At 46.1% G+C, this 228,637-nt stretch overlaps 6 protein-coding genes and 1 pseudogene across 16 annotated transcripts in view; 6 read left to right on the forward strand and 1 right to left on the reverse strand.

Annotated features, from left to right (window-relative positions):
• LOC128300957 (PR domain zinc finger protein 1) overlaps window positions 1-1,989 on the forward strand; it is a 12,068-nt gene extending 10,079 nt beyond the window's left edge. The window contains exons 5-6 of the mRNA XM_053037220.1: window positions 1-202; window positions 270-1,989. The exon at window positions 1-202 is cut by the window's left edge and continues 2,376 nt beyond it. Of these exons, the coding sequence (XP_052893180.1) occupies window positions 1-202; window positions 270-676 (609 nt within the window). The 3' untranslated portion in view covers window positions 677-1,989. The remainder of the gene's footprint in view (window positions 203-269) is intronic.
• A 59,618-nt stretch (window positions 1,990-61,607) lies between these two features.
• On the forward strand, window positions 61,608-65,587 carry LOC128304694 (protein lin-28 homolog). Its single transcript, XM_053041901.1, has 4 exons — window positions 61,608-61,704; window positions 65,020-65,123; window positions 65,202-65,377; window positions 65,452-65,587. Exons 1-4 carry the CDS (start codon window positions 61,608-61,610, stop codon window positions 65,585-65,587), a joined length of 513 nt encoding a protein of 170 aa, XP_052897861.1.
• Window positions 65,588-85,049: 19,462 nt separating this feature from the next.
• LOC128303928 (uncharacterized) lies at window positions 85,050-89,750 on the forward strand. 11 transcript variants are annotated; one of them, XM_053041021.1, is made up of 4 exons: window positions 85,050-85,179; window positions 86,631-87,052; window positions 89,382-89,496; window positions 89,730-89,750. In XM_053041021.1, exons 2-3 carry the CDS (start codon window positions 86,990-86,992, stop codon window positions 89,478-89,480), a joined length of 162 nt encoding a protein of 53 aa, XP_052896981.1. In that variant the 5' UTR covers window positions 85,050-85,179; window positions 86,631-86,989; the 3' UTR covers window positions 89,481-89,496; window positions 89,730-89,750. The 11 variants fall into 11 exon arrangements, with proteins under 11 accessions (XP_052896981.1, XP_052896983.1, XP_052896984.1 ...); XM_053041023.1 differs by having other exon boundaries at window positions 85,082-85,179; window positions 86,599-87,052; XM_053041024.1 differs by having other exon boundaries at window positions 85,127-85,201; window positions 86,599-87,052.
• Window positions 89,738-187,758, forward strand: LOC128303927 (protein still life, isoform SIF type 1). The gene is made up of 30 exons (XM_053041019.1): window positions 89,738-89,865; window positions 90,045-90,229; window positions 90,289-90,407; window positions 91,226-91,424; window positions 91,493-91,639; window positions 91,882-92,147; window positions 92,220-92,310; window positions 92,406-92,619; window positions 92,695-92,914; window positions 92,986-93,202; window positions 96,282-96,465; window positions 96,547-96,804; window positions 96,991-97,120; window positions 170,617-170,762; window positions 170,855-171,266; window positions 172,636-173,247; window positions 173,315-173,501; window positions 173,567-173,681; window positions 173,766-173,917; window positions 174,072-174,385; window positions 174,461-174,655; window positions 174,727-174,835; window positions 174,919-175,236; window positions 175,412-175,569; window positions 175,661-175,848; window positions 176,844-177,015; window positions 177,108-177,294; window positions 177,377-177,527; window positions 177,629-177,732; window positions 185,661-187,758. The coding sequence occupies exons 1-30, from the start codon at window positions 89,759-89,761 to the stop codon at window positions 185,738-185,740; spliced, it is 5,937 nt and encodes a 1,978-aa protein (XP_052896979.1). The 5' UTR covers window positions 89,738-89,758; the 3' UTR covers window positions 185,741-187,758.
• Window positions 187,759-193,659: 5,901 nt separating this feature from the next.
• On the forward strand, window positions 193,660-204,714 carry LOC128302843 (uncharacterized; annotated as a pseudogene).
• Window positions 204,715-206,427: 1,713 nt separating this feature from the next.
• On the reverse strand, window positions 206,428-208,161 carry LOC128304017 (E3 ubiquitin-protein ligase parkin). Its single transcript, XM_053041138.1, has 5 exons — window positions 207,904-208,161; window positions 207,431-207,823; window positions 207,217-207,365; window positions 206,810-207,146; window positions 206,428-206,742 (listed from the first exon to the last, which is right to left on the reverse strand). The coding sequence occupies exons 1-5, from the start codon at window positions 208,159-208,161 to the stop codon at window positions 206,428-206,430; spliced, it is 1,452 nt and encodes a 483-aa protein (XP_052897098.1).
• A 7,371-nt stretch (window positions 208,162-215,532) lies between these two features.
• LOC128304831 (filaggrin-2-like) lies at window positions 215,533-225,803 on the forward strand. The gene is made up of 5 exons (XM_053042070.1): window positions 215,533-216,454; window positions 219,764-219,969; window positions 223,403-223,501; window positions 224,788-224,967; window positions 225,160-225,803. Exons 1-5 carry the CDS (start codon window positions 215,533-215,535, stop codon window positions 225,622-225,624), a joined length of 1,872 nt encoding a protein of 623 aa, XP_052898030.1. The 3' UTR covers window positions 225,625-225,803.
• Window positions 225,804-228,637: the final 2,834 nt, after the last annotated feature.

Raw genomic sequence — 228,637 nt, forward strand, 5'->3', positions numbered from 1 at the left:
CCGCAGAAGTTTACCCAGTTCGTGCACCTGAAGCTGCACAAGCGGCTGCACACGAACGACCGGCCGTACGTGTGCCAGGGCTGTGATAAGAAGTACATCAGCGCGTCCGGGTTGCGGACGCACTGGAAGACGACCAGCTGCAAGCCGAACAATCTGGAGGAGGAGCTGGCGATGGCCGCAGCGGCCACGTCCGAGTGTTTAGGTAAGTTGCCCTTTGTGGTCGGCGGAACTTCCATCATGACTTAATGTGGCTTCTCCCACCCGCACAGATAAGGATGGCCAGCCGGATGGTGAAGGTGGTCGCGAGTTCTACGAGATGTCTCACCTTCCAGCAACGACCTCCTCCTCCTCCGCCCAATCTCAGTCCGCCGCTCACCCGCACCACCCACACCCGGGAATGGCGCATCACCATGCCGAGCAGGTCATACACAAGGTGTCGGCGGGCAAGATCCAGCAGCATGCGAACGGAACGGGTACCAGCAACAACAACAGCCCGAACAGTACCAACCACAATCTACCGTCGTCGCCCCATCTGCACTACGGTGGACATCTGGTGCAAACGGCTCCGAACGGTGCGGGACCGGGTGGGTCGTCGGCATCTTCCCAGCACGAGCCCCCCGCGAGCCGCCCGAGTGTGATCGAGTCCAGCCAGCCGATGGTGATCGAGTGTACGTAGCGCGGTGTGATACGACTCTTGGGGCAATCCCGCCTATGAGTGAGTGCTGAACCTAACCGAGATTGAGCGATAGCGCTGTCGAAACAAAGCATATATTTATTGTTCCGTGTGTGCGGGGAAGATTGACGCTCTTCTTCTTGTTTTGAGTTTTTTTTTAACTAATGAGCATCACTGAGCATAAGAAGTCGCAATCGAGGATGGAAGCCGTGGGGGCCGCGTAATACTATTAAGCTGTTAGCGGTATACTATTAAGTGGTCTTAAGCAAAAAAAACGTAACTTATCCAGTTAGGTGTAACGAGTTGTTTTGAAGCAGGCTGGCGCATGTAAATAATGGCTGTAATTGCATCCGTGGGGTGTTGTCGCCGGGATGTCCCCGACCTAGGTTCGAATTTGTGATCAAAATTTGTTTTTTGTGTCCCCAAGGGCAAGAAGGGGAAGGGGAAGGTAATTTGTTGCCGTCGCCGTACCCCCCCTAGCCCAATAAGACTCCCAGCGTTTTATGCGTGCAAACTACGAGAGGGCTACCCCGAGATATACATATAAGCGTAAGATCTACATAATTAGCAAAACGAAACGCATCAAAGATCAAAATTGAAGTCTGATAGCAATTAGGGATATTTAGGTTGTTCGTTCGTTTCGCAATCGCTCGTCGGTTTTCCCGCGCCGCCCGGTCGTTGCCCGGTGGGCGCGGGGTCACGGGCCAAACGCTCGAACCACTCGACTGACTGATAGTTTTCCTTGCAGGTGCAGCACGCGGGAAGCGTGGGTCACCACCGCTGTAACGTACGATTTACCTGTGACAGTGTTTTTGTCTCGCATTGTTCCGTTTCCGTTGGGTTTTCTCTTTCGGTGTAATATTCGTTCCCGGAAAGGAAAACTAGGATCTAGGTGTAAGTGAGAATGGCCTGGGGTGACCTTTAGCAACACACACATATACGAGTGAATTTGAATGCACGCGGGGCGTTGGTGGGTGAAGATGTTTACTATTAAGCATACCTTAAACTAAACTACACGATACACACATATACACACAATCCAACACACACAAACATAAATACAAACAGAGAGAGAGAGAAGGGTGGATGGATGTAATTGAAAATTACGATTCACAATTTAGCTGAAGATCGGTGCTTTTTCAATACCAGCGCATTCAGGGCAGAGGTTTCGTCCTTTGCCTTGGATCGCGGTACTAATACTATTACTCAGAGTTAAGATTTAGATTAATGAATAAAATTATATCAAAAAATTGAGATGAGTAAGGCAAAAACACAGCAACAAATTTATAAAAGTAACTGGAGTAGGAGGGCAGTAAGTAAGGGAAAGCGCGTGGAAAACAGTTAAGAGAAAAGAAGAAAAAGAAAACATATATAAAAAGAAGAAAAAAAAAACAAGAAATATACGTTGGTGCTAAAAACGAGGAAAGGAGGAAGATGAACAGTAAGTAAAACAGAGCAAGGATATTACAGCTACGATTAAAAGCATTACCCTTAACGCCCTTGTTCTGTAAGAGCAACATTAAACATAAAGCAGAAAAGGAAAACCAGAAATATCAAGTCAAGCGGAAGGGATATGAACAGATTATACAAATTAAACAAACAAAATAAAACAAATTAACAAAACGCATAAAGCAAAGCAGAATGCTAAACCGTGTAGGAATTTGCTAGAATTGGATGCTCTTTTTTCCTAACCCAGAAAACAAGTTTAGAGGCAGAGTCGCATTCTACACGTAGCCTAAACCCTCTATCCAGAACCTCTAGAGGTCGTCCGGGCGGCAGAGATCACCGGGAGATTAGTTGCAAGATGAAAACATGGCAATCAATGCTTGAAACAGTGGCCAAACCGATTCTAAAATCGTCTGTTAGCTGGCACGATTCTTTACAGACTGACCCTCTTCCTTTTAGCTGCTTCTCTGTTTTGCTGTTTGATGTTGGGGGTACCGTGCGGATCCATTGCGAACTCTAAAACCCAGCACACGCAAAGTAGCCTGCGACATAAACGACGACGCCAATCGATGGAGGCTTTTGGAGCTGCAACTGTCACGCACCGATCATTGGGGCGTGCTTTCAGCTTCATAGATAAAAAAAGAACATCGTAAGATCTTCTTTTTTGTTTGTTTGTTTTGTTTATCATTTTGAAATTCGCTCGTTGTTTTTTTGTTCGTGTTGTTTTTTTTTTTCCTTTTCTTTTGTGTTTAGTGCTAGGAGTGGGAGAAAGCCAGCAATTGTGTTAGCCATTAAGTCTGCAATAGTTGCGATCTTGGCGAAGATCAAAACCATAACAGGATATTGAACGATAGGTCGCGGCGGGAAGACAGGAGGTGGAGTGAAATAGAATGATAACATAGAAACAGTTACACATAATGATACGCGCACTATCAATTACAACCAACAAACACTCGCGATCAAACGAGCACACATGTACTGTTGGGACGAGTTGAAAACAGAGAAATGTTGATCATTTTCCAACACGTTTTCCATCCGTTTTGTTTTTTTTTTTTTACAATTATAAGATTAATTCGGGATCGGTAGGCGTTCCTTGTGTTGGGACAGGGCCGGCTGTAGCATTCTCATTGCCCGGAGAAGAACAAACTGACTGATTAATTGAATTAGTGCGTTATTTTTTTTATCCTCTTTTTTATGTTGCATCTCACATCGAGCTAGGTTGGTAAAGTGGGGGTGTTATATAGTGAGCCAAACCGAGCAAATGAAACTCACGATGCAATTGCATTTTAATTCGTTTAGAGCCACCGGCAACGGGCGGTAGGAAATGCTCCTGATGAAGTGTGTATTTTGTTTGTTTGTTTGTTTTTTTTAATTAATATTTCTACCCTTAAAAAAGGACAAATGAATGCAACGCAAACGAGTGGAATATTAGCGCATTAGCATTAGCGTAAAACTGCTATAACCCCGTAGCTTAACATAGATTGCAGGACCACTTTTTCTGGGAATTAAGTCAAACAGAGCGATCGATAATAGTTGATAACAGACAATGTATACCAGAACACCCTGGCACTGAGCTTGTATAATATGGAAGGAAATGGAACAGTAGCGAACCCAGCATCCCGCAGCTGGGCTTGGGAGCGTGGTAAGGGTCATGTTATGTATTACAGAAAAGAAAGAAGAAAGAACGTTAAAAAAAAAAGAAACACTGAATGAAACAAAATAATCCTTAACCGATACGCCGATGAAGCAAATACGAACGCTACCTTACTGATAATAATTTAAACAAACAAGAACATATGAAGTAAGACTAAACGATAATTAACTGCTGTAGCCGTAAGTGAAATGCTAGAGTGCGAACCGGGCGAACGGATAAGCCCGCGTCAGCTAATATGCGTTGCGTGAATGAGAAACGAGTGGAATTCTTTATAAAAATACAGAAAATCTTTACTGAAAAAACAAGTCGAAGCTGTGTCATTTTTTGTAATAAATCATCCGAACACAGAGGGTGCGTAAATATGATGCCGGAATGAGTAGGTGTGTAATTATGAAAACGAAATGAAACTGTCACCTAATGTGTGTAAATATGAAACCGGAATGTGTAGGTGTGTAAATACGAAAACGAAACGTAATTGAGCACTTCGCGAGGAATAGCAATTCCATTTTCATTCCAGCAAGAGGACTAGACCTGCCAATTTTGGCTTACTCTGACTTTATTTACTCGTAGACGGGTAGTCAGAATTCTGCAATCATCTGTAAATAAATTGGTTATGCCATCTAATGAACGAATGTTCGGTGAAATTCATTGAACAATATGGCTACATTACTTGAACGGTCTTCTCTGTAGATCTGTAGCCTGCGAAACAATAACTACGGAGAACTCAATGGTGGTAGTCATGCAGTGGAGGATCAATACCCTTGGAGGCCCAGGGTGAAAATATAGTTGAGGCCTCTAATTTTTAAAACAACGCATAACAGGTAGCAGTTTTTCGGTGGTTTTCGAGCAAAATTGCTGTACTAGGTGCTACCTCTTCTGTGGTATGCTGTCCTGGTACTAAACATTCGAAAACTGGTAGTTTTTGAAGCAGATTTTCGGTGGTTTTCGAGCAAAATTGCTGTACTAGGTGCTACCTCTTCCGTGGTATGCTCTCCTGGTATTAAACATTCGAAAACTGGTAGTTTTAGAAGCAGTTTTTCGGTGGTTTTCGAGCAAAATTGCTGTACTAGGAGCTACTTCTTCCGTGGTATGCTCTCCTGGTACTAAACATTAGAAAACTGGTAGTTTTAGAAGCATTTTTGCGGTGGTTTTCGAGCAAAATTGCTGTACTTGGTGCTACCTCTTCCGTGGCATGCTCTCCTGGTAGTAAACATTCGAAAACTGGTAGTTTTTGAAGCAGTTTTTCGGTGGTTTTCGAGCAAAATTGCTGTACCAGGTGCTACCTCTTCCATGGTATGCTCTCCTGGTACTAAACATTCGAAAACTGGTAGTTTTTTAAGCAGTTTTTCGGTAGTTTTCGAGCAAAATTGCTGTACTTGCTACAACCTTTTCCGTGGTATGCTCTCCTGGTACTAAACATTCGAAAACTGGTAGTTTTGGAAGCAGTTTTTTGGTGGTTTTTGAGCAAATTTGCTGTACCTGGTGCTACCTCTTCCGTGGTATGCTCTCCTGGTACTAAACATTCGAAAACTGGTAGTTTTTGAAGCAGTTTTTTGGTAATTTTCGAGCAAAATTGCTGTACCAGGTGCTACCTCTTCCATGGTATGCTCTCCTGATACCAAACATTCGAAAACTGGTAGATTTGGAAGCAGTTGTTTGGTGGCTTTCGAGCAAAATTGCTGTACTAGATGCTACCTCTTCCGTGGTATGCTCTCCTGGTACTAAACATTCGAAAACTGGTAGCTTATGAAGCAGTTTTCCGGTGGTTTTCGAGCAAAATTGCTGTACTTGCTGCTACCTCTTCCGTGGTATGCTCTCCTGGTACTAAACATTCGAAAACTGGTAGTTTTTGAAGCAGTTTTTCGGTGGTTTTCGAGCAAAATTGCTGTACCAGGTGTTACCTCTTCCACGGTATGCTCTCCTGGTACTAAACATTCGAAAACTGGTAGTTTTAGAAGCAGTTTTTCGGTGGTTTTCGAGCAAAATTGCTGTACCTGGTGCTACCTCTTCCGTGGTATGCTCTCCTGGTACTAAACATTCGAAAACTGGTAGTTTTTGAAGTAGTTTTTCGGTGGTTTTCGAGCAAAATTGCTGTACTTGCTGCTACCTCTTCCGTGGTATGCTCTCCTGGTACTAAACATTCGAAAACTGGTAGTTTTTGAAGCAGTTTTTCGGTGGTTTTCGAGCAAAATTGCTGTACCTGGTGCTACCTCTTCCGTGGTATGCTCTCCTGGTACTAAACATTCGAAAACTGGTAGTTTTTGAAGCAGTTTTTCGGTGGTTTTCGAGCAAAATTGCTGTACTTGCTGCTACCTCTTCCGTGGTATGCTCTCCTGGTACTAAACATTCGAAAACTGGTAGTTTTTGAAGCAGTTTTTTGGTAATTTTCGAGCAAAATTGCTGTACCAGGTGCTACCTCTTCCATGGTATGCTCTCCTGATACCAAACATTCGAAAACTGCTAGTTTTTGAAGCAGTTTTTCGGTGGTTTTCGAGCAAAATTGCTGTAGTAGGTGCTACCTCTTCCGTGGTATGCTCTCCTGGTACTACACATTCGAAAACTGGTAGTTTTTGAAGCAGTTTTTCGGTGGTTTTCGAGCAAAATTGCTGTACTAGGTGCTACCTCTTCCGTGGTATGCTCTCCTGGTACTAAACATTCGAAAACTGGTGGTTTTTGAAGCAGATTTTCGGAGGTTTTCGAGCAAAATTGCTGTACTAGCAGTGGAGGATCAATCCCTTTGGAGGCCCAGGGTGGAATTATAGTTGGGGCCTCTAATTTTAAAAACCATGCAGGAGGGAAGGGGAACGTTGAGGGGACTTGAAATGAGATAAGGCGAAAAGCGCAGTAAGAAAGGGCCTACCGCCTACCGTTTTATCCGCCGCTGGGCCACCCCTAATCATCTTCTTCAAATGGTTCGCCAGGGCCATCACCATCTTCGAACACAATAACGGAACGGGCTATATCACCACCAACACCAGTTACCACTGTATCTGTACTTTTCTAAATGGAGCTACAATCATACGTGCGCCAATTTCGAGAAACAGCACGTGGTGGAATTTACAACTACAGCATCCAAGGAGCACTTTGCCATGGAATTTTTTCGCCCGCAGTGCTTCCGTGATATTCGCCATGCAACACTCAGTTGCAGCGGATACATGAGGGCACAGTATCAAAATTAAATGATCATTGTTTGTGCTTTTGGGTAAACCAGATCTGTTCATCACCGTGACTTGTAATCCGAGTCTTGATAACAGGAATATAGTCCAGTACGATTTGCAATACAGAATGAGCGAGTTACTAAGTTGTGAATTTCGATTCTTTTATTTATTTGTTATTTAGTGGATTGTTTAACATTGTGTCCCATTGAGCAACCAACGCAAATTTTATTTAATAATCTCCCTCCGTCCTCGCCCTCTTTTAAATACCCCCACATTGCGAACTCCTGTTGGCCGCAAAAACCCTCTGTTGCGAGCAATGCATTTGTTTAATTTCTCCTGTCACCTGTTTGAGTTTCACCAATCTCTTTCTTCCTATCGTGCACGTCTCCTTTCCTCTCTTTGATACCTTCATCCCTCCTTTCCCTTGCCTTAGTAGCCTTAATTTAAATTTATTTCTAGTCTAGACCTTTACTCTTAGTAAGTACTTATGTTATCTTTGCCTCTATGTTAGTTTTTAATAAAGGCGCTTAGTTATAAGTTATGTTTGTGAAGCTTGTGCGGACAAACTAAATAATAATAATAATAATAACAATAATAATAATAATAATAATAATAATAATAATAATAATAATAATAATAATAATAATAATAATAATAATAATAATAATAATAATAATAATAATAATAATAATAATAATAATAATAATAATAATAATAATAATAATAATAATAATAATAATAATAATAATAATAATAATAATAAAAATAATAATAATAATAATAATAATAATAATAGTAATATTAATAATAATATTAATTTGTGTTATGCACAGCCGGTTAGATTTGCATAGCTTTTAGCATTTGAAAACTAAAATCAAGTCAAGTTTTTGTGTTGAAAGACTACCTCCATGATCAAACAAACATCAGCAAAGTATCGAAAACAAAGTTCCCTTGCGTACAACTCAGAGTTCTATTGCGTAGCCTTGAAACCGGGCCGTTAAGCTAGTCTCTATATAAACGTTTGTATGAGCTAAGGAGAACCATAACGCCACTACTTGGATCACATTTTCTACGATTTACGTACATTTATGATTCCTGATTAGACCAACGCCTTCTACGATTTTTTCGCCCAAGGTACAGTTTCCAATCGGTTTACTTTTTCGGTAACAATCAGCGAAATTTTTTAGCAACCTGTTCCGCTCATGTAGATGTTTTAGGCGATGATAAAAAATTAACGGTTGATTTCTGTGGTGAGCTCCTACTTACTGAACTTTTTCAACAATTGATTATGTTTTATAGCATTCTTTGATCCATTAAGTGCAGGGCCACGAGGGTTGCCAAAATGCTGACAAATTTGTCCAATGACCAAATCAGTTGGTCAACTGTGAAAACCATTATACCGTTGCCGCGCACACAATTGTTTTCAGATTTCCGATACCAGGAGAGCATGTTTTTCAAGAGGTGGAATAAATTTGCGCTGCAGGTGAAATAACCTGCAGCGTGGAATAAATTTGCCCATCACTATTGCATTGCATACTATCAAACCCGTGAGAGCGTTCACTAGTTTAAGGAAGATGGATGAAACGGAGAGCATCCTTCATTTCGCTCAAACTTTCCGTCGTCTGGTACGAAATTCCATACAAAACCAGCTGTTTTCAGATTTCCGATACCAGGAAAGCATGCGCGGAAGAGCACCTAGTACAGCAATTTTGCTCGAAACCGCCGAACGCTATGCAATGTTTAAACACTAACTTTCTCGTTGGTCGTGAACAATTTCTTCGAAAACTCCAGTTTTCGAGTTTATAGTACCAGGAGAGCATCCACGGAAGCAGTAGCACCTAGTACAGCAATTTTGGTCGAAAACCGCCAAAAGGTATGCAATTTTTAAACACTAACTTTTCCATTGGTCGCGTAAAATTTTGCAGCAATTTTACTCAAAAACCGCCGTAAGTTATGCAATGTTTAAACACTAACTTTCCCGTTGATCGTGAAAAATTTCGTCGAAAACTACCAGTTTCCGAATTTATAGTACCAGGAGAGCATCCACGGAAGAGGTAGCTCCTGGTATTGCGCCAGAAAGTATGCAATCAACTTGCAATGCAATGCGCCGTAAGGTATGCAATGTATATACATTAACTTTTCATACAAACCAGCTGTTTTCAAATTTCCGATACCAGGAGAGCATGTTTTTCAAGAGGTGACATCTTCCTTCCCCCTCCCCGCCCCCTTGGCGACCAAGATGGTGGACAAGATGGCGGCCAAGATGGTGGACAAGATGGCGGACAAGATGGCGGCCAAGATGGCGGCCAAGATGGCGGACAAGATGGCGGACAAGATGGCGGACAAGATGGCGGACAAGATGGCGGACAAGATGGCGGACAAGATGGCGGCAAAGATGGCGGACAAGATGGCGGACAAGAATGCGGCCAAGATGGCGGACAAGATGGCGGCCAAGATGGCGGACAAGATGGCGGCCAAGATGGTGGCCAAGATGGCGGCCAAGATGGCGGCCAAGATGGCGGACCAAGATGGCGGACAAGATGGCGGACAAGATGGCGGACAAGATGGCGGCCAAGATGGCGAACAAGATGGCGGACAAGATGGCGGACAAGATGGCGGACCAAGATGGCGGACAAGATGGCGGACAAGATGGCGGACAAGATGGCGGCCAAGATGGCGGACAAGATGGCGGACAAGATGGCGGACAAGATGGCGGACACAAGATGGAGGACAAGATGGCGGCAAAGATGGCGGCCAAGATGGCGGACAAGAATGCGGCCAAGATGGCGGACAAGATGGCGGACCAAGATGGCGGACAAGAATGCGGACAAGATGGCGGACAAGATGGCGGCCAAGATGGCGGACAAGATGGCGGCCAAGATGGCGGCCAAGATGGCGGCCAAGATGGCGGCCAAGATGGCGGACAAGATGGCGGCCAAGATGGCGGACAAGATGGCGGACCAAGATGGAGGCCAAGATGGCGGACAAGATGGCGGACCAAGATGGCGGACAAGATGGCGGACAAGATGGCGGACAAGATGGCGGCCAAGATGGCGGACAAGATGGTGGACAAGATGGCGGACAAGATGGCGGACACAAGATGGAGGACAAGATGGCGGCAAAGATGGCGGCAAAGATGGCGGACAAGAATGCGGCCAAGATGGCGGACAAGATGGCGGACCAAGATGGCGGACAAGAATGCGGCCAAGATGGCGGACAAGATGGCGGCCAAGATGGCGGACAAGATGGCGGCCAAGATGGCGGACCAAGATGGCGGACAAGATGGCGGACAAGATGGCGGACAAGATGGCGGACAAGATGGCGGCCAAGATGGCGGCCAAGATGGCGGCCAAGATGGCGGACCAAGATGGCGGACCAAGATGGCGGACAAGATGGCGGACAAGATGGCGGACAAGATGGCGGACCAAGATGGCGGACAAGAATGCGGCCAAGATGGCGGACAAGATGGCGGCCAAGATGACGGACAAGATGGCGGCCAAGATGGCGGCCAAGATGGCGGACCAAGATGGCGGACAAGATGGCGGACAAGATGGCGGACAAGATGGCGGACAAGATGGTGGACAAGATGGCGGCCAAGATGGCGGCCAAGATGGCGGACCAAGATGGCGGACAAGATGGCGGCCAAGATGGCGGACAAGATGGCGGACAAGATGGCGGACAAGATGGCGGACACAAGATGGAGGACAAGATGGCGGCAAAGATGACGGACAAGATGGCGGCCAAGATGGCGGACAAGATGGCGGACAAGATGGCGGACACAACATGGCGGACAAGATGGCGGCCAAGATGTCGGCCAAGATGGCGGACAAGATGGCGGACCAAGATGGCGGACAAGATGGCGGACAAGATGGCGGACAAGAATGCGGCCAAGATGGCGGACAAGATGGCGGCCAAGATGGCGGCCAAGATGGCGGACCCAGGTGGCGGCCAAGATGGCGGCCAAGATGGCGGCCAAGATGGCGGCCAAGATGGCGGCCAAGATGGCGGACAAGATTGCGGACAAGATGACGGAAAAAGATGGCGGGCAAGATGGCGGAAAAAGATGGCGAACAAGATGGCGGACAAGATGGCGGACAAGATGGCGGACAAGATGGCGGACAAGATGGCGGACAAGATGGCGGCCAAGATGGCGGACAAGATGGCGGACACAAGATGGCGGACACAAGATGGCGGACAAGATGGCGGACACAAGATGGCGGAAAAAGATGGCGACCACGATGGCGGACAAGATGGCGGACAAGATGGCGGCCAAGATGGCGGACAAGATGGCGGACACAAGATGGTGGCCAAGATGGCGGACAAGATGGCGGCCAAGATGGCGGACAAGATGGCGGACACAAGATGGCGGACAAGATGGCGGACAAGATGGCGACCAAGATGGCGGACAAGATGGCGACCAAGATGGCGGACAAGATGGCGGACAAGATGGCGGACAAGATGGCGGACAAGATGGCGGACAAGATGGCGGACACAAGATGGCGGCCAAGATGGCGGACACAAGATGGCGGACAAGATGGCGGCCAAGATGGCGGACAAGATGGCGGACACAAGATGGCGGGCAAGATGGCGGACAAGATGGCGGCCAAGATGGCGGACAAGATGGCGGACACAAGATGGCGGACACAAGATGGCGGACAAGATGGCGGACACAAGATGGCGGAAAAAGATGGCGACCACGATGGCGGACAAGATGGCGGACAAGATGGCGGCCAAGATGGCGGACACAAGATGGCGGCCAAGATGGCGGACAAGATGGCGGACACAAGATGGCGGGCAAGATGGCGGACAAGATGGCGGCCAAGATGGCGGACAAGATGGCGGACACAAGATGGCGGACACAAGATGGCGGACAAGATGGCGGACACAAGATGGCGGAAAAAGATGGCGACCACGATGGCGGACAAGATGGCGGACAAGATGGCGGACAAGATGGCGGACACAAGATGGCGGCCAAGATGGCGGACACAAGATGGCGGACAAGATGGCGGCCAAGATGGCGGACAAGATGGCGGACACAAGATGGCGGACAAGATGGCGGACAAGATGGCGGCCAAGATGGCGGACAAGATGGCGGACACAAGATGGCGGACACAAGATGGCGGACAAGATGGCGGACACAAGATGGCGGAAAAAGATGGCGACCACGATGGCGGACAAGATGGCGGACAAGATGGCGGCCAAGATGGCGGACAAGATGGCGGACACAAGATGGTGGCCAAGATGGCGGACAAGATGGCGGCCAAGATGGCGGACAAGATGGCGGACACAAGATGGCGGACAAGATGGCGGACAAGATGGCGACCAAGATGGCGGACAAGATGGCGACCAAGATGGCGGACAAGATGGCGGACAAGATGGCGGACAAGATGGCGGACAAGATGGCGGACAAGATGGCGGACACAAGATGGCGGCCAAGATGGCGGACACAAGATGGCGGACAAGATGGCGGCCAAGATGGCGGACAAGATGGCGGACACAAGATGGCGGGCAAGATGGCGGAAAAAGATGGCGACCACGATGGCGGACAAGATGGCGGACAAGATGGCGGCCAAGATGGCGGACAAGATGGCGGACACAAGATGGTGGCCAAGATGGCGGACAAGATGGCGGACAAGATGGCGACCAAGATGGCGGACAAGATGGCGGCCAAGATGGCGGCCAAGATGGCGGACAAGATGGCGGCCAAGATGGCGGACAAGATGGCGGACACAAGATGGCGGACAAGATGGCGGACAAGAAGGCGACCAAGATGGCGGACAAGATGGCGGACACAAGATGGTGGCCAAGATGGCGGCCAAGATGGCGGACAAGATGGCGGCCAAGATGGCGGACAAGATGGCGGACACAAGATGGCGGACAAGATGGCGGACAAGATGGCGACCAAGATGGCGGCCAAGATGGCGGCCAAGATGGCGGACAAGATTGCGGACAAGATGGCGGACACAAGATGGCGGGCAAGATGGCGGAAAAAGATGGCGACCAAGATGGCGGACAAGATGGCGGACAAGATGGCGGACAAGATGGCGGCCAAGATGGCGGACAAGATGGCGGCCAAGATGGCGGACAAGATGGCGGACACAAGATGGCGGACAAGATGGCGGACAAGATGGCGACCAAGATGGCGGACAAGATGGCGACCAAGATGGCGGACAAGATGGCGGACAAGATGGCGGCCAAGATGGCGGACAAGATGGCGGACACAAGATGGCGGCCAAGATGGCGGACACAAGATGGCGGACAAGATGGCGGCCAAGATGGCGGACAAGATGGCGGACACAAGATGGCGGGCAAGATGGCGGAAAAAGATGGCGACCACGATGGCGGACAAGATGGCGGACAAGATGGCGGCCAAGATGGCGGACAAGATGGCGGACACAAGATGGTGGCCAAGATGGCGGACAAGATGGCGGACAAGATGGCGACCAAGATGGCGGACAAGATGGCGGCCAAGATGGCGGACAAGATGGCGGCCAACATGGCGGACAAGATGGCGGACACAAGATGGCGGACAAGATGGCGGACAAGAAGGCGACCAAGATGGCGGACAAGATGGCGGACAAGATGGCGGCCAAGATGGCGGACAGGATGGCGGACAAGATGGCGGACAAGATGGCGAACAAGATGGCGGCCAAGATGGCGGACAAGATGGCGGACAAGATGGCGGACAAGATGGCGGACAAGGTGGCGGACAAGATGGCGGACAAGATGGCGGACAAGATGGCGGACACAAGATGGCGGACAAGATGGCCGCCATCTTGTCCTCCATCTTGTGTCCACCATCTTGTCCGCCATCTTGTCCTCCATCTTGTCCGCCATTTTGGCCGCCATCTTGTTCGCCATCTTGACCGCCATCTTGTCCTCCATCTTTTGTCCGCCATCTTGTCCGCCATCTTGTCCGCCATCTTGTCCGCCATTTTGTCCGCCATCTTGGTGCGCCATCTTGGCCGCCATCTTGTCCGCCATCTTGTCCGCCATCTTGGCCGCCATCTTGGTCCGCCATCTTGTCCGCCATCTTGGCCGCCATCTTGTCCGCCATCTTGGCCGCCATCTTGTCCGCCATCTTGGCCGCCATCTTGTCCGCCATCTTGGCCGCCATCTTGGCCTCCATCTTTGTCCGCCATCTTGTCCGCCATCTTGTCCGCCATCTTGTCCGCCATCTTGTCCGCCATCTTGTCCGCCATCTTGGCCGCCATGATGTTCGCCATTTTGTGTCCACCATCTTGTCCGCCATCTTGTCCACCATCTTGACCGCCATCTTGTCCACCATCTTGGCCGCCATCTTGTCCGCCATCTTGTCTGCCATCTTGTCCGCCATCTTGGCCTCCATCTTTGTCCACCATCTTGTCCACCATCTTGGCCGCCATCTTGTCCGCCATCCTGGCCGCATTCTTGTCCGCCATCTTGGCCGCCATCTTGTCCGCCAACTTGTCCGCCATCTTGGCCGCCATCTTGTCCGCCATCTTGGCCGCCATCTTGTCCGCCATCTTGTCCGCCATCTTGGCCGCCATCTTGTCCGCCATCTTGGCCGCCATCTTGTCCGCCATCTTGGCCGCCATCTTGGCCGCCATCTTGGTCCGCCATCTTGTCCGCCATTTTGTGTCCACCATCTTGTCCGCCATCTTGTCCTCCATCTTGTCCGCCATCGCGGCCGCCATTTTGGCCGCCATCTTGTTCGCCATCTTGACCGCCATCTTGTCCTCCATCTTGTGTCCGCCATCTTGTCCGCCATCTGGTCCGCCATCTTGTCCGCCATCTTGTCCGCCATCTTGGTGCGCCATCTTGGCCGCCATCTTGTCCGCAATCTTGGCCGCCATCTTGGCCGCCATCTTGTCCGCCATCTTGGCCTCCATCTTGGTCCGCCATCTTGGCCGCCATCTTGGCCGCCATCTTGTCCGCCATCTTGGCCGCATTCTTGTCTGCCATCTTGGCCACCATCTTGTCCGCCATCTTGTCCGCCATCTTGTCCGCCATCTTGTCCGCCATCTTGGCCGCCATCTTTGACGCCATCTTGTCCGCCATCTTGTGTCCGCCATCTTGTCCGCCATCTTGTCCGCCATCTTGGCCGCCATCTTGGTCCGCCATCTTGGCCGCCATCTTGGCCGCCATCTTGGCCGCCATCTTGGCCGCCATCTTGGCCGCCATCTTGGCCGCCATCTTGGCCGCCATCTTGGCCGCCATCTTGGTCCGCCATCTTGTCCACCATCTTGTCCGCCATCTTGTCCGCCATCTTGGCCGCCATCTTGTCCGCCATCTTGGCCTCCATCTTTGTCCGCCATCTTGTCCGCCATCTTGGCCCGCCATCTTGTCCGCCATCTTGGCCGCCATCTTGTCCGCCATCTTGGCCGCCATCATGTTCGCCAACTTGTTCGCCATCTTGGCCGCCATCGTGTCCGCCATCTTGGCCGCCATCTTGTCCGCCATCTTGTCCGCCATCTTTGCCGCCATCTTGGCCGCCAATTTGTGTCCGCCATCTTGGCCGCCATTTTGTCCGCCATCTTGGCCGCCATCTTGTCCGCCATCTTGTCCACCATCTTGGCCGCCATCATGTCCGCCATCTTGGCCGCCATCTTGTGTCCGCCATCTTGGTCCGCCATCTTGGCCGCCATCTTGTCCGCCATCTTGACCGCCATCTTGTCCACCATCTTGTCGTCCATCTTGTGTCCGCCATCTTGACCGCCATCTTGTCCGCCATCTTTTCCGCCATCTTGTCCGCCATCTTGTCCACCATCTTGGCCGCCATCATGTCCGCCATCTTGTCCGCCATTTTGTGTCCGCCACCTTGTCCGCCATTTTGTCCGTCATCTTGTCCGCCATCTTGTCCACCATCTTGGCCGCCATCATGTCCGCCATCATGTCCGCCATCTTGGCCGCCATCTTGTGTCCGCCATCTTGTCCGCCATCTTGACCGCCATCTTGGCCGCCATCTTGTCCGCCATCTTGACCGCCATCTTCCTCCATCTTGTCCGCCATCTTGTGTCCGCCATCTTGTGTCCGCCATCTTGTCCGCCATCTTGTCCGCCATCTTGTCCGCCATCTTGGCCGCCATCTTGTCCGCCATCTTGGTCCGCCATCTTGTCCGCCATCTTGGCCGCCATCTTGTCCGCCATCTTGTCCGCCATCTTTGCCGCCATCTTGTCCTCCATCTTGTGTCCGCCATCTTGTCCGCCATCTTGTCCGCCATCTTGTCCGCCATCTTCCTCCATCTTGTCCGCCATCTTGTGTCCGCCATCTTGTCCGCCATCTTGACCGCCATCTTGGCCGCCATCTTGTCCGCCATCTTGACCGCCATCTTCCTCCATCTTGTCCGCCATCTTGTGTCCGCCATCTTGTGTCCGCCATCTTGTCCGCCATCTTGGTCCGCCATCTTGTCCGCCATCTTGTCCGTCATCTTGTCCGCCATCTTGGTCCGCCATCTTGTCCGCCATCTTGGCCGCCATCTTGTCCGCCATCTTGTCCGCCATCTTTGCCGCCATCTTGTCCTCCATCTTGTGTCCGCCATCTTGTCCGCCATCTTGTCCGCCATCTTGTCCGCCATCTTGGCCGCCATCTTGTCCGCCATCTTGGTCCGCCATCTTGTCCGCCATCTTGTCCGCCATCTTGGTCCGCCATCTTGTCCGCCATCTTGTCCGCCATCTTGTCCGCCATCTTGGCCGCCATCTTGTCCGCCATCTTGGCCGCCATCTTGTCCGCCATCTTGTCCGCCATCTTGGCCGCCATCTTGTCCGCCATCTTGGCCGCCATCTTGTCCGCCATCTTGGCCGCCATCTTTGACGCCATCTTGTCCGCCATCTTGTGTCCGCCATCTTGTCCGCCATCTTGTCCGCCATCTTGGCCGCCATCTTGTCCGCCATCTTGGTCCGCCATCTTGTCCGCCATCTTGGCCGCCATCTTGTCCGCCATCTTGTCCGCCATCTTTGCCGCCATCTTGTCCTCCATCTTGTGTCCGCCATCTTGTCCGCCATCTTGTCCGCCATCTTGTCCGCCATCTTCCTCCATCTTGTCCGCCATCTTGTGTCCGCCATCTTGTCCGCCATCTTGACCGCCATCTTGGCCGCCATCTTGTCCGCCATCTTGACCGCCATCTTCCTCCATCTTGTCCGCCATCTTGTGTCCGCCATCTTGTGTCCGCCATCTTGTCCGCCATCTTGGTCCGCCATCTTGTCCGCCATCTTGTCCGTCATCTTGTCCGCCATCTTGGTCCGCCATCTTGGTCCGCCATCTTGTCCGCCATCTTGTCCGCCATCTTGTCCGCCATCTTGGCCGCCATCTTCCTCCATCTTGTCCGCCATCTTGTGTCCGCCATCTTGTCCGCCATCTTGGTCCGCCATCTTGTCCGCCATCTTGTCCGTCATCTTGTCCGCCATCTTGGTCCGCCATCTTGTCCGCCATCTTGGCCGCCATCTTGTCCGCCATCTTGTCCGCCATCTTTGCCGCCATCTTGTCCTCCATCTTGTGTCCGCCATCTTGTCCGCCATCTTGTCCGCCATCTTGTCCGCCATCTTGGCCGCCATCTTGTCCGCCATCTTGGTCCGCCATCTTGTCCGCCATCTTGGCCGCCATCTTGTCCTCCATCTTGTGTCCGCCATCTTTGCCGCCATCTTGTCCTCCATCTTGTGTCCGCCATCTTGGTCCGCCATCTTGTCCGCCATCTTGTCCGTCATCTTGTCCGCCATCTTGACCGCCATCTTCCTCCATCTTGTCCGCCATCTTGTGTCCGCCATCTTGTGTCCGCCATCTTGTCCGCCATCTTGTCCGCCATCTTGTCCGCCATCTTGGCCGCCATCTTGGTCCGCCATCTTGGCCGCCATCTTGTGTCCGCCATCTTGTCCGCCATCTTGACCGCCATCTTGGCCGCCATCTTGTCCGCCATCTTGACCGCCATCTTCCTCCATCTTGTCCGCCATCTTGTGTCCGCCATCTTGTGTCCGCCATCTTGTCCGCCATCTTGTCCGCCATCTTGTCCGCCATCTTGGCCGCCATCTTGTCCGCCATCTTGTCCGCCATCTTGTCCGTCATCTTGTCCGCCATCTTGGTCCGCCATCTTGTCCGCCATCTTTGCCGCCATCTTGTCCTCCATCTTGTGTCCGCCATCTTGTCCGCCATCTTGTCCGCCATCTTGTCCGCCATCTTCCTCCATCTTGTCCGCCATCTTGTGTCCGCCATCTTGTCCGCCATCTTGACCGCCATCTTGGCCGCCATCTTGTCCGCCATCTTGACCGCCATCTTCCTCCATCTTGTCCGCCATCTTGTGTCCGCCATCTTGTGTCCGCCATCTTGTCCGCCATCTTGGTCCGCCATCTTGTCCGCCATCTTGTCCGTCATCTTGTCCGCCATCTTGGTCCGCCATCTTGTCCGCCATCTTGGCCGCCATCTTGTCCGCCATCTTGTCCGCCATCTTTGCCGCCATCTTGTCCTCCATCTTGTGTCCGCCATCTTGTCCGCCATCTTGTCCGCCATCTTGTCCGCCATCTTGGCCGCCATCTTGTCCGCCATCTTGGTCCGCCATCTTGTCCGCCATCTTGTCCGCCATCTTGGTCCGCCATCTTGTCCGCCATCTTGTCCGCCATCTTGTCAGCCATCTTGTCCGCCATCTTGGCCGCCATCTTGTCCGCCATCTTGTCCGCCATCTTGGCCGCCATCTTGTCCGCCATCTTGTCCGCCATCTTGGCCGCCATCTTGTCCGCCATCTTGTCCGCCATCTTTGCCGCCATCTTGTCCTCCATCTTGTGTCCGCCATCTTGTCCGCCATCGTGTCCGCCATCTTGGCCGCCATCTTGTCCGCCATCTTGGCCGCCATCTTGTCCGCCATCTTGTCCGCCATCTTGGCCGCCATCTTGTCCGCCATCTTGTCCGCCATCTTTGCCGCCATCTTGTCCGCCATCTTGGCCTCCATCTTGGTCCGCCATCTTGTCCGCCATCTTGTCCGCCATCTTGTCCGCCATCTTGTCCGCCATCTTGGCCGCCATCTTGGCCGCCATCTTGTCCGCCATCGTGTCCGCCATCTTTGCCGCCATCTTGTCCTCCATCTTGTGTCCGCCATCTTGTCCGCCATCTTGTCCGCCATCTTGGCCGCCATCTTGTCCGCCATCTTGTCCGCCATCTTGTCCGCCATCTTGTCCGCCATCTTGTCCGCCATCTTGTCAGCCAACTTGTCCGCCATCTTGGCCTCCATCTTGTCCGCCATCTTGTCCGCCATCTTGTCCGCCATCTTGTCCGCCATCTTGGTCCGCCATCTTGTCCGCCATCTTGTCCGCCATCTTGTCAGCCATCTTGTCCGCCATCTTGGCCTCCATCTTGTCCGCCATCTTGTCCGCCATCTTGTCCGCCATCTTGTCCGCCATCTTGGTCCGCCATCTTGTCCGCCATCTTGTCCGCCATCTTGTCAGCCATCTTGTCTGCCATCTTGTCCGCCATCTTGTCCGCCATCTTGTCCGCCATCTTGTCCGCCATCTTGGCCGCCATCTTGGCCGCCATCTTGGCCGCCATCTTGTCCGCCATCTTGTCCGTCATCTTGTCCGCCATCTTGGTCCGCCATCTTGGCCGCCATCTTGGCCGCCATCTTGTCCGCCATCTTGTCCGCCATCTTGGCCGCCATCTTGGCCGCCATCTTGGTCCGCCATCTTGTCCGCCATCTTGTCCCCCATCTTGGCCGCCATCTTGTCCTCCATCTTGTCCGCCATCTTGGTGCGCCATCTTGGCCGCCATCTTGGTCCGCCATCTTGGTCCGCCATCTTGTCCGCCATCTTGTCCGCCATCTTGTCCGCCACATTGGTGCGCCATCTTGGCCGCCATCTTGTCCGCCATCTTGGCCGCCATCTTTGACGCCATCTTGTCCGCCATCTTGTGTCCGCCATCTTGTCCGCCATCTTGTCCGCCATCTTGGCCGCCATCTTGGTCCGCCATCTTGTCCGCCATCTTGGCCGCCATCTTGTCCGCCATCTTGGCCGCCATCTTGTCCGCCATCTTGGCCGCCATCTTGGCCGCCATCTTGGTCCGCCATCTTGTCCGCCATCTTGTCCGCCATCTTGGCCGCCATCTTGGCCTCCATCTTTGTCCGCCATCTTGTCCGCCATCTTGGCCCGCCATCTTGTCCGCCATCTTGGCCGCATTCTTGTCCGCCATCTTGGCCGCCATCATGTTCGCCAACTTGTTCGCCATCTTGGCCGCCATCGTGTCCGCCATCTTGGCCGCCATCTTGTCCGCCATCTTTGCCGCCATCTTGTCCGCCATTTTGTGTCCGCCATCTTGGCCGCCATTTTGTCCGCCATCTTGGCCGCCATCTTGTCCGCCATCTTGTCCACCATCGTGGCCGCCATCATGTCCGCCATCTTGGCCGCCATCTTGTGTCCGCCATCTTGTCCGCCATCTTGGCCGCCATCTTGTCCGCCATCTTGACCGCCATCTTGTCCACCATCTTGTCGTCCATCTTGTGTCCGCCATTTTGACCGCCATCTTGTCCGCCATCTTGTCCGCCATCTTGTCCGCCATCTTGGCCGCCATCTTGTCCGCCATCTTGTCCACCATCTTGTCCGCCATCTTGTCCGCCATCTTGTCCGCCATCTTGGCCTTCATCTTTGTCCGCCATCTTGTCCACCATCTTGGCCGCCATCTTGTCCGCCATCTTGTCCGCCAACTTGTCCGCCATCTTGGCCGCCATCTTGTCCGCCAACTTGTCCGCCATCTTGGCCGCCATCTTGTCCGCCATCTTGGCCGCCATCTTGGCCGCCATCTTGTCCGCCATCTTTGCCGCCATCTTGTCCGCCATCTTTGTCCACCATCTTGTCCGCCATCTTGTCCGCCATCTTGGCCGCCATCTTGGCCGCCATCTTGTCCGCCATCTTGTCCGCCATCTTGGTCCACCATATTGTCCGCCATCTTGGCCGCTATCTTGTCCGCCATCTTGTCCACCATCTTGGCCGCCATCATGTCCGCCATCTTGTCCGCCATTTTGTGTCCGCCACCTTGTCCGCCATTTTGTCCGTCATCTTGTCCGCCATCTTGTCCACCATCTTGGCCGCCATCATGTCCGCCATCATGTCCGCCATCTTGGCCGCCATCTTGTGTCCGCCATCTTGTCCGCCATCTTGACCGCCATCTTGGCCGCCATCTTGTCCGCCATCTTGACCGCCATCTTCCTCCATCTTGTCCGCCATCTTGTGTCCGCCATCTTGTGTCCGCCATCTTGTCCGCCATCTTGTCCGCCATCTTGTCCGCCATCTTGGCCGCCATCTTGTCCGCCATCTTGGTCCGCCATCTTGTCCGCCATCTTGGCCGCCATCTTGTCCGCCATCTTGTCCGCCATCTTTGCCGCCATCTTGTCCTCCATCTTGTGTCCGCCATCTTGTCCGCCATCTTGTCCGCCATCTTGTCCGCCATCTTCCTCCATCTTGTCCGCCATCTTGTGTCCGCCATCTTGTCCGCCATCTTGACCGCCATCTTGGCCGCCATCTTGTCCGCCATCTTGACCGCCATCTTCCTCCATCTTGTCCGCCATCTTGTGTCCGCCATCTTGTGTCCGCCATCTTGTCCGCCATCTTGGTCCGCCATCTTGTCCGCCATCTTGTCCGTCATCTTGTCCGCCATCTTGGTCCGCCATCTTGTCCGCCATCTTGGCCGCCATCTTGTCCGCCATCTTGTCCGCCATCTTTGCCGCCATCTTGTCCTCCATCTTGTGTCCGCCATCTTGTCCGCCATCTTGTCCGCCATCTTGTCCGCCATCTTGGCCGCCATCTTGTCCGCCATCTTGGTCCGCCATCTTGTCCGCCATCTTGTCCGCCATCTTGGTCCGCCATCTTGTCCGCCATCTTGTCCGCCATCTTGTCCGCCATCTTGGCCGCCATCTTGTCCGCCATCTTGGCCGCCATCTTGTCCGCCATCTTGTCCGCCATCTTGGCCGCCATCTTGTCCGCCATCTTGGCCGCCATCTTGTCCGCCATCTTGGCCGCCATCTTTGACGCCATCTTGTCCGCCATCTTGTGTCCGCCATCTTGTCCGCCATCTTGTCCGCCATCTTGGCCGCCATCTTGTCCGCCATCTTGGTCCGCCATCTTGTCCGCCATCTTGGCCGCCATCTTGTCCGCCATCTTGTCCGCCATCTTTGCCGCCATCTTGTCCTCCATCTTGTGTCCGCCATCTTGTCCGCCATCTTGTCCGCCATCTTGTCCGCCATCTTCCTCCATCTTGTCCGCCATCTTGTGTCCGCCATCTTGTCCGCCATCTTGACCGCCATCTTGGCCGCCATCTTGTCCGCCATCTTGACCGCCATCTTCCTCCATCTTGTCCGCCATCTTGTGTCCGCCATCTTGTGTCCGCCATCTTGTCCGCCATCTTGGTCCGCCATCTTGTCCGCCATCTTGTCCGTCATCTTGTCCGCCATCTTGGTCCGCCATCTTGGTCCGCCATCTTGTCCGCCATCTTGTCCGCCATCTTGTCCGCCATCTTGGCCGCCATCTTCCTCCATCTTGTCCGCCATCTTGTGTCCGCCATCTTGTCCGCCATCTTGGTCCGCCATCTTGTCCGCCATCTTGTCCGTCATCTTGTCCGCCATCTTGGTCCGCCATCTTGTCCGCCATCTTGGCCGCCATCTTGTCCGCCATCTTGTCCGCCATCTTTGCCGCCATCTTGTCCTCCATCTTGTGTCCGCCATCTTGTCCGCCATCTTGTCCGCCATCTTGTCCGCCATCTTGGCCGCCATCTTGTCCGCCATCTTGGTCCGCCATCTTGTCCGCCATCTTGGCCGCCATCTTGTCCTCCATCTTGTGTCCGCCATCTTTGCCGCCATCTTGTCCTCCATCTTGTGTCCGCCATCTTGGTCCGCCATCTTGTCCGCCATCTTGTCCGTCATCTTGTCCGCCATCTTGACCGCCATCTTCCTCCATCTTGTCCGCCATCTTGTGTCCGCCATCTTGTGTCCGCCATCTTGTCCGCCATCTTGTCCGCCATCTTGTCCGCCATCTTGGCCGCCATCTTGTCCGCCATCTTGGCCGCCATCTTGTCCGCCATCTTGGCCGCCATCTTGTCCGCCATCTTGGCCGCCATCTTGGCCGCCATCTTGTGTCCGCCATCTTGTCCGCCATCTTGACCGCCATCTTGGCCGCCATCTTGTCCGCCATCTTGACCGCCATCTTCCTCCATCTTGTCCGCCATCTTGTGTCCGCCATCTTGTGTCCGCCATCTTGTCCGCCATCTTGGTCCGCCATCTTGTCCGCCATCTTGTCCGTCATCTTGTCCGCCATCTTGGTCCGCCATCTTGTCCGCCATCTTGGCCGCCATCTTGTCCGCCATCTTGGCCGCCATCTTGGCCGCCATCTTGTGTCCGCCATCTTGTCCGCCATCTTGGTGCGCCATCTTGGCCGCCATCTTGTCCGCAATCTTGGCCGCCATCTTGGCCGCCATCTTGTCCGCCATCTTGGCCTCCATCTTGGTCCGCCATCTTGTCCGCCATCTTGGCCGCCATCTTGTCCGCCATCTTGGCCGCATTCTTGTCTGCCATCTTGGCCGCCATCTTGTCCGCCATCTTGTCCGCCATCTTGGCCGCCATCTTGTCCGCCATCTTGGCCGCCATCTTGTCCGCCATCTTGGCCGCCATCTTTGACGCCATCTTGTCCGCCATCTTGTGTCCGCCATCTTGTCCGCCATCTTGTCCGCCATCTTGGCCGCCATCTTGGTCCGCCATCTTGTCCGCCATCTTGGCCGCCATCTTGTCCGCCATCTTGTCCGCCATCTTGTCCGTCATCTTGTCCGCCATCTTGGTCCGCCATCTTGTCCGCCATCTTGGCCGCCATCTTGTCCGCCATCTTGTCCGCCATCTTTGCCGCCATCTTGTCCTCCATCTTGTGTCCGCCATCTTGTCCGCCATCTTGTCCGCCATCTTGTCCGCCATCTTGGCCGCCATCTTGTCCGCCATCTTGGTCCGCCATCTTGTCCGCCATCTTGTCCGCCATCTTGGTCCGCCATCTTGTCCGCCATCTTGTCCGCCATCTTGTCCGCCATCTTGACCGCCATCTTCCTCCATCTTGTCCGCCATCTTGTGTCCGCCATCTTGTGTCCGCCATCTTGTCCGCCATCTTGTCCGCCATCTTGTCCGCCATCTTGGCCGCCATCTTGTCCGCCATCTTGGTCCGCCATCTTGTCCGCCATCTTGGCCGCCATCTTGTCCGCCATCTTGTCCGCCATCTTTGCCGCCATCTTGTCCTCCATCTTGTGTCCGCCATCTTGTCCGCCATCTTGTCCGCCATCTTGTCCGCCATCTTCCTCCATCTTGTCCGCCATCTTGTGTCCGCCATCTTGTCCGCCATCTTGACCGCCATCTTGGCCGCCATCTTGTCCGCCATCTTGACCGCCATCTTCCTCCATCTTGTCCGCCATCTTGTGTCCGCCATCTTGTGTCCGCCATCTTGTCCGCCATCTTGGTCCGCCATCTTGTCCGCCATCTTGTCCGTCATCTTGTCCGCCATCTTGGTCCGCCATCTTGTCCGCCATCTTGGCCGCCATCTTGTCCGCCATCTTGTCCGCCATCTTTGCCGCCATCTTGTCCTCCATCTTGTGTCCGCCATCTTGTCCGCCATCTTGTCCGCCATCTTGTCCGCCATCTTGGCCGCCATCTTGTCCGCCATCTTGGTCCGCCATCTTGGTCCGCCATCTTGTCCGCCATCTTGGCCGCCATCTTGTCCGCCATCTTGGCCGCCATCTTGTCCGCCATCTTGGCCGCCATCTTGTCCGCCATCTTGGCCGCCATCTTTGACGCCATCTTGTCCGCCATCTTGTGTCCGCCATCTTGTCCGCCATCTTGTCCGCCATCTTGTCCGCCATCTTGTCCGCCATCTTGGCCGCCATCTTGTCCGCCATCTTGGTCCGCCATCTTGTCCGCCATCTTGGCCGCCATCTTGTCCGCCATCTTGTCCGCCATCTTTGCCGCCATCTTGTCCTCCATCTTGTGTCCGCCATCTTGTCCGCCATCTTGTCCGCCATCTTGTCCGCCATCTTCCTCCATCTTGTCCGCCATCTTGTGTCCGCCATCTTGTCCGCCATCTTGACCGCCATCTTGGCCGCCATCTTGTCCGCCATCTTGACCGCCATCTTCCTCCATCTTGTCCGCCATCTTGTGTCCGCCATCTTGTGTCCGCCATCTTGTCCGCCATCTTGGTCCGCCATCTTGTCCGCCATCTTGTCCGTCATCTTGTCCGCCATCTTGGTCCGCCATCTTGTCCGCCATCTTGGCCGCCATCTTGTCCGCCATCTTGTCCGCCATCTTTGCCGCCATCTTGTCCTCCATCTTGTGTCCGCCATCTTGTCCGCCATCTTGTCCGCCATCTTGTCCGCCATCTTGGCCGCCATCTTGTCCGCCATCTTGGTCCGCCATCTTGTCCGCCATCTTGTCCGCCATCTTGGTCCGCCATCTTGTCCGCCATCTTGGCCGCCATCTTGTCCGCCATCTTGGCCGCATTCTTGTCTGCCATCTTGGCCGCCATCTTGTCCGCCATCTTGTCCGCCATCTTGGCCGCCATCTTGTCCGCCATCTTGGCCGCCATCTTGTCCGCCATCTTGGCCGCCATCTTTGACGCCATCTTGTCCGCCATCTTGTGTCCGCCATCTTGTCCGCCATCTTGTCCGCCATCTTGGCCGCCATCTTGGTCCGCCATCTTGTCCGCCATCTTGGCCGCCATCTTGTCCGCCATCTTGGCCGCCATCTTGTCCGCCATCTTGGCCGCCATCTTGGCCGCCATCTTGGTCCGCCATCTTGTCCGCCATCTTGTCCGCCATCTTGGCCGCCATCTTGGCCTCCATCTTTGTCCGCCATCTTGTCCGCCATCTTGGCCCGCCATCTTGTCCGCCATCTTGGCCGCATTCTTGTCCGCCATCTTGGCCGCCATCATGTTCGCCAACTTGTTCGCCATCTTGGCCGCCATCGTGTCCGCCATCTTGGCCGCCATCTTGTCCGCCATCTTTGCCGCCATCTTGTCCGCCATTTTGTGTCCGCCATCTTGGCCGCCATTTTGTCCGCCATCTTGGCCGCCATCTTGTCCGCCATCTTGTCCACCATCGTGGCCGCCATCATGTCCGCCATCTTGGCCGCCATCTTGTGTCCGCCATCTTGTCCGCCATCTTGGCCGCCATCTTGTCCGCCATCTTGACCGCCATCTTGTCCACCATCTTGTCGTCCATCTTGTGTCCGCCATTTTGACCGCCATCTTGTCCGCCATCTTGTCCGCCATCTTGTCCGCCATCTTGGCCGCCATCTTGTCCGCCATCTTGTCCACCATCTTGTCCGCCATCTTGTCCGCCATCTTGTCCGCCATCTTGGCCTTCATCTTTGTCCGCCATCTTGTCCACCATCTTGGCCGCCATCTTGTCCGCCATCTTGTCCGCCAACTTGTCCGCCATCTTGGCCGCCATCTTGTCCGCCAACTTGTCCGCCATCTTGGCCGCCATCTTGTCCGCCATCTTGGCCGCCATCTTGGCCGCCATCTTGTCCGCCATCTTTGCCGCCATCTTGTCCGCCATCTTTGTCCACCATCTTGTCCGCCATCTTGTCCGCCATCTTGGCCGCCATCTTGGCCGCCATCTTGTCCGCCATCTTGTCCGCCATCTTGGTCCACCATATTGTCCGCCATCTTGGCCGCTATCTTGTCCGCCATCTTGTCCACCATCTTGGCCGCCATCATGTCCGCCATCTTGTCCGCCATTTTGTGTCCGCCACCTTGTCCGCCATTTTGTCCGTCATCTTGTCCGCCATCTTGTCCACCATCTTGGCCGCCATCATGTCCGCCATCATGTCCGCCATCTTGGCCGCCATCTTGTGTCCGCCATCTTGTCCGCCATCTTGACCGCCATCTTGGCCGCCATCTTGTCCGCCATCTTGACCGCCATCTTCCTCCATCTTGTCCGCCATCTTGTGTCCGCCATCTTGTGTCCGCCATCTTGTCCGCCATCTTGTCCGCCATCTTGTCCGCCATCTTGGCCGCCATCTTGTCCGCCATCTTGGTCCGCCATCTTGTCCGCCATCTTGGCCGCCATCTTGTCCGCCATCTTGTCCGCCATCTTTGCCGCCATCTTGTCCTCCATCTTGTGTCCGCCATCTTGTCCGCCATCTTGTCCGCCATCTTGTCCGCCATCTTCCTCCATCTTGTCCGCCATCTTGTGTCCGCCATCTTGTCCGCCATCTTGACCGCCATCTTGGCCGCCATCTTGTCCGCCATCTTGACCGCCATCTTCCTCCATCTTGTCCGCCATCTTGTGTCCGCCATCTTGTGTCCGCCATCTTGTCCGCCATCTTGGTCCGCCATCTTGTCCGCCATCTTGTCCGTCATCTTGTCCGCCATCTTGGTCCGCCATCTTGTCCGCCATCTTGGCCGCCATCTTGTCCGCCATCTTGTCCGCCATCTTTGCCGCCATCTTGTCCTCCATCTTGTGTCCGCCATCTTGTCCGCCATCTTGTCCGCCATCTTGTCCGCCATCTTGGCCGCCATCTTGTCCGCCATCTTGGTCCGCCATCTTGTCCGCCATCTTGTCCGCCATCTTGGTCCGCCATCTTGTCCGCCATCTTGTCCGCCATCTTGTCAGCCATCTTGTCCGCCATCTTGGCCGCCATCTTGTCCGCCATCTTGTCCGCCATCTTGGCCGCCATCTTGTCCGCCATCTTGTCCGCCATCTTGGCCGCCATCTTGTCCGCCATCTTGTCCGCCATCTTTGCCGCCATCTTGTCCTCCATCTTGTGTCCGCCATCTTGTCCGCCATCGTGTCCGCCATCTTGGCCGCCATCTTGTCCGCCATCTTGGCCGCCATCTTGTCCGCCATCTTGTCCGCCATCTTGGCCGCCATCTTGTCCGCCATCTTGTCCGCCATCTTTGCCGCCATCTTGTCCGCCATCTTGGCCTCCATCTTGGTCCGCCATCTTGTCCGCCATCTTGTCCGCCATCTTGTCCGCCATCTTGTCCGCCATCTTGGCCGCCATCTTGGCCGCCATCTTGTCCGCCATCGTGTCCGCCATCTTTGCCGCCATCTTGTCCTCCATCTTGTGTCCGCCATCTTGTCCGCCATCTTGTCCGCCATCTTGGCCGCCATCTTGTCCGCCATCTTGTCCGCCATCTTGTCCGCCATCTTGTCCGCCATCTTGTCCGCCATCTTGTCAGCCAACTTGTCCGCCATCTTGGCCTCCATCTTGTCCGCCATCTTGTCCGCCATCTTGTCCGCCATCTTGTCCGCCATCTTGGTCCGCCATCTTGTCCGCCATCTTGTCCGCCATCTTGTCAGCCATCTTGTCCGCCATCTTGGCCTCCATCTTGTCCGCCATCTTGTCCGCCATCTTGTCCGCCATCTTGTCCGCCATCTTGGTCCGCCATCTTGTCCGCCATCTTGTCCGCCATCTTGTCAGCCATCTTGTCTGCCATCTTGTCCGCCATCTTGTCCGCCATCTTGTCCGCCATCTTGTCCGCCATCTTGGCCGCCATCTTGGCCGCCATCTTGGCCGCCATCTTGTCCGCCATCTTGTCCGTCATCTTGTCCGCCATCTTGGTCCGCCATCTTGGCCGCCATCTTGGCCGCCATCTTGTCCGCCATCTTGTCCGCCATCTTGGCCGCCATCTTGGCCGCCATCTTGGTCCGCCATCTTGTCCGCCATCTTGTCCCCCATCTTGGCCGCCATCTTGTCCTCCATCTTGTCCGCCATCTTGGTGCGCCATCTTGGCCGCCATCTTGGTCCGCCATCTTGGTCCGCCATCTTGTCCGCCATCTTGTCCGCCATCTTGTCCGCCACATTGGTGCGCCATCTTGGCCGCCATCTTGGTCCGCCATCTTGGTCCGCCATCTTGTCCGCCATCTTGGTCCGCCATCTTGTCCGCCATCTTGTCCGTCATCTTGTCCGCCATCTTGGTCCGCCATCTTGTCCGCCATCTTGGTCCGCCATCTTGTCCGCTATCTTGGTCCGCCATTTTGTCCCTCATCTTGGCCGCCATCTTGTCCTCCATCTTGTCCGCCATCTTGGCCGCCATCTTGTCCGCCATCTTGGCCGCCATCTTGTCCGCCATCTTGGCCGCCATCTTGGCCGCCATCTTGTCCGCCATCTTGTCCGCCATCTTGGTCCGCCATCTTGTCCGCCATCTTGTCCGCCATCTTGTCCGCCATCTTGTCCGTCATCTTGGCCGCCATCTTGGAGGCCATCTTGTCCGCCATCTTGGCCGCCATCTTGTCCGCCATCTTGGCCGCCATCTTGGCCGCCATCTTTGCCGCCATCTTGTCCGCCATCTTGGTCCGCCATCTTGGTCCGCCATCTTGTCCGCCATCTTGTCCGCCATCTTGTCCCCCATCTTGTCCGTCATCTTGTCCGCCATCTTGGTCCGCCATCTTGGCCGCCATCTTGGCCGCCATCTTGTCCGTCATCTTGGCCGCCATCTTGGCCGCCATCTTGTCCGCCATCTTGTCCGCCATCTTGGTCCGCCATCTTGTCCGCCATCTTGTCCGCCATCTTGTCCGCCATCTTGTCCGTCATCTTGTCCGCCATCTTGGTGCGCCATCTTGGCCGCCATCTTGGTCCGCCAACTTGGTCCGCCATCTTGTCCGCCATCTTGGTTCGCCATCTTGTCCGCCATCTTGTCCGTCATCTTGTCCGCCATCTTGGTCCGCTATCTTGGTCCGCCATCTTGTCCGCCATCTTGTCCGCCATCTTGTCCGCCATCTTGGTCCGCCATCTTGTCCGCTATCTTGGTCCGCCATCTTGGTCCGCCATCTTGTCCGCCATCTTGGCCGCCATCTTGTCCGCCATCTTGGCCGCCATCTTGGCCGCCATCTTGGCCGCCATCTTGTCCGCCATCTTGGTCCGCCATCTTGTCCGCCATCTTGTCCGCCATCTTGTCCGCCATCTTGTCCGTCATCTTGTCCGCCATCTTGGTGCGCCATCTTGGCCGCCATCTTGGTCCGCCATCTTGGTCCGCCATCTTGTCCGCCATCTTGGTCCGCCATCTTGTCCGCCATCTTGTCCGTCATCTTGTCCGCCATCTTGGTCCGCTATCTTGGTCCGCCATCTTGTCCCCCATCTTGGCCGCCATCTTGTCCGCCATCTTGTCCGCCATCTTGTCCGCCATCTTGTCCGTCATCTTGTCCGCCATCTTGGCCGCCATCTTGGAGGCCATCTTGTCCACCATCTTGTCCTCCATCTTGTCCGCCATCTTGGCCGCCATCTTGGCCGCCATCTTTGCCGCCATCTTGTCCGCCATCTTGGTCCGCCATCTTGTCCGCCATCTTGGTCCGCCATCTTGGTCCGCCATCTTGTCCGCCATCTTGTCCGTCATCTTGTCCGCCATCTTGGTCCGCCATCTTGGCCGCCATCTTGGCCGCCATCTTGTCCGCCATCGTGGCCGCCATCTTGGCCGCCATCTTGGCCGCCATCTTGGTCCGCCATCTTGTCCGCCATCTTGTCCCCCATCTTGGCCGCCATCTTGTCCTCCATCTTGTCCGCCATCTTGGTGCGCCATCTTGGTCCGCCATCTTGGTCCGCCATCTTGTCCGCCATCTTGGTCCGCCATCTTGTCCGCCATCTTGTCCGTCATCTTGTCCGCCATCTTGGTCCGCCATCTTGTCCGCCATCTTGTCCGCCATCTTGGCCGCCATCTTGGAGGCCATCTTGGCCGCCATCTTGTCCGCCATCTTGTCCGCCATCCTGGCCGTCATCTTGTCCGCCATCTTGGCCGCCATCTTGTCCGCCATCTTGTCCTCCATCTTGTCCGCCATCTTGGCCGCCATCTTGTGTCCGCCATCTTGTCTGCCATCTTGTCCGCCATCTTGTCCGCCATCTTGGCCGCCATCTTGTCCGCCATCTTGGCCGCTATCTTGGTCCGCCATCTTGGCCGCTATCTTGGTCCGCCATCTTGGCCACCATCTTGTCCGCCATCTTGGCCGCCATCTTGTCCGCCATCTTGTCCGCCATCTTTGCCGCCATCTTGTCCTCCATCGTGTGTCCGCCATCTTGTCCGCCATCGTGTCCGCCATCTTGGCCGCCATCTTGTCCGCCATCTTGTCCGCCATCTTGTCCGCCATCTTTGCCGCCATCTTGTCCGCCATCTTGGCCTCCATCTTGGTCCGCCATCTTGTCCGCCATCTTGTCCGCCATCTTGTCAGCCATCTTGTCCGCCATCTTGGCCGCCATCTTGGCCGCCATCTTGTCCGCCATCTTGTCCGCCATCGTGTCCGCCATCTTTGCCGCCATCTTGTCCTCCATCTTGTGTCCGCTATCTTGTCCGCCATCTTGTCCGCCATCTTGGCCGCCATCTTGTCCGCCATCTTGTCCGCCATCTTGTCCGCCATCTTGTCAGCCATCTTGGCCTACATCTTGTCCGCCATCTTGTCCGCCATCTTGTCCGCCATCTTGTCCGCCATCTTGGTCCGCCATCTTGTCCGCCATCTTGTCCGCCATCTTGGTCAGCCATCTTGTCCGCCATCTTGGCCTCCATCTTGTCCGCCATCTTGTCCGCCATCTTGTCCGCCATCTTGTCCGCCATCTTGGTCCGCCATCTTGTCCGCCATCTTGTCAGCCATCTTGTCTGCCATCTTGTCCGCCATCTTGTCCGCCATCTTGTCCGCCATCTTGTCCGCCATCTTGTCCGCCATCATGTTCGCCATCTTGTCCGCCATCTTGTCCGCCATCTTGTCCGCCATCTTGTCCGTCATCTTGGCCGCCATCTTGGATGCCATCTTGGCCGCCATCTTGGCCGCCATCTTGGTCCGCCATCTTGTCCTCCATCTTGTCCGCCATCTTGGCCGCCATCTTGGCCGCCATCTTGTCCGCCATCTTGTCCGCCATCTTGGCCGCCATCTTGGCCGCCATCTTGGCCGCCATCTTGGTCCGCCATCTTGTCCGCCATCTTGGTCCGCCATCTTGTCCGCTATCTTGGTCCGCCATCTTGTCCCCCATCTTGGCCGCCATCTTGTCCTCCATCTTGTCCGCCATCTTGGCCGCCATCTTGGCCGCCATCTTGGCCGCCATCTTGTCCGCCATCTTGGCCGCCATCTTGGCCGCCATCTTGTCCGCCATCTTGTCCGCCATCTTGGTCCGCCATCTTGTCCGCCATCTTGTCCGCCATCTTGTCCGTCATCTTGTCCGCCATCTTGGCCGCCATCTTGGAGGCCATCTTGTCCGCCATCTTGGCTGCCATCTTGTCCGCCATCTTGGCCGCCATCTTTGCCGCCATCTTGTCCGCCATCTTGGTCCGCCATCTTGGTCCGCCATCTTGTCCGCCATCTTGGTCCGCCATCTTGTCCGCCATCTTGTCCGTCATCTTGTCCGCCATCTTGGTCCGCCATCTTGGCCGCCATCTTGGCCGCCATCTTGTCCGCCATCTTGGCCGCCATCTTGGCCGCCATCTTGTCCGCCATCTTGTCCGCCATCTTGGTCCGCCATCTTGTCCGCCATCTTGTCCGCCATCTTGGCCGCCATCTTGTCCGTCATCTTGTCCGCCATCTTGGTGCGCCATCTTGGCCGCCATCTTGGTCCGCCATCTTGGTCCGCCATCTTGTCCGCCATCTTTGCCGCCATCTTGTCCGCCATCTTGGCCTCCATCTTGGTCCGCCATCTTGTCCGCCATCTTGTCCGCCATCTTGTCAGCCATCTTGTCCGCCATCTTGGCCGCCATCTTGGCCGCCATCTTGTCCGCCATCGTGTCCGCCATCTTGGTGCGCCATCTTGGCCGCCATCTTGTCCGCCATCTTGTCCGCCATCTTGTCAGCCATCTTGTCCGCCATCTTAGCCGCCATCTTGGCCGCCATCTTGTCCGCCATCGTGTCCGCCATCGTGTCCGCCATCTTGGTGCGCCATCTTGGCCGCCATCTTGGCCGCCATCTTGGTCCGCCATCTTGTCCGCCATCTTGTCCCCCATCTTGGCCGCCATCTTGTCCTCCATCTTGTCCGCCATCTTGGTGCGCCATCTTGGCCGCCATCTTGGTCCGCCATCTTGGTCCGCCATCTTGTCCGCCATCTTGGTCCGCCATCTTGTCCGCCATCTTGTCCGTCATCTTGTCCGCCATCTTGGTCCGCCATCTTGTCCGCCATCTTGTCCGCCATCTTGGCCGCCATCTTGGAGGCCATCTTGGCCGCCATCTTGGCCGCCATCTTGTCCGCCATCTTGTCCGCCATCTTGGCCGCCATCTTGTCCGCCATCTTGGCCGCCATCTTGTCCGCCATCTTGTCCTCCATCTTGTCCGCCATCTTGGCCGCCATCTTGTGTCCGCCATCTTGTCTGCCATCTTGTCCGCCATCTTGTCCGCCATCTTGGCCGCCATCTTGTCCTCCATCTTGGCCGCTATCTTGGTCCGCCATCTTGGCCGCTATCTTGGTCCGCCATCTTGGCCACCATCTTGTCCGCCATCTTGTCCGCCATCTTGGCCGCCATCTTGGAGGCCATCTTGGCCGCCATCTTGTCCGCCATCTTGGCCGCCATCTTGGAGGCCATCTTGTCCGCCATCTTGGCTGCCATCTTGTCCGCCATCTTGGCCGCCATCTTTGCCGCCATCTTGTCCGCCATCTTGGTCCCCCATCTTGGCCGCCATCTTGTCCTCCATCTTGTCCGCCATCTTGGCCGCCATCTTGGTCCGCCATCTTGGTCCGCCATCTTGTCCGCTATCTTGGTCCGCCATCTTTGCCGCCATCTTGTCCTCCATCTTGTGTCCGCTATCTTGTCCGCCATCTTGTCCGCCATCTTGGCCGCCATCTTGTCCGCCATCTTGTCCGCCATCTTGTCCGCCATCTTGTCCGCCATCTTGTCCGCCATCTTGTCAGCCATCTTGTCCGCCATCTTGGCCTCCATCTTGTCCGCCATCTTGTCCGCCATCTTGTCCGCCATCTTGTCCGCCATCTTGGTCCGCCATCTTGTCCGCCATCTTGTCCGCCATCTTGTCAGCCATCTTGTCCGCCATCTTGGCCTCCATCTTGTCCGCCATCTTGTCCGCCATCTTGTCCGCCATCTTGTCCGCCATCTTGGTCCGCCATCTTGTCCGCCATCTTGTCCGCCATCTTGTCAGCCATCTTGTCTGCCATCTTGTCCGCCATCGTGGCCGCCATCTTGGCCGCCATCTTGGCCGCCATCTTGGTCCGCCATCATGTTCGCCATCTTGTCCGCCATCTTGTCCGCCATCTTGTCCGCCATCTTGTCCGTCATCTTGGCCGCCATCTTGGATGCCATCTTGGCCGCCATCTTGGCCGCCATCTTGGTCCGCCATCTTGTCCTCCATCTTGTCCGCCATCTTGGCCGCCATCTTGGCCGCCATCTTGTCCGCCATCTTGTCCGCCATCTTGGCCGCCATCTTGGCCGCCATCTTGGCCGCCATCTTGGTCCGCCATCTTGTCCGCCATCTTGGTCCGCCATCTTGTCCGCTATCTTGGTCCGCCATCTTGTCCCCCATCTTGGCCGCCATCTTGTCCTCCATCTTGTCCGCCATCTTGGCCGCCATCTTGGCCGCCATCTTGGCCGCTATCTTGTCCGCCATCTTGGCCGCCATCTTGGCCGCCATCTTGTCCGCCATCTTGTCCGCCATCTTGGTCCGCCATCTTGTCCGCCATCTTGTCCGCCATCTTGTCCGTCATCTTGTCCGCCATCTTGGCCGCCATCTTGTCCGCCATCTTGGCTGCCATCTTGTCCGCCATCTTGTCCGCCATCTTGTCCGTCATCTTGTCCGCCATCTTGGCCGCCATCTTGTCCGCCATCTTGGCTGCCATCTTGTCCGCCATCTTGTCCGCCATCTTGGCCGCCATCTTGGCCGCCATCTTTGCCGCCATCTTGTCCGCCATCTTGGTCCGCCATCTTGGTCCGCCATCTTGTCCGCCATCTTGGTCCGCCATCTTGTCCGCCATCTTGTCCGTCATCTTGTCCGCCATCTTGGTCCGCCATCTTGGCCGCCATCTTGGCCGCCATCTTGTCCGCCATCTTGGCCGCCATCTTGGCCGCCATCTTGTCCGCCATCTTGTCCGCCATCTTGGTCCGCCATCTTGTCCGCCATCTTGTCCGCCATCTTGGCCGCCATCTTGTCCGTCATCTTGTCCGCCATCTTGGTGCGCCATCTTGGCCGCCATCTTGGTCCGCCATCTTGGTCCGCCATCTTGTCCGCCATCTTGGTCCGCCATCTTGTCCGCCATCTTGTCCGTCATCTTGTCCGCCATCTTGGTCCGCTATCTTGGTCCGCCATCTTGTCCCCCATCTTGGCCGCCATCTTGTCCTCTATCTTGTCCGCCATCTTGGCCGCCATCTTGGTCCGCCATCTTGGTCCGCCATCTTGTCCGCTATCTTGGTCCGCCATCTTGTCCCCCATCTTGGCCGCCATCTTGTCCTCCATCTTGTCCGCCATCTTGGCCGCCATCTTGGCCGCCATCTTGTCCGTCATCTTGTCCGCCATCTTGGTCCGCCATCTTGGCCGCCATCTTGGCCGCCATCTTGTCCGCCATCTTGTCCCCCATCTTGGCAGCCATCTTGTCCTCCATCTTGTCCGCCATCTTGGCCGCCATCTTGGCCGCCATCTTGTCCGTCATCTTGTCCGCCATCTTGGTCCGCCATCTTGGTCCGCCATCTTGTCCGCCATCTTGGTCCGCCATCTTGTCCGCCATCTTGTCCGTCATCTTGTCCGCCATCTTGGTCCGCCATCTTGGCCGCCATCTTGGCCGCCATCTTGTCCGCCATCTTGGCCGCCATCTTGGCCGCCATCTTGTCCGCCATCTTGTCCGCCATCTTGGTCCGCCATCTTGTCCGCCATCTTGTCCGCCATCTTGTCCGCCATCTTGTCCGTCATCTTGTCCGCCATCTTGGTGCGCCATCTTGGCCGCCATCTTGGTCCGCCATCTTGGTCCGCCATCTTGTCCGCCATCTTGGTCCGCCATCTTGTCCGCCATCTTGTCCGTCATCTTGTCCGCCATCTTGGTCCGCTATCTTGGTCCGCCATCTTGTCCCCCATCTTGGCCGCCATCTTGTCCTCCATCTTGTCCGCCATCTTGGCCGCCATCTTGGCCGCCATCTTGGCCGCCATCTTGGCCGCCATCTTGTCCGCCATCTTGTCCGCCATCTTGTCCGCCATCTTGGTCCGCCATCTTGTCCGCCATCTTGTCCGCCATCTTGTCCGCCATCTTGTCCGTCATCTTGTCCGCCATCTTGGCCGCCATCTTGGAGGCCATCTTGTCCGCCATCTTGTCCTCCATCTTGTCCGCCATCTTGGCCGCCATCTTGGCCGCCATCTTTGCCGCCATCTTGTCCGCCATCTTGGTCCGCCATCTTGGTCCGCCATCTTGTCCGCCATCTTGGTCCGCCATCTTGTCCGCCATCTTGTCCGTCATCTTGTCCGCCATCTTGGTCCGCCATCTTGGCCGCCATCTTGGCCGCCATCTTGTCCGCCATCTTGGCCGCCATCTTGGCCGCCATCTTGGCCGCCATCTTGGTCCGCCATCTTGTCCGCCATCTTGTCCCCCATCTTGGCCGCCATCTTGTCCTCCATCTTGTCCGCCATCTTGGTGCGCCATCTTGGCCGCCATCTTGGTCCGCCATCTTGGTCCGCCATCTTGTCCGCCATCTTGGTCCGCCATCTTGTCCGCCATCTTGTCCGTCATCTTGTCCGCCATCTTGGTCCGCCATCTTGTCCGCCATCTTGTCCGCCATCTTGGCCGCCATCTTGGCCGCCATCTTGTCCGCCATCTTGGTCCGCCATCTTGTCCGCCATCTTGTCCGCCATCTTGTCCGCCATCTTGTCCGTCATCTTGTCCGCCATCTTGGTGCGCCATCTTGGCCGCCATCTTGGTCCGCCATCTTGGTCCGCCATCTTGGTCCGCCATCTTGTCCGCCATCTTGGTCCGCCATCTTGTCCGCCATCTTGTCCGCCATCTTGTCCGCCATCTTGTCCGTCATCTTGTCCGCCATCTTGGTGCGCCATCTTGGCCGCCATCTTGGTCCGCCATCTTGGTCCGCCATCTTGTCCGCCATCTTGGTCCGCCATCTTGTCCGCCATCTTGTCCGTCATCTTGTCCGCCATCTTGGTCCGCTATCTTGGTCCGCCATCTTGTCCCCCATCTTGGCCGCCATCTTGTCCTCCATCTTGTCCGCCATCTTGGCCGCCATCTTGGCCGCCATCTTGGCCGCCATCTTGGCCGCCATCTTGGCCGCCATCTTGTCCGCCATCTTGTCCGCCATCTTGTCCGCCATCTTGGTCCGCCATCTTGTCCGCCATCTTGTCCGCCATCTTGTCCGCCATCTTGTCCGTCATCTTGTCCGCCATCTTGGCCGCCATCTTGGAGGCCATCTTGTCCGCCATCTTGTCCTCCATCTTGTCCGCCATCTTGGCCGCCATCTTGGCCGCCATCTTTGCCGCCATCTTGTCCGCCATCTTGGTCCGCCATCTTGGTCCGCCATCTTGTCCGCCATCTTGGTCCGCCATCTTGTCCGCCATCTTGTCCGTCATCTTGTCCGCCATCTTGGTCCGCCATCTTGGCCGCCATCTTGGCCGCCATCTTGTCCGCCATCTTGGCCGCTATCTTGTCCGCCATCTTGGTGCGCCATCTTGGCCGCCATCTTGGTCCGCCATCTTGGTCCGCCATCTTGTCCGCCATCTTGGTCCGCCATCTTGTCCGCCATCTTGTCCGTCATCTTGTCCGCCATCTTGGTCCGCTATCTTGGTCCGCCATCTTGTCCCCCATCTTGGCCGCCATCTTGTCCTCTATCTTGTCCGCCATCTTGGCCGCCATCTTGGTCCGCCATCTTGGTCCGCCATCTTGTCCGCTATCTTGGTCCGCCATCTTGTCCCCCATCTTGGCCGCCATCTTGTCCTCCATCTTGTCCGCCATCTTGTCCGCCATCGTGTCCGCCATCTTGGCCGCCATCTTGTCCGCCATCTTGGCCGCCATCTTGTCCGCCATCTTGTCCGCCATCTTGGCCGCCATCTTGTCCGCCATCTTGTCCGCCATCTTTGCCGCCATCTTGGTGCGCCATCTTGGTCCGCCATCTTGTCCGCCATCTTGTCCGCCATCATGTCAGCCATCTTGTCCGCCATCTTGGCCGCCATCTTGGCCGCCATCTTGTCCGCCATCGTGTCCGCCATCTTTGCCGCCATCTTGTCCTCCATCTTGTGTCCGCCATCTTGTCCGCCATCTTGTCCGCCATCTTGGCCGCCATCTTGTCCGCCATCTTGTCCGCCATCTTGTCCGCCATCTTGTCCGCCATCTTGGCCGCCATCTTGGCCGCCATCTTGTCCGCCATCTTGGCCTCCATCTTGTCCGCCATCTTGTCCGCCATCTTGTCCGCCATCTTGTCCGCCATCTTGGTCCGCCATCTTGTCCGCCATCTTGTCCGCCATCTTGTCAGCCATCTTGTCCGCCATCTTGGCCTCCATCTTGTCCGCCATCTTGTCCGCCATCTTGTCCGCCATCTTGTCCGCCATCTTGGTCCGCCATCTTGTCCGCCATCTTGTCCGCCATCTTGTCAGCCATCTTGTCTGCCATCTTGTCCGCCATCTTGTCCGCCATCTTGTCCGCCATCTTGTCCGCCATCTTGGCCGCCATCTTGGCCGCCATCTTGTCCGCCATCTTGTCCGCCATCTTGTCCGCCATCTTGTCCGCCATCTTGTCCGCCATCTTGGCCGCCATCTTGGAGGCCATCTTGGCCGCCATCTTGGCCGCCATCTTGGTCCGCCATCTTGTCCTCCATCTTGTCCGCCATCTTGGCCGCCATCTTGGCCGCCATCTTGTCCGCCATCTTGGCCGCCATCTTGGCCGCCATCTTGGCCGCCATCTTGGCCGCCATCTTGGTCCGCCATCTTTGCCGCCATCTTGGTCCGCCATCTTGTCCGCCATCTTGGCCGCCATCTTGTCCGCCATCTTGTCCGCCATCTTGGTCCGCCATCTTGTCCGCCATCTTGTCCGCCATCTTGTCCGCCATCTTGTCCGTCATCTTGTCTGCCATCTTGGTGCGCCATCTTGGCCGCCATCTTGGTCCGCCATCTTGGTCCGCCATCTTGGTCCGCCATCTTGGTCCGCTATCTTGGTCCGCCATCTTGTCCCCCATCTTGGCCGCCATCTTGTCCTCCATCTTGTCCGCCATCTTGGCCGCCATCTTGGTCCGCCATCTTGGTCCGCCATCTTGTCCGCTATCTTGGTCCGCCATCTTGTCCCCCATCTTGGCCGCCATCTTGTCCTCCATCTTGTCCGCCATCTTGGCCGCCATCTTGGCCGCCATCTTGTCCGTCATCTTGTCCGCCATCTTGGTCCGCCATCTTGGCCGCCATCTTGGCCGCCATCTTGTCCGCCATCTTGTCCCCCATCTTGGCCGCCATCTTGTCCTCCATCTTGTCCGCCATCTTGGCCGCCATCTTGGCCGCCATCTTGTCCGTCATCTTGTCCGCCATCTTGGTCCGCCATCTTGGTCCGCCATCTTGTCCGCCATCTTGTCCGCCATCTTGTCCGCCATCTTGTCCGTCATCTTGTCCGCCATCTTGGTCCGCCATCTTGGCCGCCATCTTGGCCGCCATCTTGTCCGCCATCTTGTCCGCCATCTTTGCCACCATCTTGTCCGCCATCTTGTGTCCGCCATCTTGTCCGCCATCGTGTCCGCCATCTTGGCCGCCATCTTGTCCGCCATATTGGCCGCCATCTTGTCCGCCATCTTGTCCGCCATCTTGGCCGCCATCTTGTCCGCCATCTTTGCCGCCATCTTGTCCGCCATCTTGGCCTCCATCTTGGTCCGCCATCTTGTCCGCCATCTTGTCCGCCATCTTGTCCGCCATCATGTTCGCCATCTTGTCCGCCATCTTGTCCGCCATCTTGTCCGCCATCTTGTCCGTCATCTTGGCCGCCATCTTGGATGCCATCTTGGCCGCCATCTTGTCCGCCATTTTGTCCGCCATCTTGGCCGCCTTCTTGTCCGCCATCTTGGCCGCCATCTTGTCCTCCATCTTGTCCGCCATCTTGTCCGCCATCTTGTCCGCCATCTTGGTCCGCCATCTTGTCCGCCATCTTGTCCGCCATCTTGACCGCCATCTTGTCCTCCATCTTGTGTCCGCCATCTTGTCCGCCATCTTGGCCGCCATCTTGTCCGCCATCTTGTCCACCATCTTGGCCGCCATCTTGTCCGCCATCTTGTCCGCCATCTTGTCCGCCATCTTGTCCGCCATCTTGGCCGCCATCTTGGAGGCCATCTTGGCCGCCATCTTGGCCTCCATCTTGGTCCGCCATCTTGGCCGCCATCTTGTCCGCCATCTTGGCCGCCATCTTGTCCGCCATCTTGTCCGCCATCTTTGCCGCCATCTTGTCCTCCATCTTGTGTCCGCCATCTTGTCCGCCATCTTGGCCGCCATCTTGTCCGCCATCTTGGCCGCTATCTTGGTCCGCCATCTTGGCCGCTATCTTGGTCCGCCATCTTGGCCGCCATCTTGTCCGCCATCTTGGCCGCCATCTTGTCCGCCATCTTGTCCGCCATCTTTGCCGCCATCTTGTCCGCCATCTTGGCCGCCATCTTGTCCGCCATCTTGGCCGCCATCTTGGCCGCCATCTTGTCCGCCATCTTGGCCGCCATCTTGTCCGCCATCTTGGTCCGCCATCTTGTCCGCCATCTTGTCCGCCATCTTGTCCGCCATCTTGTCCGTCATCTTGTCCGCCATCTTTACCGCCATCTTGGAGGCCATCTTGTCCGCCATCTTGGCCGCCATCTTGTCCGCCATCTTGTCCTCCATCTTGTCCGCCATCTTGGCCGCCATCTTGGCCGCCATCTTGTCCGCCATCTTGGCCGCCATCTTGGTTCGCCATCTTGGTCCGCCATCTTGTCCGCCATCTTGGTCCGCCATCTTGTCCGCCATCTTGTCCGTCATCTTGTCCGCCATCTTGGTCCGCCATCTTGGCCGCCATCTTGGCCGCCATCTTGTCCGCCATCTTGGCCGCCATCTTGGCCGCCATCTTGTCCTCCATCTTGTCCGCCATCTTGGCCGCCATCTTGGCCGCCATCTTGTCCGCCATCTTGTCCGCCATCTTGGAGGCCATCTTGGCCACCATCTTGTCCGCCATCTTGGCCGCCATCTTGTCCGCCATCTTGGCCGCCATCTTGTCCGCCATCTTGTCCGCCATCTTTGCCGCCATCTTGTCCTCCATCTTGTGTCCGCCATCTTGTCCGCCATCTTGTCCGCCATCTTGTCCGCCATCTTGGCCGCTATCTTGGTCCGCCATCTTGGCCGCTATCTTGGTCCGCCATCTTGGCCACCATCTTGTCCGCCATCTTGTCCGCCATCTTGGCCGCCATCTTGGTCCGCCATCTTGTCCGCCATCTTGTCCGCTATCTTGGCCGCCATCTTGGCCGCCATCTTGTCCGCCATCTTGGCCGCCATCTTGTCCGCCATCTTGGCCGCCATCTTGTCCGCCATCTTGTCCGCCATCTTGTCCGCCATCTTGGCCGCCATCTTGTCCGCCATCTTGTCCGCCATCTTGTCCGCCATTTTGGCCGCCATCTTGTCCGCCATCTTGTCCGCCATCTTGTCCGCCATCTTGGAGGCCATCTTGTCCGCCATCTTGTCCGCCATCTTGTCCGCCATCTTGTCCGCTATCTTGTCCGCCATATTTGCCGCCATCTTTTCCGCCATCTTGTGTCCGCCATCTTGACCACCATCTTGTCCGCCATCTTGTCCGCCATCTTGGCCGCCATCTTGTCCGCCATCTTGTCCGCCATCTTGGGCGCCATCTTGTCCGCCATTTTGTGTCCACCATCTTGTCCGCCATTTTGTCCGCCATCTTGTCCGCCATCTTCTCCGCCATCTTGTCCGCCATCTTGTCCGCCATCTTGGCCGCCATCTTGTCCGCCATCTTGTCCACCATCTTGGGTCCGCCATCTTGTCCGCCATCTTGTCCGCCATCTTGTCCGCCATCTTGGCCGCCATCTTGTCCGCCATCTTGGCCGCCGTCTTGTCCGCCATCTTGGGCTCCATCTTGGTCCGCCATCTTGTCCGCCATCTTGTCCGCCATCTTGTCCGTCATCTTGGCCGCCATCTTGGCCGCCATCTTGTCCGCCATCTTGACCGCCATCTTGTCCTCCATCTTGTGTCCGCCATCTTGGCCGCCATCTTGGCCGCCATCTTGGCCGCCATCTTGTCCGCCATCTTGTCCGCCATCTTGTCCGCCATCTTGTCCGTCATCTTGGCCGCCATCTTGGAGGCCATCTTGGCCGCCATCTTGGTCCGCCATCTTGGTCCGCCATCTTGTCCGCCATCTTGGTCCGCCATCTTGTCCGCCATCTTGGTCCGTCATCTTGTCCGCCATCTTGGTCCGCTATCTTGGTCCGCCATCTTGTCCCCCATCTTGGCCGCCATCTTGTCCTCCATCTTGTCCGCCATCTTGGTCCGCCATCTTGGCCGCCATCTTGGTCCGCCATCTTGTCCGCCATCTTGGTCCGCCATCTTGTCCGCCATCTTGGTCCGCCATCTTGTCCCCCATCTTGTCCGCCATCTTGGCCGCCATCTTGGCCGCCATCTTGGCCGCCATCTTGTCCGCCATCTTGGCCGCCATCTTGGCCGCCATCTTGTCCGCCATCTTGGCCGCCATCTTGTCCGCCATCTTGGGCTCCATCTTGGCCGCCATCTTGGTCCGCCATCTTGGTCCGCCATCTTGTCCGCCATCTTGGTCCGCCATCTTGTCCGCCATCTTGTCCGTCATCTTGTCCGCCATCTTGGTCCGCTATCTTGGTCCGCCATCTTGTCCGCCATCTTGTCCGCCATCTTGTCCGCCATCTTGGTCCGCCATCTTGTCCGCCATCTTGGTCCGCCATCTTGTCCGCTATCTTGGTCCGCCATCTTGGTCCGCCATCTTGGCCGCCATCTTGGCCGCCATCTTGTCCGCCATCTTGGCCGCCATCTTGGCCGCCATCTTGTCCGCCATCTTGTCCGCCATCTTGGTCCGCCATCTTGTCCGCCATCTTGTCCGCCATCTTGTCCGCCATCTTGTCCGTCATCTTGTCCGCCATCTTGGTGCGCCATCTTGGCCGCCATCTTGGTCCGCCATCTTGGTCCGCCATCTTGTCCGCCATCTTGGTCCGCCATCTTGTCCGCCATCTTGTCCGTCATCTTGTCCGCCATCTTGGTCCGCTATCTTGGTCCGCCATCTTGTCCCCCATCTTGGCCGCCATCTTGTCCGCCATCTTGTCCGCCATCTTGTCCGCCATCTTGTCCGTCATCTTGTCCGCCATCTTGGCCGCCATCTTGGAGGCCATCTTGTCCACCATCTTGTCCTCCATCTTGTCCGCCATCTTGGCCGCCATCTTGGCCGCCATCTTTGCCGCCATCTTGTCCGCCATCTTGGTCCGCCATCTTGGTCCGCCATCTTGTCCGCCATCTTGGTCCGCCATCTTGTCCGCCATCTTGTCCGTCATCTTGTCCGCCATCTTGGTCCGCCATCTTGGCCGCCATCTTGGCCGCCATCTTGTCCGCCATCGTGGCCGCCATCTTGGCCGCCATCTTGGCAGCCATCTTAGTCCGCCATCTTGTCCGCCATCTTGTCCCCCATCTTGGCCGCCATCTTGTCCTCCATCTTGTCCGCCATCTTGGTGCGCCATCTTGGCCGCCATCTTGGTCCGCCATCTTGGTCCGCCATCTTGTCCGCCATCTTGGTCCGCCATCTTGTCCGCCATCTTGTCCGTCATCTTGTCCGCCATCTTGGTCCGCCATCTTGTCCGCCATCTTGTCCGCCATCTTGGCCGCCATCTTGGAGGCCATCTTGGCCGCCATCTTGTCCGCCATCTTGTCCGCCATCTTGGCCGCCATCTTGTCCGCCATCTTGGCCGCCATCTTGTCCGCCATCTTGTCCTCCATCTTGTCCGCCATCTTGGCCGCCATCTTGTGTCCGCCATCTTGTCTGCCATCTTGTCCGCCATCTTGTCCGCCATCTTGGCCGCCATCTTGTCCGCCATCTTGGCCGCTATCTTGGTCCGCCATCTTGGCCGCTATCTTGGTCCGCCATCTTGGCCACCATCTTGTCCGCCATCTTGGCCGCCATCTTGTCCGCCATCTTGTCCGCCATCTTTGCCGCCATCTTGTCCTCCATCTTGTGTCCGCCATCTTGTCCGCCATCGTGTCCGCCATCTTGGCCGCCATCTTGTCCGCCATCTTGGCCGCCATCTTGTCCGCCATCTTGTCCGCCATCTTGGCCGCCATCTTGTCCGCCATCTTGTCCGCGATCTTTGCCGCCATCTTGTCCGCCATCTTGGCCTCCATCTTGGTCCGCCATCTTGTCCGCCATCTTGTCCGCCATCTTGTCAGCCATCTTGTCCGCCATCTTGGCCGCCATCTTGGCCGCCATCTTGTCCGCCATCGTGTCCGCCATCTTTGCCGCCATCTTGTCCTCCATCTTGTGTCCGCTATCTTGTCCGCCATCTTGTCCGCCATCTTGGCCGCCATCTTGTCCGCCATCTTGTCCGCCATCTTGTCCGCCATCTTGTCCGCCATCTTGTCCGCCATCTTGTCAGCCATCTTGTCCGCCATCTTGGTCCGCCATCTTGTCCGCCATCTTGTCCGCCATCTTGTCCGCCATCTTGTCCGCCATCTTGGTCCGCCATCTTGTCCGCCATCTTGTCCGCCATCTTGTCAGCCATCTTGTCCGCCATCTTGGCCTCCATCTTGTCCGCCATCTTGTCCGCCATCTTGTCCGCCATCTTGTCCGCCATCTTGGTCCGCCATCTTGTCCGCCATCTTGTCCGCCATCTTGTCAGCCATCTTGTCTGCCATCTTGTCCGCCATCTTGTCCGCCATCTTGTCCGCCATCTTGTCCGCCATCTTGTCCGCCATCATGTCCGCCATCTTGTCCGCCATCTTGTCCGCCATCTTGTCCGCCATCTTGTCCGTCATCTTGGCCGCCATCTTGGATGCCATCTTGGCCGCCATCTTGGCCGCCATCTTGGTCCGCCATCTTGTCCTCCATCTTGTCCGCCATCTTGGCCGCCATCTTGGCCGCCATCTTGTCCGCCATCTTGTCCGCCATCTTGGCCGCCATCTTGGCCGCCATCTTGGTCCGCCATCTTGTCCGCCATCTTGGTCCGCCATCTTGTCCGCTATCTTGGTCCGCCATCTTGTCCCCCATCTTGGCCGCCATCTTGTCCTCCATCTTGTCCGCCATCTTGGCCGCCATCTTGGCCGCCATCTTGGCCGCCATCTTGTCCGCCATCTTGGCCGCCATCTTGGCCGCCATCTTGTCCGCCATCTTGTCCGCCATCTTGGTCCGCCATCTTGTCCGCCATCTTGTCCGCCATCTTGTCCGTCATCTTGTCCGCCATCTTGGCCGCCATCTTGGAGGCCATCTTGTCCGCCATCTTGGCTGCCATCTTGTCCGCCATCTTGGCCGCCATCTTGGCCGCCATCTTTGCCGCCATCTTGTCCGCCATCTTGTCCGCCATCTTGGTCCGCCATCTTGGTCCGCCATCTTGTCCGCCATCTTGGTCCGCCATCTTGTCCGCCATCTTGTCCGTCATCTTGTCCGCCATCTTGGTCCGCCATCTTGGCCGCCATCTTGGCCGCCATCTTGTCCGCCATCTTGGCCGCCATCTTGGCCGCCATCTTGTCCGCCATCTTGTCCGCCATCTTGGTCCGCCATCTTGTCCGCCATCTTGTCCGCCATCTTGTCCGCCATCTTGGCCGCCATCTTGTCCGTCATCTTGTCCGCCATCTTGGTGCGCCATCTTGGCCGCCATCTTGGTCCGCCATCTTGGTCCGCCATCTTGTCCGCCATCTTGGTCCGCCATCTTGTCCGCCATCTTGTCCGTCATCTTGTCCGCCATCTTGGTCCGCTATCTTGGTCCGCCATCTTGTCCCCCATCTTGGCCGCCATCTTGTCCTCCATCTTGTCCGCCATCTTGGCCGCCATCTTGGTCCGCCATCTTGGTCCGCCATCTTGTCCGCTATCTTGGTCCGCCATCTTGTCCCCCATCTTGGCCGCCATCTTGTCCTCCATCTTGTCCGCCATCTTGGCCGCCATCTTGGCCGCCATCTTGTCCGTCATCTTGTCCGCCATCTTGGTCCGCCATCTTGGCCGCCATCTTGGCCGCCATCTTGTCCGCCATCTTGTCCTCCATCTTGGCAGCCATCTTGTCCTCCTTCTTGTCCGCCATCTTGGCCGCCATCTTGGCCGCCATCTTGTCCGTCATCTTGTCCGCCATCTTGGTCCGCCATCTTGGTCCGCCATCTTGTCCGCCATCTTGGTCCGCCATCTTGTCCGCCATCTTGTCCGTCATCTTGTCCGCCATCTTGGTCCGCCATCTTGGCCGCCATCTTGGCCGCCATCTTGTCCGCCATCCTGGCCGCCATCTTGGCCGCCATCTTGTCCGCCATCTTGTCCGCCATCTTGGTCCGCCATCTTGTCCGCCATCTTGTCCGCCATCTTGGCCGCCATCTTGGTCCGCCATCTTGGTCCGCCATCTTGGTCCGCCATCTTGTCCGCCATCTTGGTCCGCCATCTTGGCCGCCATCTTGGAGGCCATCTTGGCCGCCATCTTGGCCGCCATCTTGGTCCGCCATCTTGTCCTCCATCTTGTCCGCCATCTTGGCCGCCATCTTGGCCGCCATCTTGTCCGCCATCTTGGCCGCCATCTTGGCCGCCATCTTGGCCGCCATCTTTGCCGCCATCTTGGTCCGCCATCTTGGCCGCCATCTTGGCCGCCATCTTGTCCGCCATCTTGTCCGCCATCTTGGTCCGCCATCTTGTCCGCCATCTTGTCCGCCATCTTGTCCGCCATCTTGTCCGTCATCTTGTCCGCTATCTTGGTGCGCCATCTTGGCCGCCATCTTGGTCCGCCATCTTGGTCCGCCATCTTGGTCCGCTATCTTGGTCCGCTATCTTGGTCCGCCATCTTGTCCCCCATCTTGGCCGCCATCTTGTCCTCCATCTTGTCCGCCATCTTGGCCGCCATCTTGGTCCGCCATCTTGGTCCGCCATCTTGTCCGCTATCTTGGTCCGCCATCTTGTCCCCCATCTTGGCCGCCATCTTGTCCTCCATCTTGTCCGCCATCTTGGCCGCCATCTTGGCCGCCATCTTGTCCGTCATCTTGTCCGCCATATTGGTCCGCCATCTTGTCCGCCATCTTGGCCGCCATCTTGTCCGCCATCTTGTCCCCCATCTTGGCCGCCATCTTGTCCTCCATCTTGTCCGCCATCTTGGCCGCCATCTTGGCCGCCATCTTGTCCGTCATCTTGTCCGCCATCTTGGTCCGCCATCTTGGTCCGCCATCTTGTCCGCCATCTTGGTCCGCCATCTTGTCCGCCATCTTGTCCGTCATCTTGTCCGCCATCTTGGTCCGCCATCTTGGCCGCCATCTTGGCCGCCATCTTGTCCGCCATCTTGTCCGCCATCTTTGCCGCCATCTTGTCCGCCATCTTGTGTCCGTCATCTTGTCCGCCATCGTGTCCGCCATCTTGGCCGCCATCTTGTCCGCCATCTTGGCCGCCATCTTGTCCGCCATCTTGTCCGCCATCTTGGCCGCCATCTTGTCCGCCATCTTTGCCGCCATCTTGTCCGCCATCTTGGCCTCCATCTTGGTCCGCCATCTTGTCCGCCATCTTGTCTGCCATCTTGGTCCGCCATCTTGTCCGCCATCTTGTCCGCCATCTTGTCAGCCATCTTGTCTGCCATCTTGTCCGCCATCTTGGCCGCCATCTTGTCCGCCATTTTGTGTCCGCCATCTTGTCCGCCATTTTGTCCGCCATCTTGGCCGCCTTCTTGTCCGCCATCTTGGCCGCCATCTTGTCCTCCATCTTGTCCGCCATCTTGTCCGCCATCTTGTCCGCCATCTTGGTCCGCCATCTTGTCCGCCATCTTGTCCGCCATCTTGTCCTCCATCTTGTGTCCGCCATCTTGTCCGCCATCTTGGCCGCCATCTTGTCCGCCATCTTGTCCACCATCTTGGCCGCCATCTTGTCCGCCATCTTGTCCGCCATCTTGTCCGCCATCTTGTCCGCCATCTTGGCCGCCATCTTGGAGGCCATCTTGGCCGCCATCTTGGCCTCCATCTTGTCCGCCATCTTGGCCGCCATCTTGTCCGCCATCTTGGCCGCCATCTTGTCCGCCATCTTGTCCGCCATCTTTGCCGCCATCTTGTCCTCCATCTTGTGTCCGCCATCTCGTCCGCCATCTTGTCCGCCATCTTGGCCGCCATCTTGTCCGCCATCTTGGCCGCTATCTTGGTCCGCCATCTTGGCCGCTATCTTGGTCCGCCATCTTGGCCGCCATCTTGTCCGCCATCTTGGCCGCCATCTTGTCCGCCATCTTGTCCGCCATCTTTGCCGCCATCTTGTCCGCCATCTTGGCCGCCATCTTGTCCGCCATCTTGGCCGCCATCTTGGCCGCCATCTTGGCCGCCATCTTGTCCGCCATCTTGGCCGCCATCTTGTCCGCCATCTTGGTCCGCCATCTTGTCCGCCATCTTGTCCGCCATCTTGTCCGCCATCTTGTCCGTCATCTTGTCCGCCATCTTTACCGCCATCTTGGAGGCCATCTTGGCCGCCATCTTGGCCGCCATCTTGTCCGCCATCTTGTCCTCCATCTTGTCCGCCATCTTGTCCGCTATCTTGTCCGCCATATTTGCCGCCATCTTTTCCGCCATCTTGTGTCCGCCATCTTGGCCGCCATCTTGGCCGCCATCTTGTCCGCCATCTTGTCCGCCATCTTGGCCGCCATCTTGGAGGCCATCTTGGACACCATCTTGTCCGCCATCTTGGCCGCCATCTTGTCCGCCATCTTGGCCGCCATCTTGTCCGCCATCTTGTCCGCCATCTTTGCTGCCATCTTGTCCTCCATCTTGTGTCCGCCATCTTGTCCGCCATCTTGTCCGCCATCTTGTCCGCCATCTTGGCCGCTATCTTGGTCCGCCATCTTGGCCGCTATCTTGGTCCGCCATCTTGGCCACCATCTTGTCCGCCATCTTGTCCGCCATCTTGGCCGCCATCTTGGCCGCCATCTTGGCCGCCATCTTGGTCCGCCATCTTGTCCGCCATCTTGTCCGCTATCTTGGCCGCCATCTTGGCCGCCATCTTGGCCGCCATCTTGGCCGCCATCTTGTCCGCCATCTTGTCCGCCATCTTGTCCGCCATCTTGGCCGCCATCTTGTCCGCCATCTTGTCCGCCATCTTGTCCGCCATTTTGGCCGCCATCTTGGCCGCCATCTTGTCCGCCATCTTGTCCGCCATCTTGTCCGCCATCTTGGAGGCCATCTTGTCCGCCATCTTGTCCGCCATCTTGTCCGCCATCTTGTCCGCTATCTTGTCCGCCATATTTGCCGCCATCTTTTCCGCCATCTTGTGTCCGCCATCTTGTCCACCATCTTGTCCGCCATCTTGTCCGCCATCTTGGCCGCCATCTTGTCCGCCATCTTGTCCGCTATCTTGTCCGCCATATTTGCCGCCATCTTTTCCGCCATCTTGTGTCCGCCATCTTGTCCACCATCTTGTCCGCCATCTTGTCCGCCATCTTGTCCGTCATCTTGTCCGCCATCTTTACCGCCATCTTGGAGGCCATCTTGGCCGCCATCTTGGCCGCCATCTTGTCCGCCATCTTGTCCTCCATCTTGTCCGCCATCTTGTCCGCTATCTTGTCCGCCATATTTGCCGCCATCTTTTCCGCCATCTTGTGTCCGCCATCTTGGCCGCCATCTTGTCCGCCATCTTGTCCGCCATCTTGGCCGCCATCTTGGAGGCCATCTTGGACACCATCTTGTCCGCCATCTTGGCCGCCATCTTGTCCGCCATCTTGTCCGCCATCTTGTCCGCCATCTTGTCCGCCATCTTGGCCGCCATCTTGGCCGCCATCTTGTCCGCCATCTTGTCCGCCATCTTGTCCGCCATCTTGGCCGCCATCTTGTCCGCCATCTTGTCCGCCATCTTGTCCGCCATCTTGGAGGCCATCTTGTCCGCCATCTTGTCCGCCATCTTGTCCGCCATCTTGTCCGCTATCTTGTCCGCCATATTTGCCGCCATCTTTTCCGCCATCTTGTGTCCGCCATCTTGTCCACCATCTTGTCCGCCATCTTGTCCGCCATCTTGGCCGCCATCTTGTCCGCCATCTTGTCCGCCATCTTGGGCGCCATCTTGTCCGCCATTTTGTGTCCACCATCTTGTCCGCCATTTTGTCCGCCATCTTGTCCGCCATCTTGTCCGCCATCTTGTCCGCCATCTTGTCCGCCATCTTGGCCGCCATCTTGTCCGCCATCTTGTCCACCATCTTGGGTCCGCCATCTTGTCCGCCATCTTGTCCGCCATCTTGTCCGCCATCTTGGCCGCCATCTTGTCCGCCATCTTGGCCGCCATCTTGTCCGCCATCTTGGGCTCCATCTTGGTCCGCCATCTTGTCCGCCATCTTGTCCGCCATCTTGTCCGTCATCTTGGCCGCCATCTTGGCCGCCATCTTGTCCGCCATCTTGACCGCCATCTTGTCCTCCATCTTGTGTCCGCCATCTTGGCCGCCATCTTGGTCCGCCATCTTGGCCGCCATCTTGTCCGCCATCTTGTCCGCCATCTTGTCCGCCATCTTGTCCGTCATCTTGGCCGCCATCTTGGAGGCCATCTTGGCCGCCATCTTGGCCGCCATCTTGGTCCGCCATCTTGTCCTCCATCTTGTCCGCCATCTTGGCCGCCATCTTGGCCGCCATCTTGTCCACCATCTTGGCCGCCATCTTGGCCGCCATCTTGGCCGCCATCTTGGTCCGCCATCTTGTCCGCCATCTTGGTCCGCCATCTTGTCCCCCATCTTGGCCGCCATCTTGTCCTCCATCTTGTCCGCCATCTTGGCCGCCATCTTGGCCGCCATCTTGGCCGCCATCATGTCCACCATCTTGTCCGTCATCTTGGCCGCCATCTTGGTCCGCCATCTTGGCCGCCATCTTGGCCGCCATCTTGTCCGCCATCTTGGCCGCCATCTTGTCCGCCATCTTGTCCGCCATCTTGGCCGCCATCTTGTCCGCCATCTTGTCCGCCATCTTGTCCGTCATCTTGGCCGCCATCTTGGAGGCCATCTTGGCCGCCATCTTGGCCGCCATCTTTGCCGCCATCTTGGCCGCCATCTTGGTCCGCCATCTTGGTCGCCATCTTGTCCGCCATCTTGTCCGCCATCTTGTCCGCCATCTTGTCCGTCATCTTGGCCGCCATCTTGGTCCGCCATCTTGGCCGCCATCTTGGCCGCCATCTTGTCCGCCATCTTGGCCGCCATCTTGGCCGCCATCTTGGTCCGCCATCTTGGTCCGCCATCTTGTCCGCCATCTTGTGTCCGCCATCTTGTCCGCCATCTTGTCCTCCATCTTGTCCGCCATCTTGGTGCGCCATCTTGGCCGCCATCTTGGTCCGCCATCTTGGTCCGCCATCTTGTCCGCCATCTTGGTCCGCCATCTTGTCCGCCATCTTGTCCGTCATCTTGTCCGCCATCTTGGTCCGCCATCTTGTCCTCCATCTTGTCCGCCATCTTGTCCGCCATCTTGTCCGCCATCTTGTCCGCCATCTTGTCCGCCATCTTGGCCGCCATCTTGTCCGTCATCTTGGCCGCCATCTTGACCGCCATCTTGTCCTCCAAGTTGTGTCCGCCATCTTGTCCGCCATCTTGGCCGCCATCTTGGCCGCCATCTTGGCCGCCATCTTGTCCACCATCTTGTGTCCGCCATCTTGTCCGCCATCTTGGCCGCCATCTAGTCCGCCATATTGGCCGCCATGTTGTCCGTTATCTTGGTCGCCATCTTGTCCGCCATCTTGGGGGAAGGGGGGAGGGGGATGGAAGATGTTACCTCTTGAACAACATGCTCTCCTGGTATCGGAAATTTGAAAACAGCTGTTTTGTATGAAAAGTTAGTGTATAAACATTGCATACCTTACGGCGCATTGCATTGCAAGTTGATTGCATACCTTACGGCGCAGTACCAGGAGCTACCTCTTCCGTGGATGCTCTCCTGGTACTATACATTCGGAAACTGGTAGTTTTCGAACAAATTTTTCACGATCAACGGGAAAGTTAGTGTTTAAACATTGCATAACTTACGGCGGTTTTTGAGTACAATTGCTGCAAAATTTTACTCGACCAATGGAAAAGTTAGTGTTTAAAAATTGCATACCTTTCGGCGGTTTTCGACCAAAACTGCTGTATAAGGATGCTTGCCTGGTATCGGAAATCGGAAAACAGCTGGTTTTGTATGGAATTTCGTACCAGCCGACGGAAAATTTGAGCGAGATGAAGGATGCTTTCCGTTTTATTGATATTACTTATTAGCGATCGTTCTCACGTGTTTGATAGTATGCAATAGCAATTGTGATGGGCAAATTTGTCCCAAGCTGCAGATGTCACCTCTGGAAAAACATGCATGCGGCTATGGTATAGTGGTTTTCACAGTTGACCAGTTGATTTGTCAACTCCAAAATCAAATTTGGCCTGGCCAAATTTGTCAATTCTCGTGGCCCTGCACATATTAATGTGAATTTCGATCGTTCGATTAAATTTCGCGTATTAAATTTCATGCTCCAATTTTAGGTCGGTTGTCCGTGCGTCAAGAAATCCAAGAATTTCTGGGCCGATCTCTTCGCTCATTGTGAAGACACTTGCGATCATTTCGTCACATTTACACTTGCACATTTACATCAGTATGAAACACACTATGTGCTCCTCAGACACAATTTGATAGTCAGTAGCAAATTATAGGGATACAACACCACAAAGCACTCACTAATTATTTCTCAAATAAACTGAGTTTTCAATGCAAAAAAGAGACCACTTTCAGCGCTATGATAGGTTCTTCACTGAATACATCGTTTTTATATCATTGCATAGTTGATTTCTTCAAGTATCTTTTTTCATGTCCTTGTTTTAGTTTCGATCAACGATTTCGCGGTGATGATCTCCAATCTTTTAGAACAATTAGATTTTGTGGTATAAATTAACTCTGGTGTTAAATTTCCAAAAATCGCACAATCGACACAAATTTTTTGCGCCCCCTGACACAGCGAGGCCCTAGGCGACCGCTTACTTCGCCTATCGTTTGATCCGCCACTGTAGTCATGGATCTATTCTTCCAACATGTTTAACTTAAATTTGAAATGTGTTATTTTCCTGCTTACTTCTTGATATAAATCTAAATCATATATTTTATGAGTTTACAACTTTTTATAGAATGATTGTTGATCACAATTCCATGTTAAGAAAGTTGGTTCTGGACACAAGGGTTATTTCTATAAGAATTGTTCTCTTCGCAGCATCACTGATGTTTCGTTAGTTTAAACGATAATATATTTCAAATGTGTTTATTATGAAACTATTTATAAATTTATGTTTGAATAAATGTTGTTATTTGCATATAAAATATACCATGGGGACAAATATGCTCTCATAAAAGTATTAACAGAAGTAGATTGATTTGCTTGACTGCCTTTAACGTTGTTCCTTATATTGGATTTTCATAGTTGTACTTGATTAATTTATTATAACTGTGATATTATTAAGAAATTAACACAAGAAATTCAACTATTTATCATTAACATTAAATTAATTAATTATTGTTATTATTTGAAAACGGCGAAAGCCGTCATCATGGAAATATAAATATAAAATAAACCAATGTTATTATTTGAAAAAATGATCACGGACCATGTAAAATCAAATTAGTTGGAATACATAAAAACACAAACTTCATGCGATTCCACGATGAAGTCGATACTGGGCATTGGATCGAAAATTTGATAACATTCCTCGCACCCACATACGGTGCAAAACGGCATTAACCTACCGTCCTGGACCAACTTCTTCTTCTCCTTTCACCACCACCAGCAGTAGCATGTTGTTCCTAGAAATGTTTTCCATTTCCCCTTTTTCATGCACCCTCTTCGCAGGGACCGCAGCGAAACGTTAGCACCGACCGAAGCCGCAGATCGGTGCATTGGTGTATTTGCATTGCCCTCTCGTTTAATCCCCCTGTATTTCCTTCCATTATTATCGACCGGCTGTTGACACGCGGTGCATTTCCTATTTACCCCTGATGCACAGTTGCAGATGCAGGCAACGGCGATTCGTGTTCGTTGGCTGCTCAAATTCGAGTCAAAAATCGGAGGGTGAACCAAGCGCACCCTTCGACAGCAGAAGGACGATTTTTACACGCACAACCAACGGCCGAAATTTGTTTGGTCCGGGAAACATACAGAGCAGGCAGGAGCTGCCGTTTCGGAGGTGCTAAAAAACAACCAATCAACAGCAACCGATGCTTTTTTATCGACACAATTCAACGCCCCGTTTTTTATCGTACCTAGTTCGAAAGGATGTATCAGGGAAAAAACCTAAAACAAAATGGCTTCTGATTGTAAAACGTTGTGTAAGTGGAAAGAATCGGCCCACTACGTTGAATATGAATGAAGATTATGATCGATGAAGATGTAACCAAAGTAACGGCAGCAAGGACACATTGAAGAAGGTTTGTAAAGTGCTTTCATTGTCTAATCCGGACGCATTTCGTCCTGTCAGCAGCATTTGGGCTGGCTGTTTGCATTGCGGCCAGTGAAAGGTAAGTTCACTTGACGAAAAAAAAACAACCGACGACAGATTATGCAAGGGGCACGTGACAGTTGGGTGATGAGAACGAGTCCTTTTCCCGTGTGCCGTAGAAAAGAAAACAATTTGGACCGAAATGAATGTTGACCTGCATGTTAAAATTGAAGTTTACGAGTCAATAACATGTGGACTTTGAGGAATCTTTGCACCTACATCGTTTTGAGTTCTTCAAAATTCAAGGAATAGCGCAGTGTCGATACTTTGCTGTCTATAAACAGCAATATTGTTTATGATTATGATTTATTATTTAATTTTGTTAGTCAAGACAAGACATATTCAAAAGAAATCACAGTGTTTTCTTTAATAGTACATTGTAAGTGCTGTTTTTGCGATTGGTTGTTTATGTACGGTTGATCATGATTATGTATGATTATCGGTTGATCATGTTTTTTCTTTGCATTTTTTGTCTATTTTGTACTTTTAATGAAAGTCCTTCAAACGATGATCTCCCTGTATTAGTAGAACAAAATGATGTAATCATATAATATAATGAAATACACTCAACAAGTTTATTGTTTAAAATAAATTGTACATTTGAGGGTTAAGTTGTAAAGGACTGCTATCTAAATATGGCATCTATAATACACGGTAATTCTTAATGAACTGCTTTTTGCAAGCGCTTGCTTGGATGTCGTGGGTAAAACATAAATAATTCAGGGTAGATTCGGATTAAAATTTGAAATGAATAGTTCTTCTGGGTTTGATTACGGAAATAGAAAACAGCCTTTTGTCTAGCATGTCTCACAACTACCATTAAATAAGTTGAAGTTCAATTGTTTTTTTTTTTCATTTCTGCTCATGCGCAGTGCCTTTTCCCATCGAGCAAACAATTCAACCAAAATGGCAGGACTCTTCAAAGAGAACTCTTTAGGTTGTGGGTTTTTCCTGGACTTGTGGGTTGTTTTTATGTGATTTAGATAGCACTTATAATATTGTAGATTAAAAACAAATTCAATAATTACAAGAACGGGTACGGTTTACGCGAAAGCACATAGACATATGGCATATCGTATGTGCTTTGTGTGTGACTCAAGAGTGTAGTTTAATTAAAATGAAGAGCAATTAGTTACAACAGATTAAATGCGGAATATAGGTTAATTTCAGTTAAGTTCTATACAGTTTATTAAATTAAAGCCATTAAAACACCATTATGAAGTTAGAAAGTAAAAGTTTGTTTCTTTGTCTGCAGTTTCGCAAACTGCACCACCACATACTGTTTGAGGTACAACTGAACCTTCTGGATGGAAGCAGAAATCGAAACGGTCAAAGAAATTCAAACCAATAATCGAACCCTACAGACTGGTACACCAGCTGCTACATTGGTCTCGTGCCCATTGCCCATGTATCAAATGCATTCGTGCATCAAATGCATCCCATCGACCGTTGCCTGCATTCATACCTACCATTTTTCACCCCACAACGGTCAGCCGCTTAAGGTCCTGTGTTGTGCGAAAGGAAAAGCGGATTAAATCTCCGTACCGTACCGGTCAGAAGCAAATTGGCCGTTGACTGGGTTTTCGATCCATTCGACATCCTTCAGGATTCCCATCCTCGGACCGGTTTGCATTGATAGCGGGCGTTTGTCGCACCCTAAAGGATCACTTCCCGTGAAGGATCGGTTTTTTTGCATTATTTGTATTGCTTTTTTAGACACTATTTTCATATCATCGCATTAACGCAGCTTCCAGGGCACGACATCGTAAAATATGCATTAAAACACACACAAAATATCCCGCAGCAAGGTAAATGTGCATTATGGGGTGTTTTATTTTTCTCTCCCCCCGGGGGAAAGGAACAAAAACCTGGAAGAATTGTGATCGAAATCGGTTGATATTATCGGATTTTGGGACCCCCTGGACTTCCGTTTCGGACATTGATTGACAGCTGAAGATTGCTGCTCAAGTGTCAATTAGAACGAAAGCAGCGAAAGAACCGCTTGTTTTCCATTCCCAGTGCAGTGGTCCCTTACAGTGCGCCAAATAGTCCTGTCAATGCTTATTTGCATGCACGCATGAATGCAAAGATGCAAACGGGCCACATTTTGGCAACGTTTCACGGCACTGTGTTCATTATTGTTACATTCGTCTGTCGCGTGTTCCGATGCTGTCGGAGGTCCTGTAAGCTACACGTGTCGCCCTCAGGTTCGAACAAATTAGGTCACGGAGAAAAACAAAACCTCGGCGCGGGCTCCTGCGATGAAAGAAACGCGTCGAACGAGTGCGCGTATCATTTTTCGGGTGTTTGTATGCTTATTATATTCCGCTGCCGGCTTCCGTTTGGATCGGAAGGTGTTTGATGTGATCGATTTTGTTTATTCAAAGCAGACGATGGACCTACACTGCACCAGTTGCATGTAGACGTGATCGCGGCTGTTTTTTTTTTTTTTCAAATGGTATCAATTACTCTACATCCGTTACTTGAAAAGAAATTCGATCATGAGTGTCACTGTATTAAACGCACAAAAGGAAGGTTGTTCGATGAAATGGTTGAAAAATATGTAACAAATTTCATTAACAAAGATTCAAAAGATGCTTTAAACAACAAACCAAGAGCTGAAAGTGCAATCTACGAGTAGCTCAACATATTCCGGATGACTTTCAATGCCTTTCGATTCTGATAATTCTAGTCCTAACATTATTTCTAATGTTTCTCACCTCATTGCTTTCTAGAAAATTAATAAAGCTACCTTCAAATGACTGCAAATTTATAAAAACTGACTAGAGTCACACGTTTGATAAGTCTTCAGGAAGATTTCATCAATCTTCCATTGCATAGTTAAGGTAACAAAAAAAATAATTTTTAACATTTTGTTTAGCATTTTCCAGGGCTTGGCGATCAACTTGCTCTCCGTGTTGGGTTCGAAAATGTTCTGAGAAAGATGACTGTCTTTGGTAAAGTACTATTCTTAACCATTTGAATTGAATTTTATCTATTAAAACCCTCAAAAGTTCCTTCTGGGAGATAGACATTTGGTGTAATGCGACTGGTTTTGACTGGCATTTTCGTATAAAAAAAAGTCTCTCTTGTTCAAATACTTCTTCACTACCGATTGCTTCAACCTTCAAAAAACTCGAAGAGACACTTTATCCACAGATCTTCATCTGCAGAATCTGCAAATCTTAATTGATGGCGTTAGCAGTTTGGTGGTCTCCACAAGACTTCGGTTTCAAACGTTGGAAAATAGTTCAACAGATGGAAAACAGAAACAGAAAACGAAAATTGACAGTTACGTTCGTTCTGTTTATTATCCAACGTTCATAAACAGAGACAGGGATTTAATCTCATGGTTACGTTTAGTTAAACTTTGAGTTCGTTATTAAAAATGCTCCAAAAATTCACTAATTGAATTATTTACTTACATGCTTATCCGGCGCTACAACCGCTTCGCGGTCTTGGCAGGAGTCCTCTAAACCGCTTTCGTCTGCCAATCCATTATCCCGGCTTATCTGACGCATCAACGCCATCACTCTATATCAGTTTGGGCCTACCACACCTTCTCTGTCCATGCAGATGGCCTAAAAGGATTTTACAGGTTGGGTCGTCCGATGTCATGCTCATGGCGTCACCAACCCATTAGAGTCTATTATTATTATTATTGTTTATTAATCGTCCGCGGAAGACGGCTTAACGTGGCAATACAAACAAGACTTATTTTTAACAATTATATTACCCAGCAAATAAGGATCGTCAACGGTTTCCAAGGATGCTCCAGTGTTTCTAGGCCTAATAGTTCACAACGAACATTAAAGAAGGGCAACGAACATCTTTCTGCTGCAATTCTGGCAATTCTGATATTGAATTGAGTCCCATATCAGGATAAACTATGGACAGATAGGATACATTAACTTTATTAACTGGCGTTGAATATTATTTATCGGTCGATTCGAATGCGACAGCTTACTTTGACCGTTTGAAGGTAGAAGGCGCTACATCGTTCGATAAAACCAATCGAGAAGAGGATACCCGAGCTAAGAGGATCTCCAACTGGGAGAAATCGCACTCAATAAAGCTAACTCGGCGTACGATGACTAATAACCAAATCAAAGGCAATCGATCGTGTTTACATTATGTTTGTGCAGTTATTGTTTTATGTGGTGGAAAGCAACAAACAGTTAGCAACAAATGATTTGTATGAAAAGAAGCGAGTGGCATGTTGAGGTACCATTTGTCCACCGAATATACAAGGTACGTTTAATATCTCTCTCCTATCCAAGTTCAGATCGTCAAACAGAGTCTTAGTTTATGTTTTTATGCTATCCACCAATCATTCATAACTTGCACATTATGTTTTCGTTGAAGATTCTATGACATTTTTGGTTATAATCTTGTGTAAGTTGTCTCCTTCATCAAGAAGTAACACACGACGGCGGATGTGATCTTTTAGTTTAGCCTGGCCTGCTCATAATGTCAATCATACTTAGACATCAAGAAGATATGGATCGTCAACCCTCCCAAAGGCTATCAAATATGGGCGGCACAATACAATTCGATAAATATCAAATGAAAAGATTGACCCGAACGCTTACATTTAAATATCTATACATTTAGCTAAGATTCGGGTAAGAAAGTGAAAGTCCTCCGAGCCCTGCTAACCTTGCATATTTATGACTTTACGAAGAAAAATGTTGAGTATATTTTGCATTATATGTATTTTCTCACACACTAGGCTGGTTGTAAACCCTATTTCAACATTCAGCTAACTGCATTAAGTTCTATTTAATCAATGTTTTATTTGTAACGTTTATTGTATGATATATTAACACAACTCGGTTGAGAATTTTTATCGTTACACTGTGTATTTGATATTTTTTTAACTTTTCCCTATTTGTGAACCAATTAACCAATCTTTGCAATTCGAAGAAAGTATTATAACGATCACTCATATTTCAGCCAAACGACGATTTTCTGCTTGATTTATCGGCAACACTTCAAATGAACGATTACGTCACCACCAATCCGCGATTGCAACATCACCACCACGATCCAAAACAAACTCTGTCGCATGGCGAGCAATTTCCCAAACACAAACCGGAGCAACCCCTTCGTCACGGTGTCGTGTAGTAATCTAATTTACGTACGCCCAAATCACGAAAACATCCGCCTCCCACCGGTGCATCCGTGAAAGCGATCCGAAGGTATCGCAGTCGGCGAAGGCGACAGACGACAGACGACGCGCCACGGAACCGATGGAGCGCGCTTCGAGCAGTGATTCTTCCGGGGTGTTTCCGCACTGTTTCCGGAGCAGCAGAGCGGCCAGCGTACCAGTGTTGGTGTGAAACGGCGCTCGAAACGCTCGCCAAGAGCAGCACGGCAATCAAACGGCGTGTGTGCAGCACGGCGGAGGCCTTGAGCTAGTGTCCGGACGGTGCGGTGTTGTGACGCCAAAGCGTTGACGCGTCGAAAGCGAAAGACTCGCGACGCAATAATGTTTAACAACAAACAGTTGCCCAGTGGACCGGGGGTCGGTTGCGGCTTAGTGGGGTTGTGGGAGAAGGCTCCCGGATTAGCGAAGGGGGATCGTTTAGATGCGGGTCAGTTGTGAGACAAACGATTTTGGTGGTGGAGCTAAAATTGAAGTGTTGTAAGATGAAATGGAGATTAACGTTCATTAATCCATCATCTTGAGATGAGCATCTTAATCATTTATTCAATGTTATCAATTAGTTGTTTAATAGGAACAGAGTCAACCGAAGCGATATTGAAAAATAATCAAACAACTCGTTAGCCTAATTTTTTAACTAAATTTACTAAAATAGGTCAATCATGTATAGTGCCAAATTCGAAACTCTACTCATCTATAGCATTCTTTATGAGTGAATAGCACTGTTAGGCGGCACTGAAGAACCATCAACTTGAAAGTACCCTCCCAGAAACCATCCTTTTGTGGCACACCATTTCAACCCTGCACAGGCGCACTCGTCTTCGGTGACCACGGCCGCTTCTGCCCTTATTTTGCTCGCCCCTTTCTACCAACACTTTGGAATGCGTTCGCGTGTGTGGCGCTACGGTGAGAACCATTGCAACATAATCTCTTCCCCATGTACGCACAAAGAAAACATGGAGGACCCAACGTAATCGTGCGCGTGAATACGTCCCCCCCCAGGTTTCTCCTGCTGATGTGGCCCCATCCCCCCCTCCCTCCCACACGGCATGGAGGAAGGAAAAGGGCTCGATGGGCTAGCAACGAATTTTTGTTTCGTAAAGAAAAAATGCGAACAGTACCCGATAACACAAACCTCGACCGATCTCGATTCAGATTCGTTTTTAGGGGTCGCAGTTCATCCCTTCGCTGCTGTGCACATGTGTGTCTCGCTCACGCGCACGCACACACCACAAGGCCGCTCGACCACGTGCTGCCACAGCCCGGTCGCGTTCGCGTGGTTTGATAGTGTGCATGGATGGGTTCGGTGCACGCACAAAATAGTGCGTAGCACGCAGGCTGTCCCGTTCGCACCACGCCACACGCACGAGGCGGCGGCCACCATTCGGCCGACCGACCGTATTTCCGCGAGCGACCCCGCGCGCATTCGAATTTCACGCGCCATCGCGACAACATCGGGTTACGCTTTTGCGTTACGCACCGCACGAAAGCATTCGGTCTGAAGCATCTTTAACGCCATCGTCCAGGGTGTTGAGGGTTGTGGGTGGAAGGAAAGGGATGGGAGGCTCTTTTCAGCCCTTGATTATAGCGCCCTAATCGACAAAACTCCACCGACGGAGCGGAGTGAAATGTGTTTGTGAATGAACTGTGCCTGGCGTATGTGCGACCAAGCTGTCCGTGTGTTGGAGAGAGTGCGTGCGTGTTTGGTTGGGTGTTGTGAAAGGTGAACCCCCCTCCCCCCACTAGAAAGCGGGGGTTTTGTTTACACTTTGCTGCTGCTGGTGCATGGGAGCAGTGTAGCAGCGATGGTGCATTCTTGAAATTCCAATCACCTCCATTGACCCAGTGAAGCGACGGCCACAGAAATGTGCGTGGCAATGAAGAAACTGTGAGCTCTCCATCCAGAAGGTGCACATCTACAGTAAACAAGTGCTAATGACCTGGTCCAGTGGGCAATGTGAGACGGAAGAGACGACTTGAATTGTTCTGTAGCGCACACAAACGGAAGTACCTGGCGAAGTTGATGGCGACCCCGACTGGACCTTTCCAGCTGGACGATGTGCCGAACTGCGAACATCCCTCCGAACTCACAATGACAGAGGCACAGCAAGATCGGGAAGGTAAGCACCGAAGGTGTCACCTTCGGGGATCAAGGGTCAGGCAGGAGGGTTCCGTTAATAGCGAAGGATGCTATCACGAATGGAACAAACGCAACCCTATGCAGCTAAGCGAACCGTCTTGGCGGTAGGAAAATCTTCCCCCTTCGGTACAACTGAACCCATTTCCGGCACGTGGTGCTTTTTTGTGTGTTGCTCTTGATATTTTTGGACTGCAACGGTCCGATGCAACGGAGGTTGATTTTACACTCTGCACTGCGTTTGCGGTTTGTCGTTCTTGTTTAGAAAAGATCCGCCACAAACCATACGGCGGAGGATGGATTAAAAATGAAACGTTTTGAGGAACATGAAGAGGGGAGGATAACCCTTAAAGTTAGTTTTTTGTATTGGATAAACTACCTACTAGATCTTGCGTATTGTTTAGTGGGTTTATAGACTTATTTCATCATCTTTAAGAGCTTTACGAGAATGCTCGGTATAGGACTTCTAACACAGTGACTCGGTGACACCGAAATAATTTTCGATTTTTTTTTTGCACTATTTGTGGTAAAACAATTTGATAGAATGGATGACGCAAAGCGAATATTTTCTATACTCGAGAAAAATGCATTTTCCTAATAAAATGAAGGAAAACTTTACAAAAAAGAAATGTATGCCAACTGCCTGGACATAAAGGCATTTTAATGAAAATCATTTGTAAAATAATGACTATTATTCTAGAAGAAACTTATCCTACACCTAAATTTAACACAAAAATTGACATATAAAAAGCGACTTTTGACTCAAAATTGCTTCAGTATTAATTTAAACTACTAAAAGTCAATCAAAGACGCTATAGTACATTGTGTAGCTGTTGAAAAATTTAATCGATTGTTCATCGATTCACAGAATTCCTGGAACATTTTAGAACTGACTTATAAAACGTCTGTTTAAGGAAAACATCTTCGATCATAGCACATTATAATCGTTTCTGTATGGCGTAAGGCCCAGGCAGTTAAGGGATGAAACTTCATTCCTTGACGATGCTTCGAATATTTTGTCGCATATTAAAGAAATTGTAAATCTTGTTCTTCCTTTTCTTCATCTTCTTCTTCTTCTTCTTCTTCTTCTTCTTCTTTTCTTGGTGGGACGATCTTCAAGGGTACGTCAGTTATTTCAGATCTACTAGACTAATTTTACTACTTAGTCGAATATTCCATCTTTGCTCGATCCTTGGAACGATCCGGATGAGGATTTGGTTTCGGTCCTGTCATGTGGGACTGGCGCCATTGATTAATTGATTGTAAATCTCTTCTTAACGCTTCAATAACCAAATATTTCAACACGCGTTTGATTGGATGTTACTTGTTTAGAACTTTAGTTTATTTTATATTTTGTGGGGTTGCTACTATGTAATAGATGTGTGAAAATCCTTTATCAACTATTTTGGGATTGTTTGCGATTGAAAATTAATAATAATAAATTAAAACCTCATCAAAATGATTGGAATGGTAATAAGAGTGTTGTGAAGTGGCAAAATTCCAACGAATAAAACTTTATACACGGAAGTGAAAGACATCAATAAAAATAATTTATTTTCGTTTATTTAGGAGTTCTTTAGTTTATTAAAAAAAATCCTTGCAGTCCAAATTTCATCACAAATCTATGGCATTTTGTTAAGTGGTTTGCATACCTTTTTGATACAATTGTCACTTAGAAGACCCATTATGCACTACCAAACCCATTACGCTAGCAAGTTATAGCAATCTGTATTATTCGTACCCATTTTAACAAACAATAAATCACAATTAAATGCAAGTTATGCTGTTATTTTCATCCAGGAAATAAATTAACCTCGCGGACGTTACGATACGCCTCGATCATTACCGACAAATATGCAAAACTAGACCCATTCTATTCACATTATTCCTTGCGTTATTGTTGAGCTCATTCGTGCCATTTCGATAAAAAAAACCCCTTCGCTACACAAAAGTGTATCCTTTTCCGAAACATAAACAGCTCGTCTGCCCGTTTCGTCTTAGAAATCCTGTTTATGACATGACGCGAGAGGAAAGCAAGGAGAAAGCCAAGGGTACGCTGTCCATCGTAATTGTAACGATTTCGCTGTTACATAAAAAGACCCCAGCCCTGAAGCGGTACAATGGTGACCTCATTTAAATAATCCTTTATTAGGAAAATTAGAAACCTGTCCCCGGGCAGGAAGACGCGAAGAGCCTTTCTTTCGAACCGCGAAAAATGGACGCGTACAATAAAAAAAAATGCAGGTTACATCGGCTACGAGGTGCAAATCCTTCCCCGTCGGGGAGCTGTAGTGTTTGAGTTTCAAGGAAAGGGGTTTGCGTTTAAAATTTATGGACCCATCCCATCAGTACGGACAAGTTGCTGTACGCCATTCTTATGGGTCTAGCGAGTATAAATCGAAAAGTGAAGTCTTCTTCCTTGCACTGGAAGGAACTTCCTTCCTTTCGTTCGGTGCAACAGGGCCCGGCAGGCACGTTCGGTCGCGTACACGATCGGACTAATGTGTTTCTAATCATAATTTATTCACATGCTTGTAAACAGGCTCAGTTGGATGTTTTTCTTCGGCATCGTGGCAAAATTAGACTAATAAGCGATGGTGAAAGAAAGGGATAAACCGGCGACGTCCCGACGAACAAAAGCACGAAATCAGTTTCACGGTGGAAGATGAACCGGTTTCTTTTCGCCCATTTTTTTATGCTTTTGCAAGTCTCATTTCCCGGTCTCGTTGATGAACTGAGGCACGGTGACATAGGGAAAAAAACGAGACTAGAAGATTTGTTTTCTATGCGCATCTTTCTTGTCATGGCAAGGGCTCAAAAGCAAAAAAATAATGAAAAGAAAACGAGATTTCGACAAGAGATTGCTGCCTGTCATAAATGACGTGGTTTGCATGGAATTCAGCCCGACAGTACCGTTAGCGCGAAGAATTTCGGGACAGCAAACGAAAGCGAAGGATCTATTTCACATCTTGATCCTTACATGTGCTTCTCTGTATGTGTTCTCTTTGCCCGAAAGCGGTAGCATTGGTGTACGGCGCTGGGAAATGCAAATTTTTGAGCACGTGAGATATGTCCAGCTGGCGGAATCATAATGAGATTTTTTTATTTAACTTGAAATCCCCCCCCCTGATGAAGGTCCATGGTTCGTCCTGCAAGAAGGGTTGACATTAATCTGCGATTTTGTGACCTCTGGGCGATCGACTTTAAAGCAGACGCCGTCGATGTCGTACTCAATGCTGTAAATTTGAGTTTTCTATAACTGTTGTATTAATCTTTCCGCTTGCTTCTACCTTTACAGAGCTGGTAGGACCACGCAGAGGACGGTGCAAATGGTTTAACGTCGTGAAAGGATGGGGCTTCATAACGCCGGATGACGGTGGACAGGAAGTGTTTGTGCATCAGGTGGGATTGCTGATTTATGTGCCGTGTTTGGCAGCATTTAGCCAATGGTCTAACAAATGTCTGTGCAATACATTCCAGAGTGTCATACAGATGGGTGGGTTCCGTTCGCTCGGTGAAAACGAAGAAGTTGAGTTCGAGTCCAAGCTCACGTCGAAAGGATACGAAGCGACCCGCGTCTACGGACCCTCACATGCGGAGTGCAAGGGAAGCGACTTTCGACCGTACAGCAAAAAGCGAAGGTTCCGAAAAGTGAGGTAAATATCGCATTTGCGCTTAATTCGTCTGCCTTGTTTCGTTTTATACTGTTTCTTTTATTTCCCTCTATTAGGTGCTACAATTGTGGAGAGTTTGCAAACCACATTGCCTCCAAGTGTGCGTTAGGACCACTGCCAAAGCGTTGCCATAATTGTCGAAGCGAAGACCATCTCATAGCGGACTGTCCAACGAAACCGCCCACAAAATGATTCTTCCCCGGTAGCGATGAATTTCGTTGCCTTTAGTACAGAGAAACAATTAGTTTTGTATGACCAATATCCTTTTATTCGTAAAATAATTATAAAGAGAAATAGATTACAGTGCAAAGTATGGAAAATAAATATTTAAAACGATTAATGGTAGTAAAAAGGACTGTTTGGTTTTACCGTACTATAATGTTTGTAATTAAAAACCTTTCCTTTCAGAACTCGATTTTAATCGCATTGATCGTTTCCAACTTTTTGGTGTATATCTTAAGTTATATCTTTGGCCTATAAAAAAAGCTATATTCGATTTGTTTCCTCTTACATCAAACCTTATTATTACCTCTCATATCGGCCAGAAATGTTGATAAAGTAAACTAATTTTCTGTACCCATTACAGCATTCCTTTCGGAGGTTGTTATTGCCAAGGTGGCGCGCTACAGTGGTGAGAATCCGAACTACTACACATGATAAGCTTCCTACGCTTGCCACATGTAGCGCTGCAAGCATTTTGATGAGATTCCATTAACGAAACATAGATGTCGCTCTTGTGACAATCTTTGAAATGTGCGTTTTAGATCGGTTTAGTTCAGGGGTCGGCAAACTTTTTAGAACAGAGATCTAAATATCTCGGAATTGCACATGAAACTGTAAAATGCCGAAATATGTAATTGAATGCGTATTTTAAATTTATGTTTTGAAAGATCCTATACGGGAAAGCGCCGCCTTTTGAGTAATTGATGCAATTTCTAGTAATGACTTTTAAATATTATACAATAAGGTTTCTAATAAACCTTGATATATATTTATACATGAATGTTATGTTAAATTCACAAGAGAAAAGAAAATTATCCTTCTTCATCTATTCTGGTAAGCGAGTTATGACCTCTTGATTTGTCGTTAGCTGAACGCGGCCAAGTATAGAAATGTGTAAAAAAAAGTATACAGGAATATTTATAGTTTAATTAGCCTAAAATTGACTGACACAATGGATATAGAAGCACCCCAAGTTCTTACTGTTTTTGGTTATTTTCTTTTACCACCTTAAAACAATTACACAGTTACAGTATAATTGAGTGAAGGATACGTTCTTTAACATCATATTATAATTTATTTTATTGTTTAATCGCACATATAAAACTGACCGCCCTAACGTACACATATCCCCTGATCCCTTCAAATCCTTTAGCGTTACTCGCTTTTGCTGAACTGACGAAGCTATCTTGCTTTAAATTTCAATGGAAATAACGACCCAGCGGAAGTTACGGGGTTTTCATTACGGTAATGTGTCACTTTCGGGGAAATTTTTCGACTACCCATACCGTTCATCGATAAGGCTCGACATGTTCCAATCACCATGATGAAGTGGGTTTGATGCGAGCTAGAAGTGGCATCCGTCTCCTCTACTTGTTATGATGGTTGCACGGTGGAAAAAGCGAATTGCTTAAGGACCTCTTAGCGTCGTTTAGACTGTGTAAATTGTGGCAGGGAAACTTGACGATACTCACGATTGACTTGTTTGCGAGTAGATTGGTGAGGTTATTTAAGGATTAGTTTACGGTGTGCCTTGCAGCACTTAGTTCTGAAGGTTGCAACATTTTAGTTGGTAGTAACGATATGAGTTCATTGTTGTGCACTTGGTGACTTCAAAGCTCAATGTTTGAATAAAAATATTTTTTTTTATCTTCCATTTTGTATAAACATTTATGAAGCTGTAGCAAACGAAACGATGTGTGTGTGTACTGATCTCATTTCAACAATCAACAGAGCAATAACTTTATACATGCTGTATAGACCCGCTTTAAATACTGCTAATAATCGAACATCATAAAACCTTTTAATTCTCGATACCAGGAAGAAGGAAAAAACAACCATTTCCCGAAGCACAGGTGACACCTTTCAGAGCTTAATAATAAATTTAGTTTGAATTTTTTACCCAGGATGCAGCAACCATAAAATCCATCTCACAAGGGACACCGATGAATGAACACCGTACGCGATGGTTGCTGTTCCCTCCCACCTTTGGGGTGGGACCACTTTCCCCCCGAGCAGTCATAATTTCATCTCCAATTTATTATCCACGCTTTTTCCTTAAGATACAGCACCGTGTGGATGGGGGTTGGTGTGTGCCCCAACACTTCAAACAAAGCAGCAAAAAGAGAGAAAAAGGAAAACAACACCGTACGATAAGCACGTTAGCGCGGGAAGCATAAGAGAACCGAGAGCATAAGGGAAAAAAAGGCCGAAGGAAGGAAGAGAAAGTGATTCCGTTGTTCCTGCTTGTTACATTCTTCCACACGGCTTGGTTTGTGGTTTACTGATCGATTCATGATTCCTTTTTGGAAGAGAAACCAAGGGAAGGGCAAGGGAAGGGAGGTTTCCATTCGATCCTTCACCCTTATCATTATCCTTCCGTTACGACCCTTTTGTGTATATGTGCTCACGCTCCAAGTTGTGTTTTTTTTTCTTTTGCTTTTTGTGTCATTTCTAGTGGGTGCTTGGTATATCTTTCGTTCTTTCTCTCTCTCTCTCTCTCTCTCTCTCTCTCTCTCTCTCTCTCTTTCTCTTTCTCTCCATCACACACACACATACACTCTATGCTATCCAAATTTTGTAATATCCCATTGTGGTGATATTGAAGCATCCCGTTAACTCACGATGACACCCAATTGGATGGTTTTGCGTGAGGCGCAAAGATGAAGTGATGCATCTTAGCAGGCGTTTGGGAAGAATAATTTGCTTTTGAACGACCTTCAAGCACACAGAACTGTGACTAGTGATAGGGAACGTTGCTGATGGAGGGGGGTACGGAGCGATAGGGAGAAACGAGAGGCTTTTTCTGTGGCCAAGAATGTGTCAATGTTGATGGGATGAAAATCTTCTGACGGTTTGTAATGAGGAAGAAAGCAGTAAAATTAGAACCATTATAAAATACATCTTAGACATGGTCTGTTCTAACAGTACGTTCATTTGAGGCAACTTTGAATTGTTTCAAAAAGTACTTTAAAGATATAATTTTTCAGTCTAAGTTTTCGATTAACAACTAGAACTACCAAAACGTTCTAATCGTTTGAAGTTTTTTGAAAGTATCAATTAAACCCCTTTTGATTTTTTTTACTAGAGGGAGGGAGGTATTTAGGGCAAACTATACTTAATATTTGGAAGGCACTTCATCCTCTCACCATTAGGCTGCATCGAATTTCGGGTGCACTTGTTAAACATGTTATACCTTCCGAGATCTTTTAAACTTTCCTCTGGTGCTTGTTTATCTTACTATCGATTACACAAGAACGCCGAACTACCTGTGGTAATATTTAATAATTCCAAATAACCTGTCCGAAATAATTGCACCTCTAATGTGAGTGTTAATTGCTTAACCAGGTAAAGGATTTCATTGAATTGTCATACAAATGATTTTCCTGATGTATTTCCCATGGACTCCTGTATGAACGATGGATTATTTACCTAAAGGTAAAACGATTTTTCAAGAAAGCCGAAAACATTTGGGCACTGGGACGACATATGATTTTGTCTTCGTCGAAGCCCAATACCAACGGCAATGAAAATTTTAATTTTTCAGAAAATACGAGGAACTGAAATCTTCTTTGGTTATATAAAACATTTTTTCCTATTTAATAAATGAAATTAAGTAAATAAATTAATACGTAAATTGAAGTATAAACGAAATTACACCAGAATTTCCGAATTTATAGTACCAGGAGAGCATCCACGGAATACAGTACATGAATTATAGTGCACCGAGTACAGCAATTTTGCTCGAAAACCACCGAAAAATTTCTTCAAAAACTCCTTGTTTCCGAATGTATAGTACCAGGAGAGCATCCACGGAAGAGGTAGCACCTGGTACTTCGCCGTAAGGTATGCAATGTTTATACACTAACTTTGCAACTAACTTGCAATGCTAGTTAGGTGCATGCAAGAAACTTGCATGTACCAGCCGAGCAAGATGGCGCGCAAGATGGCGCCCAACTTCGTATGCAATGTTGAGCAACACTGCATACAACAAACTTGCATGCAAACTTGCATGTAAGTTTGCATGCAAGAAATTACAAGCAAGAACTTGCATGCAAGTTTGCATGCAAGAAATTGCATGCAAGTTTGTTGTATGCAGTGTTGCTCAACATTGCATACGAAGTTGCGCGCCATCTTGTGCACCATCTTGCGCGCCATCTTGCTCGGCTGGTACTAGGTGTCACCTCTTAAAACATGCTTTCCTGGTATCGGAAATCTGAAAACAGTTGGTTAGTATGGAATTGCATACCAGCCGACGGAAAGTTTGAGCAAAATGAAGCATGCTTTCCATTTTATCGATCTTCCTTACACTAGCGATCGCTCTCACGGGTTTGATAGTATGCAATGCAATAGTGATGGGCTAATTTATTCCACACTGCAGGTGTCATCTCTTGAAAAACATGCTCTCCTTGTATCGGAAATCGGAAAACAATTGTATGCGCGGCAAATGGAATAGTGGTTTTTCGCTATTGATATTTTTGTCACTTGACAAATTGGTCAGCATTTTGTCAACTCTCGTGGCCCTGCACCTAATGGATCGAAGAATGCTTTAAAACATGGTCAATTGTAGAAAAAGTTCAGTAAGTAATAGCTCACCACAGAAATCAACCGATTTTTTTATCATCGCTAAAAACATCAACATGAGCAAAACAGATTTCTAAGAAATTTCGCTGATTGTTACCGAAGAAGTAAATCGATTGGAAACTGTACCTGGGGCGAAAAAATTGTAGAAGGCGTTGGACTAATCAGGAATCGTAAATGTACGTAAATCGTAGAAAATGTCATCCAAGTAGTGGCGATATGGTTCTCTTTAGCGCATACAAACGTGTAGATATATGTAAAACGGTTAGAGATTATCAAGACATTATCAAAATATGTTCCAAAAACCAAAACAAAATGTTACAACAAAATACCTGGAACGGTGAATGAGAATTTCGTTGGATTAAAGCAAAAGGGCTATAAACGATTCGTACTTCCATGCTAGTTAACAAAAAATGAGTAGCTGGAAAAAAAATCAGAAGCCCAGAAGAATGCATGCGGGCCTCGAACGGAATAACACCAGGCGGTGTAATACCGGGCGTGCAAACCAGTGAAAGCTTCGTCAAAGCACCCGGTGATCGGGATCAAAGGCCTCCCCGTTTTGTCGTGTGCGGCTCCACCATCATGCCAGGCCAGCCAGGACGGGAACGGTTCGGGCCCGTTCCACTGCAGTCGCCCCATACCAGCTTCTGCCGTGGAATTCTTCCGTTTGAAAGTTTTCATTCTGCGAAATATGTCTACTATGCCGAGATCGCTCGATGTTCTACGCGTTTCTGCACGCTGCCGGCCGTGACGCACCCACCGTCCCGATGGTTTTTGCTATCCGGCCGGAAATGCGGGAACACCCGAGGCCCGAGATTGGGTTTAAAAGTATGCGGATTCGTCGGTGGTGGTGACGGTGGCTGACAGGTGTTATGTAATTGAGAGTAAGTGGATGGTAAAGAATTTGAAAACGAGAAAAATTGAAGGTCGTTAATTCGTTGCATAACGCGAATGGGCCAACTGCTGGTAACTGATGCATTTACATCAAACGGTTGCCGTACAATAAGGTACTAATCGGTTAGAGAAACTGGGATTTTGTTTTCCTAGAAGATTCCGTTATCCTACCAAGATAAAATAAGCCCAAAAAAACAACACCAAATGTATATTTTATTCCAATAATATTTAAACTTCTACAAAGTACCAGGCGTCCGCTTTGCTTAACCCACGCAAAACGGTTGACCTTTACTTGCGCTAGCGAAAACAACATCGTAAAAGCACATCGTACAGCTATCCTGATGCTGAATTATGATCGAAAGCAAACGCCATGAAACGTGCTGATACATCCTAGCGTCTTCATTCCCGTGATACGAATGCACCAATAAACGCAGTTGACGTTCATCTGTACGCGCGGAAATACACATAAAAAAATCGTTTGCGTGTGTGTGTGTTTTGTGTTTTTTTTATTTGTGCAATAGAAAGAAAACTCTCCAACCGAACCGAAAGTCAGCCGCACCCGTCGAATAACCTACATACCGGGCACCATAGTAGCAAAACAGCGAAGGAATGGGGCGAGGAACACGATACGGTGGTCGATTTTCCCTGGTATCCGATTTCGGCATTACATCGTATCCCGAAAGACAATCTCGCAGAGAGTGGATCGCTTCACCTGCTGCCGGAGCAGGCACAACAATTTCAGGACAAAAAAAAAAGAATCGGATGCGTTTTCGGGTACGCGGGTATGATAAAAGAGTCCGTGTGATAATAGACAACCGAGGCATCCGTGCTCGCGCTCTCACCAGAACCGGCCGAAGTTCGGTTCGGACGCGCACGACGAACGGTGCCGTCTGTGCGAGCACGAAACTAAATAAATAAAACTATTTTTACTCTCACCGTGGATGGACGCACCCAACGGCCGCAGCAGCAGTCAGCAGCAGTCAGCAGCAGCACTACTGGCAGCACCATCAGCAGTTAGAAGCGGACACGCTGTGACTTCGGTGTGTACCATCCGGTGCTGCTCAGTGTTGTGCAGTGTGTCTGTGTGTTTGCGTGTGTGTGCGCGCGCGCGTACCATTGTGCGAACGGGCATTTAAAGGCAAGTGTGTTGTTTTTGTACGCGGAAACCAATCTTGGTTCTAGTAGGCGGTGTACTTTCCCATTCTGTCAATTCACTTTCGCTGCGTATCGCAAACGACCGTCAAAAGGGAAGGGACAACCGCGTAGTAAAGCAAGCAAAAGAAAAAATATCTTCGCATGTGTTTTGTTGGTGTTGTGGCAAAGAATCGTAATCCTCGCATGATTACGCTGTAAAACATCACAACAGCAGCAACAACAGCAAATGGTGGCATATATTTGAAAATGAAATCGAGAGAGCATCAGCGTGTGTGTGTGTGTGTGCGTGCCGTAGGTTATGCTAAAGTGAGTGTCGATACCGTGCCGTGGAACTTCCGGTGCCTGTGACCCGCCCAAAACGTGAAGAGAAGCATAAACCTTGTGTGTGAGACCAAATCAAATAAAAAAGAAAAACAACAACCCTTCCTCCAAAAGAAGCGAACACAGCGGCCACATCCTGCAACGGGGAATTTTGGGGGGTTATTGAAACCTGCTGTATGTACTGCAGCTTGGTAAATCCAGCTGTTGATATAACACGTCATTAGATGTGTAGTTGCATCCTAGTGGGCGGTGGCTTTTGGTGATCACTTCTTTGGAAGACGTCTTTGGAATTCGGGATATGGCTGTAAGGATTTTGAACTGGCTGGAAGTTTGAACAAGAAATAGGGTTTTAAGATGGAGTCACGTCAATATCCTGTCAGAGGTTAATTCTAATAGATGATGTAGCATGTAACTGGATAAAATTAGATAACTTAATCAAATATTTAAAAAAAAAACCTTGAAGAATTCTTGAAGAAAATACTTGAGAAATCGGCAGTTCATTTCACTATTTCGCTCATTCCTCGGAATGGAAAATTTATTCGATATTGCTGCAACTAAAATGTTCCAACAAAATCGTCTTTTCCCGTGTGCGTGGTTGATGTTTTTTTGGCCAGCTTCCAAACGCGTTTCGCTCTGTACCGTGCCGTGATCTGAACCGGAAGCCAGCGGAACGACCACCTGGTTGCCCTGAAAGGGATGGGCCACGCGCGCATTGCTACTAAGCGAAACTACGCTCGCTTGCTTTACGTCTCAAGAAAACGTCGTCCATCGTCTAACGCTTGCGGTGCGTGAGAGTGTGGCGTGCGTGCGAGAGATCGCGAGATCAGAGATGAGAAAACAAACCGTTGACATCTTCCGATGCTTCCGATGGGAAGCATAAGTTGGATGTGGGGGAGGGAAGGGAGGAAGGGGGTTGGTGGGGCGGGTTTAGTGACAGTAAGCGACGACAGCCAGCATCATGTCCGATGACGACACAACGGAGGTCGGGAAAACCTTCTCCTCACCAGAGAACGAGAGAGATAGAGAGGGAGCGAGAGAGAGCACAACCAAGCTAGAAGGCGAGTGAGAGAGCGCGAAATGTACGTGTATGTGTGTGTGTGTGTGTATGCGTGTGGAGTTGAGAAGATGGTTTTTGGGGGAGATGAGAAAATTACATAATATTTTCGTCCTAATTGACAATTGTTATAAATTATACAGTGCTACACTTCGCTTTATCGTCGGAACGGAAATCGAGCGGCAGGGAACAGGGTGCGTTGCGTGAGAAAGGAAACACTGGAAACGCTAGAAAAGAAAACCGCTGCTGCTGGTGGCCACCGTGCAAGGTGTATGCAAACAGGTGGGGCAGCAATTTGCACCCCACAAGAACATCGCACACGGGAGTTTGGGGCCTCGTTCGTTGCAGCAGGCGCGTCAATGCAAAGATGGTTTTTGTTACGATTCCTCAAGCACACCACGATTTTGGGTGTGTGTAACGTTGGTAACGCACGTTCTCAAAGCTGTGTGTGTGTGTGTGTGTTGTTACCATTTGGGGATTCGCAGTCTAGCAGTGAATGTGTTTTCCGTTTCCTTCTGGTGGGTTTTGTAAGGAAATTTAGCGACGTATTGTAATGTGATTTGAAACCTTTTCCCCCACAAAAACGGCAGATAATCGGTGAGTGAAAAGTTCTGTGAGTTAAGGGTGAGTGTGTGTATCGGTGTATGTGTTTATGAGTTTGTACGGATAACAAAAAAAAAATAGATACCCCTGTGAAGGCCAGGAGCGAAGGGTTGTAAAACGCGGAAGTGTCCTAGCACGCGTTAAGGTGTGTCCAGGAGGGAAGGAAAAATCCCCAGCACAAACAACTTGCCTCAACAAAATAAATCCTAAATCCAGTGAGCTGGATAAGGCAACTCACACACACACACACACGCACACATACAAAAAGGGATAGAAAAGCACTGACAGCGACAGGAGGAAGGCCCCCGGGAAGCTTCCATCGCGTGTGTCCGGGGTGTGATAGTGTCATCGGAGATATTGACCAGCGGAAGGCATTTGACATCGGGCAATAAGGCAATCGGGCCAATAATCCAATTAACATACCGGGCCGCTAATATCGAATATTGCCTCGTTCGAAGAAATACAATCACACGAAAGCAGACGCAAAACAACAACAGCAGCCACCACATCGGAGGCCTTCATCCTGTCACCGCCATCCCGGTACGATCAACTCGATTCGATTTTCACTCGCGTAACGGACGGGAACCGTAGAGGTGAGTGGTGCCATTCGGTCTGCGTCTGTGTGCTACACCGCTCCACACCGCTTTGGCCTACCGTTTTCTTTTTTGTTTTTCGCTGCGCTTTTGTTCTTATTTCACTCTCTCGCTCTGCGATTGTTATTTGTTACTTTGCAGCTTATGGGCATGGTGAGGTTTTATGGGTACGGCTAGGACGATTAGGACTGCATTAGGATTCGATTTCCACCCATTACCCCGACAAAACACCCGGGGCTATCGGGTCAACATCCTACCATGGTGACGTCACGTGGGGTGGTGGAGGAACCCGCAGTACGGCGCTCCATCCGTCTCCTGCTCATGTGTAGGTGGGGTCGGAGTAGGCGAGAACACGAACGAGAACCGCATTAGCATTCAGGATGTCGTTCGCGTTCTAGCAATGAGAGATACTTTCCTATTGACCGGTGGTGTGGTGTGTACATTAAACTTTATTGCCCATTTTGCTTTTTCCTTCGATGGGGCAAGATGGGAAAAGGAGGGGAAGTGGGAAGGGAGAAGGCCGCGAGTGTGTTGAGACTACGTAATCAAGCAGGCATCGGCAGATACGATCGGTGGAAAGTCAGGAAAAGCAAACATACGTCCCGCTGGGTGGCGCAACGCAAGGGGTTACCGCACAAGGTGAGGAAATGGAGAATGACAAACAAAATGGAACATCAGAAATCAAAGAATCTCATTGGTAAATCATTGAGCAAGTTTAAGCAAACCGTACGGGAATGCATGAGCGCTGCCCATTGGCTCACGAGAACGATGGGAAGGAAGTTTGCGCTTGCATTTAAATTTCAGATCCACTATGACTTTATCGCATTCTGGCAATGTAATTATTGTAAGTGAGTCAATAAGTGAGTCGATATTTAATTTGAGTTCAGTTTACAAAATCTCCTACAGTTTAGCAAACAGGTCTCACACTCAGAAAGTAGCTTACAACGGACACATGCAGATCGAATCACGCAAATGTTTAGGTGTCAACCATTGGACTGTTCTTAATCCTGGTTGCAAGGCTAGAACCTAACAATCCTCGGTACAGGTGTTATAATTCCGAAGGGATTTGTTAAGGACACAATATTTTGACATAAAATAGGACATGAAGTATCCTTTTCTGGAACCACGATTAGAAGAAAATCAATTAAACCTTACAATCATAACGTTGAAGTCAACATTTATTTAGAAAAATTCAACTATTTAACTGTCTTAATGATCTTAAACTATAACTTTGTAAATAAAACCTCTGCAAGGATTAAATTGAAAGATTATCGAAAGCTTTTGTTTAACATAACTTATCCGCTTAACAGCGTTTAAGCCCTCAATCTTAAAAAGGCATTTAGAAATCTAATGGAAAGTATGATCTGTTATGATGAATAGAAGTCTTCAAGGTAGTAATGAAGTCAGCATGTGGCGCGGCTCATTGCAATATCACAGTCGACTAAGCTTTTATTTACTTGGTGTGGTAAACCAAACATAGCTATTGATCACAAATAAACAATCTGTATCATATCTTTAGCGGTAATGGAGAGTAAAACTGCTCCCTTCTACTAATTTGTTGGCAAAATACCTCTTTGATGGAGAAAAGTGGCAGCAATAGGAATATCAGTCGCCCAAAACGACAAGTGACTTTACAATCCTTTTCATATAGCGTGTACTTGAACCCGTGAATATCTGCTAATGAAAAATATTTACAAATTTTCTTACTTATATCCTTATTATTATGTATTCCATTAACTATTACCAGCTTATTGCAATATGTAAGCAGCTGATCAGACTGATTAGACTCGTAATACGATGTACGAAACTGTTGATTTTCGATGTTGATGCACATCGTTTAGAAAACTCTTGCTGATATTGGACAGTTTATTGTACTCTTTGTACCAGTTTCAACAAGAATTTCAATAATCAACAAAAAAGGTAAAACATGGAATTTTAAATAGTAGATTCTTTGAATGGCATCGCTAAATGCTTTTCTATCAATTTTACTGATTCGAACAATGTTGAAAAATGTTTTAAAATACTGTTTATTGAATTAGATAATTTACAGTGCCATAATTAATAATAATATATTAATATAATGCGCGTCAGAGACATTCGCGCTACTACGGTCTTTGAAATAATTGAATTTCCTTTATCACATCGTTGATATCTCGTGTTGATGGATCGCAAGTTTATATTAATGTTCCAAAAACCTTTAAAAATGATATACTTAGATAATTACAATGATGATGATAAAAATGATAATAATAGATAATTAGAAAAATCATACGAAAATAATTTTTTAACTTTGAGATCAATTTTTGATTTTTAAAATTCGCCTATTTCGTATTTGTGTAACGCGAGTGTCGCCAAAATCTGAAGAAGACTGTACTTTAAAATATGTCTAAAACAAGCAATGAAATTCTTAATTATGAAATTCTTGGTAATTGCTACATTTACAACGTCTGCATTGGTTAAAAAAGTTATGAAATAAGCAAAATAAAATACACGATAAGGATTAATGCCAAAAGAAAAAAAAGCGTACTATAAAATCCATGATTCAAATGAATATAAACATGACATTAACATGAATATGAATAAAAAAGAGAAACAAACTCATACAAATATTGTTCCGCGTATCGTATTCACGATGCATTGGTTGCTGATGCCACCGTGAAGCCATTACAAACGTGTAAACAATCGCTAGACAGGTGCTGATAGCGCATCCAAGCTCCTTTATTTAAAGAAATTCTAGTCAATCGAGATTCTCTTGCGCTGCGGATAAACCGAACCACTCTCTGCGTAGTTCATCATTGTTGGGCAAAGAGTACCCTCCCGATGGTATGCAACCATCAGCTGCAACTTCACTGCTGCCGATCATTCATCCCCGGTACGAGCCACCTTCATCACAAACAATACTCATCAACCACAATGGCCACGGTTGGCATGAGCTACAAACGGAATGCATTCATCATTCAATCAGGAGAGGTCAGAGTCCATCAAACGGACAAATGCGCACCCATCCACGGACCAGACCAGACCAGACCGGTGCAGGAGCCAGGAGTTTGTCAAGCCCCCAAGTGTGATGGCTGGCGATGGGCTTTCGGTGATCATGCGAGTCGTTTCAGCTAATTAGAATGCTCGTTCGCAGCCGCACGAGTGTATTCCATCGCATCGCAAAGCAGCCACTATGCACTACGAGCTGCATTCGAACCTCTCGGGGTTGGAAAACCGTCGTCTCCCGTGGCACGGTGGAAATGGTCCGGTGCAACGAAACCAACCATCCAGGATGCATTCATTTGTCAGCACCAAACCGTGCACATGTCACCCGTTCTGTTCTAAGGGTGGTCTAGGGCAGGATGGGCATGTGCATGTGGAGCTGGCATAAAGGGTGGAGATGACTAGCCCGGGTTCGTCCGGTTTCGAAACATTAAAGCGCTCTTCCTCCGTCCCACCCGCAACAGCGCCAGTTCCGTGTGACTTCTTCCGTGACTATGGGGCGCGGTTCATGGCACTTGGAACACGCGACCCACTCTTCTCTTTCGGTACGCTCGGCCGCAGGAGAGAGCAAGAGCGTGAGCGTTTTTATTGTATGATGGAAAGAGAGAAAATATTTAGAAAAAAACAGCAATAAAAGGACATCGTTGCGTTGGCACCACACACCCCACACACCGATGCGACACCCCCGCCCTAGTGGGGCGAATGATTCGCGACCGGTTTCTTATCGTTTCGCGTTTCCGTACGATGGAGACGACGACGACGACGACGACGACCGTCGAGTACAATGACGGCGACGACAAGTCAATTGTGTCGAGAGGTTAACGGGAAGCTCATGTCCTAGCACCGTTTGCCGATGTTGCATGTTGGAACTGCACTGTTTGCGCTTTATGTGATCGTCCTTCCGTGGTACGTCCTCCCCACAATACCTGTTCTCCATTTTCTTTGGAGTCATGTTCAATGGCCTCAAAAAAAAAAAAACGTTGGCCCGATGGAAAAAGAACCCAAGCAGTTCACTTCATTGTTGACTCAACCAGCAGCAGCGTAGCTTTCCAACGGTCTGCCTCGGTGACTTGGTCACGTCAACGGTTTGCTTGCGTTCGGTACCTTCAACTCTACGGTGCCTGTCCCTGCCAAAGGGGGGTTGTACATGTCATCAGCCTATTTCAATTATGCTCAAGGTCGGGCAGGACACCGGAGGTCGGGAAGCGCCACTCACACAAAAACTAGGTCGAGATGGTCGGGCGGAATGCGTGGGCGAAGCGCACGGGAATGAAACGCATCGCTTATGCAATAATGTGCATGTGCATGCACAAGCAGGGGCCCGTTGAAAAGTGGATTTTGTGGCAGCACGATTATGGCACACGCTGATCGCACACCAGCATCGGTCGTGTTTCGGTGTGATTCGGTTTGTTCGGTGCTCGTTAAAAGCATCAGAACCGTATCGTTTTTGGTGTCGTCGGGCAACACAAAAAAACGGTGGGGGAAAAACCCGAAAAAAATTACATCCACGGTGCTACCAGCATGCATTATCTCGACTTCGCACTAGAACGGACAGATAAGGCAGTGTTTGATCACGTTTATGCTACATTAGGCGCGCTTACGCCGGATGCGATTGCGTCCTATCCGCAGGACTTTCCGCTCTCGTTATTTGTTCGATTAGGCTTGGCAGATTGTAAAGGACATCTTAAATCTCAGAACTCACCCTCAAAAGTCCGATCGCGCCCTAATGTTTGCCTTCGCTTTTTTTTATCCCATTTCAGTACCACCCGCCAATTCATGAGATGCTGTTGCAGTAATAGATCGTCATGCTCTATTTTGTTCAACTCCTGTATACACCTTGAACCCGTAAGTGATCGTCCATCAAATCGAGTGCTCTCTATAGTGTTACAGATGCCCATGCTGCCGCAGCATATTGATCGATTTTGTTCCGCGCGTGGACAATCCGTGCTGCTTCGGTTCCAGCGCTTCCGGTTGCTTATTTATTTCCTCTTTATTTGGTACTACTATATGTATGAGTGTGTGTATGTTTTTTCTGTATTTTTGTTCTTGTTTTCTATTCTCTTTTTTCGTTTCGAAGCTGTTTCGTATTATTGGAACGATACGATTTGTTTTTTCGTCCTTTCTTTAAATGTTCGCATAATTGTTGATATACTGTGTTGATTGCGATTCGTTCTTTTCTTCCTTTTCTTTTCTCCTTTTTGGCTCCGTTTCTCGATTGGTTCTTTTACTGCTACGGCGGCAATCATCATCATCATCACTACAACTACTTCTACAACTACTACTACTACTACTACTGCTACTAATTTGCGTGGCCGCGTGCCTGTTTTTGGCCACTTCACCATTGATTGCTATCATTGTGCCATTCGATGTGTGCGTGTGTGTTTTTGTGTACGTGTGCTATTATGTGTGTTTTATCATAACATCGCCCGTCATGCATCATCAACCGAACATTCATCTCGGTGTCATCGTGCGATGCATTCGCTAATGCGCCAGCAGCGCTAAAAGCCAACTTCATCAACTTCATCTACAAAGTAGCGGTCATCGCCTGTTTGTGAATGTACATTTTTTAACCGTTTTGCCCTATCTTACGTTTCTCTCGCTCTTTCTCTCGATATCTGAAAAAAAAGGTGTGTTTCATTGCCAGATGTTATGTGTGTATATAAGTGCGTTAGTATTTATGTGTGTTGTTCATCATCTTAGACTAGTCTGTGCAGTGGGTCATCGATAGGACGATCATTGAAGTCACTCTTTGAACAAGCGTTTTGAATAATGGTGGAGTTGCATCTGACACATATTAATGCTGGAAATGTCAACGAATTTCCCCAAATATTTAACTTAAAATAGTAAGAAGTACCAATGTTGACGCTATTCATCCAGTTTAGAATGTACAGATTTGTTTGGAGGATCTCTTTTTGGGAAAATGCTTTAAAATGGTCAAAAAAGAGTCAAGTTGCATAAGGTTTATATAGTGCGGTCGACCACACATGGATCAAATAAGAAAAACATTCAGAAAAAGCTCATATTTTCACGTCCAACAAGACGCCATCATGAACTATCTCATCTGTATCTAGTTCCATCTCACCCTCATGTTGCGAGAATGTTTCATACCGAGTAACAGTAGAGTAATCAGTGCATAGTATTTGTGTGTTTAAGTATTCATTGTTCAGTTCCGTTTGATTGGATGTGAGAATGAGTAAGTGTTTATTTGTTTGTTATTCTTAAACGATGCCACAATGTTTGAAGTCCGGCATCCACAGTAGATAGAGCAAGTCATGAAATTGTGCGAAGGAAACTACGGACATGGAAACTACACATCTGCACAACAATGCTCAAAACTACGCCCAAGTATCGCTATACAAATAAGTCTAACAATCGCCCAAAAGAAGCTTGATGTAGGAAGAAGAAGAGATGAGGAAAAAACATTGAAATCAATATCCGATTTCTATCGGCATACCGTACGGTATTAATCATACAATACATTTTCTTTGTAAAACCTTCCTCCATGCCTTCCTCAACGGCGTCATCCGCACAGAACACGCTGCTCCAACGGGCAGATATTTATAAGCCATTTTCTATTCCCCAACGCAGCGTTCCATTCAAACTCCGTTCCTAAGTTAGTTACAGCAAAAGGCTCTTGAGCAGGGCATGGAACTTGAATGCCGCATCCCAGAGTGTCCTCTGGAGTGCACGGTTTGAAGCAGGCTCATGCCAGCGGTACGGTTCTCCCGAAAGAGCACGTCGACGGCACACGACCGCACTGAAGAAGCACAGCGTCATCGCGTTTTGAAGAGAGCCCCCTGAAGAGATTTGGTCAAGATCGCCGAACGAACAATGCGTTCCATAAAATTGCTCCATCCCATCATACATATTAATAATCAAACTGATGAGCCTTGAGGACATCGGCTAAGCTCTTGCCACACGGTACCGGCACCGTAAAACCGGCACGGGGCATGATTAAATGTGTCCTTTGGCGTGTTCGCTTTGCCACCCAACCGCCCAGCCGAGGCACCGGGCACCGGAAAGTTCTGAGTCAGGCAAATGTAATGGCGCTAAAGTAGCGGCGCTTCCCCGTGGTAGTCAACTTTTCCAGGGGGTTGATGGGATCCCTTGTAACTTTGCAACTAATCAAGGGGTGGAGCGAGTGCGGCGTTGGTGGTTGTGACTCTTTTTCGGTTGTTGTTTAATGTAGTTACATTTACACCGCCGACCCCCATCACCACTATGATGCTACTTACGATGTAATAAAAGCGACGTAAAACGCCCGAGTTCGAGAGTCGGTGTAATAGAGTTGTTTTTGATTTGCTGTCTTTGCCATTTGCAACCATCTCTCACGAGGTAGCGATTCTACCTCAAGTGGGAGCCTGTGCGCTGTGTGCTTTTTCTTTCTCGGGGTTTTGCTTTTACCTTTTTTGTTTGCTGCTGCTGCTTGCGTTGTTGTACACAATGCTCCAGAGACAAATGATTTTATCACTTTATGGTGGTTAGGTTTCGCGGGTGGTTTGCTGCGCGCTCACAATTTTGATGTACGATTTATTGTGATGTAATGAAAATGGATTTGCTGGTTAGTCTGGGTGGTGCAATAAACCTGAGCACAACAATAAATGATCATAGAAATAGATCCAATTGAAGTGATGGTAGCGGCAATGCTAATACCACACGGCCAAAACCCCAAACTACCGCCACGGTTCGTTCCTCGGGGTTTTACGTCGGCGAAAGTCATACCGCACAATTAGTGTTGCCTTTTCATTGGAAATGCAATGTTCATCTTTCGAACGAACGTATTGTTTCGGTGCGGCAGGGTTGCCAAATGGGGATTGTTCTGTTTGCTAACTCGCTTGTCTAAGTTGGATGAGATGGGTGTTGGTTAGTGCAGTGATTGTTTAGTATCACAGCACAATAACGCTTGTGTGGTACGGCATGATAAAAGTTGTACAACTGATGTGGTTGTGTATTCTTGCTTAGGGAAGATGACGAATCCGAATAGTGACAAGGGAAAAGTAAAGTGCATCTCAGTGAAAAGGGTTTGTTAATTTACAATGTAAGAGAAATTCTGATGTTCTCGCCTTGGTTTTCTGAAAGAAAACTTTCAATTCACTGGGAGGTCTAAAAGATCACTATGAGACGCTAAAAAAGCTCTAAAGCTCAGTTTTTCGAAGCAGTCCAAATAAAAACATAGCAAATATCCTTTCCATCTTGAAACATTCCTAGTTGGATTACACAATATCATGACATTTGGAGTAAGATTAGTAGTTCTGGTCTGTGAATGGCTAATAATAGTCTGATTTCTGTGTTCCAGATCTCTCATACTGCTCAATCTGCTTGCTCAGTGCTTCAACAAGAAGCAACAAATTGATTGCTGACAAAAGACACTTAAAGTGCTTCAGAAAAAAAGCTTTAACAAACTCACAAGACATGTTTTAATTATTGAAAATGTTCGCCACATAAACATAAGGCCACAATTTTAGAAAGCAAACCAAATGTCACGAGATCCTTATAAAAAGTGTCTTCACAAAGTTTAACTGATCTATCAACTACATATTTTGTGTATTTGTATTTGTTATTGAATTAATAAATCCTACGAACTGTAAGTTCCCCCAAAAACATGCATTTACAACTGTTGCATATTTTTCCATCAAATCAACTCGAACCAAACTTTAAGACCACTAATAAAAAAAATAAAACATGAAAATAATAATTTTAAAATTTGGTCTTAAATATACGTCATTAGGCACTGAGTATCCAGTGTTTCGGTAGCGAATTTGATAGCGGCACCGATCGCACTCGACCGGATCAAGATAAAATCCCATCTGGATCGTTCCTTGGGTCGCAAGGACTCTAGTATGCTAGATCGCACTCATGATCCCGTCGGTCGTTTCGCCAAGAAGAAAAGAAGAACCATTTAAACCACCAACCATTTAATACATGAGATTATCAAAACAAAAAAACACATCTGGTGAAAAAATATGCAACAGTAACAGCGTAAAAATGTGTAAACAACATTAAGATACGTGGTTTTTACTTAGTGAAACCTAGTAGAACATCACTTTTTGTTCTTGCGACATCTTCTTGGATTACATTTCTCCCCTAAGCATTTATTTTCAATTTTTAACATTTTGTAAAAAGAGTAAGCTGATTGGTACGAGTGGAGCAACTTGTTCCACGTGTTTTATATGCTTCACTTTGAAGTAATGATGTTTCCGTATTACTTTACGATTTAACGATCTGAGAAGAATTACAACTATTCAAAGTTATCTTCTATGCTTAACATGATGATTCTTCATGTGGTTTGAAACAGTAGTAAAGTATTTTACAACAGGTTTTAACGTGCCATATCGAGAAATAACGCAAACGCAAACAAAAGTAACAGCTAAATAGTGGAACTGACGGTGGTTGTATTTTTTGCTCACATACCGTACGTTCGCACGTGCGTGTGTGTGTGCGCGTTTGTATGTATGATGCGTTTGTAGCATAAAGCACATCCATCCATCGCAATCGTCATCGTTGGGCGAATTCGTGAATGAAATTTTTGTTTACTGCAGGACACAAAATAGATGACGAGAGCAGCGGTAAGAGCATAATAGATGGATAGTGCCCGATACTATCACAGAGAGAAAGAGAGCGAGGCAGAAAAAGAGAGAAAGAGAGAAAGGGAGAGATTAAGAGAAAGGAAAAACGCACGCAATAGATGCACACGGGAGAAATACTATGGCACTTTTGTTCTGGCGGCCCACTTCTCGAATGCTCGCGAAACATGGCAGATTGGTAAAAAAAAAATTGGTTACAGGACGACGGTTGCTGTGTTGAAGCAATGGGGAAACCCCCGATGTTGCTTCTCACTTCCTCCAAACGGTAGCGTAGCGCATCCAGCATCGCTGTACAACACGGCACCATAGCAACCCTCGCCTGCGCGCATAGTGTAACGGAAAGGGTGGGTCGGTTGGGGCGAACCAAAAATCTCGCCAGGACATTCTCCGCCTCGGGTGGCTCTCATCTCGATGTTCTCTCGCCGCTCTCGCGCGCGCCGAGCGATGGCGATGGCTGTGTGCGTGCGTTCACCTAGCGCAGCATCCGGACGGGATTTTCCACCCGTACACGGTGCTGCGTGTTTGTGTGGTAAACCACTTGCGAAAAGGCAAATTTTGCTTCTGCTCCCGGAATGCCAGTGCCCAGAGTGCTGGTGTGTACGTGTGCGAGCGAGCGGTGAGCGCCAGTGAGGATAGTGACACAAAAAAGTAGGGCTTTTCAGAAGACAGCAGCTCGTTGAACACTGGTGCGGAGTTTTTTGGGGCTGGAAGTTGTACACTTCACCGAAGTAAACGAAGCGAACTTGCGACAGCATTTCGCTCGGAGCTGATAGTTTAGTGCATAGTATTAAGCCAGCAGTAAGCTTTCCCGTGTATTCCCGTGTGTGTTAAGGGCTCGGTTGCGGATTGAGATTGCGTGGGGGAGATCGGTTTTGTTTGCTCGGCGGAAATTAGGTTATGACAGTTTGCGCTGCTCCCCCGTGGGCACCAGTGAGGATTCGAACTCAGTCGCTCGTGAGTCGTTTATTGGGACACGCACAGCTCATCGTGGAAGCTGCTGCGGTGCCCGTATTTCTTCGCATCATCAAGCAATTGTAGGCAATCGTTTGGTGGACACGTGGAGATTTTTCTGCGGGAATCGATTAGTCAGCAGCAAGTAGACATCGCTCCCCCAAGGCGCAGACATCAGTCGTGTGGTCACAACAATTTTGTCATCATGCACACAGCATCCCTTTCATGAGGTGAATTTGCGCGGTGAGCAGTGAGAAAAGGTATCCTATCCTTGCTCACGGTGAGCCGACCGAGCCTGAGCGACAGACGGTGTGTGTGTTTTTTTTTGTACGGTGTTGGTGAGATGCACGGCGAGCTGAGCGTGAATCGGGAGGCTGTGCTTCTTCTCACGCACTCATCGATCGATCGAAAGTGGTTGCGCCGAGAGCCGTCGGTGTGTGGTTGTGTTTCTCCCGTACAGGCGTGTGTTACTTTTTGTGTGCGGACAATCTCCAGCACAAATATGTGAAAAATACCCGATTTCGTTGACAGTTTGGCACGCGATTTTGAAGTAGATTTTTCCGCACGGTGTGTACAACACCCGGGTGCGTGAGAAGTTTCCATTTCGCGTTAGTGTGTGCGTGTGTGGGGGGAGTTTTGTGAATGCAGATCCGTTTTCCGTGACGTATTCGGGGTGTTGGTTTGCTCCTAATGGAGGAAGAGTTTTCACGAGTTCTGTGTGACGGAACATGGTTCCCCCCCAAGGAGAGGGAAGGACGAACTCTGTAGAAGAAGAACACTGTCACCATCGGCATTCCGGACGAAGGAAGAAAGGGGTTCTCTTCTGCGAGGCTTTGGCAATATAGAACAATTTGTAATCGTGATAAGTTGTATTCTTTTTTTTCTGTTTTATTTTAAAAGAAGGCATTTTCCCATTTCATTTGTGACTTTTCTTCGCGATCTGTGCTTCCTTTAAACTGGGTGTGTTTGACGCATAGCTTTCTTCCTCTTAATATTCGTTTGTTTTCCTGTTCCTAATTGACAACAGTTCCCTGACACCCATTGCGATAGAGAGAGAAAGAGAGTCGGAAAAGCAGAAGCAGCCCGAACGAGACAGAAAAGCCAGAGAGCGAACGAAAACAAGCACGCGCGAGAGACAGAGAGAGAGTGAGAGATAGAGACAAACAGAGAGAGTGAGAGAGAGAGGGTGAGCGTGTGCAAATATATGTTCGTGCGTGTGTGTACGTGTATGATTGAAAAGTGCTAAAATTTTTGCTTTATCTTTAGAGGGAAAACCCTCGTATTTCATATTCTTCTAGCTGTATATAACAAATACGAAAAGTTAGTGAACTTTTTATACCCCCGCCCCTTCCCCTCGAAGTCGACCCCCAACATTTGGTGTGATTAGCCAAAGAATCCAATCGCTGCTGCTATGAAACTAACGTAATATAACAGTGCAAATAAGAGAGAAAAAAACATAATAACACAAAGAAAATCAAGCGAAACACACGAAAGCAATCTTTCAACTTGGCAGTAAAAAAAAAAACACAAAAGAAACAAACAAACAAACAAACAAACAAACAAATAAAACGGTGGCCCTAAACGGTGCGAAGAAGCAATCCCGGTTTTGAGCGTTCTCGGTGAACACAGTGCAAGAAACACACACGCGTAAGACAAAATGGGAGCTAAGGGTAGCGTAGAGGCTGCCAAGATGAACGCCGATGGCTGGGGCCACTTCGAGGTATGTTTTTTACGATACGATTTACGTTTTTTGTTTCACCCCCTCACCCCCTTTACTCTTATGGATTTTCGCTATTATTTCTGTCCAGGACGCACACGTAGCATCCTTTTCGAACTTCTGTTTTTCTGTTTTCTTCTATCTGTTTCATTTCTGACTCGTTCTAATCCAACGACGTTTTACGTTACCGTCCGGTGTTTTGCTTTATGGTTTAATCAAATAAAACAAATGTATAAACAGTAAACAGCTAAATTTGGTGGTTTCGTTGCGTTGCACGGGCTGCAACACGGTGAACGTTTGTTCGAAAAGAGGTCCATAGTTATAAAACAAAGATGCCAATAATTAAAACCAAAACCGTATTCCTTTGGGCTAACAAACTACTAACGATGCGTAAGCTCCCCTAGGAAGCGTAAAACAATGTCCCACCCCCTTTAAGAAGTAAATCAGTACAAGAAGCTAAATATTTAACACCACTTACACAAATCCTTTTTTGTTTTGTCTGGAAACATGCTAAATAAAAACCACCCCCCGCAAATGATTACAATAATAAACCCCTTCGCCGACAGTTGAAAGGTGCATAAGTAAACACTACACTATGAGAATGATGTGAAACAATTCGTGCTTTTTTTTGTTGCGAATGAGCTCTCTGGTACATACCATAAAGAACGGAAACTCAGCGCTACTACGATCGCGACAGGTTTTTGCAGCTTTTTTCCCCCGAATGTTTTCTACTCGCCTCGCTCTCTAGTGTACAAAGTTTGAAAGTCGCTCGTGTTTGTTTGTGTGTGTGATTTTTGTATGTTTTATGTTATGTTTTGTTTTGTTAAAATAAAATTTGACATTCTGGTTCTTAGCGTAGGAGAGTGCGTAATGTCCCCCCTCCCATCGGCCCTCTTTGTGCTGTATTGGTAGTCTTTTTTTTCTGTTCTAAATACAAAACGGAGTTCGATTTGTTCTGTTGTTGCTTTCTGTTTTTGTAATTCTTAAAAATTGTTGCTAGATAGTGCAAAAAAAAACATCTACAAAACCTCCATTTTCTGACCCCATCTTTTGCACATATTTGCGCAATTCGCCCATGCGTTTGCATCCGTCGCTGCTTCATTATACGCGGAACAATCATCACCCCCCCCATTCCCACCCCACCAAAGGGGTTGTGCAATATTCTGCGCTTGTGTGTTTGCGTGTCTCTGTGTGTTTGTTCCAGGTGGTAGCATCGTGCGATCGAGTTCTGCGTTCTTTATCGAGCGTTTCGCTTTTCGGAAGCTTTTGAAGCGGTTTTGCTTTTACTTTCTACTGGTAGTTTTGGTAGCGCTTTCATACGTAATCTTGTGTAAATAGCTCAAAAACCAGAACGACCCATAACCCGGTTGTTGGTGGTTGTTCATGAACCATCACATCATGTTTGCTGAATTTTACCATCATTCTCACACCGTTTGTACCGCATTGTACAGCTCATCGTAGTTCTGCGTAGCCCGAATTATAATCTCATTCTCAAAGCTCATGATAAAATAAATTAAAAAATCAAACTCATTTAAAGTAATTATTGGATAATCATTCCTTTTTCCGTTTCCCAATGAAGCTGCTTCCACGTCTTGTTTTTAGCCCATGCATGAACTTCATCTGAAATTTGCAAAGGAAACCCACAAGCATGAAACATTCCCTCACTAATCCTACTAACCCCTGAGTGCCCAAGAACATTCCGAGCCCCCGAAACGGGTTGTTACGTTCAATCCATGCCCGAAAAGTACCAATACCTAACGTGAATTACGAAACATGCAGCATCCATGTTGAGATTTCCCACCGTGTGCATCAGAATGGTTGGCCTCCGGTGCCATTCTTCCTAATCTCACGCGCAATTCGGCCTTCCTGTCGATGGCTGCTCAATGCCAGAACGAAGGAAGGTTGTATTAAATATAAATTTAGGTCAACTCGGCTGTCGCTCCGAGCGGCCAAGTGAGCCATGCCCTTCTCGCAAGAAAGCAGCAATTGCAGCCCATTGTAATCAGTGTATGCAGTGTGCAGTGTAGGGAGAGTTTAAAGTTTATAAATTCACACATACTGCTGCCGTACTGCTAGGTGGTTATATTGTATGCTTTTGAGACATGGATTGAACGTGGGACAACGCCAGCTCCCGCCTCCGGGTCCGATTCCGCGTAGGTTCCCCACCCCATCCCAGTCACGCCCTTAAGGTCGCCCTCGAAACCGCCACTACCCGACTGCTCCCGAACTGTGTGTGCACAATTCCCCCGTGGTGGTTACCCGTAAGCCCTTTCGCAAAGCTACGTTTCGTACTAATACACTACGTTGGCGTTGCGTTTTTCTTCCATTATAGCGTGGCAGCCGTCACTACAGCCACAGACATAATCAACGGTCCCAGTCGTTGAACCGAGGCCAAGCTCTTTCACGGGCCGATGTCAGTGGGATGTGGTGACAGCAAGGAACCTCAGGTAACGAGAAGACCCCGATACACCAGCGCGCTGCAGATGCGAAGATGCGAAATGGCAAAACGTCCGTATTCCCACCGGGCCACTGCGTCTTCGTAATCCTTCACAGCTAGCAATCGCTACTACTAATTCCAAGCCCATCGCGTGCCTACCGGAGGGAGAGAACAAAAAAAAACCCCTTCGCCTGTGCACTCACTCGAATCTGTACTCATTGCCGTTCTTTCGTTTCTTCACAGGAGGACAGGCTGGGTGCCCAAGTTGCGCTATGGGTAATAAACTAAGCTGCTCGTGTGCACCGCTTATGCGGAAGGCATATCGTTATGAAGATTCTCCTTGGCAAGCATCCCGTAGGCGGGACGGCCATCTCCTGAGGTACGTCGGTTCGATGGTTCTGGTGCCGTGTGGGCAAGATTAGGAATAAGTGGAAAAGCGGCAAACTTTTCACATCCATATTTTTCCCACACAACCAAACGGACCAGTAGAAGACTAATGCTGCTCATGTTACTAAGAAAACGGTGACTAATCTCACTGCTGTCCGTTCATTATTACAGGTTGTGGGCGGAAGTGTTTCACGTGTCAGCCAGCGGTGCCGGCACAGTCAAATGGCAGCAGGTGTCGGAGGATTTGGTACCGGTGAACATCACCTGCATTCAGGACTCGCCCGAGTGCGTGTTCCACATCACCGCATACAACAGCCAGGTGGATAAGATCCTTGACGTACGACTAGTGCAACCGGGTAAGAGACGCGATCGTCGATGGTAGCCACAGGCTGACCGAGTCCGCTTCTTGTTCTAGGGACACGCATCGGGCAGGCCTCGGAATGTTTCATCTACTGGAAGGACCCAATGACGAACGATACCTGGGGCCTGAACTTTACATCTCCGATCGATGCCAAACAGTTCCGTGAATGTTGTGTAAGTATAGCTAACGATCTTTCATCTAGTGCGCTACTACTTCTACTGCTGTTACTACTACTTCTGCTACTACTGCTACTACTATTCCAACTATACTACTACAACTACTGCTACTCTTACTACCGCTTCCAATGGTCTGTGTGTTCTATGTGTACGATGAGTGTACGTGTGGTCGGCCACACGCTGCCCTCGGCCCGTTCTATCCTGCTTGATTGTTTACGTGTGTCTGTACGTGTGTTTGTGCGTGTGTACGTATGAAACGTAGCTGTTCACACCGTGAGGGTCACGACCACAAGATCCAAGGCTTTCCTACCACACACACACATACATACAAACTCACTGTCGCGCAACTCACTTCGTTAATGGACGAGAACCGCATCAACCTACTGCTGCCTGTGTCTATCTTCACACCTTTCCCGTCTACTCTATTTCTACCAACTACTGTCCTATCTCTAAACTATGCTGCTAATAAAATGTTGCACTATTATTTGTGAGTTAATGAGCATCCGTTCCCCCATCGAATACGCTAAACCGGAACACGTTCCAATTAAACTCCATCTCAAAACCCTACGTGTCACTCGTTCGAATCCAATCCAAGAGACGTGAACCACTAGCGAGGGTTTAGCCTTCGTGCACTCGCGATACTGTTCATCATTGCCTGGTTCAGCTACTGCCGGCACCTCACATTCACATTCCGCTATTCCTTGTCACACGTTCCCGCACCCGAACACCCACATCTCGCTACCAGTGTCCAGTCCGTTGTGCCGTCTTCCCGCCATAGCCATTCATCACCCTAATAATAGTGCGACGTTTTACAGTCGCCTTCTTTCAAATTTTCACGAAAGGCCTCCTCAAGCTATTCACTAAAACTTGATCCACCTGGGAAGGGCAAGGTTAAGACGAAGAGGAAACCGCTCAGCACACCGGCGAGCCCGTCGCGAGCCCGGGAACCACAGTGCACCTGCATGACCGCCGAACAGTATGCCAGAATTCGGGCCCAGGATCCACGGTATCGCGGTAAGTGACAAGAATGGTACAGATCCATGGTAACAAGCTAATGTGCCTTCTAACGCTTCTGTTTGTAGGATCATCCACCCTACCGAGGGCTACGAACCGGGCCACCGAGACGGAGACACTTCGTAGTGAAAAGATTGCGACGGCCACCTCCAGCACCTCACTGTACGACAATGTCGGAGCTAACAATACTCAGGGAAATACCATCAATAGTCAAGGTATGAGGTTCGGTTAAATCCAAATTTAGCGTAGGTAATTCTGGAGCTAAGTAGGTAAGCGTACAATATGCTTGTACGAATATAAGAGATATTGTGTCTAAGGGCCCCGATAAGATGAAGCTAAAAAGGTATTCTCCAAAGTTTTAGATTGTTTAATGCAATGAGGTTCTGAATCAGATTCAAATTCAGAAAACGATTACTGACGGCCTAACCATCACCCGTTGATTTGTATTTTACAATAGAAACTGGCCACAGACAGACAAAGTCCCAAGAAACAAGTACAATGACCAATGTTGGCACAGTCACCGGAACGGCCGTTACGCAGAACCATGTCGGGTCGCAGATCGGGCAGGATGAATCAGGCTCCACCATGGGCAATCAGCGCCCGGAAGAAACATCCAAATCGGAGGGGACACAGGCCGGTGGTACGTTGCAGCAACCGGAACGATCAACCAAAACCACCTCCACCGGTACCGGCACTAGAACGAAGGACTTCAATGAAGAAATGGTAAGCAACATTCTCCATCCTGGAGCTGTCGACCTCTTTCACTAATATCTATTTCATCGCGTGTTTCTACAGCCTCGTGACCAGCACGACATGCATCACAACATCATCAACAACAACACGGCTAGACGAAACAAATCCAAAAGCACTGAGGATATGAATGTTGGTTAGTGTGAAGGTTTTGGGAAAACTGTTTGCTGTGCTATCGAACTGACGGTGGTTGTCCGTGATTGTAACTGTTCCGCTTTGTTTCACCTTCAGATTCATCTACCATGAAGCGCATGCTGAAACCGATGCCAAGTGCCGAAAGTCCCGTGACATCGCCGGAGATGGGCAGACGTCGTTACAATTACTATAACTCCGCAACCAACACTCCTCATACGCATCAGCACACTATTCACAATGCACATATGTTAAACAATAATGGCACCATTTCACGTAACGCTAGTCAGAGCTCCCGCTTCTCTGGCTCAAGGTACGTATCCCTTTCTCGATCAGTGCAATCGTACCAATTGGTAATGCCGTACATGTTGGAAAATCTCCGTTGCAGATCGTCGCACGAAATAGGCAGAGGACATCAGCACGGCGGACGTGGGCTTTATCTAGAGCTGGAGCGCGAGCGAAGCTGTGTGGAGGGTTCTCCCCCATCGGATAACGTGATGTTCGACAATCAGTGCTACGCCACCACGCCCAGTTCGAGCAATGGCAATTCGGATCAAGATCAACCACCGTACGGACGGCAGAGTGGACGACACTCGCATCACCATCAGGTAGTGTAGGCTGGCAGAGCAGTCGATGAACGGCCGTCACTAACATGTACTACTGCGTATCTATCTTTTAGAACCCCCCGAACGTTACTCCTACTCCGGGCTCGCCAACTTCACGGTTGCTGCTAGAGTACGAGATGCATCTGAGGAATACGCTGGCAAAGGGTATGGATGCAGAGTCGTATAGTTTGCATACGTTCGAAGCATTGTTGTCGCAGAGCATGGAGAATTTGGAGCTAGCCGAAAGCTTGCCCGGCTCCAATCAACGAAGCCCATACCCCATTCGTAGAAGTAAGTATTTGATGGGAAACTTTGGTGTACAATAGACGTGAATGGTACGAAGTCCGATGAAGTTTCAGCATTCATCTGCCATCTTGATGTTGTTGTTGATAAAAGAATGGAATGTCCTTACGAGAATTTTCTCCCTTTATTGGAGATGGGATTTTCTTTAAATCTCGTTGGCGTATTGGCAGGTTATTCGAGATTTTAATCACCCGTAGAAGCAATCTGTTCATAAAATTGTTATGAGAAGTAACGTCCAGTCGAAATTTTACCAATACTGGATGTTTTGTTGAGCCGAACATGATCTATCGGAGTATTACTAAGTACTTCTTATGCATGGAGTATTATCAGTTACTTTGCGCAATATTAATGACAACAATGTAATTATCCAAGATTCTTTACCAAAATCAATCTAATATACACAAGTGTGCTTATTAGTTCACACTCGTCTTATAATCAAAATGCAGTCACTGTATTATTTCTTTTTATTGTTGATCATTTCTTTCAATTAATGCAACACATCATAATTATCGTACGTTTTATAAAAAGGGACAAGTTTAATTTATTTTTACACTTCGTGCTAGAAGTATTTCTGAACCAATATGTTGTACACTTCACTGAATATAAATCAGTTCGAAGAACATTTTACTACATTTTTAAATTTGGCTACAATTTTCCGTCTTTTCAAAGACAAATCACATTTATGTTGTTATTAAACATTTAAATAAATAAATAAATATTGTTGATATGGTAATATTTCAACGAATAAATAAAATGCTATTACAAGTATGGTAATTGCTAGAAGGGTTCTACACATTAGCTAGATCAAGATGATCAAGATGTATTGATTTAATGGCTTATCGTTTAATTTAATTCAAATTAAATTTTACAAGGCTGCGAAATGTTTACCAATCTACGGATCAACTGAAAAAATATGCGTGAAGACAGAAAATCAATCGCTCAGTTGAAATAGATAATATGGATTTCATGAATATTATTTTGTTGGATCACTCCAGACGATTATTTAAAAGAAGCCTGAGAGTACTACATTATTTCAAGAATTGTTTGTTATTCATTGAATTAAACGTTTAAAATCATTTAAAACATCACAATTTAAAACATAAGTATATTACTTTTTTAATAAGGACATTTGTAGGGACATAAATGACATGTATTTCTCAAGATTGCAGATATTCAATACTATCGATAGGTCACATGCGTGCAATGTGGAACTACCTTACTAACATATCGATGTGGTGCCATTTTGTTTTTCTACTTGTTTGATTGTACAAATATTGTGATGTTGATGTGGTCGAATTTTGAACCTATAAAGACAATTTTGATGAATTCTTTATTGTTGTCGATACTGTTTGATCGATTACGGTTACAACAATATATTAATGAATTTTGTATGATAGTATCGTTGTAATAACTTGCTTATATTGATAAATTTGTATTACTTTATTTGTAACTGCACAAGCTCGGGGGTTTTGATCTTCTATTTATGGTTTTCTGCAGATCTACATGCTACGTGAGATATGAAAAAGTTAGGTAAAAGTTCTACCATGTGAAAGACCCGCACCTCTACTACTACCACAATGGCCTATAACAGTTTTTATGCATCCATTCTTAAACCATCATAGAATATGCCAAATATCCACTTATGCTAAAAATGTAACAAACCGACATTCACACAAATTTTTATTAACTTCTGTGAGAGATATTCTCACGTAATCACTGGCTGTGATTCGGAATTTTGTAAATTTTGTTACTTCACTAAATGGACTGTGTGTCTCGGGCTCCGTTCTGTTTGATACTGTTTATTCACTTGTCAAGAGAGTTCATTTTACAAAGAGTTCATTTTACAATGCTCGGTATCGATTGTCCAAAGTGTCTAATTCAGTTCTTAGTATGAAATATTTCATGAAACTATTTCCTTTCAATTATTGCAAATTATTCCCAAATGCAAATGCAAATTCCCTTTAATTTTCCACAACTTCCTTGGGGAAGTAATTTATTTTTCAGATTAAACATATGCTTTTTTCAAACCAGTATTTATCAGCTTTTAGATCAGCTGTATGAAAGAATATCAAATTTAAAGGTTTTTTTACGAAATATTCTTCGATTCGAAATAAAATTTTTCTCAAAAATTTTGTTATTTAAAGCTTGAGACAATATTAAGCAATTCAAATATTGACGTTCAAATTGATCTACATGTGGATACAAAATCTTCAAACATCATGTTATTATAGAATTAAGAAAAAATTGTGTTTGTACTGCAAACGCAACTATGGGTTGTGTTAAACAAATAAGCGTCCCTTTGAATAATCTATGCCTCGCTTTTCAGCTTCAAAATGATTCCTTATCGATAAATTGATTCAAAACTAAGCGAACCATCACCTTTCCCGTTTAATTTAGGCATAAAAATAGCCTGAACGAATCAAACCCCATCGTGTTTGCCACTCTGGGTTGTTTACACTGTGAACATAGAATGTGTTGTGTAAGGAACGAGCGTTTAATTACGGACCATCAAAAGGATTAGGGATCCTGTAGCGACGGCATTGACTAGAACGACACAATTTAATAACCTCTACCTGCAACACACATCCACCTTCGTCCACTTATGGCATCCACCTTCACTACAACGTTCAAAGCGGGCACCTGTTACCGTCGGATGCCGCTGTTACACACCGACCAGTTTGAACCAAATGGAGTTGAAAATTTTTGAATAATTGATTAAATTTGATTTGAACAGTATTCGGGGCACAGACACAGGGCCGCTTCGGTTGACATTTTGGTGCCGATGAGTGATGGGTTTAGGTGTGGCGAGGAGGTTGAACGGAAAAGCACTCTGCTAGCGAAAGGTAATTTGCTCAGCGTCTTTTCCCATCCGCATCCCACACAGGGAAGGTCGGATTAGTTTGTGGAAATCTTCCCATTTTGCAGCGCCAAAGCTCTCGGGAGCTCTTTCTCGGAAGGAAATTAATTTTCGTAAAAACAGCAACCAGTTAGCAACTTGCGTGATGTGATTTCAGAACCATTGTTTCTTAATCCCTGCTTTACGACACCCTATTCTGTCGCTTTACAGGCAGTGCCAAATCATCGACACTTCCGCTGCCACACCGACTGGGCGGAAACGGCGAGCGTCCGGTGACAGTTCGGGAGCGTGATCGCGACCGCGACGGATACTACAGCGATCGCAACGAGCTGATACGTGAGCGTGAGCGAGATCGTGACCGAGACCGCGGTTACCTTAGTGACCACAACTCGAAGTAAGTGTGCTGAGATAGAGGGCTCTGTTCTGTTGGTTACTGATATTATCCACCTCGTACTTGCATCTTGTATTACTGCAGCAGTTACTCAACGACGACCCGTTGCGCATCGTGCATTGGCGAGTCGGCTCGTGCTCAGTGGTTCCGGCACTCGGACGGTTGGCGCTCGGGAAGCTCCACGTTTGGATCCGGGTCCGGGCCAGGATTGGTTTCGTCGCAGAGCAACGCCGGCGGTGGTCACAAACGGTCCCCATGGGACTCTCTGCCATCGCTACGGCAAGACTCGAGCCTAAACGACTCGGGCTACAAAAGCAATCGAGCAGATTCATTCGAGCAAAGGTAAGAATCTCATGAACCAACAGCATTAAAAATGCAACCAATTTGTTGGCCGAATAAAGTTGATTAAATTGCAACCATAACAATAAAGAATAGCAACTTCTCTGAACTCCGAAAACTTGGGAGAAGCTGTTCTTCAGGACGTTCAATTCGTTCACTAAATATCCAACTCTTCTTGCTTGCTTGCAGAGGTGTCTTCGACAGACAAGACAGCTTGCGCTCGGACTACATGAGCGATAGAGAGCCACGCTACGGAATTGTGCAACAAGCATCGATCGACAGCACCGATTCGCGCTTATGCTACTTGACGTCATCAGAGGTAGGTGCTCTCTCTCTCATTCCAATGCGCTTTTTTTCAATTATACTGCTACCTTTAATTATCCGAAATACCATTCACTTTACGGATTTATCATGATGTTTCCTGGAACCAAATCGTTATGAATTTCGCTTATTGAAGAATTGACCGAACAGACCCAATGTTTATGCTCATACAAATACAAAGCACACTCTGTCAAAACAAATGGGCACCTGGCCCCTGCCAGGTTGAATTTAAATTAACCAATGCGGCACAACAAACATCGACCGAATGTCCCTGCGCCAGGCCCGGCTGGAACGGAGCAATGCAATTTTGTGCTCTATTCAAAGCCATTTCAGCAGTGAATCAAGTTTGCATTCATTTTCGATCGTACCGTTCCGCTTTATCTCCACAATCTCGCCCCAGCATCGGATATGCTTTTTCCAACTCCCAGAAGAAACTCCATTGCCCCGGATTGCACCTTCCACAATCTGCCGCCGGCTGGGGGTTCCGGGCATTGCTTTTACATTCAGCAAACTTACATTCACCGCGAAACTGGCAAGGAATTTGTTGCAGCTTTTGCCGGGCAACCGGCGCATGTTGTATGATTAACTTCGAGCATCGATCGGAACAACCGGCACCAGAATCCGTACACATTCCGATGTCGATAAAATTGCTGCTCGTTTCGAACGACACGCTCTTACCGGAAAAACCCCCCTTTGCTAGTTCCCATTTGGCACAACAGCGCTCAGCGCGCACGTGCAAAACTCTTTCGTAATCGCAGTCTCAAGGGAAAAGCGGGAGCGTGGTCCGGGCATAGCGGCGCGGGCTTAGCGGCTGAATAGCTGTTCGTTAAACTATTTTGCAACAACCATGTCAACGGGCATTCGCGTGTGGCTTCGATCGGGTAACGCTTCGATGCTGATTGCTCCTCGTTGATTTATCGCCCGAATGGGACAGGGCTACTGGACAGGGATTCGGGACACCGGTTGGGAGGTTTGGCGATGGTAAAAGGATATAGGATTTTCTGGAATTTCACTACCATTGGGAGTGCATGGAGGGTGCTTACATGAAACTTGACTGCTGTTTTGTACGTGGTGTGAGAAATGTGGACGTCACAACAGAAAAGCGCTATGTATGGGGGGTTTGTGCTATTGATCAGAGGATTTGCGATTAATAATCCTATCAGGAGATTAGGAGAGAATATCCAACCGAGAGCCCACAACACTCACAAAGCCGAAAGGCCAGACGAATAAAACCGTTCGTTCTGGGAAGTAGTTTGTAGTAGAAACGTTACAGAATTTACCACAAACTTTCCCCTTCCCGAACCCGCCCTCACCCGCCCTCACCCAGCCGCGGCACATCAAGGAGTTTAAGAGCCTTTTGATGGGTGTAAATAACTTATCCGATACTGTGCAGCGTTAATCAAATTCCCATCCCAGCTACCGGGATGCCTGAGCGTTTGTGACAGTACACCGCTGTACACCGCAGAAACCGTCACCGTCACCGTATTTAATAAAACTATAAAGGTTTCATTACGTGACGCATATTGATGTAATTTAGCACCGGTACAACGATTGAGTGATTATGTTTCACCGTCTGCACCGCCTTGCTGCCGTGTGTCCGAAATAGTTTCGCATCAAACTTTGTGCGGTAAAGCGACACAGAACACACAATCTCGGTACCAGGCTCCGGTACTATGCCGCGCGCTAGCAGTTGAAACAAAACTTTGTCCAAATTCCGTTCGTTCCAAGTCGCCGGTGGGATTTCTGCGCTACCCCTCTAAGGGCAAGGCGTGCCCAACACCGATAATACCGAGAGGAATGGGTTTTGGTAAAGAGTAATCTAATTACAATAATTTCCATGAAATGTAACATAATTAATGAGCGAAAAAACTTTCACCTGCTACCATCGGCCGGGCTCGGTCCCGGTTGCACATCCGGGCAGAGTTAGCAGGCAATCAGGCTGGGTCGCCGGGTGGAGAGTATAGAGTGAAGAGGGCACGCAACGGCAAGGTGAGTGTAACGGTGCAAAAAATGGATCGGAAGTTTGTCTGCACTGGAAAAGTTACTGCGGCAATGTGTCGAACGTTTCATGCCATGGTGACTCGCATACACGGTCGAGCAGCAGAAATGAAAAAAAAAGGCAGCAACCAAGAGCTAGAAAAACATTATAACTTCAATACGAATAAACGGAAGTGAGTTGTTCTGACCATTTGTGTCACTTTGCCTTTTTCCCCCTTTACACCATGTACGCAAGTGCTGCACCACGCTCGGATGGGCAGCATAAAGTTGTGCTGCTAATTTTTCTGCTGGAATATTCACATGAAATGCGTTAAAGAGTTTTGCCCCGTTAATGACAGCCATTCCAATGCGATCAAAATGCTCTCTTTAACACCAAATTAGGTGTATAATGGGAAGTTATACATGCAGAAGCGAGTATTGGGGATTTAAAAAAAAGAAAATGTCTCTTCTACATTGGACGAGAAGAGGTGAAAAATCATCGGAATGTAACAATATAAAAAATATGGCGAACGCTCTTTGTTGAAAAAGAGGCTTTCATTTTTATATTCGTCAATATTGTAAAAATGGAAAAACAAAAAGTTTATGTAAAAATAGTGGTGTAATAATAGAAGAACCAGCAAATTATTTATTTAATTATTTATTTATTTATTATTTATTTAACTCTAATATAGTTTACCTTAAGAGCTGAACAATAGGGCAAAAACTAAAACAAGATGGTCGAGGAAACGGATGACGAGGATTCGTGTTAGTCAAGAAGAAGGAGGACCATCAAACCTGTTTATAGAGGTGGAAGTGTACGGCGTTCATGCAATGCACGCATAATCTATTGAAGATCGGACCTAACAAAAAAACAAGAATTTCAGACATAGAGGGTCTCGGATCTCCAAAGCTAATCTCGTAATAAGACCAAGGATCTTGTTAAAAATGTTAATAAGGAAATCAACGTGGTCATTAAAAGTAAGGGCAGCAATTATGTAAGAGATATCTTCTTCTTCTTCTTCTTCTTCTTCTTCTTTAGTAACACTATAACCTCAAGAGGTCTAACCTACCAAACCTGGCTTTCTTTGATTTTATATATCCGCTGGATAGCTGGATAGCTAGTTCTTCGTGCTGGAGCGGTGCACAGTGGGTAGTTTCGAACAAATGTAGCAGCGAGCATTATTAAGCGCGAATTACTGTGTGCGCTGTAAACTTTGCACTGCATATGGAGTGTTGTGTATTGCAATTTATTGCAAATCATTTGAGTCAAATAAAATTATACGTCTCTGTGTCTTTTTCGAACCATTTTTACCAGGTGTATAAGTTGAAGAGATTTTTTTGACAGAAAAATACGGTTTCCGGGAAAACTGTGAAATATTGTTACTTATTCAAAGAAGTACACGTTTGTTTCTGTACATTTCTCCCATCTCTCAGACATATTGTGAATCCCATTCCAATAAAACTGTTTGAGATTCGATGAAAACCATTCGCCGACCCATTGTTGACCTCTTCATATTCGGAGAAGCTCGGAGCTGCTCTGCAAGTGCATGGTCCATATGCATGGTGCAACTTTAGTTGAGTTTGGCTAGGGTCTGCATCCAACAGCTCTTGCAATTTTGCGTCATCAGCCTTTTCGGTCCTTACCCTTGAGATTAAAATCATCGCTGTTGAATTGTCGAAACCACTTCTCAAAATGTTTTCACAGATGGTCCAAGTATACCATGAGCTTCCAACAGCAAACAATGTGCTTCGACAGCTTTTTTCTTCAAATGAAACCACAAAAGCAGCGAATAACACAAATGCTCATAATTTGGAACGAAACTCGACATATTTTAACAGAAGACAAATTAATATTAAAATTCCCAGATAGCATCATGTCTGTCTCTCACGTCTGACAATTTCTGGATATCGTTTGGCAATACGTTGACTTACTTATATGATATTGCAACGCTTTGCAATTTGCACCACTTCGTAGTGAATGTAATTCCGCTATTATTCGATGAATGTATTTAACATGTAAACCTAATACTGAAGATGAGCTGGGGTGGTGAAGACGCCAATTGCTTCCACGACAAGAGTTATTCAAAATCCCATCCCTTTATTTAATGTAATCAGTTGGTTGCTAGTAAATTGTCCCAATGGTTGGTATATTTGTAACAAACACTTTCTTTTTTAATCCTATGAATGGGTATACAATGATTATCGTGGGACATTATCATCAACCAAATGTTTTAATTGGATTGTTGTTGTTTTATTATTCAATAATTCACATGTAGCTTGACATTTCATAACTTAGATTGATACTGGTATTCTTTTTTGAAACCTTAACACAATATTGTTTAAACTAGTTTGCTCGGTGGCATTTGGAATAATAATTTGATGTTAATTGAATGAACATTACACCGTTGGGAAAAATTCTAAAAAATCCTGGTATCCTTTTTTGTATTATTATTCAACGTAACCTAAATATCTATCGCAACCTAGCTATTTTATGTAACACAGTTCATGGAAAAGCTAACTTATCTTATAACCTAGTTTGTCCTTATATCTATATTGCTATCCCTATTTAGGTGGGTATTACGTTTTGCAACATATTTGTCGAATGTTATATTGAGGTACTCAGATAAACATTGTAAGTTTGTTTTCCTATGAATATCTTTTGTACTATGCCATGGTGGTAGGTTTAAAATGCGTTTCAAACTTTTGTTTTGGAATATTTGCAATCTTGCAATGTGGGATTTTGCACATTTGGACCAGACCGGACTGGCATCAAGAATAATTGGTCTTATTATGGCTTTATATTGCAACAATTGGGTTTTAATTGGATTAAATATCTTGGGTTTTGGAGTTTATACAATAGAATGAAAGTATAAAAATCACGAATCAACAATGATAGAAATGTAAAAATGTAAAAAAGAAAACAAAAACGGTCCGGTAGAACTAGTGCGAAAAAATCTCGCATAACATTACGGTACCCAGCTGGTGAGCTGGAAATTCTTTCGAATGCCGATCGGTGTGGGTTTTGTAGACAATGTACGAAATATTGCTGCACAACAAAGGAAACAAACCTCACGGCCATATGTGTGTACACGGGTTCCCGGGAAAGCATCCCGGTTCGATGAAGGGTTTGTGACAGGAAGCACCCGGAATGCGTCCGGGCATATGTTGGCGGCGCAGTTGAGTGAAACCTTGTCACATCAATGCCTTAGCGATCAATCCTGCCGTCAGGCCAATGGAGTATAAATCACACAAAGCGCACAACAGGCACATGGCAGCACATGCGGATGTAAGCGGGGCAAAGCCGCATAACCGTCGGCTGGGATGAAGCTGCAAATGTATGACAACTTTTCAGATTTTGCATTTTTCTTCTTTCTTTTATCTCGGGTACGGGTTGTTTTGCGTCTGTTTTTCTCAAAGATGCTTGTTTCGTGTGTTGTGGTACGTTCGGCGTCCCATGCGGTTAAACGGGTGAAAAGTTTTGAATGATTTTTTCCTCCCTTGAAGGATTTGGTTTCGGATTGGATGTGAGGTAAAGAGACCAATGGCTGTCATTCCCTGTCCAAGAGTTATGGCGCATATAGCGAACGGGACCCTTTGTTCGAAAGTACGGCACTGTGTTTCGGAGTGTGTGTGTGTGTGACTGTAAACCAGCAAAGGAACCACAGCAGAAACCACAACCAAAACGGATGACTGAAACAAGCACAGGAAACCTGTAAAAGCTGACTTTCTACTTGGGAACCCATCTTGGGATCTCCCACACTTGAATGATGCTTCCAGTAGGCGGACACGGCTTCAGTCCGATGGCGGACCGGAAAAGAATAAGATCTCGTGTGTAGAGGTGTGTCGAATGGGAATGGGGTTCGACTTGTCGTAATTTCTCGATCCGTCGCAACTGAAACCCGAGTGGCTGGGCGCTGAAACAGTATAATAGTATCTTGACTTTCCGTGAAGTGATTTCGCTCGCCCGACGGGGATTGATGTTTGTACAACGGTGCATGAGCATGAGCGCAATGTAAAGGTGCGTCAAAATGTAAGTGGCAAAACCCGCTCGATAGGATTCGACGCTCCGAGTGATGGCGCTTCAGCAAATTTGTCATGCGACCGATTGACAAAAGCAATTCCACCGGAACGCACGGGAAAGGGTGTCGAACCGGAGGCACTCGAACGATGGGCAGGATAAGAGAGCTTGAAACGCGGGATGGTTGTTAGCGTGTGTAAAGGCAACACCCTTTTCAGCGTGTTTTTGCCTGTTTCGAGTTGGGGTAAAATGGGTTTGGGAAAACGTTCCCTTCGCGGAATTCTTTAAACATCCACCTTCCAGCAAGAGTGGTATTCGATGAGTGATATTGGATGAAAATAACCATCGAAGATGCGATATTTTTCGAATTTAATGGAAACATTAAATAATCTCAAATTAGACATCAAATGATCAAAATAAAATTGCTGTGCCATGAGTGCCTTACGGATAAGAACAAGAGGATCTCACTGTGTAATAACACAGGTGAAGTACCTTGCACATTTACGATAGCACAACTTTGAGGCCCTTCTTGAAGCGGATTGCCGTGCTGTACAACATCAATTCAATCGATAGCAAAACCCTTTTTACCGATTGTGTATCCCCCAATTTCGTCCCACAATGATCCATCTTGAAACACGCTCACTTGACGGGTACCCTCGAATATTCGACATCCCACACCACGCCACGGCTCCACCATTTCTCCGAACCAGAGCTTCTCGAACATGTCAAACCCATCCGGGGAGGGGGGTTTGCCGCATTCGATAGACGACAACTTTTCTACCGGGAGTGGAGTTGAATGCCAAAAAGAAAAGTAACTCCCAACGGCTCCCAGCAGCTCCCGGCTCTGGACCCGGATGCCAATCGTCCGTGGAAAACTTTTTCCCCTTTCTTGCATTCGCAAGAACGTTGTTTCCCCCGTTACATCCTAGACAAGAACGAGTTTCAAGTTTTGTGCTGCTAAGCTGCCGAACGAATCCCTATTCTTCTATGTGGGCGAATCATTTCTAATTTCTTCCCGCTGATTGATGGTTCCGTTTAGTGCAGGAAATACACTTCCGAAGGGTGCTCCAGAGAGGAACAATCGAGACTGGTTCCATCTCGCAATCACTTCCCGGTGCCGCGTTGTTTGTGTCCCGAAGACGCGTGCTGCTGATTGTCGTTCCGTGAGGGCAGTATCACCATCAACACCCCCCCGGTGGGTAAGAGTTTCCGGATAGCGACAAGAAAAAAGGACACCACAACGAAACAAAGCAAGCAGACGGCAGATACGGCAAAGACCAAAGTGCAGCCCGGTAATTGAGTTTGGACTTTGTGATGTGTTTACAACTGCCTGTGTTAAAGTTATAATTGCTTCCCATCCAATCCATCATCGATGGGTTTTGCCGAATGTGAGCGTGCGAACGCCACGCGGAGTGTTCTTCCGCTGACCGGGACAGCTTACTATTGCTGGGGCAAGAAAATCAAGAGCCCCTTAGGCAGCACCATATCCGATTGTCTTTCACTAATGCACGGACGGTATAAATTAGCTTCGGGTTCGATTTTCTCTCCCACTACTTTGCGACTGGCGAGGCGGGAGTTGGTTTGTTTTTTTCGACAAAACGAGCGGCCGACAGTAAACGTTTGAAGAAAACGATGTAACACCAGGACCACCAGAGAATGGACAGCCGATGAAGATCTTGAAGCTTTTTTGTTTGTGCTGCTTCCTAATGCACAGAAAAGCAGCAATAAGAACCATGATAAAATGGCCATACTGAGTGCCTTTCGTACATTTCGTAATACAGCCGTACAATAAAACAACACGATTCTGGCAAATGCGTAAAGCTTGAAAAATGGCCATAAGATGACGACAAAATCGGACGACACCGAGGAACGGGGAGGGCGTACCTTCAATGAAAACCGCTTTCACGTTTCGTGGTTGGTCTTCCTACATTTTCGGTAGCTGCTTTCACGCGACTGTTCTTGAATCGTGACGTATTTTGGTGGTCGCCAGGGTCGGGCGATGAGAGAAAAAAAGCTCGATAGAGTTGCGTAACATTTATCAAGCAGCAGAGCCACGATTCACCGTTTGTCCTGCGACACGTGGTATCTCCATTTTGTGCTACCACTCTTCGTCATGGAGCTGCAAAAAAATTGAACTGGACACACAAATAAAATGTGCAAAAAAAACCCAGTAAATAAAACATATTAAAGGAAAACAAGCATTGCTTCGATTCCGTTCACGCGTAACAAATGTGCCCGGGTGGAATTGAAGTAATAATGGAAACAAAAAGAAAGCGAAAACATCCCCACCCACACACTTCGATGCAAATTAGTGTGGCGAAAGTTTGTGGCTGTTTTAATGATTTTATAGCCCAAAGTCTGCTTGATTAATGAGGGCCCAGGTTGTACGCGTGTGCTTCGATTCGATACAGACAGAACACGTGGACAGGAAGCGAATGTGTCCCCCGTGTTTGGCGGCCCGGCCCGGTGGTGAACGGATACGGAAATTGTGTTAAAATAATTTATGGTTATAGCACGATGCCCGGGAATGGGCCGGGAAACCCGATCCGGTATTGCGTCGTGCAAATATTGCATTAAAATAACATGTATCGTAAATTGCATAATGGTCCGTGGGTAGCCCGGGCGCGCACACGGTAAACTGTTTGCAATAAATAAAATTGACCAGATAAAACATAATTAATGCCATTGTGCGTGAAATAATGTGCCTTTGATGAAGTGCGGGTCAAGCGGGTCATCGTGGTCAGAGGGAGGAAATAAAAATGAAACAACTTGTTAGCCCTGTCATCAACGACACACAACAACGACAAAACTTGCAAACCACTAATAAAAGTGTTAAGGAACTCCTTTTAGTAGGTTCAATTTCGTGGCTTATTTCGTGTGGAGTATCAGAAGAATGAAAAAGTGAAGAAACATCCTCTAAAAGGATTTTATAAATCAACTTATGAGATCTCATTGAACTCTGTGTTTTTTAGCAACCGTTTTCCACGGATTCTTTTGGAAGTGTACAATGAGGTTTCTAGCAGCTTTCTGGACAATTTTTAACCGTTTTACTTGGATTTTTCTACAGTTTACTATGGGGGTTACCCGTAAATATTCACGATTTTACCAAGTAAAGCTTCACGCAGAGTTTTCTCATCAAAACTCAGCAGCAGGTTCTGATTCAAACTGTGCAAATGAAACCTTTCCCGGGCAACCATACAAATACTTGAAGCTACTCGATGTTGCGGAAGATGATATTTTGGAAAAATTCAAACAATTCTGTAACACAATTTCATAGAAACAGAATATAGAACTATTTTGTAGCGTGGTGTGTAATTCATCTTAAATTGGGTTGCATGAAGAAGTATACAACCACAGTGAATTTTGTTTAGGGATCATTTATGACCACACTCGCTACTAAGGGGGTTGTTCGTTGTAAAAAGGAAAAGCTCAACCGCCTCAATAGGCTCGAGATTACGAAGGGACCAACCATCAAATGAGTCACATGTGACAACATACCAGCGGTTAAACTATCAATCAAAAAGTTGTATAAAAGCCACAGTTCACTACGTATGTTATCGTATTAACGGTCTATCCTGGACATGAGAAATAAAGGTTTTCCTCATCAACTTGAATCAGGAAGAGAACGCTTTAGAATGTTATTCAGCTTACTTTCAAACTTTTAGAAAAAAGGATTTTAACACTTTCACAAGCTTTTGTCACATTCATTACACTCAACTTCAATACCATAACCCATAAGTCTTCCTTTGGTTGTTTTCAAAGTGCCTATTTTACAGTAACCCAATATTTTTCGATGGGCCTTAGTTCCGATGCGTTCTCGATCGATTCGATTCGTGTTCTGAGGTACGAAACTTATATTCTCCTCGTGCCACTCCAGCAAAAACGGTGAATAGTGACACCGAGCAATATCAGGTCGTAAGATCGTTGGTTCCTCGAAATGTTTTTACGTAGGGAGCAGTTGATTTTGTTGAACACTCCATGAGGCAGATCTCTCCGTATACGATAGTATGCAATAGTGATGACCGGCACACACCGCCACAAGAGCAAAACGCTTGCCAAATCATGTTTCTATGGACAAACTTTAAATGTTTCTACTTCCTTATTTGCTACGATACATCGTGCTTGGTGGTGGTAAACAGCTGCTCCAAAAGCCTCCGGAAATCCACTTCACCGGGGTCGCATTATTCATGATGAGATATCATTAACATCTTGATGTGCTCGGTGGTAGCTACTTTCCCGCAGTATTTTTCCGTCCGTTTAGATTTGAAGCGTTGTGCACTTGATATGTATGAAGTTACTTCCGCTCGTTGGTCCTCTGAATGAAACACTTGTTCAGATTCAACTGTTTTGTCTCGTCCCTCGTTGCCTCGTGATCCTGGTCCTACTAGAGCATGCGATCTGAACGAAGCTTCGTAGTAATGTTTAATTACTCACCGCAACGTAAATGGCACGATTATGTATTGTTTTCTGATGCCCTTATGAGAATGATGTTTTTCTTTTAATGCATCACATTGGTTTTCGTGTGACGTCTGATTTTCTTAAATTTTAAAATAAAGATAAATTTTGAATTTAAAATGTAGCATAAATAATGTATTTCAAACTGCATCTTTCCTAATTTTCATGTTTAAAATATCTTTCATTCGTGTATGAGTTCTTTCTTTGTGTGGGTTTTTAAGACTTTTATTTTCTTTATTTGATGCGTTCAAGTGACAAAGTTGAGCTACTAAAGTAGAGTAAAATCACTGTGTAATGGATTCTTAAGTATTTTGGAAGTCAGAATGTCCTCTAGGATGTAGACACCACCGAGTGACCACATAGATCACTGTTGGCAAATTGATACTTCAAGGATAAAAAGAGTGTCTAACCAGCGGCCACGAGAGTGCTTGAGAAATACTAAAAAGACAACGTAACATGCCATAATTCTATTCCCATGATCGATTCTCTACTATCCTGCAAAACTGAGGCGAACTATTAGCACGGTAAATATATTTGCCTCCTCCTTGTCTTATCATCAAAATATGTTTCCAAGCCACTGGAAGACACGATTTCATTTAAATTGGTATAATATTAATCAACGTGATCAAACCTGAACCAAACGAAGATGGATATTCCGTTGATTGAATATCAATGCAAATGCGCACAGTCTGGGTTGCGTGTAAACCATAAATTTCACCTCGTGGTCTCGGGAGACCACTCAAGTCTTTGCTTCGGTTGCTTCCTTTGCAAACAAAAAGCGAGAGCGAGCAACCGAGCACGACCCGATCCTGTATCCTGCAGACCTATCGATGTCCGGCAGTACCGGTGCGGAATTTTTACGGACATTGGTTTTAATTTATTGCTAATTTTGAAATTTAATTTAAAAAAGGGCCGCCAGAAGGTCGCCCTGCACGGAAATCAATCGATGCGAAAAGATGGCGCGATCCGTTCGCCACCGGACCGTGTCGCCGATCGTTCGCTGATTTTTAATCTAGTTTTCATTATGGAAGTACACGGAAATACAAATCAGTTTTCGTCTTGCTGGTTTTGTTTGCTGTTTCCGCGAAGAGCGAGCACGCTTATCAGTGTATCGGAATCGTGTAACGGCAAATAAGCCGTAGCCGTCGTGCCGGACCGATCCAAATTGCACACAACACTGTAACTTAATCATCATGGCTCAGACAGGCAAAACAAAACAAACAAATGGAAAAAGACGTAACGTGGGGCAAGCTGAAATTTAAAATAACTTCTCAACTCTCAGCACAGCAGCGCCCACTCCCGCCTCCACTCGGTAGCTATCTTCCCCTTTCTACGCCAGACACCGAAATGGCACTTATGTAGCCATCCGGGCGCTTGTAAAGCTTCCATTCCCGACCCTGATGGTAGATAATTACATCGAGCTCGAGCTTAATAAAAATATGACGTAATGCTTATCCCGCGCAGCCGCCCCGGATTTTGGTTGGGGGGTGGACGAGCGGATGGCGCGAACCGCGAACCTTTATGCTTCAATGCACGCCCATTGTTGACGGGCGTCTCAGGGAATGGGGCCGCCGCTAACAGGGCCGCGGCTGTTGAACGCATTTCAAAACGCTGCCCGGCAGTTTCGCCTGTCGACAGGCAGCTGTACCAGCTTTGCCGCTCGCACCAAAGTGGAAGTGACTTTTTGCGCTGGATAATTAAAATTGACTTGTTGTGTTAGCGCGTCGACCGTGGTACCACCGGCTCCACGGCACGGCTCACTCCTGTTGCATTTTTTTTTATTGCTGGTTGGCACCGGCCGACAGAAGGGAAAGGTGAGACTGCAGATGACATACAGGAGACAGGGAAAATATCTATTACGGATAACAACACCCCGAACCTGGTGTGTGTGTGTGTGAAAGGTAGAGCTCGCAATCCAGATTTATAAAGCACACATACCGTGCACATGCACACCAACACGGTGGGTGGACGGCGGATTATTCCATTCGTTTCATACTTTTATTTTGCAATTTGGTCACTTCTGACTTCCCAATTACGAAAGTGGTCGATCTCGCTTGCGCTATGAATGGGCCCGGCCCATGCCGCGGCCCCAGTTCAGCGCAGCGCCACAATGATACGGGATATTCCAATTTTCCGCCCAGGCACAGCTTAACACAAAAGCGGGAAAAGATTAAAGTTAGTGACAATTTCGTCACTAATGAAGATTTTTTTATTTCTTCATCCACCTCTGCAAAGGGTGCGCCCCATTGTCGTACGAGTGAATGGATGCCAAACGGAGGATGGTGGAGGGCTAAAGCGATGGCTAAAGAGAATTTCTAGCTGCTTTTACTAGCTCATACGACCCATTTTGTGTGTGCTTTATGTGCTGTTTACGACGATGGGCACGCATTCTAGGAAGCAAGTGTAATTAGAACGATAAAAGAACAATGCGCAGCACGTAATATGCTGGAAGTCAAAAGTTTTCCTGATGAAACAGGTGCTTTTGTTTGTGAATTATTTACATTGTTTGATAATGGTCTTAATTGTCTCAAACTTCTCAATGTTGGGGCGGCTCGTCTTGACACGAAGGGATCGGATCAAAATCCCATCAGGACGCCCTCGTACGCAGGACTGATTATCCAGCTGCGCGAAAATAAAGTCACAGAAAGGCAGAAGTGGCCGGGCTAGACGTCTTTAGGTTGTTGTGCTGACAAAGAAGAAGACTAAGTCTCAAACTTGAACGAATGTTCTTATTCCAGTAGCAAAAATAAGGAAGTAAAATGGAAGAACAAAGCTAACGAATAGCTCTGGATCTATTCTGTACTAACTGGCTTACTTAGTTATCAGGAATTACCACCGCTTGGAGGTCTTGGTCGGCTGCAGGAGTTGTCTAAACTGCTTTCGGTCGAGCACCATCAATTGCCAATCCATTTTCCTGGCCTCTCTGGCGGATACACCAACGCCTGCCTACCACACCTGTCCATGTGGATGACCTAAAAGGACTTTACGGAGTTTGTAGTTCGGTGTCATTCTAAAGACGTCACCAACTCAGTGGAACCAGATAAATCTAATACGCAATGAATAGAGCGGCTCTCAAACCCAGCTAACAGGCTTTCGTCAGTATTGGGGAAAATCCATGTCTCAGAGGCGTATGTGGGTACTGGAACTATATAAGTTCTACATCTTCGATCACCGCGACTGGGGTTTTGAGTGGAGAAGTTTCATCAACCTATAGAAAGACCGGTTGGCAGCCATCACTCCAGCACGTATCTCAACATCACTGTTATTGTCAGAGCTGACTTTTACCCAAGATAGGTGAAGTTTTAGACGACTTGAAAATTATGCTCACTTATCTGTAAGTCACCCAGTACGGATTTGTTAGGAGTGGACGTTGGTGATACTAACCTCAATTTGGGTTTTGCCACGTCAATCTCCAATTGCAGATTTTCCGCCGCCTGTTCTATCTTTTGATATGCATTAGATGCTCACGAAAGAGAGCCGTAAACCAATGATGTCTATGTTATAAGCCTATGCCAGGATCTGGGTTGACTTGTAGAAATTTTCATCTCCGAGTTGCGGATAGCCCTGTCTAGCGCTATTATGAAGTATGACAAGATAGCACATGTCCTCGGCACAAACTCTTGGTCCTAAAAACTCATTGTGTCGTAATGTTTACCCAGGCTATGCTGTCGCATGCGACCTTGAAGTCGATGAAGAGCTGGAAAAAGTGGAGCAGCTCTCCGCCATCTTCCAAAAGATCTGTCACATGGCGAAGATTTGATGGGTGGTTGGAATTCCCTCTGATAATTTCCAACGCAGGGGACAAGATGATCTTGTAGTGCAAAGGAAAATAAGGGTGGTATTCAACACCGTAATTCCCCTCTAATTGCTGCGCTCTAGCTTAACTCCCTTCTTGTATATGGGGTAGACGGTAAAAAGATTCCTATCACAGGGTATCGATTCAATGTTCATACCGCTTAACAAAGGTGACAAGATATAGAATGCAATCTAAGCATCTTGAGGAACTGCTTCTTCTATTTGATGTTGGGTTTGCTTTCCACACACTTTTCATAAATGCTGAGTGGGATTGAAATTTATTAAAAACCAAAACATAAAACCAAAAAACCCAACACCCACCAAAACAATGCACAACCGATCGCACAACATTCGGAAGACCCACGGTAATGATAACAAATGGCTCTTGGAAAGATAAATTGAATTGCTGATGAGCGCTTTCGCCAAACGCCGGTACACGGTGGGCGATTGAGCTGAGCCATCTTTCGCTTCACCTGGCGACTGGTGGTGGGCCATGTTGATGCCGTTCTTTATTTTTTCGTGTATTCACTTGCCTCTCTGTTTCGCGCACTCGACCCACTCGAAAGTCCCGAATTCCGAACCATTTGCCGACGATGCTAACCGCACGACACGCGCCATCCTCATTGGCACCGTGAGCAGCGAGACGCGCATCGCGTTTGGCGAGACGAAATTGGATTGAAACCGGCACGGGAGCCAGCAAACTGTTTGCCACTGCTGGCGCTAAGTAATGGAGCTGTAATGAGGGCCCAGGCAAGCAAGTTGGTGGGAGGTGCCAGGTGCCAAAAATGGGTGCGCTATTTACCGTTTGTTGGGGAACAGCATTGCTGGGAAGCTCCGAATTGATCCAGCGTCCAAAATAACGAACGCATCCAGTAACGAGGACATCCGTCCGTTTCAATTCGTTAAACCTGAATTGTCTTTGCATCATGGAGAGTTTTTCGGGGTGGTTTATATCCGTGTGTGTGAGTGCCGATCCGTTACTCAGAACAATAAAAAATTAAAACGTTTCGCTCTCTGCTATTTGGGAGGAAACAAACAAAAAAAAAAGCCCGACCCACAGTACACAAAGCCACTGGGTGGGAAGGATTGCCAAACGAAGGAACGCAAGCAGGAATGGATAACCATTTACCGATTTCAATTGGTCTTACCGACCCTGGCGTGGGAACGGTTGTAGATTTGGATGGCATCAGGATGGCCAAAAAAAAGGGATGGCCAAAGGAAAACATCCTTTTGTCTGCGACCCGGTCCCAAGTTCGGGTTATCGAGTGAAAATATTTACTTTGCCACCTGACCTGCGGAGATGTGTCCCACACGCCGCGTACCGTCCAATGGTGGCCCGGTTGCCCGGTTGCTTTATCGCTAGCTCGATGTGGGGCCGCTCAGCAGAGGGCGGATCAAATTAAGTTTTATAACTAAACTTACAGTCAGTCCATTGCGGTGGCAGAAAGCATACGGTTGGGTGTGCGAGCATGTCTATTTGCTTAAGCATGTTTTGTTCCAAACCTTATTTTTCCAACCGGATGAGCTTTGCTCCCCCCCCCCCCCCCCCCACGAAAGGGGGGGGGGGTCCGATTTCGGGTTTTCCGATCATTCCCCACATCCCCGGTTCGGATCGCTTATCGTAAATGGTTTGGTGTGTTGTTCCCTTTTCGTTTAATTTTTTTTTCTTCGCTTTTCCTGGGCAAGAAAAGCCCCGAAATGTGTGGGGAAATATTTATTCTTTTTATTTGCTTCCCCACTTTTCACCATGCGCCACCTCTCCCGCAAACGTTTCGGCAACCCACCACCACCCCAAAAAAAAATAATAGAATAACGCTTTTCTATTTCGGCCTTTTGTGTCCTGCTGGGAAGTAAAAACGAGATTTTCGGGGGAAAAAGTTTGTGCCGGTTTTATCGCTCTTTGCGGATTGTGTGTTCGATCTTCCGGACCGGAGTAGAATCCTAATTGATTTAATGAACTACCGCCACAGTACCCCCTGGTTGGGCAGCCCCATCCCACAACTGCCGGCCCGAACCCAGCTGGGCAGATCTCATCATTTTCACCCCATTCGTGAACATGCGCTACCGGTTCGGTGCCGATCCCACGCCAAAGATCACCGAACAACGACACCAGAGGTTCACAGTTAAACCCTTCCCACCGAAAAAGGATGGCGTTTGGTGGGACGATTTATCGGTCGAGTTTCATTCTGGTGCTTTGTCCCGTTCATGTCCTATATTTTCTACCGCAGGGAAAGATTTGGGCGTGAAGGATTTGGAAGCTCGGTTCGGTTGTATCGTACGTTGGGAAAGAATGTAGTTAAGCTCAAACCAAAATGGCGCTCACGTCACTTCTGCTGGATGGTTGGATTTGCTATTATCTTGAAAATTGTTTAACTTTGCCGAGAAATTGCAGAACATGCTTTTGGGAATGCTTTTCAGTGAGAAACAAGTTAAGAATTAAGATTAAATAACTGAGTAAATAATAAATAAATTAAGAATTCAGATAGGGATTGTTGAATTTTGCAGGAATTTGTAGATTTTTATAATAATAATCTAAAACAAAAATCGACTGTAATTTAAGATGCTCTTAAGACTTTTTTCTAGTCGTTCGTTTCAATGAAGCATATGTTCCATTTAACCTACTCCAATATTAACACTAGAACCACCAACCGTTTTTTATTGATTATTACTTTACATTTTATGTTTTAATACGTTATTTAAGAGAAGTCATGCATCAGCTGTGGTAAAATTATCCCAAAAATTAAACTGATGAAAATGAAGCATTCCAGCCAAAATGACTGGTCCGGTAGCTGTAGTGTTAAATCGAATACTAACATGACCCGGCAGAAATTGCCCGAAGAGCACTGAATTGTCTATTGGCTTGACAATTCACGATGTGCTCAAAATTTCTCATATGATTTTTCCTAATTTCTATTAATATAATAACAAAACCGATAATGTTTTTTCACACTCCTAACAAAACTTTCGAGGTGGTCCGGTGATGTTATGGTAATCGGTAATCGGTCTTCACACGATAGGACCAGTACAAAATCTTATCTCTGATGTTACTTTAAGGTTATTATTAATTTACTCTTAAATTGTACAACACGAAAATAAGCTTATACTTTCGCAATAATGCGTGCATGCTCTGGTTAAAACAACTTATCTTATAAACAAGCAGCATTAAAATAAATCAAATTGACCACGCAAAATCACCAATAAATACAAGTTTTTGAATGATTCTTTTGAACTCCAATTTCGTTCAAAATGGACGCCAACAAAAAAAAGCAATATCAATGACATCTTGTTCAACATAGTATCAAAACTTGCATCAATTGCAATTTATCACGAAACTGGTCCCGCGTGACCGACCGACATGGATAATCTGCTCCGTATCAAACAGTAGTTTCTGCCGACTTAATAACAAGCTCCTTGGGTAAACTTTTGCCGTTTAAGCATATGACGCGGAGAGAAAACAAATCTATTTGCACGATGAGAAAACGTGCCAGTATCTTCCATTCCTTCCCGTGCCTGCGTGTCAGTGTAGGGAAGGAATCGATTGGATGCTTCCAACGCTTCCAGATATCCAAGTGTTCGCCCACATTCGCCTGGTCTCCATCAGCGTTTATTAACATCCACCCGCGTAATGGTATCTAATGGCACGCAAAATCGAGCGCTGGTGCCTACAAATGGCCTCCGTTTCGCCGCCCTCATCCACTACCCGTGGCATATGGAGAGGATTGGCGAGTGTTTTTCTTTCTGTTCTTGTTGCTGTTGTTGGTCCTAACGATGGCCATACCACACCACAGCTTCACCCAGGGCAGGTTACTCGCACCTGCCTGCCCGTGAAAGCGTGAAAGAAAGAATAAACGCAAAAGAGAAAAAGGAACGCAAAAAAAAAAGCGTCACGGTCGGGCCCATTCCGGTCCTAGAGCCGTGAGTCGTGAGAAGGAAACGCAACAAAAAAACACGATGCAACTAACGAACTGGAAAGCAGAAAACAATCATTTCCTTTTGTGTCAAAATTTTCTTCAACCATTTATGAGCGTTTTGGGGTGGGTGCGAACGGGAATGGTTAAATTGGAAGTGGAAAGTGCGGAATTTACTTTTCCTTCATTTTTTGTTGTTGTTCGAGGGCGTGTGCTTCATTGGATGATTTGCGTGTTTTTTCGAGTTATGTTTTTTTCGTTCAGTAATTTTTTTTTCTATGTTGATGCGAGCATGTGTGTGTGTGTGTGTTTGCATTTTTCTCTGATTGCTGGATAGTCATGGCAAGTCACGTGCCCGTCGTAAGCTTGGTCTTTTTCTGACGTGGATTTCTATTTTTCTTCTGTCTTTTGTTTTTTTTTCTTTGCGCTTAGTTTTGCTTCGCTTTGCTGGTGAACGTTTATGGCAGCATTGGCAATATGAGGTTGATTATGAAGTGTGGTAGGTTTGTTTCCGTGTTTGACATATTGAGTCAAGTAATTTACTTGAAGCAGATATTCAATTTGTTGATGCTGTTTCGGCTAAATATTTGACATCCACAATATGTTGGAATATGCTTGAAGATTCACCTTTCATGAAAGTTTAAAAAGTTCTTACATAAAAATAATATATTTTATCACTTCTTTTAACATAATTGAATATATTTCTGTAAATTACAAGCAACAAATTAACTATCAGTCCATAATACAGCTATATCATTAGTTAAAACATGAGCTGAAGACAAAATAATTACAGCAAAGCCACAAAACCCTGTGTCGTAAACCAGTGCTACTTACTGAAGTTGCCTAATAATTTGTCTCCCGCCGAGATTTGGAAGAAACGATTTTTCTTCACAAAAACACCAACCAAAAACCTCACACGGTTCTACTGCTAATGGAGCCGCACAAAGCGTAGACACAAATGTCAAAAGAATGCTGCGAGAAGTTAGCGCGCAAGTAGCTGTTTGTTTGAGTACAGCGTGCGGTGGTGGCCGGAATGCTGTGGCAAATGTTGCTGCGACGTACACTATGGACGGGGGAAAGATTGATGCGAAACGAATCCGGACGGTTCCCGCTGCGGGGAGCTAAGCTTCAAACCGACTCGACAAAGTACCGGGCATGTGCAGTACATCCGCTTGTGCAGTGAACTTAACTTATGAGTTGGCCGGGTGCTTGGAAGCAAGTAAGCAAACGTAACGACATTATAATGGTGAACGTGCCGTCAGATGGAAGCTTTACCAAGGGGGTTTTTTTTGTATGCTTTTGGGTTGGTAGTTTGAAAGTTGCGGGGGGGGGGGCAATTACTGACGTAACTTTTCAGCGAATCAAACGTCGAAAAACAAGTGCTGGAAAGATGAACATTTCAAGTATAATGCATTGCTATTACGCGCATAACTCTACATACGTGCTGGTAACGGATGGAAAGGAACCCTGACTTTTTTGGGCAGGACGCACTCTGAAGGCATTCCGGAAGGAACAGAACCATGAAGCAATAAACGCATTTTCATCAACGATAATATTGACTTTGTAGAATGCAAATTTGTTGCAACCAAGTGCTCCATTAAAGTAAGCATCAGCTTGTGGGCTTGTGGGAGATTCATGCACGGATATCCTTCGCCTCACTGTTGAGCGCAGACACCAGCACTCCAGCACAAGGAACGCACGAACGTGGTACCCTGTGTTGGTAGCACAGAAATGGTTGGATAATTCCGAACCATCAATCTGCATGTCGAACAACGGATTCGGGGCGTAGTAATGTTTATTTATCCGGCCTGCCTATCGTTCCGCAGGCATCGAATTCGGATGCTGCAGTCGAATTCCCAAGTACATTAATATTCTTCCTGCTTCCTTCCGTTCGGTGCTTCCTTCCCCCAAACGTTTACCAGCCATCTATTCGCAGAGAGTTAGGGGAAAAAAGCTCGACTTCCCTTCAAACTGAACACACATACAAACACACATACAAAAGCGATCCAGTCAACGCCAAGCCGAGCGTATCATCGAACTTGTACACACCGAACTTCCGACCGCGCGGAGATGAAATCCACTTTGACAAATGTCAACACTCTGCCCCGCCAGAATGCTTCCGATTCCGCTCCCGCCCACCTTCCGCTCCCCTTTCTCTGCGCTAAAGATCGGTGTTATCCTCCGCAGTGTCACACAGCGCTGCAACTCCCGTGCGCCGCTCGCACTTCGGTCTATATAAATCTACATCTATTTATTGTTCCGGGGTTTTTGCTGCCATCGCTGGGGCGACCCCCTCCCTTTGGGAAGGGCATTTGGGGTGGCAAAATTCGTGACGGACAAATAATAGTTCGCGGTTTGTAGGCCGCGATCGTGGTGCGGCTGCTGCGACTTTCTCGAGCACAAAATAAATATGTACATAAATCAGCCTTCGACAACAATCGTGCCGGCTATGGGTGGGTGAGTGATGCTGAAAACGACATGCTATGATGACGCTATTTCTTTAGCAACACCCTTTCTTCGTTCTTGCACGCTGCGGCATAATGAGGAACTTTCAAACAGAGCACGATCATCAATATCATGCCGTGGTGTGTTGCTTGGTATAAATAAGGAAAAACATTGGTTGAATTAACTGTAAAATTATTATTACTTAAAAACACAGAAATGTTGTTCAAAATACAAATTACTACAAAAGTATACAAATTTTAGCACTTATAAAGCAACTTTAATGTTGTACCTGAAGAAATGGATTTATTACAAAATGGCATATGTGTAGATCGAAAAAGCGAATTTTGAGTAAAAATGGTTATCACTTTGGGGTTTAAACATAAATAATTCTTTAGCATATAAAACATACAGCTATAGCTTACCGGCTTGTAGAAAGTTGTGTAATCAAATAGTCAGCCCTTAATGCGGAAGAATGGTTAAGATAAGATTTGTACTTGGTAAATTGTAAAACTAACGACATTGTCAACTATACCAACAGTTGGTATTCAAGATTCATTTACTAACAATTGCCACTAACATTTAAACAATGAAAATCGGCATCTTCCACGGTAATGAATTTACATTGAGTATAGTTTTGTTTTATTTTTATATAAAAAACCCTATTCTCACTGGCTGATATTACATATGGATGGCACGCATGTAACACATTGGGTGGAATTTATTTATTTGATGAGAACGGCCAGACCCCAGATACTAACAGTCCGCTAACTACAGCATGCGGCTTTTTGGCACTTTTATGGTGGCGTTTTGTCGAATATTATCCATTCGAATGTAATAATGCTGTATTTTATCATCAGCTGTAGCTGCATTTTTACCTTAATAATCGTTCATCAGAAAATTCGTATGAACTCCTGACATTTTTGTAGGTTTTGCTGACATCAATGAGAACCCGGCATTTTTCTGTATCCGCTACGTTTTAGGTTACTAATTTGCTGAATTTCGCCGCACAATATTGAAATCTAAGTTCCACATTTCATATTCTGGCGCATTAAAACATATTTCGTTTCGTGTATGTTCGAGATAAATGGCTCTTTGGCTACGAGAAGTTTGCTGATTGATTGATTTTTTTGAGATTGAATCATACAGTTTGAAGTATGTTAAGATCATTTAGAAGTATGTGAAATAATTAAGATCATTGCACAAAGTTTGAATGGTAGACCATACGATCGACATACCTAAAGCGCTATACAAGTCTTTCAATCTTTATACTACATATCATGAAATTAAACAAATCTACAGTCTACTAATTTACTCCTAACAACAAGAATGAGCAGCAGCTCTTTGAAAGTCCATCTTACTTAAGGTCTGATACTTGTTTAAATTTACCTTCAAATAACTTAATAAATTACCAAAGAATTCCTCATTTGTTTTTTTCCTTTCCATTTTTTAAAAAGCTCATCTCCTACATATTTAATATTTAATTAATCGCTCTCTTTTATTCGTCTCTATTCATTTAATTACTATTAAAATTACCTTTAATTTACTCCTTCGTATTGTTTAGCTCCTTAATTCATCTCATACATTTAAATCCTCCTTTGCATAGCAATAATATTTGGTGACGTATCTCGGACAATATACTCTCCACGAGACAGATGACTGCACTGCAAAAGAAACCGCGAATAACCCCACTTTTATAGCCCGTGGTTATAGATAGCGTTATCGATTCGACCTCTCGGGGTTGGTTGCGTAATCGCGGCTAAAAAAGCCGTTGACTGTTTGAGCCAGCCGCGAGAACCTAAAATTGTTTCGCCACCCCGCGCCAAAAACGCGCTCGGAAATGCGGTTACTGGAGCAAAAAGACGTGGGCACGTGGCATGTTTTGGGGAGGACACAGCTTCATCGATTCCGAACAGATGACGGAAGCACGCACCATCATGCGGATGACGGGTACGGGTTGCCGGTGAACCGTAGGTGCCACGGTTGGTTGGATGTTGATTTTAAGATAATTAATTTATAATCCTTTCCGGGCCTCTTTCCACGCCTTTGCTGAGTGTGTGTGGCTTTGTGTGTGTGGGTGCGTGTGCAAAGCTCGGCTTGCCAGTTAAGTTTTCCACCCAAAAACCCAAAACGGATGCTGTGGAATCGTGGCAACCAAACAACAACACATAATTGACCACAGATTCAAATTGCTTTCGTGAGCCATTAGTCGGTCCCGTTGTTGTTTGGTCGAATACAACAGGGTGATATTCCACTCAGCAAAGGACGTACGGCAGTGAATGAGGGAGAAAGGACAGGGGAAGCCGCCAATACGTGCGTTAATTGTGTGTGTGTGTGTGTGTGTGTTTGAGAGTATGGGAGCTGCTTTGGTGAAAAAGCTTTCCTCCAAAAGCACTTGCACTTGAAATGAGCTCAAGTGTCAGCCAAACAGCCCGAATGGAACAATATATCCGCTCAAATTTATTTTATAACCACTCCAAAACGGGCTGTGCCACTCCACCTGGGTGCGTTAGTGCTATTTTTTTGTTGTTGCTTTCAGTCATATTTGCACCCGAATCGCTATCTTCAATATTTGCACATTCGCCAACATGCAGCCAACGCTGTTTCAGGTTTCTCTCCCCCAAAACAGCCTTTTCCCTGAGCCTCACTCATCGAGTTTGAGATTAAACTCTGCAGTGTTGTTGTTGGTGTTGTTGCGTTTTTTTTATCCATTTATCGATAGAGCGTATGGAGTGGTGAATTTTTAAGCACTTCAAATCCAAAACCCCGGTGCGAAAAGCTTGCATAAAACTGTCGGATCCGGTGGCCCACCGACGCGGACTGTGCAGCGGGGAATTTAGAAACGCAGAAACAAACGCACCGTACCAATCGGACCACCACGATATGGCACGATGAGTAATATCTGTAAGGGAAGCGGCGAACAAAAAAGCGACTAAACACACACAGCTGCATTCGACACCAGTGCACTTTTATTGATGGCAATATTTCATTGTAGGCCCGGGCAACTTTTGCTCCCTTTCCATTGTATTCGATGAAAAGGGTCCCCTGTCTCCCTAGGATTTTTTTTTTGTTGTTGTCCCTTAGATAGGTGCGGGTCCCTTCCCGAATGCGACGCCATATTGTTCCATTGTTATTGCACAACCATGTTTGATTTTAAATTGCTTTCACTGGTTTGTGTTGTTTTTGCTCTTCTCTCCGTACACGTTTGTTGCATGATCCCGTGCACCCACCCTGTGCAGTAAAAGTTGATTTAAAAACACCAGCACGAGGGCATCAGCATCAGCTCGCACTAAAAACCGGATGTGGTTACGCTTCATCGCGTTACAGAATGAATTGCACCAATGACAGTTTTTCCCGGTTTTCAGGGCTGTGAACAAAACAAAAAAAAAAACAACACAAAAACCCCACAGCCAACGAACACAAATCTGACACCGCTTTGATGAACTGGTGCGGGTTGAATTGTGACAGCTGTGTTTGGGCAGATTTGCGTTGTTGTTCATTTTTTTTCGATTCCGTCCCCTAGTCTTTACATTTGTTGGACGAGTGCGGGAGTACGAAAAAGGGAATCCTTTTCCCGCATGGCAGTCAATTGGGATCGGGTTTTGGATTTAGTGAAAATTGTGAAATGTTGATAATCAATCATTGGCATTGTTTGCCGGGAGCATTCCAATGAAATTGATTGCTCGGTCCGATTCTTGCTTGCCGGTTCCGATGCGGGGCCGGGAGGATGGTAACAAGATATTGCTTTCCCAGTGGTGGAAATTCATGTTGCAATCTATGTTGCCAAGGTTTAACATAATTAATATCAATTATGATTTATGTACGATGGATTCTCGACAGAAGGGTTTTGTACGCAAGCTGAGTTATGTGATGATTAGTAGCATCGACTCAAGCACAGTCTGTACGTAGTTGTAAAATATACTGATTTATTAAAGAAGCATAAATAAACATTTCTAGGGCAAGAACGCAGTACCATCATACTTGTTCATTACGTATCAATTAATTATTGTTGGATCAGGTAGTTGTATAAGAATAGCTTAATTTAAATTATATGCTTTAAAGCAGATAAGATGCACAAACTAAACTCAATGACTCAATACAACAAATCGAAAGTTCGATTCTCGCTATAAACTATAACGATAATAATTATTAATATATAATATAATAATAATTTAACTTATAGAAAGAAGGATGGTGGACATTACTTTCTCGAAAACCTTATTCAGTTCACTTTCAACTTCGACAATCTATTTGACATTAGTGCTATCACAAGTTCGAAATTAGTTCGATTCAACTTTCCATCTCTTGGAGCAATGGTGTGGCTATAATTATTTAGAGCGGTTTCGATTTATAGAGGCAATCAGTCATATGCACTATATGCCGAATGGACTCGGTTATAAATGGCGTCGGATGATAAGCATACAATAATGATAAGCTCATGGTCACCTACGCAGTAGACTTTCTAATCAAACCGGTTGGATCTCTTCGATTCAATGCATCAAATAAATCTTCGAAAATAAGCAACCTGGCTTGAACGACGACGCTTCAATGATCTTTAATTTTATTGCTCTCTAGCAAAGGAACAAGTGGTACAATAAACTAGCATAAATCAGTCATTAAATAGATATACATTTTTTATCATAAATATTTGTTTACCATTCTTTTAAAGGAATGTATGTACAAAACTGTATATTAATTACGAAATGGGAGTGTTCACAGGAAGAATCGGATTTTTTTAGTTGACATCTGACCCAGAACTTCTTCCTCATACCGGAACTGTTGCTCTTAGAACGGGTCTTGAAGCATAAATTTCCACATGTTATCAGTGGATGCCATTAATGTTATCACATATCATGCTACTGTACCTAGCCACTCTAAAAGAGACAATTCTTCAACAATCCTTCAGTGATAAAAAATGGTGAAATAATGACGGGTAATCAATCAACCCGCCAGAGCTCAGGACCTCTTTATATTTCACATTAACTTATCAATTGATATATCATTATGATTGTATGAGAAAATATACCAAACCAAACTTCATAAAAATTAAACAGCCCATTTAAACGCCATTCGGAACTCGTTGCTTTCGTTTGGCAAACAAATGTTTCGCAGTTAATCATTTTTCATCAACCTTCATACAGTAACGAGTGCTGATTATTACCTTCGCTCCACACTGAAAACCCATTCGCAAGCAATCAATCATGTGATTGATGCACCCACGGAGGTCCCTGGAAAATCTGTGAAACACGTGAACGAGAGCTCGACCCGATCCATCATTTGCTCCATATAATCTACCGCACCCACCGTGCCCTACAAATCGTTATTCGATTCCACCAGGCGGTGTCGTAATCGATGAAGAGTTGCAAGTAATGAGAGAAAAATGTGCATCATCGCCTTGGCGTAACACCCGCGCCCCATTCGTCTCCAGTGCGATGATCGGTGTCGATTTGTGAAATGCGAGCTAAATATAGTGCAGCTACATTGTGCAGGCTGATGATGCAACAGCCGGGTGGTCCTCGATGCAGCGTGCCTCACGGGCGTCTCTTTGTGCATTGCGAGCGAGAGCAATCATGCTCCCACTCTCACGTGGAGCTGGACGGCGGCATCACGCTTGCCTTACATGTCTTTTGTCCTTGTGTGGTCCTTCCAACCACAGACCCGCTATGCAGCGATCGCTTTCACATGACAGCTCGGTACAGTTCGAGCAAGGCTGCTCGAACGAGTATCCTAGCAACGAGGCAGCAGATCGATCCCGAAAGTAGCAGCGGGATTGTTGTGATTGCACACAGTACGATGTGCACCATCGCAGGAGAGAATGTGAGCGTAAAGCCCAAATGAAGGATCAGCGAGAAAAACAGCTCTCCCCATTTACGACCAGCTTCCTATGCACCTGTATGCGATGCTTCTGAGCGAATTGGCTCCCGGTTTGCATTGTTGCATGCACACAATAGCAGCCTCTTGGATTGGTGCATTCGGAGTCTGGAAAAAAGGGAACTCGACGAAGAGCGATGAATAACGTGCCGTCCGAAAAGTAGGACACCATGTCACAATACGTGCGAGATAGTATTAGTTAATATGCCAACTAAATATGTGTCTGTGTGTGTGTGTTTTTCCATGGCGGGAAAAACTCACAAAAGAAATACTGACAGTTCTTTGTGTTCGGCTAATTGTGCAGGGAAAATGTAGAGCGTTGGGCAAAATTGTAATGCTGTCTGACGTTTGCTGACTGACTGGCTTTTTTATCTCAGTAAAAGGCAAATGAGCATAATACTTGCAGTGTATAAAATGCTAATTTAAATATCATCAATTTGAATCCATTTCAATAATGTTACATCCATAAACATTAAAGATGGATGCTAATACACTTTTCTGCTTGCTTTTATCCCACTTTCATTACATGAGTTAATAAAAACAAAAACAAATTACTCATTTTTGTACAAAAAGATGAAACAAAGTTTAATAAAAAAAACTAACTATATTCTTTAATGAATCATGTATAACTAAATGTATAATAATTTTAAAACCATTGCAATCGTAAGCAGCATTTTCAATTTTTAACTTAAATTGTTTCAAGAATTCAATAGACTATTCTTAGCTAAATATAATTAGTTAGATAGATTCAGACTCAGTCAGACTAGTCAGAACTCTTTAAATTGTTCTTAAATTACTTTTTAGGTCCGCAAGAATGTTTCGGCCGTTTCGAAATCGATGGGCAAATGGGACGCGATTTTGACGTATTCAACACGTCATAATATGTCATAACAAAACAGTATTAACACATTTGTGATTTGCGTGTTGCAAATCGTGCTTTTATTTACTGCAATCTGGCTGATTTCAGTGCCCAAAACGTCAATAATATTAGCAAAACAAAGTTTCGGGCGGTAATTTAACCCCATCAAGGCGATACATTGACGATTCTGCTGAAAAAATCGTATCCAAACGCAATATGAACTACCCAACATATCAAGCAATATCCTCAGGAAAATAATATGAAAAATTAAAAAAAGTATCTAAAGGTAAATCTGAAACACATTTCCGAGAGATTCATAAATCTCGTATATCTTGTGCCATTCTTCCTCAGTGCATGATAAAAGAACTAAAACAAACAATCCATATGCTGCTCTCAACATCTCGTTTACTTTTGGTTTTCCCATTGATTTATGCGCACTGATAACACAAACACACACGTACTTCAAACTGGAAGCCACCCTTCAGAACAGGATATGTCACTTGAGGCGAAGGTGTTCAAATATAGCACACCGATGACATGTCCTTTCCCATTGTCGCATGGACGTCAGGATGATCCAATGGTGTTGGTCGCCTTTTTCCCATCCAATAGAGCAAGGCCTATAAATACACACAACCACAGCGAAGTTCTGCCTTCATTTGAAAAAAAAAAAACACCATCGACCAAGATCGATCGGAAGCCTACGGGACATGGTTGTGGCCGACAGAGAGAAGACCTTAATGTTGCAGTCCGCATGGTCATGGCCTACGGCTAAGGGTGCTTCAGTCCAATCATAAATCAACGCTCGCAGCGGAAACAATTCAATTAGAGTACCGGTTTAGTACCATCATTACCTTGGCCGTGGAACAATTTTGATCGTGCGTTTATATGTGGGTCAAACAGTGAATGTACATTGAGCGTGGTGTGGTTCGGTGATCGAAGCAAGCGTCGGAACGTGGAAACGAAAAAAACAAAGCATTTGCAGCAGTGTGCGTGAGATCGTTGCTGCGAGGATTCGTTCACGCTGTGGCAACAATTGTTCATTTGCGAGCAATGGTGTAGATCGATTAAGCAGCAAATGGTTCCAAACTGTTATATCCATCAAACTTATCAGTTGGACAAACGCAGCGCACTTTTCCCGCCTTTGCATAATGTAGGCGCTTTTTTCTATCGTTGTGTGCGTGACGGATCGTTTTTGGAAGCCAAATTAGTGTGTGAGCAACAGTAGTGAGAAACGGCGAAGCTATCGGGTCAGATAGCGACGAGCGAATTCGTCTCTTGCGGGAGTGTGTGTGTTTGTGTGGGAGTATGTTTGCACGGTTGTATGAGAGACAACGTGTGCGAGAGAGTACGGCAGCTTTCGAAGCGCGTCCGTTCCGTTCGGTGTTGGTGAAAGCCGTTGTTTCTTTGCATTTTTTGGTGCTTTTAGAGCCGTCAAGAGGCCATACCAGTGACACAAAACGCAAAACGCATTTCCTTTCGAGCCGCTTCCGTTCGGCGGTGCGTGAATGTGCGTGAGTTGTCGTGATAGTGGTGCGTTATGAAGCATTATTTGCAACTTTTCCGGCAGGCAAACTGGAACCGCGCGCGTCAGTTCCGTGTGTTGGATGGATGTTGCGGGTGGTAACAAAAGGGAAAGCCTACACGTACAGCCACAACCTGCAGCACAACTCGGTAGTAACCTAACGCGGTTTACGGGTAGCTCGTGCCATTTTGTCAATTTATTGCTGCCAAACTCCCGTGCCAACAGTTCCGTGTGTGTTGTGAGTGCGTGACCTAGAAGCTAAGCAGCGTGCCATCGGAAGGCAGATCAACTCGTGCCGTGCGTTACGTTCCGGTGATTGGAAAGGACAATGAAAAAGTGTTTCGGAAAGTTCGCCAGCTTTTCCCGCTCGAGACAACGGTCGTAGCGTTGAGGGAACGCTCAGTTCAGCGCCCATCGACGAGCCCCGGAGCGGCCGGAGTCACCGTAGCCGTTCGCTGCCAGCAGGAAGCCGCAAAAAAGTAAATCAATTTTATCTGCCACCATTATGACCCACATTGCTTCGGTGTACAGTACGATGAGTTTTGGTTGTTGTTGTTGCTGTCGTTTTTTGTGCCATTTTATGCTTCCACAAGCCACAAAAATTAATCAGTTGATAAAAATGCGCACTGTGTCGTGCAGCAGTCGTGACATCATTTCGTTACCGAACCGTATACGGTACGCAATAGTTTCCTGGACAAATGAGGTCTTTAAACTCTTCACACACGTTCCGGAGGCTTTCCCTGCCTCATTACTCAAATATTGTACGCGGAAAGGATACATTTACTCCGGTACTGTAAGACCACACACACAAACACCGGGCAGGCCCCATACATAGACGGGGGATTTCAGTTGCCTACCAACACACAATGCTTACCATACAGCACCAAATGCTGTGCTTCGCTTCGTACACCACCGTATCAACCACGTGATTTTTCCAACACGTAAACCCCTCTGGGAGCGTGTTGCATCTGTCTGTGTGGTGGTGTTTGTGTGGCGCTTTGTTTGTGTCCGAATTTCGCTAGAGCGCTTCAGCGCTGGAGTGCCATTGGCACTGCATCAGCAACCGTCAAGCGAGTCGTAACGCACACCTGCAAAAGCACGTGAGCGAATTCGAGATGAATCTCGGTGCTTCACGAGCCACGACTCGGGTGCGCCCGGTCGTGCTCTCGTTTGACCCGAGTACCACATGCTCTATCAAAACAGAGCAATCACTTGCTAACTGTGATGGATTACGTCCATAAAAATTGATTTGTTTAAGTTAATTCGAGCTGATATGAAATATTTAACGATTCTTATAATTATCTCATGTTCATCGCAAACGCACATTTTTATTACTACGTAATCAGTACTACACCACACCAATGTTGCTAATTTATTTACCAAAGATTAAAAAGCTACATGTGATGGAGACGCCCGATACTTCATGTCTGGTTGCAACTAAAAACCAACGTACTAACAGAGAAACGGTTGATTAAATTGCAGTCAAGCCAAATAAATAATACTTCAAGTCAAAATAAATAAAATCATGAAAAATGCTATATTTCCAATCAATCAAATAGTGATAATAATACAAAAAATCATCCGCTTGCTGCGTTTCTCATGGGGACGCCTAGTCGTTCATTGAAGTTCACATGTGAACGTCATCGGTTTGATCATGGTCTAGCCTTTGATTGAAGGCATTGAAAAACTAATTTATTATACGAAACAACAAACAAGATTCAAATTGTAACAAAAAACTAAGAAAGCATAAGGATTAAAATTCGATGAGAAATTAAAATGATAAAAAATATCAATTTAAAAAGGCTAATGGAGACGCATGGTGTTTCATGATATTCAGGCATGTTTATTATTTGAAGTCCATGATACGTTCGAACAGTCTTGTTATGCATTTCGACACTTCGAGACGAACGAAACTTTGCCATTGAGGATTAGATTTTTCTTTTCTTTCGAAATTTTTGAACTGTTTGTTACAATCACCTGCACAGAAATTTGTCAAAACGAAAAATTTTCCAAAGATGTTTTACTTCGTTCGCAAATGTTTTCTGTGTTTTAGATATGTATTGAATTTTCCAATCTGCGTTTATTGCTAATCGACTTTTATTATGCATTTATTCAATTGATAGTTTTATTTCACATTTTCACATTTCACCTTCAATGAAAGTCCATCAAATCCTTCAATAAGGCACAACGTGATTTCAATTCGTTTGGAAAACAGCATCTTAAATTTTCTAACCCCTTAAACTTAATGAAATGTGTGTAAAATCACTAGATTTAATCTGTCAAAATTCACATCAATAAAGAGCAATAAAAATAGCTCATCCACGAATAGCTCACCCATTTCGCAGTGTTATAAGATCTTGTTACCAGAATAGCAAACGAGAATAGCCTGGCGTGGAAACCTGTTTGCAATAACATTCCATCAAGCATCCAGTTTTTATTTCTGCCATTTCACAATCGTATCCAGCATTCATTGCGTCCTTTCGCCCGTTTCCCAGAAGCAGTTTAACCGATCGCTCAATGCATTCAACTCCTCCCATGGATATGGATTTGGTGCAGTTGAAACACTCACTGTAAGCAACACACCGTGTGCACCAACACAGGGACGCTAGAGCTAGTCCAGCTTCCAAGCTGCTGTGCTATTTTGCAACGGCTAGGTGAGCTTTTGCGCAGTAGCGAGATTCCGTTCGCATGAATATGTTTTCCCGTGAATATCATTTTCCACCGAACGCACAGGGCAGGGGCATACCAAAACTGCGGATTGGATTCGAGCTAGGTTTTTGTGATATGGCAAAACGGGCCTTATGCTACCCTGCCCGGCATGCCAGTCATCTTTTGATCTGAAATGAAAATAAATATCATATTACAAAACCTGACGCTACATACGCATCTTGTGATAACGTGTAACAGGGGGGGAAAAAAACCTCCCCAATCACATCACCTCGCTTCTCAGCAAACGCTGACCCCACTATCCTGTCATTGATCTCCCGAACTGTGTGTGTACGACCCATGATAAGATCGAACATTTGCAATATGTTTCTATCAAAAGCTGGCCGCTCATTGCCCGAATGGCTTCATCTCTGTGCTGCTCGCAAAAGCTTAGCGCCGTGCACCGTACACTCTCCGCCGTACTCTTGTGCGTTTGGGCTGCCCGTTGTGTTGAGCGCGGAACTTTCGCTCACGCAACCTTCAACGTTTTCAACGTTTTGAGATGAAATTTCTGGGATAAAAATGGCACACTCCCAGCACGGAGCTCGGAGCAGATATGACGTCCCGAAGTAACCTTGGTCGGTTGCTGCGAGAAACGGTCCACGACGAGAGAGAGAGAGATAGATGGTGAGAGCAACGCAAACGACCTGAGCCGCAAGGACATTTGCGAAAGTTACGCGCCCGTGAGATGAACTGCGTGTGAGCGTAACAAAGGAACGAACGTCCCCGAAGGAATGAAAGGGCAAGGGCGTTTAGTGATGCTGACTAAAGCTCAGTCTGAGCACCGTTCGAGAGTTCGATAAAAGCTTGCAAAGAGAGATTGTCTCTATGCCTTTTGCACTCTATCCACCGTGTTGCTAATGGCGAAGCACGGGAGGATGAATGAACGAGCCAATGAAAATAAAGAGATCTTCATAGAACGAGAGAAGGAGAGATAAAAAGACAGAGAGAAATGGGGAGAGAGAGAGAGAGAGAACAAGAGACGGTACTTGTTTTTCCAGCGAATAAGGGCGTCATGTCATCATAACCGTGAATCAACTTCTCCAAAAACCACCTTTTTCAAACGTTTAGTTTTCTAGCGGCCCTCCTGCAGTAGCCTATACGAGCCCGTACGCACGGTCCGCTGTTCGGTTCTCGGTTCTTTACCAGGCTACGGACAAATACACACACACAAACACACACACGCGCGTTGCTGATTGTGTGCTCGGTCGGGCCTGTGTGTGATTCCTCGCGGTGTGATTCCCTCCACGAATTCCTGCCCAAAGTTAACCAACCCATTTATCCGCCCCATATCGGTTCGTACAGAGCATAGCCGTGCCGTGCGCGTGTGTTGCTTTTGTTTCTTCTTTGTGTACCTGCTACGCGCGACGACTGCGTGTCACAAAACACGGAAAAGCAGCGGTTGTCCCGGTTAAGGAAGACCTCGACATTTTCTTTGCCCCAGCACGGGGAGGGGGGGTTTTTGGCCAACCGTTTTTGTGCTTCACGTGTGCGTAGTTGAACGTGTGACGTAGTGTGCAGTGTGTAGTGTTACGCCAGCAGCAGCAGCAGCAGCAGCAGGCGCCACCCAACGCGGTGTCCATTCGCAAGACGCACGCGGATGCCTGAAAGCACATCTCCGGTGGAGGCCACGGCAAAAGCACACGTACAGCAGCACACAAACACAAGCGTTTTGCGTCCGTGCGGTTTTCGTGCGTGTATCCCGCTGATGGTGGTGGTGTTGTACGCTATCAACAACAGCGCGAAAGAAGAAAAAAAACCAAGTGCGGGGTCCGCCTTTTCTGGTGCTGTGTTTGTTGCATTTGGGTTTAAACCCCTCCAAGGACATGGTTTAAACCCCTCCTTTGGCCAGCTGGTGCTGGTACAGTGTGAAGTTGCCAGTGGAGTGTGATACCGTCAAAACGCAACACCCATCTGTGCCCTTGTGTCGATGGCAGATGGGTGCTAAAGTGCGCCAACCGATCCACACGGACGCGGCGTGGCAAAATCTAATTAAGCTCCCCACACACACTCACACACACACAGCATCCCACCACCAGGCTAGACAGTTCTATTTTCAAGATCCAATGCTGTTGACATTGTTTGGCGAGCCTCCCAGCCTGTCGGGAGTTCGAGCGTCCAGCGCGCAAGTGTTCGTGTGACCATCGCTCGCGATCGTGACGGTGACAACCCTCGACTGTGTCCAGTGTGCTCTTTACAACACCAAACCAAAATACACACACGCAACACACATACACACACCCAACCACACACACACGCACTGTTGTTCGCACCTCGCACTGTGTGCGGTAATCGGTTTACATAATTGTGCTCGACCCAAAGGAAACACCAATTTTGTCTCACGTCACCTGTCTTAACGCCGCGCCGTGTGGGCACTTGATCACAACTGCAGTGTTACAGGCGGGTTTACGCACAGCGCGAGTGCACCATTGCATTGCGGTTAGCGCCCGCCATGACGACTTCCCCAGCCAAACCACGGGGAATCCCGAATGATAGCGAAGGATAATTATGTGACTGACGACGTCACATGCAAAGCTGAAGCACGAAAAGCTCTGAAGTGTCTGTGCGTTGCGTTCAACTCTTCAGCCGCATTCAAGCTTCCACCGCATCCAGCTGAGATGCTTGTTTAGCATAGTTAAAGTGATTTTGAAGCCCAAAACACGAGCCAAGTGTGTGGTGTGCTGATGTCGTTTTGTATTTTCTTTCCAGTGTGTTATATATTCCAAATATTTCCCTCCTTCCCACTGTATATGTGAGTGTGTCTCCCGTTAACGTTTTCCGGGGGGGAGTGGGTGTAGGAGCGCAAATGTTACAGCTAAAACGTGGTGTTAATGACAGTGTTCAATATTGTTCGTACCCCGACACGGTTTGCAATGCGTTTCACCGAAACATTTGCCATTTGTTCGGTGCGTCAGTGCTAGGCCGTAAGATGTCCTTTTGGAACCGCTCGAGTGTTGTCGTATCGGTGGTGTGAGTGTACTGTACGCGATATTCACCTGTATCTCCACTTACAAACGACGCAAACAGGCAAAGCCTTTGCATGTGGCACTGGCAGCAGAAGGTTGTAGTGATTTTGGTTGTTGTTTTTGTTTAGGCGAAAGCGCTCTCGAAGTATTGTCGCACAGGCGAAACGAACCGAGTTGTAGTGCCGAATTGTACAACCAGTTAACAAAGCGTGCTATGACATGAGCAGCAGTGGCAGTGAAGAGCTACTCGCACCCAACCGCACACCGCATCCGTACGTACAGTTGCATCATCCCGCAGGACCCCGCCCGGTACGGTGTACAGACACGGCCATCCGCTCCGCTCGGTACGGCAGGCAGGGCGCAACAGCACGCACAGGAGGAGGCCTTTGGCGCGGTGCCACACTGTTTAAAGCTACTACACCGCCTTACGCACCGCATCGTTGCTCATTCTGGCAGCGTTACAGCAATACACCTCCACGGATCAGCAGCAGCAGCAGCAGCAGCGCACACCTTCGACACAAGATACGGCCACCGTTTGTAACGGTGCGGCGGTCGAGAACGGTCGGGCGGGCTACGGCGACCAGCATCCGGATCAGCCACACACCCCGGGCAAATCACCCAACACTCTACTGCTACACTGTTGCTGCGTGATCGTGCAAATCACACCCGTAGCACCCGGTCGGAGCCACGTGACAACGACGGCGTCGGCCAAAAAGCCCACCATAGGTGACGATGGTGGTGGTGGCGCAGGAGGAGGAGGAGGTGGAGGAGGCGCGGGGACGAGCGGACGGGCGCCGGTCTGTCGGTGTAACACGCAGTACAAGCTGGCGGACCTGAAAGCGCTAGCGGCCAGCCAAAAGCAGCAGAAACACCAAAGCCTCGCCACCTCGAACGTTCAATCGTCCTCTACCAGCGCCATCAACGCCATCGGGACGGCTCCGCTGCAGGGCATTCTCGCGAAGTCATCCACCACGGGGCATCGGCAGCATCAGCCACTGCAGCAGCAACATTCCTCCCAATCGCTCGCCTACACCGGTTCGACCGGTCAGCCAGCAGCACCACCACCACCGCCACCGCCGCGCCAAAGCCAAGAGCTCACCAACGAGGAGCTGATCAAGTTCCTGCAGCAGATCAACGCGGACATCAAGTGGATCGAGCAGCTGCAGCAGTACAAGTACGAGATCGAAAAGTCCACCTCCACCGACAAGACGAACGCGCGCAACATTAACAAACCGACCGTCGCCACTGCCCAGCTACCTCCACTCGCCAATGGGCACCTCGGGAAGCCAAAGTCGGAACCGATGCTGCCGTCGGTGGCTGCCACCGTCGGAGGTACCTCCAAAACGGGTGCGATCTCCAAAACGGAGTTCTTCGATCGGAACCTCAAACAGCGACATTCCTCACGATCGGTCGACGCCAGTACGGCGCGGCGTGATGAGGAGGAGTACACCAAGGATGGTGGTGGCAATGGGCATCAGCGCCACTCGTCCGGGCCCAGCGATCTTCAGCTGCTGAAGTCGGACATCTCCGAATGGTTGCTCAATTTACCGCTCAAGAAAAGCGTCGAGTTTCTGCAGAAAGCCAAAAGTGCTCAGCTCAAGTATGAGAAGGAGCAGGAGCTCCAGATGCAGCTGCAGCAGTTGGCGAAGAAACCGCTGCAGCGCCAGATCTCGGGTGGAACCGTCGAACGGGGCGTAGCTCAACAACAGCAGCAGCAACCGGCGGAGATCGCACTAACCCGCGATGACATACTGGAGTGGCTCAAGAAGCAGCAGATCTTCAGCAAGGTGAACGAGGAGACGAGTGCGACGAAGAAATGCAAGGATAAGGAGGAGCTAACGCTGCATCATTACGATCCGACCAGGATGTCTCGAGGAGTTCCACCAGGTCCGGCCCCAAGCTCGAGCACGTCCACGGCGAAGCTGTTGAAGCGTCACTCACTCGGACCAAACGAGGAGTTCTTCCACAAGCAACCGACCACCGACTGGATCCAGTATCCGTTGCGGCAGCTGAAGAAGCACACATTCGATCCCACTCAATCCAGCTGCACGGACGTCCGGCGTAAGGAGGTCCGGACGGAGCACAGTCACCGGGAGCGCAAACTGCGCCACTCCGCCAGCGAAGTAGTCACATCGTCACAGTCCGATCTGCCGATTCACTCGCAGTCCCAAACGCGCATCGCACCGCAGAAACCCGAGCGAACCTTCCGCTATCATTCGCGCGATCGGGCCCCGGCCACCACCGTTACCACCACGCACCGGCAACACTCGATGCCCCAGATTCCGCTGCACCAGCAGCAACACTTCCCGTATCCTCCAGCGCAACCACAGCCCCAACCGTCGACATCGACATTCGTGCCTCAGGCGCCCGTGAAGTCCGCCAAGAAGGAGCGCTCCCGCCGGCACCGGACGCAGCGTTCAGCCACGGTCGGCGATATTAACCAGTTCAACAAGTCCTCTCTGGCGGCGGGAGGCTACCACAAGGGTGGCGGTCCGGGCGGTGGTCCCATGCCGACCACTGGCCCCGGCTCCCATGCCCGGTCCGCCGAACGAAGTGCCTCGTTGACGCGCTGTCCGGATCCGAGCTGCTCGGTGATGTCACTGTGTGACGATCCGAACTGCTACATGTTCGGTGGTGAAGGTGTGCTGCCCACCGCTGTCACCACCGCCAGCTATTACGATACGCCCCGGTGTGCCTCGTTGCCCCGCGTGCTCCCCAAGAGCACGCCCAAGTGTGGCCCCATGTGCTACGAGTGCAACAACAAGTGCAACTCGCTGCCGCGCTGCACCGATGCGCGCTGTCAGATCGGGGCACCGATCGGCCCGTCCGCAAAGGCGAAGAGCAACTCACTGCCAAGAAATGCCGAGCACTACATGTACCCGCTGCCACAGCCACCGCCACAGCCACTACCGCAACCTGCGCTGCGTGGTGCCGGTCGGTTGTCGCGCGAAGAAAGCCGCTGCTCACTGCCCCGCTCGTCCTTCAAGTCGTCGAAAAAGCGGTCCGCGTCCGCGTCCGGGTCCGGCTCGAACGGTTCCAAGCTGACGAAGTCGCTGTCGGCGGCATCGCTGAATTCGCGCCGCCGACGCCACAAAACGGTACACTTCGGGGAGAATCTGCTGCGCGAGGTGTGCCAGAACCGGAAGCTGATCCAACCGCTGCAGGAGACGCCGTCCGGATCGGCACCGCTGCAGCCCAACATCCAGATGCTGTACAACTTCGTGGAGGGGGTGCTCAGTGCCTGGGTGGACGATGAGGACGATCCGAACAAGTCCGGGCCGGAGTCCGAACCGGAACGGGGTGCCGTGTTGAAGCCGATGCACCGCTGCAACCGGGCCCGGTTCCAAACGATACGGCGCGTCGTTAACGAGGCGGCCGAGCTGAAGGGTTCGTCCCGGCTGGGCAACTCGCGGTACCGGCATCGGCATTGGCGCGGTACGGCCAAGGACTGCAACGAGCGTTTTCTGCGCAAGGTAGTGTGTTTGTTTCTGGAAGCAAAAAAATAAGCAAAGATCAAATATCTATCCAACGACTCTTGCCAATCTGAAAATGTTGTCTGAGATTAGGGCTCATTCAATTATTACGTAACGCTGATAGAGGGGGAAGCGTTACAATTTGTTACATAGGGAGACGGGGGGGGGGGGGGGGGTTACTTTGTGTTACATAACATACAATAACAATATACTTAGATTCCCGCTTCATTGTATATGTATGGAAAATTTACTTATTTGAGGGATTTTCATACAAAATCCATGTTATCTATCTACTTGTTGATTGTTTAAAGGTCAATTTTTTTTTATATCTTCTGATAACAACTCATAGATACTGATGTCATAGATACGATACTGAAATTTTAAAATCTACTGACATATATCCAAATTAATGTTCAAATTTATAAAAATATTGCCATTTGATGCATGAAAGTTTTTTGCTATCTCAAAAAATTTCAGTTTGCAACATACAGCAGCTCATTATTCAATATCATTTAGTGCTAAAATAGTTAATTTTAATGGTGCTGAATTTTACGATGCTTGTCAATTCAATTTAACCTTTTTTTCTCTAACCAAATGCAATATTTTACTGACATTCTTAATTTATGATGTTCAACTGGGTGTTAAATGATAACAATGGGTTTGAGTTTTGAGTTTTGAGTTTTCCGGCGCTTTGTGGTCTTGGCCTGCTGCAAGGGTCCTCTAAACCACCTGCGGACGAGCGCCTTCGTCAGCCAATCCATAATCCCGATCTGGTGGACCCATCAAAGGCATCCCTCTAACATAATTTGGACCTACCAAGCCTCCTCTGTCCATGAGGACGACCTAAAACGGCTTTTTTGACAGGGTCGTCCGATGTCATTCTCATGACGTGACCAGGGGCCCAGGCTGGTCTAATCCGCTGTAAGGACGGTAGTTTCGCCGTACAACTCATAGAGCTTATCATTGTAGCGGCTCTAGTGTCCTTCCACACATACGGGGCTAAAAAACCTTTCTCTCGAAGGCGGCTAAGAAGGCGGGTTTCGTCAGTTTTGGACAAAGTCCATGTCTCACAGGCGTTTGTAAGTCGAATCGTCATGGTACTATGTAATGTAAACTCTCAAACGGCTTCTTAAGCTTTTTAAATAGACGATTAGCGAATGAATCCTTCGTTTGGGATCTGTGGTGTTAAAGACTTGTATACGTAGCGTCTTTCGGAAATTGATATATTTATCCACAACCTATCCAACCTTGGTTTAGTTAACTTGGTACATGCCAATGAAAATGGTTAATGAAGTATCGTATGCAGAATCGTAGCTGTTTAGACAGAAGTAGGTTCTAAAACCGCTTCAAATTATTAGCTACGATCAACAGGGGTCAACGAAATGTTACAAAATTAATGGAGGGGGTTTGCGTCCAGTGTTACGTTTTGTTACAATTGATAACGGGAGGGGGTCGAAAATTAACAGTTTTTGCGTTACGTAATAATTGAATGAGCCCTTAGACGCACTTTATTCAGTTTTTGGTGCTCTAATTTTTTAAATTCGAGCCTCGCTATGTACGCCCTAGAATTGCGTTGCTTTATAATGACAAAAATTGTCCTTCTTGGAACGCCTCGCTTTCACTCTACGGAAGTGGGACATATCGCTCAATATCGGGGAAAAAAATGGAAGAATTCAATTTTGATTCTATTCCACGAAGGACCAAATCTGGGACACCGTGCAGATGCAGCCGCACGGAAACGATATGTTATATTTTTATACCATTTCTTTCGCACGACACTGTTCCAATTTGCAATGAACATGAACCACATAAACCGCCCAGAGGACAGAGCCGAATCGAACGAGGGCAGTGGCGATTCCAATACCACCGTGCCGATTGCGTAGTGGTCCACAATCAGGCTCAATGCCAAGATATTTTGTCGTACATCAGTCGCATTGCGATAAGTTTCAAACTGGGGAGAGCAAGAGAGCATTGCCAATATGTTTCCCACCTATCCTCGTACCTGCCGTCCCAGATCCGCCCAGCATCCGGTTGATTGTGTACAAAGTGTGTACATAATGTTTGTCTATTGCTTTTGCTGGCAACTTCTTGGTTCTTGGAGGCAACATGGTTTAAAAATAGTTTAATTCACCCTAATCGTACAAAAATTGCACGACAACTCAATCCCAGCTTATCTGGCACCCCCCGAGTGTGACCTTGGCTCGGCGGTCGGAAGGCTTGCCATTTTGCCTTGCCACTACTTCACTGCCACACAGCCTTACCCAGACGGAGTTCGCCTTTCATTAACTTCGCCGGAAGCTAATTAAGCTTCGACGACCTGGAAAAACCTTGACTCCGCTGTGACTGTGTGTGTGTGTGTGTCGTGGTCGGGCCCCCAAACGGTCTATGGGCGGCTGTTACCATTGCCACCGATGGAAGGGTTCGTGTGAAACGACGAAAACCATCCGTGCCCTGCGGGGGCTCCATCATGGGTCGGTTGTTTGTGCAAGGCTCGGTACATCCACACACACACAGAGAGAGAAAAAATAAAACCCCGGGATTTGGCCTTCTCCGCTAGGGGAGATGTAATGGGAGGACAGATTGCTGTAACGAAACATCTTCGTATCCTGTTCTAATCATGAAACCGAGTTGCAGTTTCCGTTTTTTTGTTTGCCCTGACGATTCCCTCCCTCTTTTGCCCTCTCGGTGTGGAACATGTTACGCTCAAGCGGATCGAACACTCGTTATGATTGTGCTCCGGCAACAACAACAACAAAAAAACCCCCGCCACTAGCGAAATCGTTTTCCCCGCAGGAAATCATTGATTCATGCTACCCTGGAGGTCGATAATTTGGGAAGATTTGGGCCACACGTTTAAAACGCGGTTCAAAATAGCGCTCTGGCTGCGAAAATCCGACTTTTCTACCGCCTTCCCGCCAGCCCCAACCGAAGATCCAACTATCCAACACCGAACCACGGCAAGCTACGTCATACGCTACGTAGTGGTACGGCGCATGCACACGGTGGCCTCCGGTTTTGTGTAGCGATGACGTAGATCGACACTGCTAGCCCCCTGTGCGGTGGCAGAAAAAAACACAACAAAAACAAAAAAGCCAAAGAGAAATCGACAATGCTACAGCATCTGACACTGCCCTATCTCACACCGATGCCGACGTTGACTATCTCGGTTACGGTTACTGAGAGTCGGTTTGAACACTACTAAAGTGTTGCATCACACGGCTAGAGGATGGGTGCATACTGTACGTGAAGCGCACTATCACCAACACCACCATCACTATTCCCACTATCACTAGGCAGCAGCGAGGCGTGTTCGCATAATGTACACATTTATCTCGACACCAGAACTCCATGCAGCACCAGCACGGTACACCACCCCCTGTACCATCCTGTTTGTGCGGAAATACGGACAACAGGCGCGTCTGCTACGGTGCGTTTTGCTGACTTTTCCGGTTGCTCCACCTTGAGGTGTGTGAGTGTTTGTGTCGAGGTGGACAGGAAGCTACGCTTTGGGTTGCTGATGGCCACGCTTTCCAACGGTCGGTCACTCTTCCTCCGAGGCAGCCGCACAGTGGGTGTACGGTTTATAATGTCTCGTTATATGCATATGTTTCGAATGTATAAATGTTTGTTGGCACGAAGCAATACCCCTTTGGATGTACAACACATGTTAACATGTCAATTACTGTAATGAAATGTACATGGAATACTGTGCATATTATTACAACAATTTTGTGTAATATTGCAAACAATTTTATAATAACTCTTGTGATGTAATACATTGAAAACATATGAACATTTTATTAATTTCTGTAAACAATGTTAAAAGTATCCAAGCAACGCAATAACAAAACATAATGCCGCCTAGAAATTTATTTTTTGCTATTTTTTATGCTCTAAAAATATGACTCTAATATGTCATCGACATGAAGATGTTGTTATATTAGGACATTATCTTGGGTAATATTGAGTGATGCCATATGTTGTTTAGAGGCCTGAACTCTGTGCAATACGACCATAATTCTTCTTTTATTATTATTATTATTATTATTATTCATTAATCAAAATTGTTTGCCTCGCGGGCTGTACAATGGTATAAAAATAAAACTTAAATCTAAAGTGGCCCTAAACTAAACCCTACAACAAAAAGAACAAATTAAGAAAACTGCAGGAACAAGCGAGTACAACTAAGCCGGAAAGACAAAAGGGAAGGATACAAATAGAAGAGGAAATGAACAAATCACAAAACAGAGTAAATAGAGTGGGAAGAAAAAGAGAAAGCTAAAAGAAAACAGGAAGATAACTAATTAGAAACAGAGGATAACATACGAGAGCGAAATGAAGACAGGGAGATGCCATAGTCAAAATGGGTGGAAAGAACATTGAACTGCCGAAAACACACTAGAAGCGGGTCATTAGAACCAAATAGCGTACGGCGCCCTGGAACAATTGGTGGAGGGCGAGGACGAGGACTTCTTCTTCTTCTTCTTCCTCTCGACATAATGACTTACTAGGTCTTGCCTGCCATTTCTAGCATTATTGTCATATTTTATCACATACCCAGCTAGTCAGTCCTGCGTGCGGGTGTATGGTCCGGATGGGATTTATAATTTTAGTGATAATAAGAGCGATCAAAATCCCTGGAACTCTCCATTAATATTTACATCAGGATGTACCCATTACTGTTCCTGCCATTTCTCTATATGTGCTGCTATTATTGCTGTAGCCTATCTTCTTAGCAAAAGCTCGGTTTGTTATTTTGCAGTTAAAACAGAGGGCTACAAGAACTAAAGTTTTTCAAACGAGGCAAACGTAAATCAAATCGGAACTTCCTACAAACTATATATATAATTTTTATCTTCCAGTAAGACAGCTTTTGTCTTATTATCATTCCTGAAGTAGAGTTGTACGCATTGTGGGTATGTGGAAAAAGTTTCCTTTTTTGAAAATGTTTGAAATGTAATTTTGCAATAAGTGACGTGGTAGAAAATATAATAATCTACACCCTGGAGTTGTTTTAAGCTGGAATAATTACTTTATGTTATTCCAATAGAACGACCAGTTCGTATTGATTATAAATAATGATCGTAAGCCTTATAATCCAGCCTACATTCAACTGTTTTTCATTTATCAAAACGTTAAGAAATGTGGGTCATTTTGACGACATTTTTTAAAAGTGGATTAGTTTACATATGTGATCAATCAGTTTAAAATAAATGATACAATAGGGTAAAGAAATGTCAATATTTAATGACAAAAATGTATCCGTAATTTTTTAATGTTAAACTAACTTACTTACTTACTTATCCGTAGAGAAAATAGCTGCTTGAGAAATGTTACTTTAAAAATTTCATTTAACTGTTTTCGATTTAAAGTAACTTAAAGGTATTTTATCATTCGGTATAACATTTCGAAATTGGAATTTTGATCCCATTAACCACTTGAATTGCAACACTGTGCTCTGGGTCAGATTTTTATGGTCCATTGCTTCTATCCTAAATTCTCTATCCCTACTGGGTGGCCTTGTGGTTGCAGTTGTTGCAGTTGCATTAGATCCAGTCAACACCCAAACAACACAAAAGTAAGGAGCTAGACCTGCTAGACCTCTGCCCAACCACAACCGTGCCATCCCTTCGACCCTTTACTGACTTTGTTTCGGTAGAACAATTTTACAACGATTTGCCAACCAGCTGTGAGCAGCTTCGGGTGGTGAAAAGCGAATGGCGCCATGGGTTCGCTTCGCTGTGCAGTGGAGTGGGGGGGGGGGGGGGGGGAGGACTGTGGCTCGATTCCGGAGTGTTTGGATCAGGATCGGGTTCTGCTTGTTTGGTAGTGTTTTTGGGGGCCCTGGCCCGGTTGCTGGAACGTGCGCGTAAGCGTGCCTCAGCGTGTCTAATTGTAATTCGGAATTCAAATGAGTTTCAGCACGGCAGCTGGGCAAACCCCGGAACGGTCGGTCGGTCGGTTAGGATGCTCTGACTGCTGTCTCTCCGTCCCATCCGTCCTGTTTGGATGCGAGAGGATGCGGATGCAATGTTTAGCGAAACTTTGTGGGACGTGGGAGGCCCGCATTTGCAGGATGGAAAGGACGACGCACAAGAAAAGGGAATGGAAATTAGAAGTCGTTCCGAAAACGACTGCTGATTACATTTCCGATTGGAATTTTACGCTCTCCAGATCAAACAGCTGTCGAGCGTGTTGGAATAATTTCTAATGAGAACCGCGCCTGTAGGAAGCTCAACCGTGCCCACCGATAGCACGTTACGTGATTCCGCTGGAAACAGTCAGTTTGTGCTTAGTTATTTCCGTCCATTTGTAATCACTTAGCGCACAAAATGGGGGGAAACCATGACGAAGCACGATGGAAAATGTTTCCTGCTATGAATTAATTCTTCCAAGACAAGAATTGCCTCGCCAGCTGAATGCGTCTAGGTGCTTATGTTCAATTTGATTAGCTTCGATTATGCTTCGGAACAGAATCGCTGACCCGTTGCAATTAAGGATATTTCGCAAAAGTTCTAGCAAATATATCTTCGGGTCATCCACATTATTACACAGCAAAGCGTAATGCGCGTGCACCATGGCTCACATTTACTAATTATACATTTTTCTTTCTCTTTCTCTCCCTCTCTCTCTCTCTCTTTCCGTTTTTTTTTTCTTCGATTCTTCTTCCAGGTAGGTGATGGCACTCGATGTTCGACCTACGAGTCGCAACTCCGCACTCGTTAATTAGATTTAAAGATTCGATCAAGGTAACGTAGCCTTATCCCTAGCCTCGATTTTAGTCCGACGCGCGTAATGCAATTACGAGCCGAAAATTGGGCACCCGGCAACCCATCATCGCCCACAGCCATCACCGCGCTAACCCCGATCGGGGGGCGGGATGGCGATAAAATCCGGACTCTTGGATCGGATTCGAACGAAAGTGTCGCCGTGGTGGAGCGGCCGAAAGCGCGATTGGCGAATTGAATCATATTGACGATCGAAATTTGATTCCCACATCGTAATAATCGACCCTCGAGCACATTCCATCTCCTCATCAGGTGGTGTGTTTTTTTCCTTCTTCGCTTATTCGCCATTTTCTCCGGTTTCCATTTTGATGTGCCGTGTATTGCGATGGGATCGAAGTTCCCGAAGTTCACCCGTCCCGTAACCCACGTCAGTAGCCCCCTTTTTAACCAACGGTGGGAAAAATCCAATCCATCTTTTTGCATTCCTGACGATGGTTTCTTCTGATGTTTATGGGTGCCGGGCCAAGGGAAAGCTTCAACAGCTTGAAAGAACGGTTCCAGCGTACCGGCGGTGCACAAATTCGTTTTTTTTTTCTTTACTCTCCCCGGCGACATTGAGTGACAGGGGTCGAACCCGAACCAACCCGGTAACTTCGGGGACCTACACTTGTACCGGAAGGTTTTACGTTCCCGGAAGGCAGATAAAGCTTGCAGGAGGACTTGTCTGACTATATCGTATTAAAGCTCCTTAATCGTATTTCTACACCCTGTCGAAGATGAACCGTCCTCACGGTGCTAAGTGATACATCACGCTCACAGCGCCCGCGTGTACATTTCCCCGAAAGAACCCTTGCCTTTTTCCCTTTCTTCGGAAGTCGGAATTGGCCAATCGGAAGAAGGGCTGAAGAATAATAACAAAAAACAACACTACACGCAGCCATGCTCAGATGGATGGATGTCACTAACATGTTTCGGCCTTCTTCTAAAGCCATCCTTTCGATTTTCGAAACTTCATCACCTTCCACTTTGGAAAAGCTGAAGTTTTGGGAACGGTTTTGTAAGAGAAAACGTTTTTCTTTTTCTATTTTTCGTTGTTGAGACCTCAGAACACGCAACAACAGTGGTGAAGGTTTTGTGAAGTAAATAGCTACCCACAACACCCACCCCAATGGAAGGTGACAAGGCATTTGCAACAGATTTCGATTTGCATTTCGATCCTCCTGGGAAAGGAAAGAACAACAATAACAACGGCACAACACAAATCGGAATGTGGATGGTTATCGTGTTTGATTTGATTTTAAATTCAAAAGCATCGGTTTAGCATGTTCTTTCAAATGGAGTTCTACAGATGTACGATGATCCTGCGTGTGAGTGTGTGTGTGCAGGGAACTGAGTCCAGATAGAACATGCATCGGATGCTACGCTGTACACAAGTAAAGGATTCTGTCAGAAGCTTGATGAAGCTTTTGGAGCTTTATTCGATTGGATGGTTGAACGAATGGAGGAATAATTGAAATGTTGTTTTTATCACATTATCCATCATTTCATTTCACCATTCCAATAACTCTTACCCTCCTGAAAAAAGAATCTTCAAGTCATCAACGTTTCGAAATTCTAGCGTTTAAATTAAATTTGAAATTTCCTTTAGCAGTAAAATTAATAACACCCTTCTACATTGAGTTCAGCACAGAAAGAGAAAAATAACTAACTGCAGTCAACGTTAAAAGCTTTCGTTTTCTAAACCGACGCCCATTATAATCTCGATGGGCTTTAAAAGGGGCTTCCGATGGAAGGCGTACAACCAATGCCCACACCGCACACTGCCCGAGATGGTTATCATGCTTCGGACATTGATACCATTACTGCCAACAGCAACACAAAAAAAAAAAAGGTTCCAGCCCCGCATCACACAGCCTTTTACTGCAATGCTATTTGCTCGGTAACCACGGGGTATCCACGGGGACGGTTTGAGACCAGTCGCGCCATTCGAGCGGACTGTTTTCCTATCAAACTCCGAATAACGGACCAAGATGCCTGGGTCGCACTATAATTAAGCACTACGGAAAACACTCGAATGTAACTGAATCCGGTAAGCCACAATAACAACAGCGACCAGGGCCCTGCGGCGCTTGGTGGTTTCATGGTATCCATGGTACGGTGGGCTCTGTGGGCTCTGTGTCTCACCCCGATGGGCGATGGGTCCGAAATTGAGTGGAAGAAATTTGAGAACTGCGGAACTGTTCCGTCGTCTCTGGGACGGGGACCGATCGGTTGCTCGGAACAACGGTCTCTTCCAACAACAAAAACCCGACCACACATCCGAATGAAGACATTGGTTGTGCGCAAAACCGGAAAATAGATTCTCCGTAGGATGTGTTCTATTTTCGAATTTCGGCTTTGGGATGGGCCGGGAAATTTAGACAGCACAACCCACCGGAGTGCGCCAAACCGTACCCTTCGAGGTGCGCGTTAAAGCAATGAGGTTTGGGGGATTTTTAGAAAACGGCAACAACACACCGGGAAAACGAACATTTGCTGCTTCGAAACGCGTGTTGCAGACTTTCTCACCCAGATAAAGTGAGCGGACAGTGAGGAACAAGAGCACAAAGAAAAAGAAAGCTCCCCTTCGAAAAAGCATCGACATTTGCTAGATAATGTGACCTTTTGCTCGTGTACATTGCCGCAGAAAGTTTAAGTACCAGCGAAGGCAGGAAAGAAAAGTTTTAATTTGGCGTACGCTTTTTTCTCCTAAGCTTTTCACGCACACGCAAGAGAAAAACTGAATGTTGACTGCTTATCAATTCGTTACAGACGTTGTTTCATGTTTGCGCTTATATTTTTGAGGGGAATTTTTGTTGCAGAGAGTTGGCTTCCAACAAACCCCACTCCCGGAAAGTTCAATTGCAAAGCCCACCGAAAGTGGGAAACAAGAAACACAAAAATATTTCTACGAATGTGAGTCAAAAAAAAACGATTCTTTAAGGAGCAAAAGTTTTCAACGGCAATCCCCCCCTTATCGGCAATCTTTTAATGGGCGCACATGCGGTCCGAGGCGGTCCTGAGTACCATTGGCGAAATTAAATTGTTACCCTACACTGAAAGCTTTTATGTTTTGTAAAATTATTTTATTGTTTTATATATATCCCCCCGGGCGGGGCGTAGTATGGGCGACACCCACCCATATTAGCGTGTGTAATAGATAACTCCCCGTTTTAAACACTCATTTCGGCATTATTGCTTTGCGGGAAACTTAACCCGACACCAACGGGCGCTCGGCCGCCCAATTCCGAACGTTCACATCGTCCCACAATGGTGTCGAGCCGAACGTTATAAAGCTTTATGATGCTTCACACATTAAATCCAATAATGGTGGATCCAACAAGCACCAAGCCAAAACCCCACCGGCGGGCCCAGAAACAGACGTTTGCCGAACAGACGGCAAGTAAAATTGGTTTTCTCACACGCGTACGCACACCGTACGGGGCCGTGGTGGGTTGTGCGTCTTTGAGTGCTATTTTTGATTTTACGCATCGTTAAAACTTTGCCCGAAATCATTTCTCCATGGCGCCCTTCAAAACCACCATACTCATTTTCGCGCACCGCGGGGCCCTTTCCTCGTGCGGAACTTCGTTGCGGAAGATCTTCTGCGTAGCGGGCGTGGATTCGTGCTCACTACAAACGTGCACACGGGTGCGGGTTGATTTGGGAGGAAAATTTGCGATTTATGGCACAGGACGGGTCTGGGGTGGTTTGGGGTGGTTTGGTGCGTTGTGTTGGCTTCGTGTCTTACCGCGTAAAAGTTGCTGATTGTTGCTAAAATTCCGCACACATTAAAATCGCGGTGCCGCACACGGAATCGTTGTGGATCCGGTACGTGACGATGATTTTCATATCGTCACCATACCGTACCGTGGCGTTCCGAGAAGCTTTACCCAACATCCACCGGTTTCTCTACTTGACAAGTTCCTTCGGTGGGAATGAACGCTTCAAGTGGCTTTGCTGGAGATGAACTTCGACCTTTTTTTTCTCACTCTCCACCGGCAACGCCTCGATTCCTACCTTCGCGGGAGGTTCAGCGAGGTTAACCGAGTGTTCCGGTATCTTCCAGCCGCGAAGAAAGCGTTCGCGAAGCGTTGGTTTGCTGGGCTCCTGGGCGCAGAAGGAAGCAAACGCGCAAAAAGCACTCGAGAAGACGACGGCTAACTCTATTTCGTGCATCCGTTCCGCTTTCAAATATCAATTTATTTCGATTTGCACGAAGCACTTGCGAGGTCGCGGCTTGCTTCGTAGCTATTCATACCGCGGCCAAGCATTCCCGTCGGGCCAAGTCCGCTTACTTAGCTTCCCCTTGTTTACTCCCTTTGCTTAGCTTCTCATTTGCTTATCGGGCAGTAGCACTGGAAGCCACTTGATCTCTTTTATGTAGCAGCTTCAGAGTTTGGAGCAAGTTCGCTTGTTGGGTGCGCTACAACCAATAAGAGTTTTGGTGTTTGTGTGGCGTGCGGGTGTTTTTTTTTTTTCATTTCCATTCCACTATGGACAATTTTATTTTATTTCTGTTTCTTTGTGTTTGGTCTGTACATCCCAACACGCTTCACATCCGATTCTCGTATGTTGTCGGAGATCTTTCGTGTATTGTTGGATGGAAATTGAAAATTTTCCCAATTGTTCCCTGGCACTAGAGGCTTGGATAGGGATTGGAAACATTATTAACCAGAAGGCAAGCCGGGAAGGGAAAAAAGAACTTGACTGCTCTTCCTAGCGTCACCGCTTGTGCTCGCCGGTAGACACTTCTTTTCATACTTTGCACACGAGAATAAAGGTCACTTTTCGTCCTGGAGCCGTTGGTTCGTTGATTTTAAAACAAACCCAAAAAAAGGAAGACCCCATCAGTGATGACGACACCCGACGTTAATTTATAATTTTCGTTTCATTTTTATACGCATTTCACCTTTCATCTTTTAGTGTCGCGTAACACAACCGGAAGAACAGTGAACGAAACCAATTCCTTTGCCATACGCAGCGCAATAAAAAGACCAAACGAAAAAAAAAACCCCGAGAAGCGCCAAAATGTGTCCAAAAATTTGACACGAAGCACAAAGTGCGGCCTACGGCCATAGACAAAAGCGTTCCAAAGCGCGTCCACGATGCCTCCGCGTAAAGCACAATTTTCATCGCCCCCGGCTCAAAAACCTGCCTGGCAAATGGGTTCGTAACTGAACCTGGCCAAAATGGGTACAAAACCTTCTTGCAAAAACCTCTTGCGTTTGTGTGTGTGTGTGCGAGTGGGGGAAAGAGAGTTTTTACACGTTGGGTGGGGCAACATTATTGCACAACGGCCGAGCAGCAGCAGCAGCAGCAGCACGACCAACATTTATTCCACCTGAATGGATTGTTATGCCCTCGGTATGCCATCGTCCTTAACGCCATTACGCGTGCTCCGTGCATACAAATCGGGAAGCGTGAGACACGCTTCATCCTTTTCCACCTCACAGGTACAACAACAACAACAAAAAAGCCCCCCCCCCCCGTGAACCGTGTCGTACGCAAAGCTTGCGATTGTGAGCTCTCGACCGCAAAATGTGCTTAGAGGTGGACTTTTCGCAATTTGCTCACCCGGCGATGATGGCGGTGGTCCGGGGGATGAATCGAAATTATTTATGGAATCGGCTTATAAGCAACGGTGGAAGCCGGGGGGCGGGGCCGAACCCTTAAAAGTGCCACTCTGGCTAAACCAGAACCACTCGGATGATTCTTTCCGGCCGGCGAACGAAACGGTGTCTCCAGAGCAACCTCCAGAGCGTTTGCGATAAGCCTAATCGGTGTACCTTTTTATTGACCATTTTGAATTTCTCACTGTAGCGGAAATGCTGTACCGTAGATGGTAACATTTATTGTGCTGATTATTTGATGAGAAACACAAAAGCGTTCACGAAGAGGAGGAAAGTTTTGCTTTGCAAAGTAAATCGGAAAACATCAACCTCAACCGGCCACGGCCAGCTGCGTTCGTTCAACCGCAACCTATTGTTGCGGGGTTTCCGTTTTTGTCGTGCAACAACTGGATAGCCTGGCCTAATGGATTGATTATTTGTTTCATGTTCACAACGGTGTTTGCGGAAGCTTTCCTTGTAGCGAAACAACCGTGCGGCTCGTGTGCTAGCTGAACCCACTTGATATCCAAGGCGACTGGACGCGTTGCTAACTCGGAATACAGGGTCCGGTCCCGGTACCTAACCGTCATCGCTGTGATTATTGCTCTCGGAATTATCGACAGTTCCCGTTGCGAAGGAACGTTGCCCGGAACGGAACCCAAACAGCACGGTGACGGCAAAGATGGTGAGATTAATTACCCGAGACACGGCAGAAACAGCCTCAGTCATTCGATTCAATTCCCCCAAACCCGGGCCGCGACAACATCAACCTCGTAAGGGAAGGTAATCTACCGAGTGCTTGTGTGCTGCGCCAGGCCTGTGATCAATCGATGATTTCCATTCTAATCAACGGCCAATCATCGATACCTTTGGTGAAGACTGCGCTACAATACCCCGCTACAACGAATGGGATGAAACGGAACGGGTCTCGGTAGAACATTGGCAACATCAAAGCGGACCTGTGCTTGCCGTCCCGTGCGCAAGTGAACCGTGTGCGATGTACTTCAGCAGAACTTTCTTCATCCTACGTACGTAAAGCACAAACGTACACCAAACCCCTTTTGCCGCTGAAACAAACACCTGCCGTAGACCACCACCCCCATGCCACCAGCAAACGTTCAGTTCTTTCTCGCTTCTGCAGCCTCGGGAGGGATAGAAATTTAGCGTGACGAATCGTAAAGCAACTGCAATTTGATTCCGTAATGATACCTTTGACATTTGGCATCGTTTTCAAGCGACGATCCGACGTTTGCGACGTTATTTGTCCCGACACCGAGGATGGACCCTAATTGAGTTCACAGCCACCACCATCGGCCGTCGGCTACTGGCACGCTTTCGAGTGCCGACACTCTTACGCTCGAACGAACGATACATTGTTCTACGTCCACGTTGATTTGAGTGATTTTTGAACAGGGCATTTAATTATGGTGCCTTCTGGTCGCTTTGTCTCGCTTCGTCCCGCATCAAGGGCGGAGAGGAATAATTAGAAGCCCATTTCCCATTGCCCGTGAAGCGAAGCTAATGAAGCGGCAGAATGTGGCCGTAGGATTTATTTAATGTACAACTCAACGGAAAGGATGCGTGACAGAATAAATTTTCGCTAGATAAACAATGTATTGCGGGTTTGTACAATGCTACTCAAAAAAACTCATGCTCCTTCACAAACAGAGTGGCAGTGTTTTGTTTTTTTTATTAATTATTTTTAGTCATGTGTATACCATTTGTTACATATTTCCCATTTTCCTATTTGCTATATTTTATACTTATACAACTTTCCACAATTTACAGTGACTGACAAAGTGTCAGTCTTAACTTTTAACTTATTAATATTTTTCTAACAAAAACAACTTTTGAACCTTTTCTTGTGAATATTCTTAAAAAACATGTAGAAATATTAATTACAAGTCGCCCTATCTCCTGGTGCTATTGTTGGACTCTATGCTACTTTCAATAAGTTTTGATTTTCCATATGTTTTTTGATTGTTTGTTTGCTTATTTCCTACCCACTTATTGAGTCAAAATTCAAAACACGTTTTTCTAATATTTTTTGACAAAATTCTCATATTTCTAATGTTCTAGAAATGAAAGCTTACTCTAAACTCGATTAAAGTCGATTTTAGCTTGTTTGTTTCATTGAGGCCGACTTATTTTTTGAGTGCGCTGACTTGCACTCCATTATATATGATCATAAACACTAGCGCTTAGAATGTGAAATGCTTGAAGAATTTTATTTATTTCCCATAAACTTCAAGCTGACCTTGATGTATATCTTCTTAGATGAAATGCTCAGCTAAACATTAATTGATAAAGTGAAGGATATCGGTTTCATTTTAAATAAATAACTCACTGTAGTACTGGACCATTTCTTCTCTAAAGTGATTTTATTTTATCCATGAATTTATTCATTCATGTCATATTGCTTGTTGCTTAAAAAATCTTAATCTATAATTAAAACTCAAATTACTTTAGAGCCATTTCCTTCTCCGAACAGAGCTTTAAAATGAAATACGATACTACGTTAAACCGCACTTCTAACACGTTTCACAGCTTAGTATCAGAGGGCTCCAAAATTTCCATTGAAACATTATGCATATTCCCTCAATTCGGCTGTCAGCTACTCCTATCTACCTACCTCATAAGGTTTCATTCTTTTCGAACCCCTTTTGAGCAATCAATCGGCATTAATTGAGTTATAATTATACGCTCCCGGCGCTCACGTTCCCGCACACAACCACCTGCCCACATTTTTGCTTCGCAGAACCTGCTAAAAACAATTATGTTGACGAGATGAAGATGAAAGTCACCTCCTCGAGTAAGGAGATTACTTTAAGAGCGTCCTTTCGCACATGAAACGGGGATCTTTTAAAGAGTGCTTTAAGCGGGCATAGGCGAACCAACATTATGCGTTTTTCGGTGTTGAATATTTTATCGCACTCTGGACATCTTTCATCCCCCATTCCCCACGAGAATTCCCGAGTCGTTTGACTGACCGCAGCAGACGCGCCTAATGGTTAAATCAAATATTGATACACACGGCTGGAAACCGTTCTCGAACGGTGGCATTAAAAATGGATTTCCATTCCACACGCTATGTTGCGCGTGAAGCACCTTGCCTTATGCAAATAAGGGCATTGTTTAGCACAACCGTATCTGTCCCGCTGGACGTGCGGGATGCGTTTATGTGGGAACACGATTTTTTAAAAACCATCATTCCAGCCACGCCCGGAGATTAGTTTCTTTCGCTTGATGAAAATGTAATTTGATTTCCATACTCCATACCGATCCGATCGCTTTACCCATAATCAGCTCCGGTTCTAGAGGAGTTCTTATCTGGATTTCGTGTGATTTATGGGTCCCGGGTAAGGAGGATTCGCCTTAAACCGCCCGCCCGGTAAAAGAAACGTTATAAATAACGACGGGATTGTTTGCTCCCGGCCCCGGTGCTAGCATCTCTAATCAGGCATAATAATCTTTCAAATACGTGCTTGATATATCCGTCCGTGCTTTTGTTCATCAGTTCGGTACTCATCTCGTATATGGATAACGAACGCAGATCGCCAGCGGGTGAAAAGCTTACACGTACAGATAACACATTCCCAACGGCTTCGGTATATCGTTATGATTGCAAATTATGAGCCTCGGATTCTTCATCCCCTACCAGCCAAACAATAATGCCCCATCTCCCCCACTCCGACCAGCATGAAAAAGGGTTTTACAACCAGTTCCGTGCCCAAAACCCCGTAACTCCTCCACATTCAAAACAAGAACTCAATCAGCTCGTAAAGCCTTTTGGCGATATTTTTGCTTCCATTCTTTTCGGGAAACCCTGCCGCCTTACCATCCTTTGCCCGGGGGGGTGAACACAACGCATCGTACGGTCCCATAATCAGTATAATTGTGTAACACTTACGTCGTCTCTAGCAGAATGTCCACCCATTTTCCAGCGAATTACCCGGGCTCGGCCCGAGCAACCCCAGCGAGAGGTCACACCGTTGCCTTTTGTTGCCGTATGCGACCTCTGCGTCCGTGCGCACAAACGGGGGCCACAAAAAATTAAAATTCCGCTCACGGTAATGATGATTATGGGAGACTGGCTGCCGGCGCTAGAAGAATACCCGCTAAGCATCTTCTCGCACCGAGGAGAACGACCCGTGGCAGCCCGGGTCGTCCGCCACAGGAAGCAAACAATATCATTATACACCGGAAACGGTGTCCGGGCCCCGTAGGTTTTTGCGTCGGTTTTTCAGACGGTTCTTTCTCGGCGGCGTGAACATTCGCAACAAAGCAAACAGCAACAGCAAAATCCCCAATCTACCTTCACGTCCCCGCGCAGTAGGACCTCCCGCCTCGGTAGGACCAAAAGTGCCGCAGACGAAGAGAAAAGGAGCGGAAAAATAATCGAGAAACAAGAGCAAGTACTCCTTTAAAGCACACTTATCAACGGTATGAAGGATACGTGTGCTGGGACTGGAACGGAACGAAATTACCATCCACCATTCCTTCCACCCGCCCGCTGCGATCCCGCATCCGCTATGCTGCTCCCGAAAAACCTTCCCAACAGCTGGCTTTTGCTAGCTTTTCTTCCGGATTTTCTTTTCCCCTTTTTTGCGTGCTTTGATTTTTCGCTTTTCTTTCGCCCATCGCTACTGCCGCTTCAAGTATTTTCCATTCTCCACGGGAATGTCCTCTACAGTTTGAAGTTGTTCACTTTTGCCGTGACCCCTTGGTGTTTTTTTTTCTCTTTACTCTACTTCTTTCTATTGTCCTCCGTGCCATGCCCACCCACCGTGATCACTTCATTTTCTTTTTTATTTATTTTTCCGACCCTCTTTCGGGGGTCGGGGGAAAGTGCCTACGGTGGAGCGAAAGTTTGTCACGAGATTCCCACGCCCTTTTACCGCTTTTACCGCACACCGGCCTAAGCGAACGCGACCGAGAGCCGAATGTCATTTGCCTAGCTCATTTTGTGTCCTCTCGTTACGTACGCCAGGGCGGCGTACGCCTCTTGCGGAATAAGAAATAATACAATTTGCCAACCACTGTCCGCAGGGAGAGGACCAATGAGAAAGAGTTGGATACGTGGGATTGCCGTGCCCCGTGTGATGGGATCCGGTGACAAGCTTCAGCTTCACTTTGGGATCGTAAACCCGATTCGGTTGAAGGTGATTCACAAAGCGAAAGAACAAAAACTAAAACACTTCCATTGGCCGAGAGTGAGCATGGTGGAATGTGTGTGTGTGTGTGGTCGAAAAAGACAAGAAAAGGGGGCGAAAATATTTCTCTTTAGCACGCTTCTTAACCACAAACTTCACAAACTCGCTCATGCTGTGACCCAAGATGGCGGATCGGTTCGGATTTCAATCCCCATCTTGCCGTTTCGTATTGCCTTACTATCTCTGATGCCAATTGCCACGGGCCAGCTATTGCTAAGAATAGACAACGTACAGTGCTGGATGTAAGCTTAAGTCTGTACTGGTAAATCCTTTATCTTGCAGCTTTCTTACAATAGAGAAGATGGGAAAATTTGCGTTATTTAAAACAAACTCTAGCTAATATTTTTTCGTAATACAAATTAAAGATAGTCAACTCTTTGAATTTTACTGACCTGTTAGGGTTCAGAAGCATCTAATAACATCTTTTAATAATTGCACTTCACTAATGGTCGACAATACAGTGTTTCTCAGATCAACTCAAAATAGTCGTTGACATGTTCAAATTGAAATAGCAGGAGTTGAAATGCTTTGTTACAATTTTCAGTTGTATTGAAACACTGTAATTTAATAGAAGCTTTCAAAGAATTAACAGCTAAAGATAAAGGCTTCACACCCACAAAAGCTTGAAAATTCGCACGCTAAATGGTTGAATCACTCACAGCCGTGCTCGAGATTGTAACTCAAATCGTTCATGTTGCTGCGTCACGCATCGTTATGTATGAAAATGTATGAAAACAAGATTTGCAGTACAACACCTACTGCCAACAGTGTACTACAAACATGTCACAACGGTGTAGGACGATGATTTTTATACCCTCGAAAGCTTTATCGTGCCTCTCTCTCTCCACCAATTCCCAACCAGAAGCGCAAATAAATTCCTCTTCATTTCGGTTTTGCTTTAACACCCCGTCGCCCTGGCAAAACACGTTCCCCCGCGCGCCCACCCGTGGGCTGTGTTGGGGGCTTAGGAATCATAGAAATGCTAGAAATTTTCGGAACCGAAGACAACACGATCCCCCAATTGGGTTGGGCCCCGCAAACAAAAAAAAAAACAGGCGACGGTAGCAATCCTACGGTAAGCGGATAAATATTCATGAAATATTATATTAGCGTGAAAATCAGCTCGTTTGAGTTATTTTGCTCATCCTGCTCGAGATAAATTATCATCCCTTTCTATTATCCGACCCGAAGCGAACGCGATTGCTCCAGCGCCAGGGATGCGGCAAATATCCTTTCGGCAAATGTTGCACATCACACCCCCTTGTTTGTCTTGCCCCTTCCCCCCCCCCCCCCCCCCCCCCCCTCCAACCGGTTGCCCAGAAGGGACTTGAAGCAGAAAAACAAAAATGCGAACGCAGCTGGTTGAGAAGATTTCTAGGACGAAAAAGTTATACTAAACACCGAATCCGGCACCGGGACCGGCATGGGGACGAACCTTTTTCCTGGGCGAAAAAAGGACGATTTATCCTAAAGCCAACGATTGTCGGACGTGTTGTTGTTGTTGTTGTTGTTGTGGTTGTTGTTTTTGGTGGTGATGGACGGAAATAAAAAGCACACCGGGCCCAGCACCATCATCAGCAAACACGGATTTTCCTACTTCTCTTTTGGGTGCTCGTTACCTCGTTCGTTCCTTCCTCGCGGAACAATTTCACCACGTGCAACCATATCATTACTGCGGCGCAAGCGAGTTCTCAACCTTTTAGCAAAAAGGAGAGCCCACTCGGAAGCTGATGCGTCGTCCGTACGAAACGCAGACGCAGAATCCCTTTCGTGCGAGCGTTAAACCGTACCGAGGCACGGAATATTGTAACACTATACGCTTGAACACCCGAAGAAAAGCTTCACTGGCCGTCGACCGGAGGAAAATGCTTCCTTTCCGGGTGTAATTAAATCATGGTACCACTACCGCTACCAACCGCCAACCCGGTACCACCTCACCTGCTGACTAAGTAATTAGAACGAGCACGGTTACGTGGTCGTCCAGAACGGAACGGAAACGCGAACAGCCTGGCCCTGGCAAACGAACGGGTGCAGGTTTCGCTTTGCCAGGCCTGACTTCTTGTCGCTTGGTTCGAGTGGTGCGTTACAAAGACCTATGTGGGAACAGGGGTTTTACGTTGGTTTTTGGGTATTCCTGCTGTTTCTTCTTTTTGATTTTTTTTTCAGCGTAATTTTTCATTCACAATCCCAAAAGTGTGCCGTCTTAATCCGTATGATACACCATGGCACTGTGAGAGAAGAGATGATCATACGCACAAATGTTGTAGCTTAATTGAGTTACGTCAGGTGTCAGGGCTGTTAAAATTATAATATATTAAATTAATTCCATTAAAATCAATTACATTAAAACTGTTAAAGTAACGTAAAATTACAAACTCAAAATCAACAAAATTGTGTTAATAATGTTTATTAATATTCGGACACACATCACATAATTTCTCTAAGTATTTTTAAGGAAATACAGATTTTTAGTAAGACATAAAAAAACTAAAATTGATAAAAATACCGTTAAAACTTCTATTGCCATGAGACTATAAATAAAAAAACTACCGTACAGCATGAGTTACAATTGGCAAAGTAATCTACCTGTCAGAAGTAATGAAGATATTTTAACTTAAATAAAACATTGCCCTCAAAAGTTCAAATATAGAAAGATTTGCTGAATGTTGAACAGATAATATTTCTCGATTTGTACTTTTGTAATACTTTAGGCAAAAATTGCCCTTCTCAATTTTCATTCTAAAGCACGAAAAAGGTTGGATTTTGTGATTTTTTAACAGGCCAACTTTCTCTATTTGCACTTTTGCAATATAGCTGGTAAAAAAAGACGGCAAAATGAGTAAAAACTCAGCTTTTTTTAAATATGCCTTCAAACAGCACCCAATGAAAGTTGCAGTGCTCAATGGAAAGTTATTGAAATCTTATAATATACAAGACAGCAAAAACGACGGTTTTTTTAACTTTAAACACTTTTTAGTTTTTTTTTTAAACTTTAGAAACAGAAAAATTCAAATTAATACTTCTCAGAACAAGTCTATTTATAGATCAAAAGCACTCCCTCAATATTAGTACATTCTTTATAGCTCATTTGACGAAAATTTAAAGTTCTTTGGATCACAGGGTTTTGAGTCTTGGATTTTGAGACAAATTTTGAGAGTGCCGACCGCTAAGCCTCACAATAAACTACCAGTTAGATTGTTCAGCAAAGAAATATGTCTATCTCCATGCGATGAAGCTCGAAATTTAATTGAACACACTAAAATCTGATTTATCGTTTGTATTTTCTCTTAATAATCAGTCAGTAGCCCAATGCGTACCCATAGTGCACTGCGCCAACCTTCGGAAGGATGATGAAATGATGTTGTAAGGCGAAGAAAATCCGCATCCCCCATACAGTGGTTTCGGCACTGGTTTGACCCACCGGAAAACCCGAAGGATAGTGTTTACTTTTACCCGGAGCCATTTCACACCTCGTTGTTGTGCCGTCTTGCGAGGCCGGTAAACGACCGTTTGAAATGTTTCCACCCCAACAAGCGTGAGGGACTGAAAATGGCCACACCGGGGGTCAAATGCCACAGTATTAAATAACCATTTGGTCCATAATAGATATTTAATGATAATTATCTAACGCTACTCGCCCGCTGCTCGTAATCATCGCTGGCTCGGCGTACTTTGTTGTCCCATGGCGGGTGCCACGAACACTAGTTCGTGGAATGTTTTCATCATCGTCCTAATGTATTTTGCTGGTGGCAGTAAAAGTCGGCCAATGCTTTCAATTTAATTTCGTTTTCTCGCCCAACCTCAAACTCAAGGGGGTACATCTATAAGTCAGCTAACTTTTGGCGAAGTGAAAAACTACTGATCTAACTAATGTAATTCACACATGCCACCTGAGCTTTACTGCCGACCGGGTACTACATCATTACAGCGAAAAGGCTGATCGATCGTTCTATAGACCCACCCACCCATCCCCCATCGGAAAGGTTTACGGCAGTAAAGTTTTGCTGCTGGACCGTTGGCATTAATGAAAGTTGTTCCCTGTCGATAGTTGCAGCGTGTAATAAACTTACCCCCACCGGGTTTGCGCGCCACCTTAACACACGAGTCGAAAACTTTTCGACTCCCACCGGGAAACCGTCACATTTGGGAACGGTTGGCAGCAACCAAAGTTCGGGAAACATTTCGAAACTGTTCTTTGCCCGATTCAAAATCATCATTCCGTCCGGAATGGATGCGCACATGCGAAGAATTGTGGCGCTGGGGAGGAAACAAAAAATACAGCGCCGTAATCATATTCGTCGATCAGTGCCGATTCGAATGATTTCACACGGGATAAGCGTGTGTTATGCGTTTAAACCCTGCCAAATGTGCCATTTGACTAAAAGTTCGCCCAGGAAACGCCCCAAAGTTCAAACACATTCAATCATTTTACCACTTCGCCGTCGTCGTCCCGTCCCGTTTCGTTCGTGTCAGTAGTGTCACACCGTACAAGTGGATTATGTGTAGATTAGATTTGTACCGATTGTAAAACTTTCCTCGATGTAAAGTTCCGATGGTTTTTGGATCGTAAAATACATACTTTGAATGCGGGTGGAAGAATTTTCTTTTTCCGCACAAACTAATCGCCTGCAATGAATGTTACACCGCACAAAGGGAGTTTAAACTTTACCGTGCTGTGCGTGCAAAATGGAGCTTTGAATGATATTCACACTCATCAGTCACAGTGCTGGAATCGATATTTAACCAACAGCCCATTTGGGCTAGGTCGAATACGCTTAATTCGATTGATTCGATAGCTCCAGCACAGGTAAATAAATTACATGCGCTTATGCATCATTAACTTAATTATATCATCATTTAAAAATCGTTCAAATGCAGCCCAAATAGATGTGAACAATTAGCTTGGGTTGTATGACATCGGGAGCGAATAAATTGTGAATAATTTACCTAATTAATATGCCAGCCGTTGCATCCCGATGTAAAGAAAAATCAATAAAAAAATTCCATGTTGTTGTTATAGAGGTTAAATGTATGGATTTATATACGTTTGTTAGTAAGGAAAACGACAAATAATATAGCCAATAAACACCAATATATTAGGTACACTAATGATGGGAATTTCGTATCAAACCTTCTAGGTTTGTTCCGTTTCGATCTGTGGAACGATCTTAAACCCTTGAATTGTATAAAAAACATTTTTTCGTACCTTAATTTTGTTTCTCATGCGATAGTCTTCTGTTTCATGATATCTTCAGTACTCTGGCAAAAACTGATCGTCAATAATAGTTGTGAAGGATATATGGTAAAGTGTTTACATATAATATTTTTCTCTAAACCTAAATGGTGAAACAATAAAACATGCAATATGACGGTGATATTTTTATTATTATTATTCAATTGAAGTATGTCTTATTGAACATGAATTTAAAATATTGTATATTTAACAATCTTAAATAAATTCTATCCTATCCTTTTCGGCCACGTACGTAACCCGTTGGTTTTAAATGTATTTGTGCTAATATGAAAGTCGTACTGATTGCAGAACTCATTAAATGTTTTGCACTTTGCGATAAATGACATTAGTATACTTATATTACAGTAATGAATCTGTAAACATCACAGGATCATATAGGATCAATTGATTTTTTTGTAAAAGTCCTACGAAAGGCCGGCATGGTGACATGATGGTACCGGCGTCGGTCTTCACGCGGACGGACCGGACCAAAATCTCATCCGGACCAATCCCCGTAGCAAGGACTGACTATCCAGCTGCCGGTAAATAAAATCAAAGAAAGCTAAAAATGGCCGATCTAGACCTTTAGAGGATGTTGTGTCCGTAACGTAGAAGAGGTCCTGCGAAAATACTAATTTTGCACCGTTTCTTTAAGGCAAATACCTGGTTCTGTTCTGTTCCGATAAAATTGGAACTTTTCCATCAACAAAGTAGACAATAAAAATAATCGAACACGCATCAAGAGTGAGACATAAAGCAAAATAAATTATTTTGCAATTTATTATTATATAATTCATTATAAGATAAAGGAAAGCAAGTTGAACACGGTACTTTTCGAATGACTGCTATCCGCATAACGAGAACTATTATGGCACATGGTAGTCAATTTTACGAGAAATTCAGACTTAAAATTGTGATAAAAAATTAAATTTACCGAAGGCAAGTCTTCACAATAACACAAATAAAAACTCCGTCCAGCCTCTCTCTCTCTCTCTTTCACCGTAATATAATCAAAACTGTTGCCTGGCGTTGTGTGTTGCCCCAGCAACAACTTTACACCAAACGGAGGTTGGGCTTCCATTGCAGCAGTACGAAACAAACCCCACAAATGCGGCAGAAATTAAAAGCTTGATGCATACCCCTATACACCCCTTTTTTGGCACAGGATGCTCTTTAACATTCAAACATGAACTTAGCGCAGTAACAAACAAACAAACCGTAACCCGTAATCAAAACATGAATGTACGATCGGGTGGGAGTGTGTAACATTGCACAAGGAACACACGTACCAGAACACGGATCAAACATTGAAATACCTCGATGACGTTGTCCGAAAGGGTCACGGGGATGTATGTAGACAGCGGGGGTTTACAGTGTGCCATCCATTTCCGGTGCTTTCAACCAATGTCGAATTGCCCGGTTTTATTGTGTGTTTGTGTATACATACAGTGAAAGTAACCGAAAACGTCCAGCCGTATTTAGTCCGGAAATGTTGAGGTGGGTACGAAAAACTGCACGATGGTGTAGTCGTGCTGGAGCGTACCGCCCCTCCATTTTCTCTGTCTGCTTTGGCAAGTTCCGCTGCTGGGTGCTGTTGTTTATTATTGTGGAGGTTGAACGCACTTTCACAGTCACAGCTAGCCGACATTTATGAAAAATCCTGTTAAAAGACCTGTTTGCATACCCCGGTTGGACATGTCAGGACCATGTCAGCCCGTGTCAGTCAACCGTCGGACGGTAGTAATGTGACACCTTGTACTCATCCTTGTCCCTATCATGTCAAGCACCGCCTTTGATTGGGGGCAACGTAGAGGTGGTAGAGGTGGTACGGTAGGCTGAAGAAAGATGACAGCTGGCCGGATGTTTCGCTCCATGGTTGGATGCTCTTCCACTGCTGCTCTTCACGGGCAGGCACAACGTTTGGGCAAACCGTAACCCTGTACCTAAACAATGTAAGAGAAAGAAATGCACCGGAGCCGATGTTTCGTTACAAGAAGAAAGATGTGCTGTTTGTGTTGTTTTTTTTTTTAGTGCCCATCTCTATTCCCATCCACCCGAACAACGCCCCATGTGTTGTAGGTCTTTAATTTTTCTCAGTGCTTTTTCCGACCGAGTCCGGGAGCAAAGGGTACTTGTGTACGCCTCTCCACGCGGTATGACGGGATGGAGTCAAAGTCTCCGACCGGTCGGCAGCACCCGTTCGTTCTATGAATATCTTATCTACGGCGAACAGGTAGTGGGGACTAGGCCGGGAAAGCGCTTGAAATTTCCGTTCCGTATATATTTGCATACATGGAAAAGCGAAAAGGTTCCGAGGTCCTACGCGGAAAACGCTTCTGTAATGCCTACGGAAGCAAGCGGGAAGAACATGCCATGGTACAAACATCATATTATATTCAATTCCTGCCCAAGTGATCCTTTCGTCAGCCGAACCGTGTACTCTCGGGCTATAAATATTTGTCTTACTTGACATACATTGCACCATCATCAGTTTCCCTCATTCCAGTTTCTTTTTTGCTTTTTTTTCGGAACACTTTTTTCCGGGGGTGGGGGGGGCCTGATCCAGTACCTCTTGAGCCCTGGGTCCCTGGGTTGAACACTTTCTTCCTTCGGATCGTTTGTGCATTTTGATCTAACTGATGGCCTCACCTGCCACAAGAAATATAAGGGACGGCCATCAGGTTGAATCCAAAACGAATCTGCACGCCTTGCTGCGGCATGCCTGATGAATCTCGCATTTTACGAGTCGGCAATTTTACGTTTCCGGTCTCTGGAACGGAACAGCGTCTAGTACTCTCGCTTTCGCTACACTTGCTACACACCTGCCACCGCTACCACATACCGCATTGCCCTCGCTGCCCTTTTCCACCGGATTTGTCTCATTTGAATTCTGAAACGCAAAAAAAAAACAGGAAAATGGATGCCCTACCCACCCACCCACAAACCGGGCACAAACCTTTGATGTTTTAATAATGAACAGTTGGCGCGCTCGTACCCACATACACGCAGTTATATGCGCACACACACACACGCACACGCCTACCATTAAAACCTGCCGGGTGTCACGGGCCACCGGTGGACACAACTTTTTGGCTAGCCGTTTTTCCACATCCGGACGATTTTGTGCCACTTTTGAACTGTTTGTATTTGTCGCACCTAATCGGGAAGGCGGATAGACATGGGAAGATCGGTTCATAGACCGGTTTGGGGTTTGGGGCTTCGGTGGGCCTGCTCGCATTTTACGGTTAGATGCCATTTTCATTTGGGCGAAACAGTAACACGGCGTTCCAATGTTGTCTGGAGATGGTTTAAGCCTGTTTCCTATCACGAGTATGCGGAGATGCTTTATGAGAAAGCGTTGGCTTTCGAGCTCTTGTTTTTAAATGATGCGAAATTATGTTTAGTGGTTCATACATTAAATCTGCATGTTTCCACGTTCAGCATGCACCATGCTCATGACAGAGTACATCCTTCAAACAAGGGATCTAAGAATTTAATGCAAAACAATAGAGCTCTAACACGCTCTCCATGAGCATTCAGGCATGCATTACATAAGCGTCACTTTAGACTGTTTTACCTGTTTATTGCAGTCCATGCTTCCATTTTGACAGCTGTTGCACGTGTCGTGCACGTGAACATATATCAGTACACTATGTTATTATTTTAACTTTTAAAGTAACTCTGTTCCTTTTGCGCTTAACTTAAACTCGCATGACTTAACATAAATGAATCGGGATGAAATGTAATAATAGTTGCAGTACAATTCCGTGAGCTTTCGTGAAGTTGTTCTCTTAATTCGATCTTAACATTAATATACCAGATAAAATTATGATAAATTAATGATACTTGTGTATTTTATTTTTTCTTATGTGAAGAAATTTCTGTAGATCTATCAGTTCCATGTACTTCTTTCCGTTGAAGTATTCTTTTGTGCAATAAAAAAACGAGTTTTGTATTTATTTTGCGACAAGAAAATAGAAAAAAATAATAATTTAATAATAAATAATTTTAAAAATTGTTCATAAAGAACGGCCAAGCCATATTAAGTAAATTGATTCGAATTTTAAACCCAAGTGCAATTTGCATTAGTTTGCAAAAGTTCACTTCTTCGAACACTGAAAGAGTTGCTTTAAAATACCAATTGTAAATATAAGTTGAATGTTATATTACATTAATGCAATAATTTTAAACACAATTTATATTAACGTGAAAAATTCTCACAAACCCAACGTCATAAGAATTTTGCAGCTCCTCTTCAATTCCTTCCGGTTTTTTCAATGTTCAATAATAAGGCAATTACGACCAAGTTGTTTTAGAGCCATAAAATCAATATTGCACATAACGCCTTTGTAGGTAATACCAAAACGAACGATCAGAAATAAAGAAAAGCGCACCTATAATGATACTTATTTCTGAAAGTGCTTAAAAGTAATATTTTCACTCAAACCTCTTGCTGTACATTTCCCATCTGGGTCACACCCAACTTCAACTCGTTCGCCAAGGTTCGAAGCTCGGGGCTGCCAATTCAACCCTGATACAACTGGACCTGTAATACAATTTACTGCCATCCGAGACAGGTGAATCGGAAAAAACTCAAACACGTGGAATTAATTCATCGTCCCAATCGCTATCGAGTAGCCTTATTGATTGTGGGGCAGAGTTGGAAAACCCTTACCTGCACTGCGATAAGAGCATACCGTGTCCGTGTGCAGTACGTTTTCCATCATCTTCTGCCATCATATTTCCTTTTGGCAGGTCATACATATCTTCTGTAGCCGCACAACGTTCCGGGACCGTAACCGTTGCCATTGGTTGCAATTTTGCCGAATGAATTTTCCAGACCCATTCACAGCGCATTGCTCTCCCGGGCGATGATTCCTGTCCTGTTTTCTTGCCATTTTCATCGTTTCGATTGGTCGCACGCTAAAAAGAAAGTGTTCCCCCCCCCCCCCCCCCCCCCAACCCATTGGGGAATGTACGCTCCGGTTTCGAGCGGAAATGGGATGAACTGACAACAAGAGAATGGAACACTAGGTGCAACGGAGCACAGGCGAACATGGCGAAAAAAAAGGAACGTTTCTGTGTGTTCCATTCTTTCTTGCCCCTTTTATTGCGCCACCCTTGTGCCACCCCCTTCTAATGGGTACTAAATCAAACTCGCAAAGGGGGAAAGATTCAGATAGGTGACATCTTTTACCTGGGGATTGGAAGTTGAAATAGAAAGAGATTCTCATAGCAACAGAAAATGCGAAATGAAAAAGCACAGTAAGGAAACGGATCGTGGTGTTAAAAAGAGGTAGAAGCTTGGAAAAAAGGAACTGAAAGGAAAATTGAAATGCATAGGAAAATACTTCGTCGTCGTCATCGTCGTCGTACAACTATAACTTCGAATTTAAAAATGCACCTCCACAGAAGCATAAACATTACACATTCACGTGTCAAACCATTGTTTCATTTTGTAGGTTAGCTTACATAAGTTTATACTACGCAACCACTATTTGTTTGTGGCAATTGAAGAGTTTTCATATGTTAACGCTTTGAACAAAACGTTACTACGTTAAGTTTGTAACATTAACACTAACAAGCTATAAACAGCATAAAAAGAAAGTCTCAACCCTCAAACAGGAGAAAAGACGAACAGATCGGTTCATACGTGTCATGAAAAGGCGCATCATCCCGGGGACACATCCCATTTTGGGGAAGAACCTTTTCTCTCGAAGGAATACAAATCGTTCAGCGGCAAATACGTCAAGGCATGAGTAACGATGTTCACTTTCGCAAAAGCGGAAACCTTCCATTCATGGCACCCGTCCTCTAACATTGGTCCAAGAATCGGTGGGTGAAGTATAATAAAAATCGAACATCGTCCACCAGAAGGGGATTGAATGACATCATCTTCGACGCTGTAACGGGTCGAAAGTCGTTGCATGTGAAGATTGCAACGGAATTGCATCGGTATGAGCGCCGGGGTTTTAGTGTTCCCTTGCTTTTTTCCCTTTTCCCATTTTGAAGCATACAGTGCAGGGATAGATATTATCGTCCTGTTCGCAACCATCTTCAGAATACATGATTTAAACAACGGAATTGAAGTCCTCATGACCCGGAAGGTGTAGAATGGGAATTGGGAATAGGTATGTTTGACCGGAGAACCCACCACCACCTGCTGTGCAACATTTGGAACAATCACACATACGTGAACCATAATCATAACGTTCAATCAAACTCGCTTCAGACATAAATCATGCCTTATCCACATTAAACTCACAGTCAGAATGGGCACCATACGGCGGGGTGCGAGTAGTGAGAGCCAAAAGAAAGAATTGGGATTTTATAATGATAAAAATCGATCCACGATTTGGATGTGGAGTGCTACACACATACGCTAGAAAATACAGATTGATGGTTACACCTGTTCTAGCATGGATGTTGAAAATTGGGAAAACGCCTGTATTTGCCCGTCGTAATGATCACCTCGGCATGTGTCGCCGACATGGCTCGTTTTGTTCGTTCATGAACGAATGTCAATCACCGGATTTGCCGTTGGCAGTCATGCAGAGTTGTGTGAAATTTGGTATTCTTGTGCTTTAACAAGACACATTTTTTTAAAGTTAGACAGAACCATAATACCACGATCAGCTCGTTCCACCATCGAATCGTCAAAGCTGTAAATTGATATTTGGCTAAGCATTGTCCATAAATTGTTCTGATCGAGCAGCATTTCCGGATGCAAAAAATAGATATATCCCACTTAAGCACGCTGCACGCACACAAGAACATTCATAAATCCCTGTGCACGGTGTACTTCACGCATCAAACTGTGCGCTAGTTTTGATTGGTTTCCATAGCGAAAGTCCCGACTACCGCAATGCAAACTGCAAACGCAAACGTTCCAAAAGACAACGATGCATCTAGGGCTGCGATACGCACCATCCGCCCCGAAAGCTTTTCCTTGATTGGGAATTTCTGTTCGAATTCCTCGAGTGCTCAAGATTCCATCAACCGAATCAATTCTCTTGGTTGGTGCGCAGCAAAACGATGGGTGTTGCGTACCGGAAGGCCTGCCTACTATGATGCTGCTGCAATTTTGTCGACGTACGGATTAGGTAGCTTTATCTAACCGACACGAAAAATGGAAATGGGTTCAATTCACGCACCGGGTGCGATCACCCCAGGGACGGGGCACCGATTGGTTCTTACCCATCGCACATCTGCGGTGTCGTTGTGCGCCTTTTTTCGCAAAACGAATGTGAAAAATGTTCCAGCATGCATGGGAGCTAGCTTATATTCGACGCAAACCGAGCGAAGGTGTTTCGATAAGTGTTCCATCGTACAGTTTAGATAGGCACCGTTTTAACCTCACTTATTTATCTGTACAATTTCTTTCGGGGTATCGTGTGGTAATCCTTTAAAACACTAATACTTGGGATAAAATTTGCATCCAAAATATCAAACAAACTACAAAAAAAGTTCATAAACCGATATTGAGATTCATAGAGCAAAACTTTGAGGATTATTGAGAAAAAATAAATAAAAACTTCTCATATGTCGATGTAAAATGAAGAAAATGTACACAAGTTATCAAAAAAATTAGAAAATTAAACATATTTAGAAACCAAAAACTGAGTTTATGAGTTATAAATAAATTGTTAAGCTTACAAATCTGGAGTTAATCTGGAATTGTATCAGAAACCAAAAGAATTTGAATGTTTTATCGTAGCTACTCAATAATTTGACATTTTATTTCAGTTCTCTATATAAAGAGACCAAACAAACCTGTTTTCGAACTACCCCATTCTCATGCTCCGTTGCAAGCTGACTGTTATTGTTTTCACCCCTGATAGCATCATCCATAACACCTTTATCTGTATCGTAGATCAACTCCCTACCCTGTCGAGATGCGTTACCGTTAAGGTGAAAGGTTTCGGGAGCTTATTTGCGTCCGTAACGCACGCCAGGGGGAAGGGAGTATAAGCACAAGATTTGTTGCATAACATAAATAAAAGATGACGTCTGCCCGTTCCCGTTAGGTGGGATGGAAGGGCAGAGAAACACTCTGCCTCGCAAACAGAGACCGCCCGAATCTGCATACTGCAAATATTATCTATCATTGTGTTTCATCAGCACGGTCCTGTACACTGGGTGCTCCTTCGCACCAGATATGCTAATGTTTATCGGAAGTGACCCGTTTTTAAAACGCTGCTAGGGCGTAGGGTGCAGGTGGTCCGGGTTGGCAAAATTGGCACGGTAGGCCGACTCGTTCCGGGCCCGCTGCATCTCGCACTTGTCGTGCAGCGAGCGTGTACCTCGGTGCTGCCAAGACCCTGCAAGACCATTGCAGCTGCATCCGTTCTGTAAATACGTAAGCAGTGCGCTGCCGGTCCATGGCAAGTGACACGATGAACGACGATAATGCAATGCTACAATGAGCGGAACGAGCGGTAGGAAAACATTGCCGTACCCACAATGCTAATTAAAGTAGCATCTTGGTGCCTGTGCGTCAGAGCAGGGCGAGCCAGGGCTAGAGAATGCCGGGCACCGGATGCACAGTGCTTTGCTGCCGAGAGTGTTCTTTTCTGTGTCGAGTATTGGGAAGCGGAAGGAGGGCGCTTTTTCATTCTTCAATCTGGGTCCCCTTTCTGTTGGGAACCGCAGCCGGCGAGGGGTTGGGCGCATTGTGCCGTTGGAAGAATTTCTTCATTCCTCCAGCACACGGATTCAATAGCAATCCCGATTTAGCCTCCTTCTCTCTCTCTATTTCTCTTCCTTTGCCACCCCCGTGGACTGGGCGAAGTTTTGACAAAACCCTCCCCCAAAGGGCTGTAACGGATGGGTGAGCTACCGGTGCAGCAGCAGCAGGTGCATCACACAAATACATACCATGCTTTATCAACATTGTTTCCAGTAGTTGAAACAAAAAAAAACCTCAAGAACCTACCCGTTTTTGGGCCAGCCCGACCATGTACCAGTGTTTCCGGTGTGATGGTACGCTAGGAATAACACAGCTTCAACTAAACCCGTTTTTGCCTGACAGCCGGCTACTTTCGTTACCAGCAAACCCAGGTGGCCGCACTGGTGGCCACCCCGACCGAAAGTGATGACGTTCGCAGCGAAACTTTGCACCTTTCGAACCGAATATTCCAAGCACGGCGGTGACGAAATGCTAGCAGAGCAGCAGTGTATGTCTTACCCTTTGCTCGCAACCTCACTTGAAGGTGAAAATTAATGGCGGAAAATTTTCTACCGCTTGCATAACACCAACCGGGAAACTTCACGTACACGTTTGTTGATGTATGCGTGTTTTTTTTTGTGTATTCTAATTTTCGTTCAACGTTCGCTGCTCGAGCTGCAACTGGTATTAGCCAGGGACGTCAAACTTAACATGAAGTTGGCAAAAAATGGTGAATAATTGCGCTTAAACTCAGCAACCCACAGATGTTAGCATATATAATTAAATATTCAACACTGTACGTTCAATGTACACAAACTAGTTACTTATTATAAAATGAAACATGCCGCATTTACTGTATGTGTTTTAAACATCTACTAATTTAGGCGAATTTCCTACAAGTTCGTTCTCAAAGCTGCATCGTGTATTATTAATTCTCCACTAACAGAAGATAAGTAAACCACTGTCCTGTAGAAGCGAATCTCTCGGAACTTGTAGTAGGATGCATTTTTTCGGGAGTCTTCTTTAGTTTTATATTAGTCGAATTTTTAGACTTACCTTTACCTAAACATAGACCATGCCATAAATCTACAAAGTAGATAGGGTATTACCAATTACCAAAAAATTTGATATCAATTCTCAGATGCAGCCATTAGAACCGACATGCCCAAACCTCAAACGGAGATTATTCTCTCTAATTATGAGGTTACCTAATCCACCTGATCTGGACTGAGAATCAGCCGATCACCGAATGATTTATTGTACTGATCAGTAAGCATAATACAATTCGGTAGGGTGTTAATGTAGTATATTCGAAACCTTATTAAACAAAGGATTCACGCTTAGTTAGTTGTATTTTTTCTTAGGTTTTTTTCATAGCATAGCATAGAACCGAGGACTTAAGGACCGTAAATAAATATCCTTCTTATTAAAGGACATTATTAATTTAATAAATGATATAACTATTTATTTATAATTTATTATTTATTATTTATTATTTATTTAATCAATAATTTATCTATAATAAATTACGGCTGTACGGCCTGATGAAATAAAAAAATGATTATAGTAATTTTTATGGTTACTGATCGCTAACGATAAACATTCAAACATTTCTGCCAGTTTCTGCCAGTGTTTGACTGCTCTGGTCCGCATCAAAAATGCCTCCGCACCAATGATGGCAGAATATGCAACCGTGAAACCTAGGCAAGATTTGAGCCTCGGGTTGAGTGTGCTGGATATTGTTTTTCTTTCGCAACGCCACCCCTACACGTATCACGGCCAATGAGTTTGTCAACAAGAACTTTACCTCCGTTGCATATCGCCATCGTTCGTCGTTCGCCGTCGTTGCTGTATCGTTTACGGGGAATGCTGAAATAAGGGAGAAAAAAATGGAACAGAAATGAATTATAGAGAAATGACAGTGAGTTCCACAAGATGAAGAAGGATTGTTGTCAACGTCGTCAACATGATTCCCGTTTGTACATCCCCGGTACCGGGAACGCTAGGACAACAACGATGACAACGGTCATGCAAAAGATAGTGGACTATTATCTTGTTTACACAGCTTCGCTTTCCACACGGAACTCGCCCATTTGCCACCATTCACCATTCGTCTGCATCGCACCGTTCGGATCGGGGTTTTGCTGGAGAACAGTCCGTATACCGGGTATGGGGGAATGTGCCCACGTTCGCACATTATTCTTGCGCTTCACTACTATCCCGCGAACCGTCACATAAATCACATGTGAGCAGATGCAAACGTGGGCTAACTATATTTACCCTACGCCAAATGGTGACGGCCAACCCGTTCGCGGTTCCCAGCAAGAAACAAATAAATCCTTCATCCTGTACGGATCCCGTGATCGAAACGCGTGGTGTGGTTTGTGGTCCCGTCATAATCGCACAATATTGCGCACCTTGTAGAGCACTTGAGCACCGTACCACTAAAGCCATTCCCAGCACATGGGCATGTAGCATGTGGAAATATGATAGCGCTTTATGAGATTTTTCCAATCCCGCTTACTTGCCTTATGCTATTTGCAATGCGTCCCGATGCCACCTTTGCTAATCGCACAGGTTGCACAGTAGATGTTCGGTGGAGATGTTCCCGGATGTCGTACAGCCCGTCCGGTGGTAAATGGGTGCGGTTGACCTTTACTGCGAGTTATTTGTGTGATGTTGACATTTGAAGCAGTAACCATTATCATCCATATTCGCTACGGATGGGGAAAGCAGTTTAATATTTTGATAGCATTTTCATTACTAAGGGGAAATGGGTAGTTCCAGGTAATAGAATTTGCAACATAACGTTTACTTCTGAAGCATTGTTTAAGGCTTTTGTTCAAAGAATCCCTACAGTCGTTCGTGAAAAGGTCAGAAATGATTTTAAGTCACGATATTTTTGAATTCTGAAAAAGTAGGTGAAATAATGATTTTCACATTAATTTGGAGACATTTCCTTCTCCAAACAATTCCGGGTGTTAAAAATATTTCAAATTAAATAGTTTTAAACCACCATTACTTATAATCTTTTTTATGAAATACAGCATAATAAAATCATAATTTAATCCTGAACTTTTTAATCCACTCAGAATCCTATCAATAATTGTAACAATTGTATCAAACCCCGTACGTTATACACCGCAAAACGTCAAGCCTTGGTGGTAACTGTTTATTGAATTGTAAACCGCCCAATGCTCATCATAAATTTTGCATCAAATTAAACCACCACACACCGTTGCATTTAATTAAACGGTCACGCCGCGTCCTTTGGCTTTCCGCTACACCGTCCAAACCCCAAACGCTTTGGTCCATATCGTGGGCAGAGCAGAGTACTACGTGCTTAATCAACCAGCAAAACTGGCAAAACTATCATTTTCTACAACATTTTCCAATCGCATACCGGGCGCACCGAAATGCAACCGGTTGAATGCATTTGTCCCCTCCCCCTTCCACCCAACCCCACCAGTGAGGAAGGTTTCACCCCGTGCTTTATACATCGTTAACAGTCTTACGGGCATCATTATTTTGCACGGATCAGTAACGCCACCCATTCCCGCTTGATGACGGCCTCCAGCCACAGTGACAGCGTGTGCTCAAATTTACAATACACTTTACACTTTGTTGTGCCGAGCTGTATCAAACCTGCCGGCCGACCGACGGATGCGTAATCAATCATGCCATCGCCAGCGGGCAAAGTGCTAATGCAAATGTATGCTCACGCTTCGGTTCATACGCCCTCGACGTCACGTTTACTGTGGATTGATCCCGCGAGCAGGACGGCGCGATGACAAATTACAATGAATCGTGCTCACTTACACCCATTTTACAAGCGACATAAAGTGAAGCATAATACGTGACACGGGCATTACCATATTCGTGACGGGTTACTCCAATCCAACCGTTGGATTACGGTAGATTCGTCTATCCTCGATCGATTTATTCACGAGCTCAACATGTCCATAATACATCTCTGTGCCTTTTTGCCTTTTTTTTCGCGTTCCCGCAGATATCCGATGACGATCGCATGAGCCTTACGACGGCCGTTTCGGATGAGGACGACGGGGAAAGTGTAATGGCCTCACCGTACAAAGCGAAAGCGACCGGTACGGCGGCCGCATCCTTCAACTGTACCGGTGCCGTGCGAAAGGCTGGGTAAGTAAAAAACATTCGCCAAACCATCAAACACTCCTTCGTATAGGGAAGTTCGAAGTTCTTAACCACCACACTCTCTCACCCTGCGACAGCTTCCTGTCGGTGAAGAAGTGGCTGCTGCGCAAGAAGCATCAGATCGAGCTGGCCCGCAAGCGCGGCTGGAAGGGCTACTGGGTGTGCCTGAAGGGTACAACCCTGCTGTTCTATCCGTGCGATTCGCGCGAAGGCCGCTCGGTTGAGGCGGCCCCGAAACATCTGATCATAGTGGACGGTGCGATCATGCAACCGATACCGGAACATCCGAAGCGGGACTACATCTTCTGCCTCAGCACGGCGTTCGGCGATGCGTACCTGTTCCAGGCGCCGTGCCAGGTCGAGCTGGAGAACTGGGTGAACAGCATACACAGTGCCTGCGCAGCAGCGTTCGCTAGACATCGCGGCAAGACTGGGACGCTGCATCTGCTGCAGGAGGAAATATTCCGCCTCGAGAAAGCAATAGAATCGGTAAGTGATGTTACGTTGTTTGGTTCAAGTTACTAGATCTTCCTTTTCGGATCTGATTTAAAATATACCGCGTCATTCAAATTCCCAGGGATTTGCGTCACCCAAATATTAGTGACGCTCTCATACACTTGAAATACATTTTTCGATCGATTTGTTGATGCGGAATCGATAGATCTTCTTGGTATAAATTGGTAATAAACAACAAAATGGGGATTTTAAGCTTCTATGGAAAAGTTTTGTGCTTTTTAAAAAATCGAACAAATGTATCACAGGATGAGAGAAAAACTGAACGAACATTGAGGGCGGTTAAGTGTTAACCCAGTTTTCTTTTCATCATTTAAGACAGCTCACCTATTTTTAAGAATTTTGTTGGAGATGCTGGTGAAAGATGCGATGGGGTTCAAGAATCGCCTAATCGAATCAAGGAACTAATTTTGTACAGTTCGATCAGCTTTTGTTTAAATGAACTAACGAAAACGTTGTTCGTCAAATTATGTTTAAGCTCTCGAAAAGTGCTCTGGATATACTATGTATCCCATGTCACAGGTCGGCTGATAATTGTTTGGCCTAACACATAGATCGCACTAGTAGATTTTTATCCATATCTTTTTTAGTTTGCACCAACCTTCAAACGAGTGCTGTCAACATTTGACAGCTCTCGGACAATAACCTAGTAGGCTAGAGCAATTTTTGTGACGCAATTTTTGCGCTTTGAGTAATCATGGAAAAGAAGGAATTTCGCCTGATGATAAAGCATTGGTTTTTGAAGGGTAAAAATACAGTTAAAGCCAAAAATTGGTTTGATGAAGAGTTTTTGGATATTGCTCCACCAAAATCAACGATCAAATATTGGTACGCTAAATTTAAACGTGGTGAAATAAGCACTGAGGACAGTGAACACAAACAAAAACATTAAAAAATTCAACAAATTTATTAAAAGCAACCATAATGTGAAGTTGATCGAGATAGCTGACACCCTAAAGATGGCTAAGGAATGTGTTGGACATATCGTTCACGAGTATTTAAATATGAGACACTCACATTTGACCAAAAACAACAACGATTTGATGATTTGGTGCAGTGTTTGGAGCAGTTTAAGCGACTTAAATCCGATTTTGGCAAGGTTATGGCGTCAGGTTTTTTGGGATTCGCAAGGATCGATTATCTTGAGAAATGAAATACCATGAATATAATCGGTGTATCACCTGGAAGGGATGTACGTTGAATAAAAAAATAATTTTGAAAAAAAAAGTATTTTACTGTCATAGGCCAAACAATTATCAGCCCACCTGTTATGTAACTATGTAATACAAATGTTCTAAAACAAATACTCCAATGTGACCCGATTACTTTCCTTCCCAAAACACAGGATCACAAGCTCAAGCATATGGCTGATCTGCAGCAGAGTGTTGTCACCGATGCGGACACACGCCACCAGATCCAGCAGCAGATCCTCCAGTGGGAAGAAAACCTCGAACGTCTGCACTGCGAACAGTTCCGTCTGCGCTGCTACATGGCCTCGCTGCAGAACGGCGAGCTGCCCAATCCGAAGTCGCTTCTAACGCACGTGTCACGCCCCACGAAGAATACGCTCAACAAGCTCGGTGTCTTTACGGTTTCGTCGTTCCACGCGTTCATCTGCGCCCGGTCGCCGTCGCTGCTGAACAATCTGCTGGCGGGCCGGGGCGCTACCAAACGTCGGCCACCGATTCTGTCGCGGTCGAACAGTGGCTCCAGCAGGCGCTCGATGCAAATCAACTCGCGCGATGAGCCGGAAAAGAGCTACAAGGTCGCGCTGCCGGAAAACACCTTCGCCACGGTGTATCTGCGCGAGGGCATGTCGGTGGAGGAGTTCCTGGCGAGCGCGTGCAGTCGCAAGAATCTCAACCCGATGGAACACTTCGTGCGGGTGAAGAAGCGCCGGGATATGGAAGATCACAACTACTTTGTTCCTCACAGAAACGATTTGATTGAAACATATGTAAGTATGCGTGATGTGCGTTGCAACGCGCCATGTCCTTATGTCCCATTTTGTTTCTCCCCTTCAGCTACACACCCATGAGGTAGTGGAAGTGTGCGCAAAAATTTTATATCAAGTAGAACTACAACGAACAACGCTCGAGCAAATGTGGGGCTTCTCGGTGGAGGCGGAACTGATCGAGAACGCTGACCGGCAGGACGAGCTCTGCTGCTACGTGAGCCGCGTCGAGGACAAGAGTGTTGCCATGCAGAACGGTACGTAGCGCTGTCTTACGATACACTCCCGAACCTGTCTTATCGCTCCGATCCGATTTCTTTAGGTGTCATTAAAGGTGATGAAATAATTGTGATAAACGGTGCAATCGTTTCCGACCTGGACATGATGTACTTGGAAAGTGTGCTTCAGGAAGAACAAGCCTTATGCATGATGATGAGGTAAATGCTGCTGCTCATGCTTTTATTCCTTTTTGCTAAACCCAGATTTGGGAACTCGGTACACTCTAACCTTTATCTCGTCAGATCTTCCCGCACGGAACCACCGGATCTCGTCGGCATCATGCGCTCTACCGATGATATTATCGAATCGCTGGTGTGTCCTCCACCACCATCGGATCCACCGGTTATCAGCGAAGAGATGATATCAGGCCTAATCGTTCCCGCACCTGGTTGGCGTAAGTATCGATCGCATTTCCACGATTCCACGTTGCATTTGATTCTATTCCCGCCTCGCGTTCACGTTGGGCCCGTATTGAATTTACGCCAAAATCACATACCTACCTGTGTTCTTCTGTCAAATGACGTTCAAAGGACGTTCGTGTATTGCAGGCAAGGAGGTCTATTCACCCGAGGTCGAAAGCTCTCCAGCACCGTCCTCCAACGATCCACACCTGTCAGCGATGGACCGCTCGAAACCGTCGTCGCGCACCAGCAGCTTCGAGATTGAGAATCTGCTCAAATCAGCTGAACAGGTAACCGGATTCTGCCGGTCACCGCAGGAGACACGCAAATCCAGCCCAACCGGTTCGGTCGCATCATCCGTGTCGAACGTCATGCTGACCCCATCGCGCCAGCTAACCGATGCCGAGAAGCTACGCAAGGTTATTCTCGAGCTGGTTGATACCGAGAAATCGTACGTGAAGGTGAGTCTTCCTCGAAGGAAAACATCCTTCCTCGCTGGAACGTCTAATAATTGTTTTCTTTCGCACCTGAAATAGCACCTGAACAACCTGCTCGAGTACTATCTGGAGCCGCTGAAACGTGAAACATTCCTGTCGAATGCCGAAATTACCGCACTGTTTGGCAATATCCAAGAGATTGTTACATTCCAGCGTCAGTTCTTGAACAACCTCGAAGAGGCGCTTGATCTCGAGCCAGACTTCCATCAGCTGGAGCACCCTAGTCAGTTTAAGGTAAAGCAGATATTCACGCTCATATTTGTTTGGGGCATTCTTTAACTATTCCTATATTTATAACCCAACAGAATGTACTGTTCGCAATCGGATCTGCATTTTTGTACTACGTTAACCACTTTAAGCTATACTCGTCCTTCTGTGCCAGCCACAGCAAGGCACAGAAAGTTCTGCATCCAAGTAAGTTTCCGACCCTTCTCCAGCGAAAATGCCTTCTGCTCCGTTTTTTTTGCTTAACTCCCACCATCCATCTTTCATCGCAGATGAAGGCAATCAAGCACTGCAGGAGTTCCTGGCCGCAAGAAACCCGAAGCAACAGCACAGCAGCACACTGGAATCATTCCTCATCAAACCGATACAGCGCATTCTCAAGTATCCGCTGCTGCTGCAACAGCTGCGCAACCTCACCGACCCGAATGCGGCCGAGCATCTGCATCTGGTCGAGGCACTCAAAGGCATGGAGAAGGTGGCGGAACACATCAACGAAATGCAGCGCATCCACGAAGAGTACGGTGCGATCTTCGATCATCTCTTCCGCCAGCACCAGAAGTCCTGCAAGCAACCGATCGATCTCAGCCCTGGTAGTATGGACACAAACTGTCCCCACAATTAACGTTCCCAAACTATTCGGCTTTCGTTCGCGTGTTTATGTGTTTGTTTTTTGTTTGCTTTCATCAAAATTTCCAACCTTCATTGCCCGTTTGGCACTATAACAGATCTACAATTTTGCCCTCTCTTACCCACCAAACGACCTAGGTGATCTGCTCTACTATGGTGGCGTCGAGTGGCTCAATATCAGTGACTTCCTCGGCAAGATAAAGAAGGGTCTCGAGCTACACGCGATGTGCTTCGTCTTCAAGTCGGCTGTCGTGTTCCTGTGCAAGGAGCGTTTGCGTCAGAAGAAAAAACTCATGGTACGGTTTGACAATGGTCCCGGGGAGAGATGTCTGAGACGTCTACAAAAACTAACCTTTTTTGATGCGATATCCCTTTACTTCTACACAGGGTGTTTCGAGTAAGAACGCTACGAACGAGGTGGAGATCATCCGCTATCAGGTGCTGATACCGGTCACCGAGGTACAGGTAAGGGCTTCCTCCGCCAAGGACATGGACTCACACTTCCTCTGGGAGCTGATACACCTCCGATCCCAGCTCCAACGCCGGTCGGAGAAAGTTTACGTACTATCGAACAGGTAAAGCACTTTCTTAATCTCCACCTGCAGCACTGCAGCCACATACAAAGCGTTGCGGAAAGTTGCTCGTTCGATGGAGGGAAAGTTTTCAATCACACACTCAATCGCGCTGAACGTAACGGGATGAAAAACAATTTCAGCGTCTCGCCGGATGAAAGCGGAGATTTTTTTTTTTGCGCTATCCGCCACGAAGACAAACACGTACACATATGCACTTAAGCTGCTGGTACATATTCCGTACCGAACCGAAGTTGCACGGAATAACAGAAATCAATTAATTTAAATCGGATTACGATGCACCTCGGTCCTGCGACTGTACCGAGCGGCGAAAGGTAAGGTTTCTTAACCGGGCCCTTTCCCTTTCGCTTCCACAGGACACAATCGTACACTATATTGCAAAATTTTCTACCATCGCTTGGAAAAGTTTCCAATCCAGTTGTACGATGTTTTTCTTCGCTGTAAACTTGCCCAGAAGTAAAGCGATCCAATAGCACTGTTTGCCAAGATCGATGCATTACATGGACTTTTCCTTTTCCTATCGTGCCCGCAATTTTTGCGGATTAGCAGGGAAGCTTTTTAAGCTAACGTAATGGCTCTCGGAACGGAACGATGATTGAAGAATACAACTCCGGTCCACTATTTTCCTTCTCGCACCGTACGTCGTCGCAGTAATTGACGTTCGTTGCTCGATTCATCTCAACCTCGTTTTATCTCGGTCCTGATGAAAAACACAAGCCTGAAGCAGGTCGTGAGATGAACGAGCTGGAAGGCAACGATTGTTTCGCTCGGTCACGGTTGGTATTGGGGTGTGGTTTCGTGTTTGCTTCCACCAAGATGTTGCGAGGTTTTAAAGCAAACGGAAATACTTTAGCAGAAGCGTACCGTACTAACCTAACCTTCCTTCCATCGAACGAACGTTCAACATTCCAGCGTGTTTGCTATTGCTTATCCGGAATTTATTTATTCAACCTACGGCTACCATCCCATCCCAACAGTACCGCCGAGTTTCGCAACGCGTTCCTCAAGACAATCCGACAGATCATACGGGAAAGCGTTCGCAATATGTCGATACCGTCGCTCAAGAGCATGGGCGGCAGCACGAACTCGATGACGGGCGTCGGAAATTCCTCCGGAAATTCGCAAACTCTCGAACGACCGAAGCAGCAGGTTTGTTTCGCAAAACTTCCAGCGTCCTTGTAACGCAGTACGTGTAAAGTTTTATCTGTAAACTTTTGCTCTCCCCGTGCTTTTTCCTGCAGCCACAGATCATGCAGGGCTCCCAGACGCTTGGCAAGCCGAAGAAATCCAAGATCAATCAGCGTCACTCGTCTGGAAATATCGACTACGATAACACGACCTCGGGCAGCCAGGAAGCGGATGATCCACCGGTACCACAGTACAGCGGTCAGTTCCGTATGCGCAGCAAGACGGTGGGCGATGTCGGAGGTAAGACGACCAGCACCAAAGCAAAACCCATCGAATGTGCTCGAACTCTGGTCTAACGTCTGGTTCGCTTCCCTTTTGCTAGAGCAAGTAGCTGCCTGCAGACGGAACATGAGCGAGCGTGAGCAGGAAAAACCGGACCCCGGCACCAAATCGGAAGGGGAGGATGATTCGCAGCAGGGCACGGTTAAGCCGAAATCGTCCCTGGGCAAAACACCGAATCATCTAACGCTGAGGTAAGTGTTTTATCTCGCCCAATGTTCGAAAACTTTACGTCGGAACTAATGTGAACGGAACCCTTTTTCGTTTTTCGCTTTTTGTTGCCGTGAATGCACAGCACCACCTCTACGCTATCTGTGGGCAGCACCGGCAGCCAGGCGCGCCTGATACAGTCGTCCCATCCGCCGGCCACCTACCATCCGGTACTGATGAAGGATCTAGGTAAGCGACTTTCTCCCAGTAGCGATAAGAGTGTTGTAGAGATGTTTGAACCGACGAATGGCCCGAGCGCCACCGAGAAGCGACCGAACCAAACCGACCAAGCGGACAATGCGATGGATAAGCATCTCAAGAACCTCAATCTCGACAGTCTGATAGAGACGGACATAGTAGAGTACATGGAGAATCTTAAGGAAAAGCATCTAGAAAGCGAACAGACCGGGCAGGGTAGTGACAGCACAGTTCCAACACACGCCGGTAGCGTTACACCGGCCGTAGTTGCCTCACCGCCACCACTAGCACGCTCACCACCGACCTCAGACACTGCTGGTACAGCATCAAAACCGACACTACAGACAACCCACACACAGCACACAACCACAACGACATCTCCACCCCCCAACTCCTACATTCCATCCCCGAAGAAATCCCACCCCGACGGCCGGCCATCGTTGTCGAAGACCGAATCCACCGACGTACCAGTGGACATGTCGTCCAGTTCCGGGTCGGGCAAAAGCGATGACAGCTGCTCGGAACACACGGGCGAGAAACCGTCACCCACGGGCGCAGCGAAGGAACGGCTCAGCTCGTCCGAGGGTGACGGTGGTTCTCATCCGGAGCAGCAGCGTTACACGCTGAGTGCATCGTCGGCGAACTCGTCGCCTGATGGTACGCTGAGCCCGAAGCTGGAGAAAACCAAGTCACCGAAGCGCATGAAGTCGGTGGAGCGCGAAAAGAGCCCTATACGTATCATAAAGATTAAGTCACCGCGCAACAGTATCGACATCGAGCGGCACGTGCGTATCGAGAAGAGTCCGGACAGGGCGCGGCGTGCCTCCAGCCCAAGTGCTGCTGTTGCTGCTGCTGCTGCTGCTGCAGGTGGTGCTGGTCCCACTACCACCGGCAAGAAGGCATCCGAGGGTGGAATACTGAAGAAGAAGCAACCGAACGGTGGCGCTATCGTCGGTGGAATTCTGAAGCGTTCGTCGAGTCCCTCCGTCGGTAGCAAACCGTCCGAAAGTTCGGACAGTACCGCGTCGAAAACGGACGCTAACTTGTCTTCCGACTATGAGCAATATCAAACTGCGACCGGTAACCGGTGCTATCTTTCGCTGTCCACCGAGTATCTTGGGGTCGAGAAGGACTATCCACATATCTATCAGAACACCCGCGAGGAGAAGGTTCGGCGGGCGAAGCGAAGTGCGTCCGTTGGCAGCACTGAACGGATGCGCTCGGTCGAGGGTTACGAATCTTCCTGCGGCTACTCGCCCAACACCAGCTTCGATGCTTCCTCCGTGGAGGGTAGCAAAAAGCGCTACAGTATCTCCTCAGAACGTTCCAACAATGACTACCGGAAGTCGTACAGTCGCTCTAGCTCCCCGCTCAACGTGTACAGCCGCGACGTTTCCCCGAGCCGCTGCTATGCCCGCGGACTCTCTCCACAGACCTCCCTGACGCGAGGTCTTTCGCTATCGCCCCAATCCTCATTCAAAGGAATTTCTCCCCAGAGTTCGTTCAGCCGAGGTCCTTCACCGCAGCGAGGCTATAACAGCCGTGGTCCATCTCCACAGCGTTCCGGCCACACCAGTCGTGGCGCTTCACCGATGCGTGGTGGGTACTATCGGGGTAGCACGTCACCGCACAGCTACGGGCGCGGCTTATCACCACAGCAGAGTTACAGCAGCCGTGGTCCTTCACCCACCCGGACCCCGAACTACCCGCGTGGGTTGTCGCCCCAGCGTCGCGGAAGTCGCCATTACTCACCACCGAAAGATCATCACCGCGGTGGAGTTTCTCCCCAGCGGTTCTACAGCCGTGTACCGTCGCCCGAGCGCCACTACGAGCGTCCGCGCGGTCCAATCCCGATTCCGAAAAGTCACAGCCGGGGTGCCTCACCGCAGCGCACGTACCGGTTGACGCCCTCGCGCTCCATCGACAGTTCCTCGTTTCTGGATTACGATCAAAACCCGAACCTGCACTACGCCCGTATCGAGCACGATCGGCGCGCCTACCAGCAGCAGCACCAGCAGCAACTTCAACAGCAACACCAACACCATCTGCAGCAGCAGCAGCAGCAGCAGTACGCTGCCCAATCGCACGCTTCTTGTATGGAGTGCATCATGCAGGACATGAAGCCTCCATAGCAAAAAGCCCGCGCACGGCAGAGTCGTGCGCGGAAGAAATCGTCCCGGGCCAGACTGTACCATCAGGCAAGCTTCGACAAATCACCCTCGTTCGATCACGACGAAATTCACGTTTAATCTCGTGCGTTTTGGTTGTGTTCAATTAATGGTGCTTAACGTTCAAACCCCGGAAACGATACCAAACGGCAATGGGATGACATCGAGAGCAATATCAAACACACAGTTCACAGCAAAACTACCCACACCAAGCGCAGCTCAATCAATCCCTTCTGTTCCATCCACAACAATCGCAGCACCCAAAAGTAAACTCTCCTTTCCCTCCCCTATGGCTTTGTAGCAGTAAAATCAAAAACTTAAATTAATCAAAACAGTAACCACGAGAGTGAGTGAGTGAAATGCACCGGGTGCCGTCCCGGTAGCATAAACAACCGTTCAAAAACAACCATACAACACGAGCAAAAGAAATAGTCGATATACAATTACCACTATATATGAATATCCAAACTACGGTTGGCAGAATTCCACACCGATACATTAACCTCAACATGTAGAGCGAGCAATAAGTACAGCAGAAGCAGAAGAAGAGATGTAATCAAAACACTGTCACTAAATCAAACCACTAGCCTTGCAGACTAACTTCGTTGGATTTGTTGTATCATTTCAACCCGTAAGCCGCCGTGGTGTTTGTCCAACCATCCACACGATATCCTTCTCCTTCCGTTACATTACCACCACGACCCCGGAGCACGTTGCGGAGCGACTCATTCAAATTGGTTTCAAAAGTGACACTAAGTTTCACACACTACGCGTCCCAAACTGTAGCACATTGTAATGTTTCCACCTTCCGCCCAGGCGGACGGCTAGACTTTCGGGACCCAAAACCCCCACTAAAAAGGGGGTTAAATATTCAAATTTGCAACAAGTAAACCACTCCATTTCACGCCCTTTTTGCTGCGCCTTTGCGCGTGTCGGTGGACAATCTGTTTTACCCCCCTCCCCCCAAACTCCCCCCCTTTCGGCCAAACACTATTTCCGGCCTCGTGTCGGCGACAGTCCGCGCACATGGAATCCTGCTGGTGCTGCACGTCAAACTGCGTCGGGTCGGGTCGGACGGTTCCAAAATTAAATTACCGGCAAACCGCAACTTTGCTGCTGCTACGGGTCGAGGCTTCTTTGCCGTTGCCCGGCAAGGATGGCGTGAGAAAATCGAATGACCACGGAAACGAAACATCGCCCCGGTAACTGGGGCTGCAGGAATTCAATTACGTGCTGCAACGAAACCGCAACCGTGCCCCGTCGACTGTCGACGATTGACTCCAGTGTGTCCTCCGACCAAGTTCCCCGGTTCAAGTCGTGTCCCTGATCCTTTGGCCAGGGAAAAACATAAACGTATGTTTGGGCGATGATCCCGTTGTTTTAAGCTCCCCCACACCTTACACACAATCATCCTTGATATCCGTTCCAACAAACGAAACAAACGAAGGACAACCGGATAGGCAAAGGTAGTACTGCTGTAGGAACACAATCCGACAGTTAATACACGTATACGTACCCAAATATACACACATACACACATATATATAATTGCAACAGAATACAAGTGCAGCCCGTGTTAAACCACAAGTATCTCATAATCAAGTACTACCGCTAGTAACGGCATATACCACAATCTTATTCGTAGTGTGAAAGTTTTCTCCCTCTTCCTGAGATGTACCGCAATAGTGCTGCAATAGAGCTGCGAGTCAATATGAAATCAATGTAACCGAAACAACCAACTCAAAAACTAACGAAAGTCAAAGCGAAACGTACACACATACACACACACACACAATATCTAGGGAAAAAGGTGTTAGCAAAACCAATATTCATACTAATATAAAATATACACATACACGCAAGGTAACAATTGTAATACAGGTGAGTTTATACAAGATAATGAAGTGTAACAAAACATACCGCGCTCTTATAGCCCAATAACCGTGTTAACGTAGGACGTAGTAACCGCAACAAGCGTAACATCAATATTAAAAACAACAAAAAAAAACCCACAATATACTTAACATATTCGAACAATAATAGTCAACGTTGTGTAGGTCGGAACACACCAAAACAAAAAAAAACAACAACAAAACTCCTCCTCCTCCTCCCCCCTGAAAGGATGTTCCGGATGGCCGGAAGGAATTGAAGGTACGAGTGCGTGTGTGTATGAGCAGATGATACCTTACCGATGATGCGCAAGGTACTTCTTTTCAGTTCCACCAATATGATCCTTCGATGCCCTTTTTTGGGCACACATATATTACATATATATAGTGGAGCGATGCGAATAACGCCACCAGTGAGAGGCGTTCAGTAGTCACCGGGCGTAACGAGAATGTTCGATGAAAATGTTGTGATTTTGTGCCAATTATCTTATAAGCCAGGGCGATACATTCCGATATATATATATTGATTACCGGTATTTGATATGATAAAAGCGATTTTAATACTAAGCGATGGCGTTAACGTAACGCGCCTGCTCATTTGCCGATGTTGTTGCGCATGTTCCAGTGCAGCGGACACATTGCACCTGACACGTAACCTTAGTTTAGGGAGGCTATAGTTTATTCTACTCTTTGCCAATATTACACTAGGGTGCCCACCATTCGTCTGTTGGAATCGTTAGTAAACCATTTTCTTACAAACTTTATACAGTCAATACAAACGTTCCGTTCGTGAGGACGAATGATGGTTGTTGTTGCAAGACTTTAGCAAAACCCAGCAAACAGCAGTAAACAATACGACAATCGGTTAAAGAGCACGTGACCAGCGTTGGTCCGCGTGCTCGTACGTTGTTAGGCTGTTCCAGTGCCACAGAGGGAAACGCGTCACCTATCCGTAACGGTGCACCTTACTTACAGCGTTACAGCGTTACAGCGTTACAGCGTTTTGCGTTGCTTAAGTTGTAGCGCGCCGTTACAACTACAATTGTAATCGTAATCGACCCGTTGGTAGTTTTTTTGTGTGTGGAATTAATTATTAGATTTAATTACTTTTTTCTCATTGAAATATCGACTCAAGCGAAACTTTGAACAAAAAAAAACATGGCGCCTGAAACGGACGACAGTAACGGGGCCGGATTAGCGTTAATGATAGTTACATAAGTAAGAAGCAGCGAAAAAAAACGGTGGTTTTATAAAAGTACCCCTTACTACATTAAGACATCGCATCAACGCAAGTTAGATAGACATTTTAACCGATACGTTCACTAATTCCGCTGATCCGTTGTTTCAACCATTTCAAACCCCAACAAAACGAAACGATTTCGCGCGACTTAAGCTATCAAAGCACCAGCTCCTTGTAAAACGGGACATTTTAAGCCAAAAACAATTGCACTGATTATTCTTAACTCGGATATGAATCACTATATATGTAGCCAAAAGGGAAAGCAACCGTTTAACACTTTAACAACAAATATATCTTACGAGAATTCTATTTTTCTACAATGCATCTTTTATCGCTTGGACGGTTAGAGCGCGCGTGGTCGTCAGAGTCGGCGAGGCAGTTAGATGAAAGCTAGCTAGAATTTTAAAACGAAAGCATGGAATTTAATTAACCACATTTGTTACACACTTTTCGCATGACTCTATTAGTACCGAAGGCCCGCCCGGGGTCACGTAGCCCGGAGACGGTGGCACCAGGTTGGAAAGGATGTTTAGTTAGGCAAGAGAGTTTTTCATATTGCTGTTAGACTATTTTCGCTTTTAGTCAACCGAGTACGAACTATCGAGCGGATACAGAGGCACGCAAACATGCGTTTGTTAACATTTTGTCTGTTTTTCCTTCCGTCTTCATCCTGTCCGATTGGTACGAAGTCTTTTAAAAAACCGTAGCAACCATTCTAGTGTCCAAGTGATGCGATTTAAAAACAAAAACATGACAACATATTTTACAACAACACCTGCATGCTGTTGCAATGCTGTTGTGCATGCGTTCCACACGGTTCGTCGACAATGACAGGAAGGACAAAATACACACACGCACACACACACACATACTCACGAACACGAACAATACAGCGATAAGTTAATGGTGCGATATGAGACTAATGCAGCTGCACACGATTGACCTAACAAACTGAACAACAACATTTAGGAAAAATAGATAAAAAAAAAACGATATAAGCAAGCATAAACCGATACCCACAGCCTTACATGCAGCGCTTTGCTGTTTGGAACCGAACGACTGTTATTTGCCGAACTAGTAAATCACTCAAACATTCCCCCGGTAACTATTAGCTATTAGCAGTGTAGTGTATACGTGGCGAATGTACCCCGACTGACAGCTTTGCAGCAGTAGTCCTCCTAGCAAATTGTCAAACCCTACCAATAACCTCACAACTAGAGAACCCTCCCCTAATCACTGAGCTAACAGCCCCCAAATCCGATAAAGCTGAACCAGTGCCGAGTAACGCCATGTAGTGTTGAGCACATTTCCACCTGTCTGCTGATGAGAGTCAGTTGCCCGTGTTAGTGTTTGAGCAAGAAATTGTAGAAACCAAATAGAAGTAATAACCAAACTGACGTACGAGGGTTCATGCACGAAAGTGTCCGATGGTTAACACACCTGTTTGCGTACCTACCTACCGTTACCTTCTTCTGCATCCACTCCAACAAAAACGGCTTTGTCCTGCCCTCAAACCCTTGTTTCACTTGCATCAACTTGTTGGCCACTCTTCTTTTAATGTGTTACAAGTTCTTTTTACCATTTTTATACTTTTTATTTAAGTGTACGATATTTATTATGATTTCTCTTGTTTTTTTCTCATTATCCTTCTTTGTTCAGTGTTGTTGTGTACAGTTTTATACCTACTTCTAGATTTTAGGTACAATAGTACAACGTTTCTTAGTACACATTATAGTTGTTCTAGAGTGATCAATAGAATAATGTATTTCCTTTTATTGTTAATAAAAAAACAAACTGTATAGCTTAATGAATATCGAACTTTCCAATCCCAACATACACACGTTATGCGCAATGTAGATCGTAAACCCTAGCGATCTTAGATACGTAGCATATGCGGTGAAATATTTGATGCAGTAAAGTACTTCTTTTGACATTTCACATCAGAACCTAGCAATATAGATCACACCATTTCAAAACTTCCCCCATCAGCAAAGTGTGTGTGTGTGTGTGTACAATACTCACTGCTTAGCACCAAGCCACCAAGCAAAACAAGCATACGAGCTGAAGGTGAGCAATGGTTACTTCAATCTTTGCAAAAATATAGATCTTAAACCTTTTATAGCCTCTAGCCCACTGTTCCACCCCACTTTGCGTTGAATCTGAATCGATCATGATCATCATCTTCTTTTTTTATGACTTGTTTTTACCTTTCTCTTTCTTTATGACTATTTTCTTCTTAATTTCTACACATAAAACTCACTCCACCAACATTTGCCTCCAATCTTCTTGATTGTTTCATTCAACTATCCTCTCACCGACCCCGGACCTTCCTGCCACTATTCTTCCGTAGGTTTTAAGTTAAGTTAGTTGAAATTGGATGTATACAAATTGAAGCAAAAAAAAAACAATACTAAATTGAACAACACCAAACCAAAAGATAAATCAAACACAGGAAAAGAAGCGAAAGCTACACTGATTTGATAATGATAATAAACAAAACAACAGTAACCACCACCAAACAACAATCAAATCAAAATCAAAACCAAAACCCTACTCTTATAAACACAACCATTCGAACAATGTCATTAAATCTGGCCATTTGTTTTTCTTTTTTAATTGTAGGATCCCCGGTGTGGAAGCCTAGAGACATGATTAGTTTAAGTGACGCCCCGTCGACATCACGTAAAGATGAAAGTAAATAAACTTTTCTCGTTACTCAACCCATCTTTCGAAGCAAAACATGCAAGAAACAAAGCAAACGCAATGCCCAATGATACCCCAAAACAAAACCTTTCATTAAAAAACCATCCTTCCAGTCTCCTTTTCCCTTTACTATCCTTCTTGATTGCAACTTCCCACAGATCGGGCAACTAACGTAAGACTCGAATTGTTACCGAGTCTCCATGACAGCGCACTAAAGCAAATGGATGCAGCTTAAATCGGTTGGGAATGATAGAGAGCAATAGAAGCATCTCGCGATCACTGTTGCAGTCGCGGACGCAATTTGTCAAACGGCTGCTGATGGCTATAGGTAGAGCGCTGAAGTTTGGGGCAGAAACAAACAGAAAGAAATAAACGTAGATCGTTTTGCATCTCTGGCACGGCATGTGTGCATGTAGGCATTTTTAAGTACTACAAATAACCGAGATCGAAAAGTGAAGGCGCCAGAGATGCTGCACACGAAAACAACTCGACCGTGAGCACAGGCGTAGGTGAATCACACAGGTTTTCTTAGCCATTAAGTTTGATGGTTATGGTTATTGTGTTGATCGTACCATCGAGCAGAGAGTAGAGCAACAAGCGCAACAGGCAGTTGGTAGTGTGTTTTCTAGCCTAGGGGGAGATCATCACTAGACGGAATAGACGTGACCGTGCGCCTAACACCCAATTGAACCCAGCCGCAACCCAAGACACTTCCTAAGCAAACGGTGTCTCTTATAGATACGTCCGTTTTCAGCTACCATCCCTTTCCTAAGACACACACACACACACAGTAATGCAAAAGCAAAATGTGAACTGATCAACTTATACATTCAAACACCTGACCTAAGGACGCTAAGCGCGTGGTCTAAGCACACCACACGCAAGCGAGAAACCAACTGAACAGCGCAGACACAGCAATCCAATCACTAGCGAGAAAGGAAGTCATTTAAACGGTTTTCCATACCTTACCAACGTACACCAAGTGGGTGTGGCACGCTGCTCGACACCCAATGTTTGTTAATCACTTCTAACCGAACCGATAGTGAGATGGACGAACACCGATGCGTTTTGGCCTGCATCGGGGCAAAAAGTTGTCAAAAGAAAGGAAGTATAAGAGGCCAAATATTAGCATCGAGCAAACCCAACAAAATCCGTAACCGTGTTTGTATTAGCGATAAAGGAAAAAATGAGCAGCGTTGAACTAGCAAACAAAAAAAAAGAACATAGATGAATGAATTATCTTTGCAAATTGCGATAGAAAAGTATTTCACACAGTTTCACACACGCGCGGCACTTACAACACAAAACGTCTAACTGACAAAACAAACAATGAAACAAAGACAAAGAAACAAAACAAAAAACGAAAGAATACACTAGTAAACAACAGACAGCAGGCAACATGAATTACATCTTTCCATTAGCATGACTAACCACAAAACCAGACAACCTGACAAACCAAACGTGCTAAGTAGAGAAGAAGAGAAGAAAAAGAAAGAACGAATGTACGAAGCGAAGATACGTTTGTGTGGAGGAAACAATGAAGAAGTGCAGAGCATACCCGTTAATAGTGTGTGTATGTGTGTTTGTGTGTTATGGGAAGAAGAGAAAAAGACGGTAATGAGAGAGAGAGAGAGAGAAAGAGAGAAATTGTTTCGAGTTTGTTTTTACCTTTTTGATCATTTTTAATCCTAAACCAATAGAATATAAAATATAAACCTGTATAATCGAGTGAAAGAATGACTAGACTTCGAATTGAGAAGCTAGCGTATGACAGCGGCTTAAAAAAAAAGAAGAAATACCACTGCAGACAAGCAAACGGGCAGACTAGTAATTAAAAACTACACACACACACACACACACAAAACAAACACACCTTTCCCGAATAAAAAGAAAACCCCCCCGGTAGAAAATAAAAGAAAAACTCACAATCTCTATCGCTCACTTACAACTAAACACTCTGATTGCGTTGTTGCGTAAACGAACGAACTTAGTGTGTTTCCGTTTTTCCTGTCTGTGGTGTTACGCAAACAGGGCAAGTCTTGCTATCTGCACCAATGGCGCTCACGTACGCAAAAAAAACCCATTCCGTACAATTGTTCTCGTTGTTTTATCGTCCCGGTGCTCGATGATCGATCGACAGCGGCACAACAATGACGAACTGATCGTACTATACTAAGTCGCAAGCAGAAACAGAGTAGAAATGTAGAGTAAATTACCAACCACACTACCACTCGGAATGGCAGCAAGTTAGGGGTAGTGTGTTAACAGTGAGCATGACGCATATGTGTGCACGGTAATGGGAAGAGCAAGGAAAATACACATAAGTAAAAAGCAAATTGGTAAAAAGCCAAAATTAAGTACACTCACACAATAGTAACAAAAAAAAAATCTACAACATCAACAAAACTTTCATGTACGATGGAAAAGGGAATTGAATTTTATAACAAACCAAAATAAAGTTAAAAAAATTAAGCCAAACTAACAGGTAGAGAAGCAAACAAAAAACACAACAGCACACACTCACACCTACACCCATACTTACAAACATACATATATATACAAGAAAAAAGCAGAAAAAAGAAGACGATTACACGAACTGTAAAAGCTCGCATAAATGCCGGAACAACAAACGAATCGATCCGAATGAGTAAAGCAATGCAAAAAGCCAACAAAAAAAAACAATGAAAAACAAAACCGAATCATAAAGCAGCGAACAAATAGGGGGGCAAGAAAAGAAGAAAAAAACATGAAAACACAAACAAACCTACAAACAATATAAAGAAAATCTATACAAAATTACTAAAACACTACTAAAAACTACTAAATACTAATGATTATTATGATTACCACATACACCTACACATTCCCAATCATGTACACACGTGACACGTTGCACACGAAGCAAACAACTACACACAAAAAAAAACTCCCACAAACACACACTTACGTATTGCAAAGTGTAGACGATTGCAAGATAACAACACTAACGTGATACATGCTAAAATAGTAAACAGTTCGGCACATTATCTGTAAGTTTCTTCACATTCATTTCTTCAAGCATTACAGTGACTTTAACGCTACGTTTAGGTAAATTATGTTCGTTGTATGTTTTGTTTGCACTGATTTTAATTTTTCTTTTTTTGCAGTTTTGATTCTATAAAGTTTGGCAGTTACAATATTTTATACCTTTTGTTTAAAAACATTTCTTAACTATTTATGTTTTACGATATTGGCTTAGCGGTTCATTCAAACATTCGTTACAAAACAACGTTCTTTATTGCACCTGAAAGTATTCGAAAGTAAGAAACAACAACTACAAAAACTACATAAAAATACAAAACACACACACACACACTAACAAATTAAGATATTTGCAAAAAACTACACATACTTAGAACAATGCAACACAAAACGTTGACAGTTTATAGAAATATATTAGTTAAATAAACAGGTAAATTACGATGGTAGTCGGTGTGCTGCCCGCGCAGCAGATCCATTGTTGCGCCTTTTCCAACAAATATGCCATCTCCGCACTAACATGCGATCGGCATTAGGATTTTAATACCCACACAAGTGCACACACACACACACACTTACTACGTTTCATATCGATGATATCGACAGATTATGATCGTTTCATCGCGTAGATGCTTCACAAAAGCAGCAACAATTGAGAAAGACGCAACGTAAAAATCAAAACCAACGTTCATGCACATCGGCAATCGGTTTGGTTTTTGTTGTTCAGTGTGTGTATGTGTGCGTTCATTTGATAGTGTTTGTATTGATTAAGTTGGGAGCCTTAATGTGGGAATAGCGAGGTACGATCGATTAATGCCACGATCGCCACAATTACAATTTCATGGAGCTGGAGAAGAAGAGCAGGGGAAGGGCAAAGATGGCGTTCCTTTCGGCTGGGTGAAGATCCTCTACGAAGATCGTTATTGCAGTGGGAAGTGCGCCCTTAGCGCTCGTTGCAAACAAGCTCTTCCACGCCGAAGTTAAAGCCAACGGTGGTGTTTCTGTTCTACTGTGTCCGTATTAGTTGTATCCTGCATGCATACGTACACATACGAATACATACTCAGACTCCTCCAAAAATGTGACACGCTAGTCTAAAGCGAGTACTCAAACACTCAAAAACGGAACCACAACTCTTACATTAAAACCCTGTGCCAATTATTGATAAGATTACTAAGCGATGATACACGAAAGTACGAAGCCATACTGGCAAACCGGCACGCAAACGCAAACTAACGTTCGTGCATCTGAAAAGTTATTTTGTGAAAGAACGCATGAACGCAACATGAAAAAAAACACTTCTACACAACAAACAAAAATTACACATTCATACAAAAAAAACACATAAACACACACACACACACACAAAACACAAGCGAGACGAATTTCCTATAAAAAGAAGACAACAACTCATGCGAAAGAATGAGCAAAGAAGCGAGAGCGCAAGTGCGATCGGAGAATAATAAAACACCTAGCAAAAAAAAGTGAGTGAAATCCGCAAAACAAACGTTCTTTGTATACTTCCCGTTTTTCTGTCCGTACTTTTGTTGACGACATAAGCGTTGATATACTAAAAAAAAACACTAAAAAACTAAAAAATACTCATTTTACCCGCAAAACTAACTATAAGCGCCGGAACTTTCCGGCACCCTAGCAAACGATCCTCGAACACGGAAGAAAGCAAGCGAACACGAACCCATGCAGCGAATGCGAAAAGTCTAGTTAGTCAGCGAAAACAAGATGTGAGCAAGGAAAAACGAAACGAAAACAAAAAACACAAATAAAAAAACATAAACCAAAAAAACAAAGACGAACCTAGCAATGAAAATTCTGCATCGTAACAGTGTGAAAGTGTGAAAGCTGACAGGGCAGGGTAGATCAGCGGCAAAGAGATGCGAAGCAGTGCAAGACGTACAGTGGAGCGTCAATGAAACGCAAAACGGATTAGCTCCAAAATGGCCGCACCACATGCGGCTAACTCAGTTTCCTGACCGTTTCTTGAGTTGGATTTTGTACTCCTTTGGAAATGTCTAAGTATTCAATAAAGATAATGTAAACATACACACACACCTACACGTACACAAGCATGAAGACATACACTCACATGGATAACACTAGAACACACACTCACGCACAACCCATCAAAGAAAGTGGCAAACAGTGCTACAGAAGATTAAAAAGAAGTAGGCGAAGGAGAAGAAACAGTAAAACAATGGGTTAAACGAAATAGAGCAAACATGGTAAACAAACAAACAAAACAAAGTGGGTGCAAAACCAAAACAATGCAGCATTACGAAACACACACTCAAACAAAACCAACAACAACAACAACAAAAAACAATGTTCTGAAGTCGTTAAGAATATTTGCCGGGCATTTTGTTTTTTTTTATGAAAGAACGATTTTGAAAGAAAAAGCTACGGTGTTCTTCTTTTCGGTGTGTGAAGATGGTGAGATTCATCCAGTGTTTAATATTTTACAATCATAAAACTTATAGGTAACGATGAACGTTATCAACTGTTTCTGTAGCTGCTCCAACCGGATCACGGCTAGAGTTTGTATACCGTTTTGCATTGAATTACGCGTGCGTGCTGTAGAAGCCTTTAATTCATCTTACCAGTCTTTTGACTTTTGCCTTTCCTTAACCGCTTTTTGTTCCCGCATGTCCTCTTATCCTTAACTTTTTTTCCCTTTCCCTTTTCTAAAGATAGAAATAAGAATTTCTATCTTTATGTTTGTTCTCTATCTTTTTATTACATTCTATTGTAATCTATGGCAAACAAATAAATTGAAATTAAAATCATTTAGAGAAGTTTCGGAACCCATCACGAATAGACGGCTCTTTGTATGCTAACGCAAACGAGACATTTTATGACTTCACCATAGTTGGAGAAGTGCTGATCTGACAGGTCATACGCCATCTTGTGAAACAGATATTAATCCGAACGAGCAATGTTTGGATGGGATTGGACCTCCCACGCTACTTCAATAAGGCGCACGACGATTCATTCTGGAAGCGCTACTGGATTGGACAGGGAAGAACCGCATTTGATTGTTAAACCGTTATGTCATTTGTGCTCTTAGCTTATCGCGTTCCACAATCTTACGTTGCAAAATGCAATATTTTTATGTAACGTTATGCATGTAAAACTGTAATGCATGAACACGTTTCAAGACGGATCCACATGCGATCCACAAGAAAAGGTATGCAGCAAACACATTCCCCAATGCGTCGGTTTGCAACAATTTCATTCACGTGCACACCAACGCAAATAAGCAACGCAACACTCATAAAGCCATGCACAATGCTGCGTTGCGTGTACTCGCACAGCTATTTATAAATCTAGCGCTACATTGTGTGCAACAGCGTCATACGCACGTCAGCAGTCTGCGACAGGCTTTATCAACAGTGGTGGACACAACGCCAACCAGGCACAATACGATTTGAGTCATTCCTATGGTGGCGTTACTGCCAGCCGTCTCAGTACCATCTAGTGAAGGTACAATAGGACTGAAAAAGTGTTCCTCAATTCAATTAATTCTTGAATTGACAAATCCAAACTAATTATAATATTACCTCGAAGTATCTAGTTTCTCTCTATTAGTAACATAATTGTAGATAAATTGAATGTTTGATTCAATCAGTCCACATCGGATGTCGGATTCGTCCAACTCCACATTTACTTATAATTTGTGACTTTAGCGTTCTTTTTCCATGTTTAGCCTACATATTATTATTAAAATACTTTATATACTTAATACGTTCAGCACCGAATCACCCAAATTTGGGTGATGCCAATGTTTACCGCCTGGGCGTTTCACCCAAAAATGGGTGGAGAGCTAAGTAGGCTTTGACAGCAGCCCCATGGTAACTATTGTGATTTTTGACACGGCGTTGAATGTGTTAACTTGCCTGCAGTTAATAACGTGTAGATCACAGAAGACGCAAAGCTTTAAATAAAAACTTTTATATTTATGATCCCGAACTTTTGTTACATCTTAAAAGATGTGATAAGTTTATATCAATTTCAACTTCACCTACACTTTAAGTTACCTTTCCCATCGGTCAAGTGTTATTTACGTTGACCGCCACTGGACAATCACGCCGTAGTATCGTAGTGCTGACGACGCTGTACGATTTCTTCTCCACATTCTTGTCAGAAGGTGAGTCAGCGTAGGTGCTCACAGAAAAAATCAGTAAGATTGTAGCAATCTCTTTTGCAATGAACTATAATGTTTAGTTATTGTTACACCACCATTCGAAATTAGTCCATTTGTTAAAATGCATACGTTATTTTTATAATTTTATAAAAATGTTTACAAAGTGCGCCTTCGATCTTTTCGTTCCTCAAGTGTGCTTATAAAGAATAGTACGTTCTGGCCCCTATTGTGAACACCCAATTCCTTGACGCATGTCTATATTAATCTAAAACAACCTTCTCCACACGTTCGATTTCTACTCCAAAGGCTTAAAAGTTCTTTAAAGTGTTGATTGTCCAGTCCCATTCTAAAGTCATAGCCAACACACTAAAGCCTGACGCATCCAAAACGTTGCGGCTCACAAAACTCATCGTTGTGCAGTTTTTCCTCCACACATAAGGGCGGAGTAAAAAAAATCGTCACAAGCTTTACTTGAACGCGTGCATAATGCAGCTCACTTGTCTATCCACAATAACCGTATACTCGATCACACAACCCTACACAAAGCCAGCATCTGTAGCGCATTTTTGCAGATTATACAATTTTATCACGTACCTGCATAGTTTTTTAATGATCAGCTACAACCGCTTTGTTTCTGTACGTATAAAACGTACTTGCTTCAAGCAACTGAAAATCATTCCACCTCTACCCAGTATAGTTGCTTCAAGTTCCAAACTCTCCACAACCATCAACACAGTCACGATGAAACCTGTTTCGATGATCGCTTGTCTGATCGTGCTGATCGTTGCGGTTCAGAGCGTACTATGCGGTAAGCAATGCGCATTATTTGGGAAAAAGTTCGTTCTATAATTGTGGTCGTATCTTCACAGCTTGCCCCTACCAGCATCAGTACCCTAGGGAAGTGTGTGGACTAAATGAGGAATATCAAGAGTGCGGAACAGCTTGTCCTAAAACCTGCATGGATCGGGAAGATCAAGTTTGTACATTGCAGTGTGTGCAAGGGTGCTTCTGCAAGCCAGGGTTTGTTCGTGAGTCTAAGGATGGAAATTGCATTCCGGCATGTGAGTGTCCTTGATATTAGGACAATGTAATGAAGTTGGTCACAGAAATATACACGAGTTGTACTAAGTCAGTGAAATAAAAAGAAATTCGAAGGGAAGTGTCCTCTTTTTTTAATTTAAAAATAACAACGGTTCTACGCTATACAATGCATTTTTAACATCAAAAAGATTGGTAAAAATATTATTATTTACAAATAGCTGCTACGCTATTTATTCTTTTAACTGAGAAAACAAACAAATGGAAAAAACTAAGACTGATCAAGCTACGCTCTAAGCTGCAACCTAATCGTAAATAGATTTTGAGCGAGAAAGAAATAATGATATGGAGACACAGAGTGGAAGATCTGTTACTGTATTGACCAACAGCTTGACGCTCTTTAAACCGATTTTAACCCTGTTCGACACGTTCGATGATGAACATTGTTGGGCAAGCTGAAAAGCTTGACGCGCTTTCGGTGTGTTCACAATTAAAGTTCTTTATTCTCGGGTGTGTCACCTTAGCTCGCGATTAATGTCCGGCCTCGTTGGCGGTTGAAAAGCGTCTATTATTATCGTCCTGCCTCGATGGCAGTTCTAGAGCCTCTAGTATTATCGTCCTGCCTCGATGGCAGTTCTAGAGCGTCTGGTTTTTTAACGAACGGCGGTGGATCGCTCGACGATCGCGGTGCTTTCGATTTTCGATTTCGGTGGTATTGGTGCCTCGCGTTTCGGTAGTGATGGGCGAACCGGATCACTACAAGCTCCTACAACGATAAGAAGATCGTTAAAGTCCTGAATGATTCTTTATTTTTATTTGAGAGGAACCACCAGGCCGTTTTGTTTAAGTGATTCTTTTTTTTTTATTCGTTTTTTCATTTGACCGTAAAATACTAAACCTGGGAATGAAATCGGTATTATGATTGACAATAAACAATAGAAACAATAGAATTGTTGAGTATTATTCAACGGTCGATTTGAATGCGACAGCTGGTTTCAACCGTTTGGCTGTAGAGGGCGCCACATTCGATCGAACCGAGCACGCCCTAACTTAGGGCTCATTCAATTATTACGTAACGCGAAAATTGCCAATTTTCGACCCCCTCCCCCCTATTGTAACAAAACGTAACACTGGACGCAACCCCCCTCCATTAATTACGTAATATTTCGTTGACCCCCCCCCCGTTTAAAAAAAATGAAATTTTCTTAAGTAATCCATGTAATTCCATCGTGTTTCGATTAATGCAAAAAGAAACAAACAACAGCTGCCTAATAAATATACTACTCACGCCAGGTTGACTTGCTTGTTCGTTGCTAATATTTTGAAGCGGTTTTAGAACCTACTTCAGTCTATACAGCTACGATTCTGCGTACGATACTTCATTAACCATGTTTGTTTTTAGGCTGTCTGTATCTTTCATCAATATAATTCATCATTGGCATGTACATGATTGGCATGTAGTGAACTAAACCTAGGTTGGATGGGTTCTGGATAAAGATAGAAATTTCTGGAAGACGCTTCGAATACAAGTCTTCCACACCACAGATCCCAAACGAAGGATTCATTCGCTAATCGTCCACTGAGCAAAGTTGAAGAAGCTCGTTTTAAAGTTTACATTACATGATGAATCGATGTAATCTATTAAGAACAAGAATTCGTACGTAAATTATTTATCAGTACTATTCCTTTCTTATTTATCTAGCAACCTTTTATTTGCGTAGTTGTCTTCTGTTAATTCTCACTATTCATTCGCCATTTTGACTAACTTTTTTTTATTAAACACAGATTTAAAGGATCTAAAAAAATGGCGGCAGTATAAATACATTTCTTGGTAAACTAGATTTAGTGAATAATTTTCAGTTGAACGAAGCTGGAAGTATATAGAACTTATATAGTTCTAGTACTTACATACGCCTGTGAGACATGGACTTTGTTCAAAACTGACGAAACCCTCTTAGCCGCGTTCGAGAGGAAGATGCTCAGAAGGTTTTTTGGCCCCGTATGTGTGGAAGGATAATGGAGCCGCTGCAATGATGAGCTCTATGAGTTGTACGGCGAACCAACCATCGTACAGCGGATTAGACCACTGGGCCCCGGTAGGCTGGCCACGTCATGAGAATGACACCGGACGACCCTTTCCAAAAAGCTGTTTAGGTCGTCCTCGTGGACAGAGGAGGCTTGGTAGGCCCAAATTAAATTAAAGGAATGCCTTTGATGGGTCCACCAGATCGGGATTATGGATTGGCTGACGAAGGCGCTCGTCCGCAGGTGGTCTAGAGGACCCTTGTAGCAGGCCAAGACCACGAAGCGCCGGAAAACTCAAAACTCAAACCCATTGTCATTTAACATTTAACACCCAGTTGAACATCATTAATTTAGAATGTCAATTGAAAAACTGCATTTGGTTAGAAAAAAAGGTTAAATTGAATAAGCAAGCAAATATTGCCATACAAGCACCGATCACGATGTTGCACGTTCTAGTTGGCAAAAGGTATTCATTGTGTCGTGAATAAGCTTCCGAGCACTAAATGATATCGAACTGTAGTATTGTTAATGATTGATGTATGATTATATGAAACTCTGTACGATAGTGGATAACTTGGATGCATCATTCTGAGTCTGTTTAGATCTCTTCAAGCTCAATGTAAGTTTTAAGAGTCGACGATGCTTGCTATGAGATGGATGCAAACTGGATCCACTACAACACACAGGAATCCAAAATCACCATCTGAGTAGACACCAGAAGTCATCAATGAGTGGGTATCAAAAGATACCAAGAAATTTGACCTTTAAATAGTCGAAAAGTAGATAGGTAATATGGAATTTTTATAAAAACCCCTAAAATAAATTAAGTTTTCATACATAGACTATGAAGCGGGAATCTAAGTATAATCTTATTGTATGTTACGTAACAAAAAGTTAAACCCCCCCTCCCCCCTATATAACAAACCGTAACGCTGGTACTGACCCCCTTCCCCCCTATGAGCGTTACGTAATAATTGAATGAGCCCTTACAGGATCAACGAACTGGAGAAAGGCACTCTAAAAAGCTAACCCGGCGAAAGAGAACGTGATTTTTAAGCTCCTCCAATAAAGTATGCTCCTGTTTGTGTGTTTTATTATGTTTGTGCATTAGTGTTTTATGTAATTGAAACAACGCTGTTGCTTGTCGCAACAAGAATAACAACAGTCAGCAGTCACCAAGCTATTACTGACTATAATTACGCTGCACGTATGATCATATCAACATTCTTTTATTGTAACCTGTGGTGGACCGCGGTGTATTTCTATATTTACTCCAAGTTGGACATCACTGGCAAAAACGATCGGGTTGAAATTTAATATTCTCATGTTGGGCAATCCTGCTGCGATCGTTAAACTACCGGGCGCCTCCATCGGCGTGAAGCTGGGACATTTTATTGGCCTGTAGTTTCTGGCATTCCTTGACTTTGCGTGTCTACACACATTCTGAAAGCGAACCTCAGCGAGTAAAGACGCGAAACCCGCTATCGGAAAGGGAATTTTTCAAAACAACGGTGCTGTAGTGGAAACTTTCGTGTATATCACTGAAGCACCGGGCGACTCCATTCTAGAAAATCTCATAAGAAAATAAATATTATGGCACTTGATTATTATGATATTCATCAGTCAAACAATTGCTCGGGAAGTTCATTGTTGTAAACTACAGATCATATTGAGCACATTGTTGCTCATGCTCACCTTTGTTGAATTGAATTCACCAAATAGATAGTGGCTTACTGGAGATACTGACCCACGCGCTGTTAAAAGATTGTTAATAAACAATTATTAGGTTCTGTTTGAAGTCCCGGCCAAACTTACCAGACTAGTACGATGACAATGACCAATGGCACATGACAAATGATGGTGAATGTAAACCTCTTAGGGTTACAATGAAATGGACTAGCTTGTCTATTCTTCTACCCAGCACTAGAGAGGGCCATGTGCTACTTGGATCATGACCCTCCGATTTAGATATTTTCAGTTGTTTTGAAAATTGAAATTTCACACTTGTAACAAAAAAGCGTGCATTAGTTTCCTTTCTGATATTGAAGAAAATAGAGTTTTAATAATATATTTGGTATGTCGTGATATATGAGCTGAAATTGCAGATTTTCACGCATTGCGCAATATGCGTATAATTAATAATCGAGCTGAATTACTGAAAGTTCAAAGTCACTTGTTTCAGTAAAGGTTTTTTCAGATTTTTTTGTTCTTGTAAATGTTAAAGGTTGAAAGGTTGATTTTTTTTAAATCCCTTTAGTCAAAGAGATGCGAAAGGAATCACTCATGAGACCGATGCATTCTTTTTCGTTAGATTGGCATTGTGTGAAATGTTTGGTCGAGCCACTATCATGTATATTTTTATTACTTATGTGAAGTAAAAAGTTACTTCTGTTATATATGCAGATACATGTGTTATATATTATATTTTATATGTTATATAAAAGTTCGTATATAATACGAACATTATATGGGTAGGAGCTACATATTTAATGAAAATGTGAAGAAAAATAAATAAATAACAAATAAATAACGAAACAGTAAATAAAAAAATACTAAATAGATTTTTGTAATTCTTTTTCCTACGGAAAATAAAAGTTGGAAAGAAAACTAATGTCATCTTTTATATTTTACAATTTCAACTCGATTGTGTTCGATTCGATCAGTTCTGTTCGCTCAACTTATACGCTCGTTTTCGTTTCAACGCAACTAGTAAACACTTATTGAATGAAGTTATCTTCACTTATGATTTGTTATCATTCGTTTCTTAATCATTTTGCAAATGACTGCCAAATGGAGATAATCGTCATGCTTTCTCGTTTTGGTTTGGTTTTTAGTTTAGCAAAGCGATAAAGCAACACAAATTGTGACTCGTAGGGGAACAACTGAGGTGGCTAGTTAACCTTATTCCAGGCAACCGATTGCCGATTGATTGCTTATTCATCTGGTTCTAGGAATCCGATTGACTTGAAATTTGTTTTGTGGGAGTAATGCTCTATTATCTATCATCTTCATCAGTTGACCTCTTTTTAGGCAATATATTTTCCAATAACTGGTAGCCAGAAAGTTTAAATGCTTATTATTTTTGTTAACATTTTATATGTATTTGTTAACATTTATATAAATATGAATACATCTTAATTAAAGCCAATTTCATTTTGTGGCTCCTCAAAAATGTTTTTTTTTAATGTGAAATATCAAAAACAACTATTTAAGTACTTTACATAATTTCCACGCCAAAATTGTTTTGATCGTTGTTACAGCTGTATACCATGAAACTAACATAAATTTTTCAGAATTTGAGTGATAGTAAGTAAAAAGGAACAGGAGTTTATATTTGGATTACAAAAAGTTAAAATAAAGCCCTTCTTCTAAGCTGGACTAATTCCCATTCCCATAAATTATCCCATTCTGGCCACCCGGTTGCCTGGAATATAATGTTTTCATAGTTGCCATTGACAGAGTTAACGCTCTTGAATGAGTAGAACAGTGATGGGAATTTTGTTCCGAACCTGCTGGGTTCGTTCCGTTCCTTCTTTGGAACGATCGGATCCAGGTGCGTAAAACTTCATATTTGTTTATTTATTCATATTTGGTTAGGTTTTGGCACTTACATGTTCGTGTTGCGAAGATTATAACGTTATCGTTTACTTCTGTTACGCTTGCTCTAAGCTGTAGAGGAATGTAACCAACTCTCATAGTAATAAGAATGTACCCACGTTTGTGCAATGATCTTCTGCAAAATTGATACCCGTTATTTCAAAGCATCAACCTAATAACCAATAATGTTGCAATCCATTCTCATGGGTTACAGATGTTCGTGTGCCACGATATTTTTGTGTAGATCTAGAGGATTGGATCCAATATGGAACGAATTTTATCTAAAACTGAGCAGATATTGATTGAGACCTACTAGGTTCGTTAAGAAAAGAACCTGGTTCCGTTTCGTTCCGAAAAAATGGAACTTTCGAACGAGAGAATACAACTCCTTCGCTGGTACGTTTTAACTCACTCACTCTACACATCTCTAGTAACAATCATAAACCTTTTCAAACGAACCTTAACAAATGCCATATAAACAGCCTAGTCTTTGGCCCTAGTATACGCAAAAGCATACGAAACTTCACTTCACCCCATTCGTTCAGCACTTTATTCCACGCAAATAACACAACTGTTCGTTAATTAGAAGCTTGTAACTTATCGAGCTTGGCACAGCGAAACATTTGTAGATCGAATGTCGTTCGTCACTTTTGAATCAGTCATTTGTTATAAAACCGTTTACGCCCGTCTAGCTCTCAGGGTTTTTTTCTCCAAAGTGTATTATCATAAACAAACGCTTCGCAATGAAGTATTCAATAGGTTTTTTGTTCTTGCCACTGATGGCGCTAACTGTCTTGGCTTATAATCCATGTAAGTCATTTTTTTTTTCATATGCGTAGCATTTTATACTTACTAACATATTATTTGGTTTTCCCTTGAAACACTGAAACTGAACGATTCACCACGCTAGACGCTGAGCAGTGTCCTCATGGTGAGCAGTTTGACACCTGTGGCGGCTTAAACCAACCAACATGCGAAGATCCATTTATAGACAACCCCTTAGTATGCCGTGATGCATGCTTCTGCAAACCAGGTCTCATCCGTATTACGGAGGGGGGAATGTGCATACCTTATGAACTGTGTGTGGGATAATAAAATCATGAAAAATAGTATTGTATTAACATACAAGACACAGTCTATTCGCTTAATTTTTTTTATAATCCATGTATCCACATTGTATATCACATTTGCATTACACGTATGCGACGATTACGGCTCTGCTCAATCCGGCTGTAGGTAGTCCGGAAGTATGTCCTAACATCGGAAGTTCTTGAAGCGATTTAACCACTGTTTACCAGGAGTTGTGGGTGGAGTAGTTGACCTGGGGAAGAGAGGGGGGGATGACGAGATTAACCTAAATTTGAGGGGCCCTTTTGCACTATTGATTTTAACATTCTTCGAGGCCAATCTTGATGACGAATAACTTGGTCCTTAGGGGTTTTTTTGGAGCTTGGGGCAACCGCAGTCGTTTAGTCCGCTTTATGATTGATTCTCCTCTGTTGCTCCATTAATGATTATTTGAAAAATAATGAAATAATGAATAACGAATGATGAATAAAAAGCAAATATAACTACATTTGGAACAAAAAAATACGGTTGTGCTGTAAATTGAATAGCATCCAAGCGGCTAAAATTTAAACTGAAACTGAACTGATAAACTGAACATTTCAAATATAATTCCTATTTTCATTTGAATATTCTCAAGCCTAATCCAATTACGCATATACACTTTTTTTTTTTTCAATTTCAAAGTTAGGAGTTACTAGAGTCCTGACAGTGCAGCGGTTTGACAACTATGTTCGCGCTTCTAATATTTGATAGTGACATGCTTGGTCGCACATGGCTCAACTTTAATGCGAATAGCACTCAAGAGCGAACACGATTATTTTCAAATGCCTCATAAAGTGGTTTAAATGGATAATAGATTGACAACGATGTATCTAATACATTAATACAACCTTTCCGTGTTATATTAGAGCCAAATAATTGTATTACAGACAATGTATTGTTGTAACGAGACGAGACGAGACTAATGGTCCATGCAGTCATGGCTCCCGCGTAAGTCTATATTTCCAAAACCTTTGGATAACTAAACAAATCGTAAAATGCTGCTACTTTGAGACAACGTTAAAGCAAAATAACACAATAAAAATGAGGTAACGTAATTTATCGCAACAACTCTAACTGGAATTATATGTATGTAAAATGGATGTGTTTAACAATTTGAACGAGCCTTAACACATGCCAACTTGTAAGAAACTGTTCAAACTGGAGTTGCCTCATTCGTTAGACATCGCAATAACACGTCTGTTTGTGAAATAGGAGCATGTAACAATAGTACATCGAATGTCGTTCGTCACTTCCAAATCAACCATTTACTATAAAACTGTTCCGCACTAGATCTCAACAGGACTTTTTCCCCAAAGTAAGTTATTACGAACATACGTTGCGCAATGAATTCTTCACTAGTTTTCTTAATGTTGGCACTGATGGCGTTTACAGTCATGGTTTACGCAGGTAGGTCTACGCTAGCGATGCTTCGGCTTCCAAAGCATTCATAAAATACCATTCCTACGAAACCACAAATCATGAACTGGGTGACTCTCTTTCCTAGAACCTACATGTCCGAAGAATGAACATTTTTCAACCTGCAACAATCACAGACAAGCAACATGCTACTGGGGACAAGATACTTCGGAGCACCCCGTGTGTCATGAAGGATGCCATTGTAATGACGGCTTCATCCGTATAGAGGAAAAAGGAACGTGTATACTGCCTGAGGAATGTCCAAATAGACATTTCTACTTACGTAGTAACGCCATTCGCGGACGTATACTGCTGCGGGATTAGTGCACACGGCCAGCGCCATGATCTGCACTATTAGCAAAAGTTGTAAGTTGAACGAGAGATGGCCTTATTGTCACTAACCAATTCAGAGTTTTTAGAGAATAATGCTTTCTGCTGCATAACTCTGAACTGATCAACGACGCTAAAGCCATCTCGTGATCGTTGATTGCTATAAGCAGCTGACATTTAACATCTAAAGTGCTATTATAGTAAATTAAAAAAAAAAACAAGATAATCTTTAAGCGTTCCTTCCGTTGGTTACCGCGATAACTATGTTTTGGGCTAATAAAATTCCTCTGCAGAGTGCGGAAGGAAAAATACGAGAACGATTAAACTTCAACATTAATTGGTTTGTTTATGGTTAGTTATAAATATGACATCATGCCACATCATCATGACATCAGATGTGCTTTTATTCCAAACCCCTTGTACCATGTACATGTCTAAACAATCAGGTTCGTTAGTTTCACGCTAGGTGGCGCTCGCTGCCAATAAGAAATCTTACTCAGTGAACGCAAGTGAAAAGGGTGTTACTTTCCTAACTGAAACCCCCGAGAATAGAGGTTTATAAACTTATCGACCGGACCGGACCAAAACCCAAGTAGCAAGTACCGACTATCCGGCTACGTGGTAAAATAAGTCGATACCAGAACAGGCCGTTCTAACAAAATGAAAAAAATAGTTTTGTATAAAAAGAAACTGTTCGTGGTTGGTTGGGAAAGTGTATGGTAACAGTTACCATATGTGAGTGGTTAACAATGGGTATTCTCTAGCTTAATATCTAAACTTAATTGAAGTGAATTGAAACTGACCCATTCTTTGATTGTGACAAAGGATATTGCAATCTATCTTGTGGTCCTCTGACGTGTGCACCACGGAGACCTAGGCCTCTGCCTATTCCACCTAATGTTAGATCCGACACTGAGTTAAATGCTCCATAGAATCAACTGACTAAAATGCTCTATATTTTAACAAAATGTATCAACAACGATTTAACCATATTCTTCATGCTAAAATTAATTGTAATTAGTTAAGCACTGCATTGGTTCCATTATTTCATGCACTCTTTACTTCACTACGTATGTATTTAAAAATGGCTTTCTCTTACAGCACTGTTTAAATCTTTCCTTGACATCAAAAGAATGAAGTCTAAACAGGTTTTTTTGGTTATAGCCATCCTAACATTTACCCTAGATAATATGTACTCTGGTAAGACTTTTGCCATTAAATCATGATAAATTAATACGAGTGAGCTATTATTTTGCCATTCTCACTCAACAGCCGCACTAGAATGTGACCCAAGCGAGTACTACAGTGCATGTGGACCGATTTATGAGGTGAACTGCTTAAGACCTGATGTTGAAATTGATACCGAGGATTGCTTTGAAGGATGCTTTTGTAGGCCGGGTTTCCTGAGAGATGATGTAAGAGGAATGTGCGTTTCGCTGCAAGAATGTTCCGTTCAACCGTCCGTTTGAAATAAAGCTTACACTTGTTTTTGTATTATGGAAATGAATGAACACATAACGGACATTACCTAAACGCATTTTAAATCATAGAGAATATGTATAAGGGTAAGTCTTCGCGCTTTTGTAACGGCTTTGTGTTTATTCGATGTTGTTGTTTCACGACTTTTGGAATAAAGATTCATTTGTTTCTTAAAACTTAACTCTCATCACTCATTGCATTGCCGTAAAGTTCCTCAAATGTCACGTTATTTAGACACCTACTTCGTTTTAAATTGAAACAGTATTAACTGATGAACCTTCACGTAGTACGGCATTTGAGAAGACATTTTTCTACGAACAGTGTAGTTAACTCACCATGCTAAATTGAATTGTAGCACTTGGTTGTTTCCATTGGTTCATACACATTCGAATTTCGACACGTATTTCTTATAAAATGGCTTGCTTCTACGGTACTGTAGGAGTCTACGGATAGTGTGTTCGTAGTGTTAAAGCGATGAAGTCTACGCAGGTTTTTTTGGTGGTTGCCGTCCTAACGTTTACCGTGGCTAGCGTGTACTCTGGTAGGACTCTAGACGTAAAAGTATTATAAATAATAATTACGCAAGATTTACTTGTTTGCCTTTTTCTATCAACAGCCATTCAACCATGTGGCATAAACGAACACTACAATGAATGTGGACCCGAGTATGAGCTGTCCTGCGTAAGTCCTTTTGTAATTGATACCGAGGATTGCGTTGAAGGATGCTTCTGTAACTCGGGTCACATAAGACAATATAACGGTGGGAGGTGCATCCCTGAAAACATATGTCCTATGAAATAATTCCTGCATAAAGAATTATTTTTGAATAAAGAATTTATTAAGAATTTGAATAGGAATTTTCAAAAATAGTAATAAAATTTTAATAAGCATCAATGTGTGAACCGTTTTGAGTAAACCTTTCTTAATTTATTCAACGATATGTATATACCTAATGATAATTTATAGTTCTGCCGTCCAGTGAGCCCAATGCCGACGCATTTCTAACTAACTATCGGAAACAAAATGTGTAGCAAACTCACCATGCTAAATTGAATTCTAGCCCTTTGTTGGTTCCATTAGTTTACACAAACTTCATTTCGCTACATGTATGTTATAAATTGAACTTCTTGGAAAGCGTTGGTTTAGTCTTTTCTTGACGTTTATATGATGAAGTCTACACAGGTTTTCTTAGTTATTGCCATCCTAACGTTTACCCTGGCTGGCGTGTACTCTGGTAAGGTTCTTAAGATAAAAGAGCAATAAATCATTGTGAAACATTAGTTTACTACCGTTTTTCTCTCTACAGCGGCCCAAGATTGTGACGAAAACGAGCACTACCTTGAATGTGGCCAAAAGAACGAATTAACCTGCGCGATACGTAATATTCCCGTTGACCCCAATGAGTGCTATTCAGGTTGTTTCTGCAAACCTGGATTCTTAAGAATTGTTGAAGGTGGAGTGTGCGTCACACGAAAGGGATGTCCATCATTGATTTGATATGAACATACCATTGTTTATTTAGTACAATAAAATAAAATAAATACACTCATTTACGCGAGTTACGCGATACGCGAAAACCATCATTTTGAAAGTTCCGTGTAATTTCGTATGTGAAATTAAAATTTTTGTATATTAACATTTATAAAATGTTACTATTATTACAGTTATCGTAAAAAACGTTAAAATATCAATTATCAATCTTCTTCGTATCGCGTAACTCGGGAAATAATTGTATATAAACCATGAACGCATTTGAAATCATTCCTGACAAACGTAAAGATTAAACTCTTTGTTCATTTTACTTATTCAAACAATTGTGATTTGTAAACTGTTATAAGTTAATCTGTTACCTACATTCAATTAAATATGACTTACAAACTTAACGAAATGTCATTATTAAGCTTTACGATGTCAATCGATGTAATCAATTCATTTGTAAGATGTAAAAACTGTACCAAACTGTCAAACTCATCTCTTCTAAATTAATCTGTAACATTTGATTGGTCACATTAGTTCACGGTCATGCATTTTAATATACAGAGTTTCTTGTAAGACCCCGCAGCCTAAAAAACAATCATTGAGAGACACGTGAAGCAATTTTAACGATGAACTCCTCACAAGCCTTTTTTATTGTAATTCTCACAACGATTACCCAAGCTAGTGTGTATTCTGGTAAGATTCTTGTTGGAAAAGCTTAGTTGAACTTTTTGGAATTGTTTTATTATTCGTTTCTAATCTCAGTGGAATGTGGACCGAACGAAACCTACAGTGAGTGCGGACCTTCCAAAGAAAAGTATTGTTTCGCCCCGAAACAGAAAATCATCGGGAAACTGTGTCGTTGGGTGCTACTGTGAAACATAAGAAAGTTGGAAGGCGAACAATGTATTCCTTCGGACTATTGTCCACCATTTCTTCCTATAGAATAAAGCCATTTTTATTACACAGTCTTTACATAACAGTGATAAAAAATTTGTTTATTTCGATCCCACGTTTGCAAGATACATCCTCATTTGTTTATCCAAACCAATGCGCAGCCATGCAATCGCGCGTCCATGGAGTTTGGCACACCCAACACCATTCGAAACCACAGCCCGATCGTGTACAAACCATATGCATACAGCCCCCATCGCGCTCCGTTGCGGTACGGCACTGGGGACACGGTTTCGTTGTCACCTTGATTGCAATCTTTGTCGCCTCGTCCCAGCGCGCTTCCGAGGCACGTTGTGGATCGATCGCATACCCTTGCTCGTTGCCGGCCGTCGAAGGTGTCGGCGTTTCGAAGCACTCTCCAATATGGTAACCTTGCAGACAGCTGCGACAGAATACGTACTAAAAGCAAAATAGCAGAAATCACACAAACCATTGCAGCATTCGGTTCCGTAAATGTAATACATACCCCACATCCATTCTGGCACTGAATACGGCGACATTCTGGATCTACCAGTAACCCCATACCACAGCCCGGTTGTGGACAGAGCACTCCACCATTCTTCAGCACAAATTCTTCAGTGGCGAATCGTTGATACCGTTCGTACTGCTCTTTGTTCAGCAACTTAAAATGGTGCACATCCTCGATGAAGGATGCTGCACAGCCAGCCGGACATTGCAACGTGTAACCACCGGCAGGATGCTCTACGAACTGTCGCTCAAGCAAACGGGTCACACAGTACTGGCGAAAACAATCCAAACAGGACACATGCCCAGCCTCACACGGAAAGACTAAAATCGTATCACTGCCGGAAAAGGATAAGGATCATTAAAATCACACGATCCTAAACGATCGTGACACTTCGCACTTCATACCTAACATCTGTACACGCTATGCAAGGGATGCTTTTGTGGTTCGTTTTGATCAGATTCAGCGGAGCCGCAAAATCTTTCTCCCCACCCGATGAGTGTTCGGAACACTTGAAGTAAAACTCCGTAAAGGGTGGCTCGCCTTCATCGTTTTCCTACAATCAACCAGAAGCAGGTAAGTTTAAAAGAGAATCCTATTCAACTCCAATCTTTCACTCACCACACAAGGAATCTCATAGTTTTCGCAATGGCCAGTTATTCGTTTCCTTTTCAACACATCGTCCCAACAGGTTGGGTCCCGGTGAACGGTGAATGCTCCACTGCCACAAATGCCGCACCGTACCCGCAGCTTCCCGGTACAGACCTTCTCGCACTGTGAACAGTACACGAAAAAGTGTGCCTTTGTTCGTACTGCTGCACCGGAACCATTCCGTTCATCCAACACCGTCAGCTCGGACATTGTCTCGGACAGCGGTTTGTTCTGTTGTTCATCCGGCGATGGTTCCTCCGCAATGGTTCCATTTAGCGTTGGTTTAGTAGTTTTTTTCTGCAGTGCCGAAGTGGGACGACTTTTCACGACGTGTATGATTGATTGCTGACCCAGGTCACATTCCTGCGCGATCGAATGGACAGTAAATACATGATGTAACAATGGGAAATGCTGCGATTCTGAACATGACACCTCGTACTCACACTAATCGTCGTCGTATCGGAAAGCTCTCGGCCAGCAAAAATGATCTTAAGTTCCTGCGGCTCAAGCCCGAGGCGTGGTGCAACCATTTCCTTCACATCCTTAATTTCCATGTGCGGTTGCAGGTCGACGGACAGCGTATTACCGGTATTCGTCTTCACGTACACGCTCAGCGAGTTGGAGAGCTTCTTTTTACCAAAGGAAAATATCGCCAACATGCTGCTAATCAGTTCTCTAATGAAACCGAACAAATCGAACATTACCACCCACAGTTTAGGGGGACATTTGAAGCAACACCAATATATTGAAGCTATTTAAATTGTCTTTTAAACACTTTCGTCTTTTCACAGCACGCAATTTGCTTTGTTTTGTTATTGTTTTGTATCGAAGGGTCGTTTGTCTAAAACAGCTGATCGAAAAGTCTTTTTGTTGTTTAAAAGCCCTTTCTGCACAGTGGTGATGATGTGGACGTAACGTTGAAATTTTAAGCACAGTGCTGTCAAACTCGTTTTCGTGTGCGACTCGATTTGTATGCAGAAATTTGTTTGTCTGAAATCTGTTTCTAATTTACTGGATTTATGGTGAATTTTAGTCAAAAAAGTTTGTTTTATATTTTATTCACATATTAGACTCAGTATTTCCTAGAGGACATCGTTCACGCAGGTTCTGCGTAGTGTGTTTGACATCCCTGTTCGAAAATGGAAAATAATTTAAAATAATCGTTATTTTGAATTGTTTGTTAACAATCATTGGTATTTTAAAAACAAAATTCAATCGCATAAATTTATAAGCGCAAACAATACAGTTATATACAGTAAATAATTCATAAGGAAACCAAAGAATCAGATTGTTCTGGTTAAATAAGCGACAATTAAAAATAATGTTCTATTTTTCGAACAAGCCACGTGTTTCCAACCGAATTTGTATTTTATGAAGATTTTTTCGGTTCATTGTTACGACATGAACACCCACAACTGCCAACAAAACTTTTTAAATTATGATTATGTCAATCGTTTAAATTTATGAAGTTGATTGTTTAAACTTGAACATGACACGTGACATTGGAGACTGCATATGGAAGCAACAAACGCACGTGGCATACGAAAAAACGGTTTTTTTATCAAAATAAGGCAATTTAAGTTAACTAAGATTTCCATTATTTTCCATTTTCGAATTGATTCGATGTGTTATAAAAATCTATGCAAAACACATAATACTTATTTTTAACTTAACTCCCTGCACTATTAATCAAAAACTCATTAATATCCTTAATGATCCATAATATCATTTCCGTTAATTTTATTTTTACCGAATTTATTACTGTATTACCGATTTTATTATTGTATTTTCACTTTCTTATATACTTATTTAAATTTTCGAAAACATTTTTTTGTAAAATAATACATGCAATATGTGTCTATATAAAAAAAAACAATAAGTGTCTTTTGGATGCATTTTCATACTGGACAATTTTCCCGCCACCAACCAACAACACAAATCGATACACTCTTCATTTCGCATGGCGTATACCGCAAAAAAGCGCACAAAGAGTAGCCACGATTTCATATTCCCTTTTTTTCTCACCCATGCATGACGAAGACGCAGTGCTGAAGCGCGTGGAATGAATCAAACGAACCAAAACGCTCGTCAGACCGACCATCAACACTGTTCGCACATTTTCATGCTCGTCGTTCATGGTGAGCTTTATTCCTACCTTTCCATGTTCCAGTTCTCCTTCTTCCGGCTTTCATCTACTTCCAAACGCCACCTGTACGCAACATTCGGCCAACATAGTGAAGGAATGCTGCCAAAACCTAGCCAGAGCACCCTGTTATCGTGCCGAGAACGATCGATGATATGAGACTTGAATGTAGTGTGGACAAATCTGTTGACACACTGTCATATGTCGGATGGTATATTTTATTTTTTGTGTATGTTAAAACCTTCTTTGCGAAAAAAATAGTACGAAATAAACACGCACATTAGAAGAAACATAAACTGAAATGTTAAAAGATCAAAAGAATATGAACTCCAGATGGAAAAAAAAGTTCACTTCACCCCAAAATGGACAAACTTTTTGTCAAATTGGAGTCAGACAATTTTGGTTCAGGCCTGATAACACGACACTGCTAACGACAGTAAAAATAATTAACTGCATCAAGCAGTTCGAGCACCGTCCCCACTGTCGTGACTGTGACACATTTGCGACACATGGTTTCGCAAAGGGGAACCGAAATCACAACAAATCTCCGCACAAAGAACATCTGGTTACCAATTGAAAAGCATTTCGGTATGATGAAATTCGAACAAAATTGCATGAATGGAGCTGATGTTTGTTGCCAAAAAAAAAAGGCATTAAAGCAAACGTAGTTAAAGCGATGACTCCATAAACCTTCAAGCGCTGTACAAACTTCATCACGGCGCCAACTCAATCGGTTATTGGCTTTGAGCCGTTCCACCCTTCCCCGTTCCCCCGCGGCCCCTCCCTCAACATCATCCACTGGACAGCTATAATCTTCACGATCATTTGCTGTGAAGCACCGCATCCGTGTCTCAAAGTGAAACAGCTCCGCTTCAACAAACCGACAAGCATCGTTCAAAACGGGCGCCAATCGAAGGAAACCCGCGCGACAGGAAACTCGATCCATGTCCGACTACTAAAAAACTACAGCCAGAAAAAAAAAAACAACATCCCCAAAAGCACACAAACTCTCACGCGCGCTAAGGACAAACGAAATACAATCAACCGAACCACAGCGCAAGGATGGTTCGCCCCCGATGGGTGGCGTGACACTGGCGGGCCCGTGTGGTCGTTGCCAAACGCGGAAAAGCGCACACAAGTTGTTTTGTTGGCCTTTCTTTGCGCTTTCCACTTTTTTATTCCCGTGCTTCTGTGCTGTGTGTGTTTAATCCGTGAAATGTGCTGTGGCGAGCGTACCCGTGTGTGACCGAATATCGACTATCGATTCCCAACGATTTCCAACGATCCGAACCGGTGGATCGTGCTCGATTTGTAACCGTAAAGGACATGGGGACAGAAATTCGAATCGGACCACTACTATCGGGTTACGCGTACCACTCTCAAGGCAGCGATTTCAACCATGTGTCGACGGTTGATGGTAAGGACATTGATTAATTTACTGCCATCGCTCGAGGGATGAGTTGATTGGAAACTGATTTCCGTTCTCGTGTGCTGCCTCCACACAGGAACACACACACACATAGATGCATACATACACGGTATCAATCGTTCGATGGTGATTTGGCCGAAATATGGTATATCTCGCCGTTCTTTTGGGGATTCGACGGATTTTTTTACAATATCTAATGCGTCGGAAAAGAAATTCCGTTAACTAACTCGCTTAACTGCTCGGTTATACAATTTTATTTTTCCCAATACTTCTTCAAATGAATATGAATGGAGCATAAACGATGGTTTTTGGTTTTTGCGATGCGATGGTTTTTCCTCCCATAAGCTATTTAGAAGAAATCTTTTTCTTTAAAATAGTGAGAAAGAAAAACTATCCTTTGTTATCGATTTTTTTTAATTAAACGTGAATTTGACATATGTTTCTATGTTCAACAAACGAGACAGTGACCAGCTCGTCACAATGGATACTCTGGAGCAGTATCAGAAAAGAGGGTTAGTGGCTGCGCAACTAACGGTCCAACATTGCGCAATTGAGGGACGAAAACTATCAAAACCGAGTGAATGTCCGCCAACAGCGAATAACAGCCGTACAGCATCAACAAGAATGACAGCAGGTCAAAGAAGTTTCGTGGATGTTGGTCTCAGTCTTGTGTTTATATAATTTCCATTCCAAACTAAACTATTGAATATGCTTCTAAATGAAAACCAAAAGATGCCAAGTCTAATACAAATACGAGCGTTAAGCAGTCTGTGGAACCGAATCGCAAGGTTTATGGGAGCCAGATAGCGGTCATGAGGTGCACTGTGCACTGACTGGGCGCCTCCATTGTGCCGAGTAGCAAACTCAAAGCGTATTGCCACCACATCCGATTTTACAGGGTTTTACAAAAAATAGGACATGACGAGCACAACTTACTTCATTGGCGGCACGAGCACGATAAGCAGGAAAATTCCGGTTTAAAATCCCATCCGGATCAATCCTCCGTACGCAGGACTGGCTACGGGCAAATACAATCAAAGTAAGTCAAAAATGGCAGACTAATACCTCTTGAGGTTGTTGTGCTGATAAAGAAGAAGTTTTTTTTTATATTGTGCTATCAATCTCTTCATTTATCTTATTCGCTTACGCGAATCAGTAAGTTGGGCTCGCCATATTCTATCCATTGTAAAACCCTGTATACATTAAGTAATATTAATTAAATTGTAGGTTACTTGTACTGCTTTTTCCTCTTGTATTTGTATATTCTAATTTATATTTTTGCAAAACTTGGTTTTCGTTCTTTTACTTCTGTTATTCTTGCATATCTTTCTATTATTTTCTATCTTTATATTCCTTGTCTATTTTGTATTTTCTCTCTCTGTTTTCCTATATATATAATATTTTTAAGAAGGCATGTTTTTTATTGTGTTCTGTTTGCAATGTTTTTGGATTTTTTCTTTGATTTTAACTTATTTTTTGTTACATTTCATCGATCTGGATCTGGTGCTTAATAAACCTTCTACACGACTAATTAAAATTTAAGCCTATTGCTGTTAGGCAAACGACACTACAAACCTAACTTTAAAACATTGTGTGGCTAAATTAAAACCATGGTAGTTGTGGTATATGTGGTTACTAATTGTCTACCGAATAGCAAATCAAAATATTACAGATTTCTAATACTCTTTGTATAAACATTATGGCATCAACAACCACACACCTACATATTCAAGATGAGCGAAAAAACACGAAGTATGATCTTGTCATGATCTTTCACAGTGCTCAATAGTACACAGCAGTAATGCCTTATTGCCAACGATTTTACATCGCTTCATCACGTGTACACACCTACGACAACGATCGAGTTCCGAGGCCCTAACCGATTCACGTTGATTGGGAAGACCGGAAACGTATTCATATTGGAATATTACATGATCGCATGATCTATCATCACTTTTCACCTCGTTTGTACGATGTAGAACAAACGATAAGACCTATAGAATTATTTCTTTGCATATCTTTCACTTCAACACTCATCAATCTCTGCGCTTCGTTTTGTTTTTCACTTCTCTGAGATACGAAATTCTCTCTCAACGGAAATTGCTTCCGTTCTCTCGTTATGTTTCTCGCTCGACAAGTTACGCAGAGCGGTGGAGCAACGCACCAAGCCAGTGTCTTTCGAACAGCCAAACGAGTACAGTGTGAAAAATGTAACCAATTTGTGACCTGACGTGGTATCTAAACGTGGAAGCGGTGTTTAATCTAACGAGCCGCCAATAAGGAACGCTTGTACCAAATACTAATTACAACAGCAAGTCAGATTGTTCAAACGCTTCGAACATACTTCTACATTCTCGTTGTAGAAATCGTGTTGTGATACGGCATGCAAGTGGTTTGCAAACAGCAAGCAGAAATCGATTGTGTGACAAGTGTAACCGTGCGACAGTGTATCAGGCAAGGCAACCACAACAACAAAACCCACACAGCTTGAGTGCAAGTTAACGAAGGAAGAGAAAAACAGTGAAACTCGTCGGAGCGCCAGAACGGTGAAGTGAATAGTGTGAATTTTCCTTCTTATCAGTGGGCGAACCGGGGAAAGTTTAGCATTCGTTCTCCCGTTTTTTTCTCTCACTCTCTCGCTCTCGCACACGCTCTCTTCTTTCCCCCAACGCAACCCCCCCGAGAAAGGATTTAGAGATGGGACGATGCGCGCGTATGTATGGTACGCTAAAAAGCATCCGAGAGCGCCCTTTTCGATGGCCTTTTATTTTTATGTTTTACATCGAAACTAGTTAAACCATTGCTGCGAACGCACACTAATAGAAGAGCGTCTCGGATGATGAGAAATAGCTGCACAAATGTCTCGGTTGATGAGAAAATGATGAATGAAAAAAAGTGCTTATACTGCTCCCATTGCACGGACATCACGATTCCATAATCGATAAAGTTTAGACGGTTTCAGGATGGGCAGACGTTTCTGCCGAACGCCTTGGATCGTGCGTCTAGTCTAGCGGAACGTGCCGCCTGTGGTTTGTGCGAGCACCGGACGGAAGAGTGCGAGAGTTTCGCTCGGCTGTGTGCGTTTGTGCGCGTAGAAAAGTTTTCTAGGCGTCGCCATCGACATGGGAAGGTCAGTACTCAAATGGTTTCGTTCCCAGCACAATGCTGGGCTGGGAGAGTTGCGTCAGTGTAAAAGAAAACCAGTGCTGGAACGGAAACCGAGTAGAACAGAGTCTCCCTAGCGGTCACGGTGTGTGATAACTTTCGCTCTAAACATATGTTTCAACTCGTGTAAAATGCTGTGTGATTACGTTTTCCGTTATGATTTTCAATTAATTGCGCTGTTTTTGTTTGTGCGCCCAAGTAAAAAAAATCCTAACATAACTGATCAATAAGTGTCCAGTGTGTATGTGTGGGTTGATCACGGTGAATTACATACAATACATAATTGAGGAGCTCAAAAAGGATATTTTATTGAAGTCGATGGTTTCGAATTGAAGATTTGAATAATAGCTAATTGCGCACATTTTAAAAAATCTGTTTTCTAAGGAAATTTACACAAACATAAAACAACATTACACGCATCATCAAATGTGTAGGATTGCTTTCCTTATCACTTTTAGTACGTACACTTATCACTTTAGTACATCTTCGATTAAGCAAATACTGTTTTGACAGTTCAAAAATAGAGACTGTACTAAAAAATAGTGTACTAAATTCGTACACTAAACATAGTGTATATGTGCTCTCGTCAACTGCGAACCCTGCAATAAACAACAACTGAAATTCGTAAGAAGAATTTCAGGAGAATAGCCATTACTAAACATCTAAACAGTATATATTCTTCCCTAGACGCTATTGGGCAAATAGAGCTTAAACTTCTAATGTGTCGTTGATTAGTGAACAGTGTCACTTTTTAGTATAAATCCCATATAGTAATGTGAATGTAATTTAATTCTTAACATAGTGTTTTTATCGATTGTGAAAATGTTTAAACGAAATAAACATCCTGACAGTGAGTTCCACTAAGTAGTAATATGTACAGTCAATCAAAAGTGTACTGTGGGTTGATCGCTACGATCAACTGTTAAACCCAGTGTGGCAGGTGTTCTGTCGAATATCTGTAGGCCGCGATCATCAAACTGTTCTACGATGTGATTGTGTTGTCTGGCCGGCAAATAGACAAAGTTTCCCCGCCCGGTAAGCATGCTAACCCATTAACACTGCTCCCGGTACGCACGTCCATCGGTTGATGCTTCCCCGGATGCGCCGTTAAGGCGCTACACTTCACACCGCCCGACCGGGACATTCCGCTCCAAATGCACGGCGAAGGCTCCTTTACCATTCTGCCGCCAACATACACGGTGGGCACTGTACCGAACCGGCTATAAATAGTGCATAATTGGTTTAGTGCTTGGGCGTGAGTAAAAATAGCGACCGCGCTTCCTTCCCACAGCGGAACGCAATCGGCGTTTAGGACGTCAGTGCACCAGAACAGGTATGGATTGCTGCAGCAGTAGCAGCTACGTAGACTACAGACATCATTCGATGAACGGCAACTTCTGCTATCCGTACTCGCCCAACATGCTGCGCAGTGCGTCCCCGTACCCGTTGGCCAGCGCCAGCCGATACGGTACGGACTATCGATCTTCACCGCTCGGCTATCACCATCACGGTGGGTACGATGGGTACGATAAGTATTACGGCAGCTACCATCATGCATCGTCCAGCTACCAGACCGGTTACTATGGTAACTATCCGTCGTCCTATCGCGACTATGGCAGCTACGGGCACTACTACCACCAATCGCAATCACCGTACGCACGTAGCGGGAGCGCTAGTGGAGCAGCGGCACCGCCCGGGTACGGGGCGTCGGCGACCGGCGGTGGCTACCTGTACCCGGGACGTCATTATCCAGCTTCCTCCTCCACGCTGGCCCATCCCTTCGGTTCGCGCGAATCGTCCTACTATCATACCCAGCGCGAACACCACCACCACCAGCAGCAGCAGTATTCGAGCTTCGCCAGCTACGGCCATCTACCGCCGTACCGTAACGGTGTGGGCCCCGGCACACATGAGCATCCTGGTGGAAAATCGCATCACCATCCGCAGCAGCCAACGCATCAGCAACCGTATCCGCCACAGCAACCCTTCGCCGGAAGTCACAGCGAGCGGGGCATGACCGGGAGTGTGGGGAGTGAAGGTGGCACCACCTCGACGGGCCATCCGTCCCCGCCGTCGTCGTCGTCGTCGACCTTGTTCACTGCGCAGAATGGTTACTCGTCGCCGAGCTCCGATTACACGCTCCCGACTTCAGCCTACAGCTCGGCCGACAGCCCCCAGCATCCCCTGGCAGACGAAGGGGATGCTCTGACGCCCACCGCAACACCCACGCCATCGACGGCTTTGCTCGGTGCAACAGGTATGTGCGAACGAGCGAATTTCCCGAACTGCGCTCCCCGTGTATGTGTGTGAGAGCGAATGTTCTCTCTCCCTCGCTCCTTTTCTCTTTCTTCCTCCAACATTGAGTTCCAACTCGCAATTCAATATGCGCGCGTTCTCGCTCTTTGCATGCTGTAACACGCATTTCCACTGCTTCCGCAATAAAATAGGATACAGCAGCAGTCGAACACACCACTACCGATGCATCGCACTCCTAGCGCGTTATCATGGTTACCGTTGACAACCGGCACACTGCTGACGTGTGTAGTGTAGTGGTGAGCGAAGTGGATCGGTAGCAAAGAAAACAATGCGTCTCCATCGCACTCGTGCCAAAACTTGCCTACTGTGTTGACAGCTAGCGAGGATGGTGGTGTTGGTAAGCTCCGGGTAGTTTTCGTTGGATCCTATCACAAAATCGATAGCATTAACCCGACGACTCTTGCTCCACCATTTCCGTACCCACCAGCTAGTAAATAAGGACACGAGGAGTGTGAATAAATGATCCTGTGTACACCACACCACTACCAGGATCCTTGTACTAAGTTAATCAGAGAGGCTTGGCCCGCTCTGTAGCTTTGCTCAGTGTGTGTGTGTGTGTGTATCCACGCCAGGCCAAGTGGAAGCATCTTGGAGCCATCGCAGTAGCGTTGGTTTGGGGGCTGTTTTTGTTTTGCTCGTCGCCTCCACCAGCGGGACGCGACGCTTACGCCCGCTGGACAGTGAGCTGAGCGCGACCGCAACCCTGGGACTTTTCCGTGCAGAAAAAGGAAAAAAATCAATAGCACCGTACCCACGCTAAAACCCGGGACCGACGGGTGGTGAGAATTTGATGGTTTAGGTGTGTGTGAGGTTGTTGTTTTTTTTTCTTTTGCTTTTCTCCATTTGCACACTTCTGCTCCCGTCGGCCGTTGATGTATTTCAAAGCTGGTGAAAATTTGCCAAGCGAGTGGCGTATTTGGGCAAAGAAGCCTTACATCCTAGAGAACGCGCCAGTGGGACAATGTAGGCTACAATTAGATTATCATTCGCAGTTGGAACACTTTTAGCGAACTAGCAGAGGACAAATCGATGACATACCGGCGCTGTGGTTAAGTTCGAAACGAATTGCTGTGATGTATCAGCATGTTCCATGCATCTGCAGCAGTATGGAGAAACTGTTTATATGAATGATTCTAAGAGCACTTGAGCACTAAGACCAACTTGATAGCAAATACTATACTTAAACATTTCTTTTTCGTTAGAACGTCCTGGCCGTATCGACTTATTTTGACCACGTAGCCGGATAGTGAGTCCTTGCTACGAGGGATTAGTCCGGATGGGATTTTGGTAAGCTACCATCATGCCACCGAGCCGCTTCACTTAAACATTTTGATACATTCTTAACTTAAAAGGTCTTTTCTGGCCATTGTTGACTAATTTTCTAACCAATTCCGCATTTGCAGTACGACCAGATAATGTGTGGAAGAGCCTTATTCTATTTTGATTATTAATATAGTATTTACCTAAAACTGTTGCATATTGTACTGCACATGAAATTAAAGCAAGCGATCAAGTTCCTACTAACGGTTCAATTAAAGGTGACGATTTCATCTGAATAATGGACTTAATTTGTTGATGTTTTGTTCTAGGTCCTGGGTATTTAGAGTATTTCTCTTTCCTATCCTACTGTGCACAACCTGAATAACTCAAATCAGTGTAAATCAGTTACTTTGTAACAATAATGGAGGTAGGAACACACCGCCTTGTGAAGCTTTGTTGTCACACCGGAACATAGAAGTTCTGCATGATAAGATAGTAGCGGTTGTTAGCGCAGGTTCTTCAGGTATTATTGGTGCTCTAGGTCTCTTGTTGTTCGAAGCTCTCACAACCGCTTACTTTGCCTAGTTTGATCCGCCCATGTAGAAAGATATTCCGTGTCCTTTTTGTATAGTAAATCTGACTTCTAGAATATCTGCTACCAACTGGCCAAAAGCCAGATAGACAAATAGAAGTCCTGTGTTGGACACTCGACGCAGACTTTACCGCGAAGTAGTAGTAGAACACAAAGCTAAAGAACGAAAGATACGTGATCTTTTCGTTCTTCCTAGAGGATGAAGTAATCAGCCAAATACTTGAAGTTCCACTAGGGAAGAAGGTAAACTCCAAGAAGTAGTAGATGAAGGACTTGGAGCATATTTGTCAGATGTTTTATGGGTAAATCTCAAACAAGGAACAAATCCAATAGTTGGAAGACGTATTGGTTCCAAAGTTGATGATGATCGCTGGGTACTTCATGCTAGGATTGCCTAGTTGATGCTAGGCCTTTGGTAAAGTTCTGGATGGTGTAATGCCATCGTAATGTGCAATGCCTGAGATACATTATTATAGAGAAGTCGTGAAAATTTAAGAGATTCTTCGTTACTTGAATGTGGTACCTCGGCGACTGCCTACATAAGGATGACCTGGTAGTTAGGAGGGAGTGGCAATAGTTTCCACACGGCAGCATCAATTCCCAGCTGTGACACCGTTCTCCATACCCAGAAATTCCCAATATCCAGTTAGGTCCCAATATCCAGGAATTGCAGACCTCTGGATCTCCTGGGGTTGTTGCAGTACCAAAAGAAGAACCAGAGTTGAAATCGAAGTAGAAAAGTTTAGATATTTATTATTGTTAGCCTGTCACACACAGCATTATAAATTTGTCAATCTTGAGCGTCCGCCGAGTGGGCTGATTGGTTTGTCCGATAGGTTATAGCCCCGGATGTACGCCTGCACCTCTTTTTTTTTCTCCCTTCAAATCTCCATTACGATCCGAATCGATACACTGTAGCAGAGCAACATCCACAGCTTCTTTGTACTGTGCTTTCTTTCCTTTTGCTGGTGACATCTTCTCATCATGCACTATGTACAAGTCTTGTGAGTTCATCTTATATGCCTTCCCACCGATATCCCACATGGGGAAACTTGCCCACCAGCGGGACGTAAACCTGCCTGTTAGAGATTCCGAAAAAGCCACGGGTGAAGGTTGCCCTATGTACTTGCCTGTCACATCATTGCCCACGCAAACCCACCGAAACCCTTTCGCACGGTGGACGAATGGGCGAATTTTCGCTAACCGCCCATCGCCCTGCCAAACAAAACAACAACAACAAAAAAGCGGAACCGTCGAAACACTCCTTCTTGCGCTCTCTTTCATTAATAGGACTTCTTGTTTCTTTATTTGCCGTTCCCTTGCACGTTGGCGCTTGCTGCTGCTGCTGCTGCTGCCGCTGCTGTTTGCATCATCAAAATCACCCGGATGGACGCCCAGCAGCCGAGTACCCGCACGGCACAAAGGACAACCGTATGCGAAAGCCCAAAGAGCGCAAACTGCACCGAGCGTACGGCGGTGGCAATGGAAATGGCAGTGGCCGTGGTAGCCGTGCCAGTAGCCCTGCTGCAGCGTCGGCGAACGGGTTGAGCGGGAGCAATGGTGCAGCTGCAGCGACAAGGATGAAATCACTGGATGCACTTACAGTAAGTATATACTGGGCACGTAAATGCTGTGGAGATGCAGATTGCTGCCCCAGCGTGGGTAGTTTGGTGTGATTTTTTTTTAGTTGGTTCCGTATGTGTGTGTGTGTGTGTTGCGTTTTTATTTCCCACTTTTCACTTCACCCATCATGAGTGTAGGGTGGCCGTTTTCGCACAGAAACATAATCTCCTTCTCCGGAACGGTGAAAGAGAACGTTGTCAAATATTGATTTATTTTCAACAAGTCTGCACAGCGCGCCATTTCGTGCCGTCTGTTCGTGCTCGATTCGCATTGCCCGGTGCGGAGTTGTAGCTGTGCGAAGGTGCATATTAGGACACCTTGGAAAAAAGTAATTTATTTCTGCTCTTTACTCACAATACGACGAAAGTGGGGATTTTAAAAATGCGCTTGCATCAATAACGTTATAAATAAATTATATTACTCTAAATCTTTAGTCTAAATTTTTAAACTTTTGAACACCATTCCAAGGGCTGAGAGCATACAAAATTAATTGTTGAGTAGAAATAAATATTTTATTTTTTATAATATTCTCAATTAGCAAAAAAAGGTTAAAGGTAAAAGAGCCCGGGATAAGGCAAATCTCATGGAGGAAATGCCTTGTGCCATTTTTTTATTATCTCTCAACACAAGCAGCATTGCCGTCATAATAGAAATTAAATTAAAAAAAAATAAAAATAAAATAAACGTAATGACCAACTAGTCCCACCGTTGAATGATTAAGATATTAAGTATGAATTACCGCATAACTCACCCCACATAATTCCTATCAACGCGCTTCCCTAATAAGAGTCACGCTTTCGTGTTGATCGATATTCGAACCAGCGACACATGATCGATTAAACGCGCGCAACGACTTTCCCCCCCGAACGTTTCCATGAAACACCGTGCGTCTCCATCGACCCGAGGTGAATGGCGCGCTTTGGAATTCAGGGAAAGTCCCACTTCATCGCTCCACTCCTTCTCATGGGTGGTCAGCATTGTCAGGCTGTGGTTGGTGGTGGAAGTTTTACCTCCATCGGGGCAACGCAAGCAATTGTATGTGACTGTTGGCTCTGAAAATCGCATCCAAAAGCATCCTGCTGGTAACGTGCTTTGAGACCAAGTGTGCAGCTGTGTGTGTTGCTTGTGCAAGTGGAAAATCCCGTAAACCGGAAATGCATTTCCTATGTACTTAAAACTATGCTTCAGCGTGCGCTGGTCCCTTCAAAATGAGGCGAGAGAGTGAGTGAGGCAGAGAGAGAGAGAGAGATTTGTGAGAAAAGAGAGCGAAATTCAACCGGCAAAAGCTTCCATGGCAACGAGCCGCACTAACACCAATGCCTGTACCGCACCTATACAATCTCCCATCCGCAGCTACAAATAGAAGAAAGCGGGAAAATCCTTTTATATCCTACATATTCCACATCCTACACGGTACGTCCCGGTGAATGTTTTCCTTTTTGTCTTCCATTCTCCGCAACGATCGATCCGGTTTCCTTTCCCGCTATTCGGTTCACGACGGTCCGTGCTGTTGTCATCGAGGCACACAGTTGCTCGGTTCATCATAACACGCTGCTGCTGCTGCTGCTGCTGTTGCCTGCTGGTTCTGGTGACTTTCGGATCGGATCGGCGATTCATTATCGATCCTGCGCAGTAAAAATGGGCCAAACCAGCATGCTTCCTTCCACACGGGCCAGGGATGCTCGACGCTAACCGGCAATACGAACACAAACACTAGCAAAACCCCGTTCGGTGGAGTCGCGAAACGTTGTCCCCCTTTTTTTTCCTTTGGGTTCCTTCTTCTTTGTTTTGTTTGTTTAAACGCGAACCATTTGCGGTGGTGTTGGTGGCATGTTGGGTTTTCCCGCAGCGTATATAGTTGGATGGTGCGGCCCTGTGTAACTCGGGGCTAACGTTCATCCAGCTAACAGTAATCGCCTTCCAATCCACGAAGCATATCGGGCCGGATCGATCCGGGCCTGGTAAGGCTACTTCCTCAGCAAAATGCTTTTTTTTTTCTCCCGGATCGATCGAGCAGACTGCGTGCGTAGGTTTTTTGGCGTGTTCCGTCCTGCCCACGTATGGGCACACAGCGGGGTGTTAGCCACAGCTTACATATGCGTCTCCCTTTTGCAGTCTTCCATAGCGTCACTTTTCCAACAGGCGCTTCGTTGCTGCATGCAATCCGTTGGCGTTCGCATACGGAAGGCATTCGTGCGAAAGAGTTGTATAAAACTAAATTCCTTGTTTCTTTGGTAATGCTAGAAAGATTGATTTTTATTTTGTGGTAAAAAATTGCACTACAAAAAGTATTCCGTACGATTATTGAAAACTGCACATATCTTATGGATGTTTATAATCATTCCATCGATCAGTTAAGCTGAGAAGTTATTAAGCAGTTACAAACATCCAAAAACACACGTTTTTAGCATTTACTCGCACTGAGCCTCAGTTAGCACACAAAAGGTTTTGAATCGAATCACCACAGCAAAACGAAGCCTTGTATGGCAGACATGATCGAATAGGTCGCGTATCAAAAACAGAAATAAACATTACAGACAGTCCCCGAGATACGCGGTTCTTCTTATACACGAATTAGAAAATACGCAGTTTTTGAAAAATTGTCAGCTGAGTTAGTTCACAGCAAAAAAAACTTAACCAAAATTATGTAAAATTGGTCAAAAATACCTTCCTTTGTCATATCAAACAATTGTTTTTTTGTCCCTGTACCAAATAATGTTTATTCCTGTAAATCATCAGCTCAGAATTTTGTATTTCTCTTAAATATTTAAATCATTTGAAGTAACAGTACACAATATGTTGGGTTTTATAGCACAAGTGGTAACTTATCATGTAGTGTTAACTTACCCCCACTAGTCACCAAACAAACCAAATTGTTAAATCATACGGCTAACCCTGCAAAGCAAAAGAAAGCATTTCCAATGCTAGCTGTTACTCCAAAAAAGAAAAACTATGTTAAGGGCAAACGAGAATAGAAATAAGCGAGAGCGAACTCCTGATACGATTCATCTCGTGGCGTGATGCACTCACTCTCTCTCTCTCTTGTTGAAACAGTTACCCCTGCTGGTAACCCATCGATGGAATGCGCCTGCTTGTATACAAAAATACATGGACTTTGTTTGCATGTGAAAAGACACTTGTTGCTCCATTCGTGTGGACGCAATCCGGGAGAGTTGAACGATAGGCGAAGGTAGTAAATATGTACAACACGAAGCACCAAGTTCCGGCGATCGATGCGTTGCGATTGTTTACGTACAAGTTGTTTACGTTACAGATAAAGTTTTGTTTTTTGTGCTACTGTAGATAAATTGGTGAATTTTTTCTTAGCTTGAAAAAGATTGCATTAATTTTTAAGTTAGTTGCAATATAACTTCTACTAATAAGAATGCATAATAATTTTCTTATAATTCTTAGAACTTGTGCTGGCCCGAAGAAGATCAGTTCTCAGGACGCATGAGAAAATACTCAACTGCCAATGGATTGAAGTCGAAGGAAGGAAACAACGGTAGAAAGGTACGTACATTGTCGATGTTTGATTATCTTTCAACAACTTTGGAAAGTTATCTGGCGCAGTTAAAAACTGTCAAAAGCACAAAATATGTAAGTGTATTGTTAGAATTATTCAAGTAATGTACACTGTACAATATAATGTAACCTTATGTACAAAGATGTAACTTTTTGAAAAAAAGACCATTATTTTGGGGAATGATATGAAATCTTATTACTAGTAATAAAGAGCTCTTTACATCATACAATAATGTTCAAACTCGATAACAACAAATTGTCGATACGGATGTTCTAACTCGAGTTCAAATTCGAATTTCAAACGCGAATCTCAAAATTTTGACAGTCCGTGTAATTTTATACGTAATATTGTTTTTTTTATTTGTCAAACTTCAAGTTTTCCCGAAAGCGTTACATTTTAATGTTATAAACATAAATTTTGATAGAAATTTACTCTAATAGTCGCACTCGCAGTTGTTAAATTTCCAAAAACCAAATATCTCCCCATCTGCGAGTAAGAGAAACCGCATATCTTGAGGACTGAATGTACTGTACTTTGACAACTTGAAAAGTTCGTGGGATTTATTGATATTATAAAATAAATAAAAACTTGAAAAAAAAACAAATTACCCTTAATAGCTTGCCTTCGACCATAGCGACTACGTTCGTTAACAGAAAAATTAGGATAACAGTTTTTAAAAATAAATAGAGGAGCCCCGGTGGCATGATGGTAGCAGCACCGGTTATCATGGGATCAAAATCCCATCCCGACCTATCCCCCGTAGCAAATACTGACTATTCCACTACGTGATAAAATGAGCCTAGAAAGCCAGAAATGGCAGGCATGGTCGCTTTCTGATCGAACAAATGGTTTTTGATTTCAATGTCCACCAACTTGTTTTGGAGTTAATCATATTTCATGTTTCGAGTCCTGAGATGTAAAGACTTGCAGCTTTAGAACGGTATGTCTAGAGACCTTCTGAGAAAGTTAACGATGAAGTTGACTTTCCAAAGAAGTTTTTAAGCTTAACAGTTTGACTAAGGTTGTACAATAAATTTGTATTGTTTATATTTGAAATAATACAACAAAATTCCCTATATTTTACTACAAAATACGTGACGTGCAACCGTTTCTTAAAAATACAAATTCATAACTCACACATTCTATTCTAATGCCTCAGACGATTTTTTTGACGATGATTTAACGACCCAACGCAGTTAAACTTTTCACAATATTTGAAGTTCCACCACCACCGATACGGAATCGCTAACAAAATTTTCACTTCCTGCTGCAGGAAAGCAACGAATTGGAAACCGCCACAGTAGCGTCCCCTAATCGTACGACGGGTCCTGGACGACGCACGAAAAAGCAGACACCCACCAGCAGGCAGGCGAAGGAAACGAAATTATCCGCCGAAAGCAGGGAGAAGCAAACAAATCGGTCCACACCGACAACGCCAACGGTAGAAAACAAAGTACGTACGGCGGCGGCGGCGGCGGAAACCGCCGTGTTGCTATTTATAAGCACATATTGATTTTGATGTCCGAAAGCATGCCAGCACTCGCAACCCACTCGGTCACGCAACTGTTGCAGAAAAAGCAATCGTTGCAAACAGCAATCGCACCGTGATTAATTTTTGATATTTTTGGCCATTCTCACTTTGCAGAACATTACACCGCTGCCGGGCTTCCAGCAAGCGTTCGGCTCGACGGAAATAGGCAAGTTCTCCGAGGTGTTCTTCAACAGCAGTCCAACGTCAGCGAACCATAGTCCTCCACAACACCATCACAACCATACGCTACAGCTCCCGGACCATCAGCCCCAAAACCCACAGTCCCAGCAAGTACCTGCCCAGTCGCATGGCACGATGCAGCAGCTAGTGATGGAATCGCTCAATGCGTACGAATCCGACGTGGATACGCTTAGCCCCTGCCAGGCGTGGGATACCAACGGTCCCGGTGTTGGCGAAACGTACGAAAATGCCGGAACGACCGGCAACGGGTACAGCCTGCAGATCGGCACTTCCTTCCATCCGTCGTACTACGAATCGTCATCCTACTCCGACCATGGCGTCGATTCGCCGCTGGGCAACTATTTTAGCGAAATGACATGCAACGAGTTTGTGAACTAGAAAAATCGATTACCGGGAATATCCTTCTGGCTGCGTGCTGCGGTACCGCAGCAGAACTAGACTAGTCATGCCGGAGCGGGAGGAAGTGAAATGTGTGAACAGGATACAGGACGATAGGTGTGGAACGTTTGGAAACAAAACAAAAATCAGACAAACTCAACAAACTCCCACACAAGAAGAAAAAATCAATCAAAACCTGTTTTATGCCAAAGGCAAATCAACTAAGGTGAATTGAGTGCGAAAGAATGTAGCGTTTAACAACATTTTCTTCGCGTGTTTGTAACGAGCACGCGACAGAAGCACCGAGCGCAGGTTCTGCAGTAAACGAGAAAAAGCCCGGATTGCCCCCCTCCCGAATGTTATCGAATAATTTTTTTAAACAAATACTGAAAAACTGCAGAGTGAAATGAATGCAAGCCAAAGTTAGTTAAAGTTCATGCGTAAGTTCATATACTGTAAGCCGGTGTCGGTTAGCAGACATCGTACGTGTTTTGTACATAGTATCCCGACAGCCATTCCAGTAGTTATTTTAACGTTACGCGTTACGCGCTAAGCTTATAGGGCATAGGTGTTTTGTCCAGCGGCTCAAGAGCATCATCTATCGGAGTGGCATTTTTTTTTAAAGCGCTGAGCAAAACCAAACACCATTGCTCTTAGCGTGTGCATTAAGAAACATGGACTGATTATAGCATTCTTTTGCGTACGAGTTCCCTGCCATCTGCCATCTTAAGATCTTTTTTGTGCACAGATAAGTTTCTTCTTAGTTAAATCTGGTATCTTTAACATCTTTTCCCTTCTCGTGGAAAGCCATAGTGTCGGAGAGAAGTCCTTTGCTGAAAAGCAGACAGTAGAACTCACCGTCAATTGCAGCAGAATCTAAAGCTGGTCAATTGCAGCGAGGGCAAAGTGATCTCTGAGTTTCTCTGTGGTAGTTGAAGCAACCGGTCAATACTTCATCTTCTTCAAGTTATTTCCTCACCTACAAAAGGACCTTCTAATGTGGAAGTGTCAGTCAACACCAGAGTCATCTGAGCAGCTGGTCCATCTCCAAGCATTAGTACATGAAGCTTCTAGTGCAAATCTTAATTCCGGTTGGTTGAAGGCAACGATTTGTCGAATATCTGCTACCCTTCCATTGGCTTTTTTGAGCAAACCTTAAAAGAAAGATCAAATCCAATAATTTAGAAACCAAAGCAGAGTGACAACTATTCGTCAGGGTTACGGAAAAGCTTAACCCAAAGCTGGCATTTACTGTTTTGTCGACCAAAGATCAGTTGGCGTAAAGCCGATAGAACGAAGTCTCATTAAACGTAGAATTCAATCATAAATGGCTTCATTTAATTATCTTTGTAGAGGGGTTTCTTTCCATAGCCATTGAAAAGTCAGTCCTTTTTTAACGCACACGTTACCTGCTGCGATGCACAAGCACACACATGCTGTTCTCTTTCATACGATCGCTACACACAACGATCATCCGACCAATCGGAACACGAACAAAGCCACATTGCAACAGGTGGAAGGAAAGGTACATAACGAACCATCCAATCATAACAAGTACAAGCGAATGAATCATTCTACCGCAACGTAAAGGGCGAGAGCGAAGAAACAACTCATCGCCGGTTCGAAAGCTCTCTATTTTTTTACCAAATAACGACACCAACACGTTGGTCAATAAGTCTTCGATCAGACACAAAAAAACCTGCAATTATCTGCGAGTTGATCTTCAATTATCTTTCCCTCCAGAGCTGGTAACGCTTTGCAACGCACTTCCAATTCCTTGCAGACGATTTTCGCCGTCTTTCTGAAGTCATCGACAATTATGATTTTTAGATTCATACGTGTTGGTATGGATCTAGGTTATATCATTGGTCACATACCAAGCCAAAACATCCTTTATGTTGAACAGCTCTGTACAGTGTTCCAAAGCTTCAATGCGTTTGATCCAGTGTGAAGAAAACTTTAGATATTTTCAAGGTGTCAGTTATCTCACATAGCTTCAATTTCCGATCACTCAATATTATATTTAACACAGTTGGTATTATCATTACCGGAACAATGGTGGAATTTAGACGAGTGGCCAAATCCCCAGTTCGCAGGACTTCGGGTATATAAAGTCAAAGAAATGCCAGAAATGGAATAAGACATCTTCGGTGTTTTGTATGACTTTGTTAGAAGATTGCATATCAGCATAAAATAGTTGATATCCTTTTTCGATGTATGGCGGTATTGGACTTACTAAAACTCATTTCTAAAAAGAAAACAGAAAGGTTGGACATAATGCAAAATTTATCCACAGACTTATTGACCAGCCTGTTAGGTTCGCAAACGATCGAGGAAGGAAAAAAATCAAACAAGAGCGTAAATCTCCTTCAAATTTAGTTTCCAAACTGAACAATCTTTGCGTTTACCAAGGTATTTTCAAGAGTTTCCCTTCATACAGCAGAACATACACTTCAAACATACCGCGGAATCTTACTGGAAACGAAAGCTATTGCAGCCAATATGTAAACGAAAGCTCTTTCCATCCAACATACTGCTACTGACTTTGCCGGAACTTCCCATCACGTCTATACATCGTTAAAGATGCTCCACAAAAGTGACGATCCCTTGGTTCATCGTTCCATTTTCACTCATTTAGCTTATAAACGGGAACTCCATTATGGTACGATGTCGGCTGCCTATTTTTTTGTAATCAGCATCGCAGAAGGGATCCACATCGGAACCAAACTCCAGGCCATGTTTCGAAACCAAATTAAAGACAAACAAAGAATCTTACGGTGCCTTACTAACAAGTCAACTTACGTCTTTACATACAGCATAGAGTGAATAGTATAGTTTAGTTTTTTTTTTTAATTTTCATTTCCCGTACTCAGCCAGAAAGCTCCATTATTTACGCGTTCCTTCCGAGTGTAGTTCGGAGAGAACAGTTTTAAACCACTCATTACGAAACCCCAAAAACCAAAAAAAAAAACAAAAACAAACAAAACTAGGTTTAAAATTCTTCCGATTCCGA

The sequence above is a fragment of the Anopheles moucheti genome, chromosome 3 (genome assembly GCF_943734755.1).
Source record: "Anopheles moucheti chromosome 3, idAnoMoucSN_F20_07, whole genome shotgun sequence".
In the NCBI taxonomy this organism is placed as follows: Eukaryota; Metazoa; Arthropoda; class Insecta; order Diptera; family Culicidae; genus Anopheles; species Anopheles moucheti.

Coding starts and splice junctions, on each gene's coding strand:
- LOC128303927 (XM_053041019.1), top strand. CDS start 89,759: ATGGGTAATAAACTAAGCTGCTCGTGTGCACCGCTTATGCGGAAGGCA. Junction 90,230..90,288: donor CGTACGACTAGTGCAACCGG/GTAAGAGACGCG, acceptor TTCTTGTTCTAG/GGACACGCATCGGGCAGGCC. Junction 177,528..177,628: donor CCGAATCATCTAACGCTGAG/GTAAGTGTTTTA, acceptor GTGAATGCACAG/CACCACCTCTACGCTATCTG.
- LOC128303928 (XM_053041021.1), top strand. CDS start 86,990: ATGGGAGCTAAGGGTAGCGTAGAGGCTGCCAAGATGAACGCCGATGGC. Junction 87,053..89,381: donor ATGGCTGGGGCCACTTCGAG/GTATGTTTTTTA, acceptor CTTCCATTATAG/CGTGGCAGCCGTCACTACAG.
- LOC128304017 (XM_053041138.1), bottom strand. CDS start 208,161: ATGTTCGATTTGTTCGGTTTCATTAGAGAACTGATTAGCAGCATGTTG. Junction 207,824..207,903: donor CCGATACGACGACGATTAGT/GTGAGTACGAGG, acceptor TCGATCGCGCAG/GAATGTGACCTGGGTCAGCA. Junction 207,366..207,430: donor ACTATGAGATTCCTTGTGTG/GTGAGTGAAAGA, acceptor GGTTGATTGTAG/GAAAACGATGAAGGCGAGCC.
- LOC128304831 (XM_053042070.1), top strand. CDS start 215,533: ATGGATTGCTGCAGCAGTAGCAGCTACGTAGACTACAGACATCATTCG. Junction 219,970..223,402: donor AATCACTGGATGCACTTACA/GTAAGTATATAC, acceptor TATAATTCTTAG/AACTTGTGCTGGCCCGAAGA. Junction 223,502..224,787: donor AAGGAAACAACGGTAGAAAG/GTACGTACATTG, acceptor TTCCTGCTGCAG/GAAAGCAACGAATTGGAAAC.
- LOC128304694 (XM_053041901.1), top strand. CDS start 61,608: ATGGCGACCCCGACTGGACCTTTCCAGCTGGACGATGTGCCGAACTGC. Junction 65,124..65,201: donor AGGAAGTGTTTGTGCATCAG/GTGGGATTGCTG, acceptor AATACATTCCAG/AGTGTCATACAGATGGGTGG. Junction 65,378..65,451: donor CGAAGGTTCCGAAAAGTGAG/GTAAATATCGCA, acceptor TCCCTCTATTAG/GTGCTACAATTGTGGAGAGT.